General features: G+C 35.7%; 2 protein-coding genes and 1 long non-coding RNA gene across 6 annotated transcripts; 2 read left to right on the top strand and 1 right to left on the bottom strand.

Annotated features, from left to right (window-relative positions):
- Positions 1–53,525: 53,525 nt before the first annotated feature.
- RASA1 (RAS p21 protein activator 1) lies at positions 53,526–162,609 on the top strand. 2 transcript variants are annotated; one of them, XM_049108284.1, is made up of 25 exons: positions 53,526–54,639; positions 107,719–107,871; positions 108,868–109,007; positions 109,632–109,698; positions 113,542–113,659; positions 116,957–116,988; positions 122,430–122,482; positions 124,857–125,007; positions 129,865–129,943; positions 135,824–135,944; positions 137,153–137,309; positions 143,320–143,407; positions 145,405–145,482; positions 147,157–147,314; positions 147,788–147,864; positions 149,150–149,322; positions 149,637–149,796; positions 150,914–151,056; positions 152,448–152,563; positions 153,246–153,332; positions 155,548–155,615; positions 157,134–157,222; positions 158,680–158,757; positions 160,517–160,651; positions 161,536–162,609. In XM_049108284.1, the coding sequence occupies exons 1-25, from the start codon at positions 54,149–54,151 to the stop codon at positions 161,617–161,619; spliced, it is 3,096 nt and encodes a 1,031-aa protein (XP_048964241.1). In that variant the 5' UTR covers positions 53,526–54,148; the 3' UTR covers positions 161,620–162,609. The 2 variants fall into 2 exon arrangements, with proteins under 2 accessions (XP_048964241.1, XP_025293022.1); XM_025437237.3 differs by having other exon boundaries at positions 53,527–54,639; positions 108,868–109,003; positions 109,628–109,698.
- Positions 162,610–164,613: 2,004 nt separating this feature from the next.
- On the bottom strand, positions 164,614–184,349 carry CCNH (cyclin H). 2 transcript variants are annotated; one of them, XM_025437238.3, is made up of 9 exons: positions 184,058–184,349; positions 181,503–181,625; positions 180,334–180,407; positions 179,100–179,310; positions 174,849–175,012; positions 171,290–171,360; positions 168,445–168,556; positions 165,576–165,651; positions 164,614–165,008 (listed from the first exon to the last, which is right to left on the bottom strand). In XM_025437238.3, the coding sequence occupies exons 1-9, from the start codon at positions 184,172–184,174 to the stop codon at positions 164,970–164,972; spliced, it is 987 nt and encodes a 328-aa protein (XP_025293023.1). In that variant the 5' UTR covers positions 184,175–184,349; the 3' UTR covers positions 164,614–164,969. The 2 variants fall into 2 exon arrangements, with proteins under 2 accessions (XP_025293023.1, XP_025293024.1); XM_025437239.3 differs by having other exon boundaries at positions 165,591–165,651; positions 184,058–184,344.
- A 2,342-nt stretch (positions 184,350–186,691) lies between these two features.
- On the top strand, positions 186,692–200,782 carry LOC112653703 (uncharacterized). 2 transcript variants are annotated; one of them, XR_007409732.1, is made up of 4 exons: positions 186,692–188,863; positions 190,503–190,646; positions 192,460–192,582; positions 192,687–200,782. It is a non-coding gene; the product is annotated as an uncharacterized LOC112653703 (long non-coding RNA). The 2 variants fall into 2 exon arrangements; XR_007409731.1 differs by having other exon boundaries at positions 186,692–190,646.
- The last annotated feature ends 35,938 nt before the right edge of the window (positions 200,783–236,720 follow it).

Raw genomic sequence — 236,720 nt, 5'->3', positions numbered from 1 at the left:
CTATTGGTCTTCTCCTTGTTTTGCAACAAAATTAATTTGGATTTATTATATGTAAATGACAGAGACTGTTGCTTAAATTATTATTTTAAGAGCGTTAGAAAAGTCTCTCCATGTGACTGGGTGGCTCAGTTGGTTGAGCATCTGACTTTTGATTTTGGCTCAGGTCATGATCTCAGGGTTGTGAGATCCACCCCAATGTCAGGCTCTGCATGGTTGTAGAGCCTGCTTAAGATTTTCTCTCTCTCTCCCTCTGTCCTTCCCCCTAACATGCTCATGTGCTTAAGTGCATGTGCGCTCTCTCTATAAAAGAAAAAACCTTCTCAAAATTTCTCCCATGGGCCTGGAATACCATGGTTCATTGGACTGTCATTCCTAAGGGCACATAATTAAGTGCACTAATATTCTAGAGGGAATAACTCATTAGTCTATCATGTGGCATAGTCTGTCATTGGTTGCATTCAATAGTGGCAGCTTCCTGAGAAGATATCCAATTGGTCATATAGTACAGATAAACTTTGATTAGAAAGAAAAGGAAGGAGGACAGAAAATGGTCTTCAGTGATTTTTATTGACTGGAGAGACTCTAAAATCAGAGATGAAAATATATTTGTACAGGGACACCTGAGTGTCTCAATGGTTAAGCGCCTGCCTTTGACTCAGGTCATGATCCCAGGGTCCTGGGATTGAGTCCCACATCAGGCTCCACACAGAGAGGCTGCTTCTCCCTCTGCCTGTTTCTGTGTCTCTCATGAATAAATAAAATCCTTCTCTCTATATATGTATATAAAGACAGAGAGAGACAGAGAGAGAAGGATTTTATTTTTTATATATATATATAATTATTTTGCAAATTTTATTGCTAAAAAAGGCCTTAGAGAGTATCTGGTTCACACTGTTCAAAGAGAGGATATGGAAGCTAAGACCCAGGCATGTTAAGTGATGTGCCCAATGTTACCAACAAGTTAGTAATAGAATCCCCTCCAAACAGCCAGGTCAACTTTCTTCCTTTTGTTCTACGCCAGTGTTTGCCCATCTTTGGTCATTTCTATCTCCTCTTCACCTTTTGCTTCATTACAATAACACTAACATTATCATATTTTTTCCAGAAATATGTTCTTTGTTTTTATTCAATATATTTACATGAAGATGAAACTTTATATCATTACCACAAATAGAAAACCAGAATCAGGGCAGTCCGGGTGGCTCAGCAGTTTAATGCCGCCTTCAGCCTAGGGCCTGATCCTGGAGACCCGGGATCGAGTCCTGCGTTGGGCTCCCTACATGGAGCCTGCTTCTCCCTCTGCCTCTCTCTCTCTCTCTCATGAATAAATAAAATCTTTTAAAAAAGAAAGAAAACCAGAATCATTTGCCATAAATAGAAAGGAACAGTAAATATTAATACAATGTAGCACAAAGAACAATACATGGTAATTTATGTTAGCCAGTGTCTTACTTGTTGAAAACTCTCAGAAATGTGCTATGCCTTGTTAAAATGGAGGATTTGAGTTTAGACATAGATTAACACCAAACTACAGCTTGATCCTTGATATAATCACAAGGATCAAAAGATGTTTGCAAAGAAAATGAAATGGTTTATTTTTATGATTCGACATTAATTTGTGCCCTATCCATGAACCTCATGTCACATTTCGTGCCTCTTAATATCACCTTGGATATTATCATTGGTAGATGTTGCATACGTCCAGAAACCACCACTTAGTAGTATTTTTGATCAATTAACTGAGTTAGATGATACTTAAATTCCATTGGATAATGCTAACTAAATTGCAGATTCAAAAAAACTGATTAATTACCTGATTTGACTGAGTTGGTGCTTTTAAGTCAAGTGCTGACTTAAATACCAGCAGAGAAAGATTTAGGATAACACAGAAGTCTGGCTTAGGTGGACAATCAGCATTTTTAGGAATTGATCTATGGCCCTCAAAACACCCAGCATGGGGTGGCCTGGTTCTGATGGAGTCTTGGCTACTGACCAGGCCATGGGCTAGTACAGAGATATGCTCACATTCCATGCTCTCAGGATCTGGACTCTGCTGGCCTCCCTTTTCTACAGCTGGGAACAGAGCAAGCTGGTAGATGATGAAATGGAATCAAAACATATTTTGACAACTGAAATACCTATATACTCAAAAATATTTCATATGGAAAGTAATTATTAAATATGAAGCACATTTGATTCCAGTGACTTACAGGATACTGAACTACTTCAAATTATGGACTAACTCCTGACTGGTTACTAAGTTCTGGAAATCAGTTCCTTGGTTCAGCAGTAAGAGCCAGCTCTAGAAGCATCACCCCTAGACTTCAGGGCCAAACACTGGCCAACCTTTCTCCACTCAGTCTGCTTTCTACCCTTGTAGACAAATGAGTACACAGTTATAAATAAAGTGAAACTTTGCCTCCCCATCAAATAATAATAATGATGATGATGATGATGATGACAATAATAATAATAATGATAATAATTGGCATAGTGAATAAAGCATATAGAAGCCTGATTATACTAGTAAGAGCATTTATCTTGGAAATCAGAGATCCAAGTTTGAATACTTAGTTTTACTACCTAATAACTCTGAGAGCTGGGAGAAATCACTCAACATAGAATGTTTCCTCATTAAAAAATGACATATAATTATACTTTACTCATGGATTGTTGAGAATTAAATTGACGTTTCAAGTTAGTGGGATTAGACTAAATATTGGTTTAATTAATTCATATGCTCATTCATTAAAACTTCATAGTTCTCTAAAGTTCTCTATTTTCCCACATAATACTGTGAATAGCTTTTCCATACTCAAGCTCTAAAAAGTCCTTTAGAAAAATAAAGCACATAAGTAGATTTAAATATTTAGTATTTTAAGTAGGGGAACTAAACTGATGAAACCTACTCTTCAAAAATATGCTTATTGTCAACATTCATCTCTTACTAAGTCTCATGGCCACTTCTCTAAAATTTTTTAAGTAATTTTTCTTGAACTTTGATAAAATATGACTTGTGAGCAATAGACCAGTAAACAGGCTATGCAAAAGTAGATGATGTTTCAAAATACTATTAAAGTAGAGTAAACTACACAACAAAACAGCTAAATTCATCCTCATAAATAATATAATTCTCAACAAATTTAATCTTCTCAATAATACGTATTAAGGGATTAGAGACTCTTCCCAGCACGGTTATAGGTTTTAGGAATAGGAAAGAGTCCTTCAGGATGTCTCATATATATGGAGGCGGTGGGGGTGTAAAAATAAATGTATATGGAAATAAATTAGACCAATCAAAGAATAAAGAACATTTAGCCCAGTATATGTTACAACTGAGTAAAGATTTTATTTTCATATCTTAAATTATATACTAGTTGTTTTCCTGATATTTGGTACTCAGACTGTAAAATATTTTTAAAAATTAATTATAGGGACTCCTGGGTGGCTTAGCAGTTGAGCGTCTGCCTTTGGCTCAAATCATGACCCCACGGTCCTGGGATTGAGTCCCACCTCGGGCTCCTTGCAGGGAGCCTACTTCTCCCTCTGCCTGTATCTCTGCCTCTCTCTCTGTGTCTCTCATGAATAAATAAATAAAATCTTTTTAAAAATTAATTATAAAACTCTATTTCCACCCTGTGTTACCTGGGAATAAAACCCCTACAAAAATCAAGTAATCCAATACCTCTATTCCTGTATGAACAGTTCTCACTAGATAATTTTGCTTACTGGAGTCTGATTTAAATTTTCTCTTTGCATCAAATCTCTTGTTTAAACCAACTCTACTGTGTTTGTTTGAATTTCAAAGTTGAACAAATATACATATTATGCTTAAATATCTAGAAGGGTGTTTCTCATAGTGCATTTTGACTGTTTTTATTAGAATCAGCTGGAATGTTTGTTAAAAGGTTGTCCCCCTCACCCCACCCCTGGGACTTCCCCACCCCAAGCTATTGTGTTAGGTGGACAAATGGCCCCCTAAAGATGTTCACATCCTAATCCGAGAACCAGGGACTATATTATGTTAACATGGCAAGAGAGAATTTAAGTTTGGGGTAGAATTAAATTTGTTTGTCAACTGACCTTAAAATATGGAGATTATACTGGATTATCCAAGTGGCTCAGATGTAATCACATGGGTTCTTAAAAGTAGACTAGGAGGCAGAAGAGAAAAATAAGTTGAGGAATATGTAACTACAGGAGAAAAGCAGAGAGATCCAGTATTACTAATTTTGAAAATGGATGATGCAGCCACAAGCCAAAGAATGTGAACAGTCTCTAGAACCTAGAAAGGGCAAGAAATAGATTCTCCTTTAGATCCAGAAAGAAATGTAGCCTTGCTGACATCTTGATTTTAATCCAGTGAGATGATGGTTAGCCTTCTAACCTACAGAACTGTGACATAATTTTATGTTGTTCAAGCTATTACATTTGTGGTAATTTGTTATAAAAGCAATAGGAAAAGAATATATATGCCAAATCAAAATCTCTGGAAATGAGGTCCAGGAATTTGCTTTTTATCAGTCTCCTAGATGACTCCTTTGTACTCCAATGTTCAAAACCCCAATATTAGTTTTGAGTTCTTTTTTAAAAATTGAAGATTTTTTTAAAAGGTTAATTTCCTCCCTTAGTCTTACAGGCAAAAAAGAAGAAAAAGATTGATCAGACTTTTTCTGAAAGACCTACAAACTTGGAGAAGTTAAAAAAAATAATAAGCTAATCAGTTTGTTCAATGATATATACAGAACATTTCTTACAAAGATTTCTAAACAATTTTTAAAAGGTTGAGATATAATGGATTATCTCGTCAAGTGCTATGGGATTAAAGAAGAGAAATATTAACAGAATATTTGTGAAGGATTAAATGGGTTTTAAATAAGTGGGACTAAACATATATGAAGTTTTGGGATGAGAGTATTTAGAAATGCAAAGATGTAATGTTAAGAACTGAGGTGGTACATTTTAAGAGACCATGAAACTAGCTTGATTAACACGTGGCAGGGGGCCTGGTGGGGCTGTGAGGAGACAGTGGCTCTGTAGGGAATTCTGGAAAATAAACTCAAATGGTTAGTGTGGATGCTGAATGCAGAAAGCTTTGTAGATTTTGCCTAAACTGTGGACAAATTGTTGAATAGAGTACTCTTGTATGTTTCTAAGCATTACTTAATAAAAGTGGTCCTTATCGAAAATTGATCTGTTAGTGCTTTGTATAATAAACAAGACAAAAGTGCCAAGACAACCATTCAGGAAGCCTTAAAATAACTTATGCTTACAATGCCCAAGACTGGATTAAAAAAAATGGCAGATGCTAGATTAGGATTGGACACATTGCTTTGAATTGATGTTTCACTAAATATAGATGCAAAGGGATACATATAGAAATATTTATACATATGTGTATTTACATGAACTGGCATATATACATAAATTTCCTTGCTCTGTCAGTTGAGAGGACTTAAAAGCAAAACACTCCAGCAGCAATGGGCACACCCAGTGTCCAAATTTTGTTTTCTAATACCATTCTCTAATAAGGGAACTAGGAGTCCTTAAAGAAATGGTTGATTCTATAGGAAGAATAATGCCTCCTCCCACCCAAAGATGTCCACATCTAGAATTCCCAGGATCTGTGATTATGTTATTTTAAATGGCAAAAAGGAATTAAGTCAGAGATGGGTTTAAGCTTGCTAATCAGTTGACTCTAGTATAGGAAGATTATCATGGGTTCTCCATGTAGGCCCAACGTAATCACAAGGATTCTTAAATGTGAAAGGGGAGGCAGAAGAGGAGAAGCAGAGAGATGGCAGTATGAGAAGGAACCAAGCTGCCATTGCTGGCTTTCAAGATGAAGGAATGTGAGTCAGGATGCCAGCAGACTCTAGAGGATGGAAAAAGAAAGATAAAAAATCTCCCCTAGATCCTCTAGAAGGAATGCAGGCCTGTCCATATCCCAATATTAGCTCTTGGAGTTTTGACCTCCAGAATTATAAAGTGTATAAGGTAACAAATTTGTGTTGGTTAAAGCCACTAAGTTTGTGTTAAGTTTTTACAGTAGTAATAGGAAATTAACACAGGCAGGAAATATACTGGATGACCCTACAGCATCCTATAGTGCCAGAAAATAAGGAAGTGTTTAAAGACACACAGACATACACACCAAGGAGGTATGCCAAAGGATATAGAAGCTAAGTGAAAGAGTTCCCAATGCCTAGAGTTGGAACAATTTGAGCAACCAAATAAGTAACATAGTTTTGTTATAACCCCAAGTATAAAATAAATATCCATGAAGCCACCTTGATATATATATGTAATATATATATTTGTATATATAAAAATCTCCATGCAAAATTCCAAATAATTCTGTAGATACTCTACCCCCAACGAGAAGGAGCATGACTCCCCAATCCTTAAGTGTGGGCTTCCTTCCAAAGAATATAGTACAGGAAAAAAAAAAAAAAAAAGAATATAGTACAGGGACGCCTGGGTGGCTCAGTGGTTGAGTGTCTGCCTTTGGCTCAGGGCGTGATCTCAGTGTCCCACACTGGGCTCCCTGTTATCGGAATGACTTACCACTGTTATTGTTAACCTTGATCATCTGGCTGATGTTGTTTGATAGCATCTACTCTTGATAGGATGTGATGAGAATGGCACCTTGCCTCTGTGTTCTTCTTCTTCAAAATTCAGTATCTTAATCTAATTATGAGAAAAACATCAGACAAATCCCAATGAGAGGAATCCTACAGGATACCTGGACAATATTTCTTAAAACTCACAGGGTCATCAATAATATGTAAAGTCTGAGAAACTGTCACAGCCAAAAGGAGCCTAATGAGATGCAGTTAAATGTAATGTGGTATCCTGAATGGGATTGTGAAACAGAAAGGAAATTAAGTAAAAAAATTTAAAAGTCTGAATAAAGTATGGACTTTAGTTAAAATAATGCTTCAGTCTTGTTTCATTAGTTATGCCGTATGTACCATATCAGTGTAAGATGCCAATGGTAGGGGAGGTGGGTATAGAGTATAATGTAATTCTCTATAATTTTTGTGACTTTTCTGTAAAGCTAAGGCTACTCTAAAATACAAAGGTTACTTAATGGCAGAAAGATTTCAGAAGGAGAAATGTTTTATGCAAGATGTTAAAGGAAGTAACAGCTGGTTTGATGGTTAATTGGATAAAGTAAATGAAAACATAGAGTCATAGAGTGTTGCCAAAGATTTAGGCCTGAATGGTCAGGGGAATGCAATGCTGTGACAAAGAGGAAAAGTGAAAGAGGAAGCTTGCTGATAGTTGAGCAAATGGTAAGTCTGGGACACAAGAAATTTCAGACCAAAGTGGATAATTCAAGTATAAATATAATCAGCAGCTAGAGATAAAGAATTTGATTTTGAGTGAAAGCTCATGAATGGGAATGTAGATTTACATTTAATCAACCAACCAGCAAATATACCTGGAATAACTGGCTGTTAAGTTCCCGCATGGAGAAGGGAGTATATACTAAAATGAAATCACTGGAGAGACAAGGTTTATGTCTACATAAAGATAACAACAGAGGGATCCCTGGGTGGCGCAGCGGTTTGGCGCCTGCCTTTGGTCCAGGGCGCGATCCTGGAGACCCAGGATCGAATCCCACATTGGGCTCCCGGTGCACGGAGCCTGCTTCTCCCTCTGCCTGTGTCTCTGCCTCTCTCTCTCTCTCTGTGTGTGACTATCAAAAAAAAAAAAAAAAAAAAAAAAAGATAACAACAGAAAACAATGCAGTGTTGACTAACATTTAGGGGAAAAAATGCAGTGTAGGAGTTCAGGATAGTAGCCTGAGTGTCCATGCTGTCAGTATAAATGAAACCATCAAGGAAACAGGTAGTGTTGTAAACTGAATGGTATGGGCCCCTAAAATTCAAATTACTGAAGCCCTAACCCTCAGTGTGGCTGTTTTGGGGGCCACTAAGGAAGTACGTGAAGTTAAGTGAAATCATAATAGTAGAACCGTGATCCAATAGATCAGTGTCTTTATTAAGAAGAGACACCAGAAAACTGGTTCTTCACCCCCCACTGCCCTGAGCCTGCACCAAGGAAAAGCCATGTAAGGAGTAATGAGAAAGCAGCCATCTGCAAGCAAGGAATAGAGGTCTCACCAGAAACCAAATCAATAGAAACCTTGATCTTAGACTTTGAGCCCTGGAATGGTAAGAAAATAGATTTGCTATTTGAGCCTATGATAATTTGTTATGGCAGCCTGAGCAGACTAATGCAGATGGTAATAAGAGGGTAAATGAGGAAATGGGAATTGGAGAGTAATAAAAAGAAAACCAAGACAATGTAGCATCCAGGAAGCCAAGGAAAAATAAATCTTCATTTATTGCTTCCTAACTATTTATCAGGAATTTATCTTGTGCCAGACATTGTATTTGATCCCAAAGATACATAATATACATTTGCAAACAAGAATAATAGACAAATGTAGAGATCATGTTTACTGAAGGGAAATGCAATAATGAGTAACCACGTACAGTATGTATGTCTTGAATGGTCAAGAAAGAACTCTCTGAGGGAGACAACATTTAAGCTGAGACCCACAGAATGAAAATGAGCTAGCTCTGCAAAATTTGAGGTAAGAGTTTTGTGGGCAGAGAACAGGAAGTGCAAAAGCAGTGGTGTCAGAAAGCACTTGGGGAATTTGAAAAATGGAAGTGAGGCCAATGGAATTGGCAAGAGAGAACATGATGTAGCAACTTTGTAAAAGGTAAGAAGCCACATTATACAGTCTTATAGGCCCGCCTAAGAAGTATGGATCTATTTCTAAGACAGAAGCCGTTGAATGAGAACGCATGACATGGTCTGATTCATGTTTTTAAATAACTCTGATTGCTCTGTGAAAAAATATTTTTGAACAAGAACAAGGAAGGAGGCAAAAAGACCAATTGGAGAGCTATTTCAAATAGTACAGAAAAGAAATTTATGGTGGTTTAATCTAGGACAGTTGTGTATAGATGGAGGGAAATGACAAAAGCAGATATTTTTTGGTGGTAGAAACAGGAGAGGTGGATGATGGATTGGATATGGAGAATTGCAGAAAGAAAAGTTTTATTTAAGAAAATGGATGAATTTTCTTGTGCCAAATACCAAGATGAAGAGGAGTAGTGGAAAACCAGATTTGTGAAAAAAAATCAAAAGCTCACTTTTGGGCTAGAAATTTAATTTTGAAAACCATTAGTATATAGAAGGTACTTAAATCTATGCCACTGAATGAGATCACTTAAGGAGAAAATTTCTGATAGAACTGAAAAGAGGGCTAGATCTGAGCCTTGGCAAAGAAAAGGAGCAACAGTGAGATAAGAGGAAAACCAGGAGAGTGAGATGTCACAGAGCCAAGAGAAGAGAAGGTTTCAAAGAGGGTGTGTTTGGTGGAATCAAATGTGGTCAGGCATCAAGTGAGAGAACAGAGAAGATAGTTTTGGCAATGCAAAAACTGTGGGAGTCCTTGACAAAAGGAGTTTCAATATAGGAGTGGAAATGGATGCTGGATTAGAATTGGGTGAAAAATTAATTGGAAGTAATAAAGAGGACTGACACTATATTCAACAAGTTTAAGAGAAAGATGTAGAGAAATTGGGCAATATCTGCTAGTATGTGGGATCAACAGATGTGTGTATACTTCTTTTTTTTAACATGCGACATGCTGGAACGTTTTTTGGTGTGGTCTAGTAGAAAGGGTGAGAGGTAGAAGTGTCAAAGATCCAGGTCTGTGAGAAGGCAAGAAGGGATTAAATCTAGAGAAAACTAGAGGGATTTGCATTTGTTGTTTTGTTTTGTTTTGTTTTTCAGATTAATTAACTTATTTATTCATGAGAGAGGCAGAGACATAGAGGAAGAAGCAGGCTCCTGATATGGGACTTGATCCCAGATGCTGAGTTGAAGGCAGACGCTCAACCACTGAGCTACCCAAGCACCCAAGGACTTGCATTTGATAAGAACAGCGTAATTCTTTTCCTGTAGCCCCAGGGTACTGGTTCTATCTGGTTAGATTTAGGGTGGGAAGATGAGAGAGTTCACTTTTGATGCCTCTGTTTCTCAGTTAAACTCAGGAAAATGGGTGTTAAGGATGAAGAGAAGATTTGAAACAGGCATCTGAGAAAGTGGAAAGCAAATTTACTAGGAAGACATACATGAGTTCTAGGCAGCATTGAGTGGGCATTTGAAATTTTGTCATGAATTTCAAGAATTGTCAGTCTGCCGAGTTTTTTCTACTGAAGTTCAGCTACTGAAGTGCAGACAAGAAGAGGGATGTGGAGATTGCAGGTTGCTATTTGGTTAAAGACCTATAGCAATGCAAGACTAGGATGAGTAAAATAGACTAGGAGGTGATGGTCATAAAGTAGGATACTTTAAATAAAGGCGGGTTGCTTTCCCAGTGATGGGAAATGCTGTTGCTTTCCCAGTGATGACACATTCCAGTGCTCATGTGAGTGGGTGGCAAAGGTGGAGCTGAGGCAGAGAGTGAAGAAGGAGAGGTCAAGGAACAGAGAAGCTAAAGTTTAGTGTGGTTCATTCACATGGTTCTTGCAATCACTAAGAACAATAACAGGAATTAAGATGTACAGGAAGGCAGTGAGTCAGTAGTTGAAGTCTTAAGTGAATGAGGAAAAATGATTAGGAAGATAGTTAGGAATTACCACCAAGGAGGGGCCACAGGTAATAAAACTAGATGGGAACCTACAGAGTACCTGTTCAGCGAAGTTTATAATGATATTGTCCTAAAGACAGTATGGCATGGCTCTCTAAAGAATAATATATATACTATTATTTAATTAATACTTCCAACAATAGTTATCTTCATTTTTTATCACACACTCCTATCAAAGAATTTTGAGCATATCCATATTTATTTACTTGTAAATTACATATATGGTACTCTAAAGATATTTGTTACGAAAGCAATTTTAAAGGATGAAAATTTATATGAAATAACCTATGTTTAAAACTACTATTTCATGTTACTGTTAATATTATAAAATTATTTTGCTCACACTTGAAAATTATTATTAAACACTTTACAATGGAAAATACTTTATTTTTTTTTTAATCCTGTTTTAAATTTTGTAACTGAATGATTTGAAGGTCTGGTACTAAGTTTAGTTTATTTCAGTACATGATTATAATGACTTTTCTAATTGAACCAAAAAACTCACAAAACCATTTATATCCAAATGAAAGACGTATATTTTTTACTGTGTTTACCAAATTCTGATTTCTAATCCCATCTACCAAATATACAAAGGTTTTCAATAACTTTTATATGGTAAATTTTAATTTACCCTAATGTCAATCAGTTTTCCTAAGCCAGTTGAAAGGCATAATATTTTTATGTTTGTAACAAATGAATTTAAAATGCATCAAGGGCAGCCCAGGTGGCTCAGCGGTTTAGCGCTGCCATCAGCCCAGGGCATGATTCTGGAGACCTGGGATCGAGTCCCATGTCGGGCTCCCTACATGGAGCCTGCTTCTCCCTCTGCCTGTGTCTCTGCCTCTCTCTGTGTGTCTCTCATGAATAAATAAATAAAATCTTTAAAAATAAAATAAAATACATTGAAATTCTTTATTTGGATAACTGCGGATAAGTTGGAAAATTATCTTTTTAAGGGTACAGATAAGGGAGTATTTATAGGTGCTGTACTTAATCATTCGCAGTTATAATATTCCATAAAGCTGAAAATTTTATAAATGTTTATATACAAAATGTTTTCTCATAACATAAAGTTCTCTCAAAAACATTACTTTCTTTTTTTAAAATATTTTATTTATTTATTTGTTTACTTACTTAGAGCACACAAGAGCCCATGGAGGGGCAGAAGGAGAGGCAGGGAGCAGACTCCAAGGTGAGCACAAAGCCCCTATGAGACTTGATCTTACAACCCTGAGCCAAAACCAAAATTCTGTCTCTTGACTGGCTAAGTCATCCAGGCTCCCCCCAAAGTGTTAACTTCTTATTACTAAAATATATTTTTTCTTTAAGGAACAGATTAAATATAACCCTCTCCCCCTCAAAAAATTAAAAAGCTACTAGGTAAAATACACACTTGAAACAATTCTTTTTGTAATGGAAAATGATTTACTTATCTTGGCCTTACCAGCCTCTGGGGGCTCTGTACAGTAAAGTATTCAAGCAGCAACATACCCTGTGGACTTCAACCAAATTCATATGGGTACAATTTAACGGCATCTCTCCTCCAGCCTTGGGATTCTCTTTGGGTGTTGAACCATAAAATGCCACAGGACTGTGTAGTGGTCACATATGCACAAGCCAGAAGATCAAGAGAATTAAAGCCCCACAGGGTGAACCTTTATTTTAGATTGGGTTCTCCAGAGAAACAGATTAGTAGGATATGTGTGTGTATGTATATATGCGTGAATATATATATATGCATATATATAATGTGTGTGTGTGTATAAAATGAGGTCTACTGTAAGATATTGGCTTATGTGATGTGGAGCCTAGGAAGTTCCATAATCTGCCATCTGCAAAACTGGACACACAGGAAAGCCAATGGTGTGGTTTGAAATCCTAAGAGTTAGAGAGCCAAGGGTATAGATTCCAGTCCAAGTCTGAAGGCCTGAGAACCTAGAACAGTGTCTCCACTCCAGCAGTCAGACAAACTCTCTGCCTTTTTGTTCTGTTCACGCCTGCAGAATGCCCACCCACAATGGGGAGGAGGGCCTGCTTTCACCTTTCTACCAATTCAGATGCTAATTTATTCTAAAAACACCTTCACAGACACACCCAGAATAATGTTTAACTAGAGAGCTGACCATCTGGTGACCCACTCAAGGTGACAGATAAGATTAACCATCACAATCTTTGATTAACAGAAGAGGGTCAGAAGATTATTACTTCTCTCCATTTCTACCATCAAAGCACCATGAAGTCCTTTATACAGTCTCCTGGAAGATGAGCCCATGAGCCTGAGTTGTGGCATTTGAACCTTGTGGTGGCGAACTTGGTAATGCAAATTTGTGTTTGTCCTGTCTCTCATTCCCTGCCATTCTCCCCTTTTCTATCACTTGTAAACCCAGGAGATTGCATTGCTAGATGCAGATGTAGCACATAAGCCTTCCCTGCAGGCTCTAAACCCAAGCTGATATAAATATTTTTCCCTGACATAAGGTATAAACCTCTTATTGTATAAAATCTGTTCATAGTAATACCTCCTCTAATTATATGATATTTATGATGATATAGGAGATATAATCATATGACCTATTCAAGAACATATACACTGTGTTATGTGGTAATGTGATTTTACACAAATGGGAGTGCCAGTATAAAATCTCCCAACTGTGGGACTCTTTCATCAGTCATACTTCGCATACTGTGTGTGAAGTATGAACATCTGACCAAATACCTGATTTTAGTCAGATCCATATATATAGATTATTAGTCAATCCATATGTTAAACATAAGTGAAGTTTAATATCTCCACTTATCTATTGAATTGAATTGAATTGAATTGAATTGAATTGAATTGAATTGAATTGATTGTATGTACCCCTTCTTGAGGACATAGTGACAACTGTTCTAGAAGCTACAGCCAATGCCTATATTGCAAGAATTACCTCCAAGGTAGGGTGAAGTCATCAGACATCTCTGCTCCACAAACAAGGGGAGAGTTACAGCCCAATAGATGGAAAAATAATCATAAATTGTGAAAATTGATTTTATTTGCCTTTTGAAACTATAGAAGGCAATGCTTTAAGGCAGAGGATCCTTTGCTCAAACAGTATTTAATTTCTTATTCAGTATTTAAAAATAAATTAATTGTTCATTTTGAGATAAATTGCTCTATCAAATGTTTGTATATCATCTATCACTAATTTCATATTTTAAGCATAGCTATTTGAACTTCAATTTAAAGTATTTGGCATTACATATGTATTTATTAGGGATTTTTTAGAATTATATTTTATTTACTAGATATGAGTCATCTATAATTATTTAACATTTTAGCATTTAAACTGATATTTTTCTTTTTTTTTTTAAGATTTTATTGATTTAGTTGAGAGAAGAGAGCATAAGCAGAGGGGAGCAGAGGGAGAGGGAGAAGCAGACTCCCAACTGAGCAGGGAGCCCAATGTGGGGCTTGATTCCAAGACCCCAGGGCCATGACCTGAGCTGAAGGCAGATGCTTGACCAATTGAGCCACTCAGGCACTCCTAAGCTGATATTTGTCTATTTTATAAAAACTAATGTTATTCCATAAATTTAATTATTAATAATTATATATGCAAATATATTCTGTAAAACAGTAAAATTAATATTAATTAAGATGTATTCAATTCATAATGTTTTGCAACATTTGTGGAAAGTTTACCTCATAAAATGGGCAAAATTCTAATAACTGCATACTGACAAAGGTCAAAAAAAATCACAGATTATGTAAATATTGTTGTTTGAAGTTATAATTTATTTTATTTTTAAAGATTTTATTTATTCATGAGAGACACAGAGAGAGAAAGAGGTAGAGACACAGGCAGAGGAAGAAGCAGGCTCCGTGCAGGGAGCCCGACATGGAACTGGATCCCAGGACTCCAGGATCACACCCTGGGCTGAAGGCAGGCACTAAACCACTAAGCCACCCAGGGATCCCCTGAGGTTATAATTTAAATATCTGTTATAATTAATTGTATTAGAAAGTTTTTTGCGGGGGCACCTCAGTGGCTTACATTGAGCATCTGCCCTCAGCTCAGGTCATGATCTGGGTGTCCTGGGATGGAGTCCCAAGTTGGGCTCCCTTCTCAGCAGGGAGTCTGCTTCTCCCTCTGTCTCTCCCCCTGCTCATTCTATCTCTATTTTTCTCTCAAAAAAGTAAAATCTTAAAAAAAAAAAAAGGTTTGAGGGACACCTTGGGGGGTCAGTCAGTTGAGCATTTGACTCTTGATTTCAGCTGTGGTCATGATCTCTAGGTTAGGAGATTAAGCCTCATGTGGGACTTTGTACTGGGTGTGGAGCCTGCTTAGGATTCTCTCTTTCCATCTTCCACTGATCCTTCCCCCACTTGAGTGCGGTCTCTCTCTCTTTCTCAAAAAAAAAAAAAAAAAAAAATAGGTTTGATGTCTAACTTGACAATAATTGTATATTAATAGATATTTCACTCATAACCTCCAATTAGCAGAAATGTGTAGATCTTTAAAAAATTTTTCATTTTGTTCACTTTATATCCTCCCAGTCTAATATGACTTCCTTAGTGCAGCCAGTTATAGTATTGTTTTTACTAGTAATATACTACTTATTATAATGTTTATATTAACTCTTTAGGAAAGCAGCCTGGGTAGCTCAGCAGTTTAGCGCCGCCTAAGGGCCTGATCCTGGGGACCCGGGATCAAGTCCCACGTCGGGCTCCCTGCATGGAGCCTGCTTCTCCCTCTGCCTGTGTCTCTGCCTCTCTCTCTCTCTCTCTCTCTCTCTCTCTGTCTCTCATGAATAAATAAATAAAATCTTAAAAAGAAAAAAACTCTTCAGGAAAGATGGTTCCAAATTAGGCCACTCTCTTACTGTGAGTTCCCAAGAAAGCATAGCCTGGCAACATATTATATGCTATTATTTTATTATAAATCCCAATATCAGGAAAGTAAGAGTAAGAAAACAGGGATATGAGGCAGGGGTGTGTTAGGAAGTCTCTGCTTCCTATCAAGCCAAACTGATTACTTGTCAAAGGACCATCTTCTAAGAGGCTACGTTAGTTATTATTTCTCCAGACAGTCCATAGGAGAAAAGAATTTACATGCCAGCTTTTATTTCCCATTGAAAAAATTCTTTACTGCCATTCAAAGTTGGACATGCCTGAGTTCTGAGAGGGTTCTATAGCCTTTCATGATTCAGGGGCAGCAAGGACCTCCTGGAGAAGAAGGTGAGAAGCAAATGACACAGCCATGAGGAAATGTGCTGTTGCATCGTAGCCGCAAGAAACTGGTTACCTAGATGGGGCAAAGCATAGCCTATGCGGTGTTAATTACAGTGGTGGTGGCTGGGATAAAATAAGAATGTCCGAGGAAATACCTAAGAGTTGTCCTCTAGAGTCACCATCTGTATATAATTTTTCCCTGCACTTAAAATTAATTGCAAAATTAACACAGACTTATTATTGAAAAGTTGAGTATTGTAGAAAGGAAAATACAACCAAAAATTACTATTTCTATTGTGTTGAATTCTTTTCCAATATTGTAGTTTGTTTCTTTTTATTACTCACATAACGGATATCTGACTTTTTCTAAAATTATTTAATGTATAGAAGCATACAATTTCGCTATAAAATTTCAAAAAAATAGAGATATATATAGAATTACAAGTGAAGAATCAACCTTTATATCTCAAACCTTCGTGCCCCCAAACCCTAACCCTGTCAGGAATAATAGTTTGATATAAAATTCAGCCAGACTATTTTCTGTGCATACAAATGCAACTTTATATATATGCATGTATAAATGTAAATATATATATCACATAAATTATATATTTTTGTTTTTACATAAGTGAGATTATGTGTACAGGTATTGTAATATGACCTGCATTATGACACTTAATTAGGTCTTGGATATATTTCTATGTGAGAATATTTGGAAATATGCCAACCTTTTTAAGTTTTAAAGTATTACATCATATGAATACATGTGAATTTCAGTCCCTTTTTAATGAGTATTTCAGTAGTTTTCATTTTTTAACCATTGCAAGCAAACATTAATAAACATGCATGTGTCTTTATACACATTATTATTTAACAGCATGGGTTCTGGACACAGATCTCCTGTGTTCTAATCCCAGCTGGGCCACTTCCTTACTGTGTGACCTGGATAAGTAAAAAATTCTCTAGTCCTCAATTTTTTCATTTGTAAAATAAACAATAATAATAACCCTTCATAGGGTCTTGTGAAAATAAGTATTGAGGATTCTAAAATACCCATACAGAAAGCAAACAATTCATGTTAGGTATTATTATGTACAAATATTTCAGTAGATATGTTTCTTAAGGGCAATTGATAGCTAAAGGATATATGCATAATACATTTGTATGGATACTGACAAGTTACTCTAAAAAAAAGGCAATACCTATTTTAACTGCCATTAACAGTGTATGAGACTGCCCATGTACTTACATCTTATGAACATTGGACATTATCAAACTTCAAATTTTTGTCAATAGGGGATCCCTGGGTGGCTCAGTAGTATAGTGCCTGCCTTTGGCCCAGGGTGTGATCCTGTCTCTCTCTGTCTCTCGTGAATAAATAAATAAAAAATCTTAAAAAAAATTTTTTTTGTCAATATAATGAGCAAAAACTTTTTTATTTTGCATATTCCTGGTTACTAGTAAATGTACTCTTTTTTTAAATTTTTATTTATTTATGATAGTCACAGAGAGAGAGAGAGAGAGAGAGAGAGAGAGAGAGAGAGAGAGAGGCAGAGACATAGGCAGAGGGAGAAGCAGGCTCCATGCTGGGAGCCCGACATGGGATTCGATCCCGGGTCTCCAGGATCGCGCCCTGGGCCAAAGGCAGGCGCTAAACCGCTGCGCCACCCAGGGATTCCCCCCCCTTTTTTAATTTTTATTTAAGTAAATGTACTCTTATTTTCATAGTTGCTCATTTGTTTAGTCTTTGCTATTTCTTCTGTGAGTTGCTTGTTCATATCCTCTGGTCATTTTTAGATTGGGTCATCTCTTGTTTACTTTTGGATACTTTTTTATATAATATAGATATTAAAATTTGATATGTATTATGTAGTCAGTGTTTTACATGTTTTATGATTTCCTATATCTTGCAGAAATTTTAAGTTTTATGTACTCAAACTACTGATAGGTCCATTACCTGGTTTCTGAGTCTGACTTAGTAAAGATTTCCCTACATAAGGTTGTGTTCTTCTAATATATTTAAATTAATTGGTTTAATTTAATGCTAGATTGTCTTGAAATTTTTCTATGTATGAGGTAAAATAGCTTCAGGAGTTTTTATCCTGTTTCATAAATCTATTCATATAACATTTTCACATTCGGGTTTGTCTTTATTCTTTCTTTAATTTTTAAAAAAGTTCTTTTATTTTTATTAAAATGACATATTTTCAATATAAAAACTTTAAATAATAAGGGAAATAGAAATAAAAACATCATACTGTCAACAAATTTTCATTGAGCACCTATTTTGTGGTAGGTATTGTTCCAGGAAATAAAGATCTAGCAATGAACAAACCCAACTTTCCTGCCCTAGTGTTTATGTCTCAGAGGGTCATAAATAATACTTTACATTGGAGTAAGTATCACCCCAGACATCTCTTTACACAAATATACAGATGAAAAAATAGTTTGATACAGAAAACATATTATAATGGGATTACACAGGCTAGTTCAGATAAAGTTAATTTTAGTGGCATTTAACAAAGATGAAAACTCCTAATATGACTAAAAGAATAAACATCAGATAAATGTTTCTTCATCACCAAATATGGCTTTAAAAAAAATCACTCTAGCTTGAGGAACTATTATTAAAATCACTGAGTTCAAAGTCACTGGACTTTTTAAATTTCATGTGTCAATTTTAGTCATTTTTGATTGACTCCCTAGTAATAAACAGAGGAAACCAGCAAGCTTAGAAGCTTCCTCTGTCTCCCTTTTATCACTTCCCAATTCCTAGCAGTGTTTACTTCACTTCATCAACTTGAATAATACCTATGCTCTATCCACTGACACAGTATCCACATTGTTTAGTTTTAGTTCTATATTTAAATAGACATTACATTCACTAGAGTTCTTTGACCACAGTCTCCCCATTCCTGAGTTTTATTTTGATTAATTTTTTTTGTTTGTTTGGATTTAATTGAACTGCAACTCTGTCCTGGGTCTCCAGCCTCCCAGCCTATCCAGCAGATCTGGACTTGCCAAACCTCCGTAATCACATGAGCCAATTCCTTTAAAGTTTCTCTTTCATTCTACTGTAGAAATATACAGAATTGCGTTATTCATTCACTCATTAAGGACAATTAGATTGTTTCCAGTATTTCATTATCAAAGTGGCAGCACGGGCCTGGTGCATATCTCTTTGTGCACATGTGCAAGATTTCCTACAGGACATAGAAGTCGATATGGATTTCCCAGTTTTTAGGATAAGAACATGTTCAGCCTTAGTATATATTGACAAATTGCTCACCAATGTAGTTTTGTCAAGGAGGATTGCATTTAGCTACAAGGGTAAAAGAATCTATCACAACCGATAGGTTTGCAATTCTCTTTGTCTTTCCTCCATGGCAACAGGGTAGCTGTTGCAGCTCCAGCTCAGCTATTGGGTACGCTCATTCTTTAATACAAATCAGAAAGAAGGGTGGACAGGATAGAGACAGCAAAAGTTTTCACAGGAACACCCCCAGAATATTTCTCCTTGTGTCTCATTGGCCAGAAATTTTCATATGGAGCTCCTATCTGTAAGCACAGCTGAGAGGGATGGGACAAGATTGCCATGACTGAATTAAGACTAGTCATGAACCATTATTTGGAACCCAGTTTTTTTTTTGTCCTGAACAAAATTGGACTTCTGCTCTTTAGGAAGAAAGGGGAATGGATGTTAGATAGGCAGCTGATGACATCTGCTATAGCAGTTGTACAAATTTATGTTCCTATTAGCAGACTTTCTGGTTTTGTGTTTTGTGTTGTTATGAGGTTGTGTGTGTGTGTGTGTGTATGTGTGTGTGTTACATGCTAACACATTAGGGGTTTAGTGGAGCTTTTTTTTTTCAGTAATTTCAAGTTTTATCTATCTGTTCTGTGTTATATGTAAACCCAATTGTTCATATTGGCATTTTCCTGATACTAAAATAGTTAGGCATTTTTTCATGTTTATTAGTCATCTGAGTCTCCTCTTTTGTGAACTGTGTCTATGTTTTATCTAGATATGAAGTTTTATCTATGTTTTATCTAGATATGAAGCATTTTATAAGTTGTATATATTGTAAATATTTTCTCCCAGTCTGTGACTTATCTTTTAATTTTATTTTGACATCCTTTATGGAACATAGATTTTAAATTTCAATGTTATCAAGTTGACAATATTTTTCTTTTGTGCCTGATTTATGAAATCCTTCCTTCTCGAATTCCTAAATTCTCCTATATTGTTCTAAAATTTTTTAAGTTTTGCTCTTTTCACTTAAATTTCATTCATTTGGAATATATTCTTACAAATAATTTGAGGCAGACATTGTATGTTTTCCCATGTGGCTAACAATTGTCCTGGCATCAGTTTTTTGAGTAGTCTGGTCTTTCTGCATTGAATTCTAATGCCATGCTTGTCATACACCAAGTCCTCACATATGTGTGTTTGTTCTTGTCTCTGAATTTTGTTTTATTGGTGTATTAATTTATCCCTGAAATAACAGCACATTTTTATTAATATATCTTTGGGATATCAGAACCTAGTAGGAAAATATCACATATTTTAAATACTTGATTCAACTATAAGTGTTGACAAACTGTATGTATTTACATGTATACTTATAAGCTTGGTTAACCTATAATTTTTCTTTCTCTTATTTGTTTTTCTAGTTTTAGTATACAGAATATACTAACCTTATAAAAGCTGCTGTATAATTTGCTTCTTTTTTCTACTTTTTATCATATTTTGTTGCAAAGAGGGATTTTTCTGTCCTTTGAAGTATTGGTAAAACCTGCTTCAGTATGTCTGGGCTTGGTGTCTTTACTTTGTTTTTGTTTTTTTTAAGATATTATTATTTATTCATGAGAGACACAGAGAGAGGTGGAGACATAGGCAGAGGAAGAAGCAGGCTCCATGCAGGGAGCCTAGTGTGGGACTCAGTCCCAGAACTCCAGGGTCACTCCCTGAGCAGAAGGCAGACCTTTCAACCGCTGAGCCACCCAGGCATCCTGGTGTCTTTATTTTGGATAGCTTTTTGCCTGCTGATTGAATTTCCTTGACTGCTATATCCTCAGACACAGGTTTATTTTTCTCAAGTTAATTTAGGTCATTTAAATTTATATAGAGAATTTTCCATTTGTGTTTTAAAATTTATTCTTATAAAATTTTAATAATTTTCTTATGATTTTTGATATTTTAATTTGTACCATATCTATAATTATTTTATTATCATTCCTGATACTATCTACCAGTGCCCTCTCTTTGAATTATTGATCTATCTTTCTGAAGATTATCTATTTTATTACTCTTTGAGAAGACCCAAGTTTTGGTTTATTGATCAATGCAGTTAATCAAGGACCTCAATCATCCTTCTTGTGGCACACAATCTTCATCATGTGGTCTCCAAGATCACCCCAGGATGGCAACAGAAAATGGATGATGGAGCAAATAAATGGCTTTTGTGTACCAGGACTGGAAGTGGCATAAATCACTTATGTCCAAATGACTTCAACTCAACTGTAAGACTTCTGAGAGATGCATTTGAATTGCTGTCCAGGAAGAAAAGGAGGGGGAAAACATTCTGTGATCATTTTACTCTTATTTCTACATGCAGAATATACTTATCTCCTCCCCAGATAACTGAATGTCCCTTCCAGTCAGTACCTTCAGCTCAAAATCCAAAATATCCAAGGAATGTGCAGTCTTCTCCAAATATGAATATTTGGTTTCTTCTGAAATGGAATTCTATGAACTGAAGACACAACTTATCTTTACCACCACTCCCAAACAAACATACATACATCTAATATAAAATATTAGATCATGAACTAACTATAATAAAAACTCTGATTAGTAAAGGGGAAAAATGGAAGGCAAGTAGCAGTACCTAGTACATATCCATCTCCAGCAACAGATATCCAAAAATCACTGAAGAATGGGGAGAGAGGGTCTGAAAAGTCATAAATCAAAAGAGTTAACATTAGAAGAGACTTAGAAGTGGCAAATATCTTTTGGACATATTCCAATGGCTAAAGGTCAACTCCATGATCCCAATAAAATTATAAGAAACCTGTGAAAGTATTTTAGTTGTGTGCCAAAAAACAAGAGGAGAAAATGGATATTGATCAGCTCTAGCAGTCTGTGTCATCATGGTGAATTGACCATTTTATCATTAAGTAATCAAGTTTTTTAACCCTAATAATGTTATTGCTATAAAGTGTTTCTTCTAATATTAGTGTTTCTCTGCCAAATACATTTTGGTTGGATTTTTTTGTATAACTGTTTTCATCCCATTACTCTTACTCTATTATTATTCATCTTTTGAGATTGTTAAATTTTAGGTGTGATTCTTGAAAAAAATAGCTTAAACTTAGATTTTAAATCCAATAAAATCCAATCTGAGAATCTCTGTATTTTACAGCTTAATTTAATCCATTTTCATTTTTACAAGTTTGATGCTGGGAAACAAATATCTTCAAAGACTAAACTATCATTAAAGATTTATTATGAAATAAAAATAATTTTCAAAAAAAAAAAGACAGAGGGTTTACTATTTGCAGACCATGCATAAAAGAACTGCTAAAGTATGTGGGTTGCAAAAAGCAATGTCTGTGTGGGAAAAAACAAAAGTTGGTAAATTTGACTAAAAACTATAAAAAAAAATGACTAATTTGAGGGTACTTAAAAACAAAGAGGACCTAAATACAATATAATTAAAGATGAGAGTGGGGTATCAAGCCTGAAATATTTCAAACTTGAATTTGGGGAGAACTGAATATGGGCTATGGAAATAGATTTGGCAGCTACTAATAATGAGTGAAGAAAATCACAGGAGTATTATTGGATGAAGCACTTCCTCAAGTTAATACAGCAAGGTAGACTGAAAACTCTAATGAAAGAACTCAAAGTATACAATGGCTCAAACTCAGTAACAATGTATTTTTCTCACACATAAATAACCTAGGAGAGCTGCAGGTTAGTGGCCAGAGCTGGAAAGGATTCATCTTCATGCAGTCATTCATGGACCCAGGTTGAAGAAATAAACCCTTCCACAAATAACTTTCAGGGTCACCCTGATCATTAACATTCTCACTGAAAAGGAAAGGACTGTCTGAGCATGTTGAACCTTTCTCAGTGCATTATGGAATCACATGATTTAGAAGACTTAGCTCTTCTTCATGATCTTCCACTTACTAACTATGAGTTTTGGAAAACTAATTTCTCTCTATATATATCTGTCAAATGGGGAAAACAAGAACTGCTTTGTCCCACCAGGATGTTATAAGGTAGAGATGAGATGAAATATATAACAATTTTGTAAATAACTATACTGATTACATTTTTACATGATCACTAATGGTCTTAGGATCAGAGTGACAAGGTCTGACCCAGGGTGTTTTCTTATTTCTGACATTACCTCATGCTCTTGGCCATGATTGTTGACCTTCAGGGCACTGCGCCAGAGATACCTTTCTGTGTTTTTATTCCGTTCCTGGTTTCCTGCTAGGATATTTTTTTTTACTTTTGTTTTTTAGTAAAATTTCATTCTTTAGCAAATGCATTTCAGCTTATTGTGATTTTTACTTTTTTATATAACAGAGTTTGGTCATTTATACATCTCTTTTAAATTTGTAAATCATTTCAAAATGACTAATTTAAAAGACTAGTAGAAAGGTTCAAAAGGTGCTTTATCCTTTGCAAAAAAAAAACCAAAAAAGTAAACTATTGCTGCATCTTAGTTATTAAAGTGTCTTTTTGGCAAAATTTTGTTAATATGAAAAGAAGGCATTATTATAAAGGAAACAACTTAAATTTCATCATGGTAATGAAGAACAATATATATAAATCTAATGATTATAATGTAATGAAAAAATATATGAAAAACATTAAGTTTTCCATGCTCATGTATGTTCCTTTATTTTCAGATCCCTGTTGCAGTTACTGGTTTACTCAGACTTTCCCTAGGAAACAGTCACCATCTGCCTGATTAGTCTGTTTCCTTGGTATCCTGCCCATTCTAGCTATTTAAGTTTCTGGTCTATTTCAAGAAATGCACTCATTAGGATGGTCACATCTGTTATCATTTGAAAAGAAATACACATATTCATAAAACATATAATAGAACCTTGATATTTTATTAGCTATAAACAGGAAAGCTCTCCTTTCAACTATCTTACCCTTAAATGCTCATAAAGGACAGTATGATCTTTAAGGTCCCTCCTTTAGTTCCATGAATCTAAAATAAAAAAGGAGTGCTGAAATGATCAAACTATAAATTATATATTTTAACTATGAACATGTTTATAAGAAAAAATGCCATCTGTTAAAAATAGTTAACTGAACACTAGAAAAGAATAATAAAAATGAAACAGGTATATTAGCCTATTCTGGTAACTTTATATCTGGATATTTTCTAAAGCTCCTGAAACAAGAGGATACTAATATCTTACGTATAATTTTTTCCCTTAACTTTCCCTAAACATGCTCCACATGGACTGGTATTTTTAAATATTTTTTTCTCTAATGTGTCCAAGTAATGAGACACATAATAAATAACTGACTCAAGTAGAATTCTACGATGGTCCTCCAAAATTCCTGGCCCCTATTGTCCATATATCTTTTCCACTTATTCACTCAAATAGTAATCTATGTAATACTATGAAAGGATTTTACAGATCCAATTAATGTCTCTAATCTTTTGACCTTAAGATGAGGGACCATCTTGGTGAGCCTGACTGGATCATATGAGTCTTTAAAAACAGGGTTTTCTCTGGTGGTCATAGAAGAAGAAGTCAGAAAGACACATCCTGACTGATCTAGAAGAATGTAACAATCAGACTGTGAATAAAGGCCGTATGGCAGGGGAAAATGGGCAGCCCCTAGGAAATAAAAGTAGACCCCACCTGAGGGCCTGAAAGAAAGCAGGGACCTCAGTTCTGCAGCCACACAGAATTGAATTCTGCCAATAACCTGGATGACCTTGGATGACAACCTGAGCCCCATATAAGAAGTATAGCGCCAGCCAACACCTTAGTTTTAGCTTGATGAAACTTTGAGAATTCAGTCATGTTGTCCTGGACTTCTGACCTACAGAACTGTGAGTCTGTAAGTTTGTGTTGTTTCAAGCTGCTAAATTTGTGATAATTTGTGCTACAGCAATAGAAAACTAATATATTGATCTATAGTAGGAATTCAGTAAGTATTTGTGAAATAAATGAATAAAATTTTGATATGCTACATAGTTAGGGTAAGATAATTTTAATAAAAGGGGCCAAGTGTAAGACTATGTAGATAGAGAATGAAGCCAACTGGAGACTATGGAACAGCCTTAGTGCCCTGATCAGCCTTCATCCTGCTACTTCTCTATGTCACCTTTGTTCCTTAAGCTCAATGTGCTATCGCAGCGGCTCATTCCAGCAGTAATTATGGTGGAGGCTGAGGAGATTGTAGTTAGAGCTGTAGCCACACAAGGCAACATATCACCATAAAATTCTTGTGATTCTAGAACTAAGTTCTTAATATTTTTAATAACCACACATCTTGTCCTATTCATATACACTTATGTGACATTAATATGTCATACTTAAATAGAAAATAAATCCTAAATTAAAATATGAATGGCAATGCAAAGAAAAAAACATGTATAATAATAAATATATCTCCATTAGTATTTTACGTTTAAATGAAAGAAGCTTAGAGTAAATAAGACTACAATCCCATCTCAAATCTATTTTTAATATAGTTGAACTATAAATTTTTATGTATTTGTGGCATGTGAAACAGGATTTATTTCATTTAGAATAACTATACTATTAAATTTAAGGTGAAATTTGCAATCAATATTCTGGAGTTTTGCCCTATCTTTGCAAATATGGCATATCAAATTGGAAAACATTCAAGTAAATATGCAATCCATACTCTTAGAAATCAGTAAAATTTCAAAGAGCCGTCAACAAAAGTTTGACTATAAGTTATTTGAAAGAAACTAAATCAGTGTTGGGTGGCTTGATGTTACATATAAAACTAGGTTATAGTGGATTTTAAAAGATGATACATAGCCCTTCTTAAATATTACTGGCTTCTTAGTATTATAGAAAATTGATACCTGTTGGTCTGAACAGTATTTATTTATATATCACTATTTTTCAAAAAGGATTTGAGGAGAATATAAATAAGTAAATAAAGTTGAATAAACATTAATAAAAAATTGGAAATGTTGAAAAGAAGCCAAATTGTTCATTTCAATGTCTAATATAGTTGTTATAATTGAGTATTAAATTTAGCTCTGGCTAAATATGTTGTAAAGAAGGAAATAAACTCTTATTAAAGAAAAAATTTCAGTGATCTTAAGTTTGCTATGATCTGGTCACTCCTGTGATTTCTTTCATTTCTTTTTAAATTAATATCACCCTTGGCAAGTATATTTTGGGCAACTTTATAGGTAGCTATTAGGAAAAGAAGTCAGAAAACATGTTATGAAAGTAACAAAAGGATAGAATAATAAATGTTCATAAAACACCAAGGCAGAAAGAATTGTTAGAAAACACTCTGATAGGGGTATGGTTTATGTAGTCTTGTCTAATCTGAGCACCAGAAGATTATCTTGATGAGATTATTTAACTATAACAGTGAGTACCTGGCTGAGTTCTTTTACTGTGATTTTTATAAATTTTTGTTAAGAATTTCTGAAGCTATATAGAACAATAGTTATATTCCATTACATAGTTCATGTAAGTGTATATATGATATATATTAAGTTTATATATATATTAAATTAGTGTGATATATAACATATTTAATTTAGTATTACATATATAAATCAATTAAGCATATTGACTTTAAAAGCTAATGTAATGGAGTTCTCTTCAATAAAAAAAACTCATCATTAAGGACAGCTAAACAATAATTTCTATTCTGGTCTTCCCTGGATTTCTCTTTTTGTACCATCAACCTTAGATTGACTCACTTGTGGTTAATTCCCTAGTTTGATCTTATTTCTTATCATGCAAATATCCAAACTGCCTTGATTTTATTGGAATAGGCTTAATAATTGAAGAAAGAATGTTTTAGGTGTAACCTGAACTGATATTTAGTCTATATCTACTAGCATTATGCCCTATGTAACAATATCTGTTTTGATTGGTTGTTACCCATGCATTACTAGTAGTCAAATATACTGACTATAGTCACCTGGATATAAGTATTTTCAAATAAACCTGGCCTACAAAGGTAGGTTATGAAAATAATACAAAAAAATATGAAAGTATTTTGAAAAAAAAATTAAAATATCGTTTAAAATAAGGTATTATCAGTATTACATTTAAATGTATTTGGTTGTCCCCTAGTACCAGAAAGCTTACCTTTCACATTGAGGGAATCTAGTATTAAAACAGCTTAAATTAAAGAGATCCTGAAAGGAAACCAAAACATTCCTAGGATAGTATCAGAACAAAGTGAACATAAAAGCAAGAGTATCGCTAGAGATAAAGAGGGAAATTTTATAACAATAAAGGGACTAACCCATGAGGAGAATATCATAATTCAAGATTTGAATGCACCTAATCACATAGACTTAAAATATGTAAAGCAGGGATGCCTGAATGGCTAGGTGGTTGAGCATCTGCCTTTGGCTCAGGTCATGATCCCGGGATCCTGGGATTGAGTCCTGTGTCCGGCTCCCTGCAGGAAGTCTGTTTCTCCCTCTGCCTATGTCTCTGCCTCTCTCTCCCTGTGTCTCTCATGAATAAATAAATAAAATCTTTTAAAAAATAAAATAAACTACATAAGGCAAAAAGTGGGGCGCCTGGGTATCCAGTTAAGCATCTGATTCTTGATCTCATCTCAGGTCTTGATCTCAGCTCAGGTCTTGATCTCAAGGTCATGAGTTTAAGTCCTACATTGGGCGTCATGCTGGGTGTGGCACCTACTTAAAACAAAAATATATATAGAGAAAAAAGTGATAAATCTCAAAGAAGAAATATATAAAACCACAGACATAATAGGGTACTTTAATAAACCTCTCTCAAGAGTCACTAAAACTAGTAGACAAAATATCACTATGGGTATAGAAAATTTAAACAACACAATGAACAAACTGGAACTAACCAATGTAAATAGAACACTACAACCAACAACATTAGAATACAAATTCTTTTCAAGTTCCCGTGCAGTAAAAATAAATAAAAGGCTCAAAGTGTGGAAATAAATAAAACTATTTGCAGATAATATGATCATGTACATAGAATATCCAAAAGACTACATACAAAAATCAATCCCAGATGAGTTGTAGAGCTAAATGTGAAAGGTAAAATATAAAGCTTCTGGAATAAAACATAGAAGAATATCTTCATGTCTTTGAATCAGGCAAAGCTTTCTTAAAAGGACACAAAAAGTGATAAACTAAAGGCGATAAATGAAATCTTATTAAAAGATATACTGGCCGACATGTGTGACCTCTGTGATCGAATCATCATTGGGGACCGTGAATGGGCAGCACACATAAAATCCAAATCCCACTTGCACCGACTAAAGAAGAGAAGAAGGTTGGACTCGGATGCTGTTGCTACCATAGAAAAAGTATTTCTTCAGACCGTGAGAAAGAGCTTAAAGAGAAAGGATCCCTAGGGCAAAATGAGAAAGAGCTGGAATCTAGTGTTTAAAGAGACATGTCCAGTAGCCTTTGCACAGATACTTTTATAGATGACTGAAGTATTGTGGGCCACAAATAGGGAATTCTGGATTTGGGTGAATGGCAGGAAAGGACCAGCCCCAGTGAGAAGATTAAGTGAACTCAACCACCAGTTCTTGGAATTCCACTGAGGAGAGAAGGACGTGGTCATGACATGGCACTTGAAAACTAAAGACTTTGACATTTTGTTGAGTTCTTCCTGTGTGATAATTACTCTCACTGCTGTCTTTACATTAAGTTAGGAGTCTATATTTTTATTGAAAGTTAAATTAAAGAAAAAAAGTTTCCAAGAAAAAAAAATTCGAGGCTGGGGGACTCGGAGCCACTGAGGCTGCCCAAGCTCAGGGAGCTGCTCAAGTAGCTGTCGTGGTCCGCAACAACTCAATTTTCTATTTATCAGAAGACACCATTATGAAATTAAGAAGGCAAGCAATAGGGTGGGAAAATATATTTGTATATATATTTAACAAATAACTCATATCCATAATATATAAAGAACTCAGATAAATAAAAAAATGACTGACAATGCAATAGATAAATGAATAGCAGACTTAAAAAGCCCTTCACAGAAAAAAAGTATATCCAAATAGCCAATGAAATAACAACTGGAACACATATGTGTCATTGAGAGTATAAATTGGAACACCTACTTTAGAAAAGTGGCAGCTGCTGGGGATTTACCCCAAAGATACAAATGCAATGAAACGCTGGGACACCTGCACCCCGATGTTTCTAGCAGCAATGTCTACAATAGCCAAACTGTGGAAGGAGCCTCGGTGTCCATCGACAGATGAATGGATAAAGAAGATGTGGTCTATGTATACAATGGAATATTCCTCAGCCATCAGAAAGGATGAATATACCATTTGCTTCAACGTGGATGGAACTGGAGGGTATTATGCTGAGTGAAATAAGTCAATCGGAGAAGGACAAACATTATATGGTCTCATTCATTTGGGGAATATAAAAATTAGTGAAAGGGAATAAAGGGGAAAGGAGAAAAAATGAGTGGGAAATATCAGAAAGGGAGACAGAACATGAGAGACTCCTAACTCTGGGAAACGAACTAGGGATGGTGAAAGGGGAGGTGGGCGGGGGGTTGGGGTGACTGGGTGATGGGCACTGAGGGGGGCACTTGATGGGATGAGCACTGGGTGTTATTCTATATGTTGGCAAATTGAACACCAATAAAAAATAAATTTATAAAAAAGTGGCAGCATCTACTAAAGCTCAATATATGCATGTCATATATTCTAGGAATTCCACATTTTGGCATAAACCCAACAGAAATATGTACATATGTTCCACAAAAGACATGGGTAAAAATGATCATAGCAGCACTATTTGTAACGGCTAGAAATTGGAAACAAGCCAAATGTCCATCTACAGCAGAATTAATTATTCTGGATTCGTACTACAGAATACTGTATAGCAATAAAAAAATCAATGAGCTGTAATTACCATAATGTAAATTAATCTCACAAACATAATGCTGAGTAAAAGAACTCAGATGTTAAAGAGAATATACTGTATGTGTCCATTGATTTAGGTTGAAGACGGGTGAAATCAATCTGGGCTGTTGGGAGTCAGGTTAGTGGTTATTAACGGGGTGAGAGGTGTAGGGACTGGAAAGGGGTTTCTGAAATTCTGTTATCATTCTATGTATTGATCTGATTGCTAATCACTCGGGAGTGCTCATTTTTGAAAATCAACTAAACAGTATAGATATTATTTATACCTTTCTGTTCACATGTTAGATGTCCTTGTTACCTTATTAAAAAGCAAAGCCTCACCAAAAAAAAAAAAACCTTCAAAATAATAGCACTTCACTGACCTGTTTCTCCATACCTGAAAATTTAATTTAACTAAACATTGACACTTAAAAGACTGTTAAGGCTGTTGCTAAAAACTACATATAAAACTACTTAAGCACTAAATATCCTTTTGAAATAAAAAAGTATGCTAATAACTTATAGATATCTTACTCCCACACACATGTAGTGTCATTCCTTTTTTGCAGTACCAAAGATGATTATTTATAATTATTTCATATTTGAACCTCAATTTGCATCTCAAACATGTGACTAAAAATATTCCTATTATTTTTTAAAGATTGATTTATTTATTATTTGAGATGGGGAGAGCATGCACAGGGCTGGGGTGGGGTGAAGGAGCAGACGAAGAGGAAGAGAGAGAGTCACAAGCAGACTCCCCACTGAGCATGGAACCCGACCCAGGGACTCCATCTCCTGACCCTGAGATCATGACCTGATTCTAAACCAAGAGTTGGTTGCTTAACTGACTGAGTCACCCAGGTGCCCTGTGACTAAAAATATTATGAATCAAAGTATATGATTAACAATATTAATATTGAAGAGAAGGTTATGGTTTGTCAGTGATAATTAATCTTCCAATAAAGTTGTTCTTAAACATTAAAATGATAATAATCGAGAAGCAATTTAGCTACTAATCCATGACAGAGGCCATTAAAGTCTAGGATTTGGAAAATTACAGATAAAGAAATATGTGAACTAGGGTCATCAGTCTAAAATTCAAAAATATGATACAAATAATGTGTAAGATAAAGAAGCATGGTGATTTATAATAAAGTTATAGGTGATGTGTTAGTTTTCCATTGCTGCATAAAAAATATAAATTTAGCAGCTTAAAAACAGCACAGATTGGGATCCCTGGGTGGCGCAGTGGTTTAGTGCCTGCCTTTAGCCCAGGGCGTGATCCTGGAGACCCGGGATCGAATCCCACGTCGGGCTCCCAGTGCGTGGAGCCTGCTTCTCCCTCTGCCTATGTCTCTGCCTCTCTCTCTCACTGTGTGCCTATCATAAATAAATAAAATAAAAAAATTAAAAAAAAAAAACAGCACAGATTTATTATGTCACAGTTTCCATGGGTCAGGAGTCCAGGTACAAGTTAACAGTCTAGAACTTGGGCTCTCATCAGGTTGATATTATGGTGTCAGCAGAAGCTATGATCACTTCTAAATATTTGGGATCTTTTGTCAAGCTCATCAGTTATTGACAGAATTCATTTCCTTACCACTACAAGACTAAACTTCTTGCTTTTTTTTGCTGTCTGTCAACCGGGGACAGTTTGCAGCTTCTAGAGGCTGCCCACCATTCCCTCTCCACAATATGGCAATTCCTCAAGACCAGCAGAAGAATCTGTCTGTTCAGTTGGCATGGATGAAGTCTTACATGACATAACCTAATCAAGGGAATGACTATCTCATCATAATCATAGGTCCCATCCATATTCAAGGTGAGAGGATTCTACAGGGCTTATACACCAAGGAATGGGGATTTGGGAGGTCGTTTTAGAATCCTATTCACCCCCAAAAGTGCACGTTGGTCATATGATGTAAATTCCCAACATATGGAACATGTTTAAATAAAAACAGAGCGGTCTGTTACAATATGAAGATTAGAAAAAATGTGAAAGAGATATTTAAAGGAGGGAGGGAGGAAAAACTGATGATTCCGTGTTAAAAATTACAGAAATAAAACAATGTAAATACAAAACTACATGTACTAAACATTATCATGCAAAGTATAATATACAATTTAAAAATAGAGGGGCATGTGGGTGGCTCAGTCGGCTAAGGGTTTGCCTTTGGCTCAGGTCATGATCCCGGGGTCCTGGGATGGAGCCCTGCATCTGGCCCCCTGCTCCCGGGAAGCCTGCTTCTGCCTCTCCCTCTGCCTGCTGCTCTATCAAATAAATGAATAGATCTTTAAAAAAAATAGAAACACATTTGGTTTACCAGTATTTTTACTTTTTACACTAAAATAATTCATTTTAAGAGGACTCATGCAAGAATAAACTGATTTTTTTTTGGTATTTTACCAAAAAGATAATTCTAGAAATCATTTGCCAAAAAATATGAAAAATTATATTGTAGCCAACATACCTGTGAAACATAAGCTAATATTGAACTTGTTTAATAACTACAAGCATGTACACATATCTTAGAGCTTAAACTGGATTCAACATTTCTAAAATAAAATACAGCATTTTCTTCCCTTAAACAACTCTTCCTTCCTAATTTGTCTATTTTTATCGATGGCATCACCATCCTTCCACTTACTAATAATAGAAACTTCAAAGTCATCTTCCATGCCCTTCCCTACCGTATTCCTATAACAAATAGAGTCACAAAGTTTAATATCATTCCCCTCATTCATTAAATAAACATTTACCAAGGGCTTGCTGCCTTTAGGCACCATGCCAGGCACTAGAACTGCCACAATGAGTAAGTCACCAGTGGTTTTACAATGTTTCCTGTAATTTCCATTCTCATTGCACCTGCTTTATCTCAAAAGCTTAACTAGTTGTCCTGCCTCAAAACTCTCCTTATATTTAATTTGTTCTGCATATTACTGCCAGATGAATCGTTCATTCATTCTTTCATTGGCACCGCTATCAAGCTGTGATCTAAATGCTAAGAAGACAGCAGTGAATAAGACAACTGAAGCCCCTGCCCTCAGAAGCATATTTTCTAGTGCAATAAGGAAGATATATATATATAAAAGAGCATTTCATATAATATATTGGAGTGGCAATTATCCTATAAAGTCTTTTTCTCCATGTCATTGTCTCCATCTTCATTTGCTCCTAATGCTTAAAATAACTTGTTGACATTCAGAGCCTTTCTCAATGTGATTTGTCCTCCTTTTTTATGAAGTACCTTATTAGGCGAGCCTTCTCAGGTCCTCATTTTCCTGCTTCCATGCTCATGCCTTTCTTTTTACCCTCTTTTCTGGCTACCTTCTTCTCCCACTACCTAATTCTATCTAGTTATTCTCACATTTGCTCTGAAGTCTTTCCTGACTAATTTGAACCAAGGTGCTTTCCCTCTTTTGAACTTCCCATAGTATTTTTTAACTGTAATCATTGGGTTTTTTTTTAAACCATATATTTTCTGGTAACACAGTCAGTTGGTTTTTTGCAAGTATGTATGTTTCATATTTCCACCAGATCCCTAGCTTTTATTAGGGCAAAAACCGTTTATTTTGTATCTCGGTATCTCTAATACTAGTTTCAACAAAGATATCAAAAAGATAACTTTTCCCTCTTTAGAATTATCTCCTATTTGATGGGGCTCCTGGGTGGCTCAGTGGTTGAGCGTCTGCCTTTGGCTCGGGTCGTGATCCGAGGTCCTGGGATCAAGACCCGCATCAGGCTCCCTGCAGGGAGCCTGCTTCTTCTCACTGTACCTATGTCTCTGCCTCTCTTTCTATGTCTCTCATGAAAAAATGAATAAAATCTTTAAAAAAAAAAAAGAATTATCTCCTAATCGATATAGTTTGCTTAGATGTTAGTTATTCTCAAATAACCGAGCCATTTTATATACTATTTTTTTCCTCAAAAAGGGAAGAGTACTTCATGTAAAAAAACTAGAATCACTAATATGAAAAAAGAAAAGTTTTTGAAAAAAAGTATTGATAAATTCCTATTGACACTCTACAAAAATAACAAGACATCTGTGTCCAACCTATTTTTGTTCTGCAGAGTGCACTCTTTCTAGAGTTTTGTAATCTTCAAAGCACCATGGCTTTGACATTGTGGTCACTCACCCCATGATAACTATCTGTGTCAAGCACTAACCATACTCCAAGCACTGTGCTGGGCATTTTATAAATATTAGTCTTCAAATATTACCCTTATCCTGTGAAACTAAAACCCCCTTTCACTTCAAAGGAGGCAGACTTCCAGTACCAGCAATATGGCAATCTTTATCTGTAAAACCTCCAAAAAAGATGCACAAAAACCTGGTAAAATATAACAAACATCCTTTGAATACATAGCTGAGCTTGCAGGAAAGTAAAAGAAATCCACAGAGATCAAGTGTGAAGAAAAAACTAAAAATTAGAACTAAAAACTGTGAATTGGTGGTACTGTTGTCTTGGGTTGAGGCATGAGAGGTATTCTCATTTGTTGTAAGCATAGACATATGGGGAGGCAAGCCTCGGATGAGTTAAGATGGGGGGGAGGAGGGTTAGCACTGAGACCCTTTGTGAACAGATGGACTTACTGCAATCCCCCAAAAGGGTGAAGTAGAAAAAAATTAACTTTATAACACCAAAGACAAAGCTTGTCATCACACTGCATTCTGGGTCAGAAAACAAAGTCTCCTCAGAATTTGCCTGAGGATAACATTCAATTTGAGATTAGTGTTTTTCTCTCTAGGGCCTAGAAACCTCTAAGCCAAGAAATTCCCAGCTCTCTTGCCAACATCTTGCCTTTTATTTGACTAAGGCCTACACTCTTCTCCCTGTTGTCCATTAATATCAAAGCCAATAATACTCATGGGGAGAATTGCAGCAAGAGATACCAAATCAGTCTATAAAGTGATTCTCTCTATCCTTGGTAATATTCTTTGCCGTAAAGTCTATTTTGTCTTCCATTAATAGAGCTACACCACCATTCTTATGGTTAGCGTTGGTAGGATATATCATTTTCTGTCCTTTTATCTTTGTATTTTATAATTTGAAATGGGTTTCTTGTGATAGAATATAGTTAGGTCTTATTTTTTGTTCAATCTATCCAATCTTTGTCTTTTAATTAGCATGTTAGATGTGAGGAGACACTCTACAGATATCTGGAATTCTTTTTCTTTGCTGCTCTCCTCCTTGCTATTCTGATTTGTAATATCTAACTAGTTTCCTGGGTCTTCCACATTCCCAATTCCATTTTTTTTTTCACTTCAAAAAACCTTGCTGGGCCTTTTCTGTATGCCCTTTCATTGGAAGCCCTCCTAATTAAGGAGTTTACTTCGTTCATTTCCCATTTCTGAAGGACCATTGTCTTTGTCACTTAATGGTGTTGTCTTTTAAAACTGTTGTTTATATATCTTGTCCAGAACTTTAGTTGTTTCTGGAAGGATAATAAATATAGTTTCCATTACTCCATCTTGCCCAGATGTGAAAGTACAAACCATTCTAGAAGGACATCACACAGGATTCCCACAAATAAAGCTCTGCTTTAATGCATGGGTACATGAAAAAAATCACCGGTCATCAATTAAAGTCAACAAACACAACAAACAGCATGCTTAGACCCCAAGAACTTCAGAAAGTAGAATTATTAGTTATCGACTTTAGCATAAGTATGCCCAAATGATTCAAGATTTGAAAAAAACTTAGAGGAACACCTGGGTGGTTCAGCGGTTAAGCATCTGCCTTTGGCTCAGGGTGTGATCCTGGAGTCCCGGGATGGAGTCCCAGATGGGGCTCCCTGCATGGAGCCCACTTCTCCCTCTGCCTGTGTCTCTGCCTCTCTCTCTGTGTGTCTCTCATGAATAAATAAATAAAATCTTTAAAAAATAAAAATTAAAAAATTAAAAAACTTAGAAAAACAAATGACATTCTCAATAAGTATAAGGCAATTTTGAAAAAAAAAAACCAAACGGAACTTCTAGAACTAAAAAATATAATCATTGAATTTATATGTGTAGAAATAAAAGCCATTAAGTTTGATTTGTCTAAAATCACCCACCTTGTATGTGGCAGATCTGGAACAGAAGCTGTTCTAGGTAAAAACAATACCTGTGATCTTTTTACTAATACTGTATCTGAACTTAGAGGAAAGAAAAATGAGTGATGAGGGTTTCCAATATTTAAGTCTCCTCCCAGTCTTTGATTTAACATTAACTAATATTTGAGTCACTGAAAATAAAATTAACTTAACATCTTTTACATAGTGACCTTATACCCAAACTGCGGAAAAAGCGGAGATGTCCATCAACAGATGAATGGATAAAGAAGATGTGGTTTATATATACAATGGGATATTACTCAGCCATCAGAAAGGATGAATACTTGCCATTTACATTAACATGGATGGAACTGGAGGGTATTATGCTGAGTGAAATAAGTCAATCAGAGAAAGACAATTATCATATGATTTCATTCATATGTGAAATATAAGAAACAGCACAGAGGATCATAGGAGAAGGGAGGAAAAACTGAATGGGAAGTCATCAGAGAGGGAGAAAAACCCCTCTGAGAGACTCTTAACTTTACGAAACAAACTGAGGGTTGCTGGAGGAAAGGTTGGGTGGTGGGATGGGATAATTGCATGATAGGCATGAAGGAGATGAGTGCTATGTACATGATATGATGAGCACTGGGTGTTACATGCAACTGATGAATTATTGAACTCTACCTCTGAAACTAATGATGTACTAAATGTTGGCTGATTGAATTTAAAATTTTTAAAAAAGCAAAAAAAAAAAAAAATAGTGACCTTAAGAAGCAGCATTAACACACATGCTTTATGCTAGTGTAAGTGAAATTCATTTTATTGAATTGAAAGTTGAATAAAACTGGGCCTATTTTATTTCAGCTTCAGACAGACTTATGTCAACACATCCAAAATAAATAGATATGACTCTAAAAGCATATTATACATATTCTAATAATTCTTCAAACTTCATAAAAACCTTCTTTATACATCTTCTTTTCCCCAAAATTTCTTGCTTTCCCTGCCAAAACAAAACAATAACAAAATACAATTCCCTTCCTCATCTTCATATTGTTTTTTTCTCTTATCTATTCCTTCTGTTGCCATTTCTTTGTCATTTAAAATGGGTCATTTCATAGTGCAGGTCTTCTCATTTACATCTTTGTGATATACTTGAAAATTATTTTGATATTTTATGTATCTCAGTCTCTTTCGGCCCAATGTTTTTTTTTTTTTTTTTTTTCCGCTCGCTCTTTGTGTGTGTGTGTGTGTTTTGAGGTAGGGGGAGATGATGAGAATAAACATGATATAACTTTTGGCTTGAGTCACCTACTAGGGGAATCTAGCTTAGGAAGAAATCATATAACATTCACCAACATTTTTCTCTTGTTCTTTTAATTACCATTTTGCAGAACTGAATATTGATAAAAATGAAGCTATGAGATTAGTGGCTCAATGTGGCTTTAATGAATATCAACTGTTTTGTGTTTCATTCTTTATTTCAAATCAAAGAATATTTGAATCTTAGAATTGAAATGGAAATCAGAGGATAGATATATGATATTGAATATATTATATAATTATTATGATATTTAATATCATATATAGTATTTGTTAATTCATTAATTTGGGTCTTTAATAATCTAAATGCCATACCATTTATATTTTAGAGTCTAAATTTGCCTGAATAGCTCAAAATGATAGTGAAGAGAAAGACCTTTTGTTCCCCCCAAAAATAATAAATAGCTACAAAACTATGACATAATGTCCTGAAAGTTGGGGTGTGATGTTGACTCATAACAACCAGTCAGCCACACTCATGGAGTGATGTAATACAACTTTAGTTTAATGGAGAGACATTGTTTTCAAGAATGTTTGATAGTTGTCTTCAGATCCATTTTGTATTACCTTTTGAAGACTTTGTCTGGTTCCCCTTTCAGGCTTTTCCTTCCTCTTGGATGGACAAGAGTTATTTCCAAATGCTTGGAAAATGGTAACTTTATTTCCAGTTGTTAGTTGATACAAATGCATCCCTTTGAAGTGAGCCCTCCTCATCTATTGCTGGAAGCTCCTCCCCCATTGTTCTAAGGATCTTTACACAAAGTAAGGCATAAATGACTAATAAATGTTTAAAATATCATTATTTTCTTTTCATTATGGAACTTATCAAATGTACATAAAAGCAGAATGAATAGGATAATAAACATCCAACTACATCACCACCCATCTTCCACAAGTATTCATGTTTGCCAGTTTTATAAAAAAAATCACCTTTTCTCAAATCTACTAATAAGGGTTCATACTATTTTAAAGGGAATCTTCCTGTAAATATATGTTCCTAACCTGGATCATAACTATGAATGGGTGTATTCTATTTCTGTCTGTAAAGAGAATCATGGTCCATTCAGAGGAAAGGGGGGATACATGAAGCATATCTGCTCTACAGAAAGCAAGAAGTGATTCTTTCCTTTGTTAAAAACACAGCATTTGGGGCATGCCTGGTGGCGCAGTGGTTCAGTGCCGCCTGCAGCCCAGGGTGTGATCCTGGAGATCCTGGATCGAGTCCCACGTCAGGCTCTCTGCATGGTGCCTGCTTCTCCCTCTGCCTGTGTCTCTGCCTCTTTCTCCCACTCTCTGCATCTCTACGAATAAATAAATAAAAGATCTTAAAAAAAATAAAAATAAAAACACAGCATTTAACTACAAAAGGTCTCTGTTTAACTTTTTAAAAATGTAGTGTCAGAAATCTCTTTGACACCCAAAAATTTTCCAACAAATTTTTTGATAAATCATCATATTTCACATATATTTATGGAAGTTTCTTTTTTCCTTCTTGGTATTTCCACTCTAAAGTGGATGTTTACATAAAGTGGAGGAAGGAAGAGGTATTTCAAGCAGGTTGTTCTTGATCTCCCATTATTCAAACTTTTAAATATAATAGAAGCTTTCCCTGAATGCCAAAGATAATTAAAATATGAGAGTCCTAACATTACTTCCTCCTCTTAATAATACCTCACTCTGAGAATGAAAAATATTTTAAACCAGGGTAAGTATGTAATGGGAAAAAAGTAAAGACAATGACTAAGTGTATGAAAGGATGAAGTTATATTTAGGGAAAGAGAAAAAAAGTGGATGACTTTTTCACTCCTTATTCTAAAATAAATTCCAAGTAAGTGAAAGATTTAAACAACCTAAAATTGTAAACCATAAAAACACCAGAAGATAACTGGAAGAATTTCTAAAATTGGCACAATAATGAAGAAGGGCTTTTTAAAGTGACACAAATCCAGAAATCATTAAGGAACCCAAGTGGATCATAGGTCATGTTGGGTTGCAAGGGTGGCTGGGAAATTAAGTGTATGCCAAAGGGGAACAGGATTGCTAAAGATTGGCTTGGCACAGTTGGGATTCATTGCTCAGGATAGATTCATTGCCATCCTAATCAAAATCAAGATTCAGTTAGCAAGAAAGGAGGTAGGAGGAGGTTCACAGATAAACAACAAAGAAGATCTGCCATAATCACAGTGTTCTTTTCCTACAGAATTTATAAGTCTTGTCATAGCATTGCCTGGTTTTATCTTCTAACATTTTATTTTTAAAGATTAATTTATTTGTTCATGAGAGACACAGAGAGAGAGAGGCAGAGACACAGGCAGAGGGAGAAGCAGGCTCCATGCAGGGAGCCCAACATAGGACTTGATCCCAGACCCCAGGATCATGCCCTGAGCTGAAGGCAGATGCTCAACCGCTGAGCCACCCAGGTGTCCCCTAACATTTTATTTTAATTACAGAAGTAAAAAATAAGTGCTGATATATCAAATATTAAACAAAAATATAAATTATGAAATATTGCTGTAACAGAGCATAAGACTAATATAAAGTTTTTAGAAATAAGTACTGTTGTTATAATATGGAAAAACAGAATAGTCTTTAAGAAAATATTTATCTAGTCTATATAAAATGAAATAAAATGTTAATATTTTATCAAGTTATCAAAAAAATTTCAAATTTCAAATCAATTAAAAAATAATTACTATAAGGGACAGCAAATTGTTTTAGATGAAAACAAATCACAAATTTTTAATATTTTAGAACTTTTCTTCACATCAGATGAATGATATGATATAAAGCCTTTGTAGATGCAGAACACAGAAAAAAATAGTAATACATACAACCACGTAATCTCCCAAAACTTATTTAATTAGGTGAATTTATTCCTGTAATGTTATTACAATTGGTTTAGCAGAACATTTCAAAAAGCTGAACATACTATATATCATCTGAGGATGAAGATTATATAAGCAGCATATTGTCCATGATCTCAGAAAGCTCAGGAAATAAGATCATCAATACATAATGCATTTAAGAAACTTCAGGCCAAAATCATCTCATGCCTTGGTTAATGCCAAGTCTTAAAAGACTGAATATTTTACTTGAATAAAGCACAATTTTAAATAAGTCAAGCTATATGGATAGATCACGAATTTGTAACTGACTAGGAAATTAACATGGCACTGTTTTTTTTTTTTTTAACCTAATATATTTGTTTTGGTTTTTCTAATTGAAATACAAAAAACAAAAAACAAAATTTTGATATGTTTTTCTAGCTAGTTCAAGCATTTCCAAGGTATAGAGATTTAATGGATATCCTTTTCAGCAACCAAGACTTAAACAAATTTATACTAAAAACAAAAGTACAGATTCAGAATCAAAATGTATTAATAAAGCAGATGAGGAATGGCAAAACTGAAAATAGAAAATCAACTAAAATACCTCAGACCAAAAGAACAACTCCCAACCCAAACAAAAACCTAATTATCTATGCTATGTATCATGATTATACAAATTCTGTCTATAAATTGCTATATTTGAACCTAGCTGTGGCTATGTAGACAGTTATCTAGATTAATTCAGATTTTTAAAGCCTTTTTATTCTCCAATAATCTTCATAAACTTTTGGAAGATATTTTTGGTTATTTCCAAATGTAGCAGAAGCTTATTAATAATTCAGATTCTAAGCTATATAAACTTGCAACATTCTCTGATCTATTAGCATAATCCTAAATAACCATTACTTTTTACTATATTTGATTCTGTTATAGACCCTTTGCCTTTATTAGTCAACTTTGCTTCAGTAACAAGTGATCCCAGAAATGTGTTACTTAAAATAACAATGATGTATTCCTTGCTCATATTACATGTTTGTCAACAAGTTTGCCTGTGGTTTTGCTCCTATGTATCTTCTTATTCTGGGACTTTGACTGAAGGAACAGTCTTTGTGTAGAACACTTCCTTCCTTCCTTCCTTCCTTCCTTCCTTCCTTCCTTCCTTCCTTCCTTCCTTTTTTCTTCCTTCCTTCCTTCCTTCCTTCCTTCCTTCCTTCCTTCCTTCCTTCCTTCCTTCCTTCCTTCCTTCTTTTTTTTGGAGAGAGTATGCCCATACATGTGACCAAGATGGGGGGTGGGGGTAAGGAGGAGAGTGTTTGAATGAGGAACAAGCAGACTCTGCACTGAGCACAGAGCCCAATGCAGGGCTGATCCCAGAACCCTGAGATCACGACCTGAGCTGAAACCAAGAGTTAGATGCCCAACCAAATGAGTCACCCAGGCACCTCTAGAACATTTTATTCTAACGGCAATGGAAAGAGCAAGATTATTGGCAGAAATATCCAATGGTGTATGTCATTTCTGTTTATATATCATTGGCCAAAATAAATCACATGGCCAAACTAAACAATAAGGCTAGAAAGTATATTCCATTGACAGGCAGGTACTATAAGTCACATGGTAATATGTGGGTACATATAATCAGAGAGCAACTCATGATGAGTACAGTCCACCAGTGCTATATTAGATTTAATATGTTGGAGTTATTAAAAAGAAAAAAAAAACAAAAACAAAACAGAAAAAAAAAACTCTGTCTTCGTGGCTTCTCACATCCAGTCATTTACAAACTCCTTTCAATTCCTTTCCCAAGTCAACTCTTAATATGGTTGAGTAAGGACTTGTGATCCAAGGTAAGTTAGACAATACTACCTGGGAACATGGTTGATTTATTTATTATTTATTTATTTATTTATTTATTTATTTATTTATTTATGATAGTCAGAGAGAGAGAGAGAGAGGCAGAGACACAGGCAGAGGGAGAAGCAGGCTCCAAGCACCAGGAGGCCGATGTGGGACTGGATCCCGGGTCTCCAGGATCGTGCCCTGGGCCAAAGGCAGGCGCCAAACCGCTGCGCCACCCAGGGATCAACATGGTTGATTTAAATGGGCTCCATTAAAAAGCTTCATAAAACTTCCATCTTAGCCTTAGTCTACTGAAAGAACGTATAGATGTAATGGATTCCCTGATAAGTTGGATAAGTTGTTGTAATAATTACAAGAGAAACCAAAAGGTAGATTTTAGATACATGTGATGACTAGAAGAGTACTGTGATATACTGTGACTTTGGCAAGTAGTTTAAACTTAGAAGCTTTGGTTTTCTTATTTACTGCATGAATGTAAATAGAAATATCTATTCCTTAAGGTCATTGGCAGGATTAAATGAGATGAGATGACATATAACACAGAATAGAATTTTAAATATTAGCTCTTCTATTAAAAAAAAAACTTTTTAGAAATGCTTATTAAATACACTAGTGCCTAACAAATCTTTAGAAAACATTATTAACCAGTTGTTTTGAGTGTGGAAACAGAGACAATGGATTAGTTATGATCATCAAGAAGAATTTTATAACAAGACATACCAAGCTCTCCTTTATTTTTTGATAAAGTTATTAAATTGATAGAAAAAAATGCTACAGACATTCTTTTTGAAATTAGCAAGGTGTTTTTCAAAATCACTTATACTAAACATAGGAATAAGCTAAAGGTAGGCTAAGAGGACTTTTTTGCCTGTTGAGCAACTACACCTAAATAGTATTAAATAATGGATTCATGTCCATGTAGAAAGGTTGCTAACTTTGTCCTTGTTCTGTTCATCATATTACTGATTTGGATTGGAGTGATAATATACATTATTTGCTTTTCAAGTAATTGGGGATTGATCAGTCAGGATTCTCCAGAGAAACAGAACCAAGAGGAGAGAGATAGATAATAAATAGATGATAGATAGATAGGTGATAGATAGACACCTCAAAGAGAGATTTTTATTTTAAGGAATTTGCTTATACAGTTGTAGAGCTGGCAAGTTTGAAATCTGAAATGCAGGCCAGCAAACTGGAAACTTGGTAGGAGTTGACAACTTCTATTAACTATTAACCAAATCTTCAAAATACCTTCACAGCCATACCTAGATAGTATTTAATTAAATAACTGGCTAGAATAGCCTAGCCAAGCTGATACATAAAATTAACCATCATAGATACCAAAATGGTAGAAAAAATAGTCAATATATTGTGTTACATAATGTGTTTTTTTTTTTATCTTGAAAGCTGAAATATTCAACCCAAACTAAAACAATGCACCAGATTAAGTACTGAGCTGCAGGAAGATGGCAGTGGGGAGACTTGGCAAATATTCATAGGGAAATGTTTCAATGATAATTGCTGTAAATGCAGTGTTTTCCAACAGTAGAATGTGAATTTCCAAAAATTCTAGTTCCCTCCTTCTTCCTTCCTTTTTTATCTGTTCTTCTTTCCTGCCACAGAGATTTACTGAGCACTTACTATGTGGCAGACACTGCCCAAAGCAAGTGGAATATAGCAGTTAATATAGGCAGAAATCCTATTCTCATGAAGCTTATAATCTGTTGGTGGAAGTAGACAATAAACAAGTAAACAAAGAAAATATGCCATCATTTCAGGCACTGAAAAGCACTAAGAAGAAAAAATCAAACAGTGTAAGTAGAAGGTTTTTGTGGTTAGAGTGGTCAGTGAAGAACTTTATGAGGACATGATATTTGAGCAGTCTTCGAGGAAGGGAAGAAGTAAACCAGGTAAAACTCCATTGAAGAGTATTTCATATACAGGGCATAATAAGTCTAAAGGCTCTGAGATAGTAGGATTCTTGGTAGATATTCAGTGTAACAACACTAGAGTTAAGAAGTGGAGGTGTGTGGTAGGGCCTGAGGTTTAAAGAAGAGGCAGAGGCCAAGGTATGTAAGGCCTTAGAGATCATGGCAAGAAGTTTACATTTTATTACAGGTGATGGTAAGACTTCAAAAATGAATGAGAGGTGATTTGATTTGCATTTTAAAAAAGGTCATTCTGGCTAGTCTGTGTTGAACAGACAAGAGGAGAAAAAGCAGAAGCCAGAACACTTCTGTAAAATCCTCTTATGGAAGTTGAGGAAAGAGATTATGGTAGCTTAGACTGGGGTGGTAGCAATTAAGATTGAAATGAAATGAAATACAGGATATATTTTGAAGGCAGAGTTGAGAGGGTGCACTAATAAATTAAGTGTAGGATGGGACAGAAAGAGGAACCAATGATGTAATCTAGATTTCTGGCCATGAAGAGAGCTGCTGATACTATTTACTACATGGGGATACTGGGGGAAGAAGTTTCAGGTGTAGTAGATTCAAGACTTTCCTTTTGAAGATAAGATATTCAGATGGAGATGCCAAGGACAGTTTGGGATAATAGGAGAGCCTAGGGTTAGAGATATTAATTTTGGAGTCATCTGCATATATATGGTATTTAAAGTCATAAATCTGGATCAAATGATTTAGAAAGAGCAGAAGTTAGTGAAAAAAGCCAAGGGTACTCCCAACATTTAGAATTTAGGAAGATGTCTTGGACGACTTATTAGGCATCTTCAAGTGTTGTAATGGCTCTGGGTTTAACATAAATATAGAAACATGAACTAGGACCAGTGTAAGGACGTCACCAAAAATACATGTCTGCCCAATAAAGGGAATCACTTTCTAACACAGCTAATGCCATATCATATGAACCACTGAAAATGTTCATTTTTACAAAGTCACAGAGTTCTCTAGAAAGACCTTTTGTATTGGGAGGATTTAATAATAGATGAACTCCAATGTCCCTTTTAAGATCTAAGACTTGATGTTCATCTTTAGATTTTCGTTACCATGATAGTCTTCCTTATTCAGGTAACTTCAGAAGCTGCCTATTTGCCTGAGGATGAAATCCAAATGCCTCTGATTGGCTTTTTAAAGCCTCTATAACTTTGCCCTAACTTACAACTTTACCATTATCTTGCTTTCTGGTTACGTATTTTCCTCTCTAGTAAGGCTGTACCCCAACCCCTGTTCTTTTTTTGTTGTTTTTTTTTTTGTTTGTTTTTTGTTTTTTGTTTTTACCACAGGAAAATGTTCATCTTTTCTTCTCACCTTTCCTTATCTCCTTGCCTGGGAGATACTACTACTTTAGTATCTTTTACTACTAAAGGAGTTAACAAAGAAATAGAAGCTCAAACAAAATTTTTTTTTACCTTTTTTCCAGGATACAAACTGATTTGACTCTTCTGAACTACCATTGCAGTACTGTAACATGTTAACCCATGTTAACAATTATATATTGAATTACACTGTAATGTATTATTATGTTACTATTTCATGAGTGTATATCTCATCCTCTCAACAAGACTTTTATCCATTTTAGTGGATACAATTTGAGCTCCTATTTTGTTCCATTATCTGGGTATCTCAAATCCTCATAAATACCCCCTACAGGTAGGTTTAAAAACTGTCAGCACCCCACCCATGTTCCTTTGTCACTCACTATTCTAGTGCATGGTCATGGAATCTACCTAGTGACTGGGAGGTCTCTCTTGCCTGTGAGCATGGGACGTCTCAGAAGTATAGGAAGTTAAAAGAATCTCAGAGCAGCCTTCACCACAGATAGAGGGAGTTGGAGAATAAATACTCGTAGTTTCTTGGGATCACCTACCAAATAACTTATGATCCAGTTCTAGTTGGGATCAGCCTCTGTAGGAACCCAACTAAAGCTAACAGATATTGCTTTCCATACATGTAACAGATGTGAAAACTGAGACCCGGAGAAGTTAAGTAATTTGACCAGAGTTATAGAGCTAGCAGTGGCAAAGGAGGGATTTAAATCCAGTCTCTCTCTCCTAGCATCCCAGTTTGGGGGATGATACACTGTCTGCATTATTATACTGTAACACTCTGTGAACACTCAACAAAGATTCTGTTGAATTACTATAAAAACTATAAAGATTTCAAGTCATTTTAGTTTTTTTTCCCCCTAATATAATTTATATTAGTGTTAGATGCTGCATCTATTTATATGGCTACTTGATGAAATGTCTGTCTCTCTCCAAACTGTATGCTCCATGAAAGCAAAGACTACACCTATTTTGGCTTACCACTGTTTCGCTGGCACTTACTAAATATCTGTAAGTGGAAGCAAGGAAGTAGTGGAAGCCACAAATAAGCAGGAATTAGGAGACAGGGAGGTGTCAAGAGAGGTGGTTGTTAGAGGGGGTATGTTGAGCAGAGAAACAGAATACAGTAGTGACCAAACACTTGAGTCATGGGAATGATGCCATTGAAGGAAATAATAACATGGTCCTCATTCTTGAGGCATTACCACAAGGATTCCTGTTAGTTCCCTAAAACTGCTTCTGGGTCCTGAACAAAAAAGATATTACAGTTCCCTACGAGGTTAGACATTTTATTGTGGGACAGTTGTTTTTTTTTTTTTCCTACCATACTTCCCCAGGCATCCTTATAATAAACCACCATGACTTGAGGTGAATTGACCACACCTTTGGAACTCAAAAGCTTATAGATATGTCAATTGGAAATAACAGTATTGTTATACTTTTCAGAATTGTGAAAAAGACAATGCATGAGAAAGCACTTAGATGACTTTAACATTTTCTACAAATACAAGGACTGAATTTTGAACCACTTTTAATAAAGTAAAACATACTTTATTTCTTCAAAAATGCTATTTTAAAATCCATAATAGTTTTTTAGTCTTTTCCATTATGAATAAGCTATTTTATGTCCAATGCATAATCACCTTTGCTTCTATTCTATAATCTAGATCAAAATACATGTTAAAAAAGACAGGAAATATGTTTAATATTAAGCAATAAATGGAGAATCTTAGAAAACCACTCTCTGGTTAGCATTGCTCTAGTGATAATATGCATTACTGGGAAATGATGAGTTCTCATTCCACCTATGCCATGATTAACACTGAATAAGCCTCTTAGCCAGTTGTGCTAAATAAACTTAATAGGTCATAGAGTAAGATAAATTAAATGTAAAATGGCTCAAGTGTAACAAATAACATCCCATAGTACCTATATTTAACAGAAATAAGTTCTTTATTACAGACGTTCTCAAACCCTGGGATAGTAGGTACTGTCCATACCAACTCCATAGTCCTTGGACACTTACTTTTTCTGTACATTCGATAACCTCTCACTGCAAACACCAGTTAACTCTACTTGAGGGCTTTTTCTAGCCCTGGGAGACACTCAGCTTGCGTAGAAGGCAGTGTAGAGGGGTTGCAGAGGAGATACTCTCAGGAGTAGCCCTCAATCAATGACAAATGGGAGCTGATGAGCAAAAACCAGTTTCTTTTTTTTTTAATTTTTATTTATTTATGATAGTCACACACACACACACAGAGAGAGAGAGAGAGAGAGAGAGGCAGAGACACAGGCAGAGGGAGAAGCAGGCTCCATGCACCGGGAGCCCGATGTGGGATTCGATCCCGGGTCTCCAGGATCGCGCCCTGGGCCAAAGGCAGGCGCTAAACCGCTGCGCCACCCAGGGATCCCCAAAAACCAGGTTCTTTGTCCCTTAGGTATGACAAACTCTCAGATGCATTGTGTTGTCTCCCAGGGCTCCCCAGTGGGACTGGGCCCCAGTTACTCACAGCAGTAACCTGCTCGTTAACACATCTTGTATTAGCTTCCTTTCCTTTCCTACTCTCTTTCTGAGGTTTCCTGTGACCACTTCCCAAATAAATGACTTACCACTCAAGGTTTATTCAGGGTCTGCTTCTGGAGAAGGCCAGACTAAGATACCTTGTCAGCAAACCAATGCCAAATTTTTTTTAAAAAAATATTTTATTTATTTACTCATGAAAGACACACAGAGAGAAAAGCAGAGACGTAGGCAGAGGGAGAAGCAGGCTCCAGGCAGAGAGCCTGATGTGGGACTTGATCCTGAGACCGCAGGACCACGCCCTGAGCCAGGGGCTGGTGCCCAACCGCTGAGCCACCCAGGCGTCCCCAAATGCCAATTTTTAATAAATTTGTGGGAAAATGAAAAAGGACATAATATTTTATGTACTTTTCATGACAGCTGATTTATGTAATTCAAGACTTTCTTGAATTAATTCCTTCCCTTTTTTTTTCTCCCTCCCCCCAACCCCTTTCTTTCTGCCTTGAAACACTCTTTCCTTTTATGAAATAGAGTGGTAGGAAATAGTATTTAATAGCAACAATAAACCCAAAAGTCAGCAACTTCATAACAATTTGATAGTCTCTCAATTTTTGTTGAAGCTTTAGTAGTTTGTAAACTCCAGATATCTAGAAATCATTGCTCTCCTATGTGTTATATATCACTGTTATCTTAACAATTAGATAAAGAATGAAGAGGGGCACCTGGGTGGCTCAGTGGTTGAGCATCTGCCTTTGGCTCAGGTCCTGATCTCTAGGTCCGAGTATCTAGTCCCACATCAGGCTTCTCCCCCTGCCTATGTTTCTGCCTCTCTCTGTGTCTCTCATGAATAAATAAAATCTTAAACAAAAAAAAAAAGAGAAAGAATGAAGAGAAAGTTAAAAAATAAAAAAGTGGGTTAACAGGTGAAATTGATTATTTCTTCAAGGGAAATGTGAATTGAGAAATAACTATAGTTAGAAATATCTAAGAAAGGTAGTTTTAGTTTTTGTGACTTTACTCACAACTTCTTCTGATGTACCTAAAACTCTCACCTTATTTTATCTATAATTAACTCAAGACCACAGTTTACCTTTTCATCATATAGTTATTAAGAAGACTATTAAAGATGCCTGTGTATTTATTGTACTAACTGAACTTAGAGATGGAGGGGGTTGCAACCTGAATTAGAGATTTTGCAGAACTTCTAAAGTGAAGAGGCCAAACGTGAGTTGGATTCCATGACTGTGCTTTAGGTGATAAATTATGGCTGACACAGAGTATGGTAATATAGCAAACTCTGAAACATAGAGTTTGGAAAACATAGACCTAGAGTCCTACTCATCCTGACTTTCCCATTTCCCTTGCCCCAAAACCGTCCACTTCCTTTTTTTCTTTTACTTCTCTCATAGGGCACAATCATGTAAAGGAACCAAGGTATAGTCAGGAAATATAGAAATGTTTCTGGTCAGAAGAAAATTGTAGGCAAAGAAAAACAGATTAGAAATAATGGAGGAAAATTTCAGTTAAAGAATAATGAAAAACTGGCAAAATAAAGATAAAAGCATAAGAATAATAAAAAATAAAGACATTTGTCTACTCTTCTTTCAAGAGAAAGAATATTTAGATCCAACTGCTCTAAGCTCCTTTAGCCATCAGAAGAGGGCTTCTGATGATTTTCTTTGAAGTTTATTTTACAGCCTCAGAGATCAGGCTATTATGCAATTTCTTCACAGTGGTTTTATAATTTTCATAAATCTTATTTAGTTATTATACCATATACTGTAATCTCTGTAGAGCTATTTACTTTTTCATCAAAATAATTTCCTTTAGCGTGTGTCTCCTCAATATTATTTTCTCAAAACATCTCCCTAATAAGGAAATGTGAGCTCTTGAGGACTTTAAGATGAGGTCAGCAAATGCAGAAGGAATATTAGGGCTTAGGAGTAAAAGTTTCTTTTGAAGATTTTTTTGGGTCATTGAAACCTTTTGATAGTATTTAGATGAACTTGGAAGTCTATTTGTATAGCTGAGTATGTACTAGGGCATGAAACACAATTTGGGATTCTTCAAACACAGCTGTAAGCTCTTTGTTACTTCTTGCTTAGTTTTCCCCTCAGAAACAACTCATATATTTGCTCTAAGCCCCCTGGAGTTTCTCTAAAATTGTATTACTGCCTAAGAAGTACCTTTTTACATACACAGGTATCAAGGCTGAAAAAAATAGGTTGGAACGTATTGCATTCATATTTAAGTTGCCAATAAAATCAAAATGAGACAATTTTTTTAATTAAAAATGTTTAGATTCTTTTCACCAATGTCTTTGCCCAGCATTTTGATTATTTAAATACTATATTTAATTCAATATCTGTATAACTTTTCTAAAATCACAGATATCAAAGATTGTTTTACTAATGGTAAATGCTATTTTGAATTTTCCTCTTTCTTGTATATTGTTCTGTTTTTCAGTACCTCCTTGTTTAATATTATCTGTGAATTTAATTAACAGACTGTTTACTTCCCTTTGTTAACTGATGTTACATAACACCACATCTAATATCAGTTCCTGCAGAATCTCCGTAATGCCTCTCTCTGAATAGATATTTCATAGTTGTTTTTTTTTTTTTTAAATTGTTCTTCAGTTTTAGACTCATGAAACTTTAAGGAGTTTGACTCATGAAAGCTCAAAGAGTCAGGAAGTACAGTGGCCTAGAAAAAGAGAAAAGGAAACACAGAAGTAGAAATTGAGAGAGAAATTAGCAGGAGAAAAGAGAACATGAGACTATAAATGAGAGAAGCACAGAAGGTCAAGGTGAGTAGAAAAAGAAAAAAGGGAACAGACAAAAAAATAAGGTATAAAAATAAAAATAAAATGTCACTGAAGATAAAAGAGTGACTTGAGATTCAGGAAGCACACAGGGATTAGTAAAGATCAAAGCCTAGATCTGTCCAATAAAAGGAGTACATAAGATATTTGGAAGTGCCTCATGAAAGGCAAGTGGCAATCTCTTTGGATAAAAAAGGACTGCACAACTCTAAGACTGAATATATGGTAAGATATTGGTATTAGGTTGATATATGGACAGACACAGTAGGTTTTTCCTATGAGTTGAGCAGTTGATGTCCAAAGATGCAAGCTGATCTAATCTAGAATTAAAAGAATGGAGGCCTATCCAAAACTGTTGGCATAGATGCCTAGCACTGGGGTAGGCAGTAGGATAGACTATATGTTGTATTTGTGGTGTAGATTTGTAGATACATACACCTAAAAGGAACTAGAAAACAATACAACTCAGTATGTAATTGTTGTTGGACAGCATTAAATATTGGCCTTTAATTGCTAAAGAATTTTCAAAAGGGGAAAAGGCAATTCTGCAAATTAGAGTAGTAAGGCCGACCTGGCATCTTTGGCAGCACACGGATGATGTGTGAACACTCAGAGATCAGTGATAAGAGTTGGTGATAACCTGCCAGGCCTACATTCAAAGGCTGATGGTGGTAATTGGGATGGTAGTGTTGGAGGACTGGGATGCTAAATGCACTGTTGTTTTCAACCAGAGGCTACATGAAAATTTGTTGGGAGTGGGTGGAATAGGTACTTTGAAGTTTTCTTCTTACTTTGAGGGTCTAAGTTTAAAGAAAAAATACCGTTCCAGGGAGGCAAGTGTAAGAAGTAGGACTGCATTATTCTGTTAAGTATTATGAAATTACTTCATTATGCATTTTCTCATTTCCCAACCACTTGTCTAGAATAGTAGGGCTTAGCAACACAATACCTACCTCTCTTATCCACCTACCTAATGAATGGCATGGAGTTGACTTTCTCATTTATTCTTCTTTCTTGAAGTGTTGCACACCTCCTCCTTGATTAGCATACTATAGTACAGTGATTCTTAAGTATGTCAACTTGGAGGGCCTAGTAAAACAGATTCCTGGGCTTTCCATTTCAGAGGGTCTGGGATGGGGCCAAGAATTTGCATTTCTAACAGGTTCCTAGGATTACAGCTGGTCTAAGACCACTCTTGTGACTAATCAATCTTTGCTCTCTCAAGTGGTACACTGCATAAGAGGTAAGCACAATGAGAGTCCTCAGGATTAATCAAGTTTGTCAATGATTTGGCAAATAGGTTTGTGCAAACTTCTAAGAAAAGGAAATGCCTTGTGTGCACCTTGCCACCTCTTTCAGTGGCTTCCCTTTTTTTCCATGAGCCTGTTAGAGCCCCTACTCATCCCTTATGTACTCCTCTGTTGGTTGGATCATCTTTAGCAGAGAAAACATTGATCTCAAAGACCAATATTCGAAGGTAGTCAATGTGAGATTCCTCCTGGGAGAATTTATTTATTTATTTATTTATTTTTTTCTCCTGGGAGAATTTAAAAGAACAATATATGAATGCAAGGGGCAAATTGCCCGTACTGTAATTTCAAATAATGGGAGTGATTCTTCCACTTACATGAATGAACGCAATCGTTTATACATATTCTAGCATAAAAGAGGAAACAAAACCCATTTCTGGCTTTACTTAGGTTGAGACATCAGTTTATTGATAATTTTTGAAACTATGCATTATTGTCTCTGGCACTTTGCAACGTTGACATTGGCCTTGTTCAAGGTTCTCCATGCTTCACATATGCGTCCTGGAACAGGCCCCCTGCCTTCTGCACACAAGTGTTGTTTGTGGCACCCGCTCCTCTATACACGTCAGTCATTAGTGCCCAAGACCTGAGATGGCACAGGTAATTGTGTGTGTGTGTGTGGGGGGGGGGGGGCGGGGAGGGACATGACAGAGAGGAGAGATGGTGCTGTGAGTGAGGAAAACAAAACGTGTACGGTCTTAGAAATCAGAATTTGCCACTATTTCTACCAAAATTCTTAGCCCCCCCCCACCCCGTAAGGCTCCCCTTATCTATTTCCTTTACTTCTCTTGAGTTTCAGAACGTAGTTTGAATTTTTTTTTTTTAAATACGTAGTGGGGGATCCCCGGGTGGCTCAGCGGTTTAGCGCCTGCCTTCGGCCCAGGGCGTGACCCCGGGGTCCTGGGATCGAGTCCTGCATCGGGCTCCCTGCGTGGAGCCTGCTGCTCCCTCTGCCTGTGTGTCTCTGTCTCTCATGAGTGAACAAATAAAACCTTAAAAATAAAATAAAATAAAACACGGAATAGTCATATAGTGATTTCTAGTATGCGACGAAAATCAAACAAATCGATAGCCCTGCCACTCCCCCTCGGCCCCGGGCCCCGGCAGCGCCGCTTCCTAAAGGCGTTATTTTCCACCAGCAGGAAGCAGGGCCCCGGCTCCGCGGCATCTTCCTCGCCGTCTTCCTCGGCGCTGCCCCCTCCCCTGCAGCGTCCCCGCCGCGTTCGCGGAGCCGGGCCCCCCAGCCCTCGGCCCGCCCCTCCGCGGCGCACGCTGACCCGGGGCGGGGCAGGGGCGGGGCAGGGGCGGGGGGGGGGGGACGGGGCGGGCGCCCCCCCGCGGCCGGTCCCCCGCACCGCGCGCCCCCGCCGCTTCCTTCCCTCGGGCCCAGCAGCGCGGCCGCCCCCGCGCCAGGGCCGCGCCTGCGCACAAGCCGCCCCGGCCCTGCTCCCCGCCCTTCCTCCCGCGGCCGGCTCCTCCTCCGGCGCCCCGCCTTCCTTTCTCTCTCTCTCTCTCTCCCTCTCTCTCTAGTCGGTTTCCGCGAGCGCTCCAGGTCGGCAGCCGCTCGGCCCGCTTCCCCGCCCCCCGCCCCTTCCTCTCCTCTCCTCTCCTCTCCTCTCCTCTCCCCACCCCTCCCGCCTCCAGCCCCGCGGAGGATGCAGCGGCCGCCGCGGCCCGGGCCCCAGCAGCGGCACCGGCGGTGGCTGCGGTGGGGGTGGCCGGAACTGGGGTGGTGAAGCGGCGGCGGCGGCCGAGCGGGCGGCAGCCGCGCCAGCCGCTTCCTCTGTGCTTCCCTTCCTCTCTGGCGCGGCCAGGAAGTTTCTCACTAGTGTGCATGTGTGTGAGTGTGGGTGTGCAGGCTGAAGGTGCGGGTTGGCGTTGGTGCCGGCGGTAGGTTTTTTGCCCACTCGGCTTCCCGTAACCCGGGCCGCTCCGGAGCCTGGGCTGTGGCCCGAGGAGGGGGCGCGGCGGCGGGCTCGGTCCTTTTGTTGTCGTTTCCTCCGCCCGGGGAGCCGCCAGGGGGACGCGCCCGGGTGGGGCGGCTGGGAGCCCGGGCCTGCTGGCCCCCGGGGCTCCCGGGCGAGCGTAGAGCGGAGAGCGGAGCGGGCTTCAACATGATGGCGGCCGAGGGCGGCAGCGAGGAGGGCGGCCCGGGGGCGGCGGGGGCGGCGGGGGGCGGCGCGGCCGCGGGCTCGAGCGCCTGCCCGGCGGCGTGCAGGGTGAGGATGCCCGGCGCGCTGCCCGTGCCAGCCGTCGCCTGCTCCGGGCTGCCGGAGGCCGGCGGGGCCGCGCTGGGCGCCGGGCCGGGGGCGGGAGCCGTGGGGGGAGCCGGACTGTCAGGGGGAGGGGCCGGGGCCGGGGCCGCCGGGGCCGGAGCCGGGGCCGCCGGGGCCGGGGGAGAGCCGGCCCTCGCCAAGGGCACCGCTTCGCTGGCTGCGGACACCTTCGGGGCGGGCGGCGCCTTCCCCCCGCTGCCGCCGCCGCCTCAGCTGCCCGCCCTGGGCGCCGCCGGCCTGGGAACCGTGGACGAAGGGGACTCCCTGGATGGACCCGAATACGAGGAGGAAGAGGTGGCCATCCCCCTGACCGCGCCTCCGACTAACCAGTAAGTGCACGCAGCCGTCCCGGGCCCGGGGACGCCGGCTCCTGGGCACAAGTGCGAACCCCTAGGACCTGCAGCTTTTCTTGCAGTTGCGATCCGTTGGTGAAAAAGTTTGGAGCCTTCGGGGTTGGCGTGCGTCGGGACTTGATTGGATCGCTCCTCTTCCCTGAGGGCATGCACGCTGCCTTCGGCGTCTTTTGCATCTTTCTGGTTAGACCCTGGGAAGAAGTGAAGTTTTTGAGCTAGGAAAGCATGGAGAGTGGGGGGGAGGGGGGGGAGGGGGGGCATGTGTATCCATCGGGAACCGGATACGGTGCTGCCTTTTCCAAGCCGAGGTTGCGTCCCCGGGGCTCAGCTGAGCTTGCAGCTGCCCGGGCCGTAGAGTCTCTCTCAGCCTGTGCGTGCATTCCCTGTTGAAGTCAGGTTATCCTTAGTCATAAGGCTTTGGGTATGCAAGTATTCCAAGGAGTATGGTATTGATGACCATTTTAAACATGCACCGGTCAGAAGGCTTTGCCTTTGTGGTGCTGTGCATCCCCAGCCTTTCGGAGGCAGAGCGATGCAGAAAAGTCTTCGGGTCTCTCCTGAAGATGGGGGTCGGCGAGAAAGGAAAGGAGTTCTGCGAATTACAGGTGTGGTGAAGGGTCTCTCTCCTCTTACGGGGTCTGTGACGTAGGCCGTGAAATTCCCATTTATTGATAACAGCCTGATCTTTTTATAGTTGAGGCTTTGTAAGCACAGTTCTCAAGTAAAATTGTCAATACTTCAATACTTTGTTGGTGGCCATGCAGTGTTCCATTTGGCAATCAGTTGCGACGGTATATTGCAGGGCATTTAGGGCAAATGGCTTTTTTCACACGGTGAGTACCTTCCCCTTGTTCCCTCCATAAGTGAACATAGGTGTGTGTTTGTAAAGGTGGACCTTGATGAGAGGAGAGTGTTACTGGGAAGGGGTAATAGATGGCAAAACCGTTCTTACGGATCCTTCACATCAGTTATTATCTGACCTTTAGAATTTCGACAGCCTTGGCGTATCAGAGGAAAAAATATTTGGTTCATATGATGACATTCACTCTGGACAATTGAAAGTATTTGTTTGTTTTGGATAAGCTTTGGAGGATTTAGAAAGGACTTAGAAAATGATTAGAAAAAGATTCTGTGATAATCCATTCTTAACCTAGGGCTACATCTTTTGATATTTAAGGGGGAAAGGTAAAAGTAGCCTGATTTGTGTCAGCCGTGGTATACTGCTCAGTAAGAGTTTAATTTTTTTGTCTAACTTTATTCCAACTTACCATGTTATGTGTTTGTTTTATAGACCTCTGAAGGTGTTCTGGGAGTGTGAAAAATTTGAATTTTACAGCACTGTTTACACACCTTCAAGCCTTTTTGAAAGAATCAGTAAATATTTAAGCGCTCACTACATCACTCCATGCTCAGCACTAGGGTTATAATAAAGTGCAACTTTTCATACTGAAAGAAGGCAGTCTTTTGCCAGTGTTTGTAACTGAGTTATATTAGGCATATTTGTATATTGTAGTTATAAATTTTTTTAAAAAAGTGATTTTGTGGAATGGTTTTAGGTTCACAGCAAAACTGGGCAGAAAATATAGTGTTCCCATTAGATTTTTCAGGATAAACATGAAGGAGTATTTGGAAAAATTTTTAGAAGTCTATTGTGTGAGGTTTCCATCATCATTAATATATATTTGGGAATAAAAATAATACTTGCATGACTGTATATATGAGAATCGTAAATGTTCTGAAAAGTATCCTCCATTTCAAGTATGTTTTTTAAATTTGTCACTGAGGAGTACAAATTACCCTCTTTTCTTTATCTTAGATATCAAACCAGAGTCACTGGAGGCAATACAGTGTAGTGTTTAAGGGTGCAAATTCTGAAGTTAGACAAGATTTGGGTTGGAATCCTGACTCTACCACTTATAACTGTGTGATCTTGGAAAGGTCAGTTTCCCCATCTGTAGAATGGGGATAATAATGGTACCTCCGTCATAGCATCGTTTTTAAGATTTAATGAGAACCCTGAAGTATTCAGTCAGCACAGTGCTTGGCACATAGTAAGTGTTCAGTAAATAGTATGCCAAAGTAACAGTAATATTTTATTGCCATTAAATTGCCTACTGATTCTATTGGTACAGGGAACTCCCTCACTGATAGTTACTTTAGGCAATGGTTCGTACTCCAGAGGTCTAGCTACCATGGTTAGCTATATTAAGAATTATGACTTCATAAAGGTTTCCATCAGGTTAAGTAGGTTTAGAGATGAAGTTCAGATCTTTTCTATGAATTCCTTTTTTTAATTTTTTTTTATTTTTATTTATTTATGATAGTCACAGAGAGAGAGAGAGAGAGAGAGAGAGGCAGAGACACAGGCAGAGGGAGGCAGAGGGAGAAGCAGGCTCCATGCACCGGGAGCCCGACGTGGGATTCGATCCCATCTCCAGGATCGCGCCCTGGGCCAAAGGCAGGCGCCAAACCTCTGCGCCACCCAGGGATCCCTGAATTCCTATTTTTAAAGGGCTTTAATGATTTGGTTAACTAATGCCAAATCTTTTGTAAGGTACTGAAGAAATGTTCTTGGACTAAGTGAATATTTGTTTACTAGTGAGTGGTCACCTTAGTTATTGCATAGCATGATATTAAGGGGTTCAGGTCACAGGTTTGAGTCCACAGTGGTTTGTTAGAGTAGAGTTCCCTTGCACATGGAGTTCAACCCTGTGTCCAGCTAGTTTGGTGCTGTTGGTCACAAGAGCCGTTAAATGACGATATATGGATGGACAAATGCAAATACCTTACTGCCATTAGTATTTTGTACCTTGTTTTTCTGCGTGCATGGTGAGTCATTGTCTCATGTTTATTACCGAGGGTTTTCATTAGTTTGGTTAAGGACAGAAAAGTTTATATAGTTTTAACTATTTATTTGAATATTTTCCTTTTACAAGTTTTGAGGAAAATTCAAAAAGCATAACATTCTTCCTATGTATTTTTATGCTGTAGAAGTTTCTGTATCTAAAATTCCCGCAGATTGCTTTTTCAAGAGAGAAAAAAGTTAAAGGAGTTTGTCACGGGACACTTTCTAATTTTATGAACTTACTTGCTTTTAGTGCTCCTGGTTATTTTTTCTCTTTGCTTTAGAAGTGAGGGTGATGGTAAAAGGAGTGTTTTCCTCTTAATCCACCTTCAATTATATGTAGAGATTTTAAACTATGAGCCTGCAGTAGCAGGATGCCCTTGGACTGAATCCAACCCACAGATATATATTGCTTTCTCTTGGTGTATTTGGAACATTGAGTAATTAGTTGCCACCATTTAAAAATAGGAAGACTTCACATTTAAGAAGTCTCACTTTCTAGCATCACTTGCAAAATCACAAGATTTGGCTCTACCTGGTTGCTCTTCCTGTTTGTGGATTGCTAGAGCTGAGTAGTGTTGCCCCTTTTAGGTGAGTTCTGAGCTCTAGTTTGCTGCAGTCTTCACTAGGCTTCGTTTGCCTTTTGATATTATCTGCCTGGCAGGTTAGATCATACCCTGGACCTAAGATGAAGGCTTCTCAAGCCTGAAACTTGAAGGAAAAGGAAATAAATAATGTACAGGATACCTTTCTTTTCCTTAAGAAACATGTGACTATCTCTACAAAAATAAAATCATTCTTAATTAAGCCAAATAATTATTAGAGGTGAATGTTAGGACATGTAGCGTTCATTAGCTTTGTTACTAATTGCATTATAACTATGGGTGAGTCATTATTTCTTAATAAACATGGGGGGTGAGGATTGCAAAGATTAGTTGTGTACAGAGTGGTTGCTGACCAGGACCCAGATTTTTTTTTTTTTTTAAACCATATTTGTATGCATTGTAGAGCAGTATAGTAGGTGCTCGATATAAGGGATAAAAATGAGTAAGATGCCCATTTTCTCAAGTCTCTTTTCTGGGGCAGTTACAGATCTAGCAGGCAGTTAAGTCAACCAACTTCTATAATTCAGGCTAGATTAAGATAAACATCATGAATGAAGTATGAACAAAGGGTCATGGGCTTTAAAATAATACAAAATTTAGGCAATTAGGATCAGTAAGTCTTTGAGGAAAACTATCAAGTATGTTATCCCTGTTGCTTATTTTCTAAATAAGACCTTATTGGTCCCCACGCCCTTTGTCTAATGATTCTATCATGTAAAAAAGAATTACAAGTTAAAGTAGTATAAACTTTTGACCCTGAATGTAGGGTTTGTCCTACTGAACTCCTTAATTATTTACCTGTGATCTGGAAGGAGGTTGAAGGAGATGCCTGTAGTCTCTGGGAATACAGAGCACAGCCAAAGGCTAGAATTGGTTTGGATCATTGATGAGGCACTCTGGGGAAACCAGGCAAACATGATTGGTAGAGATAAAAAGTAAAAGCACAGGAGCACCTGGGTGGTTCAGTGATTTAAGTGTCTAACTCTTGATCTTGGCTCAGGTCTTGATCTCATGGTCTGAATTGGAGCCCTGTGTTGGGCTCCTCACTGTGTGTGGAGCTGGAAAAAGAAGAAAAATGACAGCTGTAAATTAGGAAGAAGAAAGGGAAAGCAAAATGTAGGCCTTTCTGGTTGCTTTACCAGCCATGAGGGAAATGAGAGAATGGCAGCTCTAAAACCCAGAATGTACCTTGGTGGGGGTGAGACATAATAATTAACAATAACTGTCATTACTCCTGATATTTCTTGATTGCTTACTGCCTACCAAGAACTGTTCTAATTGGCCTACATGTGTTGTTTACTTATAACTAAACCAGTGTTTATTTGCACTTAATTTTGAAGGTTGAGCTAGGCTTGATGGGGACTGCTCCATATGTCTTCTGTTGGCTATAACATCCAAGGTGGCTTCTTAATTCATAAATCTGATGCATCAGCTGGGATGGCTGGACCAGCTGGTGGATAGCTGGGAATATGACTGCCTCTCTCCCTTTCTCCCTTTACCCCGTGCAGGTAGCCTCCCCCACTTAATTCGATTGAGCTTCTCCACAGCATGGAAGCTGGGTTTCATGAGGGAGGGAGCATTTCAAGAGGACAAGCTTCACCGGGCCAACACATATCAGGCGTCTGTATTCTTATGTTTGCTAATGTTCTAATAGTCCATGCTAATAACATAACCAGTTTGGATTTAGTATGGGTGAGGACTATACAAGGGCATCAGTACTGGGAGATGAGATTTGTTGAGGGGACCAAAGTTAACAACCTACTCGTGTGTTATTCATATACATGTAATACCAGATAATACTAGGATAGGAGTGGTGAGGGATGAGGTGGGAGAAAGGGCAAGTACTTACAAGTTCTTTTTTTTTTTTAAGATTTTATTATTTTTTAAAATTTATTCATGAGAGACACGGGGGAGGGGGGGAGAGAGAGAGAGAGAGAGAGAGAGAGAGGCAGAGACACAGGCAGAGGGAGAAGCAGGCTCCATGCAGGGAGCCCGACGTGGGACTCGATCCCAGGACCCCGGGGTCACGCCCTGGGCCGAAGGCAGGTGCTAAACCGCTGAGCCACCCAGGCTTCCCTACAAGTTCTTCTCTTAGGCTTTAACACGGTAAATTGTTTATTAAACGAATCAGATATCCTCACAATAGATTTTGATTCTGACCACCATTATCTTAATTTTAAATCACAGTTATGGAGTATAGATGCTGGTTATGGCTCAATGTTTGAATGTGCAGTGTATGGGTGGTAGGTGTAGCATCTTGAAATCACCTACAACCCATTTCAGTCATGAGCTAAATTAAAAACAGTTGTCAGATACAATTTACTGATAACTTCTCCATATGTCTGATCATATTTCAATGGGATTTGGTGTATGATTTTAGGCATTTCAGTGATTAAGTGATTTTTATGAGTAAAACAGTGAACATTTGGGGGAACAGAAATAGAAAAGAATATACAGTCCACTTGGAAGAGGAAGCATTAATGATAGAGAAGATGGTAAAATTAATCTTACAGATATATTGTACAGATAACATTTTTCAAACTGGAGGATAGTGTGGAAGAGTTTAAAGAATGAAAGTATTTGAAAGAATAAATTGAAATTTCATACTGTAATCCTCTTTTACTGGAGTTTTATAGGAAGTTTGATTAATTTTCATAGTATTGGTGTTTGTTATTGAAATCATAAAAGTAGTATGCATAGATACATAGTATTTTAGTGATGAAGGAAACCCTCATTGCCCAGATGCAGAAGCCGCCTGGGAGGCTGCCTAGATGCAGAAGTAGAGTGGTCTGGCTAAGGTACATAGGTAGTGGTAGAACTGGGACAGAATTTAGTTCCGTAATTTTTTTTTAAATATTTTATTTATTTATTCATGAGAGGCACGGGCGGGGGGGGGGGGGCAGAGGCAGAGACACCGGCAGAGGAAAAAAGAGGTTTCATGCAGGGAGCCCCGTGTGGGACTCGATCCCGGGTCTCCAGGATCACGCCCTGGGCTCCAGGTGGCGCTAGACTGCTGGGCCACTGGGGCTACCCAGTTCCGGTAATTTTTTAGATATGCTTAGATTTGAGTAATATTTATAGTTAATTTGGCCGGGGCTGGGGGGTGGAGGGTAGAAGATGAAAGGCAGAGGCCTAGGATTGACTAATCCTTTACCATATATGCTAGGCACTTTACAGAGATTATTTTAATTCTCAAAGGTCTGCAGTCAGATACTCTCCTCATTTTTATTGTTGGGAAAACTAAGTGATAGAATTGGAATTCTGATGCCAATACTATACTTTTTCCTTTGCCTTGTCCCCTTCCATTAAGTATAATACACACTTATTATGTTCACTCATAGAATATACTTCCGGGCTGGCCAGCCACTGGGTATTACGGATTGAATTTTGTTCCCCTAAAACTCATAGGTTGAACCCCAAGTCCCATTGTGGCTGAATATGTATAGGGTCTTTAAAGAGGTGATTAAGATGAAATGAGGTCATAAGGGTGGGTCCATAATCCTACTGGACCTTATAAGAAGAGGGAGAGACACAGAAGTGCACATGCACAGAGAAAAGTCCATGTGAACCCCCAGTGAGAAGGTGGCCATTTGAAGCCCAGTAGACTGGCCTCATTAAAAAGTACCTCTGCTGGCCCTTTAATCTTAGACTGGGCCTCCAGAACTGTGAGAAAATACATTTCTGTGGTTTCAGCAATCCAGTATGGTTTTTGTTATGATAGTCCGAGCTGACTGACACTCTGAGTAACCCCGTCTCTTTAACAATGGCTTTGGCTGATTCTGATGCATGTCAGTTGCACATTTACTACTTGAGAAATAGGGTCCTCATGTTTATATTTCCTATCTTCCACTGTAGGAAAGAAAAACTTTCCATGTACTTTACCTTCTTTCCTTATATGCTAGTGGTTTATTTCTCCTTTTTTGGCTATACGTGTGTTGAAAGATGGAAAAATTATTTAAATGCATGTTTGAGTATTATAGCTTGAAAAGGTCTTATATATGACCATGATGGTACCCATGGGAAATCCTGTGGGGGAGACATTACTTCAGCAAAATTTCTGTATTCACTCTGTGTTCCTTGTAATATTCGGTGTTACTTGTTTGTGTGTGTGTGTGTGTGTGTGTGTGTGTATGTGAGTATTTTTTAGTATTATTTTGTCTGGATAAGTAAGATAAACACCTCATCAAGGTTTTACCAAGCTAGATTATCAGCTTAATACAAAAGATAGAACTCAGGAACAACAATGGAAGGCTAGGCATTGGACAAGGTATGTGGAGAAGGGTACAGAGCTTCCATGCCCTGTCTAGAGATGCTACTCTTTTAGCCACTCTCCCTCCTCTATGTGTTCACCAACTGGAAGCTCTCTCAGTGTTACTTTTAAAATTCCCCTTCTCTTACATATCTGTCTGAAGCTTAAGGGAAAGACCTAGAGATTCTTAACTCTTTTAAGGCTTCTTTGTAGGTATAACCTATTAGACTGGGTTCACAGCTAAGACGCTTATATAAAGCACCATATCTCTCCTCCATCCATGTCTACCCACCTACCTGGATATTGATTTATCTCTCAGATTTTTAAATTAAATTTTATTTTGAGGTAATTGTAGATTAAAATTTAGTTGTAAGGAATAATACAAAGTATGTGTCCTTCACCCATTTTTTTTCCTCAGTGGCAACATCTGGTATGGCAACAAGAAATTAATATTGATTTAATTTACATCTTCAGATTTCACTAGTTCTGCATACAGTTGTGTGTGTCTATGTGTTCAATGTGGTTTTAGTTCTATGCAGTTTTATCACATTGTGTAATCATCACTACAGTAAAGACACAGAGCAGTTTCATCACCACAAGGATTCCTTGTGCTGCCCTTCTTTCACCTCTCCATTTATCTCTAACTCCTGGCAACCACTAACCTGTTTTTCGTTTTGTCATTTCAAAAAAAGTTTTACAAAAACAAACAACAAAACCCCATGTTGTACAGATGGAATCATAAAGTATGTAACCTTTTGGGGTTAGCATTTTGTAACCCAGCATAATTCCTCAAGATTCATCCAGGTCCTTGCATGTATCAATACTTTGTTCCTTTACATTTGCTGAGTATTTCATGGTGTGGCTGTATAACATTTTAGCCATTCACCACTGGAGAACAATTTGGATTATTTCCAGTTTTGACTATTAGGAAAAAAAGCTATGAATATTCTTGTTTGTTTTTTTGTAAACATAAGTTTTCATTTTTGTCAGTTAAATGTCCAAGAGTGCAGTTGTTGGATTGTGTGGTAATTATATGTTCAGTTATAGAAGAAACTGCCAATCTATTTTTTAGATTGGTTGGATGCTTTTACATTCTCACCAGTAACGTATGAGTGGTCCAGATTCTGTATTCTCACGAGCATTTGATACTGTCATAAGTGTTTCTTTAAGCTATTCTCTTGGTGTCTACTGATCTTATTGTGGTTTTAATGTATATTTCCCTAATGGCTAGTGGTGTTGAAGATCTTTTCATATGCTAATTTGCTATCTGTATATCCTCTTTGGTAAAATGTTCATGTCTTTTGTGCATTTTCCAATAGGATTGTTTTATTGTTGAGTTTTGAGAATTCCAAATATTACTCTATTGTCTGCTATGTGCAAATACTCTCATTTTGTAGCTTATCGCTTTTTTCCTTTTAATGGGGTGTTTCTGAGAGCAAAAGTTTTTAATTTTGTTGTGGCTTAATTTATTAATGTTACTTTTTTTTTGGTTGTGTTTTTGGAGCCAAGTCTAAGAACTCTTTAGCATTGGTCTCAAAAATTTTCTATTATGATAGCTTTATGAAAGTTTTATACTTTAATGGTTTGCAGATAAGTCCATAGTTTATTTTGATTTTATTTTTATAAAAGATACATTTAAATTGAGGTTCATATTTTTACCTATGGCTATCCAATTGCTCTAGCCCCATTTGTTGAAAAGGTAAGTATCTTTCCTCTTTTGAACTGCTTTTGCAATTTTATAAAAAATCAATTGGGCATATATGTGTAGGTTTACTTCTGGGTTCTCTATTGAGTTCTGTTGGTTTATATGTTTCCATCTGCTAATATTGCACTCTTGGTTACTATAACAATGTAGATATAGATAAGCCATAATACCAAATAGAGTGGTTCCTCTCACTTTTCAATATGGTTTGAGTTATTCAAAGGCTTATGTCTTCATATATAAATTTTTGAACAAGCTTACCCATATCTACACAAATTTTACTGAGATTCTCATAGGAATTGCATTAAACCTGTAGATCAATTTGGGGAGAATTGACATCTGTACTATATTGACATGGTCTTCATTTAGTTAGGTCTTTGATTTCTTTAATCAGCATTTTGTATTTTTTAGTATATATATCAAGTCCTATTGTATGCCTCTTGTTAAATTTATACTTACTTTTTTTTTGTTTGTTTGTTTGGAGAAATTTTGTGGATATTATTTTTTTATCTCAGTTTTCAAATGTTCATTATCAATACATAGAAATGTGATTGATATTTTACATTGATCTTGTGTTCTTTGACCTTGCTAAAATTTTAACCTTTTAGTTTTTAGAGGCTTTTTACAGTATAATCTCCAATCTCTTTGCCTTTTATTTCTTGTGTTATTGCAGTGGCTAGAACTAGTACTGTATCGACTCACAGTGGTAAGAGCAGATATCCTTGCTTTGTTCCTTGTTTAGGTGGAAAACATTTAGTGTTTCACTATTAAATATGGTATTAAGTGTATGTTTTTTTGCGGGGGGAGTGCGTAGTTGATTAGATACTCTATCAAATCAAGGTAGATCACCTGTCTTTCTAGTTTACTGAGAGTTATTATAAATGGGTGGTGGATTTTGTCAAATTTTGTCAAATTCTTAGTGAATTTATATGATAGAGTTATTTTCTTTAGTTGATGTGTGGGGTTTTGTTTTGTTTTAATGTTGAACCAAACTTGCATATGTGGAATAAATCCTATGTGGTTATGATATATAATGTTTTTCAGATATTACTGAATTTAGATTATTGATTTGTTGAGAATTTGTGTCTGAGTTCATTAGAGAAACTAGTCTGCATTTTTCTTGTGATATTTTTGTTTTGTTTCAGTATTTGGGTAATACTGGCCTCAGATTGAGGTAGGACTCATTCCCTCCTTTTCTGCTCTTCGGAAAAATTTGTGAAGTTTTGACATTCTTTAAATATTTGGTTGAATTCTCTAGTGAAAACATTTCAGCTTGAGATTTTCTTTTTGAGAATTAAAATTACAAATTGTTTAGTGGTTGTAGGATTATTTATGTATTATTTATTTCAGTTGAATCTTGGTAGAACAAACAGTCCCTGACTTAAGATTTTTTTGACTTTATGATGATGTGAAAGTGAGACACAATCAGTAGAAACCATACTTGGATTTTGAATGATGATCTTCTCCTGGGCTAACAATATGTGGTAAGATTCTCTCTTGTGATGCTGGATGGTAGTGGCAAATCATAGCTCCCAGTCAACCATGCAATCATAAGGGTAAACAACCACAACGTATAACACTTAAAAGGATTCTGTATCCTTAGAACCATTCTGTTTTTCACTCTCAGTATTCAGTAAATTACCTGAGATTGTCAACACCTTTTTTCCTTTTTTTTTTTTTTTAATAGGCTTTGCATTAGATGATTTTGCCCAACTGTAGGCTAAGGTAAGTTTTCTGAGGAGGCTTAATGTAGGTGAGGCTAAGCTCTGATATTTGGTAGTTCAGGTACATTAAATGCATTTTTGATTTGTGATATTTTCAGTTTACAATGGGTTAGTTGCATGTGGCCCTATGGTAAGTAGAGGAAGATCTTTATGTGGTTGATTGAAGAGTTGATTCATTTCTTCTAATTTAGGGGCATAAACTTGTTTGTATTATTTCCTAATTACCCTTGTAATGGCTGTAAAATGTTCAGTGATACTTTCTTTTTTTATCTCTGATCTTGGTAACTTGTACCTTTCTTTTTGTTTTGCCAGTCTTGCTAAAGATTTATCAATTTTATTAATTTTTTTAAAGGATTAACCTTTTGTTTCATTTTTTTCTCTGTAGTTTTCTTGTTTTCAGTTTTGTTGATTTTCACTTTTATTTTTATTATTTCTCTTCTGATTATTTTGGGTTTATTTTTTCCTGTTTTTCTAGTTTCTTGAAAGCTAGAAAGGAATTTAAGTAGGAATGTAAGATAATGATTTGAGAACTTTTCTCTTTGCTAATGTAAACATTTAATGCTATAACTTTTCCCCTTGGCACTGCTTTAGTTGTATCCCATGTCTTTTGATGTTGTTTTTTCTGTGTTGTCTTTTCATTTTTATTCAATTCTATGTTTCTTTTTAACTTTACTTGGAGACTTACTTTGAGATTCGCTAGTTGTACTTCTTGATTTCTGATTCGAGTCCATTATGGTCAGAGAATATTCTCTTATGATTTCAATACTTTAAAATTTGTTGATGCTTGTTCTGTGGCCCAGTATATGGCCTGTTTTTGTGAGTGTTCGTTCTATGGATTTAAAAAAAAATAGGTATTTGGCTTTTTTTTGGTCAAATATTCTATGTATGTCAATTAGATCCTTTTGGTTGATTGTGTTAGAACTTTAGAACTTTTAAGTTTTGGCTGATTTTCTGTTTAGTGTTTTAGGAAGTCTTGAAATTCCCAATGATAAAATTTGTCTGTTTCTCCTTTCACCTATCTGTTCTTCGTGTATTTTGTTAGGTGTGTACCATTTAGAATTGTTATGTATTTCTGTTGGATCCATCCTTTATCATTGTATTATGTTTTCTTTTCTCTCTAGCAATTGTCTTTGCTCAAAAATCTAATATTAATATAGCCATTCTGCTTTTATTTTGTTTCCATGCATCTTTTTTGGTACCTTTTCACTTCTTATTTTAAGTGAGTGAGTTATAAACAGCCTATTTGTGGATCATTTCTTCTTAAGTCCACATTGGCAGTATTTGCCTTTATTTGGTATATTTTAAATTTACATTTATTTTAATTATTGATAATGTTAGGGCTTATTTTTTTAAAGTTTTTATTTTAATTCCAATTAGTTAACATACAATGTTATGTTAGTTTCAAGTGTACAATACAATATTTCAACAATTCCATATTCTACCTGGTGCTCATCACTACAAATGCACTCCTTAATTCCTATCGCCTATTTAACTCACTCCCCCTTGCCTCTGGGAACCAATCTGTTTCTTGGTTCATCTTTCTCTTTTGTTTGTTTTGTTTGTTTTGTTTCTTAAATTCCACATAGGAGTGAAGTCATGTGGTATTTGTCTTTTTCTGACTTACTTCACTTAGCATAATAATTTCTAGCTCTATCCATGTTGTTGGAAATGGCAAGATTTCATTCTTTTTATGGTTAAGTAATATTCCATTGTAAAAAAAAATATACTGCAACTTCTTTATCAGTTCATCAGTCAATGACACTTGGGCTGCTTCCATATCTTGGCTGCAGAAATAATGCTGCCATAAACACAGGGGTGCATGTATCCCATTGAATTAGTGCTTTTTAATTTTTTTGGGAAAATACCCAGTAGTGCAATTACTGGATGATAAGGTAGTTCTCTTTTTAACCTTTTGAGGAACCTCTATAACTGTTTTCCACAGTGGTTGCACCTGTTTACATTCCCACCAACAGTGCAGGAATGTTCCTTTTTTTCCACATCCTTACCAACACTTGTTTCTTGTATTGTTGATTTTAGCCATTCTGACAATGTGAAGTGATAGCTCATTGTAGTTTTGATTTGCATTTCTCTGATGGTGATTATGAAAATCTTTTCATGTTTCTGTTGGCCATGTGGATGTCTTCTTTGGAGAAATGTCTTTTCATGTCTCCCTGCCCATTTTTAATTGGGTTATTTATTTTTTGGGTATTGAGATTTATAAGTTCTGTATTTTGGATACTAACCCTTCATTGGATGTGTCATTTGCTCTTAGAGCTTCTGCCATTTTGTTTTCATTTCCTGTTTTTTCTCTCTTACTCATTCCTCTGTTTCGTTCTTTCTTCTTCTTCTTCTTCTTCTTCTTCTTCTTCTTCTTCTTCTTCTTCTTCTTCTTCCTCTTCTTCCTCCTCCCCCTCCTCCTCCTCCTCCTCCTCCTCCTCCTCCTCTTCTTCTTTTTAACATTTTATTTATCTATTCATGAGAAACACAGAGAGAGGCAGAGACCTAGGCAGAGAGAGAAGCAAGCTTCATGCAGGAAGCCCGATGTGGGACTTGATCCTGGATCTACGGGATTACGCCCTGAGCCAAAGGCATTGCCTTTTTTTTTTTTTTTTTGAAGATTTTATTTATTTATTTTTGAGAAAGAGCATGCGTGAACTAGGAGGAGGGCCAGAGTGAGAGGGAGAAGCTGAATCCCTGGTGAGCAGGGAGCCTGATGCAATACAGTATTTCAGGACTTCAGGATCATGACTGAGCTGAAGGCAGGTGCTTAACCGACTGAGCCACCTAGGTGCCCCTTCTCTTTTCTTTTTATGTGTCACTTGAGCATTTATTAGTATTTTATCCTGATTTATTTATAATTGTTTTCAAATATATCACTTTGTAGTGTTTTCTTAGTGGTTGTACTGGATATTAAGATGTATATGTACCATAAGTATGGAAACTACCCTTCCATTTAGACCCCTTTACTCTCCCACTTTGTAAATATCACTGTTACGAATATTTTTTCATACATTGAACAGCTGATCAGATAGTGTTAATATTTTTTTCCTGTTGTGCTAAAACATACATGGCATAAAATTTACCTTTTTAACCATTTTTAAAGTGTATGGTTCTGTGATATAAAGTACATTCACATTGTTGTGGTGCAGCTGTTAACCACCATCCATCCCCAGAACTTTTTCAGCTTGCCCAAATGAAACTCTGTACCCATTAAACATTAACTCCCCATTTCTCTCTCCCCCTGTTCCAGGCATCCACCATTTTACTTTCCGTTTTTATGAATTTGAATGCTCTACATACCTCATTTAAGTGGAATCATACATACAAATCATATTTGTTCTTTTATTACTGATTTATTTCACTTAGCATAATATCTGCAAGGTTTGTCTATGTTGTAGCATTTATTGAAATTTTCCTTTTAAGGCTGAATACTATTTTGGCCTCCTACATTTTGATTATTCATTTACCCATTGATGGACGTTTGGATTACTTCCACCTTTTGGCTCTTGTGAGTGATGCTGCTCAAACAGGGTGCATAAATATCTCTTTAAGTCAGTCCCTCCTTTTAAGTATATACCTAGAAGTAGAATTACTGGGTCATATGGTAATTCTGTATTTAAGTGTTTGAGGAATTGTCATACCGTCTGTGATGGTGCCTATATCATTTTACGGTCCCACCAGCAATGCACAAGGATTCCAGTTGCTTCACATTCTCACCATTACTTGTAATTTCCTGTTCCTTTCTCCTTCTCCTTTTTCATAATAGCTGACCTCATGTGCTATCTCATTGTTATTTTGACTTGCATTTTTCTAATGAGTGAGCAAATTTTCATGTGCTTATTGGCTATTTGTATATCATACTCTGAGAAATACCTATTTAAGTCTTTTGTCCATTTTTAAATCTGTTTGTTTCCTCTTGAATTACAGGAGTTCTTTATATATTCTGGATATCAATCCTTTTTCAGATAAATGGTTTGCAAATATTTTCTTCCATTCCATCAGTTGCCATTGTGCTCTGTTGATAGTGTCTTTTGATGTACTTAAGTTTTAAAAATTTTGATGAACTCTATTTTTTGGTTGACTGTATAATTTTTATTTCATCCATCAATACTATGATTTTAAAACTTATTGAGTAGTAGAAGGGTAGTCTGGTGAATCTATAGGTTTTACTCATTCTTGCTTTTCCCATTGTACTTTTTTCTTTCCTGATGTTACAAGATTCGTTCTTTTATCATTTGAAAGACCTTCCTTAGCTCTTCCTGAAGAATACATATGCTAACAGATTTTAGTATTCTGTTGCCTGCTTATGTCTTTGTTTCATTTCTGAAAGATAGTTTTGTCAGATATAGAATTCATGGTTGATTGTTCTTTGAGCTCTTGAAAAATTTTTGTTACTTTTGTCTGACCTTTGTGATTTCAGATGAGAAATCTGTTATTTGAATTCATGTTCCTCATAGGTAATCCTTTCTTTGTGGTTGCTTTTAAGATTTTTTTCTTTGTTTTCAGATGTGAAATGATGTGGCAAGGTATAATTCTTGTGGATTTACCTGTTTGGAGTTGTCACTTGAATCTGTAGGTTTTTGTGTTTCTACAAATTTGGAAGTTTTCATCCATTATTTTTATGAATACCTTTTCAACTTAACCCACTTTTTCTTTCTTTATGGGACTCCAGTGAATACAGAATTGGATCTTCTGTTATTGCCCTATAGATTTTGAGTCTTTGTTAGTTTCTTTTTAGTCATGTTTCTCTTTTGGTCAGATTGGGTAAATTCCGTCCTCAAAATCGCTAATTTGTGCCATTTGTTATTCTTACTGTTGAGCTGTCCGTTAAGCTTTTTTTTTTTAGCTTTTTTTTTTCTTATTATAGTTTTCCAGTTCTGTAGTTTCTAATTGGTTCCCTTTTATAATTTCTTTTTCTTGGCTTGGATTTCCTATTTTATTTGTTTTTTTTTTTGAGAATTTTTAATTGATAAATTATTTGTGATGGCTGCTTTCACATCTTTTTGAAAAAAGATTTTATTTATTTATTTAAAAGAGAGAGAGTGCACATGTATGCTCATGAGCAGGGGAGGGACAGAGGGAGAGGGAAGGAGAGAATCTCAGGCAGACTCCCTGCTGAGCACAGAGCCCAACATGGGGCTTGATCACACCACCCTGAGATCATGACCTGAGCTGAAACCAAGAGTAGGATGCCTAACCGACTAAGCCACCCAGGTGCCCTGTGCTTTCACATCTTTGTTAGACAATTCCAATATGTAATTCGTTTTAATGTTGGCATTTGTTGATTGTCTTTTTTTCATTCAAGTAGTCATTTTCTTGGTTCTTGGTATGATGGGTAATTTTTGGTTGGATGTTGGGTTTTTTGCCTATTATGCAATTTAAAAAAAAATTACTTTTACCCTTAATATTGATGAGTATATTTTTATTGTAGAAAATTTGGAGACTTGGAAATACAAAGGAAAAAAAAATCACTCTTTTTACTACCAAAGGTAGCTACTGTTAAATTTTTTGTAGATTATATACACATTATATACACACACACACACACACATAAAATTCTTGAAAGGAACTATATTTGCATATTTCTATTTTCCTGCCATATAATTATAACTAGCATTTATATATATGAGCAAATTGAAGTAATGAGAGTTTTAGGTAACTTTCTTGGTTCACAAAGCTACCAAATAATTCAAACCAAGCTTCTGAACCCTAGGTCTGTACGTATTTATTTATTTATTTATTTATTTAAAGATTCTGTTTATTTATTCATGAGAATACAAAGAGAGGAGAGAGAGAGAGAGAGAGAGAGAGAGAGGCAGAGACATAGGCAGAGGGAGAAGCCCGCTCCATGCAGGGAGCTCAATGTGGGACTCGATTCTGGGTCTCCAGGATGACGCTCTGGGCTGAAGGCGGCGCTAAACCACTGAGTCACTGGGTCAGGTCTGTATTTTAAACCACTATGGAATACTCTATCTTGTTCTTTTTTAAAAAAATCACTTAAGATAAATTGTTTCAATAGGAGAATGAACTTCTTTGAGGAGGAATCATCAATAGATTAATAACATTCTTAAAATATTTTGAATAATGTTTTAGTAGTTCACTGTGTTTATAGATAATTTAAGTTTGTTTAGATACATACATAATATATTTTGGTAGTGGAGAAAGGAGCTTTGATATACCTCTGTTTATGCATTCGCATGAATAAATAAATTAAAATCTCCTTAAATTTGAATGGAAAGTATTAATAGGCCTTTTTTTTTTCTTAGAGATTTGTACCTCCTTCTGCTTCTCCCTTTGCCTGTGTCTCTCTGCCTCTCTCTCTCTCTGTGTCTCTCATTAATAAATAAAATCTTTAAAAAAAAAAAAGATTTGTACCTCCTTTAAGAGCATTAGTGTTTTTCTTTTTTTCTTTTTTTTAAAGTAAATCCTTATTACCCCTCCTTATTTGTTGAGGAACAACTGTGGATATTCTTCCCCATATTATTTCACTTAAGAGACCATAAGGTCACTCATTATGTACATATAGTGAGCTTGGTTGTTTGTCCATATCCGTTGAGTCTTAGCATGGCTACATAAGCATTGATTTAGAGAAAATTCCTAATCAGTGACTATATGAAAGCTAGTATATTTTATTGCCTTTTAGTTCTTAGCTAAGAAAACCAATCCAGTTACTACAGTGGAGTTACTACTCTATTTACTTATGGGACATAGTAATGCTTATGATTGGTGGTAAGAGGAATAAAATTTAAATTAATTTTCACTACCATTAATCCTTAGACAACGTATGAGTTGGGGGCACTGACCCCCGCAGAGTCAAATCTGTGTATAACTTTGGACTCCCCTAAAATTTAATTACTGATAGCCTACCGTTGACCAGAAGCCTTAATGATGATATAAACAATACATTAACACGTTTTCTATGTTACATGTATTTTCCACTGTGTTCTTATACTAAAGTAATCTAGAGAAAAGAAAATGTTACTAAAAAATCATAAGGAAGAGAAAATATACTTATGGTACTGTTCTGTACTTTCTGAAAAGAATTTGCATGTAAATTGACCTGTGTAGTTCAAACCTGTACTTCGAGAGTCATCTGTAGTTCTTTGAAACTCTATAAGAGTTGTCTTCATTTGTCGTTGCTAGCAATTAGAGACAAGTTAACTATGTGATTTGATGTTTCTTTGTAGTCATTACATAAATTTCTCATGAAATTGAAAAGAAAGGAACACAGATCAGACTGACAAGAGACTGCAAGAGACTGCATCCTTTAATTAATACTAAAATTCCAGAATATCATCCTCAGAATGTTTTCATCATGAAACTATTTTGATAGGATTTTAAATATTTTTTTTTTCTATTTATTCATTTGAGAGAGAGAGACAGACAAAGCGCAAGCCTGGGGAGTGGGAGAGGGAGAGGAAGAAGGCCACTCCCCCTAAGCAGGGAGCCCAAGACATGGGGCTCCATCCCAGGACCCAGAGATCCTGACCTGAGCCCAAGGCAGACGTCAGCCATCTGAGCCACCCAGGTGCCTCTTGATATAATTTTAAAAGGGAATAGAGGGCAGCCCCGGTGGCCCAGTGGTTTAGCGCCGCCTTCAGCCCGGGGTGTGATCCTGGAGACCCGGGATTGAGTCCCACATGAGGCTCCCTGCATGGAGCCTGCTTCTCCCTCTGCCTGTGTCTCTGCCTCTCTCTCTGTCTCTGTCTCTTATGAATAAATAAATAAAATCTTAAAATAAAAAGTGAATAGAAAATAAAATAGTATCTTTAGTTTGACTTTTTTTAAGGAATCTATTCTCTGTGATGTGATGAAATAGCATTTAGCGCTGTAATCATACAAAATCTTACAGTGCTGTGGAGTCATTAATATCTTATAACAAAGTAGTATTGGATGCCTGGATGGCTCAGTGGTTGAGCATCTACCTTTGGCTCAAGGTGTGATTCTGGGGTCCCTGCAGGGAGCCTGCTTCTCCCTCTGCCTATGTCTCTGCCCCTCGCACTGTGTGTCTCATAAATAAATAAATAAATAATAAATAAATAAATAAATAAATAAATAAAATCAAATCTTAAAAATAAAAGTAGTATTGATATTTATGGAAATGGCATTATTTGCCTAGTAACAAGGACTGTGAGTACAGTGAAGAACAGTTGAACTATAATAGATTGCAGACCTATCATGTTATGCTTTAAATGTCACAGTAAGGAGGTTGTGCATTATAGTGTAGAATCCAGAGGGAAAGCCTTTCCTACTACTCAAAATAGTTTTTCTTGTTTTAAGATTTCAGTCATTTTGGCTTTCTTTTTCTCTTTCTCCCCCTCTTATCTAAGCATTTACTAAGATTGTTTTGTACCTCCTAAAGTGCTCCCAGATCTAATATTTGTTTTCTTTTTCTTTTTAAATATTCTATGATTTCAAACCCTCATTTTCTTTTTCCTCCTGTTGGAATAGTTTGTACATTTTCTTTGTTCTTCATCTCTTTCTCTGCCAGTTAGCCACTCTCCTTATCACTGACTTCCAAAAATTTTATTTCATCCAAGTAAAAATTAAGAAATTCATTGTGCTTTGTTATACAGAATTTATCTGGGTGCGTGTATGTGAAACTACAAAACAATGAAACCAACGTGAAGTATAAATTACTACTTACCTGTTCTTTTTCCTTTTTAATACTGTTCTACTTAAACATACTGGCAGAGAGTAAATTTAATTTGAGACTCCCATTAACTTGAAAAGCTGATTTGTATTAGCTGCCAGCATGATTTTCTAAAGACATATTTTACCATATTCTTTTTTGAAACCTTTCCTTCCATGAGTCTGCATCATCTGGAGAGTAGTGGCTTTCAAACTTCAGTTTAACCATCACTCACCAAAAGAAATAGATTTTACATCTGTGACCCAGTATACACATATAAACAGATATTTATAATGGAAACAAAAGTTCAATGAAAAAAATTTACCCTTACTGCCTATGAGGTACACCATTTGCTGTTCTGTTCTCACCTTTTTCACTTAATTAAAAGAAAATGCTGATTGTGACTTACTAAATTGATTTCTTGACTAAAAGATTGAGACCTGCAGGTTGAGACAAAAAAAAAAAAAAAAAAAAAGAAAGAAAAGAAAATTAAAGCTTACTTTAGTATGACATACAACAGGACTCCTACCCTGTTCTCCATTATTACATATTTTGTCAGTACCATACTGTTTATTCCTTAAATTTGATGTGGTATTTTGTTTCTCCAATTTACTATTTCTTCTGTCTGGAGTGCTCTTTTCTCTATCTTGATTGTGTGACAAACTGTCACTCATTTTTCTAAAATACAGCTGAGACATTACCCAAAGTAGTGTATCATGATAAAAATAAAGGTTTCTTCTTAAGCAGTAATAACAATGATTTCATCAAACAGACTTGGAAAGAAATGTTTTCTCAGAGAATTAAACCGCAATATCTCAGTTAAATGAACACAGGATGAATAAAAAATGTTTCTGGTTAGAAAGTCTCGGCGGTAATGTGGTTGGTGCTATTGCTGTATTTAAATAATGGGGACTTAAATAACATGATCATAATGGGTTCATAGAAAATGGAGCCATATAAAGGGTAAGCTTGTCAGTGATCATCTATGTTCAAAGGAGTGGGTTTTTCTTTCTTTCTTTTTTTAAAGATTGATTTATTCATGAGAGACACAGAGAGAGATAAAGGCAGAGACACAGGCAGAGGGAGAAGCAGGCTCCCCACATGGAACCCAATGCAGGACTCGATCCTGGATCCCAGGATCACGCCCTGAGCCAAAGGCAGAGGCTCAACTGCTGAGCCACCCAGGCCTCCCAGGAGTGGGCTTTTTTAAGCCCGAGGATGAAACTGATTTATATCTGGTGCAGTTATTTTTTTATTATGTAAATACTTATATTAAATATGTGAATTCTCCGTATTCTGAGATTAAGAGTCCTGTGATTCCCACTGAGCCAGCCAGCCACTCCCTTGAATTAATGCTATCTTTTTGTCCAGATTTTATGCTCCATGAGCAACCGTTTTTGTAAATTTTTATGTTGTGAAATTTCATATTTGCAAAAAGATTATAAGAAAATGTACCAAGTAACCATATTTCATTTACCTTTACATTTTACCACATTTCATTTATTTGATTGCCTTTATACCAACATAGTTCCACTCAACTATTTGTGAGTTACTTGCAGAGATCATGTCTCTTCACTCTCAAATACTCATCATGTGTTTTCTAAGAATAAGGACAGTAGCTTGCGTAGTCAAATAGAATGAATTTAACACTAATATTCATTTTTAGATACTGACCATTGTTCCTTTGTCCTTGATACCTACTTATTTATTTTAGTGAATTGTATTTATGTCTCTTTTAATCTAGAACAGTTCATCCACCATTTTTTTTTTTTTTATGACATTGACATTTTTGAAGAGTCCAGGACAGTTGCTTTGCAGAATGTGTCTCAATTTGTATTTGTTTGTTGCCTCAGAATTAGATGCAGGTTAAACATTCTTGGCAGAAATACTCCATAAGTCATGAGTTTTCCATACATCATATCCAGGGGCACACAATGTCAGTTGTCTTATTGATGTATAGAAGTTTGAACTTGGTTAAGATGGATCCCACCAGATTTGCCATTAAAAATAGGTAATTAATAAATAATGAATACTTAGTGATTTTAGTATTCTTTGATGCTTTTTACCTGAATCAGTTGTTACTTTGTTGTACTGGTATTATAAGATGGTGAGTTTTGTCCTATTTATTATTATTTTGAAATTTCCTAGTTGGCAGCGTTCATTACACAACCTTGGGATAAGTTTGGCTTCCTGCTTAATACGCATTCTGCAGAATAAGCTGAGAAGAGATACAGGCAGGCATTTTTGTTATTAATAGAAAAATTACTACGGTTTCTATATTAGTCCTTTGTGAATTTTGTTAGAATGGATTGACGACCTTGAGTCATCTCTTGAAACTTGACTAACTTGATTTTGAGTTATAGACCTTAGAGAAGTCACCTCGCCTATTGTGATCTCATGAAGTATGCTGGAGCAAGTTGATTCTGTCTAGCATCCTTTCATTTCATGTTTTTACAGTGACCATTTCAAAGTAAATAAGAGCCAGGGGTATGCATATCAGAAGGGTGTTGGATTTTATTATTTAAAGGTGATGAATAATTAATAGAAGTGCTGTTTGAGTAAAACAGTGAATGATTATAGATAAGCTTAAAGGAATGTTATCTTAACTGAATTTTTTTTAACTAATCAATGTATTTTTCAGAGAAATTTTAAGTTCAAGGCAGAATTGAACAGGAAGTACAGAGAATTCTCATTTCCTTTTCTCCACACATGTATACTATCACTCTGTATCACACTGGTACATTTGTTACAATCAACAAACCTAAATTGACACATCATTATCCCCCAGAGTTTGTGGTTTACATTAGGCATCACTCTTGGTGCTGTGCATTTAAAGGCTTTTTAACAAATGTAAAATGATATGTATCTACCACTGCAGTATCACAGGGGAATAGTTTTACTGCCCTAAACATCCTTTGTGTGCTGCCTATTCATCCCTTCTTCCCCACCCCACCCCGTGCTCCAAATCCTAGAATGTTTTTACTGTCTCCATGGTTTTGCCTTTTCCAGAATGTCATAGAATTGAAATCATACAGTATGTAGTCTTCCAGTTTGGCTTCTTATACTTAGTAATACATAATTATGGTTCCTATATGTCTTTTCATTGTTTGATATTTCATATATTTTTAGTGTTGAATATTATTCCATTTTCTGGGTATACCTCATTGTGTTTATCCATTCACTACTGAAGGGCATCTTTGTTGCACTCAAGTTGGAATGAATGAAGCTGCTTGTAAATATCTGTTGCAGGATTTTATGTGGCCATAGTTTTCTGTTCATTTGGGGGAAATATCAAGGAGTACAATTAACTAGATTATATGGTAAGAGTATATTTAGTTATTAAGACACTTCCAAAGTGTCTTCCAAAGTTGCTGTAACATTTTGCATTCCCACCAGCAATGAATGGAGGTTTGTGTTCTATGCCCTTTCTAGGATTTGATGTCAGCATTTTGGATTTTGGCCATTCTAAGAGGTGTCAGTCCTTTGGTTACATTTGTCTTTTGCAAATATTTTCTCCCAGTCTTTATCTAGTATTTTCATTGTCTTTCACAGAGCAGAAATTTTGAGTTTTGATGAAATCTAGCTTAGGTATTATTTCTTTTCTGAATTAGGTCTTTGGTATTGTATCTAAAAAATCATTGTCATCTAGGTTTTTTTTCTTGTATTATCTTCTAGGAGTTTTGTAGTTCTGCAATTTACATTTGCATCTGATACCTATTTTAAGTTAATTTTTGTTCAGGATTTAAGGTGTGTGCAGGGTTTTCTTTCTTTTTTTTTTTTTTTTTTGACTTTTGAATATCCAGTTGTTTCAACACTATTTGTTGAAAAGACTATCTTTGCTCTGTGTATTGCTTTTCCTCCTTTGTCTAAGACCTGTTCACTATATTTATGTGGGTCTGCTACTGGGCTTTCTATTCTGTTCAGTTGATCTATTCATCTGGTTTTCCACCAATAGCACCCTGTCTTTTGTGGTTTTGCCATGAATCTTGAAGTCACATAATACCAGTCCTTCAACTTCTTTAATATTGAGTTGGTTATTCTTAGTCTTTGGCCTTTCCGTGTAAACTTTAGGATTAACTTCTTAATTTCTACAAAATAATTTGCTAGAGTTTTGATTTCAGTTGCCTAGAATTAAGATCAAATTAGGAAGATAGGACTTCTTCACAATACAGAGTCTTCCTATTTATGGTCATGGATATAGATAGTCTCTCCATTTATTTATCTCTTTGTTGATCAGAATTTTGTAGTTTTCCTCATATAGATCTTAAACATATTTTGTTAGATTTATAATTGGGTCTTTTGGGAATCTCTGGGTGGCTCAGTGGTTTGGCGCCTGTCTTTGGCCCAGGGCGTGATCCTGGAGTCCCGAGATCAAGTCCCACATCCGGCTCCCTGCGTGGAGCCTGCTTCTCCCTCTGCCTGTGTCTCTGTCTCTCTCTCTGTGTGTCTTTCATGAATAAATAAATAAATAAAATCTTAAAAAAAATAATAACTGGGTGTTTTGGATGCTGAAACAAATGGCGATGTGTTTTAAATTTCAAATTCCCCTTGTTCATAGCCTGTAATGGAAAAGCTGTTGGTTTTTGTATATTAACTTTGTATCCTGCATCCTTGCTGTATAATCTCTTATTACAGGATTTTTTTTCCGATCCTTCTCAATTTTCTCTACAGAAAATCATGTCATCTAGGAACAATGATAGTTTTATTTCTTTTTTCCTGATTCTATACCTTTTATTTCCTTTTGTCTAATGTGTTAGCACTTTCCATTATGATTGAAAAGGCATGGGGAGAGAAGATAACCATGCCTTATTCCTAGTCTTAGTGGGAAAAGTTCAAATTTTTCACCATTTGTGATGTCACTTGTAATTTTTTTATGAAGTTGTTTAAAGTTTTAAGATCTTTATCAAGTTAAAGAATTTCCTGATATTTCTAGATTTTTGAGAGGTTGTCTTATCATTAAAGGATGTTGGATTTTGTCAATTTTTTTTGGCATTTATATGATCATGTGAGTTTCTTCAACTTGATGTGATGGATCACTTTAATTGATTTTCAAATGTTGAATTATCCTTGCATATCTGGGATAAATATTTGGTCATGATGTATATTTTTACACATTGTTGTAAGTGATTTGCTAATATTTCAATGAGGGTTTTTACATCTGTTCATGAGATATTGGTCTGCAGTTTTCTTGTACTCCTTTGTCTGGTTTTGGGTTCATAGAATCAGGAATTATTCCCCTCTACTTGTGTCTTCTGGAGGAGATTGTAGAGAATTGGTATAATTTCTTCCTTAAGAGTTTGGTAGAATTCAGCAGTGAACCCGTCTGGGCTAGTGTTTTTTTTTTTTTTTTTTAGGATTTTTTTTTTTTTATTCGTGAGAGACACAGAGAAAGAGAGGCAGAAACACAGGCAGAGGGAGAAGCAGGTTCCATGCAGGAAGCCTGATGTGGGACTCGATCCCAGTACCCCGGGATCATGCCCTGAATCAAAGGCAGACACTCCTCCACTGAGCCACTCAGGCATCCCATTTTGGAAGGTTATTAATTGTTTATTTTAATAGGTACTCTCTTCAGAACATCTGTTTCTTGTATGAGCTTGGGCAAATTGTGTTTTTAAAATAATTGGTTTTTGTTTCATCTAAGTTTTTAAATTAGTGGGTATAGAGTTGTTTATAATGTTCCTTTGTAATCCTTTTAATGTCTGTAGGACCTGTTGTGGTGTCCTTTCCTGATATTAGTAATTTGCATCTTTTTTCTTTTTTATCTTAGCCTAGCATGAGGCTTATCAAGTTTTTGATCTTTTCAAAGAATTAGTTTTTGGTCTCATTGATTTTCCTCTATTGATTTGTTTTCAATTTTAGTTTTGAAATACTGAGTTTTGCTCTAATTTTTATTGCTTTTCTGGTACTTGCTTTGGGTTTAATTTGCTCTTCTTCTACTATTTTCTGAAGGAAGCTTAGGATATTGAATCTAGACCTTTTCTAATTTAAGCATTCAGTGCTATAAATTTCTAAGGACAGTTTTTGCTACATCCCATAAATTTTTAATGTTATATTATTTTAATTTTTAATTAGTTAAAAATATCTTAATATTTCTCTTGAGATTTCTTCTTTGAGGCATATGTTATTTAGAAATGTAATGTGTCATCTCTATTTTGAGGCTTTCAAACTATATTTCTGTTAGTGATTTATATTTTCATTCCATTGTTGTCGGAGACAAGACATTGTTCTCTACTTTAAATTTGTTACTTTTTTTTTAAAATGACCTGTAATGTAGTCTATCTTGATAAATTTACCATATGAGCTTGAGCAGAATATGTTATCTGCTGTTGTTAGATGAAATAGTCCATAGGTGTCAATTATATCCAGTTGGTGGTGTGGAATTTAACTATGTGTCCCCTTTTTTTTTTTAAAGTTTTATTTTATTATTTATTTGAGAGAGGGAGAGAGAGTGCACGTGTGAAGGTGCACAAGTGGGAAGGGCAGAGGTAGAAGGAGAGGGGGAGAATCTCAAGCAGACTCCATGCTGAGTGTGGAGCCTGATGTGGGGCTCAATCCCAGGACCCTGATATCATGATTTGAGCCCAAACCAAGAGTTGGATGCTTAGCCAACAGTGCCATCCAGATGTCCCTAACTATGTCTTTTCTGATTTTTGTATCTGTTCATTTCTAAAAGAGGATTGTTAACTATAATTGTGAATTATTGTATTTCCCTTTGCAGTTCTATCAGTTTTGCTTCACATAATTTGATACTTTTTTGTTAGGCACATATGGACTAAAGATTGTCCTGTCTTCTTGGAGTATTGACTCTTGTATCATGTAATGTTTTTTAACTCTGATAACTTTGCTCTGAAGCTGTTCTGTTGGAAATTATTATAGCTACTCCAGCTTTTTAAAAAATTATTTTTTACTTTATTTTTACTTTATTTTCTTTGTTTTTTATTTTTTAAAAATATTTTCTTTATTTGAGAGCAAGAGAGAGCATGAGCAGGGGGCGGGAGGGACAGACAGGGAGAATTAGACTCCTCACTGAGCAAGGAGACTGATGTGAGGCTCTTTCCCAGAACCCAGAGATCACGATCTGAGCCAGAGGCAGACGCTTAACCAGCCGAGCTACCCAGGCACCCCCAAAATTATTTTTTAAATAGTATTAACCTGATCTATCTTTCTGTATCTCCTTACTCTTTAAAATTTTTTTTAAAAAGATTTTATTTATTTGTGAGAGACAAAGAAAGAGAGGCAGAGAAACAGGCAGATGGAGGAGAAGCAGGCTCTACGCAAGGAGCCAGATGTGGGACTCCATGTGGGAATCTGGGTCAGGCCTTGAGCCAAAGGCAGACGCTCAACCACTGAGCCACCCAGGCGTCCCTCTTTATTCTTTTTTTGTTTGTCTGTTTTACAGTGTTCTCTCCCCCCCCCCCCCACCTGTGGTGAGAACTTTCAAGATTTCCATCTCTTTTTAATATTTATGTATCTTTCTATTTAAAGTCGGTTTCTTGTAGACAGCATTCAGTTGGGTCTTGCTATTTGATACATGTGGCAATTTGTCTTTTAATTGGTGCCTTAGAACTTTGACCTTTAATTATTGATATAGTTGGACTAATATCCCTTTTAATTGTTACTGTTTTCGATTTGGTGTCCTTTTTTCTTGTTCCTGTTTTTATCTTAACACACTTTGCCTTTTGTGGTTTTGAGCATTTTATGTTTCTATAAATATTGCTTTTCTTCCTTTCTTTTTTTTCTTTCTTAGTTTTTCTGTTACACATAGATCTTTTATACTTGTCCCACAGTTCTCGGATGTTCTGTTCTTTTTTAAGGCGTTTTTCTTTTTTTATTTTCAGTTATGGAAGTTTCTATTGTTATATCAAGTTCATTAATTATTTCCTATCATTTCCAGTTACTAATGAGTCCATCAGAGACAACTTTCATTTCCCTTACAATGCGTTTTTATACCTAACATTTCTTTTTTGATTGTTTTGTAGAATTTACAGGTTTTTGTTTACATTGCCTTTCTATTCTTGCTCACTTTTTCCATGAAAACTCTTAGCATACTAATAACAAGTTTAAAAAAAAGATTTATGGTCTCATGATTCCATCATTCCTGCCCCAACTGATTCTCGTTGTGATGCTTGCTCTGTCTTTTCAAATTATGTTTTTTGCCTTTTAGCATGTTTTGTAATTTTTTGTTGAAAAGTAGACATGATGTGCTGGGTAAAATAACTGGTGGATAGGTCTTTAACAATGTAGTGCTAAGGAGTGGGGGAAAGGAAGTGTTCTATAGTCCTGTGATTAGGTCTTAGTTCTTTGGTGATCCTGTGTCCCTGGACTGTGAACCTCAATGTTTATTAATTTGTTTATTTTTTATCCCTTTAGGTGGAACAGGATGGCTATAGAAGGCTAGAATATTTCTCTTTTCCTATATTGAAGGCTAAAGCTGGCTTGAGTAGGATATTTCCCTTCGTTTAGTGCTTTGGACTCTTGGTAGGACTCCAGCAGGTTTGACATTGATAAATTAATTTCTTATGGGTGCAGGCCTTGTTAAGAATAGATTGCTCTGGAGATTTCAAAGTGGTTAATTTCTCTCTGCTTCCTAGAAGCATGAGGTGATTTTTGTCAGATACTTAATGTGAGGACCTGATAGAGGTCTTGAAAGTAAAAGTCACAAAGGTGTTGCTTCCTCTCCTCCATTACTGAGTCTCCCTAGAGTTTTTAATTCTTCAGAGTTTTCCACACTGAACCTCCAGTAATTAATTCCTCAATTGTGCTTTAGGTTTTCCTACTCTGGTGGTGTTTCCTCAGGGAGGTATCTGCTCAGATAAGTTAGGATTCTCATTAATCACCTGTTTTCTTCTCAAGTTTGGGGGCAGTTGTTTGCCCTATGACCTCATTTCTCTGATGGATCCAAGAGGAATTGTTGACTATTCAGTTTGTTGAGCTTTTTACTTGTCATTCGGACAGAGTAGCAACTTCTAAGTACCTTATGTGCCTGACAAAAAAATTGCAGGTGACTTAAAGGATTGTTTTAAGTTAAAGGTTTTAAAGAGCTTAAAATGAATTTGGTTTATGGGTATTTTGAGGCTAAATCCTTTAAGAGAATGGTAGCAAAGTAAAAGACATATAGCAAAGTAGCAGCTTTTTCAAAATAGCAAAGAGAAGTAATTTGAATGAGAATATTTTTATTACTAATAGTAAATACTTAGATGTGTTTTTAAATAGTCATTTAGCTTGGGTTTCTTGTTTTTATTTCAGTGTATTCAAAGGTAAGTAATGCTTTATTTTAAAATATATTAATATATTTAATAAAAACTTGCAAAACAAGGTAGAGATTTTATCATTAGAAGAAAGTAGTTTGAACAAAAGAGGGAATTACTAGCCAACCAGTGTCCACTGTTTTGTGTTTCATAGCATTTCCTAAATTGTGCACTGCATTATTCAATCATAAGAATTAGTGTTCTATGACATTTTTGATAGTTAAATAATTTAGATCCATGTTCTTAGAAATCCAGAATGCATGTGGTGCAAGATTCCTAAGTTTTTATTGTGATAAAAAAACTTTTTCATTTAACTCTGCTTTTCCTGAACTTACTTATTAATTACTATGTTTAGTGAACACTGTTTGTGGAACGTGTTGAGAAACAGTGTAAGTAGCTATGTTTCTATCCACCTGGTGCTTATAGAGGAAGTAGTATATAGAGGAAGAACGTATACAATAGAGTTTGGAAACCTGAGCTGCTATTTTTAATGCTTTTAGTGAATCACTATTGGAAATTTTATTTAATTTCCTCTTGGTTCAGTTTTTCTGTAAAATATGGTAGCTTTTCTCCTTTTTTAATTTCCTGTGATGTTGGTGTTTCATAGTTATAAAAACAGCTTTTGTAAAGCACTTACATATAAGGTTAATTTGTGGTTCTTAAAGAAGAAAGTGAACATTTCACATCTACCTTTAGGTAAGCAGGTGACATTGATGTGAATTGTCACAGAAATCAGAAACCTGTATAAATATTGAAATAGTAAGTGAATCAAGTACATAAGTGAATTGCTTGTTAACTTTATGTATGTATAGGCAGCAGTGCTAATAACTTGATTTTCATATAATTTTTTTGCACATAAAATAGTATGTGGCTAGGATGAAATAACAATAAACAAGAATAAATATGCATTTTAGTGTTACTTATTAAGATTTAGATAAAAGAGGAAATTTCCCAGTGGGGAATCTTATCCTGCTTATTAATGACAGAGGTAGGATAGGAACATGACAGAAGAGATTTGGATAAAATCATATGCATTTGTTTTTGAGATAACATCTATACTTAGTTTAATTGCTTTGTACTAAGGAACTTAAAATTGTATGCGTTTTAGAATAATCCTTATGGTAATTGGGGATGAAAAAGCTTTTTATTTGAAGAGGGACTAAAGTATTCAGATGCTTTTTTAATCACTGAAAAGCTTAAAAATGACATATATGATTGAAGTTTACATAATTAATGAATAGAAAAAGTGAAAAATGGTGACAAAACCCTGAGACATATAAAAATACACATGCCAAAAGAGGTAGAAGTGTGTATTTTCTGCTCTCTCTGACCTTAGTGGTCAGAGTTGTTAGTCACAGGCAGACAGAACAGATGAGACAGGACTAGGTCCTTGGTCTGTCATCCATTGACTCAGCTGCTAGTACTGATCATAGAGTCCTAGGCTATTGAGCAGAACATAACATTGCACAGTCTTGGCTTCTGCTAACATTTGGCAGTATTGGGTGTTAAGGGATATTGAGTCCAGGACGATGTAATAGATGAGGGAGAGGGCAACAGTTGGCAATATACTATTATGAGTGTCTAATGTGGATATAACTTTGCCTAATATTGTTTGTGTAACAAAATATGTTTAAGCATGGTCCCTTTTAATGTTAAGATGAAAGTTTTAGTAGAAAGACTTTTTCTTTATTTAGAATTACTTTTTTTCTTAAGTATGTGGTTAAGGATAACATATATATTTTTTAATTTATTTATTTATGATAGTCACAGAGAGAGAGAGAGAGGCAGAGACACAGGCAGAGGGAGAAGCAGGCTCCATGCACTGGGAGCCCGATGTGGGATTCAATCTCAGGTCTCCAGGATCGCGCCCTGGGCCAAAGGCAGGCGCCAAACCGCTGCGCCACCCAGGGATCCCCTGAGGATAACATATTGAAGTACAGCATACATAAAGTTTAGCACCATAAGGTTTCATCTCGGTGAATATTAACAAGTAGTATCTATGTATTTATACATAATTATTTTATTTAACAAGTAGTATCTATGTATTTATACATAATTATTTTATTAGGTATTGTATATGTATGATACTATGTGTTAATATCTATTAGTATGTTACTACTGCCATTGCCACTACCATAATACCTATGTAATCCATCTTTTATTTTTAAAAAATATTTATCTATTTATTTTAGAGAGCAAGAAAGAGAGTGCAGGAGGGGTGGGAGAAGGGAAAAGGGAAAGAGAAAATCTCAAATGGACTCTTCAGAAGACTTCCTGAGCTAGGAGCCAGTTATGTGGCTCAATGACCCTGAGATCATGACCTGAGCCAAACCAAGAGTTGGATGCTTAACCAACTGAGCCACCCAGGTCCCCTGTAATCCATCTTAAATTTGAGAACAGAATATTATCAGTGTCCTAGAAGTCCTTTTGTGCTTGCTCCCAGTATGATACCTATGCCACCTCTCCCAAAGATAAACATAATCCTAACATCTTATACCATAGATTATTTTTGAATTTTTGATTCTATGGAAATAAGATTTTGTGTAAGGTGAGTAATATAGCACATATTCTTTTGTGTTTAAAAACTTTTTAGATTTGTCAGATTTATCCATTGTCACTCATCTCATTGCTTATACTGTTATACTGTGAGTATACCACAGTTTATTATCTTTTTTAAAAATTTACTTTCTTAAACATTATTTTTTTATTTCATTATTTATTTATTCATGAGAGAGAGAAAGGCAGAGACATAGGCAGGGAGAAGAAGGCTCCCTGCCAGGAGTCCTATGCAGGACTCCATCCTGGGACTTAGGGATCTCGCCCTGAGCATAAGGCAGACGCTCCATCACTGAGCCACCCAGGTGCCCCTATCTTTCTGCTATGGACAGACATGACATTTAAGTCGTATCCAGTTTTATATTAGAAATAGTACTACTGTGAACTTTCTGGCAATGTCTTTGTCTTTTGATCAACATATATATGCAGTTATTAGTTGTATACCTACAATTAGAATTACTGGTAGGATGTTCATATGGTAAGCTTGATAGATATTGTTAAATAGTTTTACAAAGTGCCAGTATCAGTTTACATTCTTAGTAGCAACATATGAGAATTCCAGTTACTCCACATTCTTGCCAACAGTTAATAGTGCTTTATCCTTTTCATTGTAGCTGTTTTTGTGGGTAGGTGATGAAATAGCCCTTGTGGTTTTAATTTGTATTTTCCTGATGTGAGGAATAATGATGCTGTGTATCTTTTCATATTTATTGACTTTTTTTTTTGTTTGTTTAAGATTTTATTTATTTATTCATGAGAGAGAGAGAGAGAGAGGGAGAGTCGGAGACATAGGCTGAGGGAGAAGCAGGCTCTTCGCTGGGAGCCTGATGTGGGACTTGATCCCGGGACTCCAGGATCATGCCCTGGGTGGAAGGCAGGGGCTCAACTGCTGAGCCATCCAGGGATCCCCTTTAATGACTATTTTGAAACCTCTTTTATAAGTTGTCTATTCAAAGTCTTCTGCTGTTTTTCTGTTGGTTTTTTTTTTTTTCTTAGTGTTTTCTAGTTGTTTTTGTCCTCTCTATGAATCCTTTCTTGGATGTATATCTTAGAGAAGTCAATTTGTATCTTACCCTTTTACCATCTTAATGCCATCTTTAATGAACAGAAGTTCTTAATTCTATTATTTTATACCAATTTATATGTGTCAGGCTTTTTTCCTTTTTGATTGGTGCTTTTCTTTTTTTGGGGGAGGGAGCGTGTTTAAGAAATCTTTGCCTGTCCTAGAGGTGTGAATATATTTGCCTATCTTTTTTCCCAAAAGCTTTATTGTTTTATCTTTCACTTTTAGATGTAACATACATATGGAATTGATTTTTGTGTATGGACCAGGAAGAGGTTAACATTCTTTCTCCCCCCCCTTAAAAAATATGCATATCCTGTTGAACCAGCAGCATTTTCACCAAAAAAACATCTTTTTCAGGTTTTACCATTGTCAAAAATTAACAGCAGTCTATGATTAAGTCTTTTACATCTCGGTTCTTTTCCTTTGGTTTATTGTATTACCTTTGTAATAAGTCTTGATAAATGATTGCATAATAACTTTTCTGTAGGACCTTTAAGAGTCCCTCCTTTTTATTATTGAAATTGACAATTTATGACTTTTTTCTTCTGACTTGTCTTACAGAATCCTCAGTTTTACTGATCTTTCCAAAAATCAACCTTTAATTTTTCTTCTGAAGTTTTGTTACACTTTTGCTTTTTTTTTTTTTTTAAGATTTTATTTATTTATTCATGAGAGAGAGAGAGAGAGAGAGAGAGAGACAGGCAGAGGGAGAAGCAGGCTTCACCAGGGAGCCTGACATGGGACTTGATCCCGGGTCTTCAGGATCACACCCCGGGCCGAAGGCGGCACTAAACCGCTGGGCCACCACTAAACCGCTGGACCACTGGGGCTGCTGCCCATACCTTTGCTTTTGATTACATTAATTCTGTTCTTTTTGTGTTTTTTCATGTTTAACTCTTTGTTCTTTCACTAATTTTTTGAGGTAGATACTTAAATAATTATTGTCCATCTTCTTAACGTAAGCCTTTAAGGTCATATATTTAATTCCAAGTAAAGCTTCAGCTGGATGTCCCTCATAAGTTTTATATGTCCTTTTTTCATTATCATCCATTTGAATACTTGTTTTCCATTGTGATTTCTTACTTGACTCAAGAGTTCATTTCTTAATTTCTTCATAGTTGTTAATAGGTTTTATTTTTTATTTGTTCATTTGGTTTAGTGATTACTTCTTTGATTCCACTGAGGCAGGGAAGATAAGTCTGAATGATTTCAGTCCTTTAAACGAGGCTTTTTTTTTTTAATTTAGCATATGGCAGTTTTGATAAATGTACCATGTTCATTTGAAAGAAATATATATTTTGTTATTAAATGCAGTTTTCTATATAGGTAATTATATTTAAGAATCTTGGTCATATCTTTTTATATTTACTGATTTTTTCTTTTGTTTACTTCTGTAGTCAATTATTAAAATAGAGAAGTTTGTTTCCCAACCTACAATGCTTTATATTTTGATGTTACGTTATTGGGTATATGCATTGTTATTTTAGTTTAAATTTCTGCCCTATGTCTAATAATACTTCTTGTCTTAAAATCTAGTTTGGCTAATATCATTTTTCTTTTGATTAATGCTAGTATGGTACAACTTTTTCTATTCTACTTTTGACTTTTCTGTGTTTTTTTATTTAAGATGTATCTCTCATAAATATGTTTTATTTTTTATCTCTTCTGACAGTCTTGATCTTTTAGTGGTTGCTTTAGAGATTACAACACATATTGACTTTCTGCAGTCGACTGAAAATATTTGCTTTTACCACTTCCCTAACAATGCTAAGAAGTTAGAATGCTTGAACTTTACTTACACCTCTTTCGCTTTTTAACTATTGTCCTAAATTTTTGTTGTACATAAACTTTAATACTCAGTAGATATTAATGGTTTATACGGCCAGTGTTTGTTTAGATTTACCTATGTATTTACCTGCTTTACTTCATAGTGCATTTCCATGTTTTCCTGTGAGGAAATATTTTTTCTTTTCTCCTTTCCCTTTCCCTTTCCCTTTCCCTTTCCCTTTCCCTTTCCCTTTCCTTTCCCTTCCCTTTCCTTTCTTTCCTTTTCTTTCTTAACTCAAGAACTTCTGGTATTTCTTTTGGTAAACATCTGTCACCAAATTTACTGTCCATCTGAAAACATGCTTGTTTTGATTTTGAAGGATTATTTTTGGGCATAAAATTCTAGGTTTGCAGTTATTCTCCCATGTGAAGATAATTTTATCCTCTCAGGCTTCCAGTATTTCTGTTGCAAAGTCAGCAAAGATTTTATTGTTATTTCTCTGAAGATAATACATTTTTCTTCTGACTGCTCTTAAAATGTAGTTGTTACTGTTTTTTAGTATCTTGATTATGGTGTGCCTAGATGTGGCTTTCTCTTTCTCACTTTCTTTTTTCTTACTGTGTTGGAGGTTTACTGAGCTTCTTGAATCTGGATTATTTTTCCTTGAGTCTGAAAAACTTTTGGTCATTTTCTCTTTAGATGTTCTTTTGTTCTCTTCTCTTTTTTTCCTCTGAGACTTAACATATATGTTAATCACTTTAAAAAAATTATATCCTCTTTATCTTCTATGCTCTTTTCTGTTATTATCCATATCTGTATTATTTTTGTGCTTCTATAGGATATTTTCTATGAAAGCTAATCATTTGGTAGCTTCTTAAAAATATGCCTAATCTAATACTAATCTCTTTTTTAATACTAATCCCATATTTAGTTCTTAACTTTGTAAATTTGCTTTTTAATCATACTGCTTTTATGGTTAAATTCCATCTTTTTATTTATTTTATCTTTTCCTATATTTTTTTGAATTGCTACAGTCTCTGTTACTTTGCGATTTATTCATCTGTGGGTTGGAAATTGGTAATTTGTGGCTTTTTATTCCCCTTCTGATCAATTTTGCTAGAGTCTGTTGCTCTTATTAGTCTGAGAAACAACTTTTGATTTTTTTTCCTGAATTTTTATATTATACATTGTTGTTGTTGTTTGCTTGTTTGCTTTCTTTATTGGGTTCTGTCTCGTGATATGCTCTTACTTTTTAAATGCCAGACATTGTGTTTAACATTGTGTTTAACAGTTTATAGGAGATCTGAATGATAGTTTACTACAGAGGATAGCTTGCCCTTTCCTCTGCTAAGCAGGTAGAATGCAGTTAATCACTTTATTTTAAAAAATTTTTTAAAAAATTATTTATTTGAGAGAGAGAAGAGAGAGGGGAGAGAAAGGAGAGCAAGCATGGGGTGGTAGAGGAGAGGAGCAAAAGGAGAGGGACAAGCCGACTGTGTTACTCTGCTCTGAGAGGGGAACCCAACGTGAGGCTCTATCCCACAACCTTGAAATCATAAGCTGAGCCGAAATCGAGTTTGACACTCAACTCACTGAGCCACCCATGTGTCCTGCAGTCAAATTACTTTAATCACAGAATTTTCAAATATGCATTTTGCTATGCAGAGTCTTTGCTAAGTTTCATTATCCCTCTAGTTGAGAATTTAGTTCCTCTGTCTCTCCTTTATGACTGGAATCCTCTTCAAGTCTCTCATGTGTTTTACCAGCTTCGTGAAACTATCAAAACCTCCACTGGATTCTTTTCCTCTAAATAGGACCCAGGCAGAAGACCTGGGTCATTTGCTTATTTTCTCAGCCTCTATGTGACCCCAGTTGGAAATACTCTGAGGGAGAAAATGGCAGTGTGGCTGCTGCTGGCGCTCTACTTCCTGTGAAATTTGGGCTACTCAGATTGTGAATGCCTGAAGTAACTCTGGGATGACTTCAAATGGACAGACTCCTTTTTTTTTTTTTCCTCTTGTATTTTATTTGCTTGAGAAAGTTATTCTTGGTGGAAGGATTATTATGCTTGTGAGCAAAGTTACAAGTATTAGATGAATACTTCTTTTAAAATAAACAAAAACCAAACAATACAGGAAAGTCTCCACTCCTTTATAACTCCTTAATCTCATTATTTTACCATTGCTATTATTTATATGTGTATTTGTTCATAAATATATGTGTAGTGCATGTTATATATATGTATATATGTGATTGTTACGAGTTATGTGTATATATATATGATTAGTATGAGTGTTAAGATTATGAAGTTTTCCAATAGGCAGCTTATGTTTGCATGTGGGGAAAAATTAAGTATGTATAAGAGAAATATGAAAAGAGAAAGACTAATAAGTAGAATATAAAAAACAAAACACATGAACAAAGAAATAACAAAGGTAGAAGCAGATCCATAAATACAGAGAACAAAATGGTAGTTGGCAGAGGGGCAGTGCAAAATGAGTGAAGAGGAGTTTGGAAATACAGGCTTTCAGTTATGAAATCAATGTCACAGAGATGAAAGGTACAGCATAGGGAACACAGTCTGTGATATTGTAAAAACATTGTATGATAAGAGATGGTAGGTACATTTGCGGTAAGCACAGCATAATGTATAGTGTTGTTGAATCACTGCTATACATCTCAAGTTTGTCAACCTATACTTCAATAAAAATAAATGTAAATAAATAAGGGATAAAATTATTCTACTACAGGCTTTAGGTTCCCTAATTATACTTTCTAAGGTCAACCATTTACCACTTTTTCGTATGTTTATTATTTAATGGTAAATTTTTTTCAGAACCTGTCTCTTTACCAAACACTGTTCTGGATGACTTAGAACAAATAAATAAACAGATGAAGATGGCTTCCCCTTTGGAGGTTATATTTTGCCAGGAGTAGAAAGACAATGTAATAAATTGTGCAAAATGCTAGAGGTAGTAAGTGCTAAGACAAAAAAAGAAGAAAATGTTGCTCACTTTAAAGGGGTATTGGGGCAGCCCGGGTAGGTCAGCGGTTCAGCGCCGCCTTCAGCCTAGGGCCTGATCCTGGAGTCCCGGGGATCGAGTCCCACGTCAGGCTCCCTGCATGGGGCCTGCTTCTCCCTCTGCCTGTGTCTCTGCCTCTCTCTCTCTCTCTGTCTCTCATGAATGAATAAATAAAATCTTAAAAAAATAATAATAAAAGGGGTATTGGTGGTGCCAGAATGGAAGGTGTAATTTTAAATAGGGCGGTTTGAATAGGACTCAGAGATTTTTTGTGAATTCCTTTAAATAGCAACATAGTTTGCTATTGGATGTACCTAATTTATTTAGTCCTCTAGCCATTAAATAATTCAGTTTTATATAATCATATTGTATACAGCTACTATGATAATCCTTGTGGGTTATTTGAGCATTTATGTGCATTTAATACTTTGCTTTACTTTTATTTTGACGTATTCATTTTTTTTTTTTTTTTGTGGAATAAAATCTCTGTCATCTTTGTGTGTATTTTTTTCTTTTTGGCTTCTAAGCACAGATTGTCATCTATCTAGATTCATATATATAAATCTATAGTTTTCATAGTTTCATTTTTTAAATAATTTATCTGGCATTTATTTTGTTATTTTTGGGAATCTAAGTTATTTCCAAACATTTAATTGATTATTGTAGAACTATTTATTGAATACTTTTTGTGCTGTGCCTCCCACTTTATATTACATTTTTATATATAATAAAGGCCTTTTCTGGAATTGATGTGTGCATAGTAGTTTTCTTTTTATTTATTTTTTGTGTGTGTGTGCATAGTAGTTGAAAGATATTGTTGCTAATTGGGTACCTTGAGGAAAAGCTTTAGGGGGGAAGAAGAGGAAGCAGGTGTATATAATCTTTTGACTAGAGGGAAGACTTATGTTGTTTGCTATGTCAAGTAATGTCAAGGATTGATTGATTTTGAAAATTTACATGTTAGCTGGCTTGAAGTTCATTTCTTTGTGCATAACTTAAAGTTATCAGTAAGTAAGACTTAATAACAGCTAAAATATGTTAAAGGTAAAGAATATAGCAAATTGTTAAGTAGAAACAGGAATTTTAAAAGAATTTTAAGGAATTCCAGAAGCCTGTGATTCAACTAAGGAAAAATTAATAATCTAAAGAGAAAACAGTTGATCATCAAAATATTAGTAGGCAGAAGAAAGATGTCAAAGCTAGGAAGTTAAAACATTTGAAGCACGTCAGTAAAATATAATGTTTGATTTAATAAGTTATTTGGAAATAAGGTACTTGATAATAGAGTTGATCTTATTTATAAACAATGACAGTACAACCATGTATAAGAAATGGAGGCTGGGTGATCTTCGCATAAAGAAATAGAAATTAATCAAAATTTTGGTTATGCTGGTGATGGCCTTGTCTTCTGTATAAGAGCTGAAGTTGTTTGTGAAAGAGATTGGAATATCTTCCCTGGGATTGATAGCCTCTTCTAGTCTACTTCGACTGGGTATTAGTTCTGAACCCTACCTGGAGGGTAGGCTGGAGACCGTTTCAAGAGGTCTGTAATGTTAAAATGGTTTTCATAATACTAAACTCCTATTTCTGTTTCCACTTTGTTGATGTTGGCACAGTGGTGCACTGGGAGGTAAAACTTGTGGTATTTTAAAGTTGTTTCATGCAGTGGTACCATACTGTACTAGTTTAAGTCATTGTGTTTGTCATTGCCAGACACTGGTAGAAAAAAAGAAAACCAGTTTCAATTAAGAATATCTTGATGTAGCAGTAAGAATTATTTTAAGCTGCAGTCCTTGAGAGTTTGTCTTTTAAATATTTTGTGTGGTGAAATGGAAAATATACATAAAACTGTATTCATCAGTACACACATAATACTGTATTCCTGAGTACATTGTCTTGGGGAAAACGGTTGTGTGATTGACTTAGGAGCTTAACTAGGTGCTGCTTTTATGGCACACTATTTTTGCTATAAAGAATAATAGACTATGGTAATTCAGATTTGAATATTTAATGGATATTTTTCTTGAAAAAGAACAAAGCGAGCCTGTCATTTTACGGAAAATAACTGACAATATTTGGTGCTTTCAAGCAAAATTTGAGCTTTTAAATAAAAATTAGAATTTAAGAACCTTCTATCTTTAAATTTGAGAACTTCCCAAATACTTAATGACTTTTCTGATGATACTGATGGTTGTTGTTTGAGGTCCCTTAAACCACCCTCCAGTTCAGTGATTTTCTAGAAGGACTAACAGAACTCGTCAAAACAGACTCACAGTAACCACTTATTATACAAAAGGATATGGATTAAAATCAGCAAAGGAAGAAAGTGCATACAGCAGAGGCAAGAAGAGACTAGATGCAGGCTTCTAATTTCCTCTCTTGCTGGAGTCACACAGACCTGCTTAATTCTCCCAACTGCTGTGTGACAATACCAGTTGTCAATCAAGAAAGCTCACCAGAGTCTTTTTTTTTTTTTTTTTTTCTCACCAGAGTCTTAGTGTCCAGAAGTTTTATTAAGAGTTGGTCCTATAATAGGTGTGGAGCCCCCCTGTGGCTGACCTTAGTTACTCCATCAGTTTGAGTCTAGGATCCCCACCAGAAATCACTATGTTATCATAAATAATCTGGTATAGCCCAAGGTTCTTAGTAAACTAAGGCACTCTTTTTGAGCAGGTATTGAAAAGGCTTAGAGGTTATCTCCCAGCAGCCAGTCAAGGGCCAAACGTATATAGTTTGGACAACCCCCCCAAGTATGTTTTCTGTCTAGTGGTATTATAAAGAATGTGATTTTTGGTATTATAAAATGTTAAAACTTGAAAGATTGTCATAGGCCATTGAACCAGTATTGTCAAATGACTATTGCATGATGCTACAAAATATACACGAGTAACTGATAGAGCAGTGGATTTTAACCTAGCAGAGTATGAAACATTTATAGGTATGGTTAGATACTATATTCATCTAACCTTTAGTAACTATATTAAGTAACAATCTGCATATACTATGAAGGAAAGCAGTAGCAGCAACTAATTAAATGTAGAAACAGATATGAATATCCAGATAAGGTTCTCAGTTTTATTTCTAATACTGCTAATATTGATATATACAACCCACATAAACAAATTTGTTTGGTGCTGTAGTTTTTTAAAAATCATGTGAAGGGGCAGCCCAGGTGGCTCAGCGGTTTAGCACCACCTTCAGCCCAGGGTGTGAACCTGGAGACCCTGGATTGAGTCCCATGTCGGGTTCCCTACGTGGAGCCTGCTTCTCCCTCTGCCTGTGCCTGTGTCTCTTTCTCTCTCTGTCTCTCATGAATGAATAAATAAAATCTTAAAAAAAAAAAAAATGAAAACATGTGAAAGGACATGGAGACCAATAGCTGGTGTATAGGTAATAAAAAAGGATGAGATGAACAGCTAAACAAAGGGAAGGGTAGGCTTGTTACTGAGGTCTCAGAGAGAACTGGAATCAGGGATTTGAACACAGTCATGACTCTCTTTTTCTCTTCTCTTCTCAAGAAAGGAAGAGAGAGAATCCTAAGCAGGCTCCACATCCAGTGCAGACCCCACCGTGGGGCTCAATCTCAAAACCCTGAGATCATGGCCCGAGACAAAATCAAGAGTTGGACACTTAACTGACTGAGCCATCCAGGCACCCCATGAGTCTCCATTTCCATCTTTGTATTTGTTTAGTCCTGTCAGCTTCATTTTTTCTTATTATAGACTGGTTCTTCCAAGTGATGGGAAGTTTAGCAAACATACAACCTCCTCCTCACTCTTTGACCGTGCATCCTATAGTTTATGCTATCAGAGAAAGACTGACTCTTTTTTAGTTCGAGCGAGAACGGAGTACTTGAAAAGAGTTTGATTCTGCTTGGTTCAGGTACTTACCATGGAGTGATGAATTTTGACTAAGCCAAGTTCTTCAAAGAAAATGAAAGCTTCCTTAGAAACCATGTTGTTAAAATTGAGGAAGAAAGACCTCCCAGAGAGGGGGTGTGTTTTCCCTGAATGGGATGGCTGCCAAACAGGCAACTTCCAAATCAGCATCTTTGAGTTTCAGCAAGTTGTATAGATGATAGATATTATGGTAATTCAGAGTAAGGGTGCTTGGAATGTCCAGGTGAGGGAACACCGTGTTCATAGATAAGTACAGAATTATATTGCAGTTCTTATTAATGGCCAACAAGCAAAAGCTTCCTTTTTAAAAAATCTAGGGTTTTAAAAGAGGTAAACTATCATCTAGGGTTTTCAGAAAACATCTCAATCTGGAATAAGTACAGTTGACACTTGAACAACACAGGTTTGAGCTCCACAGTTCCTCTAACATGCGATTCTTTTCAATATAGTATAGTAAATGTTTTTTTCTCTTCCCTGTGATTTTCTTAACATTTTTAATTGTAAGAATACAATGTAGAACACATACAACATATGCAATATTTGTAAATTGACTGTTTATATTATCAGTAAGACTTCCCAGTGGAAAGTAGACTATTTATTTATTATTTGTTGCGAGTGTCAAAAGTTACAGATTTTCCACTGTATGAGGTTAGTACCCCTCTAACCTTGCATTATTCAGGGGCCAACTGTAGAGTCCTGTTTGTTATTTCATGTTAGAATGCTTCATATGGGAGAGGATTGAAGAATTGTTTTTGCCATTGTTGTATTTTATGTACTAGTAATAAGAAGCAACTTGAGAATGACAGCTTTGTTTTCCATTAGTAATGAAGCAAATTAAATACTTCCCAGCAATTATGGTTATTTGTCTGGCTTAAGAAACAATTTTGATATAAAATAGAATGCACTCTAGGTCAAAGAACCCCCCTAATCTTTATAAGTCAATATGTGGGTTGATCCTTTGATTTCTGTTAATGAAAGTTCAAAAATTTTTTTTTAAAATATTTTATTTATTTATTCATGAGAGACACAGAGAGAGAGAGGCAGAGACATAGGCAGAGAGAAGCAGGCTCCTTGCAGGGAGCCCCATGTGGGACTTGATCCCGACACTCGAGGATCATGACCTGGGCCGAAGGCAGGTGCTCAACCGCTGAGCTACCCAGGCATCCCAAAAGTTCAAAATTTTAATCAAAATATTCTATAGCTTCTTAGACAATTTATCTGTAATTCATTAAAATTTAGCAAAAATTGGGATAGTAGATGTTCAAATCTATCTACTGATACTTTTGTGGGTAGATTTGAGAGCTATTAATGTTTAATTTCTTAGTGGTACAGATACCTTGAGGCCAGATCTATTTATTTGAAGACACAAGCTAGAAGGGTATAAATTTAAAATCAATATAAGGAATAATTATTAGCTGTGCTATGGCTCTCCTGCCTTTAACAAACACCCTGTAAGGTATCACTCACTGTTCTGGCCATGCTAAACAATTCTTTCTTTAGACAGTTACCATGGTCATACGATTCAGGGCCTTTTGGTTTCATAATGCACTTAAAGAAATGTAAAATATAGTTGTGGAAAAATTTTTAAAAGTCAACGGATAGCTTATTCTCATTTCTAGATGAGGAACAGACAAATGTTAAGTTTGATAATGACAAACATAATTTAAAATTTAAACCTTTTTGGTTTTTTGTCTTTCTTTTCTCTAAATTCTGTACCTCTCTTTCTCAAAGACTGGAGCCTTTTGTGGTGGCCTTTGAATGCTAAGTGAATTAATGAATAGTTTATACCTGGTATTTGGTAATGCATAGCTATTTGTAGACTTGAGTTATTAGAGTGAAGTGTTTGAGCCCATGGTTTAGGAAAAGCCTGTTGGGAAAGTGAATCTTTCCACAGTTGTAGGAAGGGTTGAAACAATGTGAGAAGAGGGCTTAAACCAGAGTAATGGAGGAGGGAATGGAAAACTTGAGAATAATTTGTCTGTTGTAATGCTAGTGATGTTGGAGAGGCGGTATACAAGTTGGCACTAGTATTATGGCTAGAGAGATAGGAAAGAATCAAAGTTGGGAGTTTGAAGGTTAGGAAGGATGCTGATGTCATTAACAGCATAGAGAAGTAAAGAGGAAGAATGGGTGTGTGTTAGTAGGGGTAATTGCCAATTTTTTAGATTTGGCTATATTCACCCTTAAGTTGAAGATTCTTAGCAGGTACTTGTTAATTTAGGCCTGATACTTAGGAAGAAAGTTAGGTTTAGTGAAAAGAAGTTGGAAAATTATTCTCATGAAGGTTATAGTTTGAGCTGATACTGAATAATATTATTACTAATTATTATTAGTAATAATATTCTGTGAGTAAGAATAATAGAGAACAGAAAACTGAGAAAGAATAAAAAACCTTACAGGAAATGCTTTAATTTTAGGATGGCCTTTGGCTAAAGTGCTTAATCTTTCCACCTTTATTTATTTAAAAAGTTATGTAGGAAAGAGACCTTGAGAAAGCACAGAGAGGGAGTGCCTAAAACATAGTAGGTGCTTAAAAAGTACTTGTTGAATGAATAAATGTAATTTGGTCAAGATATAGGGGTTTATAGGGGAATAAATGGGCACATTGTGGAGAATTTTGAGATATGGTATAATGCCCCCCCCCCCCCAACTCCCCAGGGTTATGTCTGGGACCTGATTAGAGAATAGAACTGAATATCTTGAACTTTTAAAATGTTCTTTGAGGTATATTTCCGTTTGAGGAACTGAAAGAAGTTCAGCAAGTAAGGTTGTAAGTCTAGTCTAATTTTAAAGCATATATTCTTTACATTTCTTTCTGCTAAGAATTTGATGTGTAAGCAATATTTTGAAAGTTTGAAGTATTCTTATGTTTTTATATCTGTATGTAAACTTTTCTTTGCCTATACTTTTCCCTCTGCCTAATGAAACTTTCTCACTTTCTCAGTCCCTTGCTTTCTCTGAATCATTTGCTATTCATCTTTTAAGTTTTGTTTAGCCATCCGTGTTTTTAGGAAGTGTATTCTAAAATCCTAAGACTGATGCTTTTCTCTATGCCCTCATATTCTGATACTTACTGGACCAGATTGCAGTTGCTTGTTTTGTCTATATTCTCCACTAGATCATAAATTTCTGTGTCATGGTGTTCATTAGCATTAACTTGTTTCCTATGTAGCACCATGGTTGGCCATTGTTTGTTGGAGATGGACTAAGTTAAAAGGCAATGTTAGACTAAGTTTGCTTTTAACCTTCAGATTCAGTGTTTTAAAGATATATTTTAAAATACAGGTTAAGAAATATTTTGGTTGTAATAGATAGCCACTGAATCACTATTTCCTTCAAAGTTTTAGAATGAACATTATGAAACTAAAGAAACTGTTTCTTTTTACATAAAGGTGATTTACAACTCTGTTGCAGCAAGGTGGCTACAAGTCATTTCCTCCTGTTTTTCATGTGCTCAGTTACTTTTATGACACTGTAATTGTTAAGGTTCTAAGAATTGGTAGTTTTTGAGGAATGAAATTACACAGATAGAAGTGATTGACCATAGAGGTAGGAATTGATACTAGCTTCCTGCTAGTAGATATTGTGCTTTTTCGTTTCTTCCTCTTTCGTTTCTTCCTCTTTCCTCATTTCCCTCTCTCCTTCCTTCCCTCCCTCCCTCCCTCCTTTCTTCTCTTCTCTTCTCTTCTCTTCTCTTCTCTTCTCTTCTCTTCTCTTCTCTTCTCTTCTCTTCTCTTCTCCTCTTCTTTCCCTTTTCTTCTTCTTCTTCTTCTTCTTCTTCTTCTTCTTCTTCTTCTTCTTCTTCTTCTTCTTCTTCTCCTCCTCCTCCTCCTCCTCCTCCTCCTCCTCCTCCTCCTCCTCCTCCTCCTCCTCCTCCTCCTCCTTCTCTCTCTCTCTCTCTCTCATATATGATTGGTGCATAACGTTTTTGGGGAGGGTGTGGCTTTTTCTGCTCTTCACTGTTACCTAGGGTAATGGGAGTTAAGGGTGATGAGAATGAGGCTATCTTGGTTGAGTGCCTTTTAATATAAATAAACTTTTGCCTGTGTAAGCATTGTGTGTTGGTCCCCATCTTCATATATTAGTCTTTTAGCAGACTAAATTGTTGGTGGGTAGATCACATGGCAGTGCTTTTCTTTAGAAGTACTCTCAGGAATTAACTCTTTTGGACTCTGTAACTATGTACTTTTATGAATAAAAGGAAATAGATTTTCTACTCTTGATTTGAGCTAATTAGATCTGAAACATATAACTAAATATACACAGGATATTTGCCTCAATGCACAAATATACTCAAGGTACCTAACATATATGCACATAAGTATTACATATACCTACTGTATACATAAGCATTTTTTCTCAAGTTTTAAGTGATGTAGTTGGACAAGGGTAGAAGGCATTTGAGGGGCCTTATGCTTATTAGTCCAGTGGTTTTTCAAATGAATTTATTAGTGACTAAATTTTAATGTCTATGCGTAGTAATATGAAAAAAAGGACCAAGTAAAGTCTCTCAGTGTAAAGCATGATTTCTTTACTTTTCATTCACTTTAAAAAGTCAGTTTGTTATTCTTAATCATCGGCCCAGACTTAGTGACTGTAAGAAGTCTGTTGAAAGGAAAAATGGGGGCTTTAAGAGATGAATACTAGTTTTAGCAATTTTTTAAAAATATATCATACCATCTTGAAATAACCAGTTCAATTTAAAAAAGGACAAGCATGTAAGAAAATCTGATTAGCATCTTTGAGAATTACAGAAACACTTTAGGAGTTTGTAGTATGATCAGGCACACAGTATCCCAGGTGACTAGGTGACAGAAGGGATTTCTTGCAATAGGATACATGCAGATACAATTTTCAGGAAGGACTTTGGTGTCTGTCAGTGACATAATTAAGAGGAAGAGCATTGTGGAAAGTAAAAGTGAACTGGGAACTTGAATGTAGTTTGCTTTTTAGAAGGAAGTATGTTGATGGTGACACTGTTTTAATTATTTTCTACTGTAGTAGACAGTTTCCATAGAGGAATGTCAAGTTAGTATCAAGTAATTGTATAGTTTGAAGTGTCTTTCTTTATTCACACCAGCTGGTTTTCTCATTGCATAGGTTTCTGTATTATTTTTCCTGATTAAGAAAGACAAACTAAAGAGCACAAAAGCTCCTATAAGGCCCATCAAATGTCCTCTACTGATACACAACATAAGTTTATAAAAACAATTCAGGTGATTCCAAGTTTTAAAGTAAATTGGTTCCTGCAACGTGTCCAACTTGTCTCTTTTATTGTTGACTCTTGAAATATATAGTATCATCTTGTATGGCATGTTATCTTAGATAAACTGATTATGTAGTTTCTGATGAAATCAGCTCTGTATCTGCCTGTAAGATTTCTCAACTTTAAAAAACAAAACAAAGGAATGTAGGGGAGAAAAAGAGAGAAAAACCAAGAAACAGACTTAATTATAGAGAACAAACTGATGGTTGTCAGAGGGGAGGTGAGCCAGGGGATGGGTGGGATGGCTGAAATAGGTGGTGGAGATGAAGGAAGGCACTTGTGCTGAGCACCAGGTGATGTATGGAGGTCTTAGATCGCTATATTGTATACCTGAAACTAATATTACACTGTATGTTAACTAACTGGAATTTAAATAAAAACTGGGGAAAAGATTTCTCAACAAAAATTTACAAAGCTAGCCGAGAAAAATATATTACTTATTAAATTTCCCACTGTTTTCTTTTCCCTACCTCCTTAAAAGAAAGAGAAAAAGAGAGAGGTACTTTTAAATAGGAGGACATTAGATACTTTATTATTAAAATGCTACATTAGCAAAGTTTAAATCACAGTATCTCAAATGCATATTTTCTTTGTCATCCCTCCAGAGAATATATCCACTGGAGAAAGAATGGGGCTATCTGCAGGTTTTCTCCTGGAGTTGCCAGGAGAAATGGAAGAATTTCTAGTTTATGAATACAGTGGCATCTCCAGTGCCACTTAACGTGTATGATCTGTAATGTTCAGAAAAGGAATTTTGGGAGAAGAAATTTTCTCTTAAAAATAAGACTTTTGCAGAGACATTGTGTTCTCTTCCCCAAATTAGCTGGAAGGTGAAACAAGACTGGAAAATAGGAAGATAACTGGAGCTTATGTGATCTACAAATTAATTATCCATTATGCCAGAGTCATAAAATTTGGGATTTTCACTGATGAAATTGTATTAATCAGTCGTATAGTCTTTTATATGTATATATATAATTTTATATGTATTATTTCATCTAATATCAAGCCAACCTACTATGAGGTAGATGTTGTTATTATATGCCTTTTATAGAGGAGAAAACTGAGGCTCAGAAATTAAGTCATTTGCCCACACTTGTACAGTCTGGTGGCAGAGCTACAATTCAATCAGGAGCAGGGTGGCTCCAGAGTCTTTACTTAACCATTATGCAATTATAGCCTAGGTAGTAGTTTTTCATTTTTATATTTTTCTTTGAAGGAGTTTAGGACAAATCTGTAATTTATTCTGAGGTTAGATGAAAATTGTTTTCCATATTTCATAACTGATAGTAATAAGTAACAAAATGTAGAGGCTTGACCAGAATCATGGAGGTTTCTGGTAAGTCTTTATCTTTCCAGTTGGTTTAGTCTCTTCTGAACATGTTTAGGAGGTGTCAGTGTAGCCATCTCTCTTTGAGCTCCCTTGGTCTAAATTATTTTCATATTCATTTTAGACCTAGCTGGCAGTCTTCAAAGATCAGGACTTAACTTATTATGAACATTGAAGAAAAAAAAATTATTTCCCCAACATTATGGTTTATGATTTGACACTTCTTCCTTCATTCAACAAATGCTTTTCTTAATTTATTTTTAAAATATTTTAGTTATTTATTCATAAGAGACACAGAGATAGAGGCAGAGACATAGGCAGAGGGAGAAGCAGCCTCCCTGTGGGGAACCTGATGCAGAACTTAATCCCAGGATCCCGGGATCATGACCTGAGTCAAAGGCAGACGCTTAACCACTGAGCCACTCAGGCATCCCTCAACAAATGCTTTTAAAATTAATATTACTATGTGCCAGGTATATTCTGTGATTAAAATTTGCCATAAATGTAGTAAGTAGAGTAACAAATTTACATTAGGTAGTGGTGCCCATATATATTCGGTAATCTCGTGTTCCACTCAGAATATCCTTATACTCCAATACAATACCAGTTAGTTATTCTGCGTTCCTTAGAGATATTCCAGATTCACATTTTTAAAACTTATTTGAAAACAATCACCAGCGAAACTACCCTTATCAAGATATAATAAGACTTTGATTGTAAAGATTGTTAAGAAATAGTGGGAATGATTAAATAGATTTTTTTTATTTCCTTGTAATATTTCTGCTGTAACTGTGTATAGTCAGAAAGTGTAGCATTTTTGTAAAATGGATCTTAAACCAATATCCACTAGGGGCACATATCCTCTAGGGGGTTCACCTCTTTGGTATGGGGGTATGTTTTGGAAAGCCATATTACACATTTTTTTTTAAAGTATTTTATTTATTTATTCATGAGAGAGAGAGAGAGAGAGAGAGAGAGAGAGAGATGCAGAGACCCAGGTAGAGGGAGAAGCAGGCCCCATGCAGGGAGCCCTATGTGGGACTCGATCCTGGGACTCCAGGATCACGTCCCAGGCTGAAGGCAGGCGCCAAACCGCTGAGCCACCCAGGGATCCTCATACACGTTTTTTATATAAAATGAATTTTATTACAAATTTCAGAAAATGAAAGTAGATAGCATTTTTTTTTGACTCGGGGTTAAATAGAATCTATAATGCTTCTCTGTGAGAATGTGACAGCTTAAGTATTCTGGATTTCTTGGTAGGTGAAATTTTATGTTTATCAAAAAGTTCATGGGCTAAAAAACGGTGTTGAGAGACATTGTTTTAAAGACTGAAGGACCAGTGCTCTGTGGATGTAGAGCTTAGGTTCTATAAAGCTGAAGTACTTTAATCAAATCATATCACATTGGAATTGTGATCTATTTATAAAATATTTGTTTTACCTACATATTGTGATACTATATGCATTTATAATAAAATTATTATTTTACCTAGCATGATACTGCTTTTTTTTTATTTCCAAGTTTTTAAATGGGAAAAAGATTGCATGTTGTAACCGCTTTTTTGAAGTGCTTTTTATTCTTCAATAATAGCTTTAAAATAGCTGTGCAGGTACATTTAAAATATTCTTGTATGATTTACCTTAATTTCAAATAAACAATAAAGATAATTCAAGAAAGTATGAGTTTTGATTAAGACAATTCAGTTTTGTTGGTTTGTTTTTTGTAGAACAGCCAGTGGATTTTAACAATGGAATTTCAACACTTAGAGTATCCAACTCAACTACATATATGCTCATCCAGGCTATTACTGGATAACTTATTTTCTATTTATAATCATAATCAATGACTTTTTTTTACTGTAGTTGACACACATATTAGTTTCAAGTATACAACTTAGTGACTTGACAATTACACAGTATGTTGTGTTCATCTTAAGTATAGCTACCATCTATCATCATAGATGGCTATTACAATATTTTTTTTAATTTTTTTAAATTTATTTATGATAGTCACACAGAAAGAGAGAGAGAGAGAGGCAGAGACATAGGCAGAGGGAGAAGCAGGCTCCCATGCACTGGGAGCCCGATGTGGGATTCTATCCCGGGTCTCCAGGATCACGCCCTGGGCCAAAGGCAGGCGCTAAACCGCTGCGCCACCCAGGGATCCCACAATATTATTGACTATATTAATTATAGTGTGCCTTTTGTTCTCATGACTTACTCATTTCAAACCCAAAGCCTGTATCTTCCACCTCCTTTCACCCATTTTGCCCATCCCCCCACTCCTCTCTGCTTTGGCAACCATTAGTTCTCTGTATTTACAGGTCTGATTCTCTTTAGTTTATTTATTTAACAATTTAAAAAAATAATAATGAATTGACATATTTTGCATCATGTATTTGAAGCTTCCTGAGCTTTTGGCATAAAGGGAATTATTAGTATTCAAGAAACAAAATTGTTTAAGATACTGTTTGTCTTAAACTGAATACCTGTGTTAATGCCAGAATCTTACAGAAAGTACATAGAGTTAAAAACAAAATCACAAATATACTTTTATATAGTAGTAAAAGTTTTTAGTCAAGTATTTTTATGAATTAGTAATTGTGTAACACCTCAAGCCTTTTGTATCACCTCATGGTGGGTTTACAAGATGGAGATTAAAATGTTTTAATCTAGACATTTTGGGCAAAACAACAGAAATTTTAACAAATATAAGCTATATAAAAATAGGAGTTTTGCTTATAATTGTTTTTTTTAAGATTATTTATTTATTTGTTAGAGAGAGAGAGATACAGGCAGAGGGAGAAGCAGGCTCCATGACGGGAGCCTGATGTGGGACTCGATCCCGGGTCTCCAGGATCACACCCTGGGCTGAAGGCAGCACTAAACCGCTGAGCCACCCGGTCTGCCCTATAATTTTTTTTTTTAAGGATTTTCTTTTGAAAGAGAGTGAGTGAGTGATAGCACAATTGGGGGAAGGGGCAGAGAGAGAGGGAGAAGCAGACTTCCCTGCTGAGCAGAGAGCCTGATGTGGCTCCATCCCAGGACAGTGGGATCATGACCTGAACAGAAGGAAGGCAGCCTCTTAACTAACTGAGCCACCCAGGTGCTCTGCTTATAATTGTTTTTAATTTTTGTCTTTTCAGTGTGTAAATCTGCCCCGTGGGATAGCTTCATTGCTTTAGGTAATAATGTACCAATTTCATGTTCTAAGGACATGTCCCATGTATTTTCATGACAAAATAAACTTCTAAATAAATTTTTTTGAATGGTGACTTTTAAAATCTCTTTATTTTTATTTTTTATTTATTTGAGAGAGAGGGGGGATCACAAGCGGGGGTAGGGGCAAAGGAAGAGGGAGAAACAGACTCCCCTGGTGAGCAGGGAGCCTGATGTGGGGCTTGATCCCGGGACCCTGAGATCACTTACCTGTGTTGAAGGCAGACACTTACCTGACTGAGCCACTCAGGTGCCCTCTAAATAAATTTTGTCGTGATCATATATGGTTAAATTTTAGCTCTTCAAGGAACTTTTAATCATCATTAGTCTAAACTTTTCCTTTTAGATTAAAAAAAAAAAAAAAGCTCTTGAAAGTTGAATTTACTTGTCAGTAGCCTCAAATATATGATTGAACTGAGATTAGAATTTTAGAAGAATGCAGTGTTGATTATTCTTTGCCTCCTTTCTCTAATACAATTTATAATTATGTTCTTCCTATTCAGTTAAAACTAGCTTCATGATTAAGTTTTTCATTATTTTATTTGTCTTTTGCATAGACTTCAAATAAATGGGTTGGTTTTTTAAAAGAAAATTGAAAATTCTTTTGATAAGTTTTAAGCTTTTTTTTTTTAAATAAACTAATGAGTCTAGAATAGTTAGCCTTCCTTACAACAAGCCTACAAAAATAGGACTGTAATAGTTTTGACTATTGACTTCTCTTTAGATATTAAATATATCAGTACAATATGAATGTTTTATTGTTTTCCTGAGTGTTTCAAAAGAGACTACAAGTATCAAGATGACTTTGGATGACTAACATATGGAAGGTGTAAAAATATTTCATAATTTTTTTTTTTTAAATATTTCATAATTATTTTGTAGAACTATTACCATGGCCATGTGAAAATTCCAATACATTTCTTTTTTTAAATTTTTATTTTTTATTTACGATAGTCACACACACACACAGAGAGAGAGAGAGAGAGAGAGAGAGAGGGGAAGAGACATAGGCAGAGGGAGAAGCAGGCTCCATGCACCAGGAGCCTGACGTGGGATTCGATCCCGGGTCTCCGGGATCGCGCCCTGAGCCAAAGGCAGGCGCTAAACCACTGCGCCACCCAGGGATCCCTAATTCTAATTATGCTTCTGTTTATATCAATCCATGAGTCTCTTATAGGCATAAATTGGTAGCGTGGGTGATGCTAGATTTATAGCCAGTCATTTAAGCAGATTATCTAGTAGCATGGTAGGTAGAATATATTTAATTTCAGAATAGGAAAGTTAAAGGAACAAAGGTATTATTTATTTCCTACATGTTTGTTAAATACATGTGAGGAATTAAGGTCATATGTGTGGTTATGGAGTAGTAGAAATAATCAGCTTCATGTCAAAATAGGAAATTAGAACAGTAGTCTTTCAACAGTGTCATTCTATTTTCCCATTCTAGAGCACAGACACTGAAATGGAATAGTTTTATTTTCTTTCAGGTACCATGTATTTTGCTTGTTATGTCAAGTGATAGGTATATACTTAGGTTCCTTAGTATGTAGAGAGATGGTAATTGTTTCCATTGTCTATCATATTCTAATTTTTCTAAATAAAGATTTGACTGTTATAAGTGTTTATATCTTCATGAGGTAGACAATCCTGGAGGGAGACAGATGGACAGACATGGAAGAAGTTGATATGTGAGATGATTAGCCCTGAGCTTATAGAACAAATTAGAAACTGAGTAAATGAATTTTTGAGAGAGGGAGAAGTTAGAAACAATTGAGTTAAAATTGGAATAACCAACGCAGAGTAAAGGGTAAATGTTTAAGTTACATTTAGGTATTTAAAACCTCTAGTGGTAAGTTTTCAACTACCAATAGTAATTTTATGTTTGCTGTTTGTATTCTAATGTCAATTTTTTTCCCTGTAGGTGGTATCATGGAAAACTTGATAGAACTATAGCAGAAGAACGCCTAAGGCAGGCAGGGAAGTCCGGCAGTTACCTTATAAGAGAGAGTGATCGGAGGCCAGGGTCCTTTGTGCTTTCATTTCTTAGCCAGACAAGTGTTGTCAACCATTTTAGGTAAGTATTTATTTCTAATATGAGGCTAGATAATATAGTTTACTTTGCTGTTCTTGAATATATCTGCCTTAATAAAGGTGAATGATTCACTCATATTTAAATGATGGGGAAAGTGATTTGTTTTCAATTAAGTGACTTAATCAGGTGATATAGAGTAGATAATTGAATGTTTACTTTTTTGGTTTAAAAACATTGGGCATTACTGTGCCAATCTCAAAAATAATTATCACTTTTAAAGTATAAAGAGCTATGAAGAAACTTTGAACGGTAAAGCAGAAATGAAATGTATATTTTTAGACTACAAAGTAATAAATTATAGGAAATAGTATTTAAGAGTCAAGATGTGTGCTTTTTCTTTAATTCATTTTGCTTTGCTGTTCTGAAATTCTTTATAAACATTCATGTCAAAGGTATGCATTTTTTCAAGTACAGATATCAAAGTCTATATAAATACATGTCCCTATGTTATTGTCTTTAATTTCATTTTTATGGGAGACATTGAAAAAATCATATGCTGCCTATGTTAACTGATAAAATGTTTGTATACCCTTGACTTTCAGATCTTAAAATAAATTTTAAGAGCATTTTATACCACACATAGAATGTAAAATTATAATCCTCTAAGTATTTTGAGATCTGTGAGCTACTCTTAGCCAGAGAAAACTTACTAAAATTGCTATTCAGCCTTAAATATGAAAAGTGAGCAGAGGTATATGAGGATAGATTTATAAATATTGCAGTGAGTTATGTAATGGGGTTTGGTTTGTAGTCACATAATGTATTTCATATCACATAAATACACATTTTTTTTGAAGAAATAACCTCAGGTAAATTTGCATTGACGTAGATATTAATAAATGGTATTATTGTAATGCAAAGATATAGTTAAAGGAAAACAGTATGAAAATTAGGGATTTATAATTTCTTTAGAAATTGGTCTTCAAAATTGGCTCTATAGGTTTTTGTTATACTGTATGTCTTTTCCTGTACAAATAGGATTATTGCTATGTGTGGAGATTACTACATTGGTGGAAGACGTTTTTCTTCATTGTCAGACCTAATAGGTTATTACAGTCATGTTTCCTGTTTGCTTAAAGGAGAAAAATTGCTTTATCCAGTTGCACCACCAGAGGCAAGTAAAACTTTAATAAAATAATTTTCAAAAATTTATTATTTCACTTTACTAATGAGGTTAGCTCTTGTTCAGTTTCTTATGGTGTTATTACATTTCAAAATATATTTGTTGTTTTAAATTTTAATTCTGGTTGTACTGTGAGCAAAACCGATTCCCTCTTAAAAAAATTTTTTTCTGTAATTTTCTATTTAAGTTGCCTTTTTTTTTTTTTACAATATCATATGGTGATACCTTAACAAATATTTTTAAGTGAATGAAGAGTAATGACTAATAGCATAGGTAATCCTGAAGTTGCTGCAAGATTCTGAAATGCCTATACATCATTAGAGAAAGGTTAATTTATGTGTTCCACATAGTTCATTTAAAATCAAGTGGTTGTTCATACTACTTGATAAAAACATTGGTTATACCATTAAAAGAATTTCTTTAAAGAAAAAACAGAAACAAGACAAGTATTTCTAGGCTTTGAGTATTTAGAACCTTACTAAAGAATAATTTGAAGGATCCTATGGTGTTCATAATGTGGATTTTTGTTGGTTTTAACTTGATGTGAACATACCTGATTTGACTTTGACATAAAGAGTTTATCTTTTGTAAAATTTATTTTTTTATGATTCCTAGCCAGTAGAAGATAGAAGGCGTGTCCGAGCCATTCTACCTTATACAAAGGTTCCAGACACTGATGAAATAAGGTATTTTATAACATAGTCTCATCTGTAGGCATTTGAATTAGGCATTTGACAGACTTTGAAAACTTGCTACTCTTGGACTAGGAAGGTTTTAGAATTTGAGGAAATAGCATGCAACAAGGTGAAAGTGCCTTAAATATGGAGTTCATTGTTTCTGTACTCCTGTGTTTGGCTTATTTGTTCAGAGAATGGATTTGGATCAGAGTGGCCACAGTGAAGATGGCAGGTGAAATAAATTCAGTTTTTATTAGACTGTCTCTGACAAAGTAAAGATAATTGTTATATTCTTTAGTTTAATTTTTATTAATATGTGGCATTTATGTTTCAAATGTAATTTGTACCTAAATGATGACTGAACTTCTGTTTACATGATGAGTGAATAGTTTAAGTATGGCATTGAACTACAGAACATGATAATTTTTAAAAATTATTTTTATATAATTTGATATATATAACTTGTTTTTATTATTTTTATATAATCTGGTGTTTGATTAATTATGAAATTATCAGTTCCTTTCTATAAGCTATTTAACCTTGCAATAGAAAATTTTCTTACTGGTAAAATGTTTACTGATTCTAAGTGTACAGCTTCTCACTGAAGTCAACAGCAGCATTTAAAAAACAGTAACTGGGGGGAGGTTACTGAAATTTCTGGAAATAGGATATTTTAAAAAACAAAGATTCAACTATCTGGAATCTCAGAATAAAGATTCCATTTTTATATGATTGTGCATGAAGTAACAACTTCTCATTTAGTTTTTATTGGCATACCTTTATTTGTGATCTAATCAGGAAAAGCCAGTGAAAGAAAGAAGGAATGAAATGTATACAATAAAGAAGAACAGTGGTGAGCTACCAATTCAGGAATTTTGAATAACTTGTAAATTCCCAGTGTATCATCTAGGACAGCAGTTCTCAAAGTGTGATCCATGTAACCTTGGAGATCCTTGAGATCCATTTAGAGAATTCATGAGAGCAAAACTATTCTTAATAAGACTACCATATAATTTGCCTTTTTCACTGTGCCATTTACACTGATGGGACAAAATATCAAGCAGTAAAATTGTTAGTGCCTTAGCACAAATCAAGGCAGTGCAGTGGCACCAAAGTATACAGTGTTCTTTACAGCCACACACTTGGAGGTAAATAGTACCAACCAGTTTCCCCTCATATTTTCATATTTTTCTTGATGAGACTGTAAAAAGGTGTTTTTTTTTTCCTGCCAAAATCTAAACTCTTTGAATATTCTGTGTGGTGAATACGTTTTTAATCTTCAGTGTGACGAAATGTAAAGTACACACAAAGTATCTTCATTGCGTACCCCAGGTCCTTGTCTTGAGGAAAGCAGTGAGTTGAGAACTGAGCTAGCTTCTGCCTTTGTGCACACCCTTTGTACTTAAGAGAATGACAGGCAAACTATGGTTATTCTGTCTAGAGTATCTGTCTTTTTTTTTTTTTTTTTTTTAAGAGTAAATCTATTATGTTACATTAGGGAGAATAACTGGTGATGTTTGTTGCCGATGACAAAATTTGAGCTTGCAAGCAAAAATGAGAATTTTGGAAATCCTGTATCTGCTATCAGGAGTTTGATAGCTTCCCACATACTTCCTGATTTTTCTGATGAGATTGGTAGAGATGCTAAAGAATGTGATGTTTTGATTGTGTAAAATGTCTTTACATCTGGATGATCAGCTCAGTGAATCAGTATTTTTTAAATGATCAATGCACGCTGTTAAAGAATTATGCCTCGGTAAAGGTCTATGGGTAAATAGATGTTACTGAAATGGGGTACGGAAAGTTCATTGGTGTAGATTCCATGTTACAACTAACCTTCCAAGTACCAATTGTTGAGTTTTTGGTGTAATATCATAGAATATCTGTAGTTATCTGAGAGGCTATTGAAATACTCATTCCTTTCACAACTACATAATTTTGGCTATCCAGATTTTTTTTCATATGCTTTGAACAAAAAAATGTAAAACAGTAGATTGGATGTAGAAGGAGAAGAATCTAGCAGTTTGCAGTTAAGCCAGATGTTGAGATTTACAAAAATGTAAAACAATATTATTCACACTAAACTTGTAAAAAATAATTTTTCATATTCTTTGTTATGTGTGATGAGGTATATTATTTTTTAAGAAATTAGTAAACATTTAAGAACATTTTAAATTCTAATATGGTAAATATCAATAGATACAATTCACTGTAAATAAAAGCCTATCAGAGTATCAGTTTTTAGGTATATAAAGGTTCCTGAGAGACCTTCAGAACTGACAACTACTGGTCTAAGAAGAAGAAAATTTAAATAAGAATTAGAATGTATAAATTTTAATTTGATCATAGAAATACACGGGAATGTATGAGTCCTAAAAAATTTGTATGTATCTGAAGTTTTTTTTTTTCTTTTAGGTAAAAATATCTGAAGATTAATGAGATTTAATAAGGCATCTTAACCTTTTTTGGGGAAAATGCAAAATAAAAAAGAATCTTATGTTTATATTGTTTGTGTTAGTAATCATTTTATTAAATTTTTTTCATTTTTGTACCATATATTTCATGTTCTAGAAACCACAGAATTCTCTTAAGACTGTTTTTGACCAAGAAATGAAACTTGTCACTTCACATTTGTCTTCTGTATTTTTGTCCATATGTATTCTCCTTTTACTCATAATTCTGTTCTTTAATGTAGTTATTTAGGAGATTGGTTCTAGAAAGGAATAATTTATTTGGTTAAGTAGTTATGTCTGCTGCCAATCAGTGAAATATTGGTCACTGTTAAGAAGAGTTGTAGAATCAAGATGAGATGCAGTATTACATGCTCATTGATACAGTATTCATCTAAAGTTTTCTAGTCTTAAACTTGTCCACACTGAAGTTTGTGATTTTTCTGGAGAAAAACAGTTTTTAGAAGTATGAGAGGAGATTTGCTAAATGGAACTTTGGTTTGTGAAAATTTAGACTGGAAGGAAAATTGATTAAGAAACATGCAATAGATACTGATACAGATATAGGGTGAATAGCAGCAACCAATCAATCTTAAAACCTTAAACAATGAGAGGCATACATTCAGGCCTAAAATGAAAAGTTCAGTGAATTACTGGTGTTGATAGAGGGCATCAATATAAAACTTATTCTTCCTGTGATTTTTGTGGAGTTTGAAAACATATAGATTACAAGAAAAAGAAACTAGTTTGTGTATGCATCCCCCCACTCAGAAATTGATAACAGAAAAAACATGCATGCATTCTCCTATCTTTTGATACAACTTTCAGAGAACAAGTGCTATGTTGTATCATGGCTATCTAATTGAATTAAATAAACCTTACTGTTTTTTATGAGAAAAATGTTAGTTCTCATAAACAATTGCTGATAAGGCTAATTGTGCTTACTTAAATTTTTTCTAAAGTAACTGTATCTTGTGTATGTGTAATGAGTTAATTATATTATAATTTTATATCTAGCCCACATCTGAAAGAGTTAATTACATGGAAGCTTAAATTTTTAAGCTCAGTCTTCTTGGAGTTATTCCCTAAAGCCTGTAATACATATATAATTACTGTTTACAAAAATTATAATTTGAATTTAAGAGTAATCCAATAATGTAGATAGTGCAGATACCATTATTAAATCCGTTTTACATATGAAGAAATAAGATTCAGAATAAGTATCTTCAGAATTTTATGTATAGATGATACCAAAAACAGGATAAAAAATCCAGGGTATTTGACTTTAATTTCTTGCATTTTCTTGCATCATATTATCTCTGTACAATGGCACATGATTACTCAAATTTCCATGTTTAAAATTTTAGTTAAATTTTAATAAGTTCATAATTGCTGTTTTCAGTTTCCTAAAAGGAGATATGTTTATTGTTCACAATGAATTAGAAGATGGATGGATGTGGGTTACAAATCTAAGAACAGATGAACAGGGCCTTATTGTTGAAGACCTGGTGGAAGAGGTGGTAAGTTTTGTTCTTTTCCTCTCACTCTTAGAATTTTAAATATTATGTACATTTTTGGAACTTCACCATAATCAGGCAAAGTTAGAAATGAAACTTTGTTGAATGAAAAACCTCAATTTCCTAAGTATGAGGAATTTTTCATTAAAATATATTTACTGTAGTAAACATTACTAATTTACTGAAGTAAAGAGCATAACTAAGCTAGCGTGTTTGAATCTTTAACTGTCAATTTTCAGAAAGTTTTTATGAGTTTCTAAGAATTAAAAAAAAAGATGAACATTTGTCCTTCTTTGTATCTTTTAGTGGTCTTCCTCGTAAGTGAGGCTATGAAAAAATGATCATGGAATCAATCAAATAGGGTTGCACGTGTTTGCTTTCAGATTTGTTATCTCCCAAATATATGTACAATTTTCTAGTAACCTTGGAAAAACTTAGTTGTACTACACATTTATTATTATGTTTCTACATTTCCAGTATTCCCACTTTCATTGTCACCACATAATACATATCAGTAGTCTTTCACACAGTATAGATAATTGTGTGGTTTTTTGATAGCAGGTCTGCTTTCAAGCAGCATTTGCATTTCAGTGATAATACCCAGTATTACTGAATCCTATCAAATATATTACAATTTTGGAATTCATCCTTTCTTTTTGGATTTGTTTAGTATGATGGAATGGTTTCCTTTTTATAACCCTTGGAGCTACTGTTTTTAAATTATGTCAGGAACTTGGTAATATTCTGTGCTTTGATTATTTTCCAGGAAGATAGCAGTGGAGAATATTTTTCTTTGTTATTAATTCTCTTGATTAATAGATCTTGATAAGTAGAAGTATAACATATGAGGAAAAGTGGAGGGCAGTTGAGGAAATGGTATGATGCATTGCCTGCACATAGTAACTTGGTGGAAGAGCTGGGATTAGAACTCCTAATTTCTAGGTTAGTATTTGGTATTTTACAGTAGGGAGAGTAATTTATTTTATATAGGACAGAAGTGTTCAGACAGAAGAACCTTACTGTTTTGGTTTTACTACAAATTTCTTAGTTAAAACTTTTTTATGTCGGAGTTTTTCCTCCCTGCTATCATCCCCCGGCCCGATTTTTTCCTGACTATTTGAAGGATTTAGTATAGTTTAACTTTTCTCCAGCTCTTGGGATTCTGGGTCAAACTTAATAAGATAAACTTTAAGAAGGATAAGTGAAAGTTACCCAATGAGTACAGGAAAAAAAAAATCCCAATTTAAGATAAGGGCTCATGATCTAACATCAATAAAAGGAAAAAAAAAAAAGTTAACAAGTCAGCATGAATGAACAATATTATGTGGCTGCTAAAAGGAATATAAGCACTTTCAATTAATAGTGGAATAGTTCCAAGTTAGAATTAATAAACAGTTTTTACCCTAATAGTTAAAATAAGTTTTCATAATGATTTTCATTGGAGCATGGTGATTCCTTGTAGCTTGAAAAGCCATTTGGAGGTTTTCTAGATATCAGACATTAGGTTGGTAGTTGGATTTAAGGATTTTCCCACTGAAATTCTTTTTTTTTTTTTTTTTTTAGTTTTTTTTAAATTTTTATTTATTTATGATAGTCACAGAGAGAGAGAGAGAGGCAGAGACACAGGCAGAGGGAGAAGCAGGCTCCATGCACCGGGAGCCCGATGTGGGATTCGATCCCGGGTCTCCAGGGATCGCGCCCTGGGCCAAAGGCAGGCGCCAAACCGCTGCGCCACCCAGGGATCCCTCCCACTGAAATTCTAATTACTGTTCTCCAAGTACATTTATACTTTTATGCCTTAAATCTATAATGTAAGCTCCGTGAGGATTTTTGTCTCTGATTCAATGATGTGTATATCCACAGCATAGTATAGTGTCTGGCATTATTAAGCCTTCAGCAAATGTTTGTTGAATGAATTTCTTTATGCCTACACTTTCCTGATAACTCTTGCCCTGCTAGACTATTGCCATGTAAAATTTGATTCATCTTTATCAATTCAGCTCAGGTGTTGCTCCTGTTTTCACAGAGGATTTATGTCTTTCTTGGGCTAAGTTGTTTCATCTTGTGTTTTTATAGCACTTTGTTAATTCTATATTTTATTAGAATTATTGTATTGTATTGAATTTATTAGAATTATTGTATAAAATTTATGTTGTAAATCTGTTCTATAGAGATTAACTCCTTTTGGGCAGTGATTATGCATTTTGTTTTTGTGTAATTTTTTTTTCTTAAGACATTCAGTGGTTACTTGATTTTAGTTCTGTCAGGTATTTGATGGGTAGGGAACAAATGGAGAGAAGCAAATCCATGTATTTAGACAGACCATTTTTCTACTTTTTTCCTTTATTACTCAGTGAAAACCTGGTGCCAGGTACCCAGTTTTGCTGGGTACTAGGAGTACAGTTCAACAAATATTCAGTGAAAATTATATGTCCAGCATTGTGCTAGTGGTTATAGTGGTGGTTGGGTGTTAACAAAGAAGGGTTAAGATCTTAAGGTGGTTGTAGCCTTTATAGTGGGATGAGTAACACCGGTGTATCTTACCTAATAGGAATGTCAGAGTAAGGTAAACTTCAAAAGATGCTTAAAAAAAAGGGGGTTTTCTTTTCTATTCAAAGTAGAAGTTTATGTTTTAGAAGAGACTCTGTTTTACTGAGGACTAGTATTTGAGGAAGATCCTGTCTGGATAGTTTAGGTTAACAAACAGGAATAGAATATTCTAAGTTAAAAAGAATAAGCCAGTGGTGTGAGAATATAGTTTAGCACATCAGTAGTTATGTGTGTCCATTGTTATAGATAACTAAAGAGAATTGGTAATGGGAGATAGGAATGTAGACTTGAGTGATATGATAAAGGATTTTGGTTTTATCAAAGGAGGAATTTGTAGGGAGCAGAGAGGTATTACAGGTTTGGTTTTGTTTCTTTTAGTTTTGTTTGGTGTTTCTCACTGTAAGACAAAGTTGCACTTGAAACTGATAAGTCCAGATTGGAGTGGTGAGATGATGGGGTGGGACAGGGCATAGGGGTAATTAAACTCACTGGGTTGTGGTAGTAGTTTGAGAAAAGGGAGGAAAAGGGCCTGAATTACAGTAACCACAACAAGAGGAAAAGAGTGTAATGGTAAAGGGAGAGAGTTTTGGAAAGATATCTTGAACTGATACATCTTTCCTTGTATATGCACAAGTAAATATGAGGAACAGGGTAGAGGTATGTTTGCAGATGTGATTTTTATTAATTTTAATAAAAACAGATTAATATTTTAAGTTACATAAAATACTGTCTTAATGTCTTACCCTTTAGGGCCGGGAAGAAGATCCACATGAAGGCAAAATGTGAGTTTGTGTTAATTACTAAAAGGAAAAAGAAAATATGTTGTAAACCTACAAATTGGAATACTTAGGCCAAAATTTATTTTAAAAGAAAATTGCTACTTCTGAGGCTGACCAAAGAATTGTTTTTATTTTGGTGCAGGAACTGATATGTTAGTATTTTCTTTAGGATCTACTGATAGTCTTATTTTTAAATAATGAAGATGTCTTTTATCTATATGCAACTCTTCTGTCACTAAACTAAAGGCTTTTCTATAAACATTAATAACATTATAAATCATAATTCTTCATATTTTTCTTTTTTTACTGATACATTTATAGCATTTCTTGTTTTTGTGACTACATCCTTTGGGTATTTTATGTTTCAGTTTTTTCTTTTCTTTGTTTGTGTCTGTGTGTGTGTGAGAGAGAGAGAGAGAGAAAGGGAGTAACTTTACTCCAGATCATGGTTCTTTACCATATTAATAAGAATCTGCAAGGCCTTTCTTTTCATAATCTTTTCAGGCTGACTTTAAGTATCTTGTAAGGGCTAATTCAAAGACCAGGTATTACTATACTTGTTATTTGCCATAGTCTCATATTTCAGAAGTTATTAGCTGTTAACAATAATCTCCTATGGGAAATTTACTCTAATTTTGTTTTTGTCCTTGGAGATCTTTTTTAGTGTCCTGCTTATCACCTCATTTATTTGCATATTAATTTTCTTCTGAAGATATTAACTCTCAATTCCAATTCTATTTTATTCATATGATTTTAATAGAAACTGTTCATCTTTTGATCTCTTTTTTCACTGGAACTTTTTTTTCTTTTTACCATCCAGTTAGTATTTATGAATGGAATTTAAGGTTTGTCTCTCAAGTGGTTGCTTTCTCTGTTTTGTAACCATTAGAACACAAAAACATTAAGCTGAATTCTCTACTTTCAGTAAATCTCGGTTAGTTCCCCCCTTTCTTTAGATGTGGAACATATGAGATGTTTTCTGAGTTCATTTTCCTTATTCTGTATAGCTGTGTAACTGCAAAATAGGCTCCATGAATGAGTCTGTACCTTGTTATTTTTAGTGTGAAGTCTTTCCACTACCTATATTAGATTACAAATTCTAATTAATGTTTGGAAGGGACATACCAGTAATGTAAGCAGATGAAGTGAGTCAGGTGTAAATACTCCTCTATTTTTCTCAAATTACAGTAATCTTGATCTTTGCTATTTTACCTCTTTGCTATATGGAACTATTTCCCTATGATACAAACAACAGCGCAAAGTGTGGTGATAAATGGCAACTAACATTCTTTTTTGTGAATGGTGTAATAAGTGGCCCAGGTTCATTCTTTTGCATATAGCTGTCCATTTTTTCAGTACCATTTGTTGAAGAATTTTTTTCCTCTATTGTATATTCTTGCCTCCTGTGTCGTAGACAAATCGACCATATATAATCATACATTATTTCTGGGCTCTCTGTTCCATTGATCTATAGGTCTGTTTTTTTGTTTTTTGATTATTACAGCTTTGTAATATATCTTGAAATCTAGGATTGTGATAACTTCAGCTTTGTTCTTCTTTTTCAAGATTGCTTTGGCTATTCAAGGTGATACATGGTTCCATACAAACTTTAGGATTGTTTGTTCTAGTTCTGTGAAAAATATGGTGGGTTTTTGATTCTGTAGATTGCTTTGGGTAGTATGGACATCTTAACATTTGTTCTAATCCATGAACATGGAATATTTTTCAATTTATCTCTTCAGTTTCTTTCATCATTATTTTATAGATTTTGGAATACAGGTCTTTCACCTTGGTTAAGTTTATTTATAGGTATTTTATTATTTTTGGTGCAATTGTAAATGGGATTGTTTTCCTAATTTCTCTTTCTTCTCCTTTATTGTTAGTGTATAGACATGCATGGATTTCTGTATATTTAGTTTATATTCTATGACCTTATTCCATTTATCAGTTCTAGTAGTTCTTTTTGGTGGAATCTTTAGACTTTTTCATATATAGTATTATGTCATCTGCAAATATAGTGAAAGTTTTACTTCTTCCTTCCCAATTTGGATGCCTTTTATTTATTTTTCTTGTCTGATTGCTGCAGCTAGGACTTCCAGTACTTTGTTGAATAAAAATACTAGGAGTAAATATGCTTGTCTTGTTCTTGGTCTTAAGGGAAAAGCTTTGAGTTTGTAACCATTGAGTATGGTACTAGCTTTGGATTTCCCCTATATGGCCTTTATTATGTTGAATTATCTTCCCTCCAAATCTACTTTGTCCAGAGTTGTTTTTTTATATCATGAATGAATACTGTACTTTGTGAAATGCTTTTTCTGCTTCTATTGAGATGATCATATGGTTTTTATCATTTCTCTTGTTAATGTGGTGTATCATGTTGATTGATTTGCAAATATTGAACCCTACTTGCATCCCTGAAATTGATTTAGTTGTGTTGAATGGTTTTTTAATGAATTGTTGAATTCAGTTTGCTAATATTTTTTTTTTTTTAATTTTTACTTATTTATGATAGTCACACAGAGAGAAAGAGAGGCAGAGACACAGGCAGAGGGAGAAGCAGGCTCCACGCACCAGGAGCCCGATGTGGGATTCGATCCCGGGTCTCCAGGATCGCGCCCTGGGCCAAAGGCAGGCGCCAAACCGCTGCGCCACCCAGGGATCCCAGTTTGCTAATATTTTGTTGAGGATTTTTACATCTGTCTTTATGAGGGATATTGACCTGCATTTTTTTTTTTCCTTTTTTTTTTTTTTTTTGGTAGTATCTTTGTCTTGTTTTGTTATCAGGATAATGCTGGTCTTGTGGAATGAATTTAGAAGTTTTCATTCCTTTTCTGTTTTTTTTTTTTTTTTTTGAATAGTTTGAGAAAAATAGGTATTCACTTTTATTTAAATGTTTGGTAGACAGAATTCACCTGTGAAGCCGTCTGGTCCTGGACTTTTGTTTATTGGGAGTTTGTTGCTTACTGATTCAGCCTCATTGCTAGTATTTAGTCTATTCAGATGTTCTATTTTTTTCTGATTCAGTTTTGGAAGGTTATATGTTTTAGGAGTCCATCCATTTCTTCTAGGTTGTCCAATTTGTTTGCTATACAATTTTTCATAATATCTCTTAAAATCTTTTGTATTTTGATAATGTTGGTTGTTACTTTTCTTCTGTCATTTCTGATAGTATTTGAGCCCTGCTTTTTAATTTTTTTTTTAAAATGAGTCTGTCTGAAGGTTTACAGATTTGTGTATTTTTTCTAAGAATGAGCTCCTGGTTTCATTGATCTTTTCTACTGTTTTAGTTTCTATTGTATTTGCTTCTGCTGTAATCTTTATTATTTCTTTCTTTCTACTGGCTTTGGGCTTGTTTATTCTTCTTTTCTAGCTCCTTTAGGTGTTAAGTTTAGGTTGTTATTTGAGATTTTTTTCTTCTTTCTTTCTTCCTTTCCTTCCTTTCTTGATTTTATTTATTTATTCATGAGAGAGAGAGAGGCAGAGACACAGGCAGATGGAGAAGCAGGCTCCATGCAGGGAGCCTGATGTGGGACTCAATCCCCAGTCTCCAGGATCAGGCCCTGGACTGAAGGTGGCGTTAAACCACTGAGCCACTGGGCTGCCCATTTTTCTTATTTCTTGATGTAGGCCTGTATTGCTATAAACTTCCCTCTTAGAACATATTTTGCTTCATCTCAAAGATTATGGACTGTTTTCATTTTCATTTGTATCATGTATTTTTTGATTTCCTCTTTGAATCTTGGTTGACCCATTCATTGTTTAGTAGCATGTTATTTAGCTTCCATGTATTCTTCCCAGACTTTTTCTTGTGATTGATTTCTAGTTTCATACTGTTGTGGACAGAAAAGATGCATGATATGATTTTAGTCTTTTTGAATGTCTTGAGGTGTTTTTTTTTTTTTTTTTTTGTGGGCTAATGTAATTTATCCTGGGAGATGTTCTGTGTGCACGTGAAAAGAATATGTATTCATGGTTTCTGGGATGCATTGTTCTGCAGATTATCTATCTATCTATCTATCTATCTATCTATCTATCTATCTATCTATCTATCTATCTATCTATCTATCTCTGTTCCATCTAGTATAATGTGTCATTAAAAAGCACTTTTTTCTTATTGATTTTCTGTCTGGATGATCCATCTATGATATAAGTGGGATGTTTAAGTCTCCTACTGTTATTGTATTCCTGTCAAGTTGTTTCTTTTGTGTCTGTTAATAGTGACTCTATGTCTTTAGGTGCTCCCATGCATAGATACTTGTAATTGTTATATCCTCTTGTATTGTTCCCTTTATCATTTTATGTCTTTCTTTTCTCATCACAGCCTTTGTTTTTAAAGCCTATTTTGTCTGACATAAGTATTGTCACCTTTCTTTTTACATCTACCTTTCTTTTTACATCCATTTGCTTGATATTTTTTCATCCCTTCCCTTTCAATCTGCATGTGTCTTTAGGTCTGAGGTAAGTCTCTTGTAGGCGGCATATGGATGTGTCTTGCTTTTTTGTGTCTTGCAGTATTTTCACTTTCTAAGTTGTTTTTTAAGCCACTATCAAAAGTTATAGTAGATCCCAAGTTTTTATGGCAAAGTGATAGAGGGATGATCTGGAGTTGTCAGCCTGGCCTTAAGAGGTGTTAATCAGCAAGATAGATAATAGTCCTTCAGGTAAATGAGAAGAGATTCTAGGAAATTTAATTACTGATTAATTTGTAATACCAGGTTTGTTATTTTATTCTAAGGTAAATTTAAATACTTTAGTTATTATATGTAGTGGATCCAAACTATAATGCCATTTATAATAATTTCTAAATGTTTATTTTAAGTGTACAGAAACTAAAATACTCTAGCCATCTAATTTGTTAGGGCATTAGCTCAGATAGAATTAGGAATGCGAAGCCATTCATTTCTTTCAGTCCTTCTGGTATCTACTCTTTGTCATCACTCAATCTTACTTTCTGACTTTAATATGGGAAGTATTAATTAGCCATGTCTGTTTTCTTTCAAGAGAGAACTTACCTCTTATAATATGGGAAGGTCACTTTGAGAGTAATATGAGGAAAATTCATTTACTAATTTTTTTTTCTGGATAATTCTGTAGTGGGCTCTACCTATACCATCCTCCCTCCTAATACAAAGAAAAGAGAACCCTAGCTATGATGTAAGCATGCACAGTTTGTCATTATCAGAATTAAAAATAATTATTGTTTTTGTATTGTTAATATGGAAATTATGGTTCATACTGGTCCCTTATTTTTTCTGTTTCGCTGAAGTTATATACGTTTACAAAGTGCAATAACATAAATGTAAAAGATGACAAAATTTAATCAATTGCTTTTGCATTTATTTCATTTTGTCAGCTTGAATTAAACTTATGTGGTTGTTTAGTTTTGATTGTATAATAGCAAAAAGGACTTCAGATTTACATATCTTATTTGTTCTCTTTTTAAGATGGTTCCATGGGAAAATTTCCAAACAAGAAGCTTATAATTTACTTATGACAGGTACTTGTATATTCACTTGCCTTTTAAAATAACTTTATTTAAAAAGAATAAAAGAGCAAACTGACCATTTATCATCAATTTTGCCTTTAGTGCTCATTTAAAATTTAAAAATACTGTAATTTCTTGCCCACCACAGAGAAACTTGTATATTTTCTTATGCAGTGTTTTTTAGTTGAATACATCCATGTAGTATAAAACTCAGTGAAATGTTTCTCTCTGTCCCAGTCCCTGTTCTCTTCCCTACAAGCAGCACCAGACGAGTTTCTTTTTCTGCATTTTTATAAGTTTTCAGTGTCTGTGTGTATCTCTGTTTCTCTCTCCTAAACATACCCTTACACACACACACACGCACACATACTTTAGGAACATGCAACATACTTTTTTCCTGTTAGGATATATTTTGGGAGATCATTCTATATCTACTTATATATAAGTTTTCATTATTCTTTTGAATGACCATAAGCTTCTGTTATATAAAAACCATAATTTATTATCTGTCTTTAGAGGAATATTGTGTAGTTTATATTTTTGGTTTTTTTGTTGTTCAACTGCAGCATATGTTCTTGTTTATCGTTGTGCACTTGTGGAATTATAGATTGTGCCTTATTTAAAATATATTATTTTAACATTTCTAAAAGTCTGGTTATAGAGATATGCAAAGTAAAAATTGACTTTTATTTTGGATTTATTATTTGAACTAAAAACTGTCCTGTCATCATTTATCCTAACATTTAAGACAGAATTAATTTAATTACCAAGTATCTTTTTCATAAACTGTACACATATGAGGATTTGACACAAGTTGAAGCCATAATCTATAATGTAGAAATCTTAGTTCTTTAAAAAACAACCTGTTTGATAGTTTCCATATATGGTGAATAAACTACTGATTATTAAAGATGTAATCTGAATTACTCTTTTGAACTGTGGGCTTTGGAATCTAATGTAATTAATTAATACTTGGCTCTTTTGTAAGATTTAAGGTTTTAGAAGTATTCAATTTTATTGTGAGGACCTAGATTAAGTAGATTAAAAATAAAGAACATGAGGATACATTATGGGAGTAATAGAGACCAGATGCTCAACCACAGTGACCTGCTATCAGCTTTTGAGAGTGGGGCCAAAATATTTATTTTAAATTTATATACTTTTGAATAGAAGTTTATATTTTTGAACTGGATCCCCAGATACTTGAGGCACTCATTCTTGTTTTATGCATTTCAAGTTGAATGGAGCTAAACTTAATTTCTTTATGTTATTTTATATTTTCTTCGGGTCATGTGCTTTTTTAAGAATCTGGTGATTTTCTCCCTGAAAAATGCACATAATCACTAGCATGCACTATTTTGCATGAGTTCCTATTCTTTGTATTAAACATGAAATTATTTGGTAGTAAGTGTCTCAGCTAGATGATTGGAACTCTCAGTAATTTACATAAAAATTACATCTGATATTCTAAGTATTCAATGTGTTTTCCTAAAAGCAATCAAGTTCTGATCTTTTCTATGTCATTAGGACTTAAGGCAGAGGAAAGACAAAGTATTTTGGTGTTAAGAGTCACTGCCAATTGAAGACATTAGAAAGCCTTCTCTAAGATTAGTGTGAGAATCTTTAGTATATGATAATTTGTTTCTATATGACTTCTCAGGTTCTTAAAGGAAAGAGTGTACAGGTATTGATTTTGATAAGGTACACACATATTTCATTTTTGAATCTACCTTTGTAAGCGTTGGTACTATTTTATTACAGTTATTACTTTTTAATGTTTAATCAGAAGCATTAAGTATAGAGTATTCCTTTTAAAAAAAAAAAAAAAGATTTTTAAAATTTATTTATGATAGAGAGAGAGAGAGGCAGAGACACAGGCATAGGGAGAAGCAGGCTCCATACCGGGAGCCCGACTCGGGACTCGATCCCAGGACTCCAGGATTGCACCCTGGACCAAAGGCAGGTGCTAAACCGCTGAGCCACCCAGGGATCCCCGTATAGAGTATTCCTATACAAAATTTACTTAAACTTTTTTTAGACTCTTCTTAAGAGGATTTATAAATAGAATGTGCCCATTTTGGCCAGTGTCCTCTACCCATGGTTAGATTATTTTTTCCAAGTCATGACAGGTATAGACATTATTAACCAGAAATCACTGCTGCTGACCTATTTTTATGTAATACAGACATGCACCATCATGGGTGGTTGTGACTTATAAACTAGAAAATACAAAAATGTGTTAAAATTGCCTTTATTATAAAACAAGTTCCAGGTGAAAATTTACATAGTTGATGTATTTTAAATGTAATTTATAGTTACATTTCTTAACACTGCTTCTTTTTTATTTGATAATTAGGAAATAAAACTAACAGCTTAATTTTTACAGTTGGCCAAGTCTGCAGTTTTCTTGTGAGGCCCTCAGATAATACTCCTGGTGACTATTCACTTTACTTTCGGACCAATGAAAATATTCAGCGATTCAAAATATGTCCAACACCAAACAATCAGTTTATGATGGGAGGCCGGTATTATAACAGGTGAGTTGTGAGAAATTTTAGTTATCTTTTTCTTTTGGCAAAAATAGTTGAAATCTCAATATTTAGTGTATCAGATTCAAAATTGCATAAAAGTTTGTGACTTTTTAACATTTAAAATTATAAGGCCTTTGATACAATTTAGTAGTAGTCATGTCCAAGTAGTAATGTCCAATTTACATTACATTCAGACAATGTAAAACATGAATGTAAGTTAATAACTTGTAATTTGTTTTCCTCTAAGATAATTTTTGTTTGTTGATTATATGCAAACTGTTTACAGCAAATGTGCTAAGTCCTTAACTATAGGATAACAAAACATTTGTTCTAAGATAAAGAAAATATATTACATTCTTCTTTTTTTTTTTTTTTTTTACATTCTTCTATTAGGGAGACATTTCATTTTATTTATTTATTTATTTTTTTAGGGAGACATTTTAATAGAAAGAAAGTTATTTATTTATTTTTAAAGATTTTATTTATTTATTCATGATAGACAGAGGCAGAAACACAGGCAAAGGGAGAAGCAGGCTCTATGCCGGGAGCCCGACGCAGGACTCGATCCTGGGACTCCAGGGTCACGCCCTGGGCCAAAGGCAGGCGCTGAACCGCTGAGCCACCCAGGGATCCCTAGAAAGAAAGTTCTTAAAGAGTAAACTGAGACTTATTACAAATGTTACCCATGTTATTGGGTGTTCTCAAGTTGATATTTCTTGTTTGTGATTATTGGTTCCTACTTCTCATTTTAAAAATTACAGTAAAATCATTGCTTATCCCATAACTCAGAATGAACTATAGCCACTGGAGCAAGAAAATAAATTAATCAAGAAACCATATGATAAGGCAGCCCAGGTGGCTCAGCGGTTTAGCGCTGCCTTCAGCCCAGGGCATGATCCTGGAGACCTAGGATCGAGTCCCACGTCGGGCTTCCTGCATGGAGCCTGCTTCTCCCTCTGCTTTGTCTGTGCCCCACCCCATCTTCTTCCTCTCTCTGTCTCTCTCATGAATAAATAGATAAAATATTTTTTAAAAAATAAAGAAACCATGTAATAGAACCTCCCCCCCCCCCCATATATTAGAAAAGAATCTTTCTTTTCTTTTTCTTTCTTTATTTTCTTCTGAATGTGAATAATCTCCCATATGAGTTAACTCTAGAGTGGTTTTGTCTTCCTTTTTTGGAGGCTTTTATAAACAAAAGTGGTGGCATTTGCCTAGTTTAATCCCTTAATACCACAGCAGTATTCTCCATCCCATTTAGAATTTTTCTTAATTCCAGCTTGACCTTTGTGTGTATAGAGATCCAGCAACTGGTTTATCTTAGAAAACAAAACAAAACAAAAACAAGTTGTAGTTGCTTGACAGAAGGCCCATGGACAGTTATAAGACATCAACTGGAAGATGTGAGTCTAGACGTTTGAATCCTTTCACACACCTTATACAGAAATGCTACTTGAGTGGTTTCTACATTAATAGTCCAATCTAGACATCCTCACGGAAAATCTAGCTACCTGCAATTTGAGCTCTTTATGAAGGTAAACTACTTTGTCCCGTTGTCCAGTTTTCTAAGCACTTAGAATATATAAAACTGTAAATTGAAAACATATATTCTTAATTGAATTGATAAATGTCCATGGAAACTTTTAAAGATAAAATAATTTACTTGGTTTATTTTTTGTCAGTAAACAAACTTCCTTATGATACACATTCTGCAAAGATGAAAATTTTTCCTACATAAGGGGGAAATCTGTAAATTGTATAAAGATTATCTTTTTTATTGATAAAGACTAGAGTGAAGCAGGAAGAAAGAAGTATTTGAAGTATATTTCTAAATTGCAAAATTATTAGTCTGCTTACAAAATGACAAAATTTTAAATACATGTACATGTTAATTTAGTGACTGTGATCATTCTCCCTAATTTTTTTTCTTTCTTTCTTTTTTTTTTTTTTTTTAAGATTTATTTATGTATTTTAGAGAGAGAGCATGTGTAAGTGGGGGGGAGGTGCAGAGGGAGAAAATCTTCCAAGCCAACTCTCCAACAAGCGTGCGATGCCCAATGTGGGGCTTGATCTCACAACTCAAGAGATCTTGATCTGGGCTGTAATCAAGAGTCCAACGCTTAACTGACTGAGCCACCAAGGTGCACCCACACCCACAAATTTTCTTTATAGTTCTGTTCATTTGGTAAAGTTAAGGGGGATTGTTGTTTCTAGTATTAATATTAAAAATTTTTAAAAGAAATATTTATGTAAATCTGATGTCTGGGAAAAAGGCAGTTTTATAGTTGTTTTGGAAGTATATATTTCAGCATGGAGATATATATATATGTATATATATATATATATATATATGTACCATTTCAGCATTAGTGTCAGTAATAAAGTAAATCTTAGAAGATAAACCTTTGTGAGTTACTTGGCTGACTCAATTAGGAAGAATATGTGACTCTTAATCTTGGGGTTGTGAGTTTTACTAAGAGATTACTAAGAAAAGATAAATGAATTTTAAAAAGATACACCTTTGTGATTATCAGTTATTGTTTAGATATGAAAGTGTAAAGTTGAATTATCCAATATGGATTGGATGAGATTACTAAGAAAAGATAAATGAATTTAAAAAAGAAGATACACCTTTGTGATTATCAGTTATTGTTTAGATATGTAAGTGTAAAGTTGAATTATCCAATAAATGTTTATAAAAGAGCCATACTCTACTGTCTGTTCTCCCCATTAACTCAATATTAATCATTTGGTAAAGAGAGGTAGTTACGTCTGTTTCATTTAGAAACTGTGCTTTTGAGACATAACTCTTAACTTTCCTATAAATAAACTTTAAGAAAAGCAAGAGAAACATTTAAAAGCAAATATAATTCAGCAAGCATTTATTAACTAATTTGCTTTTTGAAATATATTGTATAGATCCTGTGCATATACATTAAAGAGAAAGTTCTGTGAGGTACAGGTTTATGAAAAAAGATGGTGGGCTGACTGTGGTAAGTTCAGGGATGTACACATAGGCATAGGAGAGTCAGTGGAAAGAGAGCAGTTGAGGTAGTGATGAGAAGGAAGAGAGAGAGGAAGATTTTGGTCAAACATTGAAGCTTACTAACATTTAGGGGGTTCAAAGAGAGAGACATGGTTTTATTTATTAAGTAAATTAATTAAAATAAAAGTATAGGATATAGTATCTTTCAGAACTCACATTTATTTCACTGACATATAGTGAACATGTTTTAGTTTTCTGAAATATAAACCTATCTGATTTCATATCTGAAACTTTCATGGAATGTCTAGGAAATTCTGGGTTGCTGTGTATTCCTTGACTGTTTCTTTAGGTATATCTGGGTAGAATATAAAGTAATTTAAAAAAAAAATCTTGAAAGTCTAGCTCACTTGTAAGAATATTTCCCATTGGTTGTCACACACTTAAATTTGCTCTTGGGCAGCCTGAACTGCATTCCACAACAGTATCCTATCTTTGAGCTGCTAGACAAGAATTTACATTGTAACACTGAGAAGCTCCACAGGATCAAATGCATTTTATAGTTAATGAATCAGAAACCTTTGATATTTACTGTTTTATATAGATTTGATGCTTTTTCCTTTTGCTTTGAAACACATAGTCATCTCTATGTCTACAAATGTATTCTTTTCTGATTTTCTTTCTTCTTTTAACATTTTTGGATTTATATGTAGCATTAGTTTTCCTCTAAAAATGTATAACCATCCTTGTCTTTTTTAATGTTAATACCTTTTTATTTGTCTCATTTTGCACTCCTTCCCCTTGTGTAGAATGCTGCATCTGGTATTTAGTTCATATCCATTCATGATTGTTTTTCATTAATCCTTTCAAGTCTTCTATTTCGCTATTTTAACATTTGGTTTAAATTAATTTTGTAGTATAGCAGAGATATTTTTTCTTTGGAGACATATATATGTATATATTTGTGTGTGTATCTTTGGAGAGGGGTTTGTGTGTGTGTGTATCCGCACATATACATATGTGTCTCTGAAGATAATATATATATTTCAATTCCATCAGTAGAACTGGAAAAAATCAAGTGGAAGGTTAAACAAGATCTGTTTTTGAGAAATGTTTCCTAGGTGTCCCTAAAATACCCATTCCTGCAGGATATTAAAGGGAAGTTTAAAAGTCTAGAACTTAAATAGTTAGGACAATAAAATGAGCTACTGATTATATAGAAATAATATTGAGAAAAGTCATTATGCCTTTCTAAAATATGTGTTAAAATACATTATACAATGTCATTTTATTTTCAGTTTTGTTTGTAAAATTTCCTAAATAGTAAGAATATTTTATAGTGTTTATCAAAATCATCAATAAGCCTTCTCTGTTGTAGTGATAATCCTATATGTAAAGTTATCTCCTGGTCTTCTGTTTGTTTCTCCTTTTACTTGCTGTTAATATGTTTTACGATCTAACTCATCTGATTATTATGAAAGCTGAATGTGTGTTTTCATGATAAAAATTCTTAAAATCTACCTGAACTTGCTATATAAATGCTATTTCTCTATCAGTTCTTTCTCAGTTCCTCAGAAATACTCTTTAAAAAAAAAAAAAAGTAGGCTTTTATTCTTTCATTACTTATACTGACTCTTTCAGTATGTGCATGCAAAATTGGAATCTCTGACTCAGGTATTCTGACCTGTAAACCAAATCTTGCTTTTCCAAAATAATGGAACTATTATAATCCTATGTACTATTGCTGTATTTGGGTTATATTCTTTGGGAAAAAACTGGCAAATACATAATTCTTGCCAACAGGGTCTTTGTGTATTTTCAGGATTTGCATTTTTTTATAAGACAAATTATGTCAATGTTAGTTATTTTTATTTTAACAGCATTGGGGACATCATAGATCACTATCGAAAAGAACAAATTGTTGAAGGGTATTATCTTAAGGAACCTGTACCAATGCAGGTCAGTGTTGTTTTTCTTTTTGCAGTAATAAGCATTTTATTTTAAAATGCATTTTTGGTGTTATGTTTTATGCACACAGTCATGCATTTAAAATTGGATAAAATTTAAAACTGCCATTACTCAGATTCTTTCAGAAAGTACATTGTAAGAGAATCACTTAGTTTTTATTTCTGTTGATTCTAGCCTTTGTGGCTTTTTGAGAATAGAAGCAGTGGTGGGACAGAAGCCATGTTACATTGGGTCAAGGAATGAATGAGTTTGTTGGAGGCAAAAGTGGAGACCACAAGGATAAATCACAGCTGGGCTTACCTAGGTGAGCTTGGTAAATAAAATGAAAATTAATTCTAGAAGAAGATAGGGTTGAGAGGGATTTAAACTTTTTATTTCATGGTTTATTTGGCTATAGATTTATGGTGAGAGAGTTTTGTGCGTGTCTGCATACTCTGTGTAAAGCCACTAGTGATGAGGAGGGTGAGATGTGGTAGTGGCAGTACCTGATGTACAATTTCCTAGGGCAGGCAAGAGTGGCTAAAATCCACAGTATAAGAAGGAAGATTGGTCTTAACAAGAGGGCCTGTTCAGTATTAGCTGCTTAATGCATAGGGTGATTGTTTAGTCTGTGTACTTCTTAGACTTTCTGAAGAGTGGTGGGCAAAGATTTTAGCAGATGCTAGGAACAGGTATTTCAAAAGAGTGATTAGGAATTGTCTATGTGGAAAATGGAGGAATTGATACTTCAGGGACATAAAGTTTTTTTGGGGGTACCCAACTAAACTTCCAGTGACTGATAGTGTCTCTAGCGTCTCAGTTTTCCCTCCTAACATGTTAGTTTCAGAGGGTTGTCCCTGCTAGTCATTGAAGTTGCTGCGGTGGGGGATCATTTTTCTGATGCTTAATATCCATTCAAGAATCATCACCATCTTGTCACACTATGGTAGCTTCATTTCCTCATACTTTTCTGGTAGACTGTAAGGTCCATGAGAGCCAGGGGTGTTGTGTTATATTCCCAGTGTCTAGAGTAGCATCAGTGTTACTGAATGGATAACTGTTTGCTCTCCAGTAGGAAGCACCCACTTCATCCCCTCTGTATTATCACAATGTGTCTTAATATCGTTGTGCTTGTTGTTATCTCTATGTCCACCCCTTCCTCTAGGACTGTCGAAACACTGCTAGTTTTAAGATCCATCTCAAGTTTCACTTTCTCCTTGTTGACACCTTCCAAATAACGGTAGTCAGCCTTGATGTCCTGCTTTGGCAGTTTGGGCAGACAGTGTCAGTTCACTGCTCTGCTGACTGCATATTAAAATGAATTAAAAAAAAAAGTTGTTTTGTTTTTGTTATCACAGTTTATTTTCTAGAAGCACTGCTCAGGGTCTTTTTATTAGGGATCAGATGTGCCTTTACCTCCAGATGAAGATTGTGCCACTGTGTCTCACGGCTGTATCCTAAATTCTAATTCACGCTGGTTGTTAGAGTTAATGATGGTTTTAATTTGTTTCAGAAGTCTACAGATTCTGTCTAAAAATTAAGTCCTATGTTTTCCCATCTTGGATTTGGGCTTAGAATTTTTTAATTTAAAAATTTTTAGAAAAGTTTATTTTTTAGAATAAAAACTTATTTAGCACAATAAATAAGTAGTATTTGACCTTTAGTAAACTTTTGTACTTGAGTTATAAGGTTGTTTTAAGAATTACTTCATCTATATAGTCTGCTGCACTCTTGTGTTGTGGTTTCATAAGTCAACAAACCCCAAATTGTTGTCATTTGTAAAAGTGTCAATTAGTGCCTTGGATACTTCAGAAATAACTGATGCCAATTACAAAGCAATTCGGTTGCTACATAAAAACCATTAAATGCTATTTGAAGTCTCTTAATTTGAGCCTGGAGTTAAAAGTAGGTTACTGTAGAAGTTTGGGAATCAGAATATCCTTCTGATATCTATCCTTCCCAGCAGGCTTCTATTACAGAACAGAAAGTGTAATAATAACCTTTATTAATGGAAAAACTGATTAGCTCACTCCCCCTGAGGTGACTGCCTACCCCCACTCAGAGTAAGATGCTGGAATAGAAAGAACAGTTTTTGGTAGGTTTGCTTACTTTCTGGAGCTAACACTTCTTAAGACAGATGTTAGAAGAGAAGGAGCCTTTTGAGCCAATGCAGCCCACAATAAAATGAGCAACATTTTTTTTTTTTGTTTTGCACCATGATTTAGACACTGTTCTTATTAATTTATTTAGTTTTTCAACAACGTGTTGAACTACTGTACAATAGGGAAATAACAACTTAGGGCATCGAGTCTTCCTTGACTTCTTTCTCTCCTATGCTTTGTATCCATACTGTCAGGTACATTATGCTGACTCTGCTTTCCAAATCTAACACATAACCACCGTTAGAATCTGACTTTGTCCCCGTATTCCCTCTTTTGCCCTACGGCACAACAGTCAGGGGGATCCATTTAAAATGCGAGTAAGATCATTTCACTCCTCTGTTTAATACTCACTTGCACATGTTTTATATTTCATTTGGAGTGAAAGCCAAAGTTCTTAGAGTGGCTTCTCAGACTATAGATGTCATCTCATTAGTCCTCTGAACTTCTTACTACCATCCTCTCTCTCTCATTTGTCTCCAGTCATACTGGCTTCTCTGCTATTTTTTAAAATATGCCAGATTCTTTTCTGCTTTAGGATCTTTGCTTTAGTTGTTCACTCTGCCCAAAATGATTTTTTTTTTTTCAATATCCACTTGCCTCACTCATTCTCTTATTTCTTTCAGGTTTTGTTCAGAAATTAGCTTCACAATGAGATTTACCCATACACCTTATTTAATACTGGTACTTGCCTTACCCTGTAAAGCGCTTAACCATTTATTAACATACAGTATGATTTATATATTGTTTATTTCTTTCCCTCATTTCTTTGAGGATAATCTTTGAGGAATCTTTGATTTGTTTGCTGTTGTATTTCAAGAACTAGAACAGACCCTGACACTAAACTAACATTTATTGAATTAAATGTATGGAAACATTTAAGACTTCTCTGGAACTATGTAGATTTCAGCCTTTTCTTCTGTCATCCAGTGATTTACTGGAGTTTGGAAAGCAAAGTTCTGTCCTTGGCCATAATTTCTTCTAATATATTAGAATCTTTCAGAAGTTGTAGATGAGTATATCAGCCTCCTCCTAATATAATTTAGAAAAGTGCTATGGAGATCATCCTGAAATCAGATATTTAAATCCAAATAATAGTATAGTTATGTCTTAATGCACACACTACAAATATGCCCATTCTGTAGCCAAGACTAAATATTATCATTACTGAAATAAAAGACTGAAAAGTACACATCCATATAACTGGGAAGGTAGTCATCACTGTTTATCATCTGGGTCCAGTGTATCCTTTTAAAATTTTTCTTCTTAAGTCATTTTATGAATAATTCTTAGAAGTGGGAGTAAAGATATAGTCCAAAAAAGTTAATAGAAAGTTTAATAATAGGAATTTAAATATAGCAAACTGAAAATTTTTTTCCATATTTCCTTGGTTATAAAGGCTTAAAATAGGCAGCTGTTAATCCACTCTCAGGCAGGGACCTGGAACGTATCCATCTTATTAAATCCTAATTCCAGATTTCAGATACATCTCTAATTAATTTTTGCTTTATAATTACTCAGGTTATTCTTCCCACACTTTCACGGTCAGAATCCAATACTGATTCCAGATGATTCTTGGTTTTTGTTCATGTACTTGAATCATCCATCAAATAGAATACTTTTGAAAACTTGTATGGTTTATATAAATTTTATTGGGAGAGTATAGTCTTCTTCACTCCATAGGGGTAAAATGTTTTTCTGTTTAGATTTTTAAACATCAATTACAGTGATAAATATGGTGAATTTTAAAATTTCTACATTATGTTTCCTTTCAGCAACCTTTGGATACAAAATACCTTTTGGCCACTTACAAATCATCTTAAATAAATCTTGGTGCACAAACATAAAAATTTAAAAGAACCGTTATTTCTTTTTAGCAAAACAAGACAGTCTAGATTCTTGTTACAAAATATTGCATGAAGACATCCTTCCTACTAAATGACTGACTAGATAGAAACACCCCATATCCCTCCCCCCCACGTAGAAATCTATCATTTATTCAGTGTTTCTTGAGTTTGAGAAAGTTTAAGGATACTGCATTAGAAGAATTAAAGTCTGAGATTTTTGCTTATCAGAAATCAATGTTATCATCACAATAGATCCCAAAATGCCACTACCTCTTTGCATTAGTCTTTTGATTCTTTTAATAATTGTCAAACATCTTCCTATGTCAATTTTTTCTCTTTGCTGTTAGCAGAACATTGAGAGTTCTGGGCTGTGTTCAGTGAAGGCTACTGAAAAGATAACACAGATGGTAGATGGGCTTTTATACTTTTGAAAGATGCTGCAACGGTTGGCAGCATAGTAAAAAAAAAACAAAAAACAAAAAACAACAAAGGGTGATGCAATAGAGATGGTTTATTTCACTCTTGCATCATCCTTTAAGTTAACAGTTGGCAAACTTTTCTGTAAAGGACCAGATAATTAAATATTTTAGGTTTTGCAGGCGATTCAGTCTCCATCTCACCTGTTGAACTCTGCCTTTGTTGTATAAAAGCAACTGTAGACAAAAGGAATGAATGTGGGTGTGTTTTGATAAAACTTTATGTCCAACATCAGGCAGTGGGCTGGGTTTGGTGCGTATGCCATGGTTTGCCAACCCTTCTTGCTCTTTAGTATACTTGAAAAGTAATTGTTGAATAATGATGAAATGATTTCTAGGATGATGAAATAGAATGTTTTAAGATACAGGAAAAATATGATTTACGAAAATCTCATATCTTAGATTTATAAAAGGATCAGAAAGACCCATGAAGTCTTTAAAAAATCATTCATTAAGTATTAATCCTTGGAAATAGTAAGAACTGCTCAAAAAAGAAACTAAGAAACTGAAATTAAGTCTAGTGGATCCCATTGATAATATTGGTGATTGATTTATTTTGGAAAGATCATTATAAAGACACTCTTCTCTTTATAGTCTCCCTGACGTCAGAAATCTTTTTGTTACTTAGGAGGATTTAGCAGTTAAGACACATGCATCCATTCCTACAAGTCACAGTTATGTAAAACCATGTAGTAAGAACGATAGGCTATATAGGAAGGTGAGATTATGGGGTACAACACTCAAGAACCTCATCAGTAACACATAAAGATAAGAACCTAATAAAACGTAGTATAGTTTTTATATGTGATAACTGGTTAAGAAATGTTTAACCAGAACAATAAATATGGTACTTTACCTTGAAAAAGACCTGAAGCTTACTTGTGGAAGAGGCTACCACCAGAAGGGTTGTGATTATTATAAAGTGGTAGAAGGAGGATTACTTGAAATCAGATGGTGTTCTATCACCAGGTGTAGATGAATGAGTGTGGCATAGAATGCTTGGTGAATTGAGAGCTGTAAGGTATTAGAGGTATGTTTTCTGTATTCCCATGCATGTCATTTTAGCTGGGCATAGCTTTGTGCATTCATCTAGTCCTCCTCACAGATACAACTTTGCATAAGCAACCAGGTTTTTGTTTTATGCTTAAGTTGGCTCCCAGTTTATCAGTTCTCTTGGGACAAATTCATGTTTTCAATGTTATTTGCTGTAACACAATATTGTATTTTTGAGACTTTATTTGGAAAACAAAGGATCTCTTAATGTTGTTACATTTTTAGAATTTTAGTCTTAAAAACTTCTTTTAAATGTCATAGACAATCAGCCTGGTTTTTTAAATTGGTAATTTAGTAGATTTTATTTGATTTCTATCAAGAATTCATGAAATAATTTTAATATTTTTAAAAATTCAGGATCAAGAACAAGTACTCAATGATACAGTTGATGGCAAGGAAATCTATAATACAATTCGTCGAAAAACAAAGGATGCCTTTTATAAAAATATTGTTAAAAAGGGTTATCTTTTAAAAAAAGGTAAGTATTAACTTTAAAGATTCAATTTTAGTATTTTACCATTAATATTTAATAGACACGTTATAAATATTGGCATAAACGTTCCCACTGATGTATTTAATAAGTTTTGATATGAATTATTAATAATTGACCCTTGGTTAAAGCTTTTATAAGCATCGTTCAAAATCTGGAGTCTACAATAAAGAAGATGTATATATAAACACACACACACACAGTGCAATACTACTCAGCCATCAAAAAAATGAAATCTTGCCATTTGCAATGACATGGATGGAACCTAGAGGGTATTATGCTAAGCGAAGTAAGTCAATCAGAGAAAGACAATTATCATATGATCTCATTCATGTGGAATTTAAGAAGCAAAACAGGATTATAGAGGAAGAGGAAAAAATAAAACAAGATAAAATCGGAGGGAGACAAATTATAAGACTCTTAATCCTAGATATAGCAAACTGAGGGTTGTTGGAGGGTAGGGGGCACTTAGAGGGATGGAATAACTGGGTGATATAATGAGCACAGGGTATTATATGAGACTGATGATTCACTGACCAATACTTCTGATACTAATAATACAGTATATGTTAATTAATTGAATTTAAATAAAAAAATCTAGAGTCTAGGTATATCAAGTCCACATTTCCAAGCAGAGTTTCATGAAACAAGCTTACATATTTCCAAGTGTGTCTTTCATTCTTGAGGTCAGTTCCAGTGCAAGATATTTGATTCTTTGCCCCCTCTCTACCCCACACTTCATTATTATTTTTCTTCTTAAAGAGAGACTTCTGATGACACTGGTCACATTCATTGTTTTGATATTTCTGTTTTATATATTTGCCTCATTTTAACATTCAGAAATGTAGGGGGTTGGTTATTAGGATGTGGAGTAGAAGAGTATTTTCATATGATTAGAGAAGAATTACTCCAAAGCAAGAATTTTAAAGATTTTTATCTTCATGAAACTTTCAAAGATATAGTTAAGGTACCATTGTCATTTACTCTGTGATTCATTAAAACAAGCAGTATAGCATAAGGCATTTTTCTACAGATAAATTTAGGTATTTTGTCATTTTGTAAGGATAGATGTGTGATTGAAGCTTTGGAATAAAAATGGATATACAATTTTTCTTTTCAGCAATAATTTTTATGATTTTAATATATATGGCTTCATAGTTTATTATTTGGCTTACAGAAAACTTTTTTTTAAACAGGCAAAGGAAAACGGTGGAAAAATTTATATTTTATCTTAGAAGGCAGTGATGCCCAACTTATTTATTTTGAAAGTGAAAAACGAGCTACAAAACCAAAAGGATTAATAGATCTCAGTGTATGTTCTGTCTATGTTGTTCATGATAGTCTCTTTGGCAGGTAAGAAATTAATTTCCTATTTCTTTTTGGAATTGCTTTAATCGTAAAATAGTGGATATGTTCATCATTTTTTGAAGCATAGCCAGTGGATTTTCAGAGTCCTAAAATCATCTGAAAATGTCCGATTTACTTTCTAGGGTGATTTCTGTCTTCCTTTTTTATTTTAGACTAACCTGTGCATGAAATTCCACTCTTGTATTACATAGAAATCTTTGGAATGACATCTCCTGTAGTTAAACATGGCTTGTGTAAGGCATGTTTCCTCCCTGCGCCTAGCCCCAGTCTTTTGAGTAACTCAGTGGGAGTCTTGTCCTCTCCCATTTTATCCCATTCTCTTTAACTCATTGCATCTGATAGTACTGAGTACACTCAGTTGTATTACTAACTTGATAATAAGCATGTTCGTAAAAAATTTGACATTAAGAAATAATTCTAATATAAAAACAATTGCTTCAGTAGGGAAAAGGAGAGTATTTTGGATTTGGAGTTGAAGCATTTTTTCTTAAATTAATTTCAAAGTTTTTAAAAAAATAAATATCAATGTGTAAGCTAAAAGTGAATCCTGACCATCACAAAGCACATGCAACTCTTGATTACTTTTAATTTTTTGATCAGGAACAATGGCCTGTCTTTACCTTTCACTATCAGTATTATTAATAATCCATTCTAGAGTCTTTTTTAGACAAACTTATTTTTATTACGTATTATTTTTAATAAAGACAATTAAAAACACGGTTTTTTACAACCTTTTCTGTTGTAGGTGGCATTTCTACTAAGCAAGTCTAGCTTTATCCTGTTTAAGTTCAGAAAACTTCACAAGTAGCTGTGGAACATACAATCTTGTCATTTCTTTTCTCCAGACATCATATTAGTGTTATTTATAATTTTAATAGACTTTTTTAAATGGTCTTCTCTGTGGGAGCGGGAAATGGATGCTGAGGAGACAACTGCATTATTCACCACCAAACATGGTTTATTTGTACTATGAACAGCTACAAAAGGGAAGAAATTTGGGGGAAATAGGTAATAAGAAATTGGTGGTTCTTAAGCTGAGTCTTGGAAGATGGGGATTCATTCATCTAGATAGATCAAAGCTTTCCCAACCAATGTGTCACAAATAGGTTATAGGGGTCCCTTGAGATATTGGTAGTTGTAAAAAATGTTACTGTTGTAAAATGTTACTGTAATAAAATACTAAATGTTTTAAATTTCAGAATTTCATTATTATAAAATATATAATGGAGTTCCTCAAAAAATAATAACTTAGATATTTTTTAGATGTTTAGATATTTTAGATATTTATTTTTTATTTATTTATTTTTTTTTAATTTTATTTATTTATGATAGTCACATAGAGAGAGAGAGAGAGAGAGGCAGAGACATAGGCAGAGGGAGAAGCAGGCTCCACGCACCGGGAGCCTGACGTGGGATTCGATCCGGGGTCTCCAGGATCGCGCCCTGGGCCAAAGGCAGGCGCCAAACCGCTGCGCCACCCAGGGATCCCTATTTTAGATATTTAGATATTTTTTTCATTGTTACTTCTTTGATTGGCTTTAATGTATAGATACTTATTTTACCACCAAGGGCAATTAGATGATTATAAAGCTGGAAAGTCATTAAAATCACAAGATAAAGACAGTAGGCTTAATTTAAAAAATTCAACCTATTAGGCCACTTAAGAAATGTATTGGGATAACTAAATCCAGTAAATCTTCTCTTCCTCAGCCTAAATATTTTGCATATAAGTTGAATGAATCAGTGGTACCAAGCACATTGTGTTGGCACCATATCCCTAAAGAACTGTAAGTTTTAAGTAAAAGTCCCTCTGTCCACACAGCTTCCCCTCCCAACCCCCTCCTTTCCATAGATCTGTTCCTACACTATCAAAGTATACTTGGGAAGCTTGTTAGGAGACCTTGGAATTAATAGCTAAAGCTAAAGCCAAAATGCTTCATGCAGAGTTGGAGAATTTGTTTGTTGAAACAGTCTGTATGGACATTGCTAATTGTATGTTTGAAGCCAAAAAGCAAAAGAAATAGAAGAAATATTATTTTCAAATAGTATTAGATTGTGTTCAGATAGTATTATCAATAAACGCATTGGTGAATCAAATGATAGGCTGTATACAGATCCAGAGATTACATTTTCACTGTACACTGATAAATCTGCAAACATTAGAGAAATACTTGGAGGTAAATTGTTGGCCATCCAAAGAAGTACCAAAAGAAATTATAAAATATGAAGTATTCAAAACAGTAAATTAATCCTTTGAAACAAAGAAGATGTTGTAGAAATAGTATTTAAGTTCATGATCAATGATGAAACTTCATCATTGGTTTTTACATCAAAAATTCATTCTGGAAAATAAGCAATACAGAAAGGCTCTTACATGTCAAAGTCTGTTTGTAGACCAGAATTCCACATTGAATATCATAAAATGAGTCTAATAAAATCCAAGCTGCTTCAGCTACACATGTTTTCACTTTCACGGGAAGAAGTGGGATCAGAGTACCACTGAGCTATTTGATACCAGAGTCCATAAGCTGTCCAAAAGGAGACTTCTGCTGATGTCTACAAGATCTACAAGAAAAAAAAAAACTTCTTGGCAAATGATTTCCACATCACAGATTAGTTGAAGAATAGGTAAACTTCCTCAGATTTAGAAATACAACACAAAAATATATTAATGTGCTCTGATGGTTTATGGATTCAAAGCAGAAATTCAACTTTGGAAAAATGAAGGTAAAAAATGATTGATTCCCTAGTGATACTTAAAATTTGAATAACAAGAATCTTAGAATCATTTAGACTAATAAAAGCTACATCTGTGTAAAAGTGGTTGGGGAAAACTGTAAATTATTTTTGACATACTTTCTATGAACGGATGTGAGCGGACTGAAAACCAGTTTGCAGTATCAAAAAAAAAAAAAAAAAAAGAAAATGATGGCTAGAGTTAAAGAACAGGTCTTTTAGTGCAATTTAAAGAGACCGAATTATTTCTATTATGGTTACTATCAAGAAAGTAGTTTTAAGGAAGCAGAAAAGCAGTAAATACACATTTATCATTTGCTACAGGATCACAGCTTGCTTCTTGTGCAGAGTTTCTTGTTGAAGGTGGCTTTTAAGAATTTGACATTGAATTTAATGATACCAAGTCTAAACTTGGTGTTACAAATGATATGTTCACAGGAACTATGGTACAAGTCTTTTATTTTTAAAGAACTGAGTTTTTTCCCCAAAGTCTGCCAGTATACCATCACCAGCTCTATTTTTGAGGGCCTTTACTAGGAAAGAGATGGGAAGTACCAAGAAAGAGTGGATCCCAAGAAAAACAGCATCAGCAAAATATATTTCAAGGAAGTGAACAGATACCTCTACCAGATAGTAGGACTAATGAAAAATTGACATCAAATTATGTAACACAGAATGCAAATATCATGTACGAAAAGGGAAATAGTGGATGAATGCAGTTATCTTTTTCTTTGACACAAATGACTGGCGCTGGACATTTTATGCTTTGTGTCTGCATAGAACCCAATACGCTGCCTGACCTGCATTTGAATGAAATGTAATGTGAAAGGTAACAGCCCCTTGCAACACAGGTTAAATGACAGCATGCTTACTCAGGCCACGGCGAGGGAATGTTTAGGCAGCACTGCTCATTGGCCTGTTTTCCCGAACTGTTTTAGCTGCAGAGCTATGCAAGTTTTCCAGATTATTTTCAATATTAAGAAGTCACTAAGCACACCATTTCTTTACATTAAACTTACGACTTTTAATATTGCTTTAGTTTAAATATAATCATTTAAGAAGCACAGGTTGAAAGACATTTCAGTGAAAGAGTTACTGTAGTGAATATGTGGGAATGTTTACACCTTTTTGTGCGCTGAATCTTTCATTGTGGCAATATTTATTATCTTCATTTAGGTATGATGTTTTCACTGGATATTAAATTTTTAGGTTGACAGTTATTTTCTTTCAGTGTTTTAATTAAGGATTATTTTCTGCCTTCCAACTTTTTCTTTTATGATTCTCTTTTAGAGATAATACATCTTTTTTTTCTCTTTAGGTATACTGTATTTCATCTTTCTCTGGTTGAGATTTTTCTTTAGATTTTTAGCAGTTTAACAAAAATGTGCCTACGGTAAATTTTCTTTAGATAAAACTTTATCCTAATATTTGTAGAACTTCTTCAGTTCAATACCTGATGTCTTTTGTGAGTTTTAGGAAAGCCTTGGTAACTCTGTCTTTACACACTTCTTTTGCCACATTCTCTTTCATCTTCTGAAATTCACATTACAGGGTATATCTTTTTTAAAGATTCAATTAATTTATTTAGATAGTATGTGTGTGCACAAGCACAAGTAGGGGCGGAGTGAGAGGGGGAGAGAGAATCTCCGCCAGACTCCCCACTGAGCAGGGCTTGATATCAAGACCTGAGCCGAAATCAAGAGTCTCGCGCTTCACTGACAGAGCCCCGAAGCTGCCCTAGCATATTCCATCTTTTACTGTGTCCCATGTATCTATGATATAGTTTTCTATGTTTTTCATAATTTTTTCCTTTATGTGCCTTAGGCTGGATATTATTTGTCTTCCAGTTCACCAATATGCTCTCTGCAGCTAAATGCATTTTTTGAGGTCTTAATTTTATTGCATTTTTCAATTTGGAGTTTCCATTTGATTCTTTTATAGATGTAGTTAGCTGACAAAATTCTCTATTTTATTACCTATTTTATTAAACCTTCTAATTACAGTTATTTGAAAGGTGCCCTTATTTTGAAGGCATGGGTAGGAGTCTCAGATGAAAGCCTTCCTTTTTAAAGGTCCTAAAGTCATTTGTCTTTCTTGGCAATATGAAACTGCTGAACGTGCTGGTTAGTTTTTGAGCCTCTTAGGGGCTCCTTCCTTCGGCTTAGTTTCTCAACTTTTTGCCCTGCGCATTTTAGGAATTGGCAGACACCTTGAAAGGAAAAGCTGTGGAGAAGTTCAGGCTCACTGTGATCTTGGCTTCTCGAGTCTGAGCTGCTTTGGTGGTTCTCCAGTGATTTCGAACAGTTGCTTTTTGTTTTATTTGTATTTTATGGAGTCAGGAAGGCCAGTGTGATTCAAGCCACTTTCAGAAGCTGAAGTATTCAGTTTGTACCTGTATTATTTTATAGCATTTTCAAAGCATGAAAGAATGGTTTTAAAAATAAAGGTTAAACTTGTACTCTGGGTATTTTGCCGTGGTCTTCTAATACTGAAGTAAAAGATACAATCTTTGGTTAGTGCAAGAAATAGGAATAACATTTATTGAATTTTGAGTTTCAAAAACATGGAGGCCCTTAATAAACATTTCATGATCATTTTCAAGTCTTGTTGGAAAGATAAAAAACAGATCTTCAAAAAAGATATAAACTACTATCTGATGTGGTACCTAATGTGGAATGAATTCTAGTATGGTGCATACTATTGGAGGACAAAGGACAAAAACTAATGTGTGCTGTATACCACTGTTGGGTTCTTTAATCACCAGAACAAGCATATGTGTGAGCAGGTGATGTTTCCATTTTAAAAGATGAGGAAAAATTGTCAGTTGTAAAGAAAAAAAAAGTTTCTAAAAAGTCACCCATAGTCCACTGAGAGATAACCACTAAGAACATTTTTGGTCTAAGAACATGTCTTTTTTCCAGCACATATAAATGTATAGTATATATTATTCTGAAGTAAGGAGTTTAGTAACATTTAATTTTAAGAAAGTGTTTTAGATGAGCTATGTGCAATTCTAGCATAAAACATTTTTAAACTTTGAAGGGTAAAATTTCAGTGGTACTGACAAAAAGTTTATTAAAATGTATGCAGCTGACATTTTCTTTTCAGTAATGATCTGGACAGTGGAATATTGGTTCTCTAAATTAAGAATTATGTCAATTGACCTATATAATTATATGTTGTGACTTTTTTTAAAAGTTGGTGTCATTTGATGCTTTTTGTTAAGCTTCCTAATAACTGTTCTGTTTATATTTTAAAGGCCAAACTGTTTTCAGATAGTGGTTCAGCACTTTAGTGAAGAACATTACATTTTTTACTTTGCAGGAGAAACTCCAGAACAAGCAGAGGTAAGTTCATTGTTTTCTCAATTACTGCAAACCTTTACTTAGCCAAAGTTTCTTTTTAACTAGGAAACTTCTGCATTTATGATAAGTAATAAAAAGGAAAACTGAAATCTAATCATCTTATTATTTCAAGGAATGAGAACTTTAATGTGTAAATTTTTTTTTTTAAAGAAATGCAGAAAAACTCAGTGAAGGGTTATTAGAAATGAAAACTCCATTTTAAATTGACCTTTAAATACTTTGTCATGTTGAGGCCAACTCAAAGTGCTCATTTAAAGTCCTTTCTGCAGAAAGGTTATAGATATTCTCAGTACAATCGAAAGGTAAGGCAGTTAGTTTTCCTGAGAAGCAGTGTTATTCTTCACTGGGTGAACTCCAGGTCTAAAAATAGAAGTTCAGTCATCAAAAATAAAAAGTATTTTAGGAATTTTCTATTTTCTCTAAGTCTACATATGATGTCTTACTTTTAGCACTAGGCATTGATCCATGTGCAATGCCCTTCTTATAACTTTTATTAAATTTTAAGCATCACTGTGATGAGAGAATGTTTTTAAAAAAAACCTCTTGTTAAAAATACTTGGAATTCTTCAAACCATAATATTTCAGGGGTGGTATTTACTGGTATTTTGTACAAATATGATATTTTTTTGTTTGTACTCTATGGAAAGAATCTGAAGGTGGTTAAGAGGTCAAAGAAAACTTTATTGTAAATAGAAGATAATTTGCCAACTCTGGATATGGAGCAGTAGCTCTTAGAACTGGATCTTGGCTTGGGTCCTTGATTCATAAATTATGAAAAAGTCTTAGAGTCCAGAATAAACTTGATGAATGAGCCACATTATTTTATGGTTCACAACTGAATGTCCTGTTTGAAATCTTTGCAAAATATTTCAAATAAACACTGTAAACATATAACACAGAAAACCTTGTTTTGTGGGTATTATCCCTAATATTTAGATGCAAAAAGTAGAGTTGAAAACATTTCAGTAACAGATACATATTTTTTAAATGCTGGAAATTGAGTTAGTCAAGAAATTTAACCTTTGTATCCTATGCTCCAATTATTTCACCAGGTTCCCTCTTTCTCAATAAAGATGTGTTATATACTTCGGTAACATTTCAGTATAAGTAGAACATTTTCTTACTGTATTTATACGTAAACTATTTTACCTATTCTTTATTTCCACATACCACTTAAAGTCCAAAAATACTACCTGTATTTCCAGTCTCTGTTACTTTGGTGGCCTATGGGATCTTTGGTTACTCTCTTCTATTTCCAAAAGCTATAGTAATTGATTAGGGCGTATTTTGTTCTGTAAAGATGTCCTCTAAACATTCAGAGTTCAGACTGAAATAGTCAGCAAGGTAAGGATATAACTGAGTAAAGCAGCAGTGCAGAGCTTTTGGAAGTAAGTAAGCCAAAGTGAAATGTTTAGATTTATTTTGGATAAGCCTAAGATTGTTTTCTCCTTTCTCCAGACCACTAGATAAACATTTAAAAATACAGCTTCAATTTAATGTGAAAATTAGCATGAAATTTTTTTTGAACCTCATGTTATATTTGAAAAGCTTATGAATTAACCCAGATCCCCTTACACATTTCTACCTATATCATCATGGTCCAAGGTAAGATTAGAATGCTAGTCATGAAGTCAGTCATCACATGATCAGTTGGTTTTTCAGTCAGCCCTCCTTTCACAATACAAAACTGCTTAATAACTTGATGTGAATTATATTTTTTGTCTAATTGTCACTCGTGGCATACTTAACATTAATTTAGGGATTCAATAGAAATATAATTTTAGGGATGATTATAATTGTTTTGATCATTGTTTTATGGGGCCACAAATATATTGAAGTGCAGCATACTCTGAGTATAGAAATAGTAGTCTGGAGCAGGAAAGAATTCCTGAATTTGGGGGAAAAAAAAACCCTGGTTATTGAAAACTGAATAAACTATTGTATAGTATATTTTTTTGAAATGCTGTTATTTTTTGTAGGACTGGATGAAAGGTCTGCAGGCATTTTGCAATTTACGGAAAAGTAGTCCAGGGACATCTAATAAACGCCTGCGTCAGGTGAAACTTAATTTTCTTTGATTTCATGTTCCCACGTTTCGCTTTATTACTTTACTCTTTATTTCTATCAGAATTGTTTTGGGTAACCTTTCAGACACTTCTGAGTTCTTAAGAGAAGTTTATCTTTTCAGGCATCTTAAAGCCATGCTTTCACTTGGTTCAGTAACAGAAGAAATATTTATGAAAAAATATTCTTTATATACCTGCTGGGTACTTTAGTCCATAATGCCATCTTTTGAATACATACCAAAGATTTTTTTTTTCCTTCTACTTGAAATAACAATACCAAACCAACAGCCAGAAACCATTCTGTTGGGCACCTTCATTAGTTTTTTATTGAAAAAATTATTTTGGCCTATTTCAAAAAAGTACAACTAAAAGTAATTATTGAAAAGATCATCTGACTTTATTATTCCAAATAAATTTTTTTGTTTTTCACTTTATAGTAATTGCCTTTGAAGTCTGTTATGTAACTGTTAGGTAGTGTCCTGTCTTTGAACTTTAACATGTCGTACATGTTCAATTTATAGAGAGTTAATAAGCTAGACTTTCTAGGTGTGTAAAGTCAACTCTATACCCTCCGTATCTTTGCTTTTTTCCCCCCTGTATTGTTATCTTTGGATAGTTGGAAAAGGTTATTTTACTATTCTTTAAGTTTGGAGCAACATTTTGTACAGTATTATTGACCGAAGTGATTCTTGTTGTATTCGTGGAAATTTCCAGTAAGCTTTGTGAATTTAGTACAATGTTCTATTGCAAGTCAATAAATGGTTAATATTTAGATGATTATATTTCCTGTAACCAAAAGTCTGACCCTTTCCCTAAGGACAGTTAATTTTACACATAATTATTATGTGTTCTCAAATCATATTTTAACATTTTGTAAGCCATGAAAAATCAGTTTTTGCAGATTGTGTCTTGTGTGAGACTTCAGCTATGAAGTTACCATTTTTAGCTATAATAGAATAAAAAATAATACAATAAAATCATAGCTAATGTGCCTTGAGCCCTTCTGCAGGCACTTTGCTATGTATTTCCATGTATTACCTCTAATCTTTAAAACAGCTTGCAGTGTAGACTTTATTCTAATTTTGTATCTGAGGAGGTGAGGTCCAGAGAGGCTGACTTGTCCTGCGCCATGCGAGTAGTATGTGCTAAGGGGGGAAAGAGACCCTCATGCTAGAAAGTGAATGATCTCTAAGTTTTGGCATCATAGCTGATGAATAACTGAGCTTCTTTGGATTTGTATCTTTATCTGTAAATGAGAGGCATAATCCATGTTGTGAAAGTGTTTTCTGGCTGTGGAAGGTGTATAGATAAATCTTCCAGATAAGGATTTTGATTTGGGGGATGACAGTTGTTTACTTTTATCAATAAAAAAATCCTCCTCTATTTCATTTTCTCTTTTTTATTTTTTAAGTAAAAAAGTTGCATTTCATTAAATTCCTACAAGAATATTATTGGAGGAATAACTTAAAAAGCAAAACTGCACTTCAAGAAATAATTTAAATGCTTGAATGTTACATTGTATCACATAAAGAGGAAAATATAATTACAGGTCATAATGTCTGAAGAAAGGGAAAAAATCCGTTTTGGTATTTTTTAAATAATTGCTTTTGAAACATAACTCATAATTCTTGAAATCTGGGATAACAATTTTTATGTTTTTTTTAGGTCAGCAGTCTTGTTTTACACATTGAAGAAGCCCATAAACTGCCTGTAAAACATTTTACTAATCCATATTGTAACATCTACCTGAATAGTGTCCAGGTAGCAAAAACTCATGCAAGGGAAGGGCAAAACCCTGTATGGTCAGAAGAGTTTGTCTTTGAGTAAGTCTCATTTATCATTACATTAAATCTTCTTCTTTTACCCTATTGCATTTTCTCTCTCTCTCTCTCTCTCTCTCTCTTTTTTTTTTTGGGTGTCTGTCTGAACTATCAGAACAAGGTACCAAGTCCAGGCATTTTAATAGTACTTACATTTTTTTCCCCTGCTTTTATTAGCAAAGTGCTATATCCTTGGTTTTTCACCTAGTTCCTAATAGGAATTAGTGTTACTGACAAGTTCAAAAACATATACCAAGACACATACAAAATGTTTATAATGGTCAAAGATAGGAGGAAAAGTATCATTTGCTTGTCTGCATTCCTGTATTTCAAATAATAATATGTTTGGAATCTAGTTTTAAATTTAGCATTTCAAATTGTTTAGTAGCAGAAATAAGGGACTTATTTGATACTAGAAATAAAAGAATTAGAATTTGAGGCCAGAATATTTTGTTAATTCTTTTTCTCTCTTCTAGTGATCTTCCTCCTGACATCAACAGATTTGAGATAACTCTTAGTAATAAAACAAAGAAAAGCAAAGATCCTGATATCTGTAAGTTGATGCAGAAATTTCTTTCTGAAGTAAAAATGTTACATACTTTTTTTCATAATGAAATGTAGTCTAAAATGAAAATTTTAAAAAGTGCAAATACTACAGTTTGACATAGTTTCTTTTCGTACTCCTAAAAATTTTGATTGAGAAAAAGTTTCTCTAATAAGAAAGAAAAGGTGAAAATGGCTAACCTGTGCATACTGTAAATGTCAGCCCTTGCTACTCAACTCTCTCTCCTCTTTCCTTTGGTCCCCAGAGGACCGGGGAGCAAGAGAACAGGAAGAGTGGCTGTCCTTCTGTGGTGCTTCCAGTATCCCTTCTTTCTACTTTTTTACATTTTTCCTGTTTTCATAGACTGTTACCTAAGTGGTTAAAAGCCCTCTATTAACATGTTTTCTTTAAATTAGTCTATGATTGTATTCATTTCTGGTGAACCTTATCGATCTTGTTTTCAGTTGGCACATCTTCTCCCACCCAGCCTGTTGCTGAAACAGGTGGCAGTGGGGATTTAGATCGCATCAGCGTGAGTTAGGTTAATACCGTCTTAAAAGTCAGGCTTAGGGAAAGAAGTGATATGCATTAACAGATCAAAGCCTGAATTTTCCTCTACAAAGTATTTATTCTTTCGTTTCTGTACTACTTAAATGCTTAACATTTTCTAGTGGTCCCCCATTACTTTTAAGAAAATCCAAACCCATAGTAAACACAGAGGAAAGGCCCTTCCTGTTCCACTCTTCCCCACTGTTGCTCTCCTAAGTGTATCTTTGGTATATTCTTTTATAGACAGACCAGCCTTCTTAGCGCTCATAAGTCATCCACGGATTGTAAAAGTGCCCACCATACCTTCAATTTGGACTGTACGCTGTTTCTCTGCCTTTGTACTTAGCTACACCTCCACATCCTGTTACATGTCGACTTAAGGGTTACCTGTTTGGAATGGATTTTTCCACGGGCTGAATTATATATTATTTCTCTGTACTTTGGTAGCATTAACCACTGTTAACAGCACTTACCACCCTGTACCAGGATTGAGTCCTTGCCTTACTGTGACTTCCATGCAAGTCAGAGACCATGTCTGTATCTTGCCTACCAGAGTCCAGCACAAAATAGGCATTGAGTAGATTAATGAAGCAGGCATCAAGTATTGAATTTATGTTACTACTGAAAACTCCTTTAAAGCATTTAACACCATAGAGAAGACAAAATGTCAGGAAAATTTACTGGTATGACAAATTACAGTGTCCTCTTTTTAGACAAGTAATCATTTGATGTTTTTCTATCAAAGTATTTATGCGCTGCCAGTTGAGCCGGTTACAGAAAGGACATGCCACAGATGAATGGTTTTTGCTTAGCTCCCATATACCATTAAAAGGTATTGAACCAGGATCCCTGCGTGTCCGAGCACGATACTCTATGGAAAAAATCATGCCAGAAGAAGAGTACAGCGAATTTAAAGAGGTATTAAGTTATTTACCGGTCTGATTATTTTTGATGGAATTAACAAATATCTAACATTTAAACACAAGATCCATTAAGTTAAACATAGTTAATGTCGTAGCTTAGTGCATGGTGGGAGGCATAGAAGGTTGAAAAGTCTTGTGGGAGTATGACACTGGTCTTAAGAGACTATAAATGTGTAGGCTGTAAAATTGTTTTTAATAAATATATTCAATAGAACATATTTCTAAATAGAAGAACATAATTCCTGTGAATCTCACTGAGAATGTTTAATGCCGTGTACTTTGAACAATCTTTCTCGGTGTCCTTTTTAGCTTGTACTGCAAAAAGAGCTTCATGTCGTCTATGCTTTATCACATGTATGTGGACAGGACCGAACACTACTGGCTAGCATCCTGCTAAGGATTTTTCTTCATGAAAAGCTCGAATCATTGTTGTTATGTACACTAAATGACAGAGAAATAAGCATGGAAGGTAAAGCACAGATGTTTTAGTGTGATACTTTAAAACAAATCATCTTGCAAAATACGTTGTTATTCTGTCTTTCCTTCATTAAAAATTAAAGTTGGAATGTCAGTTCTGATCCTTGTGCTGGCTAACATTTGGTGGTTTCTGTCCTAGTAAATTATTCCATCAGAAGTCAAAAGAAAGTGACTTCTTAACCCTATCAGTGGCTCAGGGTGCTTGATTATTAAGCATAGTTTGGTGTGCCTACCAATACTCTCTTGTTTATATTTTACTTGCTAATTCAGTGCTCAAAAGTTGGGTGGCAGCTGCATTTTATTTCTAGCTTCTAAGTGGCCTGGACACACAGTGCTTTGTGACAGCTTACAAATTTGTCACAATCCCTTTCTAGCTAGCACTTTGGCTCAGTAACAGTGCTTGCTTCTAGGCTCCCCAATAAACTAGAAAATATAAAAGACATAAGATTTGTCAGGAAAGATAGAGTGATGGTTAAGATGTTACACTGAGATTGTCTTTTTTGGGCAATATTTGTGTGTTTTACATTAATAGCTATTTTTTTTAAGGTAATAATTTATACTAGGATTTTGTGGGTCTTTTTTTCCCCCATTTTTTGCATTTAAAAAAAATTGGAAGTGTTATTGACATGCAATATCCTATTAGTTTCAGTTATACATCATAGTGCGCTTTGGTACTTTTATACATTACCAAGTGACCCTCATGATAAGTCTAATTATTCATACCACTATGTTCTTATTCGGAAATTAACCCAGAATTTCCAAAGCGAGGGCTCAGTGGATAACAAAGCTGAATTCTGATCCTATTTTTGTCACTCAGTGGCTCTTTGGTCCTAACAAGTCGTGTGACCATTCTAGGCCTTTGGTTTTTCTTATGAATATGGCAGTGTCAACACCTTTTCCTGTTGATCTAATGAAGTAATACAGTCCTTTGAAGAGTTAAATTTATAGAAATAATGGGATATCATTATAATCCATACTTCAGTGCTGCATGCAAATAAGCATACTTAAATGGCTATGTTTGGGAAAAAAAAATTCATTTAATTTCTAATCTTGTTCACATTAGTACAATCCTTTATATAAATAATCTTTTAATATAAATATTTATGTAGATGAAGCCACTACTCTATTTCGAGCCACAACACTTGCAAGCACCTTGATGGAGCAGTATATGAAAGCCACTGCTACACAATTTGTTCATCATGCTTTGAAAGACTCTATATTAAAGATAATGGAAAGCAAGCAGTCTTGCGAGGTACGGATTTCATATTTTAAGTATTTCAGCAAAGAGCATATTTTAATAGGTGATGCTTTATAGCTAATTACATTTTAAGGAAAATATATTAGCTTTCTAAAATTATTCATCAGAGCATTTACACATTTTGAAATACATTTAGAAAAATGTTAGACAAAACAGACTTTTTAAAAAAGATGTACTTTGAGATTAAAAACCTCAAATTGTACCAGAAATTAATCAAATTACTTTCTCATTTATCCTACTGTACAAAGTATATGCTGCTTTCAGAAAGTGTACATGACATAAATTGGGAGTTTTGCTAGAGACTTTTGTTGTATAACCTAGTTACTAAGGTCTATGAAGCACTTCCTAATAACAGCCAGGGGTGTCCTTGAAGGTTTTGGGGGTAAAGAAGTAGGACATAATCCATTCAAAAACAGATAAAAACATTCTTTTAGGATTACTAAGGCTTCAGTGTAAATTCATAATAAACCATGAAGAGAGAGAGTGGAATCTCACAGGACTCTTGTCTCATTTTATTTTGAAGCTAATTAGAGCAACTACAGAAGGAAGATACTAGATACATTTTTTAAAGATCTGATAGAAGCTTAATAAAACAAGGAATTGCTTTTGATAATGTACATTGGGAGCTGTCAGAGGCTAATTTTGCACTAAGTTGTCAATTTTTACTAATTAGCTTAAAGGGAAGAAATTGAGGATTTAGTGTTTAAAACTTGGGGTAATGCCATAGTTGGCCTACTGAAATGAAGTAAGTCTGCAGAGAGTCTCTGGCTGAGTCCTTAGATTCAGGCTAGGGAATTCAGACTTACGTAGATGAATCTACTCCACTGATTCTAGATCAGAAGTCTTAGATTTTCAAGGGCTACTGGAAAAATTTTGAGAAAGGTTCATTATTCTGTCTACAGCATTCAGAAAAGCCTTTCTATTTTAATATGAGGGTTGTTTCAAATATAATTAAAGATTTTATAATACATGGTGATCATTATTCTCAAATACTCAGTATATTTATGTGTATGTGATCACTAAAGCTGGATTTCTGTCTTGTAGTTGAGAATATTGTTTTAAAAATAAAGTCTAATAATTTCTGTGGCTATTAAAAATCTGTGGTAAATGAATAAGAGAACTTTATCACTGGTATGAATCCCAGAGCAACTAAAATGTTCTGAGTAATCACTGCTTATTGTACAGTTGAGTAATTGGGAATCAGTGGTAAATGAGTTCCATAGAGCAAACTACTTAAGAATTCCCATTTATACCCACCCCCCCCAAGAGCTAAAACAGATTGAAAAATGGAAAAACAGAGAACCTTGAAGAACTACTGTTTACCTTGATTCATTTGCATTTATCATTGCCAAGATGCATTTATATTAATTTATTCCTTCTCTTAGTTAAGTCCATCAAAGTTAGAAAAAAATGAAGACGTGAACACTAATTTAGCACACCTATTGAACATACTTTCAGAGCTTGTGGAGAAAATATTCATGGCTTCAGAAATACTTCCACCGTAAGTGGTGAAATTTTAATTTGACAAACGGTACTGCATTTTGAAAAATCTGTATTTCTAAAACATGTAAACTTTTGAACTATCTTAATGTTTTTTACTCTGGAAGTTTTTTTTTTTTTTTTTTTTTGTCTTTACAAGGTAAACTGTGTTTAAGGCAAAAGAGTGACTTGAAGAAACAATGGTGGTGAAATATTTACATTAAAACAAAATTGTGTTTTCATACAGGCTAACATGTCTGGTTTATATAGTAACTTGGGTCATGAATAGAGACTTATAATCTCAGATTTGAGATCATAGATATCTTAGTTAAACGGACACCAGTTTGTACCTGCTTAATAGCTTTTAGTGTAAGTGAATTCACTTATTTAGGTAGAAGTTATCCTATATCACTGGAATCTGAACTTATTTCCGGTACTTTTCCCCGCATTAATACAGAGGCACTGTAAGAATGTTAAGATTTCTTCCAAAGTAAATGTAAAGAATTGACTAAATGATGATGAAAACTATTTGTTTTCCTTATCCCTTGCTGAGTGTGTCCTTCCTTCCTTGTAACAGAGTACTTTTTTGGGGGGAAAGGCCAGTTGCATTCATATGTGTATTTACTAAATTAAGCTTCTGGCAGCAATGAGATCAGCATTTTTCCCTTGGTTTGTGTATTGAGATGATTGTGTTGTTTTGGCAGGACACTGAGATATATTTATGGGTGTTTACAGAAATCTGTCCAGCACAAGTGGCCTACAAATACCACCATGAGAACGAGAGTTGTTAGGTAAGGCTCATCAATTTACTTGTTATATATCATTGTGTATAGTATGCAGAGTGGCTGAAAATTTGGAGTAACAGTATACAACTCAAGACTTTTTTATTTTACTTTTATCTCAGAACCCTGTTGAATATTGGCTGAGTTCGGACAGCTACTAAGTTTTAACTTTATTTTTGGGGGGACGTTACCAAGAGATATTTAGCTACTTTGTGCATTTCTGAAAACCTCAACGCTTACGTATAATCAATTCACTATTGGGAATTTTTATCCTGTGGACAGAAAGGTTAAAAGTTACATAATCAGCAAACTCTTTAGCTAACTTTATATAGTAGTAATCGTATACACATCACATTACCTACACGCATGTACATACATCTAGAGAGGAAGAAGAGGGAAGGGGAGAGTGGGAGGAGTGAAACAGAGCTTGATGTGGTGCTACCAAGGAAGAGCAATAACGGAACCACTGTGGTGCTGACTGATGGGTTTGTAGCAGTGGTTCTGTGCTAAGCTCCAAGCCAGAACCTCCAGTTCCAGTGAGCTTGCCACACAGTAATTAGGAGGAATTGCTTTGGGCAAGTCACAGGATGTTGTACCTCCTGTACGGCAGCGGGACACACTTTGATATCACTATTTTAACTTTTTCTGATGAGGAAGCAGATCTGTAGAAGTTAAAATTGTTTGCTTAACTTTATATAGAAAGGGGTCGTACTAAGGCAGAACTAAAGGCCAGCCTTCTAAGATCCAGTCAGATCTCTGACACCATTGTAGGCTTTTGATAGGTACACCCGGCCCACTGAAGACCACTGGAAATCAGTGTCAAAGCATCAGAGAATATAGGGGTCTACTAATAATAGATTCAGTAGAATACATCCTGCTGTCATGTTATATCCCATTAAAAAAAAAACAAAAAAACAAAAACTAGACAACCACTGAAGACACCAATAGCATACATTTAGTTTTGAAAAAAAAAGTGTTAATCCTGCCCTCAACCAAAGTTTTGTAAAGAGGCTTCTACTTTCGTAGAGAATATTTCTCTTGGTTAGTAATGATATGACATAAGAACGAATGACAGATTCTCTATTTTTTCACTAGTGGCATAAGTTTCAGCACAGTTTTGTGTGTGATGTAAATTAAAGCCTCTGTAAACTGTTTCAAACAAATATAATTGTTAAGCAAACACAGCAGGAATTTCTGCTGTGTGAATCGTCTGACACGATAGGGTTTTTAAGGGGTATTGATGCCCAAGGTGATGATTTCTGTCCCTACTAACAAGCCTTTAAATATATATGTATGTATCTAGTATTCCTTTTAAATTTAAAATCACCTTTACAAATTCACAGAAAATAGATTTGTATACTGAAATTCTTTCATGATTAAATTATAGGTTATGGTTCAAATTCAAACAAGTATCAAAATGTTTTCAAGCAAATTTGTGCAAGATTCTTCATAAATTAGTTTAAAAAAAGATATTTAAAGAGCTGATAATTGTGTATTATAATTGCAATAAATGGTATCTGAGAAGTAACAATCATTTTCTAAGAGTCCAAAAAGTAGTAAGCTGTCATTAGGTTGGAAAGTAAATGTCATAAAGTTGACTTATCCTCTCTGTAATGGAGAAGGTGAAAAGTGAGGTCTTTTTAATAAAAGCTTTATATTTATAGCATTCTATTGTATACATTTCCATTTATCAAGAAGTCACTTTTCTCTACTAGAATGGATTCTTATTTTTAGGATTCACCAGCAAAATCAGTTATAATCAACTTGATTTATAACAGATTTTATTTGGCTATTCTATTTAAATAAGGAAAGAAAGAAGTGAGAGAATGAGAGTTTTAGCACCATATAGGCCTGTCTCTATAAAAAGGATTAATTCATACTCCTATAGTATTTCAGAAAATCTTAGTGTTCCTAAAGCTACTGCTTCCTCAGAGTAAGTATACTGGAATAAATAAGGAGTTGTCAAGACAGTAAATGTTACAGATGTAACTTACATCTTCCCAAAATAAACTGAAAATTCCAAATTTGGGAAAAGTAAATAGTGTAAGAAGCAAAGATACACATACCTTAAGTAAGATACTTAAGCTATTTTCTTAAAACTTTGTTTGGGCTTTTTACATCAGTTCAAAGCTCATGGTTCTACAAGTATTAAAATTTTTGTTTATTATTTTTATGTAACATATATAGTAGTTTTCTAAAAAGAAAAAATTTCCCTCCCATTCAGTGGTTTTGTTTTTCTTCGACTTATCTGTCCTGCCATCCTGAATCCACGGATGTTTAATATCATCTCAGGTAATCAGCTTTTGATAAAATTTTGGAATTAAAAAAATTAGAATAAAATTTCATATTATTTGGTAAGGTTATTCATTTTTTCTTTTTCATCTGATTTTTTATTATTCTCCAGTTCTAAGACTTGATATAAAACATTCCAACGCATCCTTATCTCCTTCTTTCCTTTTGCTACTTTACCTTCTGCATTTTGCTGCTTTTCTTTCCATCTAGTATCTGAAACCTGAGGTGGCTTGATTAGACACGTATCACTTTTTCCCCATTCCCACCTGTGTCTCCAACTCTCATTATGATGATTTTTTTCCACTCTGCAACTTGGCTTTTTCAATTGGGAAGAGGATTCTGTGTTCTCTTAGCCCATGCCAGACCCTGTCACTACCATTGCAAGCTGTATTTTAAAGTCAAAAAGATAACTACAGTTGCAGTAGTACTCTGTGAATACTTGACAGTGGCCCTTGAGAGATACAGAAGTTTGTGACCAGTTAGATAATGTTAAACTCCAACAAACCAGATTTAGTTTGCTTACTGCCCATATGTCCATTATACAAGGACTTTCAGATGCCATAAGTTTCTTTCAAAGAAAGGTGAACAGTGTTATTTGTGACTACAAATGTAATAAATGAGCCATTAAAAACAGAAGGAACCGGAACCATTTTTCTTTTAGTAATTAGAAGCTCAAAGTTGTGTTCAAAAATACTTTGGACTGCATCTTAAGTTTTACCTTATTATAGTCATCACATCTCTTGTCATTATCTTCTATTGCTATTAAAATGGTTAAAACCATGGTTCTATTAAGAATTACGGGTTTAGCATTCTGTTGGAGAGATTAGTTTATCTGAATGTTGGCCTCCAAACCACTAGGCAATACTCATTTACAGTTCAGCTTAAGATTAATCTAAAATCAGGCAGTCAGATAGACCTACCTATACATTTTTAGTTACATAATTCTGTTATGTTTCAGGGCTTATATGTTAATCACTACAGATGGATTTCATTTACACCATACTATGTATATTCTCTAGGGAAATGTTTCCGGACTAATCTTTACGGTTGATACTATTTTTTTTCTCTTCAATATATAGCAGAAGTCCCAGATTTTATCTTTGTTATTGAGCTCTAAAGTGATTTTGTAGTCATTTGGAGGTTGGTAATAGGGAATTGCTCAGATTGCAAATTGCTAACCTGAAGGGGTTGGAATTAGCTGTGAATTATCATGAAGCAGGTGTGTGGAGTGACAGTGTTTTTAGCAATAAAGATAAAGCTTTAAGGGAAATATCAACCAGCTGAGAATTGCTGAGTCTTGTAGCAGCAACTTTTCACAAACTAGAAGTATTAATAAATGTATTTAACTCCCCCCCCTTTAATTCAGGTTTTCTTGTGAATTACACAGGTCATGTCATTTCCAAGAATGTCAGTATTTTTAGCAGGAAAAAAATGTTTAAGTGTTAAACTTTATACTGCTTTCCCTGAAAATGCCTTTGGAGTCTGTGTCATTACCTGTGCCCAATTTTTCTTTTATAGATTCCCCATCTCCTATTGCTGCAAGAACACTGATATTAGTGGCTAAATCTGTGCAGAACTTAGCAAATCTTGTGGAATTTGGAGCTAAGGTAAAAACATTTTGATAAATCACAAATGAAACCTTGAGATGATAAAACCATAGAATATAAAGTTTTCAGTAGTGTCTCTTGCATAAAGACTATTACATTTTTGTTGGTATGTATGTCTTTTTAAAAATGTTACTATATTTTAGTAATGTATATTTTAAATGTATATTTTAATGAAATTTTAAAAACCACTGTTTTAGCAAGTATACAGAAAATTACATTTTCTATTTCCAATATATTCATATTTTCCTACTCTTAAATATAAAAGTAAGCATATTTTTAAATGTACCTATTATTTATTTTCACCATAAACATTTACTGTAAATAACTCAGATGAGGTCTTAAAACATTTATATGTGATCCTACATAAGGATAAGGATTGTTAATAATCTAGTAGTGGTTGTACCATGTGGCCTGATTTTGTCAGTATTTAACAAACTTCTTGCCATACCCGGAAACATAACAATCATTACATCATCATATAGCTGTTAAGTAGTCTTTTACTTAACATTTAGATGGCTTCCAACTTGTCACTGTTACAAGTATCCATATAGATTTCCTTTCAAAGTTTTCCAGTTATTTCCTTAAACTTAGTTTGGAGGAAAATTCCTAAGTAAGATTTTTTGCTTTCCCAGAGCCTTGCCAAAATTCAGTATTGTTTATTTTTTGCCAACCTGATGGAATAATGTTACTTTGATTTTTCACGTCTGTTTCATTGGAATTGACTGATGAGGTCTTTATCATCTTCTGTGTATTGACTTTAAAAGAGCTTCTGTTAATACTAAACATTTTCTGTTTTACATCATAGCACATTTTTAAATAAGCTTAATATGTTGTTAGTATGAAGAGCAGTTTATTGTATGGCTTAGCTTCTGAATTTATCTGAATAGTGAGAAAGGTTCTATTACCTATTCCTGTTGCAGTCTTTAGCACACTGTATTTTAATTATATTCTCTGCTAGATTCTAAGCTCTGGGTTGGGCCCATGTTGATCTTGGCAGTTGGCAAATAATAGTTTCTCAATAATTATTTTTGAATGAATTACAGTTGACCTCTGACACACAGGTTCAAACTGCACGGGTCCACTTATTCATGGTTTTAATGTATTTTATTTTAGTATTTTCTTTTCTCTACCTTACTGTATTGTAATAATACACAATAGAATATATGTAACATACAAAATATGTGTCAATTAACTTTAGGTTATCAGTCACGTTTTGGGGGGTCAAGTTATTTATGGATTTTTGATCACTTGGGGTGGTGCTCTGGGTTTTATTTTTATCCAGAATTTCTTACTCTTTCACTAAAATACTCTAGTTCCTTGGTATAGCTTTTATTAGAAGGAAAAGTTATAATTCTTGTGAACATGTACTGCTGTTGATGTACGTAATCAGATACATAAGAATTCTTGCTACACATTTGGTTTTGATGCATACAGTAAGCTTTTTGTTCTATTTTTAGGAGCCCTATATGGAGGGTGTCAATCCATTTATCAAAAGTAACAAACATCGTATGATCATGTTTTTAGATGAACTTGGGGTATGTATATAATTTTTAAAGTACTTTGAGACCTATAGTTAACTCATTTAAGCTTCTGACTCTTGATCTCAGGCTAGGAGTTCAGGCCCCACATTGGGCTCCACTTAAAAAAAAAAAAAAGCAAAAAGCTGCCTATTTTTGTCTACTTTCATAAGCAAATTATTGATTATAACCACTTATTTTTACACCAAATGGTTTATATCAAGTACTTACTATGGTAGCTTTTGTGCTTCTTGTGTTATTTTTTAGTATGTCTTGTTTTTCCATTATCCCTTTAGCTGGTTCATCTCTTTACTGCAGTACTTAGCTGTACTTGAAACAAGATAGATGACCCAGATCTGACCAGGTTAAATAAGTAAATGGACTGTAGAGTGAATGTTCTTGGGGCTTCACTAGGAATAAAACACATGGATTTAATACTATACTTCATTCAGTGGGACTACCAGTGTCTTACTTGGGTTTTTTAAAAATCACTATTTATAAATTAATAGAAATGGTTATATATTAAAAAATTCCCTAAGACCCTGTATTTCTTAGTAAAGCTTAATTTTATTGTTATAGACCTACAGATACTGGGTCAGTTAAAAACTAAAGTATATTAGTAATTCAGTTCATTAAAAAACAAATAGGTTTATCAAAAAGATTCCCAGGTTAGCCAGGTGTTACGGCATTAGGGAATGCTAGGGTAGGAGACTGAGGTGCCCATGTTCGGCCTTAATGTATTCAGATCCAGTTAAAAATACAACCACACCAGTATGCTGTGCAGCTAACCAGTACTGCCTGAGTGTCCCTCATTTGCTACCTCAGGGATAAAACCAGTGTGAAAGAAGTTACTTGCATCCATACTACTCTTTCAAGACTCACTTCAAATTATCTACTTCAGAAGGGCTTTGATGGGAACTAAACCTGAGTCCAAGACCTTTTCATCTGCTTCCTAAGTATCCTCTGCAATCCTGGATATCCATGTTGCTATGGTCGGTTTACCTTTTAGAGAGACTGCAAGCTCTCTGAAGGCAAATACTGGTTCTCTTTCCCCTCTAGAATCCTCCATTCACTGAATGAATAAATGGGTAACTGAGTTAATTAACAAGAATGGACTATATTTCAATTGTTTGTTCATGGCATAGAAAACTATTTCGCAGTTTTTAGGAATGCAGTGGATTTAGTCAAAAGTACCAGCAATCTGAGCCCATGTTGAATTTTATTCCAAGGCTCAAGCTAACATTGGTGTTTAGTACAAAAAAGTACTAAGTTATTTAATGACCCTTAGCTGAAGATGCCATAATCAACACTGATCATTTCCACACATTACCAAGTGTTTTGGGCACAGGCCACAATAATAGCCTGATAGGTTCTCATCACGCTTCCACAGTGTAACTCCTAACTTATATAAACTGATAAATCTGGACAAACTATTGTAGCTCAAGTTCTGCTTGCATTTAATCCAGATTAGCAGTTACACTGTTTTGTGATCTATGTGCCAAATCAAAAAAACCCCGAAACTCTTGTTCGGTATTCTTATTATTCTGAATACCAATTAAGAGTTTCTGTCCTGTTTAAGAACATTGGAGCCTGGTTTTGATGTGAATATTAAGGTCCCAGAATCTTAGTACTGAAGGTTACACAGCATCTTAGACTGTTAGGAGAAATGTAAGAGAATAAATATGTTAAAAATTGTTTATTATAAGCAATTAGGATCTTTTCAGAAGTGACTGTAATGATTTGTATTTCTAAAAGCAATCTTATCATTCCCATAAAGAATGTACCCGAACTTCCGGACACTACAGAGCATTCTAGAACCGACCTGTCCCGTGATTTAGCAGCACTGCATGAGATTTGTGTGGCCCATTCAGATGAACTACGAACGCTCAGCAATGAACGTGGTGCACAGCAGGTAGGTTTTTGCCAGCCTCCTTAACAGTGATGTTTGATTAGCACTTAAGCAGAATGTCAGCATAAGACTCAGAGAAGTAGCTGAATTGTGGTCAACATTGTTATTTTATCAATCAGTTATATTTTTAAGAATCTGAATCCTCCTCCCCAAAGATCTCGGACCCAGACTAGAAATGCGTGTGTTTGACACCACACAGCATGAACTCTCAAGTCAGTAGTGATGTGGGCTTATCACACGTACACAGCACGTGGTCAAATGACTTGCAAGCTCCAGATTCAGAGATTCTGGAGTGTGGCCTTGAAAACTATCATTTCTAATGAGCTCTTCCTGAGTGCTGTTGCTGTACTGGCCAACCATGTGGCAGGGGCCTTGGAGAAGAGATTAAAATAAAGCATTGTATTTGTGGATTCCAAGTTTTCTTCAACCAGAGATTCTAATCAATCACTAGCAGAGTATGTGCCACTGGCCCACTTATGTGTCTGTGGTACATACAATGTCTTGCAGCTACACTGGACATTTTATTATTATGATCTGCCTTAATTAAAATAAAATTCTTATTGGAGAATTTGGCCTATTTTTAGGCCCAGTGTAGTTCTGATCCTCGATCCACTAAGGATAATAATGTCCTTTGTAATGATAAATCTATCTTCTGGCAAGTAGATATGAAAATGCCAAATGAATTTCTATCTAGTGTACAAAAATTCTATACTGAGTCAAGGACTTAATGATAGAAAGCATCAAAATTTTATGCTTTAAGTAAATGGTTAATATTTTATGAATTCCTTTGAATCAACGTGACTATTTACAAAATCCAGGTTCCCAGAAATTTGACTGAACTTTCATTTCTTTACTAATTATTTTCATACTATTTTTCCTTGTTTTAGCATGTACTGAAAAAGCTTCTGGCTATAACAGAACTGCTTCAACAAAAACAAAACCAGTATACAAAAACTAATGATGTCAGGTAGCAGCCTTGGCCCAAGTGTTCTGCTTGGATTCAGCATGCCCAACATGGTAATTCACATCAGTACAATGTCTCCTTTGCTCTTGCCAAAAAAATAGCACACCTTTCCACATTCCAGTGATGTGTGAGCTATGCAAACAAAATCCAAGATTCTGCTGGTGACTAAATGTGCCAGCAGCTTTGTAAGCTATCTGTGCAGGAAATTTGCACTTTTTCCACATATGGGATCAATCTTTACCAACATCTGAGCCTTTGTGTACAGATCACCTTTCACATGACAAAATGCTATGAGACTGACTATACCTTGAACTTGGAAAATATATTTTCAATACATCCAATTGCCAAAGTTTTGCTGCATCTTTGAAAAAGAACTATGAAACCAACTGACAAGGAAAAGGATTCTAACTGGATTGCTGACTGTTCTTACTGTAACTTCTTCCTGATTAGGAATATGACCGTTTGACTGTTCAATGACTATTTGTATTTACAGTTTTCAGAGTCTGCCATTATAATAGGAACAATCTTTGCTGTATACTTTTTTTAAAATACTGTGCTATTTCTCTTGCTGGAACTGTTGAAAGAAAATATGATCTATTGCTCATCAGCTTTATTTTTTAAACATACCACTTATTTTGTTGGAATTGTCAAAGACTGTATTTAGATCTCATGATGCTTTCGTTAAATGTTTACAACAGTAAATAGTTTGAATTCAATAAATATTATTGGTCACTGTACTGATCAATGCATGTTACCCATTCATCCATTCTGTAGATTACAATTTATTTTGTGTTTAAAAGTCTGGAATGCTTTTGTTGAAAGTACTCATTTCCAAATTGATTTTTTTTTTTTTACACAGTTATCCATCTTTGAACTTCTGACTACTTGTTCTATCTGCTGCATATTTAGTTTGTATAGTTTTGCTTCTGTATATGTATTTTTGTGAAATATTCACAAGGGTTTAAGTTAAAATAAAACCAAGGGTTATCTTGAATAACTGATTACTTCTGTCTAAATACAGCTCAGCATTCAGTTTCATCATTCTCCTCCTCCTTCTGGGGCAGTTCAAATTTAGCACCAGAGCAAGGCCCGGAGAGAAGAATCACAATTCCTTCTCTCCCATGAGTGTGCAGGGGAGAGAAGGCCTACAAAAAGTACATGGCAGAAAAGCATTTTCCACAGTAAATAACTTTCCAAGAGCAACACTTCAGTTAACACTTTAAAATACAGGAAAAAAACAATCAGGGCTTTAAAAGATTGATGCATAGCAAAGGTGTCAGCTATTGGAGGCTGTTTCTTCTGCAGACGCAGGCGAACAGCCTCCTTTTCCTTGGTGTCTACGCAGTTCCCCTGACCTTTCCCATCACAACTGCTTCACTGCCATGGCAGTAGCCCAGTTGGGTTACAGGACAAAGGACGGACCAGAAGGGATAGACCAGTGACCACTCCAGAAATGTTTCAACACTATGCAAAAGAGGGCCAAATCCTAGTGCGCGGCAACTTACTCTTACCCCATCCATCACTCATCAGTCTTCACTGATACTGACCTATCATCCTCCATTCCCCTGGCAGGAATTTCCTCTTCTGCCTTTGATACTTTAATGCTATCTTCATCTCTAAAGCTGTAATAGGAAATGTGTCATGTACCTTTGTATGCCTTGCAGTAACTAGTTGGGTCAAAGATGAAAGAAAACCACAAACTTTCTAAAGGGGTTGGGTAGGAGACTTTTCAGAAATAAATGTGGACCTTGCTCTGATACCAAAGCTTAGTGACCTAAAAGAGAAGCAGGATCAAAGGCATGAACACTACACAGAGACGAGCAGCACTGCTGCTTCACTTGGACTGCGTAAGAAGGTTGTCAACTTAAGCTTCTTCTGTTCTATGTAAAAAAAAAAAAAAAAATCACGCTTCATGAATTTCATTCATTGTTCTACAATTAGAAGGCACTAAAAATAAACCAAAAAAGTCAAACTTTGTAAAGAATTAGAAGAATATTAGAATATAATAAATACTGCCCTCAAATACTGAGGTGGAATTAAAATGGTACCTGCACTTTCATGGTAAGCACGGCCTGGGATGTGCTGACGCTGAAGACAGCTGTGTAGCCATCAAACTCAGATTTACAGGGCTACTGAGTTTCTCAGAATTCCTACAACCAGGGATCCCTGGGTAGCTCAACAGTTTAGTGCCGCCTTCAGCCCAGGGCATGATCTTGGAGTCCCACGTCGGGCTCCCTGCAAGGAGCCTGCTTCTCCCTCTGCCTGCGTCTCTCTCTCAATAAATAAATCTTTCAAAAAAAAAAAAAAAAAAAGAATTCCTACAACCTAATTTTCCAGACAAAAATTTGACATTCATAATTTGGTTCCAACTTAGAAACTGAACAGTAAGATCACAGTTAAATACCTGAACAAATGAACACTTAGAATATGCAAGCACCACTCCCATTAATCCTATGAAAAGTAGGCATTATCTTCCCTATTTACATCTTGGAAAACTGTCACAGCTTTAGAACTCGACCAAAGTCACGGAGTGAAACAGACAGCCAAGGTCATACCCAAGTATCTTGGTACCATCATCTGTGCAATTACATTTTAGATCAGCTCACTTCAGTTTGAATTCAATGTTTTGAACGTATTTAATTTGAAAAGTTCTTAGTAACTATAACACCTGTTTATATAGATTGAATAATGTTAGTTTTGAAACGGAATATACAATTTGCTATCTGCTCCCCTACAGCAACTTTATCTTTTCGTCTAGACCGTATTCAAGACTACGTGTTTATCTGATTTCTTTTTTAGAACTTATTTGGTAATGATTTCAGGTAACTGAGGGGAAAAAAAATGCAGATGATGATTACCCTGGGTTAACTGGCTTTCAGTTTCAGTTGAAGTACATTTTTGTCGTTCGGTAGTTCTATACAAAAAAGCTAAGTATATCATGATGACCTTTGAGACGGCATTTATAAAGGTTTCTAGAGGGCAAAAACCATGTCCTACCATGTTTAAAGCTGATTACTTGGTTTTATTTTTTGTAGACCTTTTTTTTTTGGTGCCTTTATTCCCTAAAAGGATAGGTTTGCTTATTTTAAGACAATATAGGCAAATAAATTATAGCTCTGACTACTGTAGAAAGACTAATTTGATATTAGTCATGATGGGGTAAGATCTAAACCAGGTGCTATTCTGGGTCCTTTTAGAGCAAGTTTTATTTCACATAAAGCTATCTTGGAAGGGAAAAAAATAACAAATAGAAAAGTTTAATATACTTGATACTTTCACATTAATTCATTTTTCAATAAAGTTAAGATGTGCTTCATCCGTGTGATCAGTTAGCATTGAAAAGTCAATTTCAAATGGCTAGAGAGAATCTACGAGGTCATCGTCAGTCCATTCTTCCTAAGAAGGAAAGAGAATATAGTAAGAATGACATTACACTGAAGGATAACAGCACTGTTTACCTCTTCACGTTTCAGGAAAATCTTCCTTTCCCTCTGGTTACAGGAAGGTAATAAACTAGGAAAATTTGTAGAGTTCAATCTTCTAGTAATGTGGCTTAGTCTCACGAGACTACACCAATGACAGGAGTAAAGGTTATGATTGTGACTTTCTGCCTCTTATTATTAATTTATATCTGACATGTAAGGTACAATTCTTTGAAAAAGGTAAGAGAAGAATCCCTGAAGAGGCAAAAACCAAGCAAAAATTTAGCATGTTATCTCTATTTCTGCTGCTTTCCAGAACCACAGGAAGGATTCTTCATCAATAAACTATCATACTGATTCTGAACACGCTAAGATAGAAGTGAGAAAACCCCATAATCAGACAGTATACATCAAGAAGGATGCGAAAAACAAAAATGAAGGCTTCAAAGCCCACATCTCTAAGATACTTGTGTTCTGGAACAATAAAATCAGAACACTATGGTCATACCAGATTATCCAACAACAGTAACTTTAAATTTACCTTTGGAGAACATACCTCTTCATGTTTGGGTTTCTTTGAGACATAATCATCATCTTCATAGCCTTTCCTCTTCTTCCTGTAATTGGGCAGCCATCAATAAGTAATCTAAAACTGGGAACAGACACTATAAAATAAACTAGTAAGGTGATATGAAATATTCTGTGTGAAGAACTAAGCTGCAGTAGATGGAAAGAGATGAATTATGGAGAGGAAGACATTACCTTTCAAATTAATCTTTATGTTTAATGCAATTCTAACTAACATCCTAATAAAATTTCTCATGGAACCTGTCAAGTGTAACTGATGTGCAAAAGACTATGCAAAAATAGCAAAAAGAAACTGAAAGAATAAAGCGTGGGGCCTTTGTTCCAGTTATCATCAAAACACTATATACATAAGATAAAATGCTGTATTAGCAAGAATTAAATGGATCAATGATTGGAGCAGACAAGCAAAAAATGATGTATATATAGGAATTTAATATACAATGAATAACTGGGGAAAATTATCAACTTTTTAAAAATGGTGATAACATTATTTAATAAAAGTTAGTGTTAGAATTATTTGTGAATGATGTGAGGTACACATCTCCTAAGTGATTTAAACAGCTGAACAAAAAGCAAAATAAAATACGTATTACCTTAGGGTAAGAAAAGGCATTCAAATGGAAAAGCACAAAACAGAACACAAATCTCCCTATATATCACAAAGTTGAAAGAAACCAGAAAACAGCTGTAGGATATAAAGGAAAAGACGAGTATATAAAATATATAAAGAACTACAAATCAGTAAAGTAACACCAGAAAACTGCACAAGGGTTGTAAGGAGGAAAAAAGAAGAACTACAAATGACTGTTAAACACAAAAGCCTCAACGCCTCAGAGTAAGAGGGGAAATGTAAATTAAAATACCAATGTGATACAGCTTTCTCACCCAGACTGGCAAGTTAAAGATTGATACTATTATATGTTTTACAATATGTATGAAACATCCGAGACGAAAAACCTTATCTGATACACACATATACAAAAAAAAGACTGACAAAAGTAAACCAACTAGGTGTTGCCTCTGAGGTCACAACTGGATTTGGGTTTTGGTCAAAGAGAACTTTAGTTTACCTGTATTAACTGACTTTCGTAACGACAATACAGTTAATTGTGTAATGAAAAAGAAAGGTAAAGGAATTTAAAGACCCAGAAAACAAATATTTTTTCTGAAGTAGTGCCTGTCTGTGTTCCACGCACCAGTCGTGAACCATTTTCAGAATGCAAAAAGTTGAAGTATAGAAACAGACTGTGTTTAGAACTTTTATAGCAACTCCATCGATTAGTTTTATGACTATTTCTAATAAAATTTCAACTTATATTCTATTTCGTTTTTCTAGTAATTTATTGCATTTCATATTGGACTTTAAAAAAAGTCCTTTACAGGTGGTCTAAAAAGCCCTTCTCAAGTATTCGTGGAAACGCAGAATTTGCTTGACATACTACAAAAAAAGCACATAATAACTTTTAGAGTAAGAGGTACTCTGGCAATTAGGAATTTTGGACTATGGTCCATTCAGTTACCTAGCTAAGAGGGCAGATTAATAGTTCAATGGTCTAATCCAGAGAATGATAACATTTTCTTTAAATAGTCAAACAGCAAATATTTTTCACCATCTAGGCTACACAAGGAGTCACAAGTACCCAACTCCTATCATTGTGTGAAAATAGCCACAGACAATATGCAAACTAATGGGTATGTCTCTGCTCCAGTACAAGTCTTTCTAAAAACAGGTAGCAGAGTTCACATTTGGCCTATGGGCCACAGTTTGCGGACCCCTGGTTGAAGCCCATTTAAAAATCAATGTGAAAAGAATATAATCACTGCTACAGTATTTTCATTTATTAAAGTCAACATTTCTATACTTCTCTGTAACCACTCTGTCATTTCTGTGAGTTACCACTGAAACCCAGGAGTGAGGTCTACCAATCTGAAGTTCTAGACTAAGGCATGCTTTGCCATGAGAGCTAGGCTATCATAATTCCCTATTCTGCATGATTCATAAATCCTTGGATATTCTTCACCTACAACTGTGTAGTTAAAGAACTTGAACCATGTGGATCTGGACCTAAAGGCTATGGAACGCTGTTCTGGTTTCTCAGACATTATGCATTTCAGTATATTTGCCAATTACAGAAATCAAAAACATATCCAATGGATGTTAACTGTAAAATATCAAGGCTAACTCCCACTGCATAATAAGGTAGAACTTTTGAATCAGAATGTATTCCACAGAAAAAAGTTTTCCCATTATTACCTGCCCAGACCCCCAACTTGTTTAAACCGTAAAAGATGAGGCTTGAGTGGATCCTTCAATTTGTAAAGCACAAAGAGCCCAAATCGTGTGATTCCCACAGTCAGCCTACAAATCAGAGACCTTATAGGTGTTCCTTATGGCTGCCAAGAGGATTCCGAACAGCACATTTTCTTACTGGTTCCATCTTCAATTTAAAGCTTACCCTGAAAGAAAATAGGTCAGCTTTTCTTGCTCCAGCTAATAAATAATTCTGAAACAGTATACCTGTTTTCTCAGACAAGATACCAGACCTGTAAAGAACCCAAATGTTAAAAGGGCAAGAAGAGGCTCAGAGATTCTCTAGAAAGACTCCAGAGATCCCACGGGAAGTAATAGGATATGGCCCACAAGCTAAAGAACACATTAGTCATATAGCAGGAGCTGTACTATGAAAGCCAAGCTGTTACGTCGTGTAATGGGTAAGTCATTTTTTTCCCCACAAAAGCAAACATTTACCAGTTAAATGATTTAAGGACAAGCTAGTCTCAATAACAGTTTTATCTACTGAATAATATTCTCATCTACTTACGTAATTACGTTAAGGGCAAGCTCAGCAGAGTGACATCTCTCCAACTTCTGTTTCAGAGCAGCAACTTCTTCAGATCTGGGTGGCTCATATTTTTTTACCAAGTTTCTCATACCTATATGGAGATAAAAAAAATTCATACTAGATAGTAAAAAGTCCTGTTCCCTAAGGGAGCTGAGTATTTTCCCATCTTATTATGGGAACAATAACAAAACTCTAGAAATGTGATTTTTCTTAATCAGGATTTGCAATGTTAGGCATTAAAATACAATGAACATGGGGATCCCTGGGTGGCTCAGCGGTTTAGCGCGCCTGCCTTCGGCCCAGGGCGTGATCCTGGAGTCCCGGGGTCAAGTCCCACGTCGGGCTCCCTGCATGGAGCCTGCTTCTCCCTCTGCCTGTGTCTCTGCCCACCCCCCCCCTCTTTCTCTCTCTCCCTGTCTCTCATGAATAAATAAATAAAATCTTTAAAAAAAAATACAGTGAACACCATACTTCAAATAATGGTAGCTGTCTGCTGCTTAGCCTATATCATATACAGCATAAAAATAAACATGTTCTACAATCTAATCAGTATTTTTACCAAATCCCACCGTAGTCGGTTTTTCAGGTCTAACGCTTTAAAAATCCATGATTTAGTAAACATGCTTTGTTCTCTACCAACAACTGTATTTATGACATTCTATGCTACAGATGGTGGCCCAAAGACTTTACTTCTTATTGACAAAGGAAACGAGTATTAGATGACGTGCAACAGGAGGATGCTTAGTAAAAATGTGTCAATGATCCTTTGCTTCAACAAAAGGCAGAAGCTATATAATAAAGCATCACCAAGAAAACAAAAATGTCCTCTTTAGGCTAGGAGTAAACTACTGTGTCAGGGACTTTACAACTGCAGAAATGTCCTTACCCTGGTCTGTTTATGTTATTCAACTGCAATAAACCAAAGAATATAAATCTCAAGATTTTTAGGGGAATAGGTTTATTATTAGCAGCTACATGCTCCAAATAGGTGGAGCTACTGGCTTATTTCGCATTGCAAAGCAGTGTTTTCACCTGAACTAATACTTGTGGCTCACTACCCTTAGGACAGTATCTTTGTTCCGAAAAATTATGAATAGGATAAGACATCTTAACATTGCGAAAGCTGAGTGTTTTGTCAGGAGCTACTCTTACTTCACATTAAAACAAGTGGAGTAAAATAAAGGTACAGAGAAGAAATCAATCAAAAACTATCAGCTGTACAATGAACATAGTCGGTTATCTTTAAGGCTCCTTTTACCTCCTCAATTTCATGATCCTAACTAATAATCTCTGGCCAAATCACAATTAGCTCTGGAAGTGAACCCTCTAGTGGTGTAACTGAAGACCTACAGTTTTATGATTCATAAATCACAAATCCATCACTCAACTGAAGCCCCCATGAGATCATTTCAGAGAATCAAGAAATGATAATTTACATGCCCTGAAGAAGCTTACCTTCTGAAACATAAAGCATATAAAAAGTACCCTCACTTACTACTATCATTCAAGATCAAGATTTTTAGTCGTAGTTTATTGGTTTACTCAGTATTTCAACTACATACTTAATTAACAAGGATAAATAGCACAAAGAGTTTGGGGGATACACGCAATTGACTTTGAATCATAAAGCTTAGTAGCCATGAGCATCAGTGACGCCCAGGCAAGCGTGAAGAGGAGAGGGTGGGTAATCTCTACTCAACCATTAAGACAGGGTTTCTTGACACTGACAATGCTGACAGTTTGGCCTTCTTGTGAGGGGCTCTATTTGTTTCCGGAGTCAGCTATTGAAAATTATCACAAACTCAGTGAGGCTTATCACAACATAAATGGATTTGGATTCTCCTCCAACAGTTCTGAAGCCCAGGAGTCTGAAATCCTTTTCACTGGGTCAGAATCAAAATGTCAGCATAGCCATGTTTCCTCTGGAGGCTCTAGGAGGAAATCCATTCCTTCTCTGTCCCAGCTTCTTGTGGCTGCCAACATCCCTTGGCTTGTGGCCCTATCACTCCAATTTTCAGTTTGCACCCTCAGATCTTTCACTGTGCTCTGTCGTCACAGTGCCTTCTCTGGATCAAACTTCTGCCTTTCTTTAATAAAGACTCCTGTGATGCATTTATGCCCTACCTGGATATCCAGGATACTGTCCCCATCTCAAGATCCTCAACTTTAACACATCTGCGGAGACTTTCTAAGGGAACATTCACGGTTTCCAAGGATTAGGACATGGGTATTTTGGGGAGCCGTTTCTCAGCCTATCAGGGGGCTACACCGAATCGTAAGATGTTCAGCAGCATTCTTACTTCTACCAACTAAATGCTCGTAGTAGCCACCATCCCCACCTGCCCCAAGTCCTGAAAGTCAAAAGTGTCCCAGACATTGCAAAAATCACACCCACTGGAGAACCAGGGCTTTTATAATAGCAACATGACTAGCAAATAATGTCTATTCACTAATTAAAGCTGTTTACAAAACAGAACTTCAAATTTTAAGTATTATCTTTTAATCTGGCTCCATTTAGATCTTTTCCTGTGCCTATCATATATCTGTGTACACTTTAAAAGAACTGTTTTGAATCTTAACCCTTTCTGAATCTTGTATTTTCACTTTCCTAGTAAGTTCAGTTTATGTACAAACAACTTACTTTCATGGAAGCTGTATTTGTTCATCAGTGAATGTATCCCTCATGCCTCCATGATACATTAATTCAATGAAAATAAATCTAAACAACGATCTATAGGATACCTCAAGTTAAATATCAAGATGATATTTAGAAAGTAGCTTTGTAATAGAAGAACGTTTTATGAAATTGTCCTGTTTCACTTACTTTTCATTATATCTAGTAACTGCGATAAGCAAGTTCTGTTCTCTTTCAGCATCAGACTTTCTGATAAATAACTGGTAAAGAAAAGAAAAAAGTTTTAATCTATTGAACCCATATAGCATCTTAAGAAACATGACGACATAAACTAGTTTCCCCCATGTGCATTTCATTAAGGGCAATTTTAAAAGTAATTTACTTCAAAAGTATTAAATAACAATATTTTGATTTCCACAAAACTGTATAATCTACAACTATTATAGTCTTAAGAATTTAATACAACTGAGTTTATTTATTTATTTTTTAATTTTTATTTATTTATGATAGTCACACAGAGAGAGAGAGAGAGAGAGAGAGAGGCAGAGACATAGGCAGAGGGAGAAGCAGGTTCCATGCACCGGGAGCCCGATGTGGGATTCGATCCCGGGTCTCCAGGATCGCGCCCTGGGCCAAAGGCAGGCGCTAAACCACTGCGCCACCCAGGGATCCCTACAACTGAGTTTAAAAGATGTTTAATGTTCGGGGTGTGCCTGAGTGGTTCAGTCAGTTAAGTGTCTGCCTTTGGCTCAGGTCATGATCCTGGGGTCCTGCGATTGAGCCCCACATCAGCCTCCATGGTCAGTGTGGAGCCTGCTTCTCCCTCTCCCTGCTGCTCCTCCTGTTTGTGAAGGAGCACATCTCTCTTACTCTATCGTAAATAAAATGTTAAAAAAAAAGTTTAATGTTCAGATTAGTGTGTAAATTTTGTAATATATATTTTACATATATATGTCCGTCACAGGACAGACAAGTCATGATCTTGTCGCCTGCCCAAAGTCATAAAGCTGCAAAGTAGCAGAGCTGACTAAGGATTCTCTCTCCCCTTAATATCTAGTTAAGCTACAGGTGCTCTTCTCGAGACTAACAGGTTTCAAACCAGTTGAGAATATCCTCATGCTCTGCAAATCTATCACATCATATCTGCATAGAGTCCGAATCAAAAGTGTTAATACTTTTCCATAAATGGATATAAAGCCCAATTATCTGTTTTTCTCAAAACCAATGATAGCAGCATGAAAATAATTTCTGTATGTAAATATTTAGTTACTCTGAACTTGATCTATAATTGATAAATGCCCAAGCGAACAGATTTTGAAGATATAAATCATCCAACACAAGTGCAAAAAATTAATGTCTCTGAAAAATGGCAAAGTGAATAAATGGTGATATATAATTACAACAATAGACAATTCTTTAAGAAATTTTGTTGGTATCTTTTAAACTATCCAGATTATTTAAATAATATTACATAAATTTTGATAACTAAGTTTGATGTTACAACTTCATCATCAATGATGGGAATTAATTTTAGATATAAAAACAACTTCCTTAACAACTAATACATTTCTGGTTATCAGTAATTCAAGATAACCTTTTTCTCCCTAAAACCCCTTACACTTCTGGCATCTTCTTTTGTCTCTTTTTATTCTTCCTTTCCTTTCCACTTCTTAAGTGCAAGCGTGCTACATTGGGTTCTAAGAGCTGACCAGAAAAAAAAAAAAGAAAAATAAGAGCTGACCAGGCTCTTTACCTCTACAAGCCTTTAAATTAGCAACTCAATCTCAATCCTGATTTTGAATTTTAGAGAATTTCAGTATTTTGATTTTTAAAAAAATCCATAAGCAAGCAGGAATACTTAACAAGTCAAAGTAGGAGATGAAAAATAAATCTTAAAATCCAGTAAAAAAGACAGAACAGAACATCCTATGAGTACTAATCTAAAGCATCATCCAGAATAGCACAAGGGCTTTCCCTTTCTGAAACCAGCAATAAATATAAAGGGAATTCCAATATATCCTCAAAATTTGCAAAGTAAATCAGAAGTTAAAAATGATCTGCAAGTATTTCCTCAAAGGAAAAAAAAAAAGTTCAACTGTTTATGGTCCCTTGGAAATTCAATAGTATATTTAATTTGCAATGAGCCCAAGTTACCACAATTTTAGTTTCCACTATCTGAAATTGTAACTACACTTCCAAGATGACATAAACTCTGATTTGGACTTTCGGATGCTTCATCCCTCTCCAACTACAGAAGAAGAAGAATCTCACACTGGAGAATTTGCATATATGCTGCATCAGACACAATGCTTCAACAGATTAATCAAATGTGTGGTTATCTGAATTGTGGGGAAGAGGCTTTCTTCTCTTGGAGAGTGGAAGCTGCACACCTGAACTCTACAGAGAGCAACCATCTGCTGGCTATCTTCCCTAACTAGAACAAGGATTGACAGCTTGGTTCATTCTAACCGTGCAGCGCATGGTGCAGGGAAGGGACTCAGTAAAGTTTTGCTCAATTAAACAAATGATCACTTTGGGATTAAATTATGTACATTTGGTGAGCTGTGTTTGTAGAGAAGAGGCATACTATAAAGTAAACGTGATTTACACGTAAGCCCACAATCCCTTATCTTAGATCTGTTTTGAAATTCATAAACTGTTCATGTTTTGGGAAGGGAAGCTGTGGAAAGTACCATGAAACATGCAACAGGCTAGAGATGTCTGGGGAAGCAGCTTGTCGCCAGTTACGTCCTTACTTCTCTGAGAAACATGTAAACACTCCCATTAGGCGGAATAAAGACACATCTGTTCATGTTTGCCACCACCATAATCCATGCATCATGAGATCATGGAGGAGGGTATCACAAACGTGGAGAGTGGAAAATTTTATCATCTTTCTCAGATTTTCTAGGACTAAGATTGGTCAGAACTTCAAAGTCAGAGAAACGGAGAAATCATCATAAAAACGGACACAATCTCATTTGCTACTGGCCTGTGCCTGAGTTACAATCAGTATAATAGGGATGCCCGGGTGGCTCAGCAGTTGAGTGTCTGCCTTCAGCTCAGCGCATGATCCTGGAGACCCTGGATCAAGTCCCACATCGGGCTTGCCCCAGGGAGCCTGCTTCTCCCTCTGCCTGTGTCTCTGCCTCTCTCTGTGTGTCTCAAATGAATAAATAAATAAAATCTTAAAAAAAAAGAATCAGTATGTTTAATTAGCCCGTGCATAAGATATTGCGAAGAATCAAGTAAACTTAATTCAGGTGAAGGGCTTATGGAGAAGCCTGGTCCTCGCTGTGCACATATGCATCAGCTGTTGCTTTCTGCAGCTCAGGTGCACGTCATATGGACAGTCTCTAAAGCCTTATTCATTCAAAGGACCTTCACGGAATTCCACATGCCATACACGCTCCACAGCAGGGGAATAATGAGAAATCAAGGCAAACGTATTTGCTGTGTGCATGTTGCTTACCAGTTCACCCTCTGCTGGCAGCTCCATCAGCCCTTCAAGGATCACCTCCTTTACTTCTAGTTTCATCACAAAATGGATATCCCTCAGCTCAAAGATGCTCAATTGTTAAAGATTTATTTAAAAGGTGATTTCATTTCTTCTCTCAGTGCCCCTCACCAACCCTCCCAACCATAGGAGGCACAGAGGACTACTGTCACAAAGTGAGTCTCACTTAAAAGCTGGGTCTACAGGCAGGGATAACCTGAGTCTGATCCAAGTTAAAACACAGATTAGTACCTTTCCATAGTAATTCCCGCTCGAGATGCACTAGATAAAATGGCAGTCAGGGCAATTTGGGAAGGTGTATATAACAGGTAAGCGTCGGTCAATGCGATTCTATTAAGAAAGTCATCAGCTGTTTTCCTCAACATCTCAGGATTCTCCATCATGGGATAGCGAGTCTAGAAATAAAGTATCCCAACGTTACCACTTTTGAGAGTTAACAGTAATAAGAGTTCAAAAATATTTATATAAACAAGAAAATGTTTAACAAAGGATTCTTTTATTTATAAAAATAACACCCCAGGGGTGCCTGAGTGGCTTCCATTGATCGGTTAGGTGTCCACTTCTTGGTATCAGCTCAGGTCATGATGATCTCAGCATCATGGGATCAAGCCCTGCGTGAAGCCCTGCATTGGCCTCCACACTGAGCAGGGAATCTGCCTGAGAGTCTTTCCTTCTGCCCCTTCCCCCCACACTCCCTGTTCTTGTACACTGGCGCTCTTGCTCTCAAATCTTAAAAAAAAAAAAAAAGTAACACACCAGCTTAATCTTTCCACATATGATTGTTTTGTACTCAGTATCAGAATGTACCCAAAGTATAGTCATTAAATTCTGCATGTTTTAAGAATCTGCTTTTCCTCAGTGACTTTCAAACTTTTTAAAATCACAACCCGGGATCCCTGGGTGGCGCAGCGGTTTGACGCCTGCCTTTGGCCCAGGGCGTGATCCTGGAGACCCGGGATCGAATCCCACATCGGGCTCCCGGTGCATAGAGCCTGCTTCTCCCTCTGCCTGTGTCTCTGCCTCTCTCTCTCTCTCTGTGACTATCATAAATAAATAAAAATTTAAAAAAATTAAAAAATAAAATAAAATAAAATAAAATAAAATCACAACCCTAACAAGAAATATATGCTTTAAGAATCTGATGTTCCCAGTATAGTACTTGGCACTGTTCGGATTTATGTTAATCTTTCTTTATCCTTTTCCAGCTGAGGAGGAAGGGGAAGAGAGGTTTGAAGTTGACCTAAGACCTACATACTCCAAGGAAAAGGCTTTCCAGGCAATCCAGCTTTGATTCAGCTGCAAGGCCGTTTAGGAATCAAAGCACCACCTCATCTAGATTTGAAATTCCTGCTACTTGAAGTTTACTTTTGGGAAGAAGTGAATGGAAATGGATCTTGATTTGATTACAGAATTATTTTTAGAATATGCCCAGGAAATATGGAAGAGCCTGTATTTCCTAAAAACTCTTATGCTGTTCTCTAAATCCTAAACCCTCAGATCTATTTCAGAAATCCACATTCAAGTCCCAAGGCACTAAGAAATATCTTCTTTGCTCCACACAAAATATCCTGAGTCAACTGCAGTCACACTCAAATCTTATTCTCCTGAAATAGGCTGACCTCTACTATGACAAATTCAGACATTCCACTCTGACCACAGTGCTCCTTTCCCTCAACATATTTCCTCAATTACTTCACAGCTATTCCCTGACTTCCTCTTCAGAACCTTTGGTCCCTTATCCCTCTACTTGCTCCTACTTACCAATGTCCACGGATCCTCATTTCCCTCCAGAATTCCCTGCCTCAATATGCTGCCAATATATTTCAGACAGAGCCTTAACAACGGCTGAATCCAAGCAATCTTCTGCTTTGTAACTATATCCACATTTCTTGGTGCTGCAATAGAAAATAGTACCACCAAGAGGTCTGATACTATTATTATAAATTCAAGTTCACTGACCTCAGGAGGACTTTCAACACTGCCTAGCTATGATAATATCCCATAGAAAAGTTGTTCTCCCATTTTTCAGTAACTGGGTGTTCAACATTTTCCACCTGTCTCAACGTCTCTGGTAGTTTTCAGAAATTCCACCACTCTCTGTAAATGATCTCTGCCTTAAACAAAGACACACTATTTTCTGTCAGCCTCAATCCCCAGGGGTAATGCTGTCCTCAACCCATGCTTTCCTCTTTCTCTCTGTTCTAAGAGCTATTATTCTCTCAAGGCCAATTCTTCTATTTTGCTTTGAATCTCATGCCAATCCCTTATACCTTACTCCAAAGAGAAAGCTGAACTTATTTTTTACTTCTTCCTTTAAGCTCTCTCTCACTACTAGCTCTCCACATCAGTTTCTTCCACAAAGCAAAACAAAAGCCATCTCTCTCATCTCTTTCTAGGAGTTCCTCTATCTTCTCACTCATCTTTTTCCACTTCAAAGACAAGCTGTTTAATCCATGTCATAAATACCTGTTTTCTCACCTTCTATGTATTCCCCAACTGGCTCCAATCTGCTTTCTTCCTCCATGCTCTATGAAGACAAATGTCACAAAAATCGCAAATGACCCTTCCGGCACTCCACCCAGCAAACATTATCCCTTTTGCTTTTACTTTGCCTGAATTCTGAACAGGTTAGAGAGTGACCTGTGTTCATCTTCTAAAAGTACTCTACTTCTCTTCACTTCTCCAGAAAGTCCTATCTCTTTGGATATTTTCAGTCTCCTTACTAGCATCTTCTATTCCTCCAACTATTCTATATTTATTTATGAAAATAACTTATTTTTAGAGAGAGCAAGCAAGGGAGCAAGCATGAGAGCGGGGGGGGGGAGGGCGGAGGGAGAGAATCTCCAGGAGACACTGTGCTCCCAGAGCACGTGGGGCTCAATCTTATGACCCTGAGCCAAAACCAAGAGTTGGGTACTTAACCAATGAGCCACCCAGGCACCCTTCTCTAACTACCCTTTAAATGGTCCTTTTGGCCAACCCAGTTTAAGTTTTCCAGAAGTAACAACACCCAATAGCTTAGCCATCATCTCTCACTTCCAGACACTCATAATGTCTTGGAGGAATTGGAAATTTATTATGTCCCAAACCAGATTCATCAAACCCCACCCCTCCACTATCAATAAATCTCTTCTATGCCAGCGTTTTCTGTATCCGGAATTGAACCACCATCCACCTATATTCTTAGGCCAGAAACCTGGGGGTTCCTCCTCTGTTCTCAATCCCTACAGGAAGTAAATCCTCAAGCTCTAGTGGTTGACTAGTATCTCCTAAGTCCAGGAAGTTCTCTCTATATGCACAGCCACTGGATGAGTCAAGCCAACCACCATCTTTTGCTTGGACTACTCATAATAGCATCTTACTGGTATCCTTTCATCCATTCTAATCCATTCTCCATATTATGTCTGACGCATACATACGTGCAATAAATAGCTGATGCAGACTGATTCAAGAGCTTCCAAACAAAATTTTTAAAACTGCAAACCTAATTATGCCTCTGCTCAGACTTCAGCCTTACAGTGGTCTCCCACTGCTCTATTCAAAATCCTTAATATCCCCTCCACAGTCTAGACTCTACCTTCCACCCAGATAGCACTCTGTGGTAGTCTTTTCCCCTCTATCTCTACGCTGTTTAGGTTCTTGCACCACAGTTTCTTGAATCTGGACCTTTGACCAAAGAAATCTAATTGGTGTATTATTCTACTGCCTAATTCCTACTCTTGCTCTGATTTTCACTCTAAATGACCCTTTCTCACGACAACCCATCTCATTCTAAAGTATCCTGTATCTTTCTTTCTGTAACACTTAGCACACTGAATATATGATTATCTTTCCCATTAGACTGTAAGACCTAGGAGAGTTGAGGCTGTTCCTGTCTTAATCCTCAAGCACAATGTTTTGGCATATGGTACACATACCCAAATTTTGCTACTCAACTGAGATGAATGAACCAGTTTTTGACTTCCATTTTGACCTCACTCACACTATCCAAGTCCCCTTTCAGGACCCAAACAAAACAAGTTATTTTTGTCAGGGTTCATTTACTTACGTTTTTGATGCCTACACATGCACTAAAAATAAAAATCACTTAGCAATCTTCTAGTTAAAATTAAGAATTTTTGTGGTTCTTTAAATCAGATCCATGGCAGTATACTTCAGAGTTAGAAAAGTTAACTTAAGTCTTCAAAACCATTACTCTAAACTGATAATAGTCCTCATTACAGTTCCTGGACCAATATGCAGATCCACTAAATGAGCAGCTCTGGTACTGTAGCCCAACAGTACGGTTAACAAGCCTTCCAGGTGGCACCGAAGTTTGAGAACTATAACATTAGAGATCCAAGCTAAACTCACATGTTAGAGCAACTCATGTTGTTACAATTAGGAATATTACAAGTTATAATAAAATTTTGATTTTTCTGGTTACAGAACTATAGCAAAGGTATACACTCTACTAGTTTACTTTTTATATCGACAGGATACCTTTAAATCAATGAGAAAGCCCTCAAATGGTCTATAAGGATTGTGGACAATAAGGTGGAAATTAAGTTGCTGTATAAGAAGCAGTTCATATTCCAAAATCTGTTCAAGTGCCTTCTCTTGTCCAAGAGGACTCTCCCTCAAATTTCCAACGAACTGTGGACTAGATACGTTGAATTCATCAACTTTGCAGGCCAAAAATGCACAAGTAAGCCTAGAGGAAAAAAAACCAAAGGGATAGGATGGGATCTGTACATACTTTGAGAAATATCTGAGTATTTTATTGCTAAAATAAATTCCAAAAATGCCTAATATTAACAGGTGACGATGCTAGACATTACAGGAAATTTTTTTTTTTAAAGAATTTTCTCTTTCAACTTTTTATCCATTAGAAGACTATAATTAGGTTGAACTGTATAATCTTGCCATAGCATTCAACCATAATTGACTTAATGGCAATTTCATAAAGTTCAACATAAATATCTGGAAAAATAACTGAAAAATAAGAGTACACTGGATCATGAAATGTAGATAGAAGAACACAGCAGTATACACAGATATACCTGGGAAGGAAGCAAGGTAAGAAAGGTGGGAAGAAAGGTAGGAAGAAAGGAACACCACCAGTGAAGACTCTGAAGGCATTTCAAAAGATTACCACCTCAGTAACAAACTTGGGAACTCTCATGGCTACTACCATAAATATCAAGTAAGAATCTAGTAATAAAATTACCACAAAAATCAAGATTGAAAGCAACAAGGGCCTGGCCTAGACTGATAGAAAAGGAAATGAAAAAGAGAGAAAATAAATAAGGAGAATGTGATTGATAGCAAGCTCTTTGATGAGTCTCATACTAGATTTATCTTTATTTTTAATGGACTTTTGTTCAATTGATATGAATCCGGAGCTATAAGACTTTTAAACCCACTGATACAGAAGGAGAAGAGGTACCACAAATGATTCTCAGCGGAAGCAACAAAGAGAAGAAAGGTGCTACCAACAGAAAGGGGTATTAGGGAAAGTTAGTATAAGAAAAACGGACTTTGAACAAGTTGAAGTTCAGATGCCATAAGTACTATAGGGAGGGAAGTATTACAGATATATAGGAGTAAAAGGACAGTATAAATTCATAACAGGAAGCAAGTCTAAATTACCCTTTATTAGAAAGTCATTTCTTTTTTTCCCCACACAAATAAAGATTTTCTTAAATGAAAATCAATAAATTAGAATTATACTCACATTATTATCCGGGGGTGATATTCCATTACTGAGTTATTAAGATAAAAACGCTTGAAATACATACAAGCTGTACCCTATGATTAAAAATACATACATTATCAAAATCTATTCACACATCCATGTTAAATTTTGTATAAAATTCTTTTAAACTTACATATGCAAAAGTTTCTTTGAAAAAGTTTCTGATACAAATATAAAACTTAATCTTCTTTAATCAAATAAATTGTGATGAATTATTACAGCAATGTCACAGCCAAAAGACCTTTTCTTGTCCTTCCCCACCCACCCTGGTTACCCTTCCTATGGTCACTGAGTTAATTTTAAAAAGTCTATGTGTGTTTATTTTAGACTTCAGAATAACAAAAGCCAACTAGATTAGGAAAAAATGAAGGAGAAACATACAAATATTCACAGCTTAACCAATCTCGTGAAAACATGGACAGAATTAATACAGTTGGGGCAATAAGCCCTCTCTGTAAATCCACTTTGGCTCTGTGTGGTAGAACTATGCTCGTATTGCCAAATTAAATAGTAGAAGCAGCACCTACCATTTATTAACTGTATCCCATGGGCCAGATTCTGTGCCAAGCACCAAGCTATCATCTTTTTCTATCCTTACAACAGCTTGGTGAAGTATTGCTATCTCCACAGAGAAGGAAACTGCCTATCAGTGAGATTAACTGGGTCACACATCTAATAAGGAACACAGAGGGATTCAACTAAGATCTGCCTGTATTTTTAACTACTCTGTCATTTCACTAGAACCAATGAAATAGATACTTATCTATTTTTGGATTGAAAGAAAAGTTTCATGTGGGCACCTGGGTGGCTCAGTGGTCAAGCATCTACCTTTGGCTCAGGGAGGGTGTGATCCCAGGATCCTGGGAGTCTCCCATCAGGCTCCCTGCAGGGAGCCTACTTCTCCCTCTGCCTATGTCTCTGCCTTTCTGTGTCTCTCATGAATAAGTCTTTTTTTTTTTTTTTTTAAAGAAAAAGAAATGATACAGAATTCCTAAGTTAATGAATTTATCAAAAAATACATGAAATGACAAAAACATGAATACGTACATTTGCCTAAAGTGGGCAGAGAACTGTGTTACACATTTAGAAAAGTTCTGATTTCAGAAGTCAGCTAAAGGACATTACACTTTATCACTATTGTAACTTACCACAACAGACCTTGGCATTGCTGGCTTAAACACTGAACAGAATTCTAATAATCTCTTCTCATAGTATTTGCAGAGTATCATTTCTTCATGAGGTTCAAGAAAGACTGGATCATTTGGAAGAACCTTTAGATCAAAAGTTACAAATAAAAATTTAAAAAAAATTAAAAAAAAAAAAAAAGGGATCCCTGGGTGGCGCAGCGGTTTGGCGCCTGCCTTTGGCCCAGGGCGCGATCCTGGAGACCCGGGATCGAATCCCACATCGGGCTCCCGGTGCATGGAGCCTGCTTCTCCCTCTGCCTGTGTCTCTGCCTCTCTCTCTCTCTGTGACTATCATAAATAAATAAAAATTTTAAAAAAAATTAAAAAAAAAAAAAAGTTACAGCAGAAGTTCAATGAAATGAATAATCTTAAAATACTTTTCTCGGTCCAGACTGCATTTGTATCTCCAACCAAAGGGAAATATACCAGATGTCATTTTTCTCTTTAGAGAACTAAATTATTACACGAAGTAATATTAGTGAAATATCTGATAAACTAAAAATGATCCTATTGTATCACAGTTTCTCAGAATGTCAGCTGGGCATTTACTTCAGTAGGGTAAAAAGAATCATGACAGAGGGTGTGCATCTGCTCACAAGTTTGATGTCAATCATAAATCAAAAAGATGATACAAGGTTGGGGGGGGGGAGGGGGGCCTCAGCGGTTTAGCGCCGCCTTTGGCCCAGGGCCTGATCCTGGAGTCCCTGGATGGAGTCCCGCGTTGGGCTTCCTGCATGAAGCCTGCTTCTCCCTCTGCCTGTGTCTCTGCCTCTCTCTCTCCAGTCTCTCATGAATAAATAAATAAAATCTTAAAAAAAAAAAGATACATACTGTCATTGGTTGGGAAGGTTTCAACATCCCTTTCTCAGTCATTAAGTCACATAGGCTGAGGTAAAAATCAACAAGTGTCTCAAGGATGATTATGACCCTTAAAAAAATAGTACCTCCAACCCCCTCCCCCCAAATAGTACCTCCTGTCTTTATAAACTCTCCACAAAATACCTAGATGGTTCATAAAACAATTTTAAAACAATTATATACTAGGCAGTGTTACTGGATTAATTATGTTTACCAAAAAAAGGGGGGGGGGGGGTATGTTGAAGTCTTAACCTCCGGGATCTGAGTGTGACCTTATCTGGAAACAGAATCTCTACAAATGTGACTAGTTAATATGAGGTCATACTGGAGGACGGTGGCTCCTAATTCTATACGACTGGTGTCCCTATAACAACAATGTGGGAAGATACAGAGAGAACACTTTGTAAAGACAGAGATAGAAGCAAGGAACAGGGCAGCCCTGGTGGCCCAGCGGTTTAGCGCCACCTTCAGCCCAGGGCCTGATCCTGGAGTTCCAGGATCGAGTCCCATGTAGGGCTCCCTGCAGGGAGCCTGCTTCTCCCTCTGCCTGTCTTTGCCTCTCTGTGTCTGTCGTGAATAAATAAATGGAATCTTTAAAAAAAAAAAAAAAAGTTGGTAGAAGCAAAGGAACACCTAAGTTACCAGAAGCTGAAGGAAGAAAGGGTCACCTGGAAACTACAGAGAATATATCCTGATGACAACTTTATCCCAGACTTCCGGCTTCTAGAACTGTGAAACAGTACATTTCTGTTGTTTTAAACCACCCAGTTTGTGCCTTTTTTTTTTTTTTAATGATAGCACAAGGAAACTAATACCAACTAATTTTATGGAGATGGCCCAGCAGGAATGGGTTCACAGATCCTGGCTCTGCCACTTACCAGTCCTGAAAAGTTATCCAACCACTCCATACCTCAGTTTCCCCGGCTGTAAAGCAAGGACAATAACAGCATCTGCCTGGTGGGACAGTTGTGAGGACTGAATGAGCTAACACACACTCAGAGCAGCGCCTGGGGCGCAGCCCGGGAGGTCCCCCTTCGGGGCAGCGCCAAACGCAGGCGGCGTGATACAGACGTCGGTCGGGCATCAAAGGGCCTCGGCCCCAAGGGGTCTGAAGGGCGGAATACTCGCCGGAGGGACGCTGGTGCTGGAACCCTTGGCGGAGCCCGTGGAAGAGGAGCAGGGCGGCGGGAGCTACGACGGCAAGGGCTCGGCTGGCAGGGCCGAGGCCTCGGGCGCCGACCACCCCCGCGTCCCGCCTCCACCCCCCGCACCCCCGGGGTTCCCAGCTCCCTACGACAGAACCCGAAAGGTCAGTCTCCCACTTGAAGTCTTACAACAGGCTCCCCATCTCGTCATCCCGAACCGGACTCCTTCCTTCCGCCTCCAGGTGCGCGGCCTCGCCCTTCGCCGCCCCTGCGGGCCCCGACCTGCCCACTGCACCTGCCGCCCCGCCGGCCCGGAACGTCCCTTCCCAGGCTCCCCGCGCCGACTCCCCGCACAGCGCCCCACAACTAGAGCGCCCCAGAGCCTTGGCCTCCGCACGCTGCGGGTCGCCCCCCGAGGTCCTCGCCCGTGTGGTCGGGAAAACGCCCCGCGCTCCGCCGAGGCCGGCAGCGGGGAAGGGGGCGCGCAGGGAACCGGCCGCCAGGCTCCCTCACCTTCCCGTTGGCCACCGCTTTGCATTTGAATTTACGGTTGGCGTCGGCCCGCAGGCGCGCCAGCTGCTCCTCGCTCGCGAAAGTCCAGTGCCGCTTCTGGCTGCTGTTGTGGTACATCGCGGAGCCGCGAGGCAGGCCGCGGCGGCCTGAGGAAAGGACGCCACAGGGCACGACGCGGCGGGCAAACACCGCCTGGGCTACCACCGCGGTCCCGCGGAAACCGAGGGCGCCCGCTCGGCGGCGCCGGCGCGGTGACGTCCAGACCACGTGATATTTCCGACGGCAGTCGCGCTTCCGGAGCGGACTGAGAGGAAAACAGCCCTCGGTAGGTCCGGGCGGCCCCCGGCACGCAAGTGGGCGGAGCCTAAGGGCACGCCCCCTTACGGTGACGCGAGGCCCTAGCCCCGCCCCTTCCCGACACAATTTAAAGGAGAGGCGCCAGGCAGGGGCGTCCAAAAGGGATGGAAGGTGGAGGTTGGGCGGGGGCGGGGGCGGGGGTGGGGGTGGGGGTGGGGGGCTACGTTAACAACTTAAGTGCGGTAACTCGAAGCGGCTAAAGGGCCTGGGAGGGTGTCAACTTTTAAATAAGGCGTTCAAGGGGATCCCTGCGTAGCTCAGCGGTTTAGCACCGCCTTCAGCCCAGGGCCCGATTTTGGAGACCAGGGATCGAGTCCCACGTCGGGCTCCTTGCGTGGAGCCTGCTTCTCCTAACGCCTGCTTCTCCTAACGCCTGCGTCTCTGCCTCTCTCTAGGTCTATCATGAATAAATAAATAATTAAAAAAATATAAGGTGTTCAAGTAATGATATGCCCATTTTATATTTAATCCTATCATCAAGCAACTCCAGGCTTCTAGCTTTTTCATTTTATTTTTTATTTTTATTTTTATGTATTTTTTTAGATTAGCGTTTTCATTTTATTTTATTTTAGCTTTTTCATTTTAAATGGCTACTATATATAAGAGAATAAGGTATTATACTGTTAATACTTTTTCTTTTTTTTTTTTGGTTGTGAAGATTATTTATTAGGCAAGTATTTTCTACCTACCACACACGCCTTGAGTCGTAGACAAAATCAGGCACAAACCCTGCTGCCATTTAGCTTACTCTCTGAACCTAATTTTCAAATTATTGACGCTTTTTCAAGTCAAAAGATGTGTTATCTAGAAAAGAATTTAGCACTGAAATGGGATCTTCAAGATCAATTCTGTTTCATATACTCTGAAGCAAAAATAACATTCCTAGTAGGCAGGATTTAATTATACACCTAGCAAATTCTCGATAGTCACATATTTGTGTAAACAGTTTAACATGGTTTATAACGGTTCCAGAAATGTTAAGTCCTATATCCAGTTTTCTGCTAATTCTTCTTTCATATAATATAATGTATACATATGTATTGTTTCAAAAAAAAAAATAGAGTGTTCAAAGTATGCCTCCCTGAAAAGGTGACATTTGAGCAAAGGCTTGAGAGAGTTGAGGGAGTAGGCCTCTTGCGGGAGCGGTGGATTTGGGGGCAGATAGAACATCAGGGTCCCAAGGCAGAAGCGTTCCTGGGACTTTTAAAGAAGAATGTGCCTCCTCACAAAAGACCGCCTCAGGGAGCATGGAACCGGGTGGACAAGCCAGATGCAGTGCATATGCATTCTCTACTCTTCCACCACTGCTGTGATCCTATCCTTTTCCCAGGACCTTTCCCCTCCCCTTCTGCTGATTACTAGCCAGTCTTACCCCACTTCCACATCTGAAGCACTATGTAATGGTAGTTTTATGATTTTCTTGAATTCTCATCTTCATTATTGCCCCAGGGAAGACTTGCAATAAGCTACTGTTAATACGGACGAGATTTACAATTGCTATTGCTAGTATTTTCAAAATTGCATTTGCGAAACAAAATTTATATTGATTACAAAAACCTTTACTGGTTTTCTTATTTGTCCCATGTAGGCAGGCATACTTTATTCTGTGCAAAATTCATCACGTTAGAAAGATGGAATGAGCTACAGCAAATAGTTGGGTTTTTTAAAAAATAAAAAGCAGATAAAGAGGAGATGAGGAATTTAGGTCTTGAAAATTTGCATAGGTAAAAAGAGGTAGGAGGGTGTCTGTGTTCTATGAAAAAGTTTTGAGAGGTTTAAGGGAGAGCTTTATTTGTTTTGTTTTGTTTCATTTTGGTAGGTACAGTTGAGGGTAGAGTTTGCCAAAGTCATTTGAATTTCTCAAACTTGCAAATTTGTAATTTGCAACTTTTGAAATCCAGACACTCCTTAAACATTTGTTGGTAATATGGACTAGTAAAATGGCTCAGAAAAGAGAAAGGAGAAAATGTCATAATGTTAAGGTAGGACATGGTAAGTTAAGAGCCCAGTGCACTGTGAGCACCTTAAAATATTGTGTAATGGGGAAGAATAATTTTAAAGGAAAAACAGGGATGCTCGGGTGGCTCCGCGGTTGAGTGTCTGCCTTCAGCCCAGGGTGTGATCCTGGAGACCGGGAATTGAGTCCCACATTAGGCTTCCTGAACGGAGCCTGCTTCTCCTCCCTCTGCCTATGTCTCTGCCTCTCTCTCTCATCAATAAATAAAATCTTAAAAAAAAAATAAAGGAAAAACAAAGTTATAAAAGATAAGCAGGAAATGTAGGTAAATTAGTATGTACAGAAGATCTTGACCCATGACAGTTTTGTATACCATGTCAATTCTTTTTGTTTTTTTCTAAAAGACATCTGACAACTCCTTTAATTTTATGTAAAGGAGAATCCAAAGATGGGCATTTGGGAGAAATAGGATAAGATTTCCACAGTAAAATTGCTCAGTGTCAGAGTTCATTTAGGAAGTCAATGTGAAAAAGCTGGTGGTGATGATGGAACTATTTTTTTTTTCCTGTAACAAATCTTAGCCTACAAAAATTAATACTGACCATATTTTTGGGATGTATAAGGAATTATATCTAAGTTAACCAGCTACAGGATAAAATTATTACTGATGCCCTAACAGTGAGGCTCACATACGACTTCTTATTAAGATGAGCAGGCTGGATGCTACATCAGTCACTATGACAGAGTCACATTCCCCTGTCGAGCTCTTTGAGCACAAATTTATTCCTTGTGCTATTTCTACAGTGGAAGGCAGACTGTGGACATAGAACTAGGTGCCTTTACCTAGTTCCATTTCTAATTCCAACTAAAAAGTAGCAAGTGTTTCTTCCATACTTTTTATTTGTATAAAACTTCAAAGAAGAGAGAGAAATGAAAATTTCAAAATTATCAATACACACGGTCAGTTCCCCTCCACTTCCCACCCCAGTTAAGTCACAATTTCCCTGATACTAGCTGGAGGCATTTCAAACAAACTAAACAAACTGAAGAATTTATACTTTCTAAAAAATAGAAATACTGCAAACTTGAAAGCCAAGGTTATTTTGTTAGATACTACCTAGAAAGTAAATGTTAGCAGAAAAGATGACAATGAGTTTTTAAGTAAACACTATCTCTTTTATTGTGCTGTAGTTGTTAAATTGTGTTGCAGTTTGTATTTGTAGACAAACTCTAAATATTTTGACTGCATGCATTACCTCAAAACCAAGGACTGTGAATCTGAGATTAGATGATGCAGAACAGGCGTCATCTGGTGGAAAGTCTCTATACTTACCCGTGTGTGATGCCGAAGTTTCTCATGACAGCATTAGGAATTTCTCTTCTTGCTGTAACTTTCCCTCTTCTTCAGGCTCTACCCTAGTGCTCATAATGTTTTGGGGAAAAATAAAGAATATCAGACTGCTTGATCTTATGAATAAAAGAAGAAAAGGAAAATTAGAAGGGTGAGGGAATGAATGACCAATAAACATATGTGGAACTTGAATAGATTTGTAGTCCAATAAAACACTTTACTGAGTGACCTGATTAATTTATAGTTATTTCCCAAACACTTCAGTATACTCATATCCACAAAGTTTCTGATTTCAGGGCCATAAAGGCCAAAAAAAAAAAAAAGTGGCAGGGAGAATAAAGCACACCTATGCTCACACACACAAAAAAACCCCACAATATCTTCCTTCAAAATCTGACATGCAACTGTACCCCTTCAGCTACTTGACATGGGTATGTGACATTCTAAATATAGCTTGGCAATGATATTCAAAAACAAACTCTTTGCAAGTCTTTATGATATATGCAATTAGCATCGGCTCTAAAATCCTTTCCTATCCCCCCCTCCCCCCCAGTTTTCACATTGTGACTCAAAGGAGCAACATTCAGCAAATACCTAGTTTCTCCAAAAACTGAGTAATAGAAAAGGAAGACAGAGCATCTAAAAAATATCCTTGATCTAAATGTAACCCTCTCCCCCAAATTGAAACACTTTTTCTTTCCTTTTAGGACTGTTTAAAATTAAAGTGTAAAGAGGATTGACAACCATACTGAGGAACAAATTCTATAAATCCATATTCAGTTCCACAGTTTACTAAATCCCCACCATAGTCTAAATCTGGTGCTAATTAATTGTTAGGTGGTGGTGATGATGGTGATGGAGACATAAAAGTGGACTATTTCATAGTCCCTATCTCAGGATAGGGTCTGTAGTAGAATGACTATGACATGTACAATTACAGTCCCCTCTCAATGACAGTAACTTTGGGTAGGGCTCAACAGAGAGTGGGATAGTAAGATTTCTTATCCCTAGGTGCTAATACCTGGTATTGATATAGACATGACCTTTATATGGTTTGAAACCCATGGAAAGCCTAAAGCCTAGTTCATTCAACCTGTACCAGTTATGGTTCAGTCCAAAGACTAAGTGTCTTTTCTGATAGGTAGGTGTGGTCAACATGAAAGTAATTTCTGTGTGGTGGTGGGAGTGGTATTTTAATCACTGTTAACCACCACCTTTCCAAAAAAGAGTTGGGGTTTGTTCTCTTGCAACCATGTTTAAGAGTGATCTATTACGATCTTTATCCTTCTTTTATACCAATTAATCAATAGCAAATACATCTATTTTATAGAGTACCACGTAATCATTTCCAACACAATTTTATAGCAATTTAACAGGGTGGAAAGATTTCATTTGGGACTCAATAAATCTAGTATTTCAGCGCTTAGGATATGAAATCAAAATCCCAGCTTTACTACTTGCTACTGAGTATTCTTGGGAAAATCACTTCAATCTATTTTTCCCTAAGTTTTGTTTTTTGAACAGTAAAGGAAATAGTTGTAGATACCTAATAAAGTATCTATGAAAATTAAATTAGTTAATGCATTGGAAGACATAGCAGAGTGACTGGCTTCTACAAATTATTTAATAAATGTTAGTTATTACTTAATGGACACCTAGAACAGGCTGATGGAGGATATAAGTTATGTAAATTTGATTTTGTTATTGACATCGAGGGAGGCAACACTCCTGCTGGATGGAATCTGCGTGGGCAAAGTAGAGGGGCATAAAGTACAATGTGTATCTAGAGACAGAAGAAACATGGCTTGGTTGGAGAATAAGGTGAATTAATGGAGATACGAATTTGTAAGAAGATTAGCAGAGGGTGTTGAATGTGAAGCCAAGTAATTTGTATGCAATAATGTCAAAAATCTTGAGTGGGAGAGAAAAATTATCAGAATTGAAGTACTTTAATCTAGAAGTTATTTGTGATTGTTTTAATAATGAAGACTTTATGAAGTTCACATTAAAATAGAACAGGGGGTCAATTCTAATGGGGAGGCTCAAATATTTACTCTTTGAGTAGCTTTGTCAGATTCAGGAATATAAAGGTGAAATCCTCACTAGGCTCCCAGATATATATCACTTGTATCATACATATCATATATGATATATACTGAATGAAATGTAATACATTAATATGTTTTTGTGTGTAATTTTGGAGCATGACCTAGGAGTCTGTGTTTTAAAAAAAAAATCTTAGTTTTTTCTGATGATTAGCATTAGGTTTGGAAGTTTTTTGCAAATGTAAAATGTATAGAACTTGACAAAGCCCTACAGGTTGGATGGGGTGGTGGGATGAAAGAAAAGCAGCCAACTCTGAAGTAGTGACTTTGAAATATGAATGAATCTAACGGTCATCTGGGAGCTTGTTAAATGCAAACCAGAGGTTTCCAATTCAATACATCTAGAGTAGAGCCTCAGGAATCTGGACTCTTAAGTTGAGTTCTCTTGAGTTCGGTGGTTTTCAAACTTTAATGTTCAACAGTTGGAGAGCTTGTTAAAATACAAATTGTGGGGCCCACTATCCAGTCCTGGATAGGCCCAAGAATGAACATTTCTAACTAGTTCCCAGGTGATGGTGGGAACTTGAATTACACTTTGAGAACTACTATTCCAGTTGCATCACTGCAGTTGATTTTTAAAGCCCAGATAATGAGGAGAATGACAGTGTGCCTTATCATGGAGAGTCTCCACCTTTTCTACTGGGTTGAATGAAGAAAACTATACTTTTATTCCAGGTTACCTTTGTGAGAGAAAATAATGGGAGATGCTTATTCATTTGTTGGCCTTGTGTTTATACACATGCAACATGACCACAGTGAAATTTAATACCTATTTGAAGAAAAATTATTAATAACCACATTCCCACTGGCTAAAAAAAGGTAAGGAAAAAATTTCATTTTCTCACAATTGGATTAAGATATCCTTTGGTTATAGAGTAATAAAAATTACCAACCTCTTTAGTTATTATTCTTCTATTGCTGTTGAATTTAGCTGATAAAAATAACTGTTTTCAGGATCTCTATTAGCTGCTCAGACAGGAGTCGGTAAACTACAGTCACAGACAAAATCTAGCCAATGTCTATTTTTGCATGACCTGAATACTAATAACAGTTTTTACATTTTTAAATGGTTTAAAAAAATCAAAACAAGAGTAGTACTTCATGACACATGAAATTTTATGAAATTCAAATACTAGTATCCATAACTGAACAACTGTATTAGGGTTCTCTAGAGAAACAGAACCAATAGGAATAGGAGAGATAGCTAGATATCCTACAAATAGATATATAGTTACATATATACTTTTATAATTTATTACAAGGAATTGGATTATGCAATATGGGACCTGAGAAGGTCCAGGATCAGCTGTATATAAACTGGAGACCCGGGAAAACCAATAGTGTAAGTTCCAGTCCGGGTGCAGAGCATTAATGCCAGAGTTGGAAAAAAGTCAAGCAGAGAGAGCGAATTCACCTTTAACCCTCCTTTTGTTCCACTTGGGCCTCCGACAGATTGGATAAGGCTCATCCACACTAAGGAGGGCAATTTGCTTCACTCAGTCTGTCAATTCAAATGCTATCTTTTCCAGAAACATTGTCAGACACACCCAGAACAATGTTCAGCCGAATATCTCGGCACCCTTGTCCTAGTCAAATTGACATATAAAACTAGCCATCACAATAATAAAATTTTACTGGAACTCAACCATGCTTGTTCATTTACATACTGTCATTTATGGGTGCTTTCATTCTAAGTAGCAGAGCTGAGTAGTTGGCCTATAAAGCCAAAAATATTTATAATCTGACACCTTACAGAAAAAAGTTTGCTGACTTTGTCTAAGAGTGTTTTAAAATTTTTAATGTAAGTGAAAATCATCTAGGGTTCTTGTTCAAACGCAGACTCTGATTCATAGGCCAGGACCAAGATCCTCCATTTCTAATATGCTCCTGTAAGTAAGGACAGTGCTGCTAGTCGACAAATGGTGATTTATTTCTGTTATTGCTCTTGTCACTGTCCCTGACTGCAATGCCCCAAACTCCCTCTGTCTATACAAATTTCTTTTGAGTCCATCTAGCTTAAATCCTGTTAGTTCTGTTACTGCCCAAGTATATTAGCTTACTGTGTATATTACCCTTCGTAGTCATTGCACGTACTTTGCTTCACTCTTTTGGCCTTTAAATTAAGCTGTGTTGCCTTGTTGTTTGACTTTTAACTGCCCCAAAGACTTTTAAACTCCTTTGAAGAAGGGATCCTGTTTTTAGACATCGCCTATGATGCTCGTATAGTGCCTTACGTCTGGGAGATATTCTAAAAATATTTAAGTTAATAGCTGTCCTATGTGTAGAAAAGACCTTCCTTGTCAATAGGGTGTCATTACAGTAAATAAGGCAATATTCTTAGCCACCTACATTTTTAGAACTTTTTTTTTCTGCTTTAATAGATTTTGAAACATTTCAGTTGGTAAGCATTATATTTCTTCCAGAACAAACACAGTTTTGAGGTAAAATATAAACCTTTGGATTGATATATTAAATCAGATTATGGAATTAAAATTTAAATTTGGCTTGAACCTTTAGATGAAAAGTACAACTTAATTATGAACTGAAAAAGTGCTTATTGAACACCGTGTCTGGAGACTGGAGAATTAGAAATGCCATGTTAATTTCACTAGTATAATAATCTCATTTTCAGAATTTGCTTGAAGGAGATATTGATAAATTACAATAGCCAATCATGTATGAAAGTTTACAGACTATGAAGATGTTTTATTTTGCCATTAAGAATCACACATTCCAAGCCTTTCAAGAGAATTATGTGAGTAGTTAAATAAGATGAGAAACTTCTACAGTCATAAAAATTAATCAACTTATTTTGATCTTCTTCTAATCAATTTAAAATTTCTACCTGAATTATTTCAGTATAGGTCAAGAATAGGAGTGATGTGATTATGAAGCTACTTTCAAGGAATCCTAGAGAGATAAAAAGCAATTGTAAATGTTTGGCATTTCAAGTCCTCAAAGCAACACTCTTAATACCTTCTGCCCCAAAACTAATGTGATAATTTCACTATTTAATAGACGTTAGACATAAGGAATGTAAATAAATACCTTTTTCATACAGATCGTATCCAAGGAAAAATTATAAAGAAATTTCATATGTAAAACATTGTATCGGACTTGAATAAAGTATTTGAGTTCCAAATCTTTTTATGCATCAACACATATTTTTCTTCTAAGCAACACGCTATATTTGGCTTTTTATTTCTACTGATATTCTCATGTTAACCACAACCAGGATCAGAAGGAAAAAAGCTATCAGCTGACTTGATACATCACAGTTTATCCACATGGTGGAGCCATGTGGCTAGATCCTGGAGACATCAGTTTTATTGTACTCATTTTGAAATCTCTCACGGTAAATCCAATCAAACAAATTTCTTGTTCCTGTATTCTGTTAGTTCCTGCGTGTTCCTTGGGTGCTATTTGTTTGCTTCCTTATCATCTATCTCAGCATAGTGCAGTCCTGTTCCATCCAGTCTTCCATAGCAGTGGTTCTCCCACATTGGCTGTACATTACAATCACCTGGGAAGTTTCTAAAAACCCTTATAGTTAGGGCTCTGAGGCTAAATGAACAGGTGTCTCTGCAGGGTGGGGTCTGAGCATTGGCAAGGTTCAAGTCTCCATAGGTGATTCTATCCTGAAAGTAAGGTTGTACACCAATGCATATTCTTACAACTACTATATATTTCTAAATTATAATCATGCCATTCCTCAGTTAAAGTCATTCATTGGTTCCTCATCAATTTTAGGATAAAATAAATCCTTCAACATAGCAAACAATCCTTATCACATTATCATTTTTTAGTATCACCACCACCATCTCCTACCTGGCAACACACCAGGCCTTTTCACACCTCCAAGCTTGGGTTCACATCCCCAGTATCTAATACAGTAGGCACAAATGAATATTTATTGAATGATTAAATGAATACTATGAAATGGCTAGATCTTATTTAGGACAGAGATGTTTATTTCTGTCAAACTCCTAAGTGTTTGCTTACCTTTCTGTGGCTTGGAGTGCAGAATGTGGCACGATATTAACCAACAAACGTCAAATATATTCTAAAGCCGACACTCTTCTGCCAACTTATTTCATTCAAAGGGAACATTTGAAGGCTTCCCTAGGAACAGTTGCTTCAGCACTGTATTTCTTTTTGATCTAAATTTTTCAACTCTAACATTTGTGTTTGAGTCAACAGAGATTGAACTGTTTGCCTGTGGGTGATGATGCCCTTTAGTTATTCTTTTTAAATTAGTGGATCCTTGGACTCACTGGCTAGCCATTTAGCATCTTTGATCTTAAAATAGTTCTTACCTGGAAGTGTCAAAACCTTAACTGAACTAGATTTGCTAGACTGGATATTTCTGAAGAATATGTGGTTTCACATATTCTTCAGGTGTGGTTTCAGTCAGGGCCACCTTATCTACTGGGCAGCAGCAGACACAGTGCCTGGTGACCACAATGCTTTCAGAGGTCCACAAACATGTTTTAATATCCTTTACATCAAAATTAAACTTTTAGGTCAAAGAAATGTTTTAATATAAAAAAGGAATATATTTGTCTTTACACCAACATGATGATAAATACAATCGGTAATTATCTCTATGGAGGAAGGGGTCTATGAAGACCAAAGTGTCTTAGGTACAGGAATGCCAAGTGGCCCTGATTTCAGGAAAACTAGACAATGAGCCTACAGACCTAAGAAAAATTCTACCTCTCCATGTCTGCCACAGGATATAAATGCTTGATAGTGTCTACCAGGGTATCTTGGTCTTTATTATCAGGCAATCAACATCTATCCCAGTACACTTTTTTTTTTTCCTTCAGGAGAGGAGGTAGTTGCTGGCACTCATATGTCAAGTAACAGAAAAATGTCCCTCTAATCATCCCCTTAACCTGCTTTTTCACTATAGCACACACCTAGTAAGTCATTTGGCATGTAAAAGCCACTTTTTCTTTAACAGACACATCTTGATGTTGTTCTAATAAAAAGGTGCCAATACTAGAAATGAGTGCGAACGGTCATAGAAATAATACAGTTCTATCATGTACACTCAGTTTTCAGAAGCACTTCTCTGAAATGCCCTCTAGTGAAGGAGGTTACTAGAGTTTGCAAGTTTATGAAAATAAATGTTTTTGAAAGTGTTAATCATTGCAAAGAGCTCACATTTAGCTGAGCACCTTTGACGTCAAAATTCATGATTAGAATATGGATGGTATTTTTGTGCAATACTAAACAAGTGGTTTTGCTTTTCTAATGTAAATTCAAACATGCTGCTGAATGAATTAACTAGTGTTTCTGTGACACTGGATAGTCTTAATCTAGCTCTTTATTAAAGATAAATAATAAACTCCACTGCCTTTAATGGCCTTGCTGGGCAATCCCTTTTTGGTGAGAGGAGTATTTTAGGGTTGAAGATACTTGATAACTACAATGTGTTTAGAATACATTTCTTGGCTATTAGAGCATCATTTTTTTGTTTGTTTAACCTTAGGGCCATGTTCATATATAGTAGGAAGCTCTTGGCTTTGTGGATTCTGGCTCCCTAGGTGCTATTCAAGTATTTAATGCTTGAATAACAATTGATCTTCTTTCCTTGCAAAAAATAAACCAATGAAACTGATAAGGTTAGTTCATAATTTAATAGTAAAGGTGGATGCATAGCTATCTAATGCATCCTTATAGATATTTCTCTGATTGGTTTGCCTGACATCTTTCCCTTCTGGGATTTAAACTTGATATTTTGTAAAGATTGCTAATCATAGTGCATTCTGCTCACTGCTCACTGTGATTAATCCAAGGAGTGAGCACATGATATGTATTGTGTCCATCAACCTATCTTCCTAGGAACTTAACCTTAAGTTAGAAGGATGAGCCCTTTTATCTCAAGTGGCAAAGATTTAAGGATATGAGTCCAGGAGTTGCAAGTGGTGGATGGTGGTTCAGCCTTACACTGTGAGTTCTAAACAGACAGAAAAAAAATAAATAAATAAAAAGAAGGAAAGAAACAGAGTTCTGAGAAGGGCTTTCACATGCTTAGGTCCTTGAAAAATCTTAGTTTTCACAGTTCTTGCTGTCTGTTGTTCTTATCCAATCTATAAGCTAATCTGGTGCCTTCTGAATATATCTTGAAAACACCCACCTTGTCCTCAACACTCTTTATTCTAGGCTTCTCTCTATCCATGCCTTTAAGTAGAATATTTTAAAATATTAACTAGGCATGAAATTTCAGACATGTTACTTGGTTGAAAAAAAATTGAGGATAGTAGGATCTTAGGATGAGATGACATAGTATATATCAAATATTTGATCGGGGTCTGGCATATGATAAATCAATAAAAATATTTTTAATTGTTATCTCTTAGTTACTTATACTATATACTTTGAGAACTATAATAATTAATACATATAATAACAGATTTTCCCTTGCTATCCAAAAGTAAAACATTCCCATGAAACTTCTGTAAGCTGAAATGGCATGAAGTGAAGGAACAGTTACCGTTAAATTTATATGGAAAATTTCTTGAGTATCCCCAGATCCCAAAAATAACCTCTTTTAGGCTTTTCAGATACCTTAGGACACATCTTGCTAACAGTTGCACAAAATAAATCTAGATAAAGCACAGTTGCTCACTGACACACTTGAATGCTAGGGTGGCCAGATGCTGAGTATAGTTTCCAGGGAAGGAGCTTGGCGGTGCTGCCTGTATGATGACTCACTGCAAAACAAACACTGAATGTTATTTTTACTTTTAGCCTTTTCTTATAAAAGTAAAACTTTTAGGGGCTCCTGGGTGGCTCAGTCAGCTAAGTGTCTGACTCGATTTTGACTCAGGTCATGATCTCAGGTGCTGAAATCGAACCATGCATTGGGCTCTGTGCTGAGCGTGGAGCCTGTTTAAGATACTCTTTCCCTCTCTCTCAGCCCCTCCCCCTACCAACTCCACTCCTACCCCTCAGCTCCCATGCTCATAGAGCTGGTAGACATAAGGCATGGAGTTTGCAGAGGGAATAAGTGACTGTGCTAGGAGCCAGTAGCCAGGAGTGCATGGGGTAAAGCACACCCATGGATGCTAGACCAGAGGTGGTACTGTGGTCAGAAAAGAATTGAGTGAGAGCCCACTCACAAGCCCACACACATAGCTCAAACCCAGGTTTGGCAATGAATCCTCAGTAGCCCAGGCCTGAACTTACATGTGATGATAGAGTCAGCTGCTGTGGTACCTTTATGGCAACCCAATCTCATCAACTTGATCCTGCAAAGAAATGCTGTGCTATTGGGAATTGTCCACTCAACAGGCTGCACTCCTGGAACAAGGACCAACTCTGGAGTGAAGGACAACCCCATCAGCATGAATACCAGAGCCTCTCAGATCATTTGGTTCACTTTACACCCTTGGAAGAGGATTGGAGTTTTCCCCAAAGTGGGGAAGAAGAGACTGAAGACCTTGTGGTTCATGATTTGGACTCAGAGAATGCTGGATGGAACTGCCAACCCTGGCCAGCCCAACGGACCAGAATAGTCTTTAGGGAAGGCACTCCAAAGTGTGGGGCCTTTCTGGAACTGGACATATGCAAACTTATGCATACCCTACAGCCTACTATTTTAATGCACCTAATAAATCAATTCTAACTTTTTAAGTGTTTAAGTTTTTAGACTTGAAAATCAATTTATATTTGTTTATTCTTTACACTAGTTCTTTAAAAAATTGTACCACTAAGAATTTAATGTTCATTGAAATGTTTCTTTTAAAATATCAGTAATGTTCTAAGACCTTGATATAATTTATCAGTGAAAATAACATATTCCGTTTCAAGGGGATAAGAAATGATTTAGGGCCTGAAGTTACTTTTTTTTCCTGAAGTTACTCTTAATACTATTTCAATGTTTCTCTGACTTCTATTCAAATATTTATATTAATATTTACATAATCTATATAGATGGCTTAGCTGATCTGTAGGTGCTAATTAAAATAATTCTATGATTAATGGGTGGAGTTTTCCTAAAGCAGATGCATTATCTCATTAAACCATTAGACTAACTTGTATTTTTATAAAATTTTGCTGTGATCATGCCCATTATCTTATTTACTCCTCATAATTAGTATCTACTTATGATTAGCTGCCTTTGATAGATAAAAAATACTAAGGAGAGTGACTTACGATTATTGTCCAAGTTTATATATTTGGTATCATAGCCATGAACAGAACTAGGCTTTCTGGACTTCTCATCTGATGCTCTAGTGCTTGTGGTAACTATCATGTGCTTTCCCCAGGCATGCCTGTCATGGTTAAGTTAGTATTTATTCTGAGTCTTTTTCCAATGTTCACTATGTCAAAAAAGATAACATGTCATTTTTCTTTCTTGATGCCTCTATTGCTTCAAGGGAATATAGTTTTAATATTCAATAGTGAATATTAAATACATCTATTAAACATGATATATGACAAGAAATCTATATCCTGCATTCAGAATTTTACTGTTACCCAACATTCTGATGTGTGTGTCAATGCAGCGAACACAATGGATCCTCCTGCCAGTCACCTCTTAACTACCTAAATATCACAGCTTCTCAGGGCTTGAGGCAGGAGGATCTTGCTGCATTTAAGATTTGATGGCCCCATGTCCTTTTTCTTGATTTGGAATAAAGAACAAAAAGTATTAATATCCTTATACGGTAAGTGATGAATAGAACTCTGCTCCACATTTTCAAATAAGTGATACTGTCACTACCTGCCCTCAGGGTTCCAGCAGGGTTCTTGTCACTCCACAAGATCCCAGGAACTTACAGGTTCATTATGATCTCTTAGGTGTGCAGGCCAACTTTATATACTTAGGGGGTGGTACAGCCAAGGGGGGGTACAGTGAGAGTTCTAGAGTTGAAAAAACTGAACTAACTCATTTACTAATTGTGGGTTTTGGTCAATCTATCTTTTTAATTTCCATTTATACTCACATCAACATGTATTTTTTTCCTAAATGAACTTTCCAAGTGAGAACTGTTTCATATTATTCTTGAAATGACTTGGAACCTTGGCTTCCTTGGCATTATACTTTTACTATCAAAATGCCCAAGGTCCTAACAATGATTTTATGAGAGCGCATGTTCATCTGTAGAGGTTGCAGAAATTTGGTGACTTCTGGGAACAGCAGCTCAAATTCCACACTATTCCTTTCCAGTTTTTTCCATCTCATTTTTGATGAGAAAAAGTTCAGTTTTAAAAACTTAAAAAAATATATCTAATGTATATAGAAAAGAGAGATATGGCAGGATGGCCGGAAATGGCATACATTAGAAGAAATAGATGCAAGACTTTACTTTAAAAAAAAAAAAATCCTGTTCATGCAAGTCAGGTCCCTTCAGGAAAATGGTGCTACTTGCCAAAATCCTCCACAGAAGATATGCTTGACGAAAGTGGTGCAGCCCTATAATATGTCTTATTGGCTCTTTTCCTTCTACCTCACAACTACTACAAATTATATGTGAATTTATTAAAGGGTTGGAGAAAATTAAAAGTAATGGAGAAAAGTCATAATGCATGTATTAGATACAGCTTTCTCATAGTTCAACAGGAAAACACTCAAGGATTTCCACATTTTGGTTCCCAACCTTATTTTATCCACAGATTTCTAAGGGTTTCTCCTTGGCAATCTCACCAACTAGTGTTAGAAACTCTACTTTAACCATAAGGGTTGATTTCACTTCAGATCTATTCCCTTCTCTCACAGAAGTATCTTCTTCCAAGTGTGAATTAGAAGAATCCCATACAGGTTCAAGAAGGACAGTTCAGATCTATCATTCACATTCCAAATCTCATAGAAAGGTCAAGAGTGGGTGTGGCCTTTCCAAGCTTAGCCTCTAAAAGTCTCCCAAATGGTGTGAGTTGTAGGTGGTTGTTTATTCTTAATGATCAGTGAGTAGCTGTTGAATCATACACACACACACACACACACACACACACACACACACACACACTTCAAGGCAGATATTAATGTTCAGGGTCAAGAAAGACTAAATTCATAAAGAAGAAATTTCCTTCCCTATAGTTTTTAAGAATACCATTATCCAAAATTTTTCCTAATATTAATTTTCATTCTTCCATTTCCAAATTTTGTTTCCTAAAGCTACTAGGTAAAGTAAATAATTAATATGCTAAATTCATATGGTGGCTTCCTTAGCTGTATATGACCAAACCAAGACATGGACATTATTGTTCTGAAATAATGCATCATTCTTCTCTATGGTTGTGGGGGTGGTAGACAGATGGCAGTGAAGAGGCAAGGAGCAGGATTAGAATTTCATTTTTTTCTAGCTAAGAATTTTTGAGCTGAATTGCTTTAGTTAATGTATGTATGGGGCTAATATCTGAAGTAATAGTTAAATAAAATTTGTTTTCTAGGAATATTAAAAGGTAAAAAATCATTCTGTTCTATGCTCATCAGTACAGTTGACCCTTGAACAGTATAGAGGTTATGGATGTTGACTTTCTATGTGGTTGAAAATCCATGTAGAACTTATCACTCCATAAAAACTTAACTATTGGTAGTCTACTGTTGACTAGAAGCCTTACCAATTACATGAATAGTCGATTATCACATATTTGGTATGTTATATGTATCCTATAAATATCCTTACCGTAAACTAAACTAGAAGTAAACAAGGTTATTAGGAAAATCATTAGGAAGAAAAAGTACATTTACAGTACTATACTTATAGAAAAAAATTGCAAGTATAATGGATCTGCACAGTTCCAACTGATGTCATTCAAGGGTCAACTGTGTAAAATAAGCTCTAAACTTGATCCTTAATTTAAGGTGTACAACTAGAACTCTTAACACATATGTAGTAGAGGTATGGACTAATTATTTACATTTTATTAAAGGATAGAATTCTTTTTAATGATAAATGTAATTATTGTAGTAACAATAAAGAAATATGTTATTTGAGACAACAAGGACTCAGATTGTGAATCTGCTATACTGAAGAGTACCTTTCTATTTTTTTTTTTTATTTTTTTTTTTTATTTTTTTTTTATTTTTTTTTTTTTTTATTTTTTTTTTTTTTTAGAAATAATATTATTTAATTTCTGCCATGCAAAAACATGGGAAGACCAACAACATTGACTAGGCAAATGCACATTGCTTAGGCAGGGCCAAAAAAACCCAAACCAAGCCAAACCAAAACAAAACAAAAACCCCAAAACAAAAACCCAAGATGTAAATTATAGCTCCAGATGACGTCTGTCATTTGCTTTGCAAGTAATAAATCCCTGAAATCAGAGCCAAAGGAAACCTAAATTTTACATTTGGCCAGACAGATATAAAGTTCCTTCAATATTAGGTCAACAATTAAACCTTTTATTAAGATGTGGGCAGCCCCTGTGGCGCAGCAGTTTAGTGCTGCCTTCAGCCCAGGGCGGGATCCTGGAGACCCAGGATCGAGTCCCACGTTGGGCTCCCTGCATGGAACCTGCTCCCTCTGCCTGTGTCTCTGCCTCTCTCTCTCTCTCTCTCTCTGTCTCTATGAATAAATAAATAAAAATCTTAAAAAAACCCTTTTATTAAAATGTAACATAAAATAATAACAGAACTTGAAATTTTCACCTGGACTCTCTTACTCTGGGTGAAAGTCAGATATAAAGTTTTTGACTTTAGAAATTTATATTTCTGTCACTATCTCAGTGTTTGAGTTAACTGTGTACATATTTTATCATTTCTCTTCTTGCATTAATATATTTTTGTGCGGAAAAATTCTTGCCTTTTCACTGATATATATCATGACCACATATTATTTTGAGTGTTTTTCACATAAACTCTCAAATTTTAACTCTGTGGCCTGGTAGTTTACATATTCCAAGCAGATGCTGTTTTAAATGGTTTAGTCTTATTTATGGGATGAAATGGTTTGGGCTTCTGGTGAAAAGTAAATCACTCACAGATATATCTTGTAAAAATACAGAATAAAATTAAACATTTATCTGGGCCTATTCCCTGTGTTACTCATCAATGTAGCCAATTAATACGTATTAACCACTTACAAAAGTGTAGGGCATATAGTTAAAGCTCAAGAACTGCTAGGCTCAAGGACTTGTGATACTTGCTGACTCCTGCCCTCATAATTGTAAAATAATAATATTGAACAATATTATTATTTAATAATAATATTAAACATTATCTGGGAGCTTCAAAAAGTCTCCATGGTTAGGCTCTTGACCAATTAAATCAGAAATTTTGGAGATGGGATTCAGGGATCAATTCTTTTCCAACATTTTATTTGGAAAACAGTCAAGCCTACAGAATATCCACTAAATAGTAAATCAACATTTATATATCCTTGTAACATTTGTTTAGATTTCTGTTTATGTAAGATTCATTTTTTTATCCTTGAAACGTTTGAGTAACTTATTCTGAAATTATGAAATGTTACTTCCAAACATTTCTGCATATAACTTGAAGAACAAGGGCATTTTTCTATATAAGCACAACATAAAGACACAACTTAGGATATTTAATAATTATATATTATCTAACATATGGACTATATTCAAAATTCTCCACTAATCCCAATTAGATCCTTTAAATAGCTTTTTTCTTTTTAAATCAATATCCAGTCCAAGATTTCAAATTATGTTAATTTACCTTGCTTGTTTTTTCTCCTTTAATCTAGAACAGTTCTCCAGGCTGTCATTGACCATCATAAAGGTTGGTGTGTCCTTCAACTTGGACTATGCAGGATTAGATTAGGTTAAACATTTTTGACAGGAAGACTATCTGAGAGCACATAGTGTTATTTATCACATTACTGGTGACAGTAGTTCTGAGGACTGGTTGAGGATTTTTTTAATAATAAAAATATATACCTTTGTTACTTTGTGACTGATAAGGCTATGGCACTTCGGGAAATGCTGAAGTGAAAGAATAGTAAATGATTGGGTAGAACTGCTTCCCTTAAGAAACAGGTAAGACCCTCAGGACTGGAGATGGCAGTCATTAAGGTGGATGATTTTTCCCCCCTTCTGGTTTGAATTTTTTCTTATCTCACTTCGGCTTTTGTCTCTTCAAATCTCACTTTTGGGTGTTTTGGAAAAAATTTATTCTAAGAGAATCTATACTGAGAAAAAGTACTTTTCAAATTTTCTGCCTTAAAATTAATGAGAATACAAAAGTCCTCTGGCATTATTATTATTTTTAAAAACAAACCTGATCATGTGGTTATCTGGTATATTGGTCCTCTGTCACCTTTAAGGTATAGGAACTCTTTGGCACAGAATAGTAGACCTGTGCCTCAGTTTCTAGCCCCTACTATCCTGCACCCCATAACTCCAGGCATTTGGGATTACTTTTTGTTGTAGAAGCCTCTCTGGCTTGACAAGACTGTTGCCTTCACTTGAAATGAGGGACCTTACTTATTTGCCTGGTGAACTTTTACCTGGCCTCCCAAATGAAACTCCTGTATTAACCCCTTTTTTTCATGTGATTACCCGCTTCACAGGCAGAGCTAATCATTCTTACCCCCCCGCCCATTGAAACTTCAATAAATGTCCTTCTATTAGGGCAGTCACGTGAGGTTTATTATTTTTTTTCCACAGTGCCTTCCCCTTGGGGTTATGAGCTCCTTGATGGAAGACATGTTCTTAATTTTATTTCCCTAGTTTTGAGCTCAGTGCTTTACATATACGCAGTGCTCATAAATATCTGGCAAATGAAAGCTATTAAACTGAACTACTGATTCAATAGCAGTAAGAACCTAGGTTTCATTAACGAGTTAGACTAACATTTCAGTTCTCTAAAATAATGTTTCCTAAGGTTCAGCCATGGTTTTGGCCATATCTCATACCACATATTATTTTAGTATTTTTATTTAAAATTACTTTAACTTCGTCTGTATCAACTTCTTACTAGACATATCTGCTGAGAGAAGGGAAACAAAAGCAAAATGAACTTTTGGGACTTCATCAAAACAAAAATCTTATGCATGGTGAAGGAAACATCAACAAAACTAAAAGGCAACCTGTGGAATGGGAGAAGGTATTTGCAAATGACATATCTGATAAAGGGTTAGTATTCAAAAATCTATAAAGAACCTATCAAACTCAAGACCCCCAAAATGAATAATCTAGTCAAGAAATGGGGAGAAGTGAACAGACATTTCTCCAGAGAAGACATACAAATGACTAACACATGAAAAAAAAATGCTCAAAATTACTCAGTATCAGAGATATACACATCAAAACCACATGGAAATACTACCTCACATTAGTCATAATGGCTAAAATTAACAACTGAGGAAATAACAGATTTTGATGAGGATGCAGAAAAAGGGGACCCCTTCTATCTTGTTGGTGGGAATGAAAACTGGTGCAGTCATTTTGGAAGACAGTATGGAAGCTCCTCAAAAAGTTGAAAGTAGAGCTATCCTATGATTCAGCAATTGCACTACTAGGTATTTATTCAAAGGATACACACATAGTGATCTGAAGGGGCACATGCACCCAATGTTTATAGCAGCAATGTTCACAAGAGCCAAACCATAGAAAGACCTCAGATGTCCATCAGCAGATGAATGAGTAAAGAAGATGTGGTACATGTATACAATGGACTATTAGTCATCAAAAAGAATAAAATATTGCCATTTACAGTGATGGGGATGGAACTAGAGGGTATTATACTAAGTAAAATAAGTCTTGGAGAAAGGTTAGTACCATATGATTTCACTCATAAGTGGTATTTAAGAAATAGAACAGAGGAACATAGAAGAGGGAAAGGAAAAATAAAATAAGGTAAAAGCAGAGAGGGAGACAAACCATACGACACTTAACTAGGAGAACAAACTGAAGGTTGCTGGAGGGGAAGGCGGGTGGAGGGATGGGTTAAATGAGTGATGGGTATCAAGAAGACACTTGCGAAGGGCACTGCATGTTATATGTAAATGACAAATCACAAAATTCTACTCCTAAAACCAATAAAAAATATAAAGTTTTTTCATTAATATTCATAAAAAATAAAATTACTTTTAAAACTGAAATGCTTGTTTCTTAATCCCATCCAAAGCAATATTAGCTATGACTATCATGGTTTTGATGTGAGAGTTTTTTTTAATGCATATCAAATATATATTCAATATATATTGAATGCTTCGATGAAAAGAATCGATGAAAAATTTTAAGTACCCTGCCTCTACAGCACCTAAAATCAACTTTTTGGTCTTTGACAGTACAAACATTATTATATTGGAAAATCTCTCTATTATCAGGCATAGGCAATTCTTACAGACACACAGCTACTGCATATTTTGTAGCTATGAAGTAGATTTTATGACATTTGAGTTTAGAAAACCAACAAAACTTTATAGGCCAAATGAGTCTCCTATTCTTGATGTTTAAAGTTAGATTCAAGAGATATATTGCCTAACCAACATTTTTACTGGGCCATCACATTTTTATTAGCCTCATCCACTTTTTCAAATATCACCACAGTTGCTCTAGTGGCAGGCAAAAATCATCCAGATGTTGCTAGATTAGTCAATCAAATCATTCACGTAAACACATACACATATACACATATGTGTATGTTAGGTGATGCACAGAATACTTAAAAGCATAAATTCAACACTTGTCTTTGATGAATGTGGAGTTTAGTTGGATATATTAGTAATATCAAAGATGTTTAATCAAATAATTACATATTAGGTATAGCATACAAGAATACACAATTTTATAATAGAGTACATAACTATTTTCAACTAGGAAGTCAAGGAAACCTTGATGTGGCTGATGTTTAAGCTGAAACTTAAAGGATGGGTAAGATTTAGATAGGGACCCTTGTGATTAAAACCACAATAAAAAAACACAAAGTGTATCCCAGTGGATTGATATACATCAATTTCACAGGTGTGAAACCTCAATGAGATATAAATGTGTGAGTTATCTAATGTGTCATTTTGGTTCTCTGAGAGTCAGATGCTGATTTGGAGTTAGAAGTGTAAGGGGTTTATTGATTAGAAACGTAGAGGGTTGGTAATGCCTATGAAAGGTAAAGCAGAAAAACAAAAGCTATATCATGGGGATGCTTTGATTCTAACACCTGACAGGAAAGAGGAAGAATTGGACAGTGAAAATCGTAGACTGGGATGTAGGTATGACAATGGCCTGGCCAACTTAAGGGTGAGGCTCTGATCAAAGATGGCCTGTTGCAAGAGTCCCTTGTGTTGCCGCATTGGGCAGGCCCTAGGACATCCACTGTACTCAGTGACTGGATAGGTGCTTCCCAGGAAAAACATAGCCTTGGCTCAAATACTGTGGTGAGTTTGGAAAGAACTATAGCTAGAAGCTATCATCTAACAGCCCTCCTCAGTACTGACTGACAAAAATCTTTCTCAAAGGGAGAGATGAGTGGCACACCTCCCTGGTTGTCCCATCTAGCAATGATTCTAGCCAAAGACATGCATGTGGATGAGATACCCTAGTCAGCAAATTAACCATGAAGATGTTTGAAAAGGATTTATTAAAAAATGATATAGGTGAAAAGTGGAGAAGCTAAGTTAAAATCATGTTCTGAAGTGATGTAATGACAAATATGAGATTTGATTGGTACAGGTATATATTTATGTATTTTCTAAATTGTTCAAGAGTAATTACGTCTGCTTATATAAATATGTTCTGTATAGTAATAAAATTCAAAACACAATGAATAAAACAGGACAAAGAATGATGTAGCAGGGTTATGTTGTTTCAAAGGTCATGTCAGAGAGTTATATAAACTGAGTAGAAGTGCATGCAAACATGACTCTGAACTTCCTTGGTGCAAATGAAAAACATAATCATTTATATTGATTCATAATATCTATAGGACAAAAATAGACCCATTGCTGAAGAAAAATCTATTTTTTTCTTCTGACATCACATGATGTAAAGGGCAACATCTTCACAATAAAGGCAGGGAGGAGTTACACAACTCCGATTCTTAAATTTCCAACTAGGATGATTAACATGATTTTATGTGGAGAACTATTGGTTAATTTGGTAAGAGACTTAAGAGACTTTAGAAGAAAAAAATTGACTGCACATCCTATCAACAACTCAAAATGGATTAGGATTGAAATCATTTCACAAAGTCGGACCCTGATCAGAAATATAAGCTACCCTAAGTCCCATAGAATTAGCCTGAGGAGCTATCAGCGAACCAAACCACGAATCTAGTCAAGAAGTAGATTAAAAAAAAAAAAAAAAAAAAAAGGAAGTAGATTTTGTTTCTTAGAGTATGCACACAAGAGCTTCTTGCCCTAACCATTACATGCGTTTCACCATGTCGGCAGAAATTTCAACACTGAAAATAATTTAAAACAGATAGTAAACTAAATATTCATCTCTTTAAAGGAAGATATTTAAAAAGAAAAACCTGCATATAAATGAAGTCTTCATAGGACATTTAACCTATGGTACTTTTAGTTTTACCTCATGAAATCCTCATATAAAATCTATAGTGAAGATTTTCTGTTGATTTCATTTTTCTTTCCATGGTGGTTTCAAATTATATCAATGAATTCTTTGGTTCTCCCCTCATCAAATGGACCTTAATTCTCTCCTTATGTAGTACAACCTACTAATGAATAGAATAAAGCCCAAATGATGGTATATTTTAGGGAGTTTTCTTCTTAAATACATTTTGTAAATATGAATATATTCTCTAAATTTTAGCCAGTGCATATGACTGTTTTAGCAGTACTTTAAAAAAAACATTCAGAATTTTGAAAGAGTTACAACTGATTTGATCTCCTTATATTTTAAATGTTTCAAGTTTTTATTAAAATTCTGGTTACCATATAGTACAGTATTCATTTCAGGAGTAGAATTTAGTGATTGATCACTTACACGTAACATCCAGGATTCATCACAAGTGCACACCTTAATACCCATCACCCATTTAGCCCACCTCACTGCTCACCTCCCTTCCAGCAATCCTCAGTGTATTCTCTATAGTTCACGAGCTCTTTTGTCCTCTGAAAGGTGAGGCCACCTCTCCCAGATGCACTCTAAGAAGGGGAAACTTCTCTCCCAGTGTGTCCTGGGTATCCTCAGACTGTGCCATCAGCTGTGCACCTCAGACCTCCTTCTCCACAGGAGCCCTTCAGTGTCTTCTGGGCTTAACAACTGCCAGACCATGGACTTCTAAAACTCCAGTCTGAGCTCTGCTGGTTATAAAAATGATAATCAGTCCGTCTCATTTTTCCAGCCAATGGCTTTGAGGAAGTGTTTTCCTTGTTCAATCCTCTGTATGCTGTACTCCCTCCCTCTCCCTTTCTACGCAACACCACCCCCCCCCCCCCGCCCCCAACCTTCTCTCCACTTTCTTCCCTCTGTCCATGATCAGGGCTCTCTCCTCTTCATAGCACCTGTGATCCTTTTCTGCCCTAAATCATCTCTGTGCACCTCCTACATTCTACGCCTCTTACATTCTACGATGTGGCCTTCTAGTTCTCCTTCTAGTTGTGCAGTTTTTTCTAATAGTCTCAGATAGATTTCTTTGGCGTTTAGAATGATTTGACATTTATCTAGCTGTGTTTGAGGGATGAGGCAAGCATAGGGTCCCCCTCCTACTCCTCCATCTTAACTTCTCAACCCTGATCTCCTTATTTTTTGATATGCTGAAACTTTCTTAAACTCATTAATTTCTGTGGATGTCATTTTATGAGGCGGTATGGCACAGTGAGCCAAACTCTGCACCTTGTTGGGTGTGTGACCTTGTGCAAGTTACCCACCATGACAGTATGTCTGTTTTCTTCTCAATAATAACAACATAATATACTTCATAGGACTATTGTGAAGAGTAAATTAATTTATGTAAAGTATTTAAAACAAGGCCTTACATGTCTTAAGTCCTCCATAAATATTAAGGGAAAACAAGTTTAGAGGCAGTAGATACACTTAAAAAAATCATTTTCATCAGGTATACTCTAAAAGATATTTCTTAAAACAAATTTTTGGTAAATTTGATCAGTCAATTTTGCCATTCAGAAACTGGTTATTAGGCAAACTGATTATAATAGATTAATTTTCTATTAATTTCTGTGTTCTCTATTAATGATGATTCTCTATTTGTGTATTTATTGTGATTGTGCTTTAAATTTTTATTTCTTCAAAAATCATGCTCTAGGTACCATACATGATTAAGTATGTAGTTAGTATTCTGATAAGCAGTGATTAATATAAAAAGGTGTTGAAGATTTCAAAAAACGCTATTCAATGCACATGATTAGAAATCTGATTCACTGACCAACCAAAAGTATTTAATATTTTACATCTCCAACTTAAAAATGAAATATTAAGAACACGTTGCTATACTATTTTCAAACTTTTTAATAAAGTTACAGACATAGGTTGAGGAAGGTATGAGTTCTAAGTAAAGTTCAAGAATTCATTGGAGGATAAATACAAACCCTGAGTCTGTTAAGTGACAATCAATCCAGAGTTGTGAAAAACATCTTTGGCCTTGCAGCACTGTACAATATTTTCTAATTGTGTTTAATGGAAATATTTTTTTATCAGATCATTATTTAAGGTAGGGGAATGAGAATACAAATCGCTGCTTTGTTTGGTTTTGCTGCTAGCCCAGTGAAGACTGGACATTAATTAATAGTTAATAGCTGAACAATTCAAGCAGCCTGTTTTAGATCCAAAAATATTCTTAAAGATGGGAGAACCATATTAACTTCAGTAAGCTGTAATATCCAGCTGGTTCTGCTGATCCCAAATCACAGGATTTTTGCTTTGCAAGGGGCTCTGTAAATCATCTAGCCCGAACCTTCAATTGAGGCTATTTAAGGGAAGTTTTTAGAGACTTCAAAGGCTTCATAAGACCGTATATTTGCTAGGACTACTTATTACAGCTAAATCCTCCAAGGCTTTTGAATGTACCCATGTACTGAAGAAATTATTCAGCTTGTTGAAGGTCACTTATTAAAATGTGGCTCTGGGCTACTTGGTGAGAAATAAAAGTGTAAAAGGCAAGGAGAAGCTGGAGGAAGCTGCCCTGTTAGGGAGACTTGGCTGCTGCCTGGGCTCTGGCTTAGATGTGTGCAAGGACAATTTTATATACAAAAAGCAGGAGGCCAACTATGAGGAGATAAGGCATACTTGATTGTCACACATGAACATGATGCTACTGTAGTCTTCCAAGTTTTGGATTTGTTTGTATGGATTTTGTTCCATGATTTTCTGTAGCCTTTTTCCCCCCAGAGGAAACATTAGGTTTGAGAATTTCATCAAAAGAAATTTATGACCTGAATATTATAGATATTTACTATTATGTGCAATGCTTACAAAACTGAGACCCAAGGGTGTAGTCTTGCACTGGTGTAGAACTTCAGGAATGCCCCAGTGGGGGTTCCAGTTCTCTCACATATCCTCTTTTTTCTCTAGGCTTTTATGCTCCCTGAATCCATACTCCATTGGCCTGCTTTCCTACGTTGAGCCCAGCAGACACTTATCTCCTCCCACTACATGCACCCTCATGTGATAGGTAGTTTGTCTTTGGCTTTTACTGTTTTCCTCAAGACTCACCTGTGTAGATTTTGACCTCTTTCCATCTCAGAAGCTAAATGGGACATGCCCGAATGCACTTTCACTGGGGGGTTAGGGTGCAGCATGAGATGGTGAAGGAAAGGATACAAATTTCACACAAATTCTTGTTCCACTGGAGATTGTTAAAATATTAAAAATTATTTTACTATATATGCAGTCTCCTCCAAAAGCTCTTTTGTTTCTATGTATCAATGACTAACATGTGAACTAATCAAATGTAATCTATGTCAGCCATTTTCACCTCAAAAATGGCCCAATTGGCCCCAAAGTGTCTGGATGCCTCATGATAACTATGAGAACTATTACTAAATTGTATTTGTGATTCATGCCTAACAATGAAGTGATAATATTAAATTACAAACATTATGAGTAGAAGGGAGACAACATTATAAAGGGCTGTACCCTTGCAATAGATGATGAAGGAAAATAAAAGCAGGTAATTTTGGGAGAATGTAACTTTTTTCATATATGGCTTTGTCTTTGGTGCTGTGGTTCTACAACTATATTGGGGAGCAAAAACAGGTCACAAGTAGACAGTTTTGAATATTACCTACCTCTTCTGTTTCTCTACTGGCATGAATAAGTAGCTCCTACATTACATGGAGATTAAGGATTCATAACATCTGCAACTAATTTCTCAAATTGTCAGGAAAGGAATCCTGTTTTGGGTATTTATGGAAAGATAGTCTCTAGGGGAAAGAAAGAGAATCACAATTAATGTGACCAATAGCAAATTACTATTTTTGCCTCCTTAGTTCTTTAAAAATGGATTTGAATTTCTCTCTTACACATCTCAGGTATAACTAGGATTTTCAAAGCTGATGAAATAAACATGTAAAAAAGGAGCTCCAGAAGACGATTTGAATATGTCTACAGAAGGAAAATTTGAAGGCATCTGTCTGTAAGATTGGCTATAGGGGCAGTCAAGAACCTGATGATAGAATTCTGATTGGACAGAGATTTTGAGACAATTTGCTTCTGTTTTCAAATATTTGGTAAATTGCTATTACATTTTTTAGTGGTTTTTTTGGTAATTTTATTGTGGAATTACACAGAATGTCACTTTTGGGAGCCTAGAAGAACAAGCCTTAAATTAATATGGCTATCCTAGGACATCTTCAGAGATGCTCTTTAAGTAGCAAGGTTAGGAAACCAGCTATCATTTGAGAAGACAAAAGAATGAATATATATATATATATATATATATATATATATATATATATATACACACACACATACACACACACACTCATATATACATACATATATATGGCAGTGAATGCAGTATAAGATGAAGTGCCAGGTTTATAAAAGAATAAAGGAAACAGACGGACTCTGAATAGTCTTTGAACATGGTCTTATACCAAGCTGTGCCCACTAGTACACCTGTTTCATAAGAGTAACTTTTGTATATAGTTATTTCAGATTAATTTTTTGGTATTTTTTTATCTGAATAGTTACGTAATTATCTACTATGGCTGCAGCTTTTTTTTTAAATCACCAATTGTCTTCAGAATTTGGTAGACACTACTCTTTGCCATACATGTACACTCAATTTAACAATGTCTATAGAACACATGCAGTAAATACTGGAAAACCAAAGTAAAACAAAGTAGTAGAGGAGCTGATTATTTGATGTCTTATAGATGCACAGATGACAGGACTGTGCTTTTGACTATATTCATTCAAATCATTTGCGGTTTGTTATCACTTTTCAGAGTTTGGGGTTTTGCTTGTTTGTTTGAGAGTCAGTTTGGGTCTTTGAGTCGGTTGCTAAGATGTCCAGAAAAAAGCCAATATTGAGTTTGTAAGGGCAGTTACCTTTATGGCCTATGGTTATTTTACCAGCGCATGTCAGCTTTCTTTTCATTTACTCATGGTTTTATTCAGCTCACTGTTTCATACCTCAGCCTCACCCCAGGACCTAAGGGGTCTTAGTCTTTGTACTGGTTCTGAGAATCTACTCCTACAAAGTCACTTCACTGATTACACTGACTGCCAGTGACTGCCTCTGAGAAAGATCACAGGGCTCCATACTGACCCAGCAAGCCCTGAGACTCTGATGTGCCAAGCCCTGTCCTGTCCAGGCCTGACACATTACATTCTCTTCCGCAATCACAAGTGTGACTTGAAAATTGGTGTTTTTGCATACTTGTATGTGTGAATGCAGTACCTTGCAGCCACCAGCACATGTGTATATAGCAGTTTTAAGGGATTGGTTCTGCTTTTCATTTCCCAGAAGTCACTACCATGCAGATTTTCTGAGAAATGTTTATGTGTAGCAGGATAATGTTCTGGTTTTTGTCCTTTGTTTCCTGTTCTTATTCCATGCTGTGATATTGCCCTTCTTGAGAGGCAATGATGCCAGATAGTAGGATGGACAGGCTGAACACAAGGATTAGAAGGAAGTGGTTTCCCTAGCAACAAAAACCATGCAAGAAAAGCCACACTACTTATCCACTACTCATGTCTCTTTTCCTCTGGTTTAAATAATACCGAGGATCTGAATGCTAAGTACATATCTGATTCTGAATCATTCTAGTAGATGGAATTAGAGTGAACTGGCGTTGTTCTAAAAAAAAATTTGGAAATTTGATGAGTGTGCAATATACTTTTATATACTAATTGACACCTCCAAAATTATGTCTTTCCTATTAGTGTGTCATTGATTTTGCACTTTTCACAACATGGAGCCACCAAATAGTTTTCTCTCTCAAAAATGAAGCAGGTGAAACATTTGCAAAAAACCATATTTAAAAAAAATAAGAAAACTCGTATTATAGCTTTAATATTTGCCAATTACCCTTTCTATCTCAGTGGCTAAAAGAAAAGAAAGAAAAACCAATCTGTAGATGAAGTGATATGATAGGAAAGTCACTTCATTTTAGTTCTTAGTAGTGTTTCATTTTAAGGTCTTCAAATTATTCTTAATTCTGCACTTATTTTATTAATATCCTGACATCAGAGTACTAACATTTTGATGTGATTGTTAGTCATTACATAGGGACTGGCACTCACTCAAAAATCTGTCACTGTATCTGGAAACAACTATTGATGGAAGATCACTTGCCAAACTATTACTTCTCAAACACTGGTCCATTTTTGATAGAGCAGTTGTTATCCATTATTTTCTTAAATTTTCTGACTTACTAATAATTGGTGAAATCTACAGTAATGAATATAGTCATGTATTCCTGAAAAAATATTTCTGATTTGAGCAACACTGGTTAAGAGTATAAAATGATGCTAACACAGATATAATGTGAATAAAAAAAAAACCAAGCCATGTGTGTGGTTTAAAATTTTCTAGAAACTATTTTTATAAAAAGGAAAAAGTGAAATAATATTTAAAGAAATATCTAAAATATTATTTATACATATAACCAATATAAAATTATTATGAGATTTTTATATTTTTCATGCTCAGTCTTCAACATTTGACTTATATTTTACATTTAATCTCTCAGTTTGGACTAGCCACATTTCTAATGCTCAATAACCATGTGTGGTTCATGATTACTGTATTGGACAGCACAGGTCTAGAACATAAAACATTATCAAAGGCATTTGAGGTTTAGCCTCTTAAAAGGATGCTGACCCTGTAGAAACACTATTTTTCCTAGTAAGATTTAAAAAAAATCCATCTTTTTATTTGTTTGGAAAAGTTAATAAATTGGCAATGTTTTCTGAATTTCATATTAGATGCTCCTAAAAAGTATTTAAATGCTCAAAAGAATTTTCCCAACATTCTTCCCAGAGACTGATTAAGGTGATGGTAATATAATTAGAGAGATTGGAAGTCAGTGGCAAATTTAGTTAATTCTGTTTATTCCATGAAATATTCTTGGAAAAATTTCCTTGCCGATTTAGTATATTGTGTTGTTATATTAGCATAATAGAATTGAGACTATCTTACAGAACATAGCTCTTTGCTGATTTTCTTTATAACCACTATTTTTGGAATGTGAATGTATACTGTGTAGATCTAGAATGACTGAACTGAGGAAACTGTAGGTTTTTCAATGGGAGGTTTCATTCCAGTCTCCTTGAGTGCAGAGAGATACTTGCCTTCTCAGAATGATATTCCAGAGAAGAAAAAGAGAAAGGAAGGATAGGAGTAGGTTTCTCCCTGCCAACTGGCCGAGTCAAGCAAATTCCTTTCTCTCTCGATTTCCTGTAATACTTAGAAATCATTTTCAGAAGAACTAGTTAGCAAAGATACAACTAGGTTTTTGAATAGTTTCCATGGATAAAGATATTGTAAAGCTATATAGAATAAATAAGGAACTATTATGTGAGCTCACAAACCAATTTATAAGCTTTCTATTGTCAAAGAAATTCCAGGCAAGTGTCTCATTAGGAGATCCTGCCCCTTACCATTTATTAATACTGTCAATGGCCCAACTAGAGTTCAGAGAGTATACTGTCACTAGACAACTTAAACAAGCCCAAACTGTCAACAATTAACAATCACCGATTTGTGAAGTAAAGGAAAAAATCATCTATTACAAAATGGATCAGATTCACGGGAGAACTAGACCTCTACATGTAAGGATCAAAGTGATTTTTAGGACACAGAAGCAAGGAGCAACAAATAATTTATGTATGCTACCAGTGTACAAATCGTTCAACTTACTGAGCCAATAAATATTTTTAGAACTACTATATGCAAATTGCTTGTCTTGGATGTAATGGAAGCTCAGAAACAAATCAGATGTGAATTCTACATTTAAGGATTTATAATTTAGTGGATCAGAAAATATATAAATAGCCATAATGGAGGCTTAGGAATCTTGAGATCTGAAGAAAAAAGACAGGGTTCAAGGGTAGGGGCTGATATTATCAGAAAAGAAGTTAGAGCACCTTCCTAGAGGAAGCCAACTTGAGCTGGCTCCTGATGAATGGGAAGATTTAGTCTCACAAAATAGCAGAGGGCACTGAGGGAAAGAAAATACCAGCAAAAGGAAGCCTCTTCAGGGAACACAAGAAAAATCTGATTCAGAAGTGATAATATATGTTTATGCATTGCTCAAGGATTCTGTTCTGCATGGAAAGAAATTTTACCTTATTAATAATGGTGATTCCAGGCAGTTTTCAGCATCAGTTCAGACTTTTTAACTAAGGAGTCACTTTTAATCATAACTCCCAGTACAATAAATTCTATGTTCAGATCACAAGCTTGTGGCCATTTCTCAAGTCTGGTACTATGTCAGGGAGTCATATTCATTAATTAATTCACTGCTTTTGTCTGTATTGGTGTTAGTGGCATTGAGGCTTAGCCAGCATAAAAAAAAATATTTTTATCAGATGGGAAAAAGATATTAGTTAAAATAATATGAATTATATTTTAAAAAATAGAGGTAATTTGTTATCCAGTAAATTTTGGTTTTATATATTTTTTTAGGGTATTTTACTTACATGGTGTCTACAGATCTATAGATACTTTTCTTAGTGATTTCTTATATTACATTTAAATTTAGCTGGGACTCCTACCTGTTCACTCAAATTGGATAAGTATTCAGTCACTTTTATCCCAGTTATCCCATGGCTTGATTTTATCTCATTGATAACATAAACTTTTTACACCTTTACTGCATCAATACTAGGTAGCTAGCAGGTAAGTATCAATTTCTTTTTAATTCGTCTTCCTTGCTGATATCATGGCCCTAATAGTTGGGCTTCTTTTCTGTTCCCTCAATTATGCAATTTTCCCTGCAATAGGCCAAGATAACTTCTTGCAACTGAAGATAGCATAGACACTCTTTTTAGAATGGCGAAATACACATTGATGCCTTTTGTACCCTGTGTCACATCCCCTCAGCCTGCCTCTGACTTGAGAAACAAGCAATAGTGAATGCTTTCTATGCACAGGACCACAACTCACTGCAAGTGTCTAACCAGGTGTATCTACTTTTATATTCGAGGATTTTTGCGAGCATAGGACCCTTCAGCCAGGGGCAGGGCAGTATCACATTGCAGGAGCATTAATTCCTCTAGGAGCAAATCTCAACTAGTAGAGGACTGGAGCTGATGGATATGCCCTAACCTCCTATATACCCAGGGATAGTTTTAAGATTATGATTTCTCAGAGTCCCCAGCTGAAAGAAGCCCCATTGCCCAAAACAATAACCAGTTCCCTAACATACCCTTTGCTTGTTCTTTTTCCCTGGCTCTCTACTCTCTCACTCCCAAATATACTACCCGTGCTCAAGTCAGCATCTGCTTTGTGAAAGAAGCAAATATCACCATTCTTAAACAGAATTAGACACTTAAAAAAAATTAAGGTTTAGTAACATGGTGACTAAAGAACTTATATCAGGGCCCCTTGATAATAAACTGAGAAAATCTGAGCCCCATGTGTATAAGTAGATTATAATAAAAATATTAACTTATATGTCACTGGTTTTAAAGCTGGAATATATTCCCTAAAAAAAAACACATCAAAATGATAGCTAAGTTCCCAGTTAACAGAAATGAATTAAGCTCACAAATAACTAAAACAATAATTTAAGTAATAAATACAATTTATCCTGTTTTATGGAGTCACATAGCATTAGTTTGCAGGGGCTGCGATTATAAATCCTAGACTGGGTGGCTTCAATAAGAGAAATGTATCTTCTTACAGTTTTGGGGGCCAGAAGTCTGAGATCAAGGTGTGGGTATGGTTGGTGTCTTCTGAGGCCCCTGTTCTTGGCTTTTAAATGACTGTCTTCTCTCTGTCTTCACAGGCTCTTCCCTCGGTAAACATCTGAGTCCTAATCTCCTCTTTCTACAAGAACACAAGTCATTGGGTCAGATTCCTCCCTAATGACTTTAACTTAATTACCTCTTTTAAGACACTACCTCCAAATATACTCACATTCTGAAGTACTTGGGCTTAGGACTTCAACATATGAATTTGGAGAGGGACACATTTTAGCTTATATACACCTTTATCTTTACATTTTTACTTATCAACTATTTGATCCAGGTAAATAAGTAATAAAATAAGCACCAATGAAATCACAATTCAACTTAAGAATTAAAATGTTGTAAATACCTTTGAAACCACTTGTGGTCTCCCTTCATCTCGTACCCCTAACCCCTTCCCTCCAAGAAGTAGACACTCTGCTGAAATTTATCAATTATTTATTTACTTGTTTGTTTTTAAAGATTTTGTTATTTACTCATGAGAGACACAGGCAGAAGGAGAAGGAGGCTCCCTGAGGGGATCCTGATGTGGGACTCAATCCCAGGACCCTGGGATCCTGACCTGAGCTGAAGGCAGATACTCAACCACTGAGCCACTCAGGTGCCCCTACTCGCTTTTCTAAAATCACACATGAATGTATATTTCAACAAGGCACTGTGGTTTTGAGGTTTATAAAAATAGCCCCGCTTTGTATATAGTTTCTTTTCCCTCTCAGAGTCCAAGATTCCTCCACACTGAAGCAAGTAGTGGTTCATTCATTTCACTATCATATTCAGATTCCAGTAGGTGATTATATACATACATATGTATTCTTTCTCGTTTAAAGAATTTAGCTTTCCAGGATTTTGCTTATTAATTATACTGCCATTGTCATACATATCTCTCACGTAGGCTTTATACCCAGGAGTGCAATTGCCGAATTGTAGGTAATGTGATTATTCACTTTTGCAGGATAGTACTTAATTGTTTTTTAAGGTGATAGTGTCAATTTACATTCCCAAAAAGTATCTCAGATTCCTTGGTGATACGTATTGTGGCCAGTACAGGGCATTGACAGGTTTGTAAATTTATGCCAATGTAGATGTCAAACGATAGCAAATTGTCTTTCTAATTTACATTTTCCTTACAACTAATAATTATTAGGAGTCTCTTATGTTTATGAGCTATTCATATCTTCTCTTCTATGAATGCATATTTTCTTTTATTTTTTGGTCCATTTTTCTACTGAGCCTTTATTATTTTTTTTAGGGTCTTTTTGTGTATAAGAGTTTTTTCTATACCTAGATATATGTCCTTTTCTGCTTATATTTGCAACTCTCATCTTGCAGTTATCATATTTTTAAATTTTCTTTATGTGTATTTTGAGGAGAAATTTTTAATTTTAATGTAGTTGAACTTAGTTTCTTCTTTTGTAATTATTTTTTTGGTATTGTTCAAAAAATTCTTCCCTATTCTAATTTGAATTTTTCTACTAAACTTGTTTTACATATATTGCTTTTGATGTCTTGTTTTCATGTATTGATATTATAAACATATTTCCTTTAAAATGTTTATGGTTTATCCTTCACATTTATATTTTTAATCTTTAGGTAACAGAATTTTGGGTATGAAGTAGGGACCAAGTTCCATTTTCCTTCTGCAGAAATCCTCAAGTGTCCTTTCAATGTTAGAATAAAGTCACCACTTTGCTTTTGTACCTATTGCTAAATACTCCAGTTGGAACTAAAACTTTATAAAAGAAGGAAGTAAATAAGCTGTCATAAGACTGTAATTGTATAAACAATCAGTAGTCAGCCATTTTGCTAGCTGAACAAATAGTGGTGGCTATAAAGGAGAAGGAAGAATGATTTCCATCACAAAGACAAACATCCTTTAATCTGCGTTGAAAGAAAGGAGAAAAAGAAGTAAAGGTGTGTCTAGTTAGGGTGAAGACAGTGAAATGTATCCTACACTGGAATCATTTATAACACACAGGACATTCACCAGCATGAATGTGGAATCAGAAACCAATTTTAATTTAAAAATCTGTGTTTTTAAGAAAAACTATCTACTGTATTATTTGATTCCTTCGTCTTGTCAGACATACATGTAAGACAAAGTAAATGACTTTCCAAAAGACACATGGTGAGTTGGGGGATAAGCTGTCAGTATAGTTCAGGTCAGACTTCTAAGAGTAGTAGATCTAGAACCAACCAAACAAAAAGACAGGGACACCCTTTTTAAAAAAAATTCATCAACAAACCTGAAGACTTTTTTGGACTATTTGTTTGCTAAAGGTGTAGAAATGTAACCTGCTAGCCTGATGCAAAAAATGTATTTTGTAAATTTTGTTCTTTATGCTTACTCCAAAAAAGGAGATTAAGCCTAAAGATAAATTCTTCTACCATATTCCTAGCATGAGCAGATTTCCTCTTTTAAAAAAGCTTATTAGTTTGCTTCACAATAAAAACTCCTCTCTTGATAAACAAGTTGAACTTTCTCACTTCCAGTTAGCATGAATGGTTTTGTTTGGCTACTAACAATAGTTTAATAGTTTGAGGATAATAGTTTGAGGATAGCATAAAAAGTTAATAGTTTGAGGATAGCATAACAAAGTAATCAGAAAAAAAAGGCACATGTTTAGCTTCCCTAGACTTCTTTTGTAGTTGATAAAATGTTAAAAAAAAAAAAAAAAACCCAAAAACCTCACAAGCCATGATCCATGTATTTATGACTTGAGGTTCTGTAATTTTATTTTCCCTTGCAGAAGAAAAAAGACAATAGCTATAATAACTTATCTTATAGATAGAATTTTCATTATTTTACAGTGATGTTCTGTGTAGTATATGAGTTACAGTACTTGGCTGCCAGGAAATTATTTCTCAGAATATCTGCAAAAACAACTTTGCATCGGAAACTTGGAACTCTGAAGGAAGATTCTTCCTTTCTTTGAAACAAAATTATGGTGCAAATAGCTAGTGAGTCATCAACTTCTTAAATTTATGAAGTTGTATTCAAATGACTTCTTAATTTTTTGCATCCTCAGAACTTGATTTTATCTTAACATTGATGCTGTGTTGGATAGTAGACCAAACCATGAAATGAGGACAGATATTTTTATGGAGAAGAACAGGATGGAGTAAAAGGGAATCTTATTGGTAAGAATTTATCTTTAAATAATAATTATAATAAAAACATTAAATAGAAATGTTAAATAGTTTTATAATCTCACTTGAAAAATTTCTTTCATTCTCATCGATAAAGAAATCCTCAGCTTTACCGAAGTTCAATTTACATACAGTAAATGTATTCATTTAATGTAAACAATTCAGTGAGTTTTCACAAACACATATATCTGTATAACCACCACAATCAAGATAATAGAACATTTCAGAATCCTGAAAGATTTCCTTGTATTTTTCCTTAACTAGTCCCTCTCTTGCTCTCAACCCCAGGCAACCAATGTTCTTCCTATCACTATAGTTTAAATTTGCCTTTTTAAAAGAGTTTCATATGAATGAATCAGAAGGTACGTACTCTTTGGTATATAAAGTCTTCACTCAGAATGATGTTTTTGACATTTATTCAGGTTGTTGAATGTATCAGAAGTGTATTCTTTTTTTTTATTGCTAAGTAGTGTTCTATTGTATGGATATCATAATTTATTTATCCATTTATCTACTGATGGACAGTGACCTATTCTGACTTAGGGCTACTATGAATAAATAAATGAATAAATCTTTAAAATTTCATAAACAACTCTTTATGAGGACCTTTTTTCATTGTTGTTGAGGAAATACCCAAGAGTAAAATTGCTGGGTCAGTCTGTAAGTAAATGTTTAACTTCAGAGGAAGCTGCCCAACTGTTTCCCACAGTGATTGTACTACTCTACATCTCTACTAACACCATATGAAAGTCCTTACTCCATACTTTTTTTCTTACATTTTGTATTATCAGTTTTAAAATATTTCACCTATTCTAATGAATTTGTGGTTATCTCTCATTGTGGTTTTAATTTGCATTGCACAAATGACTAAGAGCGTCTTTTTAATTCTTTATTTGCCATCTATTTTCTTTTGTGAAAATTCTGTTAAAATCTTTGCCTAATTTTAACTATATTGTTTCTGTTCTTGTTATTGCATTTTGATTTCTTTATATACTCTGGATATAGTCCTTATATATAGTTCTTACAAATATTTTCTCCCAGTGTGTGGGATTTTATTTTTAGTGCTGTCTGTTGTTGAGTAGAAATTTTAAACTTTGATAATATCAAATACACATTTTTTTTTTGTCTTTTTTGTTCCTTTTTTCTTCCTAAGGAATTTTCACCAATCTTAAGGTTGCAAAGATTTTCTTCCAGAAGTTTTATAATTTTAGGGTTTATATTTAGTTCTATGGACCATTTCAAATTAATTGTTGTATATCACATGGGACAAGGATCAAGATTTATTTTTCTATCTAGTCGTTCCAATACCATTTGTTGAAAATACAATCCTTTCCTCATTGGATTACTTTCATGCCTTGTTGAAAAGTAATTGAGGATATATGATGAGACTCAATTTCTACATTTCAATATAAATTTTATAATCAGTTTGTCAATTTTTAACAAACATCAGTAAGGGATCTGACTGAAATTGCCTTAAGTCTATAGATCAATGTGACCAGTGGGGTATAATGTGTCTTAGCCTGTTCAGGCTATGATAATGAAATACCACAGACTGAATTGCAGTATTGCTTACAAAGAACAGAAATAGGTTGTTCATAGTTCTGGAGGCTGGAAGCCTGAGATCAGGGTGCCTGCAAGATCAGGTTCTGTGTTTGGTGAGGGCTTACGTCCAAGCTGATAAACAGCAATATTCCAACTCTAACTTCACATGGCAGAAGGTGCAAGAGAGCTTTCATAGGTTGCACTTATCAGGCACTAATCCCATCCACGAGGGCTCTGCATTAATCATCTCCCAAAGGCCCCACCTCCTAATGCCATCACCTTGGGGGTTAGGTTTCAATATATAAATCTGGGGTTGGAATCGTGTGGAGATACAAATATTCAGAGCATAGTACAATTCAAGCCAAAATATATAAGGAAAGGCAAAAATGTATAAAATGAAACTTGTGAAATTAATGTTAATATATTTTATTTAGCTCAACATATAAAAATATTTTCATTTCAAAATGTTATCAATATGAAAGTGTTGATGTAATCATTTACATTCTTTTTTTGGCAATAAGTCATCAAAATCTGGTACTCATAGCACATCTTAATTTATATTAGTCAGATATACAGTATTCAATAGCCTTATGTGGCTAATGGCTTCCACTCTGGGCAATTTATCAATGTGGGGGAAACTGACAGATTAACAACATTTAGTTGTTGATATTTATTATAACATTTTATTTTATTTTATTTTTTATTATAACATTTTAATACATAAGGTTTTAATTTTCATTAAGTTCAAAATACTTTCTAAGAGTTGTGAGAAGATGAAGTAGATAGATCCTAAAGTCACCTTGACCCATGGACACACTGAGAAAACAGCTACATCTATGTGACTAACAGTGAAAATGACCTGAAGACTAGCAGAACAGACCTTCTATGTTTAATCACAGAGAAAGGCTGCCCTGAAAAGGGTAGAAGGGGTGAAGACATGCTTGGAAACCAAACCTCTGGAATGACTAGCCACAAACAGGAGGGATACCACAAGCACAGAGAAGCAACAATATCAGATGTCATACCAAACACTCCTGACACTGGGGATCCAACTGGGAAGATCAGTCCCCTTTATACCTGACTTTGAAATCCACCAAGACCTAACTCTGGAAGCTTTAAAGATCAGTGAGCTTAAAACTCTGAGAGAGCCAAAGAGCTATAGAAACTAAGTCCATATCCTTAAAAAAATAGCACGTTAAATAACTCAACCTGAGAAATGTCACAGAAGCAGCAGTTTGAAAAGAGCCTGGGGTACATGTGAAGGAGACATATTTATGAATCTTAATCTCAGAACATGTTTTGAAGGGACAGGGATCAGTAGACTTCTCTGGGAACAAAAATACAGGTGGGCACCATTTATTTCTATCCCTTTCCTCAGCAGATGGACACTTACAATAGCCAGCACTAACACTGAAAGCCCCATCCTGGAATTTCCTCTGCGGACCTGCCTCACCCACCCCAATAACCTAGGCAGGCATCCCTTCAGATGCCTCCTGCTCTGGGCAGAGGGGAAGATAGGCCCATACTAGCATGCCTGCAGTTTCTGTAGCTGAACATCACAGATGGCTGTGCAGCAGCAAGTCCTGCCCTTTGATGTGTCTGCAATTGTGGCAGAGAGGCTAATTGCAGGCTGAATGCTAGGCCTTGCCAGCCTTACCCATCAAAAAGCACACAGATATTATAGACAGGTCTCTAACAGTGCAAAAAGGAAACCTTGACCAGTGCACCCAGAGCAGGCAAAGCTGGCACTGCAACTGACTAGGCCAAAGGAAATCATGGCTTGGGAATAACAGGAGGCACCTGCAGCCTACACAGGAGACACCTTTACTGTGCCTGGTTCTGATGACCAGGGTGAATTGCTCTGTAGGGCACTACAGGATCTCTTCTCCAGAAGGCCTCTACTTTTAGGACCAGGAGATGTAGCTGACCCACCTAATACATAGAAACAAACACAAAGAATTAGACAAAATGAGGAGCCAGAGGAATTAGTCAGAAATGAAAGAGTAAGACAAAACCACAGTAAAAGAGCTAACTCAACAGATATAAGAAGTATGTCTGAGAAAAAAATTCAAAGTAATAGTCAAAAAGATACTTGGTGGACTCTAACTGGACTTGGGAAAAGAGTAGACAGAAAAAATTAAAAAAAAACAGAACTGAAGAATTCAATAACTGAAATAAAAAGGTTAACTGGAGGAAATTAATAGCAGACTAGAGGATGCAGAAGAAAGAATCAGCGATTTTTATGACATGGTAATTGAAAGCAACCAAACTGAACAGCAAAAAGAAAAAAGAAAAATAGAAGGGGATAAGAAAACTTTGCAACATCATCAAGCATAATAACATTTACATTATTTACATTATAGGGATCCCAGAAGAAAAAGAAAAGGAGAAGGAGGCACGAAACTTACTTGAAGAAGTAATAACTGAAAACTTTCCTAATCTGGGGAAAGAAACAAACATCTGGGTTCAAGAAGCAAATACAGTCCTTAACAAGATGAACCCAAGGAGGTTCTCACCAAGATACATAATAATTAAAATGACAAAAGACAATGATAAAGAGAGAAATCTAAAAGAAGCAAGAAAATTGTGACATAAGGCAAACCCCATAAGACTATTGGCTGAGTTTTCAGCAGAAATTTTGCAGGGCAGAAAAGAGTGGCATGATATATTCAAAGTAAAAGTAAAAGCCTTCAACCAAGAATACTTTAACCAGCAAGGCTGTCATTCAGAACAGATGGACAGATAAAGAGTTTCTCAGACAAACTAAAGGTAAAGGAGTTTATCAGCACTAAAGCAACCTTATGAGAAATATCAAAGGGAATCCTTGAAATAAAAAGAATAGGCCATAACTAAAAATAAGAAAACCAGGGAAGAAAAAATTTCACAGGTAAAAGCCAACAAATAAAGGTAGTAGATTAATCACTTATAAAGCCAGTATGGATACTAGTGGCTTGGGGAGGGGCAAGACGGCGGAAGAGTAGGGTCCCCAAATCACCTGTCTCCACCAAATTACCTAGAAAACCTTCCAATCATCCTGAAAATCTATGAATTCGGCCTGAGAATTAAAGAGAGACCAGCTGGAATGCTACAGTGAGAAGAGTTCGCGCTTCTATCAAGGTAGGAAGACGGGGAAAAAGAAATAAAGGAACAAAGGCCTCCAAGGGGGAGGGGCCCCGCGAGGAGCCGGGCTGAGGCCGGGGCGAGTGTCCCCAGGACAGGAGAGCCCCGTCCCGGAGGAGCAGGAGCTGCACCAACCTTCCCGGGCGGAAAGGGGCTCGCAGGGAGGTGGAGCAGGACCCAGGAGGGCGGGGATGCCCTCGGGCTCCCCGGGACAGTAACAGAGCAACTGCGCGCCCAGGAGAGTGCGCCGAGCTCCCTAAGGGCTGCAGCGCGCACGGCGGGACCCGGAGCAGCTCGGGGGGGCTCGGGGCGGGGGGGGGGGGGCTCGGGCGGCGGCTCCGCGGAGGGGGCTGCGGGGCGGGAGCGCGAATCCAACAGCGCAGGCTCCGGAGCACAGGGCGCCGGGACACAGCCCAGGATCTGGCCTCCCCCGGGACAGGCAGAGGCCGGGAGGGCCCAGGACAGCGAGGACGCTCCTGCCCCGAGCTGAGCAGATCAGCGGCCCCGCCCCGGAGCCTCCAGGCCCTGCAGACGGAGAGCTCCGGAGCTGAATCCAGGTTTCCAGAGCTGCCCCGCCACTGGGGCTGTTCCTCCTGCGGCCTCACGGGGTAAACAACCCCCACTGAGCCCTGCACCAGGCAGGGGCACAGCAGCTCCCCCAACTGCTAATACCTGAAAATCAGCACAGCAGGCCCCTCCCCCAGAAGACCAGCTAGACTGACTGACAACTTCCAGGGGAAGCCAAGGGACTTAAAGTACACAGAATCAGAAGATACTCCCCCGTGGTTCTTTTTTTTCTTTTTTTCTTTTTTTTTTTTTTCTTTTTAAATTTATTTATTCATGATAGTCACACGGAGAGAGAGAGAGAGGCAGAGACACAGGCAGAGGGAGAAGCAGGCTCCAAGCACCAGGAGCCCGATGTGGGATTCGATCCCGGGTCTCCAGGATCGCGCCCTGGGCCAAAGGCAGGCACCAAACCGCTGCGCCACCCAGGGATCCCTCTTTTTTTCTTTTTTTTTTGCTTTTTGATTTGTTTCCTTCCCCCACCCCTTTTTCTCCTTTCTTTCTTTTTCTTTCTCTTTTTCTTCTTTTTTTTTCGTTTTTTTCTTCCTTTTTTTCTCTTTCTCTTTTCTTTCCTTCTTTCTCTCCTCTCTTTTTCTCCTTTTCCCAAAACAACTTGCTTTTGGCCACTCTGCACTGAGCAAAATGACTAGAAGGAAAACCTCACCTCAAAAGAAAGAATCAGAAACAGTCCTCTCTCCCACAGAGTTACAAAATCTGGATTACAATTCAATGTCAGAAAGCCAATTCAGAAGCAGTATTCTACAGCTACTGGTGGCTCTAGAAAAAAGCATAAAGGACTCAAGAGACTTCATGACTGCAGAATTTAGAGCTAATCAGGCAGAAATTAAAAATCAATTGAATGAGATGCAATCCAAACTAGAAGTCCTAACGACGAGGGTTAACGAGGTGGAAGAACGAGTGAGTGACATAGAAGACAAGTTGATAGCAAAGAGGGAAACTGAGGAAAACAGAGACAAACAATTAAAAGACCATGAAGATAGATTAAGGGAAATAAACGACAGCCTGAGGAAGAAAAACCTACGTTTAATTGGTGTTCCCGAGGGTGCCGAAAGGGACAGAGGGCCAGAATATGTATTTGAACAAATTCTAGCTGAAAACTTTCCTAATCTGGGAAGGGAAACAGGCATTCAGATCCAGGAAATAGAGAGATCCCCTCTCTAAAATCAATAAAAACCGTTCAACACCTCGACATTTAATAGTGAAGCTTGCAAATTCCAAAGATAAAGAGAAGATCCTTAAAGCAGCAAGAGACAAGAAATCCCCGACTTTTATGGGGAGGAGTATTAGGGTAACAGCAGACCTCTCCACAGAGACCTGGCAGGCCAGAAAGGGCTGGCAGGATATATTCAGGGTCCTAAATGAGAAGAACATGCAACCAAGAATCCTTTATCCAGCAAGGCTCTCATTCAAAATGGAAGGAGAGATAAAGAGCTTCCAAGACAGGCAGCAACTAAAAGAATATGTGACCTCCAAACCAGCTCTGCAAGAAATTTTAAGGGGGACTCTTAAAATTCCCCTTTAAGAAAAGTTCAGTGGAACAATCCACAAAAACAAGGACTGAATAGTTATCATGATGACACTAAACTCATATCTCTCAATAGTAACTCTGAATGTGAACGGGCTTAATGACCCCATCAAAAGGCGCAGGGTTTCAGACTGGATAAAAAAGCAGGACCCATCTATTTGCTGTCTACAAGAGACTCGTTTTAGACAGAAGGACACCTACAGCCTGAAAATAAAAGGTCGGAGAACCATTTACCATTCGAATGGTCCTCAAAAGAAAGCAGGGGTAGCCATCCTTATATCAGATAAACTAAAATTTACCCCAAAGACTGTAGTGAGAGATGAAGAGGGACACTATATCATACTTAAAGGATCTATCCAACAAGAGGACTTAACAATCCTCAATATATATGCCCCGAATGTGGGAGCTGCCAAATATATAAATCAATTATTAACCAAAGTGAAGAAATACTTAGATAATAATATACTTATACTTGGTGACTTCAATCTAGCTCTTTCTATACTCGATAGGTCTTCTAAGCACAACATCTCCAAAGAAACGAGAGCTTTAAATGATACACTGGACCAGATGGATTTCACAGATATCTACAGAACTTTACATCCAAACTCAACTGAATACACATTCTTCTCAAGCGCACATGGAACTTTCTCCGGAATAGACCACATATTGGGTCACAAATCGGGTCTGAACCGATACCAAAAGATTGGGATTGTCCCCTGCATATTCTCGGACCATAATGCCTTGAAATTAGAACTAAATCACAACAAGAAGTTTGGAAGGACCTCAAACACGTGGAGGTTAAGGACCATCCTGCTAAAAGATAAAAGGGTCAACCAGGAAATTAAGGAAGAATTAAAAAGATTCATGGAAACTAATGAGAATGAAGATACAACCATCCAAAATCTTTGGGATGCAGCAAAAGCAGTCCTAAGGGGGAAATACATCGCAATACAAGCATCCATTCAAAAACTGGAAAGAACTCAAATACAAAAGCTAACCTTACACATAAAGGAGCTAGAGAAAAAACAGCAAATAGATCCTACACCCAAGAGAAGAAGGGAGTTAATAAAGATTCGAGCAGAACTCAATGAAATCGAGACCAGAAGAACTGTGGAACAGATCAACAGAACCAAGAGTTGGTTCTTTGAAAGAATTAATAAGATAGATAAACCATTAGCCAGCCTTATTAAAAAGAAGAGAGAGAAGACTCAAATTAATAAAATCATGAATGAGAAAGAAGAGATCACTACCAACACCAAGGAAATACTAACGATTTTAAAAACATATTATGAACAGCTATACGCCAATAAATTAGGCAATCTAGGAGAAATGGACACATTCCTGGAAAGCCACAAACTACCAAAACTGGAACAGGAAGAAATAGAAAACCTTAACAGGCCAATAACCAGGGAGGAAATTGAAGCAGTCATCAAAAACCTCCCAAGACACAAGAGTCCAGGGCCAGATGGCTTCCCAGGGGAATTTTATCAAACGTTTAAAGAAGAAACCATACCTATTCTCCTAAAGCTGTTTGGAAAGATAGAAAGAGATGGAGTACTTCCAAATTCGTTCTATGAGGCCAGCATCACCTTAATTCCAAAACCAGACAAAGACCCCACCAAAAAGGAGAATTACAGACCAATATCCCTGATGAACATGGATGCAAAAATTCTCAACAAGATACTGGCCAATAGGATCCAACAGTACATTAAGAAAATTATTCACCATGACCAAGTAGGATTTATCCCTGGGACACAAGGCTGGTTCAACACCCATAAAACAATCAATGTGATTCATCATATCAGCAAGAGAAAAACCAAGAACCATATGATCCCCTCATTAGATGCAGAGAAAACATTTGACAAAATACATCCATTTCTGATCAAAACTCTTCAGAGTGTAGGGATAGAGGGAACATTCCTCGACATCTTAAAAGCCATCTATGAAAAGCCCACAGCAAATATCATTCTCAATGGGGAGCACTGGGAGCCTTTCCCCTAAGATCAGGAACAAGACAGGGATGTCCACTCTCACCACTGCTGTTCAACATAGTACTGGAAGTCCTAGCCTCAGCAATCAGACAACAAAAAGACATTAAAGGCATTCAAATTGGCAAAGAAGAAGTCAAACTCTCCCTCTTCGCCAATGACATGATATTCTACATAGAAAACCCAAGAGTCTCCACCCCAAGATTGCTAGAACTCATACAGCAATTCGGTAGCGTGGCAGGATACAAAATCAATGCCCAGAAATCAGTGGCATTTCTATACACTAACAATGAGACTGAAGAAAGAGAAATTAAGGAGTCAATCCCATTTACAATTGCACCCAAAAGCATAAGATACCTAGGAATAAACCTAACCAAAGATGTAAAGGATCTATACCCTCAAAACTATAGAACACTTCTGAAAGAAATTGAGAAAGACACAAAGAGATGGAAAAATATTCCATGCTCATGGATTGGCAGAATTAATATTGTGAAAATGTCAATGTTACCCAGGGCAATATACACGTTTAATGCAATCCCTATCAAAATACCATGGACTTTCTTCAGAGAGTTAGAACAAATTATTTTAAGATTTGTGTGGAATCAGAAAAGACCCCGAATAGCCAGGGGAATTTTAAAAAAGAAAACCATATCTGGGGGCATCACAATGCCAGATTTCAGGTTGTACTACAAAGCTGTGGTCATCAAGACAGTGTGGTACTGGCACAAAAACAGACACATAGATCAGTGGAACAGAATAGAGAATCCAGAAGTGGACCCTGAACTTTATGGTCAACTAATATTCGATAAAGGAGGAAAGACTATCCATTGGAAGAAAGACAGTCTCTTCAATAAATGGTGCTGGGAAAATTGGACATCCACATGCAGAAGAATGAAACTAGACCACTCTCTTTCACCATACACAAAGATAAACTCAAAATGGATGAAAGATCTAAATGTGAGACAAGATTCCATCAAAATCCTAGAGAAGAACACAGGCAACACCCTTTTTGAACTCGGCCATAGTAACTTCTTGCAAGATACATCCACGAAGGCAAAAGAAACAAAAGCAAAAATGAACTATTGGGACTTCATCAAGATAAGAAGCTTTTGCACAGCAAAGGATACAGTCAACAAAACTAAAAGACAACCTACAGAATGGGAGAAGATATTTGCAAATGACATATCAGATAAAGGGCTAGTTTCCAAGATCTATAAAGAACTTATTAAACTCAACACCAAAGAAACAAACAATCCAATCATGAAATGGGCAAAAGACATGAACAGAAATCTCACAGAGGAAGACATAGACATGGCCAACATGCACATGAGAAAATGCTCTGCAGCACTTGCCATCAGGGAAATACAAATCCAAACCACAATGAGATACCACCTCACACCAGCGAGAATGGGGCAAATTAACAAGGCAGGAAACCACAAATGTTGGAGAGGATGTGGAGAAAAGGGAACCCTCATACACTGTTGGTGGGAATGTGAACTGGTGCAGCCACTCTGGAAAACTGTGTGGAGGTTCCTCAAAGAGTTAAAAATAGACCTGCCCTACGACCCAGCAATTGCACTGTTGGGGATTTACCCCAAAGATACAAATGCAATGAAACGCCGGGACACCTGCTCCCCGATGTTTATAGCAGCAATGGCCACAATAGCCAAACTGTGGAAGGAGCCTCGGTGTCCATCGAAAGATGAATGGATAAAGAAGATGTGGTTTCTGTATACAATGGAATATTACTCAGCTATTAGAAATGACAAATACCCACCATTTGCTTCAACGTGGATGGAACTGGAGGGTATTATGCTGAGTGAAGTAAGTCAGTGGGAGAAGGACAAACATTATATGTTCTCATTCATTTGGGGAATATAATAATAGTGAAAGGGAATATAAGGGAAGGGAGAAGAAATGTGTGGGAAATATCAGAAAGGGAGACAGAACGTAAAGACTGCTAACTCTGGGAAACGAACTAGGGGTGGTAGAAGGGGAGAAGGGCGGGGGGTGGGAGTGAATGGGTGATGGGCACTGGGGGTTATTCTGTATGTTAGTAAATTGAACACCAATAAAAAATAAATTAAAAAAAAAAGCCAGTATGGAGGACAAAACACAGAAATGGTAAAAATCATTTATATCTACAAAAATTAGGCAAGGGATATAAAAAAAATGATGTAAAATATGACATCATATAAAATATAGAGAGGAGAGAAAAATTTCAGTGCTTTTAAATATGTTTGGATTTGTGACCATCAACTTAATATAGACAACTATACACATGAGATGTTTTATATGAACCCAATGGTAACCGCAAATAAAAAAATCTATAAAAGATACATAAAAATAAAGATAAAGAAATCCAATCATAACACTAAAGAAAGCCCATCAAACCTCAAGGGAAGAGGGCAAGAGGAAAGGAAAGAACTAGAAAAGAACTACAAAAACAACCAGAAAAAAATTAAGAAAATGGCAATAAGTACATAACTATCAAAAATTACTTTAAACGTAAATACAGTAAATACTGCGATAAAAAAAAAATAAAGGGTGACTGAATGGATAAGAAAACAAAAACAAAAGCAAGACCTGTGTATAAGGTGCCTAAAAGAGACTCTTTTCTGACCTAAAGACACACAGACTGCAAGTGAAGGAATTAAATATTTACCATGCAAACAGAAGTGAAAAAAATCCAGTTAGTGATACTTATATCAAACAAACTAGACTTAAAAAAAAATTGTAGCAAAAGGCAAAAAGGGATAATATGTAATGATAAAGGGATCAATACAACAAGAAAATATAACAATTATAAATATCTAGGAGCACAACACAGGAGCAGCTAAATATACAAAGCAAATATTAACAGACATAAAGGGAGAAATTGACAATAATAGTAGAGGAAGTTAATACCCCACTTAGATCAATAGGTAGATCATCCAGACAGAAAGTCAATCAGAAAATGGTGGCTTTGAATGACACATAAACTAGATGGACTTAACAGATATACATAGAACATTCCATCCAAAAAAAAAAAAAAAAAAACAACAGTGGAATACACTTTCTTTTCAAGTGTACATGGAACATTCTCCAGGGTAGATCACATATTAGTCACAAAACCAATCCCAATAAATTTAGTAACATGAAATCATATTAAACATCTTTTCCCACCACCATGATATGAAACTAGAAATCAATTACAATAATAAAACTGGAAAAAATACAAATGCATGGAGGCTAAACAACATGCTACCAACCAACCAACAAATCAGTGTAAAAATCAAACAGTAAGTGAATAATACAGGGATACAAGTGAAAATGAAGACACAATGGTCCAAAATTTTTGGGATGGAACAAAAGTAGTTGTAAGGGGGAATTTTAGAGTGACATAGGCCTACCTCAAGGAACAAGAAAAAGTTCAAATAAAAACCTAAACTTATGCCTAAAGGAGACAGAAAAAAAGAATAAAGCCCAAAATGAATAGAAGGAAGGACATAATAAGAATTAGAGTGGAGGGGATCCCTGGGTGGCGCAGTGGTTTGGCGCCTGCCTTTGGCCCAGGGCGCGATCCTGGAGATCCGGAATCGAATCCCACGTCGGGCTCCTGGTACATGGAGCCTGCTTCTCCCTCTGCCTGTGTCTCTGACCGCCCCCCCCTCTGTGTGACTATCATAAATAAATAAATAAAAATTTAAAAAAAATGAAAGGTTTAAAAAAAAAGAAGAATTAGAGTGGAGATAAATGAAATAGAGACAAAAAACAATAGATAAGATCCATGAAACCAGGAGATGGTTCTTTGAAAAGATAAACAAAATCAATAAACCTTTTTTTCCAGACTTGCCAAGAAAAAAAGAAGACTCAAAATAAAAAATGGAGAAGAAACAGCCAACACTACAGAAATATAAAGAATTAGAAAAGAATATTATAAAAAATTATATACCAACAAAAATTCTAACAAATGTTAAAGAAAAGTTAATACTTATTTTCTCAAACTATTCCAAAAAATAGAAGAAGGGAAACTTTCAAGTTAACTCTACAAGCTTGCATTACTCTGATGCCAAAACCAGACAAAGATACTACAAGAAAGGAAAACTACAGGTGAAAATCCCTAATGAATACAGAAGCAAAAATCCTCAACAAAATATTAGCAAACCAAATTCAACACTACATTACAAATATCATTCATCATGATCAAGTGGGATTTATTTCAGAGATGCAAGGATGATTCAATATTCTTAAATCAATCAATGTGATATATAACATGAATAAGAGAAGGATAAAAACAATATGATCATCTCAATAGACGCAGAAAAAGCATTTGACAAAATACAACATTCATTTATGATAAAAACTCTCAACATACTGGTTTTAGAGGAAACAACCTTCACTGTAATAAACCCACAACTAACATCATACTCGATGTTGAAAAACTGAAAACTTCTTTCTCTAAGATCAGGAGCAAGAAAAGCATATCTACTCTCATTACTTTGATTCAACAGAATACTGAAAGTCCTAATTGCAGCAAGCAGACAAGAAAAAAAGGTATCCAAATTGGTAAGGAAGAAGTAAAAATGACAGATGACATGATACTATACTTGGAAAACCCTAAAAACTCCACCAAAAAACTATTAGAACTGATTAATGAGTTCAGTAGAGTTGCAAGATATAAAATTAATATGCAGAAATCTGTTGTACTTTTTTTTTTTTTTTAAAGTAGTCTTCATGCCCAGTGTGGAACCCAATGCAGGGCTAGAACTCAAAATCCTGAGATCAAGAATTGACTAGAGATCAAGAGTTGGGTGCTAATTGAGTGAGCCACCTAGGCATTCCAGTACACTATACACTAATAACAAAGTAGCAGAAATTAAGAAAACAATCCCACTCACAATTGCTCCAAAAATAAAATGCATAAGAATAAATTTAGCAGAGGGAGTGAAAAACTTATACTCTGAAAACTAGAAAATATTGAAGATAGAAATGGAACACAACACAAATAAAGATATTCCATGCTCATAGATTGGTTTAATACTGTTAATATGTTAAAATGTTAAAATACTCTTAAAATGTCCATACTACCCTAAGCAATCTACAGACTCAACATAATGTGTATCAAAATACCAATAGGGTTTTTCACTGAACTAGAACAAATAATTCCAAATTTTGTCTGGATCCATAAAAGGCCCCAATAACCATAGAAATATTGAGGAAGAAAAACAAAGCTAGAGGTATCACAATTATAGATTTTAAGATATACTACAAACTTGTAGTAACCAAAATAGTATAGGACTGGGACAAAAATAGACAGAAAAGGGATACCTGGGTGGCTCAGTGGTTTAAGCACCTGCCTTTGGCCCAGGGTGCGATCCTGGAGTCCTGGGATCGAGTCCCATGTCGGGCTCCCAGCATGGAGCCTGCTTCTCCTTCCTCCTGTGTCTCTGCCTCTCTCTCTATCATAAATAAATAAATAAATAAATAAATAAATAAATAAATAAATAAATAAATCTTTAAAAAGAATAGACACAAAAGATTAGTGGAAGAGGATAGAGTCCAGAAATAAACCCATACCTATGTGGTCTATTCATCTATGATGAAGAAGAATATATAATGGAGAAAAGACAGTCTCTTCAATACATTGTGCTGGGGAAACTGGACAACTATGTAAAAGAATGAAACTGGACTACTTTCTAATACCTTATACAAAAATAAATTTAGAATGGACTAAAGACCTAAATGTGATACCTAAAACCATAACACTCATAAAAAAGAAATCAAAGGCAATAATTGCTTGAATATCAGCTTTGATAACATATTCATGAATATGTCTCCTGAGACAAGGAAAAGAAAAGCAGAAATAAACTACTGGGATTACACCAAAATAAAAAGCTTTTGCAAAGCAAAGGAAACCATCATCAAAACGAAAAGGCAACTTACTACATAAAGATGATATTTGAAATGATATACCCTGTAGGGGGTTAATACCCAAAATACAAAAAGAATGTATTCATGTTGACACCAAAAATCCCACTTAATACCATTAAAATTGGGCAGAGGACCTGAAAGGACTTTTTTTCCCCCAGAGAATACATACAGATGGCTAACAAACAGATGAAAAGTTGCTCAACATCACTTATCAGGGAAATGCAAATTAAAACCATTGTGAGATAGCACCTCACACTAGTCAGAATGGCTAGTATTAAAAAGGCCCAAAATAACCACCCCTGTCTTTATTGCAGCATTATTTACAATAGCCAACAACTGGAAACAATCTAAGTGCCCATTAATAAATAGATAAAGATGAGGTACAACGGAATATTACTCAGCCATAAGAAAAATAAGATTTTGTCAATTATGACAACCTAGATGGACCCAGAGAATATATCAACTGAAATAAGTCAGAGAAAGACAAATACCACATGATTCCACTTATATGTGAAATCCGAAAAGCAAAACAAAGAAAAAATATCAGATTATTAAATAAAGAGAATTAGTAGCCACCAGAGGGGAAATGGGTTGGGGGATAGCTTAAATAGATAAAGGGTATTAAGAGGTATAAAGTTTACAGTTTTAAAATAAATAAGTCACTGATATAAGTATAGTATAAGAAATATGGTCAATAATAATTGTAATAACATTGTGTGGTAACAAATGGTGACTACACTTATGGTGAGCCTTGAGTGAATATAGGTTTGTTGAATCAGTATGTTGTACACCTGAAACTAATGTTACATGTCAATTATATTCCGTAATAAAAGAATAGCAGAAAATACCTATCTAGAATCCATTTTATTTGAAGATTACATTGTGATCATTAACTTATGTTCCTGAAATAAATCAAAGTAAAAAATGAAAAAAAATGAGCAAAAATAATCAGTAAATCCAAAATAAGAGTTTATAACAAAATTAGCATAAAATCAACAACATTCTTACATATTCTTAAGTAACTGGTTAAGAAATATGACGTAATTCCATTTACAATAGCAATAACTAAAAATAATACCATACAGTTCCTGGTATAAATTTTAAATATCTACCAATAAACACTTGAGAAAATTACCTTGATATATTTGACTATAGATTGAAGAGGGATAGGGAAGTCTCAGAGATTAGAGGGTAAAACTAAAAATTGAGATGGGACAAAAAGGACTATAAAGATTTGCTTCACATTATTTTCTCCACAAGATCATTAGTCTTTGAAATTAGAGGCTGCTTTTCACATCATGCATTCCCAGAAGCTAACATCTAATATAAGATAGGAGTTAAATTCGTTCATTGAATTAATGATTTAAAAGTATTTTATTTCTAGTCATTTCTTCTTCGGTTCATGAGTTAGAGAGAAGTGTGTTAACTGCCAAATGTTTGGGAATTTTCCAGAAATCTGTTATGCGTTCCTATTTTAACTCTCTTGTACACACAGAACATGTTTTATCTGACTTCAGTCCCTTTAAACTGGTTCAGAAAATGCCCTACCTCAATGAATGTTTCACGTGCACTGGAAAAAGAATGTATATTCTACGATTGTGGGATATAATGTTTTATTTATATCAATTAAATGAGGTTGGTGCTGTTTGGATCTTCTATATTGCGACTAATATTCTTTTTGTTTTATCAATTACTGGGAAATGAGTGATAAAATAAGTACAATTGTGGACTTGTCTATTCTTTCAAATCTATCAGTTTTTGTTTCATGTGTTTTAAAGTGTTATTAGATATATAGACATT

Source organism: Canis lupus, chromosome 3 (genome assembly GCF_003254725.2).
Source record: "Canis lupus dingo isolate Sandy chromosome 3, ASM325472v2, whole genome shotgun sequence".
Lineage (NCBI taxonomy): Eukaryota > Metazoa > Chordata > Mammalia > Carnivora > Canidae > Canis > Canis lupus.
This window is presented reverse-complemented; position numbering and strand designations above follow the sequence as displayed.

Coding starts and splice junctions, on each gene's coding strand:
- RASA1 (XM_049108284.1), top strand. CDS start 54,149: ATGATGGCGGCCGAGGGCGGCAGCGAGGAGGGCGGCCCGGGGGCGGCG. Junction 145,483..147,156: donor CTAATAAACGCCTGCGTCAG/GTGAAACTTAAT, acceptor TGTTTTTTTTAG/GTCAGCAGTCTTGTTTTACA. Junction 155,616..157,133: donor GATGTTTAATATCATCTCAG/GTAATCAGCTTT, acceptor TTTCTTTTATAG/ATTCCCCATCTCCTATTGCT.
- CCNH (XM_025437238.3), bottom strand. CDS start 184,174: ATGTACCACAACAGCAGCCAGAAGCGGCACTGGACTTTCGCGAGCGAG. Junction 171,361..174,848: donor GCGGGAATTACTATGGAAAG/GTACTAATCTGT, acceptor TTTCTTTACCAG/TTATTTATCAGAAAGTCTGA. Junction 165,652..168,444: donor CTTGCCCTTAACGTAATTAC/GTAAGTAGATGA, acceptor GCCCAATTACAG/GAAGAAGAGGAAAGGCTATG.